This window comes from Cavia porcellus, unplaced genomic scaffold, assembly GCF_034190915.1.
Source record: "Cavia porcellus strain 051 isolate PalLab524CR breed Dunkin Hartley unplaced genomic scaffold, mCavPor4.1 scaffold_5, whole genome shotgun sequence".
In the NCBI taxonomy this organism is placed as follows: domain Eukaryota; kingdom Metazoa; phylum Chordata; class Mammalia; order Rodentia; family Caviidae; genus Cavia; species Cavia porcellus.
Window position 1 is genome coordinate 17,808,482 of NW_026947488.1, and position 279,531 is coordinate 18,088,012.

At 46.2% G+C, this 279,531-nt stretch overlaps 1 protein-coding gene and 1 non-coding gene across 11 annotated transcripts; both read right to left on the reverse strand.

Annotated features, from left to right (window-relative positions):
- Positions 1-16,409: 16,409 nt before the first annotated feature.
- On the reverse strand, positions 16,410-139,526 carry Tox2 (TOX high mobility group box family member 2). Of its 10 annotated transcripts, none has more exons than XM_063248296.1 (9): positions 139,377-139,526; positions 92,332-92,397; positions 62,225-62,470; positions 26,034-26,273; positions 24,210-24,437; positions 20,073-20,153; positions 18,974-19,369; positions 18,189-18,316; positions 16,410-17,335 (listed from the first exon to the last, which is right to left on the reverse strand). In XM_063248296.1, the coding sequence occupies exons 1-9, from the start codon at positions 139,473-139,475 to the stop codon at positions 17,299-17,301; spliced, it is 1,521 nt and encodes a 506-aa protein (XP_063104366.1). In that variant the 5' UTR covers positions 139,476-139,526; the 3' UTR covers positions 16,410-17,298. The 10 variants fall into 10 exon arrangements, with proteins under 10 accessions (XP_063104366.1, XP_013005793.1, XP_013005792.1 ...); XM_013150339.3 differs by lacking the exon at positions 139,377-139,526 and adding an exon at positions 138,072-138,254; XM_013150338.3 differs by lacking the exon at positions 139,377-139,526 and adding an exon at positions 137,821-137,939.
- Positions 139,527-157,455: 17,929 nt separating this feature from the next.
- Positions 157,456-157,659, reverse strand: LOC111756196 (small nucleolar RNA SNORA73 family). Its single transcript, XR_002790672.1, has one exon. It is a non-coding gene; the product is annotated as a small nucleolar RNA SNORA73 family (small nucleolar RNA).
- Between the last annotated feature and the right edge of the window lie 121,872 nt (positions 157,660-279,531).

Sequence of the window (279,531 nt, forward strand, 5' to 3'; positions counted from 1 at the left end):
CCTCTTACAAGGCCGCTAATACCAACATGAAGGCCCTCACGATTTCACGTCACCCTAATTCCCTCTTAAACCCCCCCTCCAATCCATTACCACCCGAATCAGGACATTAAGTTTCCAACCCAACATGTTCTGGAGGATTCAAATCACAAGAAGCCAGGATAAGTAAAAACCACCATGAGGCCCGCTGTGCAAACGAGGGTGCGGGGGTTGGAAGTGGCCTAGAGCTGTTGGTCCCACAGCTGTGTGCTCTGCAGCTCCCTGGTCCTGGAAGTGCCCCAGGTACCTGCGGACTGGGGGAATGGGAGGGGACACAGTGGGACAAAGTCCCAAGGCTATGTTGGGGCAGAACTTGGTGGCCTCGGAAGGCAGGACAAAGACCCTGAAGTCCGGTGGCCTGAGCAGCTGTGTGTACGGTAAGGAGAAGCTGAGTGTGAGTGTCCATCCTGGATGTGCTGTGCTCATTTCAGCTGGAAAAATGGGTGTCAAGGCCAAGACAGCCCTTGAAGGGCTCTAGGCTGTGGAAATTGAGACCTTTTGCCATCACTGCTGTTTGGCATGGTGCTGGTAGCCATTGCCAACCAGCCGGACCCAGGGTACAAATTAGAGGAAGGCATCTCTTCCTCCAACAATTTTTAAGTCAGTGCATCATTGCATAACCTGAAAGTCAGAGGCAGCCCCCGGGACTGCTGCACCGGGGCAGGACAGTCCCTCCTGGTACACTGGTTGACAGCAGTCTTGACCAGAGAGAGGAAGCAGGAGGAGAGGGAAGAGGGGTTTCTGGCACCGGGGTGTGAACAGCAATATCCAGCCTGCTAACCATAATTCCGTAAGTCAAATTCTTTTTATCACAGTGCACACCAGTGAAAAGTACAGCTTGTTGATACAAGCAACTACAGGAATGAATCTTCAAAACTGAGATTAAAAAAGACACAAACATTAACAATATGAGTCCATTTATATAAAATTATAGAACAGCACCTCGATTTATGGCAGAAGTGTAGTTAGCAGAGGTGGTGGCAGGAGGAGGGTAGAGTTAGAGATGAAGAAAGGCACTTGGGGTCCTTCGGGGTGACAGGAACGCTCTGTGCTGATCTGGGCTGTGGCTATAGGGGTGTAAATGTGAAAATTCATCAAAAAAACAATGCGAGCAAACAAACAGCCATCCTTTTTGATCAGTGTCTGGATGGCAGGGAACATGCAAGAAATCAGGCTAATCCTAAGCTGCTTCCACCTGGCAAGCTCAGCTGCACATGCAGGTGTCCACATGCACCCCATCCCAGTTGGGGTGCAGTGCACCAGGCTCAGAGTCTGCAGTGCAGATGAGACATGGGGTGGACATGGCGTATGATGTGACCGGGGTTACCGGTATGGATTTAAGTAGATGGGCTGCTCTGGGACTCAGGTGGGAGTCTGAGAATCTACCTCGTGCCACTCATGTGGATCAGTATATGTGGCCCATATCATGATTAGAGGAAGCATCCTTTTTTTTTTGCAGTGCCCAACCTGGGTACTCGTACCTTGATTTCTTGCCTGTCTGACTCCAAAAACCAGCCAGGGCAAACCTTGGGGCTTCAGACCATTTCCCCACTTCTCTCACATGATGTGGGGAGTTGTGTGGTGGTTTGAAATCTCCCACTCATGTTCCCAGCAAATGTGCCAAGGTCCCCAGAGTCACAGGTGACACTTGACACTTGGCTCAGGTTACAGCTTCTGACTCCATCAGTGGTGGCCCAGTTCTTCAGGTCCTGGGAAGATCACAGAGGGAGGACCTGCAAACCTCAAATGAAGCTGGAGGTCATCTCAAAGTGGTCAATATCCTTAGCAGCCCTTAGTGAACCGCCTGGTACCTACAGACCTACCTCTGTGATCTCTCCTTGAAATCCAGGCTGGTTCCATAACTTCCTTTAAACAAATGGCTCTCTAACTCCTGGGGTTGGGGATGGGAATATGGGGTTCTGGATGGAATTTGCCCTCCAGGGACACTGGACAATCTCTGGGTGTCTTAGTTATTTTTCTGGCCACTAAGACAAAATATCTGACCCCTGCAACCTAATGGAGGTAAGGCTTATTTTGGCTCACATTTCAGTCCATGGTTGGTCAGCTCCAAAGAAAAAATAGCATGACAGGCAAAGGGCAGGAAAGCTGCTCACAGCCAGGCACCTGGGAAGCAGAGGGCCAAGGGAGGAGCCAGGGAGGGACAGGAACCCTTCCAGCTACTTCCCCAGTGACCGCCTCTTCTGATCAGACCCTGCCTCCTAACACCAAGCCACATTCCTGGCTGTATTCCCTATAATCCAATCTTATTCCACAAACCCCACCTCTGAGTACATGAGGCTTTAGGGGAATATCTTGTGGTTGATTAACTAATGGTCAGCTTGTAACACTGAGCTGACCTGAATCAGCATGGTGCTGGGTGTGAATGGCCCACCTGAGAATTGTTTCCAGCAGCATAAAAAGAGAACTGGGGGGGGGGTGGGGAATGGGGTGCTAGTGATTCTCTTGGAGAAGCTTGTCCCACTGGCTTTCCTGATATGAACTTGGCTGGTCTCATCGTCGGAGGAGCTTGTCTTCACTGTGCTGAGGATGGCTGCAGTTCTCTTGGAGGAGCCTTGAGCATCACTTTCTGGCTCCAGTGCAGATCTCTCAGCCTGCTGGCATAGATCCTTCATCCCACTGGTGCAGACTTTCTAGCTTCCACCACTGACCTTTGAGCCTTCCCAGTACAGATCCTTGACACAGACTCCCATGAGACATTATCATGGGCTCTAGGTCTCCATCTGGACTTGTGGAGGACATTGCATGTCCTCTAGGTCTTCAGCTGAACTCATGCAAGTCATTGCTATGAGGTCCAGGCCTTAGGCTATATTCTTTAGGTCTTTAGTGTGTGGACAGATCCCCCCACTCTTTTGCATTTGATTCTTGAAGTGAATACTATAAAATAATCCTAAAAATTATGTGTCCTGTATTAAATCTTTTCCCTTATAAACCCCGACTCCAGCAATCCTGATATAAACTATAACGGGATATTTTTACTGATCGTACCTGAGGGTGGTGCTATTGCCATCTAGTGGCTGGAGGCCAGATATTCCATTACATCTTGCAATATAAAAGCAGCCACCTGCTTATACACCTCCAACCAAATGCAAACTGGCCATTCAATGTTACTAGGCCAGGAGTTTGTGGTGGCTGGCACAGCACTGGTCCTGGGGGCACCATACCAAGTTCCCATCAACTGGGTGGCTTAAAACTGCAGAAATTTGATTTCTCACAATGCTGGATGCTGGGTCTGAAAGCAAGGTACCAGCAGGGTCAGTTCCTCCTGGAGGCCCGGAGGATGAGTGTCTTGGTTACTTTTCTTTCATTGCTGAGACACCCAAAATGAAAGAAGGGAAGGTTTATTTAGCTTCTTGGAGGTTTCAGACCATACTTGGGTGGTTCCAAGGCAGGGTAGCATGGCTAAGGGGCAAACCGTTCATGGCAGTTGCAAGCAATAAGACTTAAAAGGGCAAAGGGCAAAAGGGGAAAAAGCACGCCCTTCCCTCCACTACAGTGTACGTCGGCCACCCATCCCTGGGCGGGTGCAGCACTCACATCAGCAATCCCAGTGCTAGGTAACAAATGTTATCACAAATCAATCACAATTGCTAGATTCAGCTGCCTTCAAAAGGCCCACTTCCCCTGGCCACATATTAGACTTTGGGGAGACGTTTAAACAGAAACCAAAACAATAGGTCTGCTCCATGTCTCTCCAGACATCTTCTCGGTGATGCCAGCCGTCCTTGGTGTTCCTCAGCTCCTGTCAACATCCAGCGTGGCTCCCTCTTCACATGGTCTTTTCCTGTAAATCTGTGTGTCTTCTAGTCTCCTGCTAAGTCATTGGATTGAAGGCCATCCTAATCCAGTAAAGGCCTCCCCTAACTCAGTCACAGCAGCAGAGATCCAATCTCAAATAAAGCCACATTCTGAGGTTCTAGGTGAACATGAATGTTGGGAGGGGAGCACAATTCAATCTACCATACCGTGGAAGATCCAATGCTCCTTGTACCACCATGCTGTGAGGAAGCACAAGCTGGCCCCACAGACAGGTTGCATAGATGGAGAGAGAGCTGCCCAACTAACCCCTGCCTGCTATCCCAACTGAGCCCTGAGATGAGAGAGGAGCAATCTTGGGCATCTCAGCTCTAGCTGTCCTAGAGCTCCCAGCAGCCACAGTGAGCAGAACCACCCTGCCAACCCACAGAACCATGACTTTTAAGCCATAGATTTTGGAGGCACTTAATGATCCAGCCATAGATAACCGACATGGGGCCAGGGCTGGGCTGCTAGTGACAGGATTATTCACTGCTGACAGGCTAGATGATTTCATGGCTCAGATCTCTGGTGCACCCTGGGGCTTCACATCTCCATATCTGAACACTGCACTCTGGGTGGGACTAGAGACCCCGTGTTCTCCCCCATTCCTTACCAGGGTACTTGCAGCCTCTGGATGCCCCTGGCCATGTTTCTTCCACAGGGACTGTTGTAAGGGACCGAGGGAGGCTTTTGCTGAGGAATCAGTTCAGACAGCAGTTGGAGAAGTGGAGTCTTTGAAATGAAAGAGTTTACTGATCTCCTACAGATACCAGCCAGAAAAAAGACCGGATCCTCAGACAGTTCCTGTAACTCCCAGCAGGAGGGCTGGGTGACACTTGGAAATGCATCCTCTGGGCCTGGAGATAAGAGCAGCTTCACAAAGCTCAGGGAGGGGAAGCACATGTTGTTTACACTGAACGGGTGCTGGCCACACCGAAGAGGAGCAGGACAATGCAGAGCAGGGGGACTCTGGATTAGGAGGGTGACCATCAGGATGGGCAGGGTTAGCAATCTGGGGAAGTTTGCAAACTAATAGGCAAGGGTGGCCCTGGTGGCCAGCCTCGCTGGGATTTAAATCAAAGGTTCCAGGTATTATATAGTGTTTTTGTTGCCCCCACAGCTGTTCACTGATTTAATTGCCCTTGTTAAGTTCAGGACATCTAAGAATTTTTCCTTCATCATGGGGCTGGGGCCTGGTCCCTCAGTTCTTTGGCTTTGGAAACCAGCATGGGGAGCAGGAGGGCGGGCGGCTGGCCAGTCTGCCAGGCAACCTTCCCAAACTTTATCCTTGGCTTCTGCTCAGCATCAGGCCTGTCTCTGGGAGCCGCTCCAGGCCCCAGAAACCCAGCTAATTAATCACATGGTGTTTGTCCGGGAGCAGGTCAGTCGGTAGTTGGTTCTGGCTTATCAGATGAGTAGTTAAAATTAGCTGGCCAGATTGTCTGCACCCACTCTGGAAGACAGTTTGGCGGGTTTTGCTGAAGTTAAACATGTATCCACCCTGTGATCCAGTATTTTCACTCCCACGTATTTACTCAAAATACATGAAAACATATGTCCAGAGAGGCTTGTGCAAGAATGTTCATCACAGCTTTGGGCACCGTTGCCAAAAACCAGAAACAGCACATATGACGATCAGCAAACTGTGCTCCATTCCTTCCAGTGGAGTCCTGCTCTGGAATAACGAGGAACAAATTATAGATTCACAGGCAGAAATTTGGACTAATTTGAAATCCATTGCATTAAGTGAAAGAAGCAGATACATAAATAATATCTACTGATGCTCCTGTTTATATGAAATTGGTTCTAGGAAAGGCTAAACCATTGTCAGAGAAGCAGCACTGTTGCTGTTTGGGGCAGCAGGGTTAGCGTTAGGTTGGAAGGGCTGTGGGGGAGTTCCTCCTGTGATGGGAATGCTGTCTATCTTGACTGGGTTGGTGGTGATATATGCATTTGTCAAAATTCATCAATCCCAGCTGGGCACAGTGGTGCATGCCTGTGATCCCAGAACTGAGGGAAGCCGAGGCAGGAGGATCTTAAGTTTGAGTCACGTTTGGGCAGCTTAGTGAAACTCTGTCTCAAAATAAAAATTAAAAGGCTAGGGATGTATCTCAGTGGTAGAGCACTCATGAGTCCTACCTCCAGTATCAAAAAATGTAGTAAAATAAAATAATAAAATAAAGGAACTAAGAGTTTCAAAGGGAAAGTGGAAAGTTCTGGCTGATTAAATAGTGGGGGAACTTTGGTCCCTTGTCTGCTGGGGGCAGCCAGCCAGTTCGGGGGCGGGGTCTCTCCAACCGAGGCAGCCCTTACTTTGTGGGCTCCTCTGGCGGCCTTTGAGGATCCTGGAGTCCAACAACAACAAGCAGAGGGCAGAGGTGTGCGGGTGGAGGGGGAGCCGGCTGGGGTGATGACAACAGTGTCCTCCAGCCTGAGTGACCCAGGCCTCCTATCCAGGGAGGAAACGAGATAAATTCACCCGCACTTGCTCTTTAGGCCAAGTCAGCCTGTCAGGGCACTTTTGAAGTCCAGGTAGAGTAACGCGTCACCTGAGGTCCCCTCCTACACCTGCAATCCCAGCACTCTGGGAGCCTGGGGCAGGAGGATCAGAAGAGTTCAACCCCAGCCTGGGCCGCTGAGTGACATAATGAGATGCGTTAGAGGTGGAGCGAAGGAGGAGTGGGGGGTGGGCGCCGGAGATATTTCAGTGTGATACTGGGTTCAGTCCCACTATAAATAAATAAATAGTAACCACTGAGTGCCCATCTGTTTCTCCTGTTTACATGAGCCGGTGAGCATGCTAGGGTAGTGCCGGGAGCATCCTAGGAGCATAGCCAGTGTATACAAAGGCTACCACGTGCTGGTGGTGTTATATAGTCCTTAAATTATGGAGCCGCTCCACGGGGCTGTAATGGTTGGTAGCTGAATACGGAAGCCAGGCGTGCAGGTGAAAGTGAATGTCCCGCATTGCTTGCTTATGAATTGGTTACTAGCCTTAGTTACCCTGCCATGCAGTTCTTAATTTTAACCACTAGGAGGCGCTGGCGCTCCACAATGATCACTGTCATCAATGTTTTGGAAGAGGGCATTTTTTGCTGTTTTAAAATAATCACCATCATTATTTTCTGATTCAACCCAATACTAATAGCTACTATTAATTGTAAGCATTTACTGTGTTCTGGGACCTGCACTAAGGACGCTGCATGCTTTATTTCATACCTTCCCTACAACCGCTCCAGGGTCCGAGACAAGACTGTGTTACACAGATAAGAAGCTGAGCCCCGAAACCACGTCTGTGTTTCTATTCCACAGCCCGCCCTTAGCTATTTGCTCAATGCAGGGCACGAGCGGGATGTGTGGAGGCTGCGTTTGGCTGGCACGCTTGCAGGGTGTGCTAGGAGGGCGTTGTAAAGCGCACAGCGTTTAAATGCTTTTTTTCAGGGCAGCCACTTTCTACTGTCCGTCCTCCCCTTTTCCTCTTGAATACTATCCTGTCTCCTTCCTTTGCTCATGTTACCTGCCTGACTCTGAGGCCACCTGAATCTGCCGTTCCATTGGTGCTTAGTTTCTTGACTCCATTTATATTAATAACAGTTCATGAATTATAGTCAATAGACCTAGGGCAAACTGCTGAGGGAAGCTTGGGGACTCAGAAGGCATGTGGGAAAGATGATTCGAAGGGTGGCCCAATGTCGTGCTAGAGCAGTGGGGCAGCAGCCCTGTCCTGCAGCGTCTACACCTGACCCACCGATGTTATTTCTACTCTGGCAGCGCGTGCATAGCACCTGGCAAGACGGATTCCCCGGAAGACCAGTGAGGAGCTGGAGGTGAGGGTGGCACATTCTGTTTCACAGCTGCCTCCCAGAGTGGGCGTCAGGGACTGTATGAGCCACGCCAGGTCCATCCTTCCTGATTTGTGTCTTTCCTTTTGCCTGATCTTCGACTCAGTGACTGGCCTGATCCACCCATTTCTAATCATTCCTGTGTACCCCATCTGGTAGGGACCTAATTGTGTTCCTCCAAATCCAAGTGTTGAAGCCCTAATGCCCAGGACCTCAGAATGCATAGCTGTGTTTGGAGATAAGGCCTTTAGGGAGCTTGTTAGGTTAAACAGATGGATCCAGATCCAGGCTGCTTGGTTTCCTCATTAGAGGAAATTTGAAGACGCAGAGAGACACCATGTAAGGATGTGATGAGAAGGTGCCACCTGCAAGCTACGGAGAGAGGCCTCAGAAGGAGCCAACCTGGCCAGCACCTTGGTCTTGAACTTGCAGCCCCCGGGACTGTGAGTAAATAAGCCTCTGTTGGTGGAGCCCACAGCCCGTGGCGTTCCCTTACCGCAGTCCTGGCAGACTCTCAGTCTTCATCTCAGTGTGCTGGGCAGGGCGGAGTGCGAAGCCTATGGCCTAGAGCCAGTGCCAGGCAGGATATGGGGGAGCTTGGACGCCGCCCTCCCACTCCCGCAGTGTAGACTCAAGTCCAGAGGAGTCAACCGACGGGCTTTGTTCCTCATGGAACAAGATACCCAGTGAGGAGCTCCATCACAGAGTGCAGAGAAGATGCATTTTTGGTTTCTAAATTCCAAAAGGTGGTCCTGGAATAAGACCGAAGCAGTTGGAAAGGAGAGGCAATGTCACATCTTCTTATGGGGAGGGCCCAGTGGTGACACACAGTGAGAGAAGACCCGCCTACGTGCATGTTACTGTGTGACTTCAAGACATAGTGGATGAAGCGATGAGCCAAAAGGTACGACTGGGGAAAATGAGCAACTTACAAAGAAATAGGCGGCAGACAAGTGCTCACCTCTTCAACAGCCATTCTGGAAGCTAGAAGAGAGTGAAGTGACAGTCACAGAGTTACCGTCAGCCTAAAGTGCTTTACCCAGCCAAGCCATCCACCAGCCTGAGGCAGGACGTAAATATGTGCAGAGCTGCATGTGTATTCTCCACAATCCTGTTCTTAGAAAGCTACTGGAGGATGTGCTCCAACACAGCAAAAAAGTAAAGCAAAAAAGAGGCTTAGATGGACCCAGACATAAAGGAGAGAGAGCGAAGGACTTTGCTTAATACCAGTAGAAGGAAGCTTCAGGTGACAGCTGCGACCTGCCTGGAGAGAGAAGCCGTACCTCTCCATGTTCTCCCAACTTACTAGTCCGCCTGTTTCTTACTCCCAGAAATTGTGTTTGGCCCTTCTGAGCATCATGACTGGAAATCTTCATGTATTTGTGGTTAATGTTTACTTACTACTTTAACAGTGAGTCAAAGAGGGCAGGTCTGGCCTGGTCTCATAAGTATTTGTTGGACAAATGCCAGTGAGCCCATGTTTGTATCTAACAGGCTCCTCCGGGGGGCAGCCTTTCTCCACTAAGAGTATATAGCGGGTGGCAGAGGCAGGCAGGCGGGCAGTGGGTGGCCAACCTTCTGGAAGTGGGGTGGGGGCAGCTCTGTCTGCCTGCAGAGTGAAACAGAGGCCACACAGAGACCGACAGGCACAGCAGACTCTGATTTTCAACGCTGGTTCTTAAAAAAATAAAACACTGCCTAATGATAACGAAAATATGAGTTGCTCTGAGCCAGACGCCTCCACACCTACCATCCTTTGCAATCTGAACTGCTGTTCTGGGGATTGTCATCTTGTGCCCATTTAGCCTGCGAGGAAAGCAAGGTCTAGGGAAAGACGGGCAGACAATGTTGATCCAGAACTGTGCAATCTCCAGTGTGCACAGAGCTTCTCTGGTCTTGCTCTGCTGGAATTAACACTGTAAATCAAGCCATCCTTTCCTAACTGCTTACACTGGGAGATTTTATTTTTCCTTTATTTGAAAGATAGTAACATCTCATTGGGTCCTCTTTACCAGGATGGAAACCACTTTATAGAAAAAAATATGCCAACAAGGATGTCCCTTATCACCACTCCTATTCAACATAGCACTGGAAATACTAGCCAGAGCAATTAGACAAGAGAGAGAAATAAAAGGAGTAAAAATAAGAAAAAAGGAAGTTAAATTATTATTTGCAGATGACATGATACTCTACATAGAAGACCCTCAAAACTCCATTGAAAGTCTCCTAGATATAACAAATTCAGCAATGTAGCTGGATACAAAATCAATACTCAGAAAATCAATAGCATTCCTATACAGTAACAACAAAATCACTGAGAGAGAAATAAGAGAAGCCACACCTTTCACACTAGCATTCAAAAAAAATGAAATACTTAGGAATTAATGTCACAAAAGAAGTAAAAGATCTATACAGGGAAAATTATAATACCCTGAAAAAGAAATCAAAGTGTATCTCAGAAAATGAAATGACATCCTTTGTTCATGGATAGGAAGAAAGAATAAATATTGTGAAAATGGCCATTCTCCCAAAACTGTTATACAGATTCAATGCAATCCCAATGAAAATAACATCAACATACCTCATAGATCTAGAGAAATCACTCCTAAAATTCATCTGGAACCAGAAGAGACCTAGAATAGCAAAGGCAATTCTAAGCAGCAAAGGAAGGCAGGAGGCATCAATCCCTGACTTCAAGTTACACTACAAAGCAACTGTAATAAAATCAGCATGGTACTGGAATAAAAACAGATCTGAAGATCAATGGGATAGATTAGAAGATACAACCACAACTATAAACACACTCAACCACTTTATCTTTGATAAAAGGGGCCAAACATGTTCACTGGAAGAATGACAGTCTCTTTAATAAATGGTGCTGGAAAAACTGGCTCTCCATATGCCAAAAACTAAAACTAGACCCATGCCTATCACCATGTACTAAACTAAAATCTAAATAGATCAAAGATCTGAATATTAAAACAGAAACACTAAATCTGTTGGAAAACTGATTAGGTAAAAATCTTGAAGACAGGGGCTGGGGATTTAGCTCAGCGGCATAAGCACCTGCCTTGCAAGCAGGCGGTTGTGAGTTCGATCCCTGGTACCGATAAAAAGGAAAAAGACAAAAAAAAAAAAAAAATCTTGAAGACATAGAGGTAGGTAGAGAATTCATGAACTGGAACCAAACTGAATGGGAAATACTTCCCAGAATCAATAACTGGGATCACGTCTTATTAAAAAATTTCTGCATGTCAAAAGAAATCTCCAGCACAGTGAAAAGAAAATCCACAAACTGGGGAAAAAAATCCTAGTGAACTGTCCCTCAGACAAAGGACTTCTGTCTAAAACACATAAAGAATTTTAAAAAAACAGACCCCTGAAATTCAAAGACCTAATCCAAAAATGGGCATCTGAGATAAATACACAGTTCTCAGATGAAGAAATACAAGAAAAAATGTTCATCATTAGTCATTAGAGAAATGCAAATTAAAACCACACTGAGATTCCATCTCACCCCTGAAAGAATGGCCAGGATCAAGAAAACTACCAACAACAAATACTGGAGAGGCTGTGGGGAAAAGAAACTCTCCTGCACTGTTGGTGGGAGTGTAAGACTGGTGCAGTGTTTGTGGAGGTCAGTCTGGAGATTTCTCAAAAAGCTGGGATTGGAAGTCCCATTTGATCCAGCTATTCCATTTCTAGGCATATTCCCAGAAGAACTGAAAACATCATACCACAGTGATATATGTGCACCCATGTTTATAGCAGCACAATTTGTAATAGCCAGATCTTGGAAACAACCTAAGTGGCCATCAACTGAGGAATGGATAAAAAAGTTGTGGTATTTTTATACAATGGAGTACTACTCAGCTATAAAGAATGATCACATTGAGATATTTATAAATAAATAGATGCAACTTGAGACCATACTCATAAGCAAAATAAATCAAACTCACATATATAAATACCATATAGTCTCCCTAGTGTAAGAAATGATAAAAGTACATAAAAGTTTATGGTAATCACGATTCCCCATTTTACACTGCTTTGAAGCCTTATAATGGTTCCATTCTTTAGTTGGAATGGTTTTATCCTGGGTTGTTTCATTTTATTATCTGTGATGGTATGAACAGTTATTTTGAAAAAAACAAGACATTATAATAGCCAGTGCTGATTTAATATCATCTTGTTTTGAAGTCCTACCAAACATCTGTTCTCTGTTTCCATTGGTTCTATCATGTAGTATCTTATTGTATTTTATTATGTGTGGTAGTATAAACAAATTTTCTATGAACAATGAGATAATATAGTAACCATTGTTCGTTCTCTGTTATTTGATTCTGAGTGCCCTGTAATACTTTCATTCTCTTGAATGGTTTTATACTATTTTGTTATCTTTGATACTATTGTATATGAAGGTATGCTCAACTATTTCAAGGAAACAGACATTATGGTAGCTACTGTTAGTAGTGTTGCTGTGTAGTTCAGGTGGCCTTGAGATCACTATATAGTCTAGGTTGGCCTCCAACTCACAGTGATCCTCCTGCCTCAGCCTCCCAAGTGCTGGATTACAGGCGTACACCACCACGTCTGGCCATTTCTACATTTCTTTATTGAGACAGGGTCTTGCTAAGTTGCCCAAACTGAGCTGGCACTTGAGGTCCTCACTTCCACCCTAAGTGCCAGGATTACAGGCATGCAGTATGGGGCTGGGTACTAATGTGCACTGAACTGAACGGTGGTGTCAGTGTCTGAGGGACAGTTGATGTGCAGTGGACCCTTTGACCCTGCACTGAATGTTCCCAGGCCACCAGGTCCCCGAGTTCTTCTGACTGATTGCCCGTTGTCCAGCGTCACTGCTGCTGGCTTTGCACACAGCCCCCAGAAGAGCTGTTCTCCAACCTTCCTTCCTCTGTTGAAGGCTTGCCACTGAAGCCCGTGGAGTTTTGTTCAAAGGAAAGATCTGGGCTTTTGTGAGTCAAATCCCATTGCTTTAGTGGCTGAGAACTCAGCCCGAGTGGGTATGGCTTCTTAGGCACAAGTGTAAGGAAACATGGACAGAGGCTAGATTTGGGGTCTGACAGATTCTTTTTAATTCTCAGCTCTGTGTAAGCGGTGTGACTTCCAGTAAGTCCCTTCACCTCTCTAGCCAGCATGCTCTTCACCTGAAAATGTGTTGCATAATATACAGCAGCAGCATTTGCTTTGAGGTGCACCATTTGCTGCCTCCTCTGGCCACATTTCCTCTAGAAGCTTCCATCGCCCAGCCCTGTGGGCTGCCTCCACCGTCAGAAGGTGAGAAATGCTGATGTGAGCGGCCTCTGGGCCTTGGTTCCCTACCCCCTGCAAGGCTCTCTGCCTGGTTGGCTGTGGGGGGTCGGGGGTGTCTTCGCAGCCTGAAGGGTGACAGAGCCACTAGATGGCAGAACTCTGGGGCCCCACTTGTTCTGGGGCTTGATGGAGGGCTCGCTGAGCACACCAGAGTGAGTCAGGAACAAACTTGGACTGGGGGAGCCACTGAGGTGCAGGAGTTGGTGTGACAGTGTGACAGGAGCTGGTGTGACACTGTGAATGGAACGCAGTACTGGAAAGTTGACCTTCTGGCGTGGAGATCAGATTCTGTAATAATAGCCATGACGGTGTTATTCCAAGCCATTGACATATACTCATTGTTCCTGTGACCCTGTCAAGAGGAGACTGTGATCCCCAAGCTACCTATGAGGAGACAGGGGCTGAATCTTGCCTAGTGTCCTTCCTAGTGTCAACATTCCGAGGCAGGATGTGCCCACAGCTCTCACCTTTAACCACTGTGTACTGCCTGCCATTCTCGGAATGACTGCCTGCCAGCATCTGGTGGGTTTCAGCTTATTAGTTTTGGGCAATCTGACAAGCAAAGCTGAGTAATAACTAAGGTGTTGAGCAATTTAAAAAAAAAACCCTGAATCTATTACAATAGCATATCAGATCTTTTTTTGCATGTGAGCTTTTTCAGGCTCTCAAAAACTGATGACCCATGCTCACTGATGCGTGTACATGCATGTGCTACACACCAGTATGCACAGCTATGGCTTGTGTGTGCACTGATAGCTGTGTGTGCAAGATGCAAGTTTGTGTGCATGTGGTGTGTTTATACAGTGGCCTTGCACATCTAAAGGCGGTGTGCATGCATATGCTGTGCGTGTACACAGGTTCACATGTATGTAGTTGCTATTGCACAGCCTATGCGTGCCTGACCATTGTGTGCATGTGGCTTGTGGGGTGCATTCATGTGCTATCCATTGTGTGTTTGTGTGGCATGTGTACACAGATCGGTGTACACCGAGCACAGACATGCACACCATGAGCACAGAAATGTATAATCCCAGTGTGGACCGCACAATCACATACACACATGCTGCATATGAATACACAGAAGAAGAATAAAGTGGGTGGGGCAGGCAGAGGGAGAGTTAAGGGAGGACCGTGTCACTGGAGACCTGTTCCCGCCTGATCCCCCAGAAGGACAGAATGTTGGAAGGGGCTTCTCTACTGTTTGGTCCTCAGCTGTGGGCAGCTCTGCGGGGTGGGGCCTGGACCCTAACCAGGGACCCCGCCCATTCATATGTTGAGATTCTAATGCACAGTGCGATGGGAACCCTCTTTATTGGGATTCCTGGCCTTATCCAAGTGACCCAGGAGCTCTTTCATGCTCTGCTGCATGAGGACACAGCAAGGAGAACGATATCTATGAGTTCTTGGCCGACATGGAATCTCCCCATACTCTGACCTTGGTCTTGCCAGCCTCTAGCACTGTGCGAAGCAGAGTCTTGTGTTTGTCCGCTCTGGTCTGTGGCATTCCGTGATGACAGCCACACAGAAGAAGAGTTGGGTGTACGTCATGGACTCAGCATGAGACCCTTGTGTATCAGCTGGCTCCACTGATGCACTGGCCTCCATTCCCTTTCTCCTGGGCTGTAGTTCACACCCGTGTGACAGCCCTTGATATCTGCAGCCAGCTATTTAGACCGTGCATGTGGAGAGGGGGGTCCCCTCAGGGGTCCGGGCACCCCAGGATGGATACATGGACCCTTCCAAGTGACCCCGAGCACCCGGCACAGCACCGAGGCGGTGGCAGGATCTCTGATTGGAAAGAGGCTGGTGGCCCTGCATTCTTATTGTTTGGCGCTGTCTGCACGGGTCCTGTGATGCTGTTCTCGCCACTGTAAAAGCAAGAGTGGAATGTGAAACAGTCTAAGCCATCAGCGTGCTACTGACAAGCTCCGCAAAGGACAGGAAATTGTAACCACATGAAATATTTATGCTCCACATTGCAGTGCTGCTGCTGCTGTGACGGCATGCTGTTTTTGTTTGTTTGGGTTTTTTTTTTTCTTTTTCCAAAGTGGATTACAATATGCCCTCCAGTGAGGGAACGGCTGTGCCCTACTCCTGGGTTATCGTTTAGAAGGAGTGGGCTGTCATGATCGGACCGAGAGGCCCTGAGAGCCATCGTACGTGGCTCCTCTGCCCTACATTAAAAGGACAGCTGCACCCTCTCAATGACTTCTCCCAGCCAGACAATTGTTATTTCTCCAGATAGTGAAAGTACTCACATAATTATTACTTTTTCTTTCTATTTTTTTTAAACTACAGCCACCCAACATCTTCTGGAGAATTGGGTTTAGGGAGTCCCCAGTCTGGGATGCTTCCTACAGTCAGGTTTGAAGGAATCCTACTGCCTGTCTGGCTCACACCACTCACCTCCATCAGCCTATAGGTCCAAGCCAGTGGGACTACTGAAGGGGTGCTCACCCCTGTCACCTGCTTCTGATTGTCCCCAACCCCAAGCGGTACCCTCCTTGCCCATAACCTTTTTAATCATCCTGAGTACCCTGTGGGTCTGCATCATTGTTCCCTTTTATTTATTTATTTATTCTTGGCTTGAGACAGGGTCTTGCTATGCAGCCCAGGCTGGCCTCAAACTCTCAGTGATCCTGCTGCCTCTGCTTCCTAGGTGCTAGGATTTCAGGTGTGTGACCCCACACCCAGGTTTCTGTATCATTATTAGCTCACTGTTTCCCCCCAAACATCACACCGGATTTCCAATTGTGTAAGCAGTTCTACTTTATTCTAGTCGTTTGCTTTTTCGGTGCTAGGGATCGAACCCAGGACCTCATGAATGCTATACAAGTGCTCTACACTCAGCTACACTCCCAGCTCTACATGGAAGTGTTATAAAAATTCTGGTCGTGCATATTAAAACACCAGTGTTTTCTAGAGCACACTCACTCTTTCGGGCAATTGGGATTTTACTGATACTTTTTGGTTTCAGAGGGACCAAGTCGTTCATGGAAGGCCTGGGATTTAGCCTCCCGGGCCCATGCTGCTGTCTGCGGAATCCTGCGCCCACTCAACACATAGTCACCAAACACTTACTACGTGCCAGGAGCAGTCACCCGCTGACAGGCCCGCACGGGGTGGTGAGAGGCAGGCAGGGGGCTGGGGATTTAGCTTAGCGGCATAAGCACCTGCCTTGCAAGCAGGCGGTCCTGAGTTCGATCCCCAGTACCCATAAAAAGGAAAAAGACAAAAAAACAAAAACAAAAACAAAAGAGAGGCAGGCAGAACTTTCGCCTGAGTCTGTCCTCACACGGGGCTCTGTCCCCTGGCAAAAGCCACCACCACATGCCACCTCAGGAGTCCTGGCCTGGCTACAGAGCACAAGGAGATCCAGACTTGGTCACAACTTTTCAGGACATTTTATTATAAAGAGATCTGAGAGAAGCACTGGGCACCAAGACAGACAATTGCTGGGCCGGGAAACAGCTGCAGACAATGTCAAGAACCAAACCCCAAACCACGCACACGTTAGGATAAACTGCAACTCTGTTCTCCAGTTTGCTTCATAAATAGACAAAAACCATTGATGGCAATTTTAAATAGATGGACGCAACGGTTTTAAAAAATAATAATAAAGAGCAACACCTCCGAGTGTGGCTGTAAACTGTCCGGTTCTCGCTGTGCAGATAAAGAAGCGGTTTGACAGCTGCTTGTGCAGGTCTCCCTTAAGATAAAACTTAAAAAATGTGCTAAGGGTCATATAAAATGCTTTTTAACCTTAAAGGAAACTACCCCCACCCCCCAACAAAATAATCTTACAGATGTCTTCAGCACAGTTCTAAAACACTTAGTCAACTATTTACACAGCGCCCACAGTTCGCAGGTTTCGGGTTCTTGTGTGCACACTGGAAAACCGTATTTGCAAGCCCTGGCCAAGCAGCTGGGGTGGGTTTCTGTCCGGAAACGACCCCTCCAGGGCTCGAGCTGGGCCCGATATCCAGACAGAGGGAGTTTTGTGCGGGCGAGGAGTAGGGACCGCGGCTACCCTGGAGCAAGCAGGTGGGTGGGCAGTAGCTTTCCTGCAGGTTCTTTGGGCTGGTGGCAGGTGCTGGGCGGCCTCTGGAGAGCCTGGCGGGAGGGCGAGGGCGAGACTCAGCCCTGGGCTGCTGCCGTGTCACTGTTCTCACTGGCCGGTCACCCTGCCTCCTGTCGTGGCCTCTCCCCTGCACTCAATCCTTCGAGCAGCGCCCGTCCAGTGAGGCTCAGGGAGCAGAGGGGAGGTGGATTAGGTGAGGTAGAGCGATTTGTCCCTGGGGAGCAGGCTGTGGGAGAGAGGAGGGCGTCAGGGCCTGTGGAGCCCCCCAGGGCCCCTGCGTTTGGGACCTTCACCCTTCTCCCCATCAGGGCCTCTCTGGGGCTGGATGAGGATGGCAGCCGAGGCACCCTGATTGTCCCCTGCAAACAGAACCCGGGGAAGGGCAGCTCTAACTGTGCTCCACCAGAGCCATTCCAACCTCATTGCTTCAAACCGTGTCAAGTAAATCAGGGAGGAGACACTGTTGGTGGCCCTACACTCCTGCTAGGTGCAGAGGGCCAGCCTGGGGAAGGAATCCGGGGTCGCATGGCCAGTCCCCCCACACTAACTGTCCCTCCTCAGTCTCCCGGGCCATGCCAGCTCTAAATCAGAACGGCCCTTGCTTTCAGGCAGAAGAAGAAGAGCAGAATGCAAGAGGCATCCTTACTCCCTGACTTGTCCCCCTCACCCTGGGGGAGGACAAGCCCACGACCCCACCTGGGGGGGGGGCAGCAGACCCCCGCCTTCCACAGCCACCAAGACAGTGCTGTGATATTCGGTGGACAGTGGCTATCTCTGCCACCAGGCAGGCTGCCTCCGGCCCCAGCCATCAGCCTTCTGGCACAGGCTCCTCACTCTGCCACGCTGCCAGTGCTCCCAGGCCTGAGGGGGAACGCCACAAGCACCCCATTTTTGACACGCCTGGGAAATCCACACAGACAGGCTCAGTCAGCTCACCAGGACCCCTCCCGGAAGCCCAAGCAGGCGCAGCTCCCAGGGTCCTCTCGTGTTATCCGACATATCTCTCCACCCCTCGCACCCCCAGGAGGCCAGGCAGGACAGAGGTAGGCCATGGGACCAGGGGCCGGCCAGGGACTGACCTGCAAGTGCTGATGCCGCACTCCCCGCTGGGGTAGCTGCTGTCCCAGTCCCCACTGCCCGTGGGGTTGGACGGGCCAGGGGAGCGGGAGCCGGAGCTGCTGGGGAACTCAGAGAGGTGGGGGAAGTCCTGCAAGAGCAGAGGAGAGTGAGGGGACAGGGAGGACGGCCACAGACGCAGGCAGCTGGACTGCGGGTGTCGGTGTGTCTGAGGGTTCCACCTCTGTGTGACACTTCCCGAGTCACACGGAATCTCCACTCTGCCTCCAAAGCTTCCTCCTTTTTCCGAGTGATGCAGCTTACAAAAAATGCAACCTGAGCTGGGGGTGCGGCACAGGGGCAGAGCCCTTGCCCAGTGTGCGAGGGCTCTGGTTCCATCCCTAGTACTACAAAACACGAGCAAAACAAAGAATTTCAGCCCTCAGCTAAATCAAGGAGTGATTTTGTTTCCAACGTCTTTAAAAATGGGGTTGTCTGGCTTAACACGGTCTTGGAGAAGTCTCTGTGGAATAAGCACTGGGGGTTCAGTCTCCCAAGCTAGGTGACTGAAGTAGACAGAGAATGACGGGAGCCCCTAGAATATTCTAACATCTACCTGGCAACTCATCAATTGTTGGTTATGGCCAGTGTTTCACAGGTAAGATGTACTGGACCCATCTCTGAGATGTGGAAACTGATGCTCAGAGGGGTTCTGTAATATGTATGAGTGGCAGGGCCAGCAGTGAAGCCCCAGCCAGCTTTCCTCTCCCCAGGGGCGTAGGGAATATCACCATTGTGTCCCGCTTACCTGTGGGCCTGGAGGCGAGGGGCTCATCGCCAGCTGCACCTGGAGTGCCATGGGGGTGGGCAGGACAGCAGGCTGGGGGGCCGGGGACATGCTGACAGGTGGGCTGAGCAGGGCGCCCTGTGCATGGGGGGGCAGTGGCAGCTGCTGGTGCAGCGTGGGGCTGAGTGGGAAGGAGGGTGGTGGCGGCGGGGATGCGCTGAGGCCTGGCAGCAGTGACTTGGAGCCCAGCGTCCGGGCGAGGCTGGCGGGGGAGGCCCCACTGCGGAAGGCCTGCAGGTCAGAGGGGGTCAGGAAGGAGGCCAGGCCGGGCATGGCGTACATGGGCTGCTTGGGGGGGAGCATTTTGGCTGGCGGATTCGCCTGAGTGCTCTTGGTCTCGCCTTGGTCCGGAGGGCTCTGGAGGGAGACGAAAACCAGTCACTGGAGAAAAGGGATAAGCAGACCCAGGCCGTGAGTCCGGGTGGTTAGGTACCCCACCACTACGGCCCTCAGCTGCTCTCTGGACCCCTGGGGTACAGCTGTGGGAGGAGCAGGGATGACCGCACAGGATCCTTAGAGCACCTGGCTCTGACCAGCCAACCAGCCCCACTGGGGGGTCACATGCGCCCTGCCTATCAGGGTAGCCATCTGTGCCCCTGCCCGGCCTCTGCACCCCTGTGTGTGCCGTTCCCTCAACTGTGAACACCCTCTTTACTTGGCCCTTTATGGCCCAACTCAGGTGCCACCTCCTCTGTAGCAGCTTTTGGATGACCCCCCTTGGGCCATACAGTTCCAGTCACATCACATCCCTGCATTGCTGGTGTGGACAGAGGGAGATGGCCTGGTTAGCAGTGAAGGCTGGCAAAACTGGTTTGAATCCTTACAACCACTCAACTGGATATTTTTAGGCAAGTTGCTGAGCTGGGTTGTAGTTGGCAGACTTTAGTGAGACAAGATGCACACAAAGTGCCAGCATGGGCCCAGCACACGGAACTGTGACACACAGGTCTCATCCATCCTTTCTAAGGCCTGTGGCCCACTGGCCATGCCATGGGCCTCAGCTCTCGCTCCATCTCTCCAGTGGTCCATTTCATTGGGCGTTGCCTAGGGATTCTGTTACCTTGGAGACGAGGCTAGCCCTGTAGGCTGCCAGAGCTTTCAGATACTCCTTCTTTGCCGCTTCAGTCTTCCTCTTGTAGGCCTGAAAAATCCAAGACAAGGCAACACTGGGGAGAATGTCACGGGAGTCACGGCGCAGAGCCTGCATGAGGAGGCAGGGATTCCAGGCTATGCATGCATCAGGGTGGTGGGATGGGGAGATGGGTCGGTCACCCACTGGCCCCTCTCCAGGAGCACTGCCCAGGGAGGGTAGAGGCCAGGCTACCCCAGGCCCTCAGCTAATGTTTCACTTTTCTGGGCTGCCCAATCACAGCAGTACAACTGACTAGAAAGACAAGGTCCTTCAAAGCTCCCTCTTCTGTCCAAGCATCTTTGTATTCTGAATTAACCACACTTGTTCAGAGTATCTCAGCCTGGATTCATATTTGCTAGGATTATTATTAGGGACGTTAGACATAGGCTTGTATGTTACTGCAGAAATGACCCCATCTGTTCCCGCTCCTTTTGTTCATGCCTCTGGGTAGAGCCCTCTCCTAGTGACGTGGGGTTTGGCCTTGGATCTTGCTTTGGCCAACAGGACAAGAATGAGTGAGATGCAGGCGGGGACTTGGAAGTGACAGCACACAGGGGTTGCGACACACAGGGCTCGGTTTGCTCCCAGCTCCAGCTGACAGCCATGCAATTCCTGAAGCAGAACTTGCTGACTGCAGGCATGTGGGGGATCCCACCAAGAGCAGCAGTAGAAGCACTGGGTTGAGCCCAGAACATTTGGGGACCACTGGTATCATGATTTGAATAAACAGTTCCTGATTTAAGCCATTAAGTCTCAGGATTGTTTGTTAGTCACTCAAGACTGTATAGGTAGCTTCAGTATGTTTTAGTGATGGGTAAAGACTTATAAAAAGTATTATCCTTTTTCTAAGTTCCGGAATTGTCTGCTCTCTGATAATTTGGAAAAGCTTTCCCATCAGTTAGAAGTGGGACTTTCTGTGTTTCTTTCCTGTAATTTTTTCAACACCATCTCCTTTGGCTGTTAGTATATTATTAGCAAATTAGGAAGATAAATAAATTTTCTTAATGAAACTTAACTGCCACAGAGCTAATAGTCATGCTTAACTGTGAAACATGAGAAGTAACTGAAAGAGAGAAGACCAAAGCAGCCAGCCCAGCCCTCCCGCACATGCAGGCCACCATCAGGACTCCTGCGGTAGCCAGCACGGGCCAGGAAGACCAGCCAGCCATGCCTTGGAGAAGCCCGCCCCACACCCCACCACCTCCTGGGGAATCTGGGTTAGGAGAAACCCAGGTTCCTGACCCGTCCCCCTGCGCTGTGTACAGGGGGCTGGTGTGAGAAGCACCTGTGACCCCAAGACCCTCTCATCCAGAGGAACCCCGGAAAATCAAGCTGAAGGAGCAAAAGGCAATCTCCAGCTTCCAGCCCACACGAACAAGTCCAGAGGACATGGACATGGAAGACAGTGGAAGGTGTACACCTGAAATTTCTGGAATGATGACAGCTAAAGTAAAGAAACTACTTCATGAGGCTATAAAAGAAATCAGATCAGAAGTAATATCTCAGGTGCAAGAAGAAATGATAAACATAGTAAAAGAAAGGGTTGCTGAGTATATTAAAGAAGACATAGATTTAATAAAAGGAAGAGCAGAGGAGAATGAGGGAAATCTTGAATGAACAATATAGAGAAGAGTTGGAACGCATGAAACAGACTCAGATATCCAGGAAATTAAAAAACTCCATTGAACGCTGGCAAAACCGCTTGAATGAAACTGAAGACAGACTTTCAAGACCTTGAAGACAGGATGGCAGCTAGTGATTGCAAAAGGAAAACTCTCTTAAAAATAATAAGGAACCAGGAAATACCAATTCAACTGCTGCGAGACAATGCATAGAAACATAATTTAACAGTGATGGGTGTCAGCAAAAAAGCAGGAGTTGACATAAATGACCTAAAGAGACTATTTATAGAAGTAATAGCAGAAAACTTTCCAAGCATGGAAAAGTGACCTGACATACACATAAGTGAGGCATGCAGAGCTCCAACTAGCCATAACTAAAATAAATCAAGATAGATAATAATCAAGATTCCAGAAATTCAGCACAAGGACAGAATAGTAAAGGCTGTTAGAAAAAAGAAACAGATCACCATCAAAGGAAAATCCATCAGAATCATGACAGACTTTTCAACACAAACCATCAAGTCAAGAAAAGCTTGGAGTGAAGTATTTCAAGTCTCAAAAGAAAACAACTTTCAACCCAGATTGGTGTACCTGGAAAAACTATCTTTCAAAATTAATGGAGAAACAAGATACTTCCATGACAAAGAACAACTGAAGGAATTCATGACCACCAAAACAATCCTACAAAGAGTACAGAAGGATATTGTAGAGAGAGATAACAATGACTGTGCTCCCAGGAATGGCACAGAGTGGGATCGCCAAGCGGGGCAGAGAATTGAAAGGAGGGGGAAAGTAGGGAGCCAACAGCAGGAAAAAAGTATGGCAGAGAGGAACCAGCGCATGCTGGCCAAAACCACCAATGCAGACGGCCTCAGTTCACCAATAAAAAGAAACACAGGCAGAGTGGGTCAAGAAGCAAGATCCAGCAATATGTGGTATACAAGAAATGTTAACGCAAAAGGAAATTCATAGATTGAAGGTCAAAGGAGAGAAACCAATGCTTCATGTGACAGGGAATCAGAAAAAAGCAGGGGTAGCTTGCCCATCAACCATAGAACGGATAAGGAAGATATGGCATTTTTATTCAGTGGAAAGCTACTCAGCTATAAAGAAGGATGATCACAAGGCTCTTGTAGGTAAATGGGTGCAACTTGTGATCATGCTTTTGGGTGAAATGGTTTGGACTTACATGGGTGAGCATCAGTGTCTCTCTAGTATAAAATACTGAAGGAGTTAGTGGGATCCAAAATGCACAACAGATATTGAGAAAGTGCAAGGGGAGGAAACCTCTAAACAGGGAAGGTGGTAGCCAGTGTTAATTTCCTTTTGTTTTAAAGTCCTGTATCATTTTCATTGTTTTGTTTTGATTGATTTTATTCTGTTTTGTTTGGTTTGATTTTATTATATCTGATGGCATGGGCAGCTATCCCATGTAGTGGCATCCACTACATATTTCCCCATATATGTATACGTGTATAAATATACATGCATTTATGATGCATTAGTAGTAATATACCAAATTATAAGTCCTTAGTAGAGATCTATTAAGATATATAATAAGCTCTTGAGGCCAGGATACAGCTTAGTGGCACAGCACCTGCCTGGCAAGTGCAAGGTCCTGACCTCAGTTCCCAGTACTCCCCCCTTCCCCCTCCTCCACAGAAAGTTTTTGGATTAAAATAAAATAGTGGAAAGATAAACAAAAATGAAGTTAGAAAATTCAGAAACAGGGCTGGAGCTGCAGCTCAGTAATAGAGCACTTGCCAAGCATGCACAAAGCCCCGAGTTTGATGCTAGCACCAGAAAACGAAACAAAACAAAACCAGAAATGGGACCAACATAGGCGGTCAGACTCTCTCCAGACTTCGCTTGCCTCTAAACTGAACTGGACGGGGTCAGAGCAGCAGCTGGAGGGAGGTTTTCCAGGGGCAGAGCACCTGAGACCACTATTCCCCAAGATCACGCTGGAAAGGGAGGGGACTCCGCTATACACACACAGAGGAAGGGAGGTCTTCTTAGGAAGGGGAATGCACGGCAACAAAAAGGGCACTAACAACAAAGGCCTGACAGCAGAAGCTGGCAGCGCCCGCAGCACCCCGGGCCTTCGCCACTGCAGAGCAGAGCCAGCATGCATAACCTCCGGAGGCCAAGAGCGCTGTCCCCCACCAGAGCACTCTCCCAGGGGCAGGAGCCTGGTCCGCCATGTGCGTGGCAGGCCTGCCTGAGAGCAGTGACTGGCAAGAGCTGGTGTGCACCCGGCTCCTTGCAGCACAGCGGGGCCCCCTCTCAGCCAGGGGTTCCCGGTGTGCACCGGGCTCCTTTCAAATCAATCAGTGATGCATTGCTCTGGCCCAAACCTGCTCTCTTCCTGGTTTCAGAGTCTGCCCTTGGCACCAGTGCCCCAAAGCCTTGGGGGCTGTCCCGGAAAGGGATGGAGGCTCACCTGCTTCTGCTCCTCTCCCAGGCTGTCCCACATGGAGGCCACGATTTTGGAAACATCCCCAAAGGTGGCACTGGGGTTCTGCCCCTTGATGGCAGCCTGAGTGTCTCTGAAGAAGAGTGCATAGGCCGACACAGGCTTCTGCGGCTCGTTGGGGTCCTTCTTCTTCTTCTTCTTTGGGTTCTTGGCCTTTTTTCCTGGGTCAGCTGAAGGTCTCTTCTCTCCCGAGATCTGCCCGGATGAGAGGTGTCAGAAAACCAGAAGCTCAGCATTGGGCCCAGCTGGGCTTTGCTCAGCAGTCCCACAAGGCCCCTGTCAAGTTGGTGACAGGGGCCGTCCCATCTGGGTTCACACAGGGCGGCCTGGCCTGCACGGTAGGTCAGCACTCATTTGGTGAGAGACAATGAATAGATGCACAGACATATGATGGAGACAGACACACATAGACACAGGCACAGAGACTCACACAGAGATAAAGACACAGAAAGAGAGACACACAGAGACAGACAGACACATCACACTGATCCACACAAATGGACAAAAGCAGAGACACACGGACAGAAGGACACACACACCCTGAGTAAGAGGCCTGAGTGTAACTCGATAGAGAGTTAATTCACCAAAGAGAATCTGTATGATATAATACTGACTCAGAGAAATTCAGGAGGAAAAGTCTTTACAGTTTCTGAAAGACCGCATGCTAGAGATTGCTACAGTACACAGAAAACTGGCCAATGTCCCACACGGCAATAAAACCATCACCCTTGGGACTTATCTTTTCTGCTGCACAGAAATCATTTGAGGGTTTATTACGTTTTAATTTTTTAAAAAAGTTTTTTCTTCTGCATTTTCTATGAGTTCTTCCCAAGTTTGCATCTTCCTTTCCAGAGCTGGGAAAGCCCCCAGGCAGGAGTGAAGGTGCTGAAGACTGATTCTAGAGAAATGGGCACTCCTGCCCAGGTCTGGTGGGCTGGGCTTGGGTGTGGCATTGGGCGATGCAGCCCCTGGGGCCCAGTTTCTAAGTTCAGGGTGTGTGTTTTCTAACTGTTCTCCCTCTGTGATCACAATCATCTCTAAAGTTTGCCCTTCACTACAAAAGCCCAGTCTCCTCTGCAATGTGTCAGCACCACGGTGAGGCCTAGCACAGTGCAGCTGGATGTGCACCTTATAATCCTCGGGGAGGGGCCAGGCCAGGCATTGCAGATGAGTGAGACACACGTGCCAGATTGTGACTGCAGCCACCTGCATTTGAATCCTGGCTGTGAGACACTGGATAAACCTCTGTGCCTCAGTTTCCTCATTTGCTAGACAGAGATAATAACAATGCTGACCATGTAGGATAGCTACGAGGATTTCATGGATGAATGCTTATTATGTGCTTAGAATAGAGTCTGGGCCACAGGAATTATTTTAGGTATGCTTGTTAAAAAATAAAACAAGACCCAGCCCTGCCAGGCCTATGATATAGGCCAAGTTATTCTGGGTGAGGCTGAACCATTCTTCAGGGGTAGCATATACCACCCCGGCCCAGGAGCCCAGGGTCTCCTGGCACAGGTGCCATGCCTGTGCTGCAGGCCCCTGACCTGCCCCAATGTGCACAGTGGTTAGGGCCTTAACAGATGCTAAAGCCCAGTGTCCCGGGCCCCATGCCTGCTTTCTCCCGACCAGGCAGTTGTCCACCTGCTGGTTCTCTTCCTCTGTGGGTTCCAGCAAACAGTAGAGGCACCTTTCCAGGCTTTTCCAGAGGGAGCTGATGACCATGTCCCCACAGGCCAATGCCTTGCTCATCAGGGGTATCTTAAGGCAGTGCCTCTCCATCCCACCTACCTTGAAATGGGCTTCGGATTCCTCCTCCTGAGTCGAACTGGAGGGCGAAGGGGTGGCCGATTTGCTCGCTGGGGGTGATGGGGAGCCATGGGCAATGCTGCTCCGGATGCCCATCTGGGAGATGAGCTGGGATTGGCTGAGGGCACTCATGTGGCTGGCCAGCATCGCTGGACGTCCCAGCAGGGGCCCCGGCCGGCCTGAGTCATAGGCTGCAACCTCCGAGTGAACCATCTCCTGGATCTAGGAGAGGAGGACAGGATAGTGTCAACTTCAGAAGGGTCTGCCCTGTCACACCGTCACATCTGCACTCAGAGGAGAGGCCTGCTGATGAGAAGTGGCAGGGGACTTGCTTCCTTGGCTCCCAGGGATTCCCACTAGGTGAAAGCACCATTTCACGTTGATGGCTGCATGATTTGGAGCACCTGTGAGGGAACAGGTCTTCTTGACACTGCCTTTCTGGTGTCACTCACCCTGGACAGACAATTAGCATGCCAGCCCCTGCCAGGAAGCTCAGCTGAGCTGTGAGTAAAGCATCTCGTGATATTAGCTTCCCTCCTGGGACACATCTCTGCATCCATCACTGTGCAACATCACGCGTGGCAAAGGGCACAAATGCTCGGGGCCGACTACATTCTGAATCCTGGTCCTGTCCTTTACCAGCTGGCTGATTTTGGCTAAGCTACCTAACAGTTCTGTGCCTCAGTTTCTTTATCTGCAAATGTGGTTATAATGAAATCTACCTTCTAAGGTTGTTAAAGATCAAATGTCCCTGGCATATGGTAAGCTCTGTACTTTATCAGCATTTGTTAAATACATTGAATAAACACATATTTTTATAAAGTTTAGTACTTTTAGGTAACTCTGTTCCCCATGATAGTTTTCTAACTATTAATGGAGAACTATAAGAAAGCTAGTGGTTTTACACATAAACATTTCTCCTACTGAACATCTGTTTAGAGGACTGTGTATTCTTGACACAAATATCTCTCTCTCACACACACACACACATTCAGTGAGGCTTACCAATCTTCACACTCTTATAATGACTTTTATTTCCTCTGCACCTGTGGCTATTTCCTCTTTTAATTCATAATGCATTTGCTTCTCACTTCTTCTTTATTAGCAAGTTGATGGACTAGTTGATGGACTTCCAATTTCTGGTATGCTGTTTCTTTTCTCATGCAAAGACTCAGACCTCTAACGCTTCTGCTTCTGTTTTCTAATTCTTAAATGCATTCTATGTTTATTAATCTCTCCCTCTGCTTTTTAAAAATTTATTACTGTTGCTTTCCTCTCAATTTTGAATTACATTTTTAATTCATTTTATTTTCCTCTCTCTCTCTCTCTCTTTTTTTTTTTTTTTTCGAGGTAGGGTCTCACTGTGCAGTTCAGACTGGCCTTGAGCTCACTTTGTAGCTCAGGCTGCTCTCAAACTTGCAACAATCCTCCTGCCTCAGCATCCCAAGTGCTCCTCTTTTATTTTTGATTGTAAGTTTCAGGCTATGACTTTTCCTCTGAGTATGACTTTAGTATTTCTCATAGACTTCATCATGTGAGATTTGGTATTGTTCTGTACTAGTATTTCCTTTTGAATTTTTTCTTCCTCCCAAGAGTTATCTAAGAATTCTAGAATTTCTAAGTAGTTAATTTTGTTTCTGTCCTCTTCACTTTTAATTTTTATTAACAAAAGTGATTAAAGAATGTGGAATGTACTATTTGTGATTTTGAAAATTTGTTAAAATTTTCTTTGGGACCCAAATGTAATTAAATTTTACACATATCCCACAGTACTTAGATGTAAAGGTCAGGCTTTCTGGCAGATTTATATAGCAGTGTACTATGTGTGTGACCAGCAGTGGTTACACTATTTACATTCCTTTCTTAATTTTCATTCCTTAATCTGACACAGGCTTGCCCCAACTTTTCTGCTTCCATTAAATTCTCCCTTTCACTCTTAAAGCTTGTTTTGAGAACTTGAAGTTAGTTTTTATTGCAAACAGAAGCCTACACATTACATCTTCATCACAAATTGAGCTTTTTATTATCATATGTCTCATTTTTGGTCTCATTTTGCCAAGTAAATTCAGTGGAGTGTGGCATTAATACCACTACCATTGCCTATGTATTTCTTTATTTTTTTTTTGGCATATCTTTATTTCTGGGAAATTGTCTTGTTTTGCATCTCTCAGTTTTTATTTGTTAGAGTTATCTTTGTTGAATGCTGCTGTTTGTGTTATGACCAGCATAATATAAACATCTAAGATTTTTCTTTTTCTTTATGCCTGGAACACTATAAGTAACATAGAAATCCTATTTCCCTTAGAGAAATGTCAGAGTTTAGATAGAAAACCATCTGGAGTCCAATCTTTATTTTTTTTTTTTAACTTTAACACCATTGTCCATGACTAACACACTATTTTAGTTTCCACGAAAATTATCCACCTCGTCTCGATTTTTTTCTGATTGCTGGAGGTAGAGCCAGGCTTTGATGCATGGTAGGCCAGCAGTCTACCATTGCTATGGCTTGTGTCTGGATGTTCCCCGAAGCTTCCTGTGGTTGTAGGTGAGGCTTTCCAGAGGTGGCTGGATCTCGAGTGTGTGATGCTGGGTTTAAGGCTGTGATGCTAGCATTGATTCATGGTGCCATTCACGGAGTAACAGTGCCTCACTGTGTGAGTGCTACTCGCCCTAAGGGACAGAAAGAGGGTCACTGCTGTCACTTGCTGCTTCTTCACTGTTTCTGCCTGCCATGGACTGTTTTTCTTTTGCCCTTGTCCATGTCACCCTGCCTTGGAGCCAGCCAATTATGGCCTGAAACCTTTACAAACTATGAGCTACAATAAACCTTTCCTTTTTAAACTTTGGGTGTTGGGTATTTTTTTCTCAACAAAGAGAAAAAATAACTAAGACAACCACTGAACCACATTCCCCACAGACCTTCACTTCGGGTTTTCTGTTTTGGGTTTTTTTTTTTTTTCTTTTGGTCTTTTTGAGACAGGGTTTCACTGTGTAGTTCAGCTGGCCTCGGACACACTGTGTAGCCCAGGCTGGCCTTGAACTTGCAGCAATCCTCCTACCTCAGCCTCTCAAGTGTTGGGGTTTCAGGCATGCATCACCATACCTGGCTTTGCCTAGATTTTAACTCTTATAATTGTGACTTTTTAATTCATTCTGTTTTGGAATTTAAATCTCCATTCAAAACTGCTGTATTATGAATGCATGCTACTTTGTAAATTTTTTCTTTTCAAAACTTTAAATATTCTAGCTGTCTATCAAAAGGACCAATTCTTATACTTTAAAAAAAAATCAATTCAACAACTTCTCTGCCTGTTAATTGAATTCTGTTTCCTCACCACCATGCTGACCTCAGGTGTCACACATCCATACTTTTTAATGTACTTTTTTCAAATTAAGCAGTTTATTTCTTTGTAAACTTTATTTTTAGTATTGAGGCAACTAGGGCTGGGGTTCAAACAGGAATAATTTCACCATACAGGGGACATTTGATGATGTCCGAGGACATGCTTGGCTTTCATAATCTGGAAGACATGCCTGGAATTCGGGGGGCAGAGCCAAGGATGCTTTTAAATGCACCACAATGCACAGGATAGCTGCCCTGGGCCCCTGCCCCTGAGTGAAGAGTTTGGAAGCCCTGGATGTCCGTGGTTAGAAGTTACACTCTCCCACGAAGATTCTTCCTCTGAGGACAATTTTAACTGCATCATATAAATATTTTAAAAATATTCTACAATGCAAGATTTGATTTTTCTTTTTTTGTTCTAAAGTTATTTGAAAGAGTGTTTTTCTTTATTGTATTTTTTGGTTATTATGGTTCAGAGAACATGATTCCTGGACTTTTATCTTTTTGGAATATATTGAAGTTTCTATTATGGCTTAGGATACGACTGATTTTTGTACATCTGGCATGTATATCTAAAATAATGTCTGCTCTGTTACATACAAATTTCTCTCTATATCCATTCAATATACTATTTTACTTTAGTCGTAAAAATCTCAAGAAAGCAGAGTTAAAGTCTGCAGTTCTATTGTGTTCCGATCAGTTTCTCCACAGAATTCAAGCATATATACTGATGTGAAGTTATTCATCCCTTAAATACCCCAGACTACTGTTTATGACTCCCCTTGTTTATAAAAAATAAGCATCTTTGTCTCTATTAATGTTTCTGTCTTAAATCCTACTTTATTTGCTCTCATTATCATTTTTCCTGCTGGTTTATTTTTGTCCTGCATCATTTTAAGTGTGTAGCTTGCAAACAGCATATAGGTAAGTGTCAGTTTTTAATCCCATTCTTAATATATTGTGCTATGTATATTTTATTATTATATTAATCACAGAGAGATCTAAAAACCACACTCAAAGTGTACTGTTTAAAACAGTGGAAAATTTTAAGATCTATTCTCTAACATTTTTCTTCCCACTCCACATGTACACACTCTTCTTAAGCCTTTTTTGTTTAAGATTTGGGTTTTGCTCTGCAGATAAGGCTGGTCTCCTGCTCACCATCCTCCTGCTGTAGTCTCCAGAGGGTTGGGATTACAGGTGAGCACCACTGTGGTGGGTTTAAGGTATTTTTGTTGCTATTGTTTTTATATTATTATTATTATTATTTTGGTGGTACTGGGGATTGAACCCAGGGCTTCACATATGCTAGGCAGGTTCTCTCCCACTGAGCTATATCCCCAGGCTGTTTTTATTTACTTCTGAGACAGAGTCTCACTAATTTACCCAGGCTGCACTAAATTTGTGATCTTCCTGTGTAGATCACAAGTGTGTGCCCCAATAACCAGCTCCTTCCTTAACCAAGAAAAATGACATTATTTCCTCAAAGGCAAATTAGGCTCAGGGCTCTGTGTTAGGACTTGTTTTATTTTTATTCCCAGTTGTCTACTTCAAAATTCTTCAACCAGACATTCCTGACTCAGTAATCTCATATCTTGCCAACACTTGATAATGGCAGATTTTAAAATTTTTGCAAATCTACTGAGGGCAGAATGCTCTCAAAGTCATTTTAATTTGCACTTTTCTGATTACAAAGGATGCTGAATCCTTTTCATAGGGGTGCTGGGACCCGTGGGTTTCTGTACCACTTCTACTGGGAGTATAAGCTAGTAGAGCTGAACACTTTAGCAAACAATCTGGCCCAGGACATTGAAGATGCACACACATTCATGGCCTGACAATTGTGCTCCAAGATATTTACTAGGCAAGAAGATGTATATGCTGCAGGACAAATCGTGAAAGACTCTGAAATGGGCAAATGAGCATCCATTTCTTGGGTGTCATCCACTGGCTTTCAGGATTATAGGTCACCTTGGTCTTTAAGTAGCTATTTTGCAACCTTAAAGCTGTTGAAAAATGACATTAATGGAACTTAAATTTTTATTATTAACAATTGTGTCATTACAATATGTACAACACAAATTTTTCCATCGTACCCATTTTTAAATGTACAGTTCAGTGGCATTAAATATATTTACATCGTGGTGCAACCATCACTATTATCCATTCTCAAAATTCCTTTCATCTTGCAAAGCTGGAACTCTATCTGTTAACTAATAACTTCTTGTTCCATACCTCTCCAAGCTCCTGGAAACCACTAGTCTACTTTTTGTCTCTATGAATCTGACTACTCTACATTATATAAGTAGAATCACACATTATTAGTCTTTTTGTGATTGGCTAGTCCTTAAGGCTCATCCATGTTGTAGGAGAAGTCAGGATCTCCTCTCCTCTTTAAGGCTGAGTAATACCCTATTGTGTGCACGTCCCACACTTTGCTTATTCACTCATTTATCCTGGACACTTGGATTCCTTCCATCTTTTGGGTACTGAGAATAATGCTTCTATGGGAATGGATGTACAAGTATCTCCTGGAGATTCCACTTCTGATCCTTTTGGTTATGGATCCAGAAACAGAACAGATGGCATAAGCTAGTTGTCGTTTTTGTTTTTGAGACAAGGTCTTGTTATATATTCCAGGCTGGTCATGGACTCTCCATCCTCCTGGGTCAGCCTCCCAGAGTACTGAAACTACAGATGTACACCACAAGGCCCAGTAATTTATTAATTTCTTCCCTTCCCTTCCCTTCCCTTCCCTTCCCTTCCCCTTTCTTCCTCTTTCCTCCTCCTTCTTCTCCTCTTATCTCTCTCTCATCCCCTCCTTGGTTCCTCCTCCTCGTCTTCCTCCTGCTCTTCTTTTTGCCATACTGGGGATTAAACTCAGGGCCTTCACAGTGAGCTCATTCCCAAAGATTTTAAAAAAACGTTGAGACAGGGTCTTGTTCAGTCACTAAGTTGCCCAGGGAGGGCTCAGATTTTTATTCTTTTGCCTCAGTCTTCTGAAGTCCTGGGATTACAAGTATGTGCCACCATGCCCAGCTTGGTAGTTCTATTTTTAATTTTTGATCAATTAGCTGTAAACACCACTGCACTCGGACCAGCCACCTACTTTTAATTTTTGGAAACTCATCAGTAGCATACAAGGGTTCTCGTTTCTTCGTATTCCCACCTACAATTACTTTTCCCTTCTCTCTTTTTGTCAGGTGGGATGCAACTGATTCTTGTCCATAAAATGTGTAAAATTTTGTTTAATAAAGATTTAATTAATTGATCACACTGTAGAAAATACTGCAAACATTATATAAAATGTTCTAAAGATATATAGATATTAAATAGTTTTGCACTGATTAGCTGATTTATTTCAACATTCCTGATGGCTTACATACACGTCTATTATTTAGATTCTTGTTTGAACTGATTGTAATGTCTTCCTGGCTTCCCCACCATAACAAGTAAAATGTTTTCTGACATGTTATCACTTTTGTATGGGAGTCATGATGTTATCTTTTGAAAATCAGACCTTTCACTAAAGATGATCATTACAGCATTTTTTAAGTTGCAGGAAAACTGGACTTTAAGGGCTTAGCAACTGGGAAACAGTGAAAATCTGTGGTATAGTCACATAAAGGAATTCTGTTCAGAGTCAAAGTGAATGACCTGAAGCCATAAGCACCAAAAATAGCAATGAGTATGGAGAACACACCCAGCCCAACAGAGTTCTGTACATGTTTGAAACATGTAAGATCATTAGTAAGTGTATCAGGTGCACCTCACATTATTATCCTTAGATGGACCTCTCTCTCTCTCTCTCTCTCTCTCTCTATATATATATATATATATATATATATATATATATATATATGCGCACACACAAATATACATATATAAAATGCATAATGCAGTAGAAGCATAAAAATAGCTACTACTTCCGAGAAAGAGAAACAGATGCAAAGGGAGCTGAACTTGCATCTGTAATATTTATTTCTTTGAAAGCAGAGCCAAATTAAAAAAACGTAATAGAAGTCATCACAGGAGCTTTTCAAAGTATAGTACAGAACTCAAATGTGAGGGATTCTGGGAAGTCCCGGAAAGGGAAATGGCCCACATCCACATGACTTAATTGATCACGTTAAGCACCATGAAATGTCTCCAATAACGCAAGACTGATCCCCTAAACCCCAGCCTGGGCTCTGGCGTCTACATTCAATTGCCTAATTGACATCTTCACCTGGATGCTTCATAAGCATATCAGACTAAACATGTTGAAAGGGGGCCTTTAATTCTCCTTAAATCTATTCCTCCTCCAGTTTTACCAAAGCAGAAAATAAATGACATCATCACTCCTGCTGTTGCCTAAGCCACAGACACAATCGTCAGCCTCAATTTCCCCTTCCCCGGACACCCCTGGGCTGCCCCAGAAGACAGCACCATCGTCCCTCAGCAGTAGCCTCTCACCTGCCTCTTCCCCCTGGGACACTGTCCTTCCTCCATGATATGTAAATCAGGTCATAATACGCCCCTCCTTAAAATTCTTCTTTGGCTTTTTGATCCCCTTAGAACAAAATCCAATTTGAATAATAATAATAATAATAATAGCTCCAGCCACTGCATTTTAAAAATCCAATAATCATCTATTTTATCTGAAAGCAGCCTTTCCAGATCTTGAGTTTTCCTCATCACGTGGATATACTATGTAAATGAAGTGTGTTAAACTTCCCCCCGTTTTTGGAGTATGATCCTTGGAAGGCCCTTTTTCAGAACTACAAGTTTTGTGTAGTTGCTCAGCGACTTGTTTTTACATTATGAATTTAGATTCAGGATGTTAAAAAGTAAATGTTTGCTGGGTCTCTTAAATACAATTAAAGTCAGAGCGGCAGACCTGGATGTCACCTGGGGAGGATGTCAGATTCTCCATGGAAGAGCTTCGTTCCTGCTGTGGCTACAAATATACTCTATAGACTCTTGTTAGCCCTTCCTGCAACCTCTGCCTTGTCACAACATTAAGCTCTGGGGACCAGAGAGCCTGTCCCACGCTGCCCTTCAGTCTCATAATCAATTAGGGAGTCAGAATCCTACATGAAGACGATATATCACTGATCATTAATAGATCAAACCAGTAGACACATGATAGCCACTAAGCACCGAGACTTTCTGCGACATTTAAACTTTGTCCTGATGTCCTTGGGTGAAGAATATCCACTGACAGGAGGCCTGCTGTCTGAGGATGTCCACTGCAGTGGACACTGTAGTGCCTAAAGCCAACCCCCTATACCCTGCTGCTGTACGCATCCCCCAGGTGCTGTGAACGCTGAGACCTGACCCCGTTTCCAGAGAGGTATCCAAATGGGTGCTGCTGGCCTCAGAAGCTATAAGGACTCTGAACTCTGCACCCGCCCTGCAGTGGCTGGGTGACCCAGAGTGTTCTGTGGTGCAGCTTGGCTCTGGGGCACCCATGGGATGAGGCTGAAGTGAGTCTCCAGCTACATCCCTGCCAAGCCCTGTCCCTTGTGGATCCCGGTTCCTGCAGCCTCTTCCCTGGAGATGCTCTCTCCATAACCAGCTGTGCCACAATCACCCCGGTCTCAACTCTGCATCCAGGGAGCCTTTGCCTGCTGAGCTCCTGGGGACCCAAGAGTGACCCTAACTGTGAGGGACAGGTGTTTGTGGACAGCCCTTGGTGTCTTCTCCCCTCAAAAGGACAGACGAGTCGAATGCCACAGAGCTCTTAGAGAGTCTCCAGCAGACTGCTTTCCACGGCCCCCAGTGGTAGCAGCCTGAGCTCACCTGCTGCTGGCCACCTCACACGCTTGCTTTCCTCCAGATGCTTCCTGGGCAGACCATGTGCATCCAAGCCTCTAGGTTAGGTCTGATTCTGAGGGTCTCAAACCATAGCACCGCCTCATCCCAGCACCCAGCATAGCTTCCCGGAGTTCAGGGGTCATGCCGGCTAGCACTGTGGCCCTTCCAGGATATAAATTATCTTCTCTCTGCTGAATGTCTCAGTGCTCCCTTGGCCAGCTGGGGATTGGCTTTGCAAAATGCCCCACCAACGTCGCACAATCTCTCTCTAGCTGCTTCCCAGGACTCCTGAGGACATGTGAGCTACTCTCTAGTTGGAACCTCCCCTCTGTGTCATCAACCTCCAAGTTGCCTTGAATGTCCCTTCCTCAGAGAAACCTTCCCTGCTGGTGCTGTCCTCTTCCGCCTTGGCTGCCTCCTTGATTTCGGAGCCCCCAACTAAGGGCCCTTGGGGGTGCACAGGGGCATCTGTGCCTATGGGGAGACTCCTGCTTCAAGGACCACATGAAGCAGCCTCTGGCTTCTGGCAGGGAACATATGGCATGTTTGGAAGCCACATCTGCAGCCTCTCCAGAAGGGAGAGCAGAGAAGCTGGGAGGGGGCAGCAGCTCGTGAAAGCAATTAGGTTCGCGGGTGTAACAGATTCTTAGGGCTGTGGGATGGTAGTGGCATCTTCCACAGCTACCCCAGCTGCAGCCTCTGTGTGCTGAGTGTGACCCCACACAGTGGGGGCAGAGTGAGAAATCACACCGCCCTCCTCCCTGCCATCTGCTGAGCTTCTGAACTGATGCCCTGCCCAGCTTCCCCTGACGGGGATGAGGTGTCATTAAACACAGCCTCACAGTCTGCCCCGCCTTCAAAGGGGTTTTCCTCATGGTGCAGGTGGATCCTCTCCACCGTGTTCTGTCATTTAACCCCCTGCTTTGTTTGAGAGGGTCCCCAAAGTCCTTAATTTCTGTGTGCAGACTCCATGGAGAGACTAGAAGCCACTTCCTACGTTGTACAATCCATTAACAGCTTCAGACTCCTCTTTCCCAACACACAGCATGCTTGTTTATGAAGGATGGTAACAACAGGAATAAAAGTAATCGCACTTAATACTACAGTTAGTGGGCAGTCACTATGTGTCAGGCACTGTGCTAGGAGTTTCATGATACAAACACTGCCCCCCTCCCAACTTACAATAAAGACACCGAAGTTCAGAGGGGGTACATGGCTTTGCCAGGATCACACAGTTGGGAAGTGGGGAAGCCAGAATTGTGACTGTCTTGGGTCTGAGACCCTCTTACTGCAGCCAACTGCTCTGAAAGGGACACAGGGTGATCATGAACCTGCCTGAAGGGGCAGCTCTAAGGACTGAATGAAAAGGGTAGCTTTCTGCAGATAGATGGTATTCAGCATGGGTGTTCTTATCCTCCACGAACCTGCTCAAGGTGTGAGTATACATCACATATGACCTGGGATAAGAAGAGGTTAGAAACAAGAGAAGGTTCTGAACTAGGGAGGAGGGGGAGCCAGGAGGGAGGGTGGCTCCACTGATGATAAAAATAACCCGTAAGGCCAAGCTCAGGGCTGGTCCTTTGCAAGTTGGCAAATTTCCGTAAAGGGTGGGATATTAAATATTTTAGGCTTTGCAGGCCAGATGGTATTTGTGCCACTATGAAACTGTGGCTACGGCAGAAGAGCTGCCACAGATGCTATGCAAACGACCAGCTACGGCTGTGTGCCAATGAAGGTTTATGTAGAAAAAGAGCTGGACTGTGAAGCCCTGTGCTAGTCGAAGGTTGTTGATAGAGATGATAGCAGAAGCGCTGTCCTGCTTGGCAGTTACCACCACCACCCTGTTGTGGAAGGGGGGTGTGTTTGTCACAGTGCTTTTCAGAAAAAGAAGCGGAGGCTCAGAAGGGAAGTCACGCGGCCAAGATCATTTATTTGTAGATGACAGGCCCGAGATTCACTCAGGGTCTGTGTCCTTAGCCCTCCACTACCAGCTCACCTGCATGAACACCTGCCCCGTCTTCCCCTTAGCTAAACCTGCCCATTCCGACACTGCGGCCTCTCTCTGAAACGAGTGCAGCTGTAATCTTTAGAGGACATGCTGCTCATGCCACAGGATCCTTGAAGGACCACAACACTCAGTTCCCCGACTGATGGCTACAACCCTTCCCAATGGGTGGCCTGCATTAGTGAAGTAGGCAGGCAAAGGCCTTGACTCAACTGGGGACAGCTCAAAAGGAACATTCCCATTTCACAGCTCTCCATGACTGAGGCTTTGGCAGTACATTTTGGCTTATGTTCTTTCTCTGCTTTGTCCTGCTTCCTTTACTCCCTCTGGGTGATGCTCCAGATTTCCCTCCCAGGTTCCATCTCAGGGTCTGTTTTCAGGGGTCTCGCTAGCCCTCCCAGCAGCACTGTCAACTTCTCCAGACACTGTGAGGGACCTGCTGGGGGCTTGAGCCAGCCTCTCCTTGGTGCTCTGGCTGCACCTCCCACAGCCTTTCGGAAGCCACGCAGGGTGTGGCCAGAATCCAAGTCCCGATGCTGGGTCAGAGTGCGGAGAGGCACCTGGAACACAGTTGGAGAGGTCTGGCACAGGGATAGGGGGAGCAGTGGACCTTGATGCACAGTCTGGAGAAGGGTAGATTTTGAAATAGGCCTTGCAGCTGGCCAGCGCTTAGCTGGTGAAGGGGATAACGTCCAGGTGGAGGGAACAGCCTGTGCAAAGCCTTGGGCTGAGATCAATCTGGCACTGTGTGGCTTGCTGAGGCTTTAGAGGTCGGCAGAGTTTCTATTCTAGCACAGGTCAAGCATGGCAAGCTCCCCATGGCCTTAGCAGAAATTAAGTATCTGGAGAATGGCAGATGAGAAAAAAGAGGTATCCAGGGGATAGGAGCTGGCAGAGGGGACCATCCTTGAAAGTGCTAAGAATATGGCACCAGGTCTGTGCAGCTGATCCACCTCCCTAGTGAAGGTACCACATCTCAGCCCACTAAGAGGGTGGCAGAGACTGTTTGTGCTAGTAGTTTCTTATTACAGCTGTAACAACAGACCACAGACTGGTTCCTCATAATACACAAATAAATTCCCTCAAGTACTGGAGGTCAGAGGTCCAACTGATCCCACTGGGAAAAAGTCAGGGTGTTGGCAGGGACAGTTCCCCACGGAGGTTCCTGGGAAATTAGTATCCTTTTTTCTTTTCTTGGATAGATGCTGGCCTCATTCCTTGGCTCGGGACCTCACATTACCTGGTCTCTTCCCTCGGTATCCATGGTCACATCAATCTCCTCCTGCTTCCCTCTTAAGAGGACTCCAACTATCACATCATTGGGTCAGAACAAATCGCTCAGGACACTCACATGGTCTTAACTTAATCACATTTATACAGGTCCTAGGGAGTAGGCTGTGGAATGTGGGTGGCTGGTGGGGGCACATTATTCGGCCTGTCATGCTCTGGAATCAGTGATGTAGGAAACTACAACCAAAGGTCCCCATACCAACTTTCCCAGTGACACTCTGTTGTCTGAAACATACTCAGGGTTTCAGAGCCAAACGTCTGAAAATTATTCCTTTAGGAAAAACAAGCCAACACAAAAGAGAAGAAAAGAAAGGTGTCCCCAGTGCCTGCCCCTCGCCCAGCAGCCTCATTGGTAAGTATTTCTAATAAACTTTCATGCTTGGCGGGAGATCCTTTGCAAGCTGACAAATTTTTCCTGAAATTTAGATGTCTTGTTCAGAGTAATAGCTATAGCACACAGGTGCCCAGCTGCTATTGTAAAATCAGTAAGCATTTAATTGAAACAAACGACTGTAATAATAGTACATTATCCCTGCAGGCTGAGCGCCATCACAGTTTTAATTATTGAGTTAAGAGTCAGACTAATTTATCCTTTAAAGCAGCAGCCCCTCCCTGGTTATGCTGATCATCCTGTTAGGAATATGAAGCTCCAGCAGGGAGGGATATGAATGGAGAGCTATTTGTCCCCTTCAGGGCTGGTTTTGTCAGGTTTGCAAACACAGGCCTCTGAGCTGCCAGGCCGGGTGTGGGATTTCTGTTCAGGTCGGGATGGGGGCTGTGGATCAGTGCTTCTCATCTCTGGGACACTGGCCTTTGGCCTTCTGTTTGGAGCCAGCTCTGGCTTCCTATTTCATTCCAAGAAGAGGCCTGAGTTCTTGCTAAGCACAGACCTTGGTATCAAGCCCCTCCCCCACCTGATGCCCCTCTGGCCTCTCCCCCTACTGCTCCCCTCACCCCCCAGCCACTCACCTCTGGCTATTCCTGCAGTTGGGCTCCTGCCTCAGCACCCTTCTATAATGGGGGGCAATTTGTCCCCCTCACACTTTTGGTTGTTACAATCCAGACCGTGCTACTGGCATCATTGAGCAGAGGCCAGGAGAGCTGTTTAACAATCTACAATGACAGGAAGTGCCCCCCTCCCCAGGGACACGCCCCCAGTGCACTCCTTCACCCCCTGCAAGACTCTGTTCAAGCCTCCCCTTCCCCTAGAGGCCTCCTGGCGTGTCACCTCGGGCTGCAAGCTGTCTCCACCCCATGTATCCTGATTGGCCAACACTCCAAAGCCCTCAGGGCTGCTGTTCTTTGTCCTCCAAAGCACTTAGCACCTGCTAACACACTATGACTTATTTATTAGTTTATTGTTTATTATCTCACTCTCCTGCTAGGATGAAAATTCCACTCGGGCAAAGAGCTTTGTTTTGTTCACTGCCAGCACGGAGCACCTAGCTCTTCAATGAATGCTAAGGGAATCTGTGCCAGGCTCCTTCCTGACCTTCCACATCATACAGCCTTCATGTCAAGCACACGCCTCCTCCACGGCCTTTCCCGCTCACCCCTTCCTGCCAAGGTTCACAGTCTATTCCATTTTCCCCCAGACAGCCACAATCTCCCGATGGGCTACTCAGGCCTTCCTCCAGCAAGTGGCCTCAGGTGAGCGCACTGCTGCATGGTGCATTCCCAGTTTCTCCAGGGCAGGCATTGAGACTTTTGGTGGTCACAGCCCTGGGGGCTGCACTGTGACAGCCCACGAGCCACAGGTCCTGGGACACAAAAAAGCCAGCTGTTGGCCTTGTCATTCAGGAAGGGCCACCTGATCCTGCAGGACAGGCACACTTGCATGCTGATCATGTCAGGACAGTGTCGCACACCCTGACATGCACCCTCCCAGGGCAGACACTGTGTCCCCAGGGCAGGAAGCCCTCTCCCCCGATGTGTCGGGCAAGTCCACCCCAAATAGAAGTGCTGCATGTTCAATCTTCCAGCACAGAAAGGTTTTCTGCCTCTGACACTGAGAGCTATGCAGTGTGGCTCAGCACAAGGGGAGAAACGGGGTCCTGCCGTTCCACGTGGCCACATACTCTGTGGTGAAAGTGCTGCTGTGGCCTCCCCCACCTTTGCGTGTTTCACCCAGCAGTGAAAGGGGTCCCCTCCCAGCTGGCTGCCTTCCTGCGGCTTATGAGAGTTTCTTAGTGAAAATATAGGGAGCCTTTTTCAGTTGTGCTGGTATAGCGTGCAGACTGTCAGGGCTTTCTGATTGTGCTCTGCTTATACCATCGTGCAAACCTCCAGCGGTTGGCTCCAGCTGTTTTTCCTGAAACTCCATCATCTTTAGGGTGTGACAAGGCTTTTAGGACTGTGTCTGTGACATTCCAGCAGTGTGTGTGTCTGTATCATCTGCTATGTGCCAGGCACCGTGCTGAGCACTGGGGATCACGGTGATGAACCCAGGAGTTCCCCACCCCACGGAGCTAACTCCATCTCCAAATCAGCATGTGAGCTGGAGGGTCAGGACGGACTAGAGGGTCAGTGAGGTCCCTGGCTGGCTGGAGTGGAGGACAGCAGGGAGGGGTACACAGAGAAACAGAGAGGGGCCAGGCTGGTGGGCCCTGAATGCCAGGTGAAGAATGAGCCTTTATCTTGAGGTCACTGGCAGCGTGGAGTGTGTGGCAGGAAGGGCAGCTTAGTTGCTTAAGAGTAAGTGGTGTCTGCCAGGTGGGCAGTGATAAAGCCACCATCTGAGACCCAGCTGGATGAGATGGTGTGAGAGGCGCCAGAGGAGAGAGGCAGGATTTGAAACTAGTACCCCGAGGTCAGCTATGAAGGTGGAGAATCAGGCAGGGAGAGAGAGGGGTGCAAAGAAGGGGATAGGGAGGGGAGGAGCGGGGAGGGGAGAGGAAAAGAGAGGGAGAGAAAGGAAGAGGAGAGGAGAGGAGAGGGGGAGGGGAGGGGGAGGGGAGGAGAGGAGAGGGGGGAAGAGAGGAGAGGAGAGGAGAGGAGGGGGGGGAGGAGAGGAGAGGGAGAGGGGAAGGGAAGGGAAGAGAGAGGAGAGGAGAGGGGGAGGGGAGGGGGAGGGGAGGGGAGGAGAGAGGAGAAGAGAGGAGAGGGGGAGGGGAGGGGGAGGGGAGGGGAGGAGAGAGGAGAAGAGAGGAGAGGAGAGGGGGAGGGGAGGGGGAGGGAGGGGAGGGGAGGGAGACTGGCCTATAACTGAGTCCAAGAAAGGCTACTCTTTCAAGGTGCAGAAGACCATGGAGGGAGCAGGAGGGAGAAACCCATCTCATCTTGGCTGATACAGTCGAAGTCAAGCATGATGACAGGTGTCCAATGGCTCTGGAGATGTGGGGGCCACCAGCACTTCAAACCACAGCAGCTTTATAGACACAGGGGGGTCCAGGCCAGAGTGAATGGGAGGAGAAACAAGGCATAGGGCCAACTCAACAGGCCCCTCCTGGATGCACTGGGGAAATGCAATCATGGAGGCTGCCGTTCCCACTCTGGTAGCTCCCCGTGGGGACCCTAACTGTGAACTGACTGACCACAGGATGGCTGGGCCACTCATAGGCCATGCTGTCTTCTGTCGAAAGTGACCCTTGAACAATGCAATGAGTTGATGCCACTGTTTCCAGTCTGGATAAGCAATGTTGTCTCAGACAGCTGAGGTCAGTTGCTCCCTGATCCTTTGAGGCCAGATCCAAACTTGGGTCTGCCTTTCCTCAAAGTATGAGCTCCTTTCTCCGCTGAGAGCAGCGGGCTGGCCGCCAGTGCTGTCCTCCTGCCCAAAATGGTTTGGTTCTTTTTATCACCATACAAGGAGTCAGAACGGTTATCTGTCTTGTCTCCACTAATCTTTGTGACTAATCTTTCTGTATCTCTGAAGAAATAGGAGAGACTTTCTGCATACAAACAGTGACAAGTCCCCTTGGAACTGCTGTGGCCCGAGGACCTCATGGTTCTGAGTGGCCAAGGGACGAAGCAGAGGAGCTCAGGGTGGGGCAGATCACCAGGGCCTGGGGCACAGCCCCTGCACCTGGCAGCCCCCCACCGGCCCTCAACCCCTGCTCACTCAAACGCTCCAACTCCGGGAGACATTCCTTGGCTCGGCCTCCTTAATCACAGTCCCTGCTGACTCCCCCCTCACGGCATCTGGTCATTTTCTTCATGGAACTTGTCCCAGCTGTAATTCTACATTCGCACGAGTGTACACATGATTCGGGTCTGTGCTGCATCCGTGACGGTGCGGACAGCACCTGGTTTCCCTGGTGCCTGGGGCCTAGGCACACTATGAGCATCCCTGCCTGCTCCCTCCTGCTGCTGCTGTCCACGCTGCCACTGATGCCTCCCTATCCCAGTGCACCTGAACTAAGCCACCTGAACTGGTCCCTGGTGTCCCTGCATGAGCTTGACTTCATCTCTCTGGGATCCCTGGGGGAAGCAGAGAGGAATCAGATCTGCATTGGGAAAGCTCACTGGCTGGGGAGAAGGGGACGGCAGGGGACCACTCTGACTGTCCTGCTGGGGCGGGGTGCTGGGTGCCTGGGGTGCTCTGATGAGGCAGTGGCATGGGAGGGACTCAGGAGGCAGGACCTTCGGAGCCTGGTGGTGGCTTGGCACAACCTGGGAGTCCCGGCAGGTGGAGGGCCCCACATGACTTGGAAACGTAAGGCCAGGGTGACCCACCGCCTCTGCCATTATGGGGTGTGTTCCACATTCCGAGTAACACATGTGCTAATTAAAACCATCTTTCCAAAGAATTTATTACAGGATACTCTGAGCTAATTATAAATTCTCTGTAGCCGATCCTGAACAGTTTGCTAATGCAGTGTTGAAATCTCTTTGGCCACCCTCATTTAAATTATTCATCGGGCCCTGCAACAGTTGTGAACTGTAATTTAAACAGTCAGCTCATGAATATTCAATTAGCACAACAAACACTGGCATGTTTTACTGCCTTGCCGCTCAATATTTTGTATCCTCACCCGTGTTTACATGTTTTTATGAACTCTCCAGGAAATCGGCGAGTGCTGCCTGCTGAGCTCCTGGTTATGCGGAGCCTGAAGTGCCGCGTGGGCGGAGAGGCAGCCGGGGAAATTCGGAAACCCTTTCCCAGAAGAGCTGTGGGGTGGCCAAGCTGGATGGGTCCAGGGAGGGGCTCAGCACCCTCACCCCACAGAAGATGCAGAGGGGCTCAGAGAGGGAAGGACTGGCCTTGAGGTCACACGGTGGACCCCACGCACAGACAGGACTTGATGTTTGGAGCAGCTCCTGCTGCCACATCTGTCACAGATTAACTGGCTAAAGGGGTCTTGGGAGCTCTGACCTCTAAAATAGTGTCAGGAAGGCAGCAAAAGCCAGGTGCTCCCTGCTCCAGGTCTCCATAGGCAAGGACCAAATGTAACCAGATCAGTCAGTGCTATTCAGGGCAGTGAGCTGTTTCAGAATCTGGCTGATGCCCCCCTTAGAAATGATGGCCAGGCATGGTGATATATAACTATCAGGCCAGTACTCTGGGAGGCTGAGGCAGGAGGATCTCAAGTTTGAGTCTAGCCTGGGCAACTTAAGTGACATAAGGAGATGCTATCTCAAAATATAAAACAAAACAGAATGCTGGAGATGTAGCTCAGTGTGAAAGCCTTGGGTTCCATACCCAGTACTAGAAAGAAAAAAAAATCATGGCTGTGTGTCGCCATGCCTACATGACCATGTGTCGCCTCTCCCCTCTCTCACCATGAACTTTAAGGGCTTCTTAATCCATGAGCACTTTGATTCCTCCATAAAAGGCTCTTTGTTTATCCTCCTGTCCTTCCTGAGGGGCAGGACTGTAAAGATTCCCATTAAACAAATGAGAAAACTGAGTCTTACAGGGCTAAGACCTTGCTTGGGGAAGAGCCAGGCTTGGTCTGGGGCCTGCTAGCACCATGGTCCTGCTGCTCCTCATTGTATCAAACTGCTCTCCCCCTTAAGTACAGGCCTCTGTCTTGTCAGCTGAGGCCGTAGTCACTCCTTTTAAAGATCCCGAAACGTAGCCAGGTGTGGCAGTGCACACCTGTAATCCCAGTACTCGGAAGGCTGAGATAGGAGGATCACTGTGACTTCGAGGCCAGCCTGGGCTACACAAAACCATGAAAAAAGTGGGGGCGGGGGTCCAGAAATGCAGAAGTGGGGAAAAAACAGCATTTTTTTTGGTACCGGGGATCAAACTCATGACTGCATGCTTGCAAGGCAGGTGCTTATGCCACTGAGCTAAATCCCCAGCCCCAAAACAACATTTTCAATCACTGAATTAATTTTTTTTAATCTACAAAATCCAGTGGGGAATGCTGGCATTTTGGCACGTTGGTGGGGTGTGACTGATGCACCCACCTGCTGGGCAGCAGTAGGGGCGATGGGCTGGGCAGACAGACCGGGGCAGAACAGTGCCCACAGCTGCGGCCCAGGCCCCTGACCCTCTGCTGCTTTGCCACGCACTGCCTGGCAGCTCTGGGTGGGAGTGAATGGCCCATAAAGAAGGTAAGGGAGCCCTGGCTACCCTCTCTGTACCCCTCACCATCGCCATCTTCATGCACGACACCTGACAATGCGCACAGAATGTGTGTGCCTTCCAGAGCACTGCGCATTCGCATTTACTGAAAAATAGTTACCGAGTCCCTGCTGGTACCAGGCCCTGACTTATGTCTGGGAGCTGTGAACAAAATAGACCGGGCCCTGCTCTCTGGGCCCCTCATTCCCTTGAGGGAGACATAAGTGACACTGCTCATAAGTAGATGAGTCATCTTTTAAAGAGTTGTAAGTGCCACAGAGGAAGACAAGGCAGGGGAGAAGAGTGGGCAGCGTGGGGTGGGGTGGGATGTACTGTTAGAAAGGGTGGCCAGGGAAGGCCTCACAGAGAAAGCAAACTGAGTGACCATCTGAGACTCAACAGTGGTGTGGGAGCGGGTTCCAGGCAGAAGGAAACAAAGGGCATGGAGCCTGAGGCCAGGTGGGGGCCTGAGGCCGCGAGGAGGCCAGAGCCACAGAGGCAGTGGACAAAGGAAAGGTTCAAGTTGGTGGGGTCTTGGAGGACAGCATAAGGGGCGGGTCATTCCTGTGACAGAAACAAGAAGCTGCTGAGCCAGGTCCTCACTGAGAGCTCCCTCACTGAGGCACAGAGTCAGGGAGGACTCTCTGGGTGACAGAGACAAGGGAGCCACCAGTATAGAGGAGGGTGACAGCGAACGGCTGGGTAGAGGACGCATCGGGCCTCAGTTCTGCAGAGGTTAAATCACAGAGGTGGCGGGGGCCGGATAAAGGCGCAGGTGTCACCAGCACGGATAGAGCAGGTAAAGCCACAGCGTCAGCTAGCGTCCAAGGGCAGGTAAGTGAGGAGAAGATGGCAGTCTGAGCCTCGCAGCCCAGAGGACTGAGTAGAGAAGCTCACACCAGCTAGGGCAGGGGGGTGTCTGGACACCAAGGAAGAAAGAGACTGAGGCAGGCTGAAAGTCATTAGTCAAGGTTGATGAGGAGCACATGAAACAAAGGCTAAAACTGACCATAAAATTTAGCAATGTGAGGGCCTTTATGACCCGCCAATAGGGCAGCTTCTGTGGAGCAGAGAAGCCGGATGAAAGCCAACAGGGTTGGGAAGGCAGACAACTATTTCAAGGCGCTTTGAAGTGGCACAGGAGATAAGTGCATAAAGATACAAATAGGAAAAGATAAGTTTATTTCAAGGTCGTCTTTGTTGCAAAGGATTTCTCAACGTTGGTACTGATGATATTTGGGCCAGGTAATATCTTCCTGTGGGACGCCATCCTGTGCAACCAGTGACATTCAGTGTCATCTCTGGCCTCCACCCACGCAGGTTTCGAACGTCTCTAGGTATCACACAATGTCCTCTGGGGGACAAAACTGTCTCTGTGAGGAACCACTGAAGGAGCAGAAGCTCTTAGAGTCCCCTTCTCCATGGAGTATCCCTCTGTCAACAACACCCAGAGCCCAGGGCCCTTGACCCCACCACCCAAGGCCAATGATGACCCACATGGGAGCAGAAAGGGCTGATCCCTTCTCCTGAAGTGCGATGGACTCTGTGATGTGATTCTCACTCCAGAGCTCCCTGTGGAGATTCACTGCAGGGCAGGGAACTTGTCCTACTATCCTAACATAGTTCTCTCACTCGCTCTCTCCAGGGTATATACAGTTACCCTCTAGAAGTCATTTTCATGTTTACTAAGGAACCCATCCAAAGAGAGCTCCCGACAGAAAAATACCAGAAATAGCCCCATGTCCATCAGCAACAGGTCAAGTGCGAGTGAAAATAGCAACACAATGGAATGTCATGAAGCCCCCCAAAAGAAGGACATGACCTAGAATTATGGAAGGGAAATATATCCATTCCGTATAACGTACCACTGCAGAAAATTGACAGGCCGCAGAACAAATCCGATAGAACGGACTAGAAAGTACAGGCAAAGGCACACGTTTCTGGTTCTAATGTGTGGAGATATGATTGAAAGATATTTAGTGAATGGTTAGGTTAATAATGATTATTTGTGAATGGTAGGGTTTTAATGAACTTCATTTCTTCTTTGTATTTGCTTGTTATGTAATTTTTACTTACAATGAACATGTTCTGCTTTTATAAAATCCACAAAGCTACGCTTTGGGTAGAAAGAAGAAAAAGATGTAAGAATGATTCATTTCAAAATTTATACAGTCATAATTATACTTGGAAAAAGTACACAGCCATACATGTTTTATTATTAAACAATAAACAATAAAAGTAAATGAACTAAGCACTAGAAAATGAAAAATTCAAGTATCTGCAGAAAGAAAGAGGAAGAGATTCATAAACATTAAGGGGAAAATGAATAAATTAAGAGAAGAAAGTTAATAGACTTGAAACATAACTCTGATGGTTAGTTTTATGAATAAAACAAAGAAGGTAGCTAAACACACAGAGATAAGCTTGAAAAAAAAAACTACACGCGCACAACTTTAGAAACAGAAAATGGTGTATAATTACAGGTTCAAAGGGTACAAAAATAGAATTTATATACCATCACTGATAATAACTGTATAGGTCTCAGCATAATAAGCTGTTCTTTTTAGGATGACAGTATGATCTCAAAACAGGAGTATGAGAAAGCTATCATTTAAAACAAAGTTATGGATCCATTTTACTATAAAAAGTAAAAGAAAGATCCTTAGTAAAACAGAAAATTAAATATAGCCTTATAGTAAAATAATACATATGAGTGTTTGTATGTATATATGCTTATATATGTCTATAACTATGTACCCTATAACGAAGTAGATCATGCTAATTTGGGAGAATCTATTAATAAGTTAATTATCTCAATAGACCAAGGAAGAAAAACCTGTAAGACCATCTCAATGCCTAATGAATAGGCATTTGATAAAACTCCACAAAAACTATGAATAAGCTGAAAAAGAATTTTTAAAAATGTAATAAAGAAAATTAGCTGCATACCAAATATGAGTCACAGTGCTATTAAAATGAGAGAGAAGGCACAGACCCCTTGTCATGGATGTCACTACTATCGAGGACAAGTTCAACTAACAATGAAGCAAAAAGAAATGCGTTACAATCACTGGAAAATAGTCTTGTAGATCTCAGGGCATATGTGGAAACTCCTCAAAACCTTAAATTCTAAAAGTTAGAATCTGAGACAGTTGGATAAAAATTAATGCAATCGACGTATAAAAATTCGGAGACCTGTGGGCATCTATGAAGTCCTCGGTGTACAGTGAAAGGCAAGCGTCTACAGCTTGTTTACCCTGCCACATCGATTTCCTACTTACCAGGGACAAAGTTAGAAAACAGAACATTTCTAATCATAACAGCAATGCAAGCATGTAAAACTGGGATGCATAAAATTTGCAAGGGGCTGGGGTTGTGGCTCAGGGGTAGAGTGCATGCCTGCTGTACACGAGGCCCTGGCAAAGAGCCCTGGCACCATGAAAAAATGGAGTAAACCAAGAAATACGTTGGATTGATTTTATGTGTACGTATGCAGATGTCCATTTGTACAGCAATAGGCAAAAACTATTTAAATAAAGACATTCAGATTGCATTTCTGAATGGCACAACTCAAAGATACAATGATATAAATTCTCTCCATCAGTTTATTGATGTGATGAGACTCCAGCAGTTTTATCCAAGTAACTTAAAAATTCATGTGGAAGAAAATGGGGCAGCTTTGTCAATAACTGAAACGAGAAAACTTTGGAAAACTTGCTTTGCTAGGTATAAAACGTACTGTGAGGACAAAGTCATTTAGAAAGTGTGGTAAAGACATGAGAAAAACAGATCAAATAACGGAACAGTCTAAAGGAAAACAGTCTGTCTTTTGTTGAATAATGAACAGTCTGCGAAAACAGTCTGTCCTTTGTCCCTCCCATACCTGTCTTCTTTTTTTTTTTTTTTCTCAGAAGCCAGACCTATATCAGGGTCTGCAACATTCCCCACCTCCTGTTTCTTTCTCCCCACTGAAAGGATCTTTCATGCAAGCTCCCTATTTGCTATCTTCTTGAATTATCACCACCTGAATCCCTGTTTGACAGAAACGTGTATTTGTTTGGTACAAACACTCTGAATACCTGTTTGGGGTAGGAAGGGGCCCAAAGATGCTCAAGTCAGACTCAGGATCCCTAAACCAGCTCCCCAGGCAGGTGGGTGATGTGGATGGAGGATCTGCTCAGCGTCAGGATGTCAGGTCTCGGGGAGAGGTCAGAGATGTGAGATCACGTGGGTGACAGCATCCAGAGGAGCCAGACACAGAACACAGCACGAGCAGGGATGAGGCGATGTCATAGACACAGTGTGGCCGCAAAGGGAACTGGGTGCCCCCAAGTGTTATTCACTGTCACTCTAGCAGGTGGTTTTCTTGGAGGAACACAAAAGGATATAGAGTTCTCCAAGTGGTTAGCAGGAAGTAAAAGACAGCTCACATGGACGTGCCGAGAGACATATAACCAGCACTGTTAACCGTGGCCTCCATGCTGAGCACCTTGTAAGCATTACAGAAGTTAATTTCCAAAACACCCACGAGGTGAGGATTGTTAGCATATCCATTTTATAGCTCTCAGACTAAAGTTCTGGACCGGGTTGTGGGGTGGGGCTTGCCCAACACAGTGCGTAGTCGGAGGAACTTGGATTTAAAGCCAGTCTCTTGAAATCCAAAACCAGTGATATAATTTCTGGCATCACAGCAGTCCCTCTCCACAGGCCAGTGGGCATAGAGACACAGAGACAGTGTCTGGGTTAAGGGGTTGTGGCAGAGGCCAAGTTCTTCTTCCCAGGGGACAGATTTGTCTCCCGTGTCATTTATTGGGCACTGATCACTCAAGCTATGGGTACCTGGCTCCCCACTGTGTGCTGGGGCTAAGTGAGCCTGTCCTTACCACATCTGGGGACCATTCTTCAGGGGCTTCTCCAGGACAAAGAGCTTCAGGTTAGTGTGACCAAGGCCAACCTGTGGCCAGTAGTTAATCTGCAGGACAGTGTGAAGTTTATGTGCAGATGAATGGGAGGACCCAGGGCGTCTTGTGTGCACAGGTCCAGGATTCTCACAGGAGCCCTGTGGGATGGGCTGGGACCATCTTGGGAGCTCACAACCTTGGCTGTCACTTGCTGCTTTTAAGCAGCTCCTGGTTCTGATGGTCCAGAGCTGCAGATGTCTCTCTTGTCTCTCCGGTGATCTCCAATGGTGGGCAGCACTGATCAGCACTGAGCAAGCATGCAGAGTCCTTGAAGAGCAGCCGCTGGAACCTGGGCTCTGGTGGAACCTGGCCCCGGGGATCAGCCTGCCCTGGGATCCCTTTTCTGCCTTCTCTGTTGTACCTTGCTTTGCACTCCACTCAAGATGCTTGTGCACAGCTGCCATGAAGCCTCACCAAGACAAGACCCCGAGACTTTTGGTCACAGACTGGAGACTGTTCTCCTACAGGAGTGTCTGTTTCAAGACTTGAGCCAGTGAAGGCAAGAAGTGCTGGGAAGAATCAGGAACCACAGGCAGGAGCATGGGTCCTCGAGTTTCTCTGAGAGAAAACTCTACACCTGTCACAGATGTGATAAAATCCTGAAAGCAACCAAGATCCCAAGCAACAGTTCTGAGTCTTGCAAACCATAGAGAACTGGGCTGCACCCTAGGATGGCACAGACTGGTGGTTCTACAGAGCGGGTCAAAAAGAATCTTGGGCCCCAGCCAGCATCTCTGATGCTCTGGGTTTGGGAAGGGGCTGAGAATCTGCATCTCCTACAAGGTCCCTGATGGCACTAGTCACATGGTCATGGGCGCCCACCCAGATCTACTCTGGCACTGCTGCCTGATGAGATCCTCCTGCCCACGAAGTTATGCACCAGCTCATCCCCCTCCAAGCCTGTGACCAGTGGCTCACTCACGTCACCAGGAAGTGCAAATGCCAGCATCTCCGTGGTGTAATTTATACTCCAGAGCTCCCTATGGGACCAGGCAGACCCCTTTTGCATGGAGCTGGATACCATCTAGAATGTCTCCTAACCACCCCATGAGGCCACACAGTTGGCAACCCAACAGACACTGTTTCCCTCAGAGCTTCCCTCTCCCCATCATGAGCCCTCTGGGTTCTCCCAACCCACAGCTCTGACCCACAACCCCAGGGACAAGAGTCTTTCTCCAGGTCATTCGAGAAAAGTTTTACAGCCACACCCATGACCTGCTCCACCGCTCCCTGAGTCCCTGTGGTTTGTCCATTCTGTCTGTGAAGAAAATAAGGCTGGAGAAAAGTGACCTGCCACTCACAGTCCGTTAGTGACCACAGAGACAGGAAGTGGCCTCGGGCTTCCTGCCTGATGGCCTTGGTGTCAGTTTCCAGGTGACAGGAGGAGCAGAGAGAGCCTCATGGGAGATGATCTCTCAGGGCTCACACATCCCAGGCCCCAGGGACAGGTTCCTGCCATCCATCCCGATGTCCTTTCTCTTTTCCTCAGACCAAGGGTGTGGATAAAGAGCCATTGATGGGGGTGGGGGGGGGACTTTTGCCCTTCCCATCTGTCTTAGCTTGCAAGTGTCAATCAACCCTACAAAGGACTGGGAGATACGGGGTGAGAGTCATGCCCCTACTTTTTCTGAGCCCTAGGGCCAGAACTGGGGTGAAGGAATGGTACTGCAGGTACAAACCAAGTCGACAGGAGAATTAGGAAAGGCAGGCAGCACTGTCAGACAGGATGGCCACAGGATCACACCTAATTTGCCCTCTAGCAAAGAGGCGCAGGCAGCACCCCAGTTTGGGAGGTATTTACATGGGCACTTACTTATTCATCCATTCACATAATCAGTCGTCAAACTCCAGACACCTGCTGTGTTCCACTGTGGAAGCTAGGCATCAGGAACATTCACTAGCAGAGTGTATTTTCCCAGAAGCCCCACGAAGTAGACATCAGCTCCATTTTTCTGGAGGCTCAGAGAGAGGGTGACTTGCCCAAGAGGACCCACCAGACAGAACACAGACTGCAGCACTCTAGGACTCTGGGTCCCAATAAGTGCTATGGCTTAGGTACCCCCACCCGCTGTGCTGAGTCCTGGTGCTGCAGAGAGTTGCCTGGAAACGCCTGCAGCCCCGCGTCTTTCCGTGCAGGGACGCTCTCCTAGGAAGGCTCTCTCTTGGAGCTTTAATATTTAGATGAGTTTTATTTGTCTTGCTGTCTTTTATAAAGACTCTGCCAAGTTCTAAATGGACAAAGCCACAAGATGAGAGAAAGAGCGCAGGAGACTGACTTTTTATTATCCAGCCAGAGCAGGGGGAAAATGACTCCAATAAATCCCAAGTTTTATGTGCTCCAGACATTCTGCGGAGCCAGAGATGGCTTCTCAGCAACGCCGACGGTACATTAAAAGCTCATTTTCCCAAACATGATACTGAATATGCACTCGGAGGAAAGAGCCATTATACAGAGTAATATCAAAGCTGCAGCTGACGAATGTGGCTGCAATTTTCCCTGAATTCTCCCTCATGGCTCGGGAGCAGGTCTCTGAGCTCACACGCTGCAGGGCTTGGCACCCTGCCCAGAACAGAAGTTAAACACCTGGCCCTTGCTCTCTTTGAGGCTGGGGTCACGGCTCCGATTAGCAGCCTGGCAGGGGGTGAAGAGGAAGGGTTCCAGAGGGCAGCTCAGTGGCCATAAAACATCACAAACTGTTTGCTGAGTCCTAGCACAAGGGGCGGAGACTGAGTCTGAACAGGAGGTCTGCACAGGGTTACGGTTTCCTCCTCTCTAGATCTGCCAGTGTCCTCTGGTCCCCAAGGGCACCACCTCCAGGAAGCTCTCTGTGCCACTACTCTCCTCTGAGCCCTGCAGAAGTCCTTGCATCCTGCACCCTGAGCACCTGGTACTTCATGCCATCTTTAAATGTGAATAGCTCAGCTCAGAGCTGGATGGATACACGCAGTGGGTCTCAGCTACTAAGTCCCCTCACTTCTGGAAGGCTATACAAGTTAGACACTGAGAGTGCAGGCTGGGGACTCAGCCTGCCTGGGTCCATTCTGAGCACCAGACAGGTGGACAGCCAAGTCACTTATCTTTCTGTGCCTCTGCTTTCTCATCCTTCCCGGAGTTGAGGACTGGTGAGCATAGCAAATATATATTCAATGGGGGCAAGAGCTAAATAAATGGTACCAGACTGTAGTGACCGACAAGGTATCAGTTCATTAGGTGAAGGTCCCCAAGGGGACACAGGGCCAAACAGTGTGTGGCCTGCACCCTGCAAAGGCCAATTTACAGCCCAGCCTTGAGTGCAGGAGTGGTGCTGGCACACAGAGTTGTTCACCAGCATGCTCATGCTGGAGAACCACCCAGGCCAGCTCTCACTCGGAGCGTGGGGCTGAGACGACACAGCCACGGGGACAGCCACGTTGACACCATGCTGGAATCAGGGCTGCTCTTTCCTGGCCCCTCCCCCACACTGTGAACACCCTAGGGCATTAAGTTTTCTGTGGCTGAGGCACTCTGCAGGCCGAGAAGCGTCACCCAGACACAGGCTGGGCTTGGGGCAAGAAGCCTGGGTTCAAGTTCCATCTCTGCCCTTCTTGCAGCTATGTAACCCTGGACAAGTCACCCTCGTCTCCCACTCATTCAATGCCAGGCAGAAGTTGAAGGCTGCCTGATAGCTGGGTCCTTGCTCGGTGCTGGTGCCAGAGCCTGGTGTGCAGTGCAGGCTGCCCCCGGTGAGCACACACTTCCATGGCTTTAGACACTTCTGCCTTTATGTGAATATGTGATATGTTGCTTACCGTGGTTGTGTGTGTGGTGTGTGTGTGTTAATTCTGATCTTTAAAACATTTATACTGAAACATCATTTATCTTCATTGCTGAGTTTTCTGGTAACCACCCCAACCTCCATGCTTCTCTCTAGTCTCAGTCTAGAGGGTCCCAACAGCCCTAGAGAAGATGATTTCTAAATTAGGTCCTCAGCAGGAATAGGAGTTCTTCAGGATGACAAGGAAAGAATGCTTCAAGCAGAGGAAAGGGCATTCTCAACCAGGAGAGATTTTGTCCCCCAGTGTTTAAGACTTTTCTCATTTTGATTCTGACAAGGAAAGAGCTTCTAAAGGCCACGAATGGTGGATGGAAGCCAGGGATGGTGCTTGGTAGCCAACAATGCACAGGACAGTTCCCCTAAACAGAGAATTATGTCATCCAAAATGTCAATCATGTTGAAGTTGAGAAACCCATGCCAGAGATCAGAGGTGGGGAACATCCTGGCACACAGTGCCACCACAGGCTGATCTCTTGGCCTTTCTAAGCCTCAGCTTTGCACCTGAAAACTGGGAGTAATAACTGTACCAATTTTAGAGGGCTGGCAGGAGTGGGCAGTGGTACCAAGCATGTATACACTAGATGCTCAATAAATGTCTGTGCCCCACCCTTGCCTGCCTTGAATACACCCCAAACTTCACAGCAAATAGTTCTCAAAAGAGACGGTGTCCTCAAGTTCCAAAGAAAATTTTGACACAGAAAAGAATGTGTTTTGTTCCTTTCTGACCTTTCTTTTAGGAAAAACCATGCATCTTATCTCTTCACAAATGTGATCCGGCATGTGGAGAACCAGCCTGTGTGTTGGCTTATCACTGGCCTGAGTTTTAACAGGGAGTGAATTTTTATGATCTAGTTGTAAACCTTTGCTGAAACCATTTTAAAACTAAAAAACGCTGACAGATTCTTAACTACTATAGCTGCTAAATTAAGCATGAGGGGTAGGGTATTAAGGGGTGCAAAAGAAAACAAAAATGCCCTAAAAGAGTTAGTGGAGGTAAAATAATGTTCATTAAAAATAGAAAAACAAACATACACACAAAAAATCTTTTGTGTTCAACTTCACACTCGTACATCATAATGTTCCAGTAAAAGGCCATTTCCCCTGAGATAATAAAAGAATTGAATTTTTCCTTATCGGTCATCTATTTTTCAAGCCCAAGCTATTACTCCCGCTCTGGGGTTGCTAGGCAACAAGAAATATTAATAGCAGCTTTTATTAGCTTAGCTTTTGCAGCCGAGTACCAGAATGAGAAAATGGGAAACATAAATGTGTTACATAAATCTTTCAACCTTTCAGAGCCGGTGTTAGTCTCTGTTTTCATAATGATTTATTGAAGTGATGGTTCATTTATGAGCAAAAGGAGTGCAGGATAAGAAAACGGAGCAGTCCCCTGCAGGAGTGTTTGAAAATAAATAATTATAGCAGTGGAGCAAAAGCTGTTTAAAGCCATTTTTCCGAGTTTTATAAAATGTAGAAAGACGTATTTCTTTTGCGTATCGCCATGGAAGAACCGGGGAGGGAGTTTCATTGGAGTCTGACACATACAAAGAAACCTCTGGGTTTCTTGTTACCCCATTAGGATCCTCAGGGGTCCACTCTGGAGATCAGTCACCCTTTGCACTCCAGAGGGAAATTAGACAGAAACATGGCACCCTCTGCTTTTACCATGATAGATCCTTCCCCTGGTCACAGTGCCAAAGAGTATTAAGTCTTGGTCACTTGTTTTGTTGACAAGCAGCAGAACTGTCACTTTGCTATGGCTTATATGCTCCAGGCCTGACAAAGTGCCTAGTGTAACTAAGACGCCCTCTTTTGCCAGTCCCAGCTGAGCCCCTTATGTCCAGCTACCATGTCAGCCTCTGACCCACTTTTCCAAAGCCCACCTCCTGGACCTGCCTCCAAGAGCATCCTGACCAGGAAGGCGATACCCAGCAGTCAGCTTCCAGCCAAACTCCATCAACCCAGCGTAAGACTCTCTGGACATAGCAGTGGGCTCCAGGGCTCCAGGCAAGCTGCAAACCGACCCCAGAAACCCAGTCCAGATCCAAAGGACCGTACAGTACCTTGCTGACCCACAGAATCATAAGAAAGTTTTTTAAAGTATGGTTTTAAACCATTAAGTGTGGGAACCGTTTCCTCACACAGCAAAATCTAAATGATACAATCATAAAACAAAGAAAATTAATTCATTAAGGCTAATAAAAAGAATTAGCAGGGTTAAGGAGCTCCCACTGTCTCCCGGGGCCCAGAAGCCCACAGAACCAAAAGTTGAGGTGGGAGAGGTCTTGGTCCCTGGGCCTCACACTGGAGAAGGGGGTCCCCCTGTGCCATGACTTGTGTGAGTCAAGTAGGTAGACTCAGCTTCCTAGAGGGCAGGGAAAAGGGAGGGAGGGGATAAGCAGCAAGGGAGAGTAGATGGGAACAGCACCGAGCAGAAGGGCAAGGGAAGGGCGCGTTACAAGGTAAATTAAGGACTCTGTTTCCAGGCTCCAAGCTCTGTTCCAGAGCTGCAGCCTCACTCACAGGAGCCATTTCTAAGCAAGCTGGTTGAGAGGCAGGTACCTCCCTTCTCCCAGCCTGTTCACCTGGGCAGGGAGTCCTGGAGCTGGCTCCGCGCCCTGGGTGTGCTGGAGGAAGGATTGGTCTTTGCAAGATGCTTTGGGACAGGCATGTGGAGCATGAAGAATCTAGTTCAAGCCTGCTGGCCAGTGACATGTGTGGCACTGGCAATGGGAAGGCTATCGAACCTCAAACTCATGCTTGACTGGCTGACCGGAAGTCTGCCCATATCCCTGTTTGTCAGTTCATTACAGCTGGACTCTCCATCCCCATTTTATAAGTGTGAAAACTGAGGCTAGCAGCAAAGAGACTTGTACAAGGTCCTAAAGCCAGTAAGGAAGAGTCAAAGCTGCGAGGAGAAGGTGTCAGTGATACCTGTGTACCGACTCTGTGCTAAGTGAGCCCTGAGACTGTACCACACAGCTCCAGTGACCCAAGAGCTCACCAGCCTGGGAAAGCCCTGGACTCCTGGATCCCCAGAATCCTGGCAAGTACAGCCATTCTAGGGGGAGCTCAATTCCCCACTGGCCCAACCTCTACCTGTTCAAGGCTCCCCTGGGGGTTTTTCTGGTTTCAAAAAAGGTGCAGATTCCCAGGAGCTTGTCTGAAAATCACATTCCGCTCCTTCCCAGGATAAGCGTCTGCTGGGTACCAACATTTCCCAAGGACGACTCCAAAATAAATGATTTCAGACTTAACAGAAGCTGCTTAATAAATTCCACTCTTTCAGTTTCTTTGAGTATTTTAGAAACTGATTTATACATACAATATCTCTCTCAAAATGAGACAATCAACACAGGATAAAATTATTGAGTTATGAAAATAGGGGTCAGATGGAGGTGCAGCGCTTTAAATTAAACCAGTGAAATATATCTTTCGTACTAAATTGACTCTTTTTGTCTTGGAAATGAATGTTTAATCAGTTAAGATGCCGAAGTCGAGGAAGAGCCTTGAGCATATTTAATTTTGTAAAAGAGGCCTGATTCCACTACTGTTCACGATTCCCGCCAGCAGCCAGCCCTTTAAAGGGAGCAGCTGCCTCCAACAGGTCTGCTAGGCTGAGCTGCCCAGCAGGCAGGGGAAAGAAAGAGCCCTTGGCCTCTGGGATCCTAGCCGGGGGATCTGGCATTGATGAGACAGAGGGCTGGAGGGCACTTTGGCTCCACCCTCTCTATAGGGATGCAACATCTCTGGTGCATCTTGGTCTGTGCAGACAACACCTGGAGGCTCCTGGCATCTGGGCATCCCCTGTGCCACCTGTGGCCACAGCCTGGCTGTGCCATCCCTCATCGCCTGGTGAAACTGACCTGTGGGTCACAGGAGATCAAAGAGGGTTTGATTTAGTTTTGTTGCTTAAGAGCTGGATGACATTAATTCATTTACAAAGTAGTTACAGAACCTATTCTGTGCCAGGCCGTCACTTCCTGGAGGAAGTGTTGATGACAGTTTCCAAGGGTTACTCTGCTAACCCTCAGCTATAGTCAGCCCTATCTGTGCCTCCATTGCACAGAAGGGCACTGGAGGGATCGATTAGACTTGATCTTTGGATTCACCAGCAACTGTGTAGTTTCTCTGTCATACCACTTTCCTGGAGGACAGGGCCCAACATCTGAGCCAAGATGCAGTGGCAGTAAACCCATGACATGTGCATCGTGGCAGGCTGTTTATATCATGACAGCTCTAAAAGTTTGCCATCACTGGGCTTCTCCCAGTACACACAGTACCATACGCAGACCCTAGAAGAGCACTGACAGCATCTACAGAGACAGCTTCATTAGTCAGTTCTGTGCTACTATGACAAAATAGCCAACACAAGCTGCTTATGAGTAGAGAGAAGTTCATTTTGGCTCATGGTTCTGGAGGTTCAAGTTCAAGATTGGGCAGCACCATGGGTTTGGACCTTTGGTGAGCGAGGCACATTCTGGTAGGAGAGCAAGTGAGAACTGAGTGCTCAAGCAGGAGACAGGATGAGAGGAAGAGACCCGGGTCCCCAATCCTTCAGAGGGTACAACCCTGCAGGACCTGAGCACCTCCCAGAATGTTCTGCCTTTTAAAGGTCCCCAGAACCTCCCCATCCACCACTCCTGGGACCAAGCCTTTACACTACCCACATTCAAACCAATGCATCCAGCCTTTTACCTTCCCATTTATGCTGGGAGTTCCCAAAGGCACCTTCTGAATCCTGAGCCCAGAGCAATGGTTGGTACCTAGCAGGTGCCCCATAAAGGCTGTTCACAGCTGAAGATCACTGTGGGAGGCTGAAAGATGCCCCATGCCCACCAAAGCTCTCAGACCCTATCCTTAGAACCTGTAAATATGACTATATTTGGAAAGATAGGTCCTTGTGGTGGTGACTAATTCAAGGTCTTATCCAGAACCAGCCCCAATGCCATCACAAGTGCCCTTTTATGAGGGGCACATGGAGCTTCTACAGGCAGAACAGAAAGCAACAGAAGATGTGGCAGAGACTGGAGGGGCACAGTCACCGCCCCAAGCTGGGGAAGGTAGCCATCCTACTGGAGGTAGAAAAGGCAAGGACGAACTCTCCTCAAGCTTCAGGATGAAGTGTGGCCTTCCTGGCACCTTGATTTTAGCACAGGCCACTGATTCTGGACTTTCAGATCTGGGAGAGAATAGACCTCTGTCGTTGTAAGTCACAGTTTGGAGGAATTTGTTGCATGCTCACCTGCCTCCTGAGAGTCTCCCTGCCTTGCAAATCCTAATTCCTCTGGCCTCCCTCCACTGAGGAAACTTTATGTGAAAGAATATTCATATTGCTTGATACCTAGCAGGTGTGAACATGAATCCCAACACTGCCCACACAGCATGTATACCTACAGACACCCCTTTTTCTGCAAGGTCCCACAAATCTAACAACTATGTCTTCAAGGGCCCCTTGTCTTTTCACTAGAGAGCACGATGTGTGCACATGCTCTCATCTGGTTTTCCTGTTGGTCTGGACCTCTCCCCTGGGTAATGGGGTTTGGCTTATCTTTCACAACATAACAAGTGAAAATAAAATTCAGCGAACCCTTGCAAAGTCAGGCTAATGGGAGAATTAAGGCTATCAGCATTTGAGAAGCATTTTAAGTGTGAACTAGTTACAAAGAAATCTGGGAAATAACTGCAAAGTGCCTGTCTGCACAGAGCCTAGGATAACACTTCACAGAAGCAGTGACGAGGGGGTTGTCTCTGATTAGCAGGTAATGTGCACTGTAATTATCAGAGCTGTTAAATAACCAGGGATCCTCAAATGCACCTAGGCGTGTATGCAATCTATCCCTTTGGGTAAATGACACTAAAAGGAAAACGGCCATTTGGTTATAGTGGGAATTCATTTTTATTACTAATAATAACAGCAGCAAATATTCCCTGATTGCTTACTCTCTGCCAGGCATTTGCAAAGACTTTACATACATTATCTCAGATACATTTCACGATGACCTTGAGGACTGACAATTATGACTCCGAGGCAAGAAAGTGAAGCTCCAGAGGGACAGTCAGGATCTACCGTGAGTTGACGGGACTCCAAAGTCCATGTGCTGACCATTACCCCACACTCTCCATTAGCCACCAGCACCACAAGTCAGCAACAGGTGGCTCCGGGCTGTACCATCCTCAGCCCTGCACCACGGCTCTTAAAGGACAAGACAAAGGTGTCCTTCTGGTCCTACCCTTTCTTGTCTTGTCATAAATCACCAACAGGGATGGTTTGGAGTAGTGAGGGTGTCTGACAAATTGAGCTGGACAAACAGCCAACGCACAAACCTTCTAACAAGGTACAGAAAAGGTTGACGAGGGAGTCAACCACAAAGTCTTTTAGAAGTCACTGGGAATCTGTATGACTGATGGGCCCAAAAGGAAAGTATTCTTCCAAAATCAGCATCAATTTTCACTGAGTTCTTTCATGAGAACAGAACACTATAAAATGTGGATCTCGAGTTGCTTTCCTCCCTCCCTCCTCCTCCTTTATTTCTCAACTGGCTTCAGAAATACACCGAATACACCAGGGTTTTTAAGCAAGAAAATTTGTTGGTAATAAAAGAAGAGTAAACAATAAAGAAATAAAGCACAGTTGATATGGTTAGAATATAAACAGCATGCCCAAAGGCCCCAGGCATCTGCTAGCACCGGGCCACAAATTTGGCTGCAGCTCATACACGGTGGTAGCAGAGGTAAACACGGTTCACCCACCACCATGTGGCTCTGATTGGAAAGGCAGGTAGGCAGCTCTTCCTCCTGCCACAGCCGTGTTTGCCCCCTAAGCTAATAAAACAGAGGACTGCTTCCTCCTCCACACAGGGGCTGGTCCAGCAATGCCCAGTCATGTGTTCCTTCAGCACTCAAACGGCCACGTGCTGGAGACATCAGGAAGTAGGCCGGCTGCTCCGGTCATCAGCCCTGATCCGTAGAAACAGGGATGCAGCCGGGGGCCTAAGGACACCATGGTGGAGTACCTGGGCCAGATCACCCCTGATACCCTTTATCCATCAGCCCTTGGATATTTTCATCTTTTTACATAAGTTAGTGTGAATCTGTTTCCTGTTACTTACAAATGAAAGAAAGAGTGGTGACCAGTATATACTACTACAGTGAAGGGAAAAAAACCAGTCAATTCACAGGTCTCTAGCAGACATATGAGAATTCCCTTAAGGAGATGTTTCTATGTACCTCCTGCTGCCCTCTAACAAAGGTCTACTGATTTTCTGTAGTTCCTGCTGGTGAGAACGAGCCATTCACGCTAAGAAAACATAATCTCACCTTAAGACCATAATGTTAAGTGAAATAAATCCGACCACAAGTTAAATATCTCATGATTTCTGTTATGTGAGAAACCCAAATAAACTAAAGAGCAAAATGAAAGACAGATAATAGGAAACAGAGACAGATCTTTTGCAAATGGGAAGAAGACCAAGTGATAGGGGGATGAAAGGGACATGAAAAGAATTAAGATGTGTCACGTACATTTAGCAGCTCCCCCTTGGGTGCAATCATTATGGACTGCAAACAGGTACTCACAAAAAAATTTAAAAGTTTTCAAACAAGAAAAACTGAAGAAATGAAACCTGGGTAAAAAGAAAAGAAAAAAGAAAAAGGCAAACAGAATCCCCCTAGCATGAGACTCAGGAGCCTTATGACCCAGGCTCTGCTGAGACCTTTTTAGCTCCCCTCTCTCTCTATGGCGTCAGGTCCTTGCTCTCCAGCGCAACAGAAAGAAGGAAACAAACGCAGCTCTGAAGCACTGCAGCAGCCCCTGGCCTCATCCTTGAGTGCATGCTGCCCTGAGCCTGGAAGATTCTCTCCTGCCTTTGCCTGCAAAACTTCTGCCTATCCCACAAACTTCAACTCAGTGATCACCCTCTTCCCTGGATGCTTAAGCAAGATACAACCTTTAAAAAGAATGGTTCCACTTACATGCAGTGTCAGACTGGCAAATATATAGATGGAAAGTTAATAGGGCTGCAGGGGATTGTGGGTGGCTGGTTGGGAGCAATGAGCTCAGGTACAGGTTTCTTTTGGAGGGTGATAAGCGTGTTTCAAAATGTTACAGACGGTGACGTGATTCCAAATATACAAAAGCTACTGAGTTGTACACTTTAAATGTGAATTGTATCTCAATAAAGGTATTAAAAATAAATGAAATTATACTGTTAACAAATAATAAAACAAGTCCCAGGGTGTTGTAAGCAGAGCCCCAGAAAAGTGGGCAGCGCAGTGACAGTTTCCCTCCGCGCCACTCCCATATTCTGCTGACTCCTTTGTGAGCAAGAAATGGAACCCCAGCCTTGCATAGGAGCAGCTTCACATCACAGCACTGGCACTGCAATACCCTCTGCTCCTTCCCTGCTGTGACCAGCAGGAGCCATGCTAGGAAGCAGAGACTCACCGTGGGCAGCTGGCTCGACAGCAGGTGGCCGTCCTGGGCCAGCATGTTGGACACCATGATGGCCGGCAGATCCATGGCTTGGTAGGGATAGGCAGGGAGCAGACCGTTGGGTGCAAGGCCGTGGCACAATGAGTGGTAGCTGGCTTCGTGGTCTCCCAGGTGCAAGAGGGGTGGCTCTGGGAGGTTGGGAGGTGTTATTGGGGGGATCTCATAGTCCTCGTTGCTCTCACTCTGGCTGTTATAGGTCTAAAACATCAAAAAGGCATTGTTGTTAAGGGTCAGGATCTTAAAACTACAGAACATGCTTAACAGCATCAGCGACAACCATAACAACCCATTAACAAAGAGAAAGGATGATGCCAGAAGGCTCTAGGTGTCTCTCCCCCCCTACCCCGTCACCTGGATCCGCCCCCAAGCAGATGCTCCTCCCACTCGATGCTCTTTGCCCAGAGCCCGCCTCCTGGAGGGCAGGACTGGCTCCTCCCACCTGCTCCTGTCTGTTTCCCACAGATCTGACACCCACAGGCCACCTGGGTGCATATTCTAACGTCACTCATTTAACAGATGAGGATGCTGATCCAATGAGGAAAGCAAGCCATCCAATGCTAGCAGAAGAGCTGGGAAAGAAGCTGGGGCATCCTGACTCTGTGATCTTTCTAGACATCTTTCTGCAAAGTGTTCCAAACAGTCAGTCCAACCAGCGCCTATCTTGGTGGCTCTGGCCTTGGTCAATGATACAAACATTCCCACGGAAGCACAAGCTGGAAACCAGAGTCACACTTTGAGTTTTTATGTGTTTATCTTTTTCCCCATCTCACTGAGTTGACCAGGAACCTCCAGGATGATGCTGAATAGAAATGGTGAGCCTTGACATGCTTGCTTTGATTCCCTTAATGGGAATCTCAGTATCTCAACATAAAGTGGGAATTCTTCTTCCATAAGTGGACAGAATTCCTTGTTTATCATGGTAAGGTTTTTTTTTAATTGTGCATGGAATTTTAAATTTAATCAAAATTTCCTCCCTGCACCTACTAAAAGGTTCAAATACTCCTCCTTAAATTCAGTTAATCAGGCAAATAACTTTTACATTAAAATAACTACTTATTCCTGGAATAAACCCCATGTGGTCACTATGTATTACTCTTTTTATAGTGTCGGATTTTGTTTGGTGGTATTTTATGATTTTCCATCAAATTCTCGAGTGGGATTGGCTTCAATTTTCCTCTCTCCTACTGTCCTTTTAGGGTTTGAGAATTATGGTTATGTTAGGCTGGGAAGTTAGTCTTCCTTAATCTCTGGAAGAGATAAGACTCAACAGAAGACAGATGTGTGAGTTGGAAGACGAATCCACAATTCAACTAGAGCAACAAAGAGAACACAGACAGAGGGGCCACCAGCACAGAGGATGAGGGAAATGTCTAGTGGACGTGTGTCCAACCTGCACTAAGAGGGAGAAGCCACGAGGGAACAGGCCAGAGGAATAACTGAAGAGATGAAGGCTGGGAATATTCCAGAGCTGACGAAGGGCACCAGAGGGACTGGTGGATTTTTTTTTTTCTTTTTTTCCTTTTTTTCCCCAGTACTGGGATTGAACTGAGGAAATACTAAACTACTTTTCATTATTTTATTTTAAGACTAGGTCTCACTCGTAGTACAGGCTGGTCTTGAATTTGCAATCCTGCTTCAGGCTTCCCAGCAGCTATAACAACAGATGTGCCCCTCCATTCCTGGCTGGTGCGTGTGTGTGTGTGTGTGTGTGTGTGTGTGTGTGTCTTAAAGAAAATAACCTTCGAGAAAAAAGAAAACCTTACACCACAATAGCATATAAAAATAACAGCTTTTAATATGCTTGATAGTATCCATGTTAAGCAAGCTCTGTCACCGGGTCAAACCCATGCCTGCCTCCAGCTGGCTGGCCCTTTGTAGCTGCTGGGCATGGCATGAGCATGGATTTGGGTACAGCAGTGTTGCATGAAGGGGGCATGTGCACCGGGAGGCCTGCTTGGTGTCTAGACCTTTCTGCTCAGGTGGTCCATGTGAAGCTCACAAGAGCCCTTCCCTGGGGGGAGGCCCCAGGTTGCCCTTTATGGCCATGAAACATGCCCAGAGAGGGCAAGGGCCTTGCCACCCTGACGCCTACCTCCCAGGCCTCCTGTGCCCCTGGAGCCTCTTGCTCACTAGTTCCCTCAGTGAGGCAATTGTGGGATGAACTCACAGATGGCAAACCTGCTTCTACCTTGGCACTTAGCGGCCTTCTCTGTTCTCACACAGGAGCTTCTTGGGCTCAGTCCTGAGCTGTCCTTTCTTTCTTCCCTGTGCTGTCCCCTAAATGGATCTTAACCAGTTTCACTTTTGGTTCCCACCCTTGTGCTACATCTACACACTCAGCTTTGGTCCCTTACCAGCGATGCAAGTGGGTTCCCCAACCTCCACTCAGGACCTGCACTGGATGATCAGCTTGCCCCTTCTCCTGCCCTGCACTTGGGTCTTCCCACCGCAGTGACACTACCCTCCACCACCCCGAGACTCACCCTCAGTCACCTCTCAAATCCAACAAAACACCTCCGACATATCTTTAAAACATTGCCTCTTCCTCCACCCCCACTGCCCTATTTAGCCCAGACCACCCTCATCTCTTCCCTGGACATGACAACTTCTTACTGGTCTCTCTTGTTCCTCTCATCCCTTCTTGTCCGGTTGGCTCCCTCCATGCAGCCAGAGTGGTCTTTATAAAGACCTCCTCTCACTATGCCGCTCCCATACTTAAAATGCTCTGTTGGTTCCCACTACCTTTAGGATCAAGTCCAGAGGCCCATTTATGACCTTGTAAGTTCTCACATCACCTGCTCAGTCACCCCTCCACCACGGCGACTGTTCCTGTGCCCAGGACCTCACTGCTTTGCTAACCAAGTGCTCTCCTTCCAAGCTCACTGCTACTCATTCGCCCCATAGGCTGGATTAAATGTCTCCCCTGCACCTCATGCTGCACCCAGCATGACCCGGCATTTCTCCTGCAAAGGCTCATCCAGCTTGGAGTTAACTGGTTTAGGCTGCATTGTTTAGCATTTGTCGTGAGTTCTGATCATTATGCTCCAGTGCTTAGCTCGAACCAGGTTGTTGAATGGAATGCAGGGCCTGGGGGCAAATGCTATAAACACGGACCTATCAGTCAGCTTCCAAGATGGCCCTGGGGACTAGGTAGGAGGCAGGTGGATATGCTGGTGAAGAGAGAGAAGGCTTGGGCTTGAATCCTGGCTCTCCCAGTCACTAGCTTCCTGTGACTTTGTTCTCTTGGGGCCTCAGTTTCCTCATCTAATTGCTTAGAGTTGTACCTGGCACACAGTAGCCCTCCCACTGTTAGGATTGACAGCCTTCTCCTTGCCTGGAGTCCCAGAGATGTTAGGGTCCCCCAAGGCACAGACTGAGGCGACAGAAGCTCACTGTCTCTGCATCCCCACTAGTGAATGCTCCCAACTCACACACCACAGCTCTGTGCACCGTGGGGTGCACTGATGTCTGTCTTCACCCTGCTGTCACTAAGGCCTGGGGCTGACTGCCATTTAGGTGGGAATCAGCCCTGGGTATGGTATCACCCCAGAAAGCAGGGACCCCTGCCAACTTTCCTCACCTCCAGGCAGCCTTCCCAATCCCCCCGTCACCCAAGACCCCACCCCAGCCCCTTCATGTGTACCTCTCAGATTCATTACACCTGCAGTGATTTTTTTACACATTGTATGTATCTCCTTCTTTCCTGATCCCACATTGCATGAGGGCAGGAGAGAAGGTGTCTTGTCACTAGCATCTAGAATAGTGGCTGGCACACAGCAAGTTCAGTCCAGTAAATAAGTAAGGTTACAAAATGGGCCTAAGGTGCTCCCTACCTGTCCTCCTAGTAGACAGTAAAGTATCCCGGCTACCTATGGTTCATGTCTGTCAAATGCCACCTCTTTTCCTGTCCCTCTCCCACATCCAGGGCAGGTGCTGGCACATGTTAGGTGCCCCAATGAATGCCATTCATTTCAGTCAAACCCCAAAACCTCAATCCACTGGAACCAGCCCAATCGACCAGAAGCCTTTTCAAAAAGTGAGCAGATGTTCTAGCAAAATATTGAAATAACACAGCCATGACAATTCATTTAAAGAGGCAATTAACACACTTACAAACAAACGTGCAAACATGTACATGCCTCTTCCGAATGCAATCAAATCCTGACCACCTGAACACAAATCAGCCTGTCCTGCGACAGAGTCCCTGCTCTGTATCAGGCATAGGATCCAGGATTTCCATACACATTCCCTACTTAACTGTGTGAGCCTCTAAAATGCCTAATATCTCCATCTTGCAAAAAAAGGAAGCGAGAGTTCAGAGAGTAGAAGGCACATGCAGGCTAGTGAGATTCAGACCCAGGCCTTGGGATTCTGAACGTGACAGTTTCCCATGCTTTGTCAGATGCCTCCACAATCTGTATTTCAGACTTACTCTAAGCAAAAGGAGCATCTCTATGTTTTGCACTACTGGTGTCCTCATGAAAGCACAGGGATGGAGGCCAAGCTGTCAAGTTGGAAGAGCTCTGGTGTGCCTTGTTTTTCATGCACCAGCTTCACAAAAGGAAGAATACCAGACTGACCCATATGACCCGGGGCTTGCTCTTGGGTCCAAAAAGGATTAAGTCTCTCCTAGAATCCTGGAGTTGAGATTATGAAGCGTTGAAGATGGCAACTACTCAAGGAATAGGAGAAAAGGGCCGAAGGCAAGGCCTTAGGAAAGAACGACACTGAAGAGCATTTGACAGATGAGAAGCCTGTGACAGTGATGAGCCGACAGCCTAGCTGAGTATCAGGATGCACTCATTCACTTGCCACAAGAAAATGAAAACGGACAAGCTCATCAAAAATTCAACCACAGAAAGTAAAAACACAAAACAAAGTATTCCTTTAAATAATCCCTTTTGGAAAAATAGTCAATGCTAAAACCTAGAGGAGAAAAAGCAAACCAGACTGCGGGATCATAGAAAAAGCAAGGGGCTGAAAAACCATGGTGATTTATATTAATCCCGAACTGTTGCTTGTGAAGTGACTGTGGGATCTCATGTGACTGTTGAATAAGGATTCTTAAAATAGACACAGGATTGCAATATGAACCTGACCTCAAATGAACAATCTAGAAGATTTCAGCTAGAATCTCTTTCTTCTTAACAGGAGATGACAGATATAGACTCACTGTTTATATGGTAAGAAAATACAAGCTTAATTATATTTATTATATTCTTTAAGAATTTGCTCACGTTTCACATAACATAAAATCGACCATTTCAAATGGATCAATTTGGTGGCAGTCCGTTCATAATGTTGTGTGACACCTCCTCTATTTAGGTCCTGAGTGTGTTCACCGTCCTCAAGGGAAACGCACAGGCAGCTCCTCCCTGTCCCCCTTGCCCCTCAATCGCCGGTAGCCAGCGTCTTCACTCTGCCTGTATGACTTTATCTGTTCTGGATGTTTTCATATAAATGGAATCAGATCATATAGGATCTTTTGTGGCTTCTTTTACTCAGCATGATGTTTTGCAGGTTCATTTATATTCTATGGCATATAATATACATAACATTCATTCCGCCATAACACCATTGAGAGGTGTTTATGTGTCCTTTCATGCTTATGAAACATGCCACCAAAATTACGCACCAAGTTCCCACATTCATCCACTGATAGACACTCGGCTGTTCCCATCTTTGGGCTAGGATGAACAGTGCTGCTATAAATGGGTATGTATATTACTGAGTCCCCATTTTCAGTCCTTTAGGGGTATTAAGCTGGGGGTGGAACTGGTGGGTTATATGGTGATTCTGTGCTTAACTTGAGGAACGGTCAAGCTGTTTTCCACAGTGGCTGCTTATCCCAATAGCAACGTGGAGGCTTCAACTTCTTCACATCCTTGCGGCCACTATTTACTTTTATTTTTTATAATAATCCTAGTGGATGTGAAGTAGTATCTTATTATAGTTTTGAATTGTGTTTTCTTAAATATTAATGATGTTTAACATCTTTGCATATGTTTCTTGGTCACTTGCATATCTTCATTGAAGAAAACATCTATTCAAGTCTTGTGCTCTTATTTTTAATGAGATTTATTATTGTTGTTGCTGCATTAAAAGAGTTCTTTATAAGTTTGAGGTCCTAAGCTGCTATATAATTTGCAAATATTTTCTCATTCTCTCTTTCTTGATGATGTCCTTTGGTGCATAAAGATTTTTATTTTATTTTATTTTATTTGTTTGGTACCAGGGATTGAACTCATGACCTTGTGCTTGCCAGGGAAGTGCTTGTGCCACTGAGCCAAACCCCTAGCCCAAGATTTTTAATTTCAATCAAGTCCAATTTGTCTATTTGTTGTTGCACATGTTTTAATGTCGTACCCAAGAATCTACTGCCGAATCTGAAGAATTACATCTCGTGTTTTCTTTGAGGAACTTTATTGTTTTAGCTGATCCTTGGCTTTTTCTTTTGATTTTAAAATGTTCCTTGTATATTTTAGATGTACAGAATGATGATGACATTCATTATAGAGAGTCTGTACCTGTACATGACACATTTTGCTTCTTTTCTTTCCCATTCACTCTGCTCCATTCAATCTCTGGCTCTCCTTATTTACAAAAGTTTGTTCCCATTTTTCTTTCTATTCTTGCCTTCGATTCCCTTTTTTCCATTCCCTCTCCCCTTTAACTAGCTCCTTTTCTCAGTTGAACATTTTCTTTCCATTTCTCAATATTTATTATACACATGTGGTTTCTCACACCAGAGAAACAATGGGGTATTTGCATCGCGGATCCATTTTGAATGAACTTTTGTGTACAGCATGAGGTAGGGTCCAACTTCATTATGTTGCATGTGGCAATTTATTTATCCCAGCACCATCTGGTGAAGAGACTGTTCTTCCCCTGTGAATGGTCTTGGCTCCTTTGCAAAGAATCTGTTGGCCCATAGATGTATGAGTTTATTTCTAGACTCTCCATTCTATTCCCGGGGTCCGCACATCCTTATGCCAGTACTGTATTATAGTTTGTAGAATTTGGGAAATGTGAATCCTCTGACTTATTCTTTTTTAAGATCACTGGTGCTATCTGGAGCCCCTTGCAAGTCCATATAAATATTTGGGTCAGTTTGTCCATTTCTATCTTATAGGTCAGTGGAAATTTGATAGGGATTGCAGTGGATCTGCAGATTGCTTGGGTAGTTAAGTAATGTCATCCTAGCAACCAAGAGTAAGTTTTCCAGTCCTCAAGCATGGATGTCTTTCACTTTGCTAGTTAGGTCTTTTTTAGTTTGTTTCAGCAACATTTTATACTTTTCAATGTATAATTCTTTTACCTCCTTGGTTGTACCTTTTTAATTAAAAAAATAAAATGGTACAAAATTTATACTTTCCTATTCCATATCCCTAGATGCTTTTGTGTGTGGAGCAGGTTCCTCAGTTTCCACTTTGAATTGTTCATTGTTTACAGAAACACAACCAGTTTTTCCATGTTCACCTTAAGCCTTGAAGCTTTGCTAAATTAATTATTAACTTCTTATTATAATTTTAAGAGAAAGACATTCTCACCATTAAAGGAATTTTAGAAAAGGAAAAAACAGAAATTGATCGAACTAATAAAAATCTGAAAACAGGAATGAACTATGAAACATGCTAATAATCTTCTTAAAAGTGACCATATTAAAAGCATCAGTGATCACAATAAATATAAGTAACTTCAATAGTCTTAATTAGATTAATAATTTGATGAAAATAAACAAATCCAGCATATAACATTTATAATAGACATACCTAAAGTAAAATAACATGGAAGATTAAAAGCACACAGATGTGTTAGACAAAAAGCAGAGTGACAAAATTAATAACAAATTAAGTACAACTCAGGGCAAAAAGCACTACAGAGATCAAGAGGACCACTTCAGATGATAAATAATATAATCCACTAGGAAGAAATGACAGACATAAGCTTTTATCTAGACTGATAAACCATAGGGACATAAAATGCAAAAAAAAAAAAACAAAGAGACATGAATACATTTTGTCAAAAATTGATGAGTCAGTTGGGTAGAAATGAATATGGATAGTGGGTTTGAATAAAAGAGTTACCTTCTTGATTTGTCCTGATTTTTAACATATTCATTGCAAAGTGCCTATGAAATACTTACAAAACATAATAATGTACTAGCTACAAAGACAGTCACCTTGCTGGAGAGAGAGCCTGCCTGGCAAGCACAACGTCCTGAGTTCAATTCCTGGTACCAAAAAGAAAAGAAAAGAAAAGAAACCAATCACCTCTTCCATGGGCAGAAATAATAGACATGTTCTAAGATGTAAATAAATGAGCAAACAAGGGACAGAAAGAGGGAAGAGAGGAAAGTGGGGCGTGGGAGACCCTCCCAAGAATTCAGACAGTTTAAAAGCAATTCTCTAAATAACGTTTGAGCTCAGGAGGAAATCACAACTGAAATTAAGGAACGCTACCTGATAAAATGTGTGAGAGATGAACAATAAAACGCTTGTAGGCTTTTTAGTGAAATGAATCTGTTAGAAGACAAAAAAGACAAACTGAACAAACTCAGAATTGAATTCTCTAAGGTAGAAATAAGACAACAGATTAAACAAAAATCAGTAGAAAAAGAGTAATGAAATAGAAAACACATTTTAGATATGAAAAATAAGGTAGAGATGAGATTTGGGGGGGGGTAACAAAATAGGTAACCACCAATAACAAAAGAAAAAAAATGATACCCCAAAAGGAATGACAAATACATTGGTTCTTTATAGCCCATGGGAATTTCTATTTTTTTTTTTTTTTTTTTTTTTTTTTTTTTTTTGTCTTTTTCATTTTTATCGGTACCGGGGATTGAACTCACGACTGCCTGCTTGCAAGGCAGGCGCTTATGCCGCTGAGCTAAATCCCCAGCCCCGGGAATTTCTATTGTATTAATTCTGTTGTTTAACTCTTCTAAGAAACTATTACTTTTCTTTTTTTTACTTATCTATTGGTTTCTGAGAAAAGCATCTTAAAAATTTCCACCATGATGGTGATTTTTTAACAACCTCTTGTATTTTTGTCCATTTTGCTTCACATTACTTCAAAGATATGTTATTATTTATCAATTATCACTATATCTGTTTGAAGTGTTCTTTTCATTGCCTGATGGTTTCTGACTTTAGCTCAGTTAATGCTTACTATAAGATCCTCAGACTGACATCTGACTACCATCTCAAGTGCCTGCCCCATCTGTATATATAAGAGGTAAACATTCACTGAGGTAACAGAAGGTGAATCAACCTTTTCCAAAGCTTATTTGACTCTGACTCAGAGTACAAAAGTATTACTTTACTCCCTGATGAAGCCTGATGGGAAAGAATTCTTTGCAGAACTCAACTTACATTCTCAGAGTCGAGACATTTAGGAAGACACCAACTGGTATTTGCCAGTCATTGGCAGACTGGAAAGGAGAAAAGATTGGAGGGATTGTGAGCAGCCTCCACAAGACGATGGCTGGCGGAAGGCATCTTCAGAAGTCTCAGTGGGATGGTAGCCTGATGAAGGGGACCTCAACAGCAGCAGGTCAAACAACAGATGTATCAGGTTCAAAGAGGTGAGCTGCACCACAGCTGAGCATGCCTCATGGAACAGAGCCAATATGTGAAGGTTGCATGACAGAGGGCTGTAACAAGGGGACATCACAGTACCAGTCAGGCAAGACCCTAGTCCTCTGATCCTGCCTCACCTGCCCTGGTCCTGGTCTCCAGCAGCTGCTGAGGAAGTAAGTGTGGATAGCCCCCGCTCCACTGTAGCCCCAGAAGCCAGGGACTTGGCCGGGAGGCTGACGCTTTGATTCTTACAGTGAAAATGCTCAAAAAGCTGCAGGATGGGATGGAGAAGGTGAGAGGAAATGGGGGTCACAGCAAACTACTTCATGTTGACACAGGACTCAGGGTTCCAAATGCTCCCACATACTTTACACGTTCCTCTCAAGAAAGCTGTAAGAGTCTCGGAGTCCGGAGTCCGTAGTCAGTGAGCACGACTGTTTGATTTGTGCAAAGAAGTCAGACCAACCTAGGACATCTAGCTCTGCACTTAGCTTGCAAAAGGGGCTGCTCCGTAGTTTACTTACTTTCCAACACCCCACAGGACAGCTAAGAGAATCACACAGAAAACAGATGTGGAAAGATTAACAGCAATTCAACATGAAACCTTCCATAACTTCAAGGAGGGAGAAAAAAAGATCTCAGGTGGAAAGTAGAACAACGTTTATGTTGCATTTCTATACTGCAAATGAGGGAACTGAGGTTCAAAGGGGCAAAATATCTTCTCTAAAGTCACCTGGATAACACGATGGAACAAGAAGCCCCTGCCTACTTGCATCAAAGTTGGCTCCACCAGAGTCATACCCTGCCCAACACACATCACCCCAGTGAGCCCCGAGATGACCCTGCTGCATACCAGGGTAATGTTATTCATTCGGTCAGTACTAAGGGTCTTTGTAGTGGCTACATCTCAGCTCTTTTAATTTTTAAAAATTGAGACGGATCTCACCAACTTAGGACCTCGCAAATTCAGGTTGGGCTCAAACTTACAATCTTCCCTCAACCCCCCAATAGTGGAGATTACAGGACTGAGCCACCGTACCCAGTTCTGAGTAGTACTTAAAATGTTCCCATTGACTCTAGAAAGGGTCCTGGTTTGTCCAGGCATGGAAGCACAAGCCTGTAAGCCCAACGACTTTGGAAGCTGAGGTAAACTGCAGTTTGAGGACAGCTAGGCAACTAAGCGAGACCATGCTGCAAAATAAAATGAAAAAAAAAATTTTTTTAAAGGACTAGAATGTGGCAAATATGAGACGCTGGATTCAATGCCAGGTACAGAAAAAAAAGTGTCCTAGTTTTTAGGATAAATTATCCAACTACCTGGCATTCTATTATTTTAAAAGAAAAGCTATGCCCTGTAAGAACATTTCTGTTGAAGGATTATGGTACAATTTGATGTTTCCCAATTCCATTTCCAAAACAAGGAAAATGGTATCCTCACCAAACCCCAAACCTGGTCAACTACAGCAGAGCTTCCAGCAATGAAACTTTTTATCACATGTGCAGGAATTCTATAAATTCCGCGGGGAATGAAATGCAATTTTGGCAGACTTGCCTGTACCCATAATGACCTAGTCAAATTAATCATGTTGGATAATATCCCTGTGTCACCCATCGCTGAGAAGTTTAATAGAATCTTTTGCACATCAGGGCCAGAATATTATAGCACCGCTGAGAATCTGTACAATGATACCTTCAGGTTGGCCTGCAATTTTTGAACTAAAAAGGCTTCTTGAAAAAATCAGTAAATAAAAGCTCATATTATATACAAACTGAATGGGAAGGGGAAAACCATACTGTTAAAATAAATGTGGATTCTGGAGGAGGTTGGGGAAGGGCTGCAATATCTTTTAAGCCTTTCTTTAGGCAGAATCTCCAAGCAAGGCATTCAGGATACAAGAATGCATCCAATGCCCTCCCACAGATGCTTCGTGGCCACCCCACACCCTGACATACTTATACTGGAGCAGATACAGGATCCATAGTAGGCCAATAATAGACAATAACATTAGACATGAGCTCTGTTTACAAAAACCATATCCAGGAAAAAACATGATAACCTTCATGTGTTCTCACTCAGGAAATTATCAGACTCCTTCCAAGGTTCAGGCAGCTTCCAGGATGCTTCATCTTAGAGGAAGGGAAAGATCTGGAAAGAGGAAGGGCTGGTGGGTGCACTTAGGGGTTTCCTTGTTCTTTGGAAAGAAGCAGTCCCAGCAGAACTCAAGTGGCAGGGCTGGAGGTTACTCGGGCACTCAAATGTGACAGCACAGCCAGAACCAGCACCCGGCACTCCGCAGAGGAGAAAGCTCATTTTCCCAGAAAATGACAGAATAGTTTTCTAATGACATTTTTATAATCACATATACAACTACCTTTTTGCACCCTGGGATGTAGTAGAGGAGAGCTCAGCAAATGTTTTTCTGCAATAGTATTTTTGCCTTTGAGGGATCACACAGTTTCTGTCACACTTCAAGTCCACTGTTGTAGTCTGAAAGTAGCCATAAATGATCTTGAAACTAATGAGCATGGTGGTGTTCTGACAAAGTTTTATTCATTAAAAAAAAAAATACATGGGGAGGGACACACTTGGCTTGCAGGCCATGGCTTAACTCCCTGATTTAAGAAAGTTAAGAAGTAACAGCCAGGCATAATGTGCACATCTGTATTCCCAGTGATTGAGAGGCCGAGGCAGGAGGATCATTGCGAGTTTGAGATCAGCCTGGGCTACAAAGTGAGCTCAAGTGCAGGCTGAACAAGAACTGAATTTGTGGTTCCCTCCCCCTCATTTCCCCTGGCGGATCACCTGGAGAACTAGGAGTGAGGTTCAAGACTTCTCTCTCCCTCAACCCTCACTTCTAATTAGCCACAAAGTCCTGCTGGCTCTACCTGCCAGTGTATTCAAGTCTACCCCCTTTGATCCCTCTGCAGGCCACCGCCATGGCCCAAGTGTCAACACCTCCTCCAGGACAGCTGCAGCCACCTCAGTGGTCTCCCAGCTTCCGGGCCCATTGTGGCAAGAATCCTACCAAGGCAGTTTAGCAAGAATTCTCACCTCTGCTATCTGACCAAGCAGCTCTTGGAACATTTCAACTCATGATCCCCTTGCCCTGCCCATTGGCTGTAATTTCTAAACTGCTTTATAGGAGTTAAGCTCAGTCTCTCTACCCTATTGCAATAACCTTGACTCCTACTGTAACAGTCCTTGAACAAAGTCTTTTTTGCCTCTTGAACTCCACTTGGTACAATTTTCCATAGACTCCACTCACTCTGGTTCTCTCCATTCTCCTAAGGCTTCCAGGGCACTCCCACCTCAGTGGATTGCAAGGGCTGTTCCCGCTGTCCAGAATGCTCTGCTCATTTGTGGATTTCCCAGCAACTTTTCACTGTGCAGTCTCTACTGAAGAAACCACCCGAGCCCCCAGACAGAGCTGATCCCTTCCCACTGCTGCCCTGTGCTTCTCAGGCTAGACAGGAATGTGTGTGTGTGCGTGTGCGTGTGTGTGTGCGTGTGTGTTGCCGGGGACCAAATTTGAGACTATGCATACCAACAGCAAGTGTGTTTAGGGGTGTTAAATAGCTGACCATATTAATGTTTTTGGTTGGATCACTGAACACAACTGTTTGCAGTCTTTGTATGCTTTGATACTGTGACTTGAGCAGCTATCTCTAGGATGATAGTGTGTGATCTATTAACTGGTGATTTCTTACTGTTTTTTTTTTTTTTTTTTGTAGTTCTGTATTACTTGTACCCTTACATAGCTTTGTTTTTTCTCTTTTTCCTTTTAAATAAAGTTTAAAAAAAAAGACTATGCATACTAGGCAAGCACTGTACCACTGAGCTGGAATCACTGTGTCCCCAGCCCTGGAATTATCTGACATTATATTTTTAATGTTTGTCTTTCCCGCTAAATAGGAAGCTGTAACCTGGTGCTAGGTACAGAGCAGGAACCAAGTAAAAGTACTGGGACTTAGTTATTTAGCTGATATACCCAACTGATCCGTTAGTGACGCACATTTGGTGGTTTTGTTCAGTTTGGCACTTTGCACACACCGTGGTGAGTATCTTTACTCTTACACTTTGGCGTGAGAGTCTCCACAGGGTCTATTCCTAAAGGTAGAAATGCCAGGTAGCCAAATCATTACTAAGTTTTAAAAATGTAGCCTAATCCCGAAAAGACTGCCCGTTTTCATCTGCACTCTTTGTCAGTGAGGTTGTATATGTCTTCATATTTTTACGGACAATGTGTATTTCTTGTTCTGAGGCTAATAGTACCCTTGTCATTGTTCTATCATCTTTTTCTATGTTTTGACGGAGTGCTTTACTTATTATATGCCACAGATATTCTTCTTATATCCTCATTTGATCTTTCTATATTTCTTGCAAGCTAAGGGTTTCAACATTTAAGTTTTTAAAAAGTCAACATATTCATGTTGTATGATTTCTGGCTGTCTTATCATGCTTTGGAAATGGCTTTCCTGTGCTAATATCACTAAGATATTTGACCATGACTTTTTTTTTATTTTAAAGACAATAAAACAAAAACAGAATAAAGCAAATCAGAACAGAACAATGCAACTGATACAGGACTTCAAAAGAAGGCAACAGGAAATCAACAATGGCTACCATGATGTCTCTCATTTTCTTCAAAATAGCTGAGCACATCATCACACACAATAAAATCGAATACAACAAAACAGAATCAAATCAATCAAAACAAAAGAATGAAGGCATTGCAGGACTTCAAAACAAGATGATAGGAAATCAACAATGGCTACCATGACTTTTTTCCATTCGTGGGATTTGAACTCAGGACTGGCTGTATCTATAGGCTGTGCTTTTTCCTCAACCCACAGAGCTTTCCTAGAATGGCCTGAAAATGGAACCTCCCTTGGGTCAAAGATGTTCCAAGCCGCCAACACTTCCCTTTAATCATTGCAATAGGTGTCAGGGCATGTGCAGGCCATGTGCTCCCCACCTGTCCACATGTCAGAGCTGGGGGCCTGACAAAAGAAGTGGACAGTCTTGGCTTGTATATAAAAACTCTTGATCCAGGCCCAAGTCACCCTGTCCATGTCTCACATGGCCAGAAGCTATTCACAGATATCGCAGCTCCCCATACTCAGTCTCTCCCTCATTGCACTCCAGCCACGTTCCTTAAACACACCAGACACACTCCCACCACAGGGCCTTTGCACTGCTTGTTCCTTGCTGCAGAATGGTTTGCCCCAGATCTTACTCCCTTATCCCTTTGAGTCTTTGTTCAGATGTCACCTTCTCACTTGCCCTCCCTATTTGCAGTGACAGTTCCTGCAGGTATATGGTCCATTCAGTCTCCCTTATCTGTACACCACAGGACTCTTACTTGATAACATGCAATACACTTGACCTTTCAAACATTTTAACTGCCTGTTCCCTGTACTAGAAAGTAAATTCCACCTTTGGTCACTGCCAGTGCCTTATACATCCCAGGTCCTCAGTAAACAGTTTCTGAGTAAAAGAATAAACAACTGAATGAGGACAAAGGGTTTGACTGCCTTGTTTACAGTTCTCACACCTGTCATTGCTGGGCACACAAGATGCTAAGCACATGTGTTTCCAATGGAGACATGTGAAATGGCCTGCTATGGCCCTGAGTCCAGCGCCACCCTGCCTGCCGGTGCTCAGAAATCAGCAAGGTCTGAAGTTGTGTTCCCCGACAGCTGCTCTTCCCTCAAAGAAATAATTCTAACTTGGCCCATGGGGAATCTCCTGGATCCCTGTCCTTATCTTAGAACTCATATTCCTGAGGGGTTAACACCCCTGCCGCCCCTGACAAGCTGTGTGGCACTCACCAAGTTGCTACTCCTTCCTGAGTCTCAATTACTCCACCTGTAAAAAGGAGCTGGGCCATGGGGTTTTGAAATGCAAATTTATTCTTACTTGGGCACTGCTTTGCAGGTACACAGGCAGACACGAGGCAGAGCGGCCTGTAAAAGCATTTCTAAACTGATGAGTAGGCTTTCCTGTTGTTTTTGTGTTAAAATAGCTTCTGGAACAGTCACGATGATTTGCAGTTCTTTTTTTCTTTTCCACTGCTACCTTTTAAGCTACAGAAGCAGTGCAGCCTAAAAGCATGTCAGGCTGGCTGCAGGTAGACACAGGCACTGAAGTTCTCAGAGCGGCTGAGTCCAGTCTGGGACGCTGCCCTGCTCAGACCCTCCCAGGGCTCACTGCCTCCACAGCAGGGTTCTGGCATCTAGCTGGCCTCGAGGCCTTCTGGCCTAGACCCTACAACCCTCCCTGACATCAGTCACACAAGCCCACCACAGCCCCACATATTGCACGACCCTGGGGTTGTCAGCCCCTCTGCTCAGGCCACAGTCTCCCCAAGTAATACTCATCACCAAGGCCTCTGTGACATCTTCCTGTCTTGCCAGGTGGTGGCACCAAGGATTGGCCCGGGACACAAGGCTTGCATTGAGCCGAATGAGGCAGGGCCTGTTCCTCCTGCAGCCTAGACCTCACGCTCCTATTAATATACCCCACGCATTCCATCAGGGTGCTGTGACTCAGGGTTCACACGCTCCCCCTAAGGGTTACTGAGCACCTAGCTAAGCCAGGCTTGTGCTGGGACCAGAGTTACTAGTGAAAGCTCCACCCCTGTGTCAGTCTGTCTTGCTTCTTTCTGCAGCTTTACTGACACACAGTGCCACACCATGAAGAAGCCACGTGCCAATGCAAAAGCATAGCTTAGGGCCACCGAGTCCTGTGACTGCCACTGAGGGAGACTGAGAGTGACTCCTCCTTTTGTTGAGCCATCAGAGGAGACCACAGCCCTGACTGTCCACTGAATGCAACCTCAAAAGAGATTCTGAGCCAAAGGGCACCCAGCCAAGCCACACTAGCATCCCTGAGCCACAAGAACAAGGTGTGCTGTTTTTAAAATTGGGCAGTCTGGCACCTGGACTTGTACTCTTAATGACCAGGTGATTCTGCCTTTATAAATGAGAGCCTGGGTTCCTCGTGTGTGATGCTGAGCTTCCTGCTGGCTCTGTGTTCTCAGACAGCTCTGTGATCCTCCTCACCAGTCAGTGATTGCTCCTCAGGGCAGGTGTGAGACTGAGGCCCACCTGATTTAGGTACTGGGAGCACAGTCTTTCTAGCTCCCCATAACACTTGGGGACAGCAGTGTAACCTCCATCGGTGTATCCCAGTCTATGTGGTGCACATGAGTCAGCTGAACACTTGCTAAGATGCAAAGTCTGCCTCAGGCATTCTGGGTAGGACTGGAGGCTGCATTTAGGGTGATACTGAAGGTCCACACCTCGGGCAGCAAGGCCTTAGGTGTCAGCAGCATCGACTCTGACCTAGACAGACCATGGTGCATATACTTGCAGTATATGTGGACCATATACCTGCAGTTCTGTTACATCTCTGCTAAGAGCCTTTGATCTCCAAGAGGAGGAGATGCATATTATCCAAGGTCACGAGGTAAACTAGAGTCCCCTGGAGCCACACACAGACCTTGAACTCATGCTGTGACTTCTAGTCTAGAGTCCCCAAACTACTGCCCAGCCTCCCCCACTCTGAGCACTGTGTCTGGACATATCTATGCGAGGTGCACACATGCATCCCTGTATGTGCCCACATGTGTGACTGTGTGTGTCTGCAGACATGTGCAAATGAGCTCATGAACATGCCTAATGTCAGCACATGTGTGGCAAGTGTATTAACAGCTGTTCCTCCCACACCAGGTTTCTGCTCAGCTCGTACCATGTGCCAGGTCCCTGCTCCCATGAAATCCGTGGTATGGGACAGAGGCATTAAACAAATGCAAATAAAAATCCTATTTGTCTGAGGCCCACAGCCCCAAGAAGCAGGTGTGGTTATTATCCCCATTTCCATAACGAAACTGAGGTATTCTAGGTAAGTAGCTTACCTCTACAGTCACGAGGTCACAGAGCAACACTTTTTGTGTGGAGTGGGGCACACAAGTGAGCGGATGTGCTCATATGCTTGTATTTGTGCATGAATGCATCCGTGTGTGTGTGTGTGTGTGTGTGTGTGTGTGTGTGTGAGTCTAATGAAACTTTTCCATAGTCATATTCAAATAAGCCATTAACAAGATTTTCTTGTTAGCACACCATCACCAAAATCACACATACAGACATGTGTGTGTGCTTTGAGATACTTACGTTCCTATCACTTCCTAAAATTCTGTCCACTGAAAAATGGAACTCAAGGCTGGAGCCTGCAGAGCCAAGCAGATTTGGGGAGCCCACACCACTTGCTTCCCTGGGGCAAGCCACTGCCAGAGCAATTTCACAGCTCATCATCCATTATGAGGCTGAAGGATTTCTTACCATCCCAGGAAGTTAAATAAATTGCTCAGACTAAATTGTTTAGACTAGACTAAAAGCCTAGTCTATTTGCATACCCAGTGGGAACATACCACCCTGGTAAGTTGATTAATATAAGATGTGAATGACCACACTTGGCAAGGTCCCTTGCCTTTGCCATCATGGGCTGCTCTAAAAATGGAAATACCTGTTCAAAGATGATAACTTGACCATTTTTTTTTTTTTGAGACAAAGTTTTGCTACGTAGTTCAGCCTGGCCTGGGCTTCCTCTGTAGCCCAGGCTGGCCTCAAAGTCTCAGTGATCCTCCTGCCTCAGTCTCCTGAGTGCTGGGATTTCAGGCATGTACCACTATGCCCGGCAGCTATTGATCATTTCTTTACTCTTTATTGAAACAGAGGAGACCAACAGAAACATGCACAGATGATCATTGTAGAGCTCAATACATTTTCACCAAGCAAACATATCTGAGTAACCAACTCAGAGAACGAGAGGAAACCTGCCAGCACCCACAAAGATGCTCAAAGCCCCTCTGTACTACACACTAGCCCACCAGGGTAACCACAATTCAAATTTCCATCATCATTGATTAGCTTTGCCTGTCGATATGCTTTGTGTAAATGGCATCATACAGATGTTCTATTTGGCTGTCTGGGTTCTTGCACTCAACATACTTGTGAGATTCATCTGCATTATTGTGTATGGTCACAAATCATTCATTGCCACTGCTGTATAGTATTCGATTGGGTAAAACTATCCTGCTCCATTTATCTAGTCTCCTGATGGATTATCTCCAGTTTGGTGCTTTCAAGAAAATTGCTGCCACCTCACCCCCAAGCCTTTCCTCTTCATCAGAGACTCAGGCTTGCAGGAGGTGTGAGAATGAGAAAAGGACCCCAGGAGGGCCTTGGAATAGTAATGACTGGTGAGTCAAGGAGCCTGGACAAACCAGGAAGGTCAGATGCTGGAGGCTGGAGTGGGAAGGATTGTGCATCTCTGACAGGCTAGGAATAATCAGGACGCATTTGGTGCACTAGTTGTGTGATTTTATAGGAAACTTTCTTGACACATTTTAAAGCAAGATAGTTCCAACAGCATCTTTTAGGGTTCATATGTTGATGTCTCCCTAAAGCCACATGTAATCCTAGATGGGACAAGCTCTTGAAATGTGATTAGATTACGGGGGTGCCATACCTGACTTGTCATTAGTAGGAGGGGTCCAGCTGGAAGATGGGGTTTGCTAGGGCCATGATGTGGGGGAATTTATCTCCCCCCCCCCGACCCCTCCTTTGATGTCTCTGTGTCCAGGCGGCCCTGTGTGAGCAGCTGGCTCTCCTCCACTCAGACCCTTCTGCCATGCCTTCCTATCTTGGAGCTGGCAAACTATGGACTAACACTGTAAGCCAAAATAAATCCCTCCTTCTTTAAACTGTATTTGGCATTGTATCCCAATGACAAAAAAAAAAAAATTAACTAAGACAGCATCTTTTCAATTTCACCCCTAAACACAAGCTGGTTTTTGTTAGGTATGAGAGCTGAATGGCCTCCCTTTTTCTCATTTTTCTGATGCTACCTCTGACTCCCAAGCCCACCACATCCTGGGTGGGTGATGTCAGTTTTTCCCTCTGTGTACATTATGTAATGTGGGACTTTAATAGTACCTCATGCTAACTATCATTTTCCCTGTCTCCAGCACTGGAATAAGGACTGAGTGTAAACACATCTGTCTGCTTTGCTCTGAGGGACTTCTAACAATGACACTCACTGAGTCTCAGAAAAATCGGTTAACTTGTCCAAGCTCCCCAGCTATGAAGTGTCAAGACCAGAAATCCTGTTTAAATTCTCATAGACTCATAACCCATCCAACCAGTAGCATTTCTTTACTGTTGACCCAGTAGGCTGAAAACTTATTCTCAGGACCCCTTTCACCAGAGGGAACTGAAAACACTGCCCCTCAGCCAGGAGGGGAAGGTCAGTCTCTGGCCTTGTGGACAGAAAAACACCCCCTCTATGCTAATCCCTGGAAAGTCCCTCAGAGATACCAGCCAGGGCCAATTCACAGATGCAAACACTAGGTCCCAGAGAGGGCGCATGACCCGACCACAACCACAGGCACACAGGGAGAGAGGCTGAGGAGGGACAAATCCAGGCTCCAGACCCTCCAGAAATTATGAACCTCGTGCTATTCTGACAACATCCCCATGTCTGACTTCATTTCTAATTTTTGGTCATGGCATGAGCTCACACCTAGTAAGAAACAGATGCATACAACTAAGGGGTTGACCTTCTCCAGCAAAGAGCCGGGCCCCACAGCAGATGCTAAGTTTAAGGTGTCCAGGAGGAGGAGGGAGAGACGACATTCTTTAAGGAAAACCGCATTTCTAACCCCGGCCGGCCCTCCCCCACCCATCCACCTCCTGCACCATCCTCATTGTTTCCATCCCATTTAGAGAGAGTGAACGTTTCCTGGGATTCAATTTCTCTCATAATAGTTGGAAGGAAACAAACTATATGCTGTAAACATTCACTGCATTGTATGAAGAATGTGTTTATTACAGGGGAGGCACAATACATGCCGAGCAACCTCCTCCCCCAAGTCCATCCCGATGCCTTCCTGCCTGCGCCCTCGAATATTTAAACATCTCGCAAACAGAAATCCACAGCTTTAAAATAAATATACTTTTAGCCACTGAGATGCAAAATGAAGACGGGGAGATGTAAGTACCGACTCCTTCACAGCAGTTCTCTGTCAATGAGAACAAGAAAGACAAATGCATTTTTTCTGAGCACGTGTTTAGGGTGGATGGGGACAGCCTATTAGTTCAGTGCGACATCTCCTCAATTCTCTCCATATCCATTTGAGGGGTTCTTCCCCTCCTTGTGCTTTATTCTCCAGCTGTGAAATGATATTACATTTCATCTGATTTGAACAAAATCTATGGCCTTGAAGCAGTTGCCTTTAAGGCCCTGCATATTTATTCAGAATTCATGAATCATGTTCCGATAACACAACCATAATTATTTTTAAAGTGTGATGTTTGTGACTTTAATAGGAAATGCGAGCAAAGGGCCTTTTCTCTTTGATTGTTTGTAATCTCAGCAGTAATCACTGCCATTGCCTTCATGCACCGCAGCGGGCAAAACACAATTTCATTTTAATATGAATCGCGAGCTCTTCACCCAGGTTTTAATTAAAGCCATGTCATCCTTGCCCTTTACAATGTACACAGACTCAGAGGCCAGAGCTACTAAGCCTAGAATCTTAGATTTCAATCTAAGGGAATCTTAGATTTTCCCAACAGATTTCCTGCCTCCCAATCCATCTGTTGGGGAGTAGTTTTGTTTTCAGAATCGTCAACCAAGTCTGCCTGTCTGTCTGTCTGTCTCTCTCAGAGTTGCAATTTCCTCATCTGTACAGTGGGACAGCAGCAGCGCCTGATGGAGTCAATGTGGGAGGAGGAAATGAGACCAGCCGTGTAAAACATCTGGCCACAGGGCCTGAGCCTGCGAAGTGCATGGTAATGCTAATTAGCACCAACCTGGGAAAACCCAGCAGGTCATCTTTCCTGATTACTGACAAAGGGAAACTGAGGTTCAGCAAGACAGAAGCAAAGGAAACAGAATGGGGAGAACCTTGGATTCAGCTTCTACCCTGTCCCCAACACACATTCTGGGCACCCTACACTGCCTCTCCTGGACGGGGTCCTCTAATTCAAGGCCACAATGCCGGCCAGGTCCATCTACTGGTCTCTCAATTAAGCTGTCTGCCCAACCTAGGTCTACGCCTGACCTGAAGCAGGCAGGCTCAGGGATACGCAAAACTGCTGTGTAGACATGGCAGTGGTACTCCAGACCAACCCAAGAACCCACTGCTGGGTTCAGGGTTCTGATGTGTGTCTTCTGTGTGTGTGAGTATGAAGCACTTGGAACCTCTTTTGTAGCGTGGGGTGTCAGTTTTTATGTCACTAGAACTGCACCCAGTTCTATCCATGCACACTGAAGCAGCAGCAGGGGGGATGCACTCATATTTCTTGACATTCACCATGCACTATCTCTAGATAGGGGGTTCCTTGGAGAGCACCCCAACTATAATCCCCTTGTAAGTCTTTCTCTTCCAAACACCTCCTGGGACCACTCTTATTTTCACTCTAGGAAGAGCAAAGTCTCCCATTTCCCAGCTGTGTCTTAGAACATGCCTTCTGTCCTCCTGACATCCACTGACATTCTCCTCTCTCTTCCCCTCCCCATCCAGGGCACTACCCAAGTCCCTATAGGCCTCCAGATCCGTCTCCCATTCGGCTATCAGCACCCAGCTCCGGCTTCGTGGCCATCAACTTCCAGCCTCCCCCAGGTCCTTTGAGCTTGGTCACCATGTGGATGCTGGGATGTCTGCTCCTCACTGCCCAGGAGCTTCTTTTGTCTGCTGCCTCAGCTCGCTGCTCCCTGAACACACCTGGGAGCCTGTCAATGGGCACAGCTGCTCATCTTTGAAATCACCTGCTTCTGACTAAGGTGTTTTCCGCAGCTAGCTTCTCTCTCGTCTGGGCACGGGACTCTCCCAGTGCTGCCCCTCCCCCACCTTTGCTCAGCACCCAGCCAAGATCCCTCATCCTTCACGTGAGTCTCTCTTTCGGGCAAAAAAAGCTTGCGTGTCATTTTGCTACTCCTGCTTGGCAAATCCCTTGTCCTGGGTTCACCCACCAGGCCTCACCGCAAGCTCGTTCTCCTATGCTCCATGCCACAGTGCAGACCCTGTGCCCTCTCCTCAGGCCCCCAGTGCCCTGACTTTCAGCAGGTCAGCTGCCCACCAACCTCAGAGGACGGGTGCCTCCGGGAGCCCATGCCCCCTGCTCCCTTCTACAAAGCCACACTTCTTTTCTTGTTCCCCATTCTCACCCCAACTCCCAGCTGAGACAGAAACTCTTCTATGGACAGCACCTGCCTCTTCCCACTTTCTCTGAAGACAAAACCACCCATTCCTTTACCTTTCCTCCTCCTGGACACCATCACTTGATGATTAAATGTTCTAGATTTTCATCTTTTAAAAAAATCCCTTCTCTAAAGTCTTCATCTGCCTTTGCCCTTGCCCTGCACAACTAGATTCCTCAGGGCAGTTGTCTGTACTCCGTGTGTGCACATCCTCACCTCCTCCTTCCCAGGGCTGAAGAGTTCTGTGCAGAGCCATGGGACCTGCACCAAGTCCCCTGCACATCCAAACTGCTCCTGAACTCCAAAATCGGATTTTTTTTACTAACATTATTGGACATATTTTAAGTTTTATGCCACTCATTCTGTCACAGGTATGTGACTTGAGTGACCTTTATCTTCCTTGTTTAGAGTTCATTTAACTTTCTGAAGTTATAATGAATTCCTAATGGTTTAAAACTCTCTTTCTAAGGTCTGGATCTTGAACATCCCTCAGAGGCCCATGTGCCAAAGGCTTAGTTGATACCCTGGGCCAGAGTGGGATGGTGGAACCTTTAGGAAGTGCCTCTAGAGGGAGAAAGATCATAGGGTTGGGGTGAGGAGAATGCCCGAGAAGGGGATACTGGGATCTGGGATCTATCCTCCTCCTTTGTGCTTCCCAGATGCCATGAGGTGAACAGGCCTTTCCTGCCATATGGTTCTACCACAATGGCTGTGCCACCATAGATCCAGAGCAAGATGAGCAAGTGACCATGGACTGAACTTGCTGGAACCATAAGCCAAAATAAGTCTTTTCTTCTTACAATTTGATAATCTCACATTTTTTATTACTCATGGAAAATTGATTAATATCCTCCTAAATGTTGAGACAGTGAAATGTCTCCATTCTATCCTTGTCCATTTTCTGTAACACACAAATATGCATGTGCACGTGCCTGTGCACACACACATATCCACATTACACACAAACACATGTGAAGCACCAAGCCACTGTTGCTTATCCACTGCATATCCAAGCCACAAGGATATGTTCCCACAGATCCTTTCAGTTACATTAATTAAATATAAGGATATGGAAATAACTTTATAATTACCATTTCTATATAAATAATAACATACTAAACTTACTGTTTTATATTTTTCCTTCCTTATATAAATAATATACTGTATCTCAAGAACTTCTACATAACTTTGGTTTCATTTCACTAGATCTGCATGGTAGTCTATTTGATTAGGAATACATAATTTATTTAACCAGTCCTCCACTGTTGGGCATTTAAGCTGTTTCCATATAGTGTCATTATAAATAACACAAAATGAATAATCTTGACTATGTCACTTCTCATGTCTGCACGTATGTCTTTGGGACATATTTCCAAAAGGAGAATTGCTAGTTTAATGGTCAAAGCATTTGTAATTTTGGTAGATGTTGACAATTTTCCCTTCTTAGTTGTGATACAATTTATCCTCCCCACAAAAATTTATGAAATGTTTTCCCATAAGAACTCTGATATAGTGTGTTATCAAACCTTTGGATTTTCTCACTCTCATAGGTAAAAATGGTAATTTTGAATTATTTATAAGTCATTCTTAACATCTATTCAGATATTTAAAACCTGTCAGTATTTTCTTTTCTGTAAATTTTGTTCATATTTCTTTCTCTCTTTTCTCCTAGGTTTCTAAATTGATTTCTACTAACTATATATTAAAGAAGTCCTGCAACTATGTTGAGTTGAAAATATTCTTGCCAATTTTCCTTTTTTTTTTTTTTTAACTTTCCTTATGCTGTTTAGGATGCACAGAAGTTGTTTTATGTTAGTTTACAGTCCAGTTTTTAAGGCTCTTCTCCTCAGACTCTGAGTCATAAAACATCTTTCCAGGACTCTATATTAAAGCTTGTTGTGCTGGTGTCTTTATGGTTTCCTTGGGTATATTTATATTTTTGATTTACTTAAGAAAAATTCTTTTGAGAGAGAATGACTATGGTTCCACCGTCATTTTTCACAGTCCCTGCCCCTGTCTTGAAACGCTCTGTCCTTGGTTTCTATGACTCCAAGTTCTCCTACTTCCCAAACTACTCCTTCTACACTATGTCACAGTCTTCTGCCTTTCTTTGCCTGCAGATGTCAGAGCTCAGCATTGAAGAGACATTGACCCTTCACCCTTCTTACTCCCCCGTATGTCCTGTCTGTACCCAGGGTTTGGTGCCATGAGCTGAGGACTTCCAATTTACTGCTCCCATGAACTCTGGTCTTGGACAACTATCTACCCACTTGGACATCTTAATTTTAAATAAGGATCTCAAATGCCACATGTCCAAATCTGTCCTCAGTGAGCCTGTACCTCCCTAGCCCTTCCCTGACTTAGGACATGACACAGCCCTGCTGGACAATGGGCCCGTGCTAGGAGGCTGTGAATCATCCGTCTTGACTTCTCTGCTTTTCTCTTCCTCTACACCCATCACTGTCAACATTTACTAATTTTATTTCCAGAGCATTTCAGATCATTTATCTTTCTCCATCTCTGCCCCTGCCAAAATCTAGGACAATAAGATCATTTACTTGGCCTAATACCACACCCTCCCAATCAAACAACCAGGATCTGATTTTTCCTGGTCTCCTTGTGACCACTCAGGCTACTGGGAGCTGTTAAGACTGTAAATCTGATCTTGCCATTCAATCTCAATCAATCTCCTTCCAATTCTCTCATATATATATATATATATACTTGAGCACACAGATACAAAAGTTCTTTAGGAACCTTTGTTTAACCTTTAGGAAAAACTCTGAGATTTTTTGCAGAAATTGTATTTAGAGCCATTAGAATAGAAACCTCTACTCACAGCCGGGAAGCTATGATGAGGAGCTGACATTTGCAGCCCTCCTGTAGGAACAAACAGGCATTTTGGGGTGAAAATGGCTAGGGGAATTCCCATAAGAAGACAGTGTCTATAAAGACATAGAGGTGATCAGAGACTCATCTTGTGTGACCAGAGCATTATTTATAGTAATCAAAATAAAAATAAGTTGCAGCTAGTTTTTCTGAACACTGGTGCTTTGCATACTCTCTTAGTTTAGATTCCCTTGAAGTAGACCCTGAGTGGGGGATTCCTGTGAAGGTGACATTGCAGGACTCTTGGGAGAAGGGACAGTGTGGGGCAGGTTTGAGTTGGAGGGGCAGAACAAGGATGTGCTCTCAGCTGGAGCTCCTGGGGAGCTGCAGAGTTAGTCACTCTTAGGGAAGGTGAGGTTGGTTTTCAGATCACTACCAACACCTCCTTCCTGCTCGTGGTTCCCTTTTGGGAGAGACCAACTTTCCAGAGAAGGGGTACCTGCGAGTAGTTAGCAGTCAGCACCGACATGGATGTGGGTACACTGGCTGTCAAAGGGGATCTAGGAAGGCACCCATAGAACTTATAACCCACCCCTCATTTCCTGTTCCTACAACCCCAAGAAGCAAGCATTACTCCCCTGCTCAGTGGGAAGTAGATGTTACCTGCCTATGGGTATGTAGTCCATGCTAGGGCAAGAGGAGCTGAAATTCAAACACAGGTCTGCTGAGGCCCAAGCCTCCTTTCTCTCCTCTTCACACCTTCCCAGGAAAAGGCTCTTTCTGCCTACATCACTGAACCAGGAAATACCGCTCCTTGCCACTCCTGGCCAAGGCCTGTCCTCTGCAGGGGAAGAGCTGCTCTTTGCAAGCCTTTCAGGCCCCAAGGTGACTCATAAGCCTGCAGCTCTGCTTGGAAACTGTATTTTATTCTCAGGCCGTCCAGGCAAGTCTGGCACAAAAGAAATGCAAGGTCTTGTGGAAGGGGGAGTGGTTAATTTGTGAAAGCTAAGGCAGTTACCCAGGAATTCTGTGGAGATTTGCAAAAAGCAAATAATGGAGTACACATTTGCAAAAGCACCTCCAACTCATAAGAGCTGGTTAGAAAAATTTTAAAAAGGGACAGAGTTGGCTAATATACACCCTCAGTATAGGTTATAGTTTCTAAATAAAGATGGTGTTTCAGGACGAGTCTTAAACAGCAGGTTTGTAACATGGGAAAAATGGACATATTCTGGAAACAAATGCTTCCAAGAAATGGATTCTTACTCATATCTAAAGTTTGAACATTATAGATGCCCAATACACATTTGCCAGATAAGCGAAACTGGTATTTATAAAATACGTTTTATGACATTTAGAGTGCTTAGTTTCTGAACACTCTGTTGGCTATGAGGCCTTCACTTTGGTCGCACCTTTATGTTAGCCCTTCAGCAACAATTCCTGCAAAGGGCAACGCAGCGCCCCGTGGAGGTATTCATCTGTGTGTGAGTTCAAATGAACACCTCAAGAAGAACCCCTGCCATCAAAGACCAGAGGCCAGTAAAGTCACACTGAGCTGTAAAAGCTGCAGGTTCTGGGTGAGTCTGAGTCATTCTTCAGCAAAACCAGCAAAAACTACATCCCCTGTGTTTCCCACATGTGGTAGTTTGTGAAAAGCCTACAATGCTGTGCCATCCTCCCCATCAAGAGGTAGAATCTATTTCCCATTACTCCTTGAATCCAAATTGGTCTGTGTCAAAGCCAGACACAGTCTAGAAAGAGCCAGAAGCAGAGATGCACCAGTTCCAAATCTAGGCCCCAAGAGGTCTGTGGCGTCTGCCCTCACTGCCTTGGGAACGCTTACCCCATCCTCACACTGCCCTGCTAGAGAAAGACAGCCCGTATGTCAGTCAGCCCACACTGCCCTGGAACTCACTGCTGCCGCTCCAGCAACTCCAGGCAAGACCAGAAAAGCCACTGACTTGACCAGTCAAGCCACCAAGCAATGACATTTGTTGTTTTAAGTCATTATGTTTTGAGGTGTTTTTCACGTAGCAAAATGAATACACTGTAAGAGGGCAGCACTGTTTCTGCAAAATTGCTCACATTAAGGCTGTCTCGTGCTCCTGGGTAGATTTAGTTAACCTCAGAGAATCCCAATGTCTTTTTCTGAAAGTTTTAAGTTAGGGAGACCCTCTGAATGACAGCACAAGAGATCTGGAGGAATTCTCTGGAAGTCCAACTTGTTCACTGTTAGGGAAAGTAGAGTTCAGAAAAAGAAGGGACCACATCCACTCATACAAATATTTCCCAGTGCCTGCTATGTGCTAGACAAGCTACCCCCAACTAGAGTGCTCAACAGTGAGTGAGAGAGAGCAGATTGTCCCTCCATAGAGCCACAGTCTAGTGTGGAAACCAAACATTACTCAGGTGATCACACAGACATGTAGATGGCCAAAGACAGTGACAACTGTTGTGAATTAAAATGTCCTTATGGACACGAGAATAACAGGGAGGGGACCTAATTTGCTGTGGAGGTCAGCTAAACACCAAAAAGGCTTTGTAAATCATGAAACCAGAGGCAGAGAGCTGACGGAGTTGCTTATTAAGGGGTTGAGGTGCAAAAGAGAACATTTATTTGCCCCACGTCTCTTCTCAAGCAAGCACTGTGTTCCCCTCTGTCCAAGTCAAGATAAGACACAACCCTAAATCCTGCTTTCCTATCTCTGTAGGACAGTACAGACATTTTCTACCAGCGTGGAGCCTGTTACAGTTAATATCTAGATGTCCCCCAAGGCCCTCATGGACTCACGGGTAGGGACTTGGGCAGGTGATTGGATTATGGGGACTAACAGCTGTCTTGCTGTTAGGAGGTGGGATCTGGCTGCAGCAGGCACTGGGGGTGTGGCCTAGAAGGGTTTCTCTGCCCCTCTTCACTTTCTGCTTCCTGTTGGCCATGCCACAGCAACTCTCCTCTGCCTTGCCCCCTCACTATGCCATCCTGCCTTAGCACCAGCCAACTATGGGCTGAAACGTAAGTTGTGGGTGTCAGGTATTTTGTTCCAGTGACAAAGAAAGTGATGAAGAAAGAGCCAGAACCAACTGCACCTCAGTAAAGTTTTGAAAGCACAGGCTCCGTGCAGTAACAAATGCTACTGTAGTAGACAAGACTAAGAGGAGATGTTCAGAGGTGAGCTCTGGTCTTTTGAGTTTAACATATTTCCTAGCTGCTTATGGATAATTAAATGGCATCAGCGGATGCTTCCAGGGCCTGAGATCTTGTCCACCAGTGCAGGCTGACACATATCAAAGCAATAAAAAGACAGCTTTGTAGCAGCAACATGCAACTCTCATGGGGACAGGCCAGATAAGGGGTATGGTGTGGTGTCCCCAGCATGAACATCCTTGGCATGGCAGGGAAAGTGAAGGGTTCTGCAGCTGCCCCACTGGGGCCACAGTGTGTTCCCCACTGGCACTACCCTCTAGGGTCACAGACCCTTAAGAGTCACAAAGTAAGACACATAAGTGCCTGTGAATGAATAGGTTTCTGTTTCCTCATCTGGGAAATATGGGCCCACACTGATGGCTGAGAGGCCACCCAACTTGGCCTGCCACAGCCATAGACAGCAGAGCTTCGCTCCAGGACCAGGTTCGTCTTCCAGCTCCCAAAGTTTCCCAGCAGCTATGAAACTCTTCAACCCTCATCCAGCACCCTGAGCTGGGGCAGCCTTTTGGCTCCAATGCCTCAGAAAACTACCCTAAGGGGAAGATCCTTTCCAGAATCCTGGGTGAGGATGCTCCCTGATTAAAGCATTAATTTTCAGCCCCCCATGGGAATTTTTATTCTGGGTGGCATCTGTGAGCCTCAAAGGGCTGCACTGGAGTTGGGACAGCCTTTCCCAGGGAGTGCTTGGTGCCTTCACCACCAGGAAGGACCTCACAGGAAGTCTTTCCTGCCCTCCCTTTGGCTCCAACCATAAGTTACGCCAGTGGCTTCAGACCCCCACCTCCAGGTGAGTGATAGACGCTGTATGGTCGTATGTGATCCATCAGAGAATGTGTCCCCATGGGTACTGTGCCAGAGGCAGGCAGCAACAGGGAGCACAGGACACACTACTCACTGATGCTGAAATTTTCCCTGAGCATGAGGAAGGTGAGAAACACAGTCTGAGTTTCATCAGGTCCTCAATGATGTCAAAAGCAGACAGTTGATTTACAGGAAACACTGTAGTCCCAGTTTGATTGTCCCTCTTAAGGAGTCAACTGATACTCCTAAGCATCTGCAAGAGGACAGCTTTGGGCTGTGTCCCCCAACTCAGCACCCTTTTTTCCTCTACCCAGCAGCTCAGCAGCAGCCAACCCAAAGCTCAGAACCCGGCTCAGGGAGGAGGAGCACCCACCTGGCCAGTTGACAGGAGCTCTGGGTTTCCATCACTCATCCCCACGTAGGCACTGTCACCATCAAACTAGAATAGAGAGAGAGAAGCAGCTCTGATTAAAATGTTCTCAGGGAAACACCAAGAGAAGCAGCCAGAGGTCAGGAGACTGTGTGCTGCAGGGATGGGCCTGGGGATTTGCAGAAGTAAAACTTGGAGTCTGGGATGCTGAGACCTGTTTCAGCAGGGCTCCTTCAGGGTAGAAGGCGCAGCCCTGTCCTGTGGTCCCAAGGGCTGTTAGCATCATTAATCACATGTAGCATAGAGACAGGAAAGTCTTTTGGCCCTCCACACCTTGTCCATAGATACAGCAGATTGCCTTCTCAGGCACCGAGCCTCCTACCTCTGGAGAGGAGACCTCCCTAAGCCAGAGCAATGCCAGGCAGTCGACTAGAGCTGGGATTCTGTGTGGTCCAACTTTCTCCAGAGTGATGGGGCTATGCCAGCCTGCCCTAGTCATGCCCCTCCCTCAGTTCTTTCCCTCTCCCCGATCCCATTCTAGTTCTTAAGCCACTTGGCGCCACAGGCAGGAACCATGAAGAGAAGCTACAGTTCTGTGTTCAAGAAGCTGCCACGCCAGGATTCAGGAAGAGTTCCCCTCAGCAGGGAGCAGCTGCAGTGTGAGAAATGTTGCTCTCAGGCCCCTGGCTCCCTCTTCACTCTGATGTGTGATGCTGAATGGTTCTGAACTTCTGAGTTCCTCATGGATCAACAGTGCTAATAAGAATAGTCACTTTTTCATGGGATGTTGAAACTGAGAGCGTTTTACTCACATGTCACTACGGACTGCATTTCACACAATTCCAGATGCATTTTGCCCTTGAGCCAGGTGTCTGAGACAAGGGCTCAATGCATTTGATTTCTGAGACATGCTCTTAGCCATAACTTACAAGCCTGAGAGGGAAGCAGGACCTGTCAGTAGGTAAAGCTAAACAAGGAGGCAGTCTCAGTTAGAGACTCACTTTAGCCTAATCCCAGGTAGCTCTGCACCATGACCCTTCACAGTCAGTCCCAGCAGGAGGAACAGGTGGCCTTCCGCATGCAAATCAGTCACTGGGTGTAGGCTGCCCTTAGGAGACACAGGAGGTGTAACTTTCCATGCCAGGGGCCCCCACTGCACCAGGGACAATTATCCAGAGGTTTATACGTGCTGTGAGTCATTCGCAGCCAGTGCCACAACAGCTGGGGGCAACTGGGCATTTTATTTTAATCAAATAATTTATTAGGACATAGTCACATGGTCAAAAGTTCCAAAGACACACAGTGAAAAGCATCCCTCCCATCCCATCTCCCAGCCAGCCAGACAAGTCCCTCCCCAGAGGCAACCATGCTTACAGCGTCCCTGCATCCTCTTAAAGACAGCCTGCCCTGACACAGTTTCTCATTACGTCTTCCGCCCAGATGGCAGCACACCATGCACACTGTTTTGTACCTTATTTTTCTTGTAGCAACACATCTTGGGAAGTGCTGTACAGAAGACCACAAACTCTTTCTGCCGGTACCTAGTATTTCACAGAAAGGGTGTTAGCTGGCTAAGCACATGGGCAGTTGCCCTGTTTCTGGTCTTCTGCTATTCCGACATGGTTGTCATGGGTATTTTTATATGTGCATCACTGTGCAAGGTTATGAGCTGGTCTGCAGGATGGATTGTGTAACGCCCATTTGTGATTCTGGTAAACTTCTCCAAGAAGCCCCCGTGGAGACTGGAAAACTCCACACCACCACAATTATACATTCAGGAGCTATCAGCCCATGGCCCGCCTAGATACCAACATTCCCCAGGGGGTTCTCAGAGTCTGCCTCCACCACTACCACCTACCCTGCCTTACTTTGTTCTTTGTTCCCCTTACCTTCTAACAGTCTCTAACATTTGCTTATTCATCATATTCATTGTTTAAGGTTGGATTCCCATACTAAGCCATAGAGTCTGGGGGCCAGGGATGTTAGTCTATCCATACACCAAAGACTTGCAAGTTTCTAGAACAGTGCCTGGCATAGACTACATGCTCAATAAATGCTTGTTGAATGAATGAATGAAGCAGACAATTTAGACGATCTCTGGCCAGACCAGTCTTCCTATCTAGGCAGAGAATACTGGTGGTTACATCTCCCCAGCACAAAAACAGGCAGTGTTCTTTGGTGACTGCTGGATTGATTACCAGAAGAAAGGGTGGTGCCATGTCCAGAGGCAGGGTACTGATCCAAGTGCAGGACGCCCAGAGCATGTGCTTTGAGGCCTATCTCAGGGCCACCTACTCCAGGAGACCTGCCGTACTCCTCTCGCTGTCCCACTTCCAACACAGACTGTCCCATATCTGCAGGCTGCCCAGGGTAGAAGTACCATGCTCTGAAGGTCGGTGAAGGGGCATCACGGTGGCATTAGGAAGGGGACTACGATTTGGGAAGAGCAGGGGAGCTTGTAACCAAAGCTCTTGAGTACCATTTGCTTTGTCAACATAGCTGCTTACTATTTTGATAAAAGTGAAACTTTTTAAACAACATAATTTATAGGTATATTCAAATAGAAATAATTGATTGGAAGAGGACTAAGTTTAACAAGAAATTTGAAACATTTTACAAATCAGTAAGCAAACCCAACAGTGAAGATTTTTTTGTTTTATCTTGTTTTGCTTTGTTTTGTTGTTTTGTTTTTTGGACAGAGTCTCACTATGTAGCCCAGGCTGGCCTCGAACTCATGGTAATCATCCTGACTTGGCCTATCGAGTGCTGAGATTACAGGCAGATGCCACCACGCCTGGTTTATAGTATAGATTTAAAATACAAGATGTAACAAAGGAACAAAAGGAAACATATCCCCCCAAACCTGGGTAATAGCTACCATTTATTAAATGTGGGCTAGAACAGAGCCACCACAAAAGTAGGGGCCAACATTTGCCTCATTCCCTGCATTGGAAGCACAGCAGGCAACTAATAAACATTCAGTGAATGAACAAATACAGCTGGCACTGAGAGACATGCTTTACGTAAAAGGTCTCCTCTAACTCTTACAATGGCCCAAGGAAGAAAGTATTCTTTTCCCTATTGAATCAAGAACAGGTAAAGCAAGGGTAAGTAGCTGCTAAAGATCACACAGCTGTGAAGAGATCAGACCAAGTGACAGAGAGACCAAGAGTTTCTAGATCCTTCCATGTAACCTAACAGAGGCTTGATAGTGTGTTAGGGGCTCAGGAAAGGCTGAGATTTGAAAAGTGAGCCATTGGGAACAGGCAAGGGATGGAACAGTGGAGTCCTGTGAGGCCGGCACGGCATGACTTAAGTAGTCTTAATCATTCACTCATTCAACCAACATCTGAAAAAGAGTTGCCAGGTGCCAGAGTAAAGCTTGCTTCTGGCTTTCCGGCAGGGATTGGCTGGTGGAGGTTTCCAGCAGGGTCTTCGTCTGCCTCGGTTCAGATCTTCCTGGGTGCCCAGCACAGTGCCCTGGAGCATGCTGGGCTGAGCAGCTGTGGAGAGGGGCCTGAGATAGAGAGGCCTGGTATCTGCCCATCTCTACCAGGGCAGAGCCCTTGTGCGGTGGGGAGGGGTGAAAGGAACCCCAGAGTCTGCAGTCCCTTTGACTCCAGGAAAGGAAGCCTTTGACTTGACATCTTGGGCAAGAAAGCCTGGGCTTCCTCCCTTAGCCCTCCCGGAGTGGGACTCTTCCTAGGGAAAAGGACTTGCAGGCCAAGGACAGAGTCATCAAGTTGCCTCTTCCCCCAACACAGCAGGCCACCTTCTCTTCCCTGTGCACACAGGCGAGAAGGAAAGCACTCTCACCCACACCTGCTGCCCAGCGTATGCGGAAGTGAGCATGAAGGCATACGACACATACAATGTTCATAAGCCTAGGGACACACGTGTATCACAAACCCACAGTCACGTGGGCCTGTGTCACACCCAGTTCAGGGTTCAACAGAATACTCAGTCCCACCTGTCCCACATCCACGGGTGACACAAAGCAACACAAGTTATGTGCACATATCACAGCCACTGTGTGTGAGTGGTACACAATACCCGCCGTGGCCACACACGCAGGGGAGGAGGCTAAGCCAGGCATGTGCGAATACACCACATGCCTGGGACTGTCGAATGCAACATATATATGAACACCAGCACACACCACATGGGCATGCAGAGACACACAGCAAAGTGGCACAGGGGATGGAATTCTGTGTATATTTCATAATGTACCCGTCCCTCAGCCAAAATTCTTTTTTCATGCCATACAATCTTGGTATGCTTTAAAATGTGAAGGAAAAAAATAGGTACGGAGAAACAACAGCCTAAGAATTGCCATGAAACGTCAGAACATCCTCTTAGCACCGACTGGAATAGATTAATTTTCCCCATTTCATATTCTAATTATAATTCCTTTTCCCATTGCCGTCTTCAGTCGTCATTACAGCTGGAAGATTGTTCTGCAAAAGCCAGGCCTTCATCTTCTCTTCCCAGGAGTTTTGTCATGGAAATGAGTTTTGGAATCTGAAAGAACCCACATTTTTGCAAATATCGAATCTGTAGGGATAACCCTTTCATGGCAGCCACCAGGGACACGCTCGCAGAGACTTCTGAAGAATCTGTCCGTCCCCACACAGTGCGGTCCCCTTGGAGAGGGGCTCTTGGACCCTATTCCAACAGCCACCCCCCAACCTAAGCACACCATGTTCCTCCAAAGAAATTTTTTTTTTTTTTGGAAGGGAACTTAGCAAACAGATAATCAAAATGAAAAGCAAAGAGCCGTGATCTTAGAGAGTCAGATCCCAGCTCTGTCTTACCTCAGGCAACTTCCTGCTCTGGCCTTGGCTTCATCATTTGCGTTTGACCCACAGTCACTAACTCATGACAGACATAAACTAAGTTTCTGTGGGGTGAACGCATGTGAGAAGGGGCAGAGGAAAGGGTGGAAGGGAATAAAGGTCAACGTGTATGGGTTGACAGGTGGCTTGATAAGTAGGTAGCTAGATGAATGATGGATGAATAAATGGATGGATGGATGGAGGGATGGATGGATGGGTGGATAAATGGATAACAGGTTGTATAAATTAGCATTGTATAACAGAAATACAGTGCAAGTCATAAATGTAAGCCATGTGTATCATTTTAAATATTCTAGTAGCTACAGTTTAAAAAGTAAATATGAACAGGTAAAATTAATCTAATGATATATTCTACTTAGCCCAAATATTTATAATATTATATTTTCAACATATAATCAACATAAACCTACGCATGATAATGAGTTGGTTTGTTAATGGGATGAAGGAATGGATGATGGGTACAAGCATACAAAGGAGGAGTGGATGAGGACTTGAGAGATGTGGACTGATGGCTGGAATGAGGCAGAGAGCATGAATGGATAGATGAAATAGGATGGCTGGGGCTGGGGATTTAGCTCAGCGGCATAAGCGCCTTCCTTCCAAGTGTGTGGTCGTGAGTTCGATCCCTGGTACCGATAAAAACGAAAAAGACAAAAAAAAAAGAAATAGGATGGCCAAGAGGATGTGAAGAGACAAGGACGTGCGATTAACAAAAACACGTGGATGTGGGGATGGGTTTGGGGGTGCCTGGGCTGACGCCTGAATGGGTGGGTGCCTTGGTGGATGGAATGGGCTGAGTGGGTGAGGGAATGGGTGGGTGAGTCTAATGTTTTCTCCTCACTTTATTTACACTTGCCCTGGATAATTTTCATAGCTTCTCAGTGCTGCAATGTCCCACTGCCTCTCAAGCCCTTGCCTTTTGCCAAGTTACCTCTGGGCAGCTCCCTTATTTGGCCTATGAGCACCTCAGGTTCTACACATCTAACATCGAATTCGTGACATGGTACAGACTTGCTCTTCCTCCCTCATCTCGTGTCATAACCTCCTACGTAGTCTTACCTCTGTCTCCATAAGCTGGTCTGGACTCATTTCCTCCTATCTTCCCCTGATGCAATCACTCTCAAAAACTTTGCTCAGCTCCCCCATCAATCTGTTTTCCACTCTCACTATCACTAGGGATCTTTAGGCAGTGGCTTCACGCCTCAGATCGGAACTCTGCTGGGATTCCACAACACTTAGCTGTGGATCCAGTGCCTCTATGACAGCCAGCCCTGAGCTTCAGCTCCCAGCACCCTCAATGTTGGAGGAGCCTAGTCCTTGCACACTGATCCTGCATCAGCCCAGAACACTCTCCTCCATGGAAATCCAACTCTGCTCATGGAAATCCAACTCTTCCTAGATCTTTCCCCACTGCCCCCAGCAAAGCATTCAACCCAATAAATGTATTAGGTTAAATAGAATATATCATTAAATTAACTTCATCTGTTTATATTCTTGAGTCTAAAGTGAAAGTTCCTCTTCCCCCAGCAATGATCTACTTTGGATTTAACTCATTTGTGTATTATATAACAGACCGGGTATCAGCACTGATTCCTAAATCTGAGCATTGGTTCCAACACATGTTGGCTGTGGCCCTGGATTTAACTTCTTTTTGCTTAGGTTCCTCACTTATAAAACGGAAGTCATGCCCACTATTATTCCTACCTCACAAGGTTTATGATATTTGCTATCAGATATCAGATATGTATTAATCTCTGTAACAAAATGTTTCACAATCTTAACTATCTTGACAGGTACTTAAATGATAAGTATTATTATAAGTATTATTACATGATAAGTTAATAACTTCTTATCAGCCCCTCCTAATCTAGCAGATGACCTTGTATTCTATATTATTGAAAAATTACATCCCCTCAACACTCTCTACTTTCCCCAATATCTGTGTCACACTCATCCTGGCTTTAGTCAGGAAGGTGGGGCATTTCATCCTGTTCCATCCAGCCCCTCGGCCTGGACCCCAACTTTCCCATGTCTTTCCCCCAACTCATTCTCATTGTTGGTCCTGGACCTAAGATCTAATTGAAATACGACAAAGCAGAGTGACAGCAGCCAGTGCCCTTGTTGTATCATGGTAGTGTCCATATGCTAAGGAATATGATCCCAAACATTTTGTTGCTATTCCCTGGAAAGTTGAAAACATGATTAAATAATCACAAAGCACTGAAAAAAGGGGAAAGCAAGGGATTCGGCGCTTACAGGGGGACAACAGCAATTTGCTGAATGGTACCTCGTGGGTGCTTGCTGTGTGCCAAACACTGTGCCAGATGCCAGGCATATCATGATCATCAAGATGCAGAGCCCCTGGGCCTTCAAAGAAGCCGACAGTCCTCCAGCTTCCTTCTATTCTACAAGTCAGTGAAGTAAAAGAGAGGCCAATCTTTGGTCAAGCTGCAAACAAATAGTCACTAAAATGGTTTTGTGATTGGTCAGTGACAGTTATGAAATCACTCGCCCTCTAAAAGTCAACCAATCAATAATGGTCTTACTCCAATAGCCATATGTCCACAGCTAAGGACAGCCAGCCCCAGAACCTCTTGCTTCTGAATGTCCTTCCTATATCAGAGTTTCCATAAAGCTTGCAAAGACCTGCTCCTGCTTGATTTAGAAAGAATGCCTTTGTAAAGTAAGGCAATGAATTCAGTCTAATGTTTGAGATACTGAATGACGGCCTCTTCGTTGACATGTGTGACACAGGCTGGAATAAGGCGAGCACAGGAACAGAAACAAGGAAGAGGATCTCCAAGAGATAGATTCTGAAACCAGGAGCTTGGAAGTGCCATGATGCAGGACACACAGGCAGGGGGCTGGGCAAAGAGCAGGGAAAATGCCATCTAAGACTACTGTAAGCAGGGGCCCTGAGCACCTACTGTACACCAGCACTGGTCGCTGCTCTGTGCCCAGTCATCTCATTGGAACCTCTAAAGATTCTAAGGCTCCACAACCAGGCTCAGGGCAGAGAAGAGGTACCAGAGCAACCCCAGGTACCAAAGCAACATTTGTTCTGAAGATGTGGCTGCTCCTCCCCTCTGCACAGAGACACAGATCAAAGATTGAGGATGCATAGCCTTCGGCTCAGCCAGTCACAGACACCAAGAGATATGCCTCACAGAGATCTAAAGAGGAAACAATCAAAGCAGCACACACTGCTTCCACCGGCCCCACACGGGCTGTGAGAACACCCATTCTGCACAGATAAAGTACGGCTCAAAAGATAGAGGCAGTGAGCGTGGCAGTGGCAAGCTGGGCCCTGCTGTGAGTGCGGTCGCATGTGGAAGTCTCACGAGGAGATACGCATCAGGACAACAGGGAGCTGGGGCAGGGAGTGGGCGGAGAAGCCAGTGCAGAGAGAAGAAACACTGGCCTAGGCCACGATGGCCAGGGAAGCCCCAGGCTCAAATGGACCCAATGCCCATCCCCTCTTGGAGAAGCATGATTGCATACGGCTTGCAAACACAGGCTCTGATGCCAGCCTGCTAGAGTTCAAATCCTAGGCTTGCTCTTAGTCTATGGGATTGTTTTTTAGTCAAGTACTGTGTCTCACTTTCCTTAGGCTGGAGAATGGGTACGAATATCCGTAGGAGTAAATAAACTATAGAAAGTACTTGGAGCATTGCCTCATAGCATCAAGAAACCATTCAATAAGTGTGAGTTATTCCTTATTTTTACTACTGAATCATTGCTGTAATTTCTTTTTCTGCAAATGATGAACTAAGGGGCTTCCCACAAGTCTCTGAGGTCATAACTACGGAAAAGACCCCTGGACCCTCAGCCTAGCACATGCAATTTGAAACGGAATTTATAAGTTAAAGACTGTAAAGATAGTAAAACAGAGGGGTTATTTTCCCCATGATGATGATTTTTGTGCTTTGTTCCTATCAAATATCAATTTATCTCCAAAACTGTTCTTCTTTTGATTGGTGCTCCTGCTTTTCTGGACATAATGCTGGGCATTCTTATTGGAAATCCAGCACTATGACTGAGGCCCAGGGCAGTTAAGGAATCTGCCCAAGGCCACACAGGTTGAATCTGCAGTCCAGGATGGTGGCTCCCAAAAGCCCACACTAACTTCCTACCTTGAACATGAGTGACCAGAACAAGGGACTTCATGACCCTGCATCTGGAACCTTATCTACCCTTCAGCTAGAAATTGCTCCTGCAGGACTCTGTCTCCACTACTGATAGGTGTTGATGCTACTTTTTTAGTCAATAAAAAAATCAAGAGTCATGGTCACAACAGATACCGTAGGTGAGTGCTACGAGGTGCCTTGTTCCCGTGGAAGGCTGCAACCACTGTCCCACTTCACAGAGCCCTCCTACCAGGCTTAGACCATGCTTCTAGATTTCTGCTGTCCGGATTGGTGACCACCAGCCACAGGGTGCTATGGAGCACAGGAAGTGTGGCTCACCTGTACTGCAATGTGTTTGAGTATAAGATACAGAGCAGATCTCAAAGACCTACAACAAAACAACCACAAAGACAACTTAAAAGATTTTACCCAAAACGTTATATGTTATTGGCTACATATTAAAATGACACTTTAGATACACTGGGTTAGCTGAACTATATTATAGTTAATTTCATGGGTTTCTTTTTACTTTTTTTGAATATGGCTACAAGGAAATTTACAATCACTTATGTGGCTCGCATTTCAGCTCTGTTGGACAGTGCTGGTCTAAATGCTGCCCCAGCCACCGTTGGTTCCAGAACCAAAACCTCAGACCTCAAAGAGCAACCATCAGCAATAGCCAAATTCAATTCTCTGTGCAGATGTGGGAAGACTGAGGTCCACAGACAGAGTGATTTGTTTAAGGAAAGTGTCTGATAAAGAAGAATTCATCCAGCAAATGTTGGTTGAGGCCTCACTATATGCTCCGAGTGCAGTAATAAGCAGAGAACAAAATAAGGGGCCATGTCCAGTCCAGGGCTTGGTCCTGCGCCAACCTGCATCTGCCCAAGCCATGCTGGGACCAGAGCAGCAGGAATCCACACCATAGCTGGCTCAATCAACAGCTCCAACCCAGAGCAGACCTATCTCTAAGGCCAGCAGTGAGTGCCATCAGTGGGTCCCACCACAGCATCCTGTCCCCTGGGCAGGATGACCAAGTGGGCACAGCACGGTGGCCTAGCAGGCCTCAGTTTCTTCCCTGGTGCTCCCACTGATAACTTTCACATCGACTGCATCGCTGCAGATTTATGGCAAAAATTATCCTCTCTCTCAGCTCCATTTAAAGCCATTTGGAGCTCGCTCCCATCCCCGATTATAAATCTAATTGCACATTCCAAACAGACAAGCGCTCATTAAGCTTTAATTATGCACATGTTGTTTTCAACAAACATTTTCATTTGGCCGCTGTGAGGGGGAACGGTTCCAAGGGGGCTGCAGGCACTGCACGCGGCTGTGGGGAGCTGGGCTGGGAAGTGGGTCAGGGTGAGGAGCAGGGCTGGGGCCAGGAAGCCATCGGATTGGACTCCTGTGTCTGTGCCCCTCCACCTGGCTTGTGCCACAGGAGAACCCAACAAGTGCGTTCTCAGCTGGTGGAAGCTGGTACTAATGGGCCTCTCTGGAGATGGGGAGTGGGAAGATCCACAGTCCTGCTCCCACTTGTCCCCACACTGCAGCGGGCACCTTCATTCGCCAGCACCACCATCCCTTCCCTCATTCACAGTGACTTACTCAGCTTGGACTGGGTCAGGCAGTGAGAAGCCAGCAGGGACTGCTTGGTGGGCCCAAGCCATTCTCTGCCAAGTCCCATCTCCTCCCTGGGGAAGAGTTCAGATCCTCCCTGGTAACATACGAGGCGCTGGGGAACCTGCCCCGGCAGCTTTCTGCCTGCCCAAGTGACCCGCGCTTCCGTTGCCCCATGCTTGTTCTGCACGTTTCTCCCACACATCCACACAGGCGGAGCAGGGTCCTGCCTCCACTGGAACTTGTTCTTTCTTTCCCGCTCAACTCCTATGCTGCCCCCTTCCAGGAAGCCACTACTCCTAGGCACTCCCAGCCCAGACCGGCTGCCCCCCTCCTGGGACACTTACAAAGGCCTTTATTGGACTAAAATGCCAAAACGGAGTACCCTGTGTATGACTCCTAGGACAAGCCTGATTGCTGTGCCCCAAGGCACCACCTCCTCTGAGGGTTGGGTCCTGCTCAGTGAGACCCTGAACAAGGTCCTCTGGTCCCTGGGACTCAGTTTCTTCACCTGAACCTGGAGGAGGTGAACGGGTGAGCACGTGCTGGGCCCCTCAGCAGTTCTCTTGGTTGTCAAGTTTTGTACTGTGCCCCAAACAAGGCCTCCTGCTCTTCACCTGAAGAGTGGCAGACTCACCCTCTCAGAGCTGGCAGATTACAGGAAAGGCAGAGTGAGAATAAATGGTGCACACCCAGAGACTGGAGGACAGGCTGGTGGGAACCTTACTCCTCCTGGAGCTTCTCGAAATATAAAGCTTTTGAAATACGCATTTTAAAATGCAGGTCAGAATTAACTCAGCATCCAGATGGGTGCCTGTGAAATCTATGAATGAAGTTTATTGGGGAGCACAATAGTGGGGTGAGGAAACCAGGATGGGCAAAGGGACAAGGACAGCCTGCTCCAAGGGGAGCTGGAGTGGCAGGACAGCCCTGGAAGATGTTCCAAATTAAGGCAGGAAGCCAAGCCCTATATTCCCCCTGAAAGGGCCAGTTATGGGGCCCAGGCTGCCCAGGCTGACAGAGCATCCGTTTTCCCCCCAAAGTCAGTTCCCAGGGAGAGCCTTGGGCAAGAGCAGGCAGAGCAGGTGACTCGGTTCTGAGGAGGAGCAGGCTGTACTGGGATAGCATCCGCCACAGCTAGAATCGTTTGTTCATTCTAACTTGCACGACATCCGCACAGCACTCACGAACAAGCCAGGAACTCTTCTCATTGATTAACAAATGTTAACTCACGCCCTCCTCCCAGTAACCCCGGGATGCAAGTCACTATTACAAAGGCTCCTGCTGCACAGATGAGGAAACTGAGGTCAAGTGAGGCCGCACAGCTAGTAAGCAGCAGAGGCAGGATTTGAACCCAGCAAGCCCTGTTCCAGAGGAGGAGGCTGGGCTACCTCTGTGGTTCGGCCCCACTCCCTCCCACAGCGTGGAGCTGTCCAACCCCAGGCTCCTCCCCAGGGGCCTGGCTGCGGTCAGCAGGCTAGAGCCCTGGGCTACTCAGCACTGCCAGTATTTGTGCCTGACAATTCGCTCTCCTCCGAGCGGTTGGGAACAAGTCCCAAAACTGATTCTTGCCAAAGACAATTAACTAAAAGCCACATGAGCGTACATCGGGTGTGACTGTGGCACGGGGGAGTGAGAGTGACTGAGACAATGCAGCAGATGATCTGGAAGATATTTTCTCCCCAAAGCTACAAAACAAGCCCTCAATCATGCCACAAAGGCCTTGTATTGTTGGGAGAGAAATATGTCAATGACAGCGTTGGATCGTGAGGCGGTTAAAAAAAAAAAGAAACAGGAGAAGAAAAAAAAATCTTTTGAAATTGTAATTTGACCTAGAAAGATTTTTCTAGGCCACCTGAACTTGGCATTTCTGCATCTAACCCCAAAATCTAACACAGACAATGTGCCAGGCTTACTTCCTTCTGTCAGTACCAGATAACACAGGAAATGATATTTGTAAACACTGCTGGTATGTTTTTAGGTATCATAATAGAACAGCTTGGACTGGGAGAGGAGAGAACACTGGAGCAGTACAGGCCTACAAGCTCAAAGATCTAGGTTTTAGTAGCTACACATGGCCATGAGTAGAGGTCTCATCTCATCCTCAGATTCCTGCCCTGTAAAATGGGAACAGAACTGGCAGGGATCTGCCTGCCCCTGGAAGAATGCAGCACACCCCGGTGCCTTAGAAAGTCAGTCCCCCCTTTCCCCTCCAGAGGCTCTCCAGACTAAGCGCCACCCCTTTGCTGTTGACCGCCCAGGTCTGAGCTCTCTCCTAAACACTCAGGAGGGCAGAAGGGCGCTCTGTCCTAATAGGATTGTTCCTCCCACCAGAAAACAGAGAGCACCAAGTGCATTCTAAGATGCAGCATATGCTACTGAATTATTCTAATTCATCTTCCCAACCAAGCCACCCACTTAGATAAAGGTGTCAACTGGCTGAACTTCAGAGACTTCTTAGTGTGCCACCAGGGAAGCCAAGGCCAAGTGGCGTAGACAGGCCACTGTCACAGGCAGCAGCTATCACACTGTTGGGGCCTCTGAGCCTGGACCTAAAGAAGGTCCCTCCCCAAGCAGTGACCCACGCATCTAGGATGTCCCCCGCCAACTGCCAGGCTCTGAGGGGTACTCAGGACACAGAACAGACCCCCAGGGGAGCCTGAGGCCAAGTGGGGACACAGGCAGCAGCAGGAAGACTACAGGGTGATGAGGCACTTAGATGGAGAGGGTCTAGGTAACAGCAGGTGACACACGGTTGTCAGAGAGAGGGACCAGAGTGAGCTGAGGTCAGGCCGTCAGGAGGGCGAGAAACCTGGTGCCCATTTTGGAGGAAGACGACCGCTTACATGTCACTAAGGAGGATTATAGTGCAGAATGGAGGAACCAACATGTACTGAAAACAAACACAGGTGTGAGTTTATGGCAAAATTCACAGAGCAATGGGAGGGATGCCTGGTTTTTTCAGAGAGTAAAATGTCCTGTGAAGCAACAATTAAGCAATGTGGTAGTGATATAAAACAAGAATTTAAAGCTGGGCGTGGTGGCACATGCCTATAATCCCAGCACTTGGGAGGCTGAAGCAGGAGGATCACTGTGAGTTTGAGGCCAGCCTGAGCTACAAAGTGAGCTCAAGGCCAGCCTGAACTGCATGGTGAGACCCTGTCTCAAAAAGACCTGATTACTTAATTAAAATGAGAGCTTTAAGTCAGTGAAATAGCACAAGTACGGAAAGTTCCAGCTAGGTATGGAGACACTGTGATTAAAGAGGGCACAGAGTTTATGCCGTTACCATGTGACGTGCTTTACGTATGATACTTCACTCAGTGCTCGCCATCATCCCTGGAGGGAGATATTAATATCCAGTTTTACGGAGAAGAAAAGGAGCTCAATTTAATCAATGTGCTCATGGGTCACACAGCTTGCAAGTACCAAAGCCAGACTCGCTAACTGTGCTGAAGCCACACACAGAGCAATCACTCTATTTTCTCTCACCTATCAGAAACAAAGAGACAAAGACCAATCACTTAATAAACAGAATGAGGACAACTGGATTAGCTTATTTAGGAGTGTTGAACTAGACACCGATGGTAAGAAACCCACCTAAAGGCACTGCAAATGGATTAAAGAGTTAAGTGTAACAAGTCTTGTTAAAGGGAAATAATCAGAAAAAAGAACAGAATGTTTATCAGATCCATGGAGGCAGGATGACTTCCTCAGCCCTTGAAGCAATCACGGAGGCAGAGAGATTGACAGATTCAAATATATACACATTAATATCTTCTGTGGAAGGAAGCATAATAAAATTGAAATGAAAAGGACATCAGACTAAGAAAATATCAGCACCAACTATGAGACAGTTAATATACACAATGTAGAAATGGCTCCGTCAAATTAAACAGAAAGCGAGATGCCAGTAGACAAAAAGGCACAAGAGTCAAACAGAAAAGTCACAGGAGAGGCAGTATTCCAAGAAATAAATGCACAGAGGGAAATGGACACTTGATTCAACAGGAAGTGGAGAAAGGCACCTGAAATCAATCTGCATTCATGACACTAGAATGTTTCAAACATTGCTACCACGGGAAATGGCTTCTAGTTCCCTGGAAAGCAATTCGGGAGCCACCATTGAGCAAAGGGCCAGGTAGAAGCTGTTTGTCCCAAGGACACCAAGTCTTGCTGAAAACAGCCTTGTGATTTGAATGCTGGGATGGTCCCAGTGATGTGCAGGACAGTCTCTGTCCTAAAGCTTATGGTTAGTGAGGCAGACAGGAACAGGAATTAGAATTTGGGTAGAGCCAACATACAGGGGCTTGGGCAGGAGCTGGGTTGGAGACTTCACAGAGGAGATGGTTTCCCCAAAGCCCTGCCATAGGAGGAGCAGAATTACCCAGGTGAGGAGACAGGGCACAGCTGGGAGGAAGGCAGAAGGAAGAGCACCCCTCAGGGCCTAGAGCCTGAAAAGCCCCATTCATGACAAACAGGGCCTGCCGGAGAGTCAAGATAAAGCCTAGAACATGAGCCGAGTTCTTCAAGGCGGAGAATGGGCTAGAGAAGATGAGGCTGGAAGCCAGACAGAATGGGCTGTGATGACCCAGGGAGGGGACCAGCCAACAGGATTCCCAGCAGGGCTGGGCAGGGAAGAAGCATCGGGTAAAGCAATCAGTAAAACAACATGGCAATGATTCAAAACCAGAACTCCACACCGACGGCCACAGCGGGAGCAGGTTGGGAGCCGCAGGAAAATCACAACGGCCCAGTGTGTCTTGCGGAATCCAGCGCTGAGTCTCAGAGATGAATGAACATTGATTGCCAAGAGCAAAGGATCACCCAGGAGTCAGAAAGGGGGTGACTCACTCAGATTACAAACCCTAATTTCCTCTCCTTGGTCACACACTTCCTTCTGATTTCTTTTTCTGGTGAGTCATATAAATTTTTTTTCTCCTCCTTGAAATTCATAACAAAAATGTCTGAATACCTAGCCTACCCCTACCCTGAGCCTTACCCTCTGCCCTGAGCCAGCAGAACCCAACTTAACCCCAGCTGATGAGAAGGTCCAGGCTGTGGAGGAACACAGAGGAAACCAGAGACTGCAGGCCCTGTGGTGGTGGCAGCTGTCAGAGGGCCCTGTGGGCCCTCCCGAGCCTGAGCCTGGGAGGAGCCTGAGGGACAGTTCACAGGTCCACGGCCCTCAACCAGTGCCCATGCAGTTTCAGAGTCTGGAATTTGTTTGGATTTCAGAAAAGCAATGAAGTCCACATCCCACAAATTATGTATTAGTTCAGTGGGGTCCAGCCATGATAAGCACTTCATAAGTCACTTCCCAGTTTAAAGTCCTTCGGTCTTCCTACGGTCTTCAGGGGGCAATGACCTTGGTCCTGACGTTCCTGCAGATTCCTCTAGCCCCATTCCTTACCCTCCTGTTCAACCTCTTCTCTTATGCCGACTGGGCCACTCTTGGATAGTGCCAGGTCCTTTGCCCAAAGCACAGGTGCCCTTTACACCAGTGTCCCCATCAGCCTCCTCTCCTTACCTAAGACACTGGTGACCATCACAGGGTTCACCTCAGTCCCAAGCACTGAGAGACCATGATTTGGCTGAGAAAGTATGTGTGTGTGTGTGATGGGGGTGTCTATGATAAGGAAAGGCTCTAAATGTGCACAAGTGTGGCAAGTGAGCACTGTGAAGAGCATATCCAAAAGAAGGAAAGGATCTGCTCTGTCTGAGCAGACAGCAAAGGCTTCTATTCCTTGGGTTTCAAGTATTCTGATTCAAGGAGATGCACTAGCTGTTTATGGATGCAATAACGAATCACAAACTTGGTGGCTTAAAACAATACAAAATCTTCTCTTACATTTCTGGAGGCCAGAAGTTCAAAATCAGTCTCACCAGACTACAGGGAAAATAGCTGTCAGCCAAGGCTAGCTGCATTGGAGGCACCAAAGAAATGCATCTCCTTGCTTTCCCAGCTTCCAGTGCAGCCGACGACTGTGGCCCCTTCCTCCATCTTCACAGCCCGTCACTTCGCCTTGCTTCCTTCCATCCTCACACTGCCCGCTCCTTTCACTCTGATTCCCTCTGCGCCCCTTTTAAAAGAAGACCCTGAGATTAGACAGAGCCCACCCAGGATCGTCGCTCTGTCTCACAACCCTTCACTTAAGCACTGTTGTAAAACCTCTTGCCAAAGAAAGTAACACCCACAGGTCTCAGGGATTAGGAAACGGATATACTAAGGGGCACCATTCAGCCAACCACAGTTCCAGGAGGCTCTTAACTGTGTCTCAGTTTCCCCACATTTCCCTCAGTTCCCTTCCTTTCCCTGGAGAGGGCTGGGAAGGATGTGGCCACTGTGATAAGCTTTACTACTGCTCCCCAATATCAGCCTCTCCTCCTTGGCACACAGGACACGTGTTCTGGGTCACACCCACCAGGGAGCTAATTTAGGCCAAGGGGCCATGAGTAAAGGTGAAATAGTCTCTTTTGGGTGGGAGCACAGAAAAGCAAAATGAGCTTTTCATGCTGTCTCTATACACAAACCAAAGTCCAGATGGTAAAGACTTGACCAACCTGTACCCCACTGATTTTGAAGAGCCACCACTAGTCATTTTCTGACTATCATGGGACATGTAGCAAGAGAAAAACTAAAACCTTCTTGTGATAAGCAACAGAGCCTTAGGGGTTATTTATTACTGCTGCATAACTCTGCCTAACCTGACTAATACGCTCAACTAACAAGTTTTATAATCAGCCATCTGCTGACCATCTACTTGGAGCCAGGCACTTGGCATGCAATTCAGGTGTGGTCAGAATAAGCTAGTTCACCTTACAGGTGAGGAAACAAACACAGAGAGACAAGGTGACAGCCACATGGCTAGGAAGAGAAAGAAACAGGTTTCAGGCCAGAAAAGCATGGTTTAAAGCCAAACTCAACTATTGCAAGCATCCCTCCTACAAGGCACTACACTCACAACTGATTTCTCTGGCCTAGATAACTCACCTCAAGGATCACCAGGGGCTTCTGGCAAAGGGAGATGAATCCTGGTGACACTGTGAGTCCATGCCTGGATCTGCAGCCCTGAACACCCCTCTCCTTAATGTGTGCACCTGTGTCCCCTGTGCAGCTTGATCCCTTTCTGATTGCCAGGTTTTTATTCATGCACTCATGTGTCCACACAGTGACAGCATTTCTTGAGCACCTGCTTTATACCAGGTACTATTCTGGGTACGTGGGAAGGATCAGTGAATAAAGATCTCTGGAGCTTATGCTCTTGCATTGGAGAAAATAAGCAATACTCATACAGTAAATTAGTAGTTTGACAGTAGCTGAAAGGCTATCAGAACTAAGGAAAGAAAGAGTCCAGCAGGTGAGGGGAATCAGGAGGACATACCAGTTTAAACAGGTGGTCAAAGTGGGCTTCATGGGAAGAAATGACTGTTGGGCAAAGACTAGAAGGAGGTGAGAGAGTGAGCCAGGCAGTGCTGGGGGACACATCTCACGTAGCAAACAGCCTGTGCCAAGGTGCCAATGTGGGAATGTGCTGATGCCACTTTGGCCAGCAAGGAGACAACAGGGACAGCAGAGCAGGCAAGGGGAGGGTGAGGAGAGGCCAGGGAGGCAACTGGGGATCGAGCATACCCTTCAGATGGCACCGCGATTACCCCTCCCCGGAGAGAGGAAGCCAGCGTTTTTTCCACGGCCTTATCTGATGCTGTGGTTGGAGGAGCCAGCGAGGGCAGGCGTGAGGGCTGCTTAGTTCGGTACCTGTGAGGAGCCTCAGTGGGGCCTCGAGGCAGCTGACATCCGCTTGGCCTGTGGCTTCCGCCTCTCAGGTTGCCCTATGTAGCTGCTATTTTTGCTTCTGTTTGGGGTTGTATGGAGAGTTCCTCTGTGCAGGGCACTGGGGCTACTGACCTAGGTCTCTGTTTTCTCTGCTTGGAACAAATGAAAGAGACCTTGTAAATGTTCCAAGGAAACCCAGAACATTTACTGTCCAGCAAGCAGAAGAAGGTATCCATAGGGGTGTCATCCTGTTAATCCTCATGATCTTGCAACTTAGAGAAATTAGCCAGCTTGTCCAAGGTTACAAGCAAATGAAACCATGAACTGAGGATTCTAATCCAGTCTGTCTAGGTCCCAAAGCCTTAATGTGCAAGTTCTTTGTATCTACTGCCTACACGAATGTTTCCTAAGAAGACATTCTCTGTATTCCAGGTTGGCAGCAGGCATGAGAATAAAGGTGAATCACCCACGGGGCGATGTCCTCCAGAGCATCACAGTATGGATGACAGGACCAGGACACGGACAGGGGGGCAATCAGAGAAGGCCTCTAAGACCCGTAACATCAGGACTATGCCTGTGAATAAGCAAGGGTCTGAGGGGTACACGAAACACACTCTGGACAAAGGAGTTTGCAGACAAAGAGCTGAGGGATATGAAAGTGTGGTCAGAGAAAGGGAGCATGATTCAGGCGGAGGCAGAATCCTGCTGACTGCAAACACGAGAAAATTCTAGTGCCCAGCCTTCCGGAGGGAGGTTTCCAGTGGACCCAGTAGCTTGTAAGGGGCATCCAACAGAGGGCTTTTGAAGGTCTAGGGTTGGGACAGGCACATCACACAGCTCCCAGACGTCTGGATGGCTTCTTGAGAACATATTCTAAGGGTTAAGGGTGGAGGCTGGAGGCTGGGAGAAGGCTCAAGAGGACTCCAGAACTGTGGCCCAGCAAGGGGTGAGCAGTGATGACTGCTAAAATGGGTGGAGTGCAGGAGGGCCCATGGAGAGAGAGAGAGAGAGAGAGAGAGAGAGAGAGAGAGAGAGAGAGAGAGAGAGAAAGAGAAAGACAGAGAGAGAGAGAGAGAGAGAGAGTGAGTATGTGAAGAGAGGCCATTTAGAGGCACTGTCTCCTAGGGGTGAGTCCAACAGAACAAGGTTTTACCAATCAAAACTACCTTAGATGCTAACTTTGTCCCTTCCAGGGCCTACTGTCCTTTGCAGAGAGATAAGCAAGCTGCTTACAGGCACACAGCTAGAAATCCAGGCAACGAAACTGAAAACCCAGACCTCTGGATTCCTACTCCAGTGCTCAGCTCCACAAGACATTCAATGCAGGCCTCCCTGGAAAATGGCTTCCCAAAGCCTAGCAGAAGCTAGTGAACCTACTGTCTGTGATTTTGTAGGCCCTCAGTAGTGACTGACCACATGTCTAAACGTTCACCAAGCCTTTAGCCACACAGAGATGGTGACACTGGCAGGCTGCCCAGCTAAGCCTGAGCTGCCTCCTTGGGACAGCACCCCTCTTCCGCTCCTACATTCATTAATTACTGCTTGCTTAGTGCACAAGGGAGCAGGACGCACCATCAGGGACACCTCCAGTCCCAGAAAGGATGTTAATCTTGAGCATGGAATTCGCTCCCTTCTGGGTCCCTTCCCACACCCTTGGTTTCCAATACAGCAAAATTAAAAGAGTTAGAGGCCCAGCCTGAATTGTTTCTGAGGGACTCAGTGGCCAAATAAGAGCAAAAAATTTGCCTGAGATTATCCAGCAATGACACAGTGGCCTATAGGAGGAGCCTATATCTTGGGTTCCCTGTGGCTGGATACTTTCTGTCTTCCTGTAAGTATTTAGCGGGTGCCTGGTACATGCCAGCCGTATGTATGCCAGATACCCTGAGCCCTCATCAAAAGCTCTCAGAAGTCAGGCATGGTGGCTGTAATCATAGCTACTTGGGAAGCAGAGACAGGAGTGTCACAAATTCAAGGCCAGCCTGGGCATCTTATAGAGACTCTGTATCTAATGAAATTTTTACTGAGCTGAAGATGTAGCTAAGGCTGTGGTACAGCACTTGCATAGTGTGTACAAGGCAACAGAGTCCATCTCAAGTACCTAAAAAAATAGCCTTCCCGGGGTCCCTTCCCCATGAGAGCATAGTAGTTACTGACCACCAACAATGTGCTTTATACTATATATCTAGTCCCAGATAATCCTCCTAACAACCTGTCATTTTATAGGATCAGACAGGTGAAGTAACCTTCCCAAGGTCACACAGACACCAAGAAAGAGCAATACCTCATGATCAGGTCTTAAATGGGGCCCAGCTTTCATTCTCCAGGCAGGGACCTTATGTGGGATGGCAGTTCTCCAGCCACTCTGCCCCCTGCCCCTGGCAATGTCCTTCCCTCCCTGGGTCATCCTCTGCAGCCCAGGCTCTCGGCACACACGTTACTGAGCGTGGCTGGAACACACTGGGCTACTGAGAGCCCACTAACACATGGCTGCCGGCCTATCTCAGTAAGTCACTAGGAGGTGTTAAACTGCAGGCTGGTCCATTTCGAGATGACCAGTAAGAACTTCAGTGAACTCAGCCAAGGCTCTAACCCAAGGCACAGGGAAGGCTCCCAGTCACACACACACATACACACACACACACACACACAGGTGCACACACAAACACACACCCTGTGTGTGTGTCCAGACTTCCTCCCAGCAGAGCCCATGTCCTCGGTCATTTGTTCACTCCTACAGTCAACACTAGGCCACGTGTGTGGTAGTTGTGTTCCTGCGTGTGCTCTTACATGCAACCATAGCCACAGGGGAAGCAGGAATCAGTGTTCCTGTTTTATGAATGAAGACACTGAGACTTGGAAGGCTTAAGGCGCTTGGCTCATGTCACAGACTGTATTGGTGGCAAAGGCAGCACCTGACAGTCATTTCCTCCTGGCCAGCTGGCTGGCTGCAGCCCTGGGCCCGCTGCCTCCCGCTCGCTCTCAGACCCAGTGGGATTAAGAGGGACTCTTTCCAGGAGGCACAGAAGCTTCCCCACCCCACTCTCTCTCTCTCCGTCTCTCCCTCTCTCTCTTCCCTCCACCCTCCCTTACTCTCTGTTTCCCTGGATGTTCCAAATGAGAGAAGCCGGCAGGTTCTGTTTCTTCGATGCACACACACGAAGCCACATTTCCAACAATGACTGTGATAAAGCAGAGAACCAGAAGAGGTTGGGCCTGCTGGTCGCTGGATACAGAGCTGTCAACATCAAGGAGCCCCACCCCCAACTCAGCCAGCTCCCGGCACACACAAGCAGCCTCCCCAGGGACAGCTAGCAAGTGCCATTCCTGCCAGGCTTTGCATGCAGTCTCCCTCCTGCTTATCATGTGGGTGGGTCTGCCCTGAAGCTGTGACCCACTTGTTGCTGTCCTTTCTTCTGGTTAGTTTCCCATATACTTACTTGACAAAAGGAAAAGTTGGCATTCATCAAAGTGGAGGAGGAATGTTTCTTAAATCCCCAGTCTCCAAAATTCCAATGGAAGAGACAGCCCAGACTTGGCTCCTGGAGATGTCCCCAGCCACTCCTCCTGCCTCCTGCCCTCATGCAAGGCCTGTCCCACCTCTCAGGCCAGGTGCCTTCCAGGCTCCTACATGGAGCTGTCCATGGACTGTCCCCATCACAGATCTCCTTGTTTCTAGTCTGATTCAGGCAGACAACACACACACACTTAGCCAGGCCCCTTGTAAAACATGCTGAATGAATGCATGAATGCTTCCTGGGCACTCTGGACACTCACAATGCTCTGGGCACCAAGACCCGAGGCTGACCTTTTCCTATAGAGCCAATCCTAATCATCTCCAGTATCCTTTTTCAGGAAGAAGTGGCAAGTCCTGAACCTCCAAAGCATTTACCTTCTAGAACATAACAGGCACTAATCCAGATCTCTGCCTGTCTCCACCTGATATCATCTATCTTTACCCTGCAGCGCCAGCCTGACCACCTTGACCCTGGGAGGCGGCAGCTATCACCACTTACCTTCTGCGGAAACACACCTGCAATGCACCAGCGTCTCGCAAGTAGAAGGAGCCTGACTCTCATTCCACAGAAGCCTAGGCAGGGAGAGAACGCACCCGCGACAGCCTCTGTGCGATTCTGCTGCATAATCAGCAGAGAAAGAGAAAAAATGCCAGAAATAGCAAGCTTTATAAGCCCTCCTGACAACTCTTGGTCCTCTATTGGCTGGAGGCCCGGCACCCCCGCCCCCCATCCCATTCCTACAAGGTGGAATGGAAAAACCTGTTATTTAACCTCTTTTATCAAAATCCATCTTCTATCCCAAATTGGGCCTGCATGTTGGGAGCTCCTGGTGGCAGTCCCCGCACTAGGTCTCAGGGAGCAGAACGGAAGGCAGCCCCTATGTACAGCACAGCTCTGCGTCATTTGTGGCTTCAGAGTCATCCTCTCTCCCACGCCGCTCAGGAGCGGGCGCTGCTTTGGAAGGACCTTCGGAAGGCAATTTGGCAGCACCTGTCAATGAGTGAGACTCACATGCAGTTTCATGTGGCAATTAGACTTCTAATGCTGCAGAAATACCTGCTCTCGGCACGGATGCATGCACAAGGACGTTACTTGTTACGGAGCACTGGAAGCAGGCTAAGTGTCTAAAGCCAGGGTCTGGCTGAATAAGCTGAAATACCTTCCTTCTATGGAACGCGGCATGATGAGGAAGGTCTGTAGGTGCTGGCTTGGAACTGGCTGAGAGACAGTCAAGGACATGGTCCTGCTTTTATAAAAACAATAACTGCGCGTGTTTGCATATGCATTTTAAAAGGTACCGAGCTCTTAAAAGCCATTTCCCTAGGGAGCCGGAGATGGAGGTATTTTCAGTGGCTGTTTCATCTTTTTTTTTTTCCTTTTGCACAAGCACGTATTACATTTGTAATTTAAAACTAAAACATAAGAGCTTCCTCTGGTTCTTTCCCACTCTTCTGAAGCCAGCAAGCCACGGGTCAAGGTCACCCATTACAAGGTTAGATCGGGCTTGAGACAGTGCTGGCCCAGGCACCGTGGATTCCACAGTTAATCCCTCATTTGTTGTCACATGAGTGAGGCTAAATTAGGGTTTGGTGAGGAATGCAGGCTTTGGAACGAGTGAATTGGTTTCAAATCCTAGCTCTGACTCATGGAACAGCTGACTTTCCCAAGCCTCAGTTTCTTCATCTGTAGAATGGGGGGGGTGTCATATACTGTGCAGGGTACTGTTAAATCAATTTTACATTTTTGGACATGGCAGAGAGGGGCTGGAGGATAGCACATGCACATGATGTCCACAGGAGAAGGAAGCCAGGCGGACAGGGTGATTAAAGAAGGCTGCAGGTAAGGAGGAGTGTGGCTTCTGCACCTATCTAACTCTCCATGATGGTCCCTCTGCCTCAATGTCCTTCCCTCAAACAACCAGCTTCTTCTCATCCTTCCCAGGCTGCACATTTATAAGAATTTGGAAATGACAAAACTCCACATTTATAAGAATGTGGAAATGACAATAAAATCCATTGATACAGGATTGGTTAACTAGACCAGAGCTCTCTATACAAAGGGATGCCACACAGCCATAAAAAAATGGCTGATATTTATTTATGTGGAATGAAGCCCACAATGCTTACTGAATGGAATACTTGCTAATCAGAAGTCAGAAATTCTGAAAGGTTACAGAGGTAACTGATTGCCACAGAGAAAGCATGATGGCAAATATCCTTCAATGGTCTTTTATTCTGTCAGTCATTCATTCACTCGACAAGCATCTTCTGTACCCTCTGCCTTCTCCCTGCTCCACGAAGGTCACAGTTCCAGATGTCATTAACAATAGATGAACAGGACACTGTCTCTGGCCTCAGCGACATCCTGGTTCACCGAGGTAAGCAATTATGGTATCAGTGAGATAGTGCTCATAACCAGGGGCCTCAGAGTGGTTGGATGAGTGAGGGCCACATGGAAAAGCATTGCTCAAGCTAGGATTTGAAGGAGGAACAGTGGTTAAGTTTATAGCAGCACCTTGACTCACAATGGTGTTGGAACCAGAGAGACTCATCTAAAACTGAAAATAGTTTGAGTCAAAAGATACCTTCCCTGGGCCAGAGATTTAACTCAGGGGCACAGTGACTGCCTGGCAAACACAAGGTCCTGAGTTCAATTTCCAGTACCAGAAAAAAAACTGACACCTCCCTTACCAACGTCATAGCACCCACCTCATGCTCAGAACACTTACGCTCATCTACAGTTGGGCAAAACCACCTTGGACAAAGCCTATTCGATAATAAAATGTTGAAAGTGCGTAGTTTACTGAATACCATACTGAAAGTGAAAATCAGAATGGCTGTGTGTTTACACCAAGTACATTTTCTACTGAATGCACATCACTTTCACACCACTGTTAAGTCAGAAAACCCTAAATCAAACTATCTTGTGTCAGAGATCTTGGATGGAGAAAGGAGGAGGAGGCATTTTTAGAGGCAAAACGGGCTGATTTGGAACAAGTATAGAAGACCTTGTACTCTTGGCCCAACACGGAACTCCCCATGGATCTGCAGGAGGCGAGTCGTCTGTAGGAGCTTAGCACAGGAACACAAGATTCTGGACTTGGTTCTCCACCTGGGAGAACAGCGTCCTGGGACTGCGTTCACGTAGGAGGCAAAGAGCTCCTGGACTGTGACTTGTCACCCTAAAGCATCAGTAGGCAGGACAGGGATAGGTGCACACACCTGGCAGGCTGGAAAACAAAGCTGGAGAAGGTGACTTCCGGGCACAGAGCTTAATCCAGACTTGATGCTCCCCTCCGTACACTGAACCCAGTATGTGCTAGAAGGGGCCCATCTCCACGGACTCCCTGCTCAGCTGTTTCTAGGGTGCATCCAGGGAGGGGCCCCTCCAGCTTGATGGGCCTCAGCATTTTTGAGTTTTAGTTTTCAGATCATGAGGTAGCTTGATGGTTATGGTTCAAAACAAAGAGAGATGACTCAGCTTCCTGTGGAGGAGCTGCAGCATTCTGGAAAAGCTTTAATGTTTTTCTCTTATTGGCTGTAGAGTTAGCTCATCCAGGCTGCCTGATTTTCTTAGTGCTCAACTAACCCCACAGTGAGGGATGGGGACAGGGGTCAGGCTTTGAATGCTGGTCCTACCTTCACCTGTCCAGACAGCTTGAACAAAGTTAATCTCCTCAGAGCCTAAGCTACCTAATGAATTCCCTAGATGGGAATACTCCTCCCCAGGTTTATGGTGCAAAGCAGTGTCACCCATGCAAAGGCCCATTGGCTGGCACAAACTAAGTGGTTCAGAAACATCACTGTTAAGAGCAATAGCCACCATGCTGAGGTTCTATGGAGGCTAAATAACCTCATTTAATGCTCACACCTGCACAGTACAAGTCCTGTTCTATAAATGAGGAAACTGAGGCTCAAAGCAATGAACTGACCTGGGCTTCTGTCCTTGCATTCATGAGGGTCTGTGCACACACCCCAAGCCAACTCACAGCCAATTTTTGTATAAACTTTTCCTCTGGCACCATCTATGCTAGCACACCAGCCTCTCACTCTCTATCTGCAAAATGGGGATATTCTATGGTCATTAAGACAACTCAGTGAAGCTTCCTAAACTTTCCACCCCATGACACATTCCTTCCTCTGGTCCATGACGAGGGCCCACAAAGAGCTGAGTGTCCCTGTCCCCAGGAAAGGCACAGTGCTGTTGAGGACACCCTACTCAGAGTCCCAGAGTCTAGAGAAAACAACAAAGCTGCAAAACTTCATTCAGATACCAAGAACACACCTTGAAATGACCCATCAGTCAAATGGCCTCCCCCTTAAACCTTTGCCCTGATATTCATATTCTCTCTCTCTCTCTCTCTCTCTCTCTCTCTCTCTCTCTCTCTCTCTCTCTCTCCCCTTTTCTCAGAGCAGGTGAATACAAGGTAACCCAAGACAAGCCAGAGCCAATTCCTGCCCCCTCCTCTGCCTCACCCTGAGGCACACGCTGACAGAGCAACCTTAATAGTAACTGACTAATTTTACACCCTGTGATTACCAGGGTTGATTTCCATGGAACCTCCCTTTCACAGCACCGAGAACCTCTCAAGAGCGGTAATTGCCAAGTTCAATTTTAGCTCTGTCATGCCCAACCATCGGTGCTAACTAAGGCGCTGCTTCATCGCCAGGTAAGCTGGTAATGAAGTCAGCTTCACAGCTTCATTTCACAATATTGTGATGCCCCGTCAGCACCTGTAAGTGCTGAGAAGCTGCGAGCTTCCATTAAACAAATCTCACCCGAGAGAAGTGACTAAAGCCGCCTGGTGCGTCTGCGGGGGCCTGTCTAGATCCTCATGCCTACTGGAATGTGGCGGTTGCCGAATCCCAGGTGCCTCCTCTCACAGAGAACTGAGACCTCAGGCCATGCTGCCACACACCTAGGAAGCCCTGATCCCCAGCGATCGCCTCCACCCTCTTCCTCATCCTGCGACCTGACCAGATCCCAGATCCCTGCTGGTGTCGATCCCCAGGACACCTCTGCCATTTGTTTTCCAGGCCAATCAGTAATTTTCTTCCCAAAAAGAAGGAGGAGGAGGAGGAGGAGGAGGAGGAGGAGGAAGGGGAAGAGGAGGAGAAGAAGTGACTCCATGCCTGCTCTTTCCACCTAAAAGCCTTCACTGGCCTCCACTGTCTTCACGGTGAAAGTCTTTATAATTATTTTCTTTTTCTTTTTCTTTTTTTTTTCTTTTTTTGTCTTTTTCCTTTTTATCGGTACCAGGGATCGAACTCACGACTGCTTGCTTGCAAGGCAGGTGCTTATGCCGCTGAGCTAAATCCCCAGCCCCTAATTATTTTCTTTTAAGGCTCCTCATCATGAAGTCTGGCCAAGCCCTCAGACTCACTGCGTCCACCCCTCTGTCTTCAGCCCAAACCCCTGGCCTGCACTCCCAGGTAACAGCCCCTCCAACCTCCTTTCCCACAAGGCTTGGCTCCCTGCCCCTTCAACAGAGAAGGAAACTCCTGTGCAACATGTGAGCAAAATCCCTGTTACTCAGGGGCAACACTGGCTGGATCTCTGGGCCTCATCACAGAAACACTTCACATGATACTCCCTGGGCACCTACTATGTGCCAGCCAGTGGCACTGTCTCTCTTGAATCTTTGAACAGCTTAGCAAGATGAGATTAAATGCTTCTCTTGCCAAGCAGGCCATCGGCTCAGAGAGGTTAATTATACTCCGGAGAACACTCAGTTTCTAACCATAGAGTCAGAAATCAAATCTAAATATAAACAGGAGACAGAATCCTCATGTCTGCCTGTGCAGGTGGTCTTGTCCCTCACCCCCGTTGCAGCTACTCATTTGGGGGACTTAGGCACAGTGTCACACTCCAGCCTCACTTTGTTAAAATGCCTTCCTGGGTCTAGGGTGGTAGCTCAGCTGCTAGTGCTTGCTTAGCATGCACGATACTCTGTATTCAGTTCCCAATACAGAAAAAAAAGGTCTAATAATGAACCATTGTCCTTAACATTTATCCTCTTACTAATCTTCACCCCTCACCTCACACATATGCCCTCCCTGTCCCAGTTCCCACAGCACAACCATACTTTGAGCACAGCTTAGTGTGCCTGGGTAGACCAAAGCGACTTCAGCTTTTGCCCAGAAATTAACAGGAGCTACAACTGTGTTCCATCCTTTGTTCTTGCCCAACTTCTCCTGTCCCAGTGTGATGAAATCCTTGCATAAATTCTACCACAAATTAGGGGCAATTATTAGTCCTATTTTACAGAGGAGGAAATAAACCAGAGAGGTTAAGCAACTTATCAGTTATGCATAGCAAGTAACTGTCAGAGAGAGGACTGGAATGAAAGGCCTGTGCCTCCCACGCATGACTGCTACCACTGTGCTATACTATCAATGGTCTCCTTCATTTTACAGATAAGGACCCTGAAGTTCTGACAGACACTGGGCCTGCCCAAGCTGGGACCCTGGTCTCGGCTTGAGGGCTGCAGACACAGAGAGTAAAGCCCCACCTCAATTTCTATCTAAGGCCAGAGCATGTTCTGGAGCCCAGGGGTCTGGAGTCCACTCTTGCGGTACCCAAGGAAACCACAAGGGAGAAACACAAGAGCTGCAAACCTCCCAGTCTTCAACCTACCCTAGCGGCCCCTCCACTATGCCCTGGACCCTCGGTGCTCGGGCAGGCATCACAGGCCACCTGCCACATGGGGAGCTGACAAGTGCTCTTTTTCCTGCACAACCGCAGCTGAGCGCCAGCTAAGGCAGTGTGGAAGTAAGTTCTGGAGACCTGAGTTCAAATGCCAGTTTGGCCACTTACTAGCTGTGAATCTGAGGAACGGTCTGAGGTTCTCTCTGTCAAGCAGGGTAAGGATGCCACTCCTTGTTGGATGTTTGAAGATGGGAAGAGTCCCTGGCCTCCCTCCCAGAGTACATCCGCCTCCAGGTCATCCTGGAAATTCCTTCCAGTGTGTCCATCAGGGGGCAACATGGGGAAGCGCAGGACAGGGAGCTTTGCTCTCTTACCTCATACGAGACATGCTTTTTGGGACAAGTCTTTAAAAATAAAACAACAAAACTTGGGCTTGAACAGAAATCCAAAGTCAAGAATGACTTTTCTAGAAAGGGAAGGCCTAGGGGTACCCATGGGTTGCCCCACAGTGAGGGGCGTCAGAGTGCCTGCATACGAGATGGGCCTTTCCCTTGGCCATCACTAGGATGCTCAGCCCATGTGACACATCCTGATTGCCATGGCTTCTGTGTTCTGGGGAAGGCAGTTAGTTCCTCTGCCATCCAGGGCCAGGAAGGACTGTTTGCTTCACTCACTGGGTAGTCACCAGGGTCCCTATATTATCCTTGGCAACGCACAAGCCAGAGCCACCATGTGCATGGGCCAAGGCTCTAGAATTCACTCAGGTCCTCCAGGCTCCTCCTCACCTGGCTCACAAGCATGGCACCAGGTCCCGATCCTGGATGAGGCTCTAGGCTGGGCAGCAACTTGTCCAGGGTTTCAGGGTGACCTAAGCAAGGAGCAGAGCTTCCAACTTAGGTTTGTCAGATTCTGGCTCATTTAAGATCAGGATCCTTATAACCTTAGGCTTTTCCCAAAGCCTTGAGAGGGCCTCCTGGAGGCTTGGGGACCCCAAGGCAGTTCACAGGTGTCAGCAGGCAGCTCCCTGGGGACTCACCATCTGGGTCTCCACCCCACCCCCAGCCTGGTCCATGGACACAAAGGGGTAGCTGAGGGCTAGAGGCTGAGGACTTGACTGGGAGAACAGTGCCCCCCAGGCCTTCCTTCTGGGGGCCCCTAAGACCACTGGCACTAAAGCACCAAACTCAAGCCACTGTAAGCAGCATGCAGCTCCAGCTTATCTCATGCGGTCCTCACCCAACTCCTACACACCTGATGCCCCTGCCTGCCCCGGGCCCTTGCTCCAGCTCACCCGTTCTTGTGAGGTCCTTTCCAATGCTCAAATCTCTCTCTTCCTTAGGGATTACCTGAGACCCCACACAAGTCCTAACCTCTTTCTCCTCTCAAACCCCACAAAGTCAGCTGACTCGTGTGGAGCTGCCCACGGGAGGATCTCGTCCCATCTCCAACCTGAGACCACATCACAGGAGGAAGTTCAGGGACAACTGTGGTCCAAAAGTTCCTTTCTCATCCCCAGCTGCTGGAACTGGCACTTTACTGAGTGCTCAAATGTGCCAGGTCCCTTTACCCACGGGACCCTGGCATGTGTGTTCTCCCAGCCTTGTGCCACCGACCTTCATCGGACCTGTCCTGCTTCCACTCTGCTGTAGCACACGATTACTCACTGAGTACACTAGAGCTCACAAGTATGGCGTTAGTTCTGTCTTGTTCACCCAGAGTCCCTGCCACTGTGCCCGGCACAGAGCAGGGGCTCAGGAAAATGTGTGTTGTCTGAAAGTGAGAGTAATTGAGGTCCGTGAAAAAGAAGAAAACAAATCATGCCAGCCCCGCCTGTACACCCTCTGTACTGTGGTGTGGGTACCCCTCTCAGGTGAGGGGATCTCTCCTTGATAGAGCTAGTCAATTCTGTGCACTGAGTCCGGGCTTGGCCATGTGACTTTATCTGGCCAGCGGGACCGCAGTAAATGTGATACAACCAGAAGCATAAAATCCCTGCTGACCTGGGCACCATGCCTTCTTGTTGGCCACGAAGCCAGGAAGCCCCAGGAGAACAAGCTCAAGCTAGCCTGCTGGCAGCAACTGATACATCCAAGCCACCAATTGCCAGACATGTGAGTGAAGCCATCCTGGTCACCCAGCTCCCAGCCAGCGGTTGGCTGACCACACCTGCTGGACATCTGCAGAAAGCCACTGGCCCACCAGAGTGCCTTCCACACAGCCCTCCAAATTGTGAGCCACTGCTGCTGTGGTAAGCCGCTAATTTAGGGTAGTTTGTTAGACAGCAGATGCAGGAACTAATATGACGTTTGCTATGATATGCTCACAGCCACAGACGTGTGTGGTCTGTGCAACAAGTTGAAAACAACAAAAGTCTCTCAGGACCTGGGAAGCAGCCAGGGAGAGTGAGTCAGGCCCCCGGGGCTGAGCCTTGCTGGCTTATGATTGCCTTGACCCAGACAAGGTGGGCGCTCACCTCTGTGCCTAGTCTCTCCATCTCTGAGGCCAGAATAGCACATCCTGGGCCAAGCCTTCCCTCAGTTTAGATGTGAAAAAAATCATTAAAGGGTGCTAAGGTCGTGAATGTGTGAGGACCTGTGGTGCAAAATGAAGACCATGACTTCAGAGCTAGGCAGATTCTGGTCCATGATCCATTCTGCGCCTTACAGGCTGTGTGATGTTATGCAAGTTTCTCAACCTTTCTGAGATTTTAGGTATCATCTATGACATAATAATACATAATCTACATGACCACTGTGGGAACTGAGTGATACTTTACAAAGTAACATAGTACCTAGCACGTAGTAGATACTCAAGAAACAGTGTCTACCCCACCCACCAGGGCCTTTTACACTATTATCTGAGCCCTACTACCCAGTGTGGTGGCTACCATCTCCATGTCTGACCTTATCATCTTATGCCAAGTGCTAACTTGTGACTGTGGCTTGTATAACATCCTCCCCAAGAGAGGTCTGCATGAAGATGTGGAAGAAAAGCAGGACATTGGGAGAGAAAACTCAGGAGTGGGGAAAGAGACAACTGGAGATAACTCAGAGCTCTTTTACATTAAAGAATTTAATGTAACCCTCACCCCCAGCTCACGTCTGCCTGCAGCCCTTCCTCCACTCACTGCTGATGCCCCAGCACACAGCCTGGGTCACAGAAGAAGAAAGGGCAGGCAGGAGGGCTCACCACAGTAGCAAAATGCCCATGTCACCCAGGTCCCTGGACAGCACAGCTCCTCCGTGTGACATCCCAACTCTGGAGCCTGGTGCTCCATGTCTTCCCCTCACTTGCAAGGAGCCAGTACCCGTCCAAACAGGTCTGTGGTCCAAACAGCCACAGTGTCCCCTCCTGCTTCTTAGTTCCTCTTTACACAGCATGGTCCCTTAGGAAGAGAACGAGTGTTCCTGGCCAACAGATTGGAACCCAGTCCCACAGTGCTCATGGCCCAGTCACCTGGCTTCTTGAGCCCCAGTTTCCACCTGTACCGGAAGGACAGCCTTCTACTTCACGGCAAGGGTATTAGTTAAATAAATAACACAAAAGAAATATCCATCTGTTATGGTTTAGATCTAAAATAAACCCCCCCCCCAAAGTCTGATGTGTTGAAAGGCTTTGGAAGGTGATTGATCACAGGAGTAGTAACCTCATCAGTAGATTAATCCATTGAGGAGTCCATAGCTGAATATGCTAGCAGGAGGCAGGCTACTTAACTCATCAATAGATGAATTCACTGATGAATACAAAACTCCCATGATTCAGTCATCTCCAAACACACGAGATGGAGGAGTATTTTAGATCTAAACTTTGATACCTACCCTCAGGCTCTATGACGGCCTGAGGACAAAGACCAAAGACCAAGGGCCAACCACAACCTTGTGAGCTGTAGCATGAGCAAAGGTGAGAAGAGGTTTACCCAAAGTCACACAGCAGCCCACATAAAAGTCCTGCCTCTGGATACACATTCCTGACGGCCATTCTCAGACAGATGCCTTGTATAAATGCAGATGGAGGCCCCTGAGATCTACCTGTTCAGGCTGTGTGCCATCTGCCAGTGGCTAAAATGCTGGTGCCCCCAACTGCTCCTCCTCTGGGAACTGCCCAGGCTGACAGAGGAAACACAGAAGGCATCGCCTACCCGCCTCTCAGCAGCCCAAACCATGACTGAGTGATATGGGGGTAAAAAGGCCCCACCCTGGCCTCAGATGGGGCTCACTCGAAGATATCATTTATACTCCAGGCCTCCATAAGATCAGGATGACTCCCCTGTCCTCCAGCCCTGTCCTGTCACCCAACTTGCTTCTCCTGAGATCATTTCCTCTGAGTCTTTCTCACCAGAACACTTCTCTCAGGTGCTACATCCAGCAACTCAGCCTAACACAGTTGCCCTGGTGCTCAAGGCCTGGTCACTCAACCAGTATCATCCAGACCTTTTTAGAAGTGCAGAATCTCTGTTCTCACATCAGACCCTAGTCCATCAGAATCTGCATTCTAACAAACCCCAATGGGATCCATATGCACACTAAAGTTGAGATGCCCTAGCTTGAAGTATGTAGCTATCATTTTATGCAGAGATCAAGAACTAACGTGAGTTTTAGCCAAACTTTCCCATCCATGGAGGCAATCTGTAAAGAATGTAATGTAACTTACATGTTATAATATGAATATTTGTGTGATCTAAAATTCTTTTGTGGATATCCTGATAGTATTTGGAAGTGAAATCTTTGGGGAGTGATTAGGTCATTGGGACAGAGTCCTCATAATTGGGATTAGTGTCTCTATAAAAGATACCCCTTCTGCCACAAAAAGCTACAGTAAGAAGGTGGTTGTCTGTGAGGAAGAGGGTCTTCACCAGACCCAGAATCTGCTGGTGCCTTGATCTTGGACTTCCCAGGTTCTAGAACTGTGAGGAATACTTCTGTTTTTATAAGGCACCAGGTCTGTGGTAGTTTAACAGTTCAAATAGACACAGCCATTACCCAACCCTGACCCTCAACTGTGCAGGCAAGCTAGCTCATGTGGTCATCACCACCTGACCACCAGCTGTGGCATCCACCTGGCCCCTTTTGCACACAGGGCAAGTGTGAATCACAATTCATGTCCTTCCAGTCTGAGCTCTAACCCCACACACCTTATTTGGTTGCCTGAATTCTATTTCTCTCTAATGATAAATGAATTCATTCCAGCATTTGCATCAGCTGATTTAAAGTTTTTGCCTCTGCTTCCTTCTGAAAAGGCCCTCATCTCCTATCCCCTTCCCCCCAATACATGCACATCAGACAGCCAGGAAAGCCTCCCCAAAAGAACCGCTGGGGCAGGTGGCAGAAAGAGAAGCAATGGCTTTCTCCAGGGCCACAGAGCAGTGCAGGGGGAGCAGGGCCAATGGATGTCTCTGCTTCAAAGGAAAAAGGCTCAGGCCTGCCCTGACTTGGCAACGGGGGAGGGCCACAACCCCTCTTCAGAAACCCTGCTTCCACCCACTTTAGGGTCTGAGCCCCCATCCGAGGGGACGTCCATGACCTTTGCAAAACCAACTGCAATAACCACATCCTATGCGCAGGCAGACCCCCACGGCCAGCCTCAGAGGCCACAGTAATCCCGACACTGTTTGGATAGGAGGAACCCTGAAAAGCTCAGTCAACTCTGCCTGTCGCCTGAGGAGGAAAGTGGCTCACCTTTTGCTAATCGCACTAATTCATTTTTTATTACTAACTTCCCTGTTTTCTGTTTGCCGTCTGATTGAGGATATTACCACAGATTTGAAAAGCATCAGCTCGTGCCACAACAGCAAACGTAACTCTTTTCACTGAAATCTGTGCTGATATACATATAATTCCCCAATCACAAAGACCTCACGGTGCACGCATTAGGCCTTACATGAAGGAAGATTTGGCAGGAGGCTTATAGGCCTCCACAAAGGTTTTTCAAAGGCTAATGAGCCACGCCAAGGGAACATGGTAAAATGGGCAACTTCTTTGCTGCTGGTGAATGTGGTTTATGCTTCTGGAAAATAACACACCAACATGAATCTGGAATCATCACGCTTACTCCTTTTGACTCAGACATTATATGCTGGCCACACCCAATAACCTGGCTTTCATCTGGTTTTGTTTTGGTTTTTGCAATACTGGGGATTGACCCCAGGGCCTTTGCACTGAATGATGCCCCCACCCCATTTCATTTTTTTGGGATCTTGTTTAGTTACTAAGTCGCCCAGGCTGGACTGGAACTTGTGATCCTCCTGCCCCAGGCTTCAGAGTACTAGGACTAAAGGCCTGGCTAAAAATATAGTCTTATCTCTGATTGCTGTGTCTGCCACACCACATATCTAACCCATCCCCAGATCTCACACACTCTCTCTTCTTTGTGGTCCCACCCACCACCACAGGTCAGGACAAAGTGGGCCAGCAGAACTTTCTGGAATCAGGAAAATACTCTGTGTTTGCCCTGCCTAATATGGTATACCCGTCCATGGCTCTAGAGCTCTTAAAATATAGTGAATGTGACCAAAAGATGAAATTTTGTTTTATTTTACATCATCCTTAATGTAAACAGCCACATGTGGCTATTGGCTACCATACTGGACAGGGAAGTTGCAAGCTATTGTCAACTGTTCCCAGGAACACAGACGTCACCTCCAAAATGTTCTCCTACATACAAAACAGATGCTCTGGTGGAGGTGGAGGAGGAGAGAGGGACACGACCAATAAACACGAGGACTCGGCAAGTGACATATTGTTACAAGGGGGTTTAGAGATTGGCAAGGCAGCCTGGGGTATCAACTGGGGTACGGTGGTTTACACCACTGAGTATTAAGAAAAGAACCAACCAAACAAACATACAAAGCAATGCTTTTGAATCTGCAAGGTAAGAGAACAGAAGATGTCATGTTCGTAATTTACAGTTTAATCAAAAGAGAAGGGTGATCACGAAAGAGAGAAGCCACCCAAAGTCCTGCTTGCTTGACAGAAACACTCCCACGAATGGAGACAGATTTCGTTATCGCTGAAGGCCAGACTGACTGTGCCCCAGATACCCCAGCCCAAGCAACTGTGAGGGACACCTCCCTCCTCCCAAAGGCAAGGTCACCATCAGCAGGGAGCTGGGATGTGGACAAAACACAGGCTGGGTCTGCGGCCTTTGGCCCAAAGATTCAGGCCTTGATTCAGAGCTATGAGGGCCAGCATTTCTGACACCAGTCTTAAGACTCCCTTCCATCTTAGCTCCTCAGGCTCAGCTAGAGATGCTCCCACCTTGTTGCAACAAGAAAATTCCCTTTTATCAACACTTGTATCACACTGTGTTCCTCACATGTGTGTGTGTTTGACTCTACTGGCAACAATGTACCAACAAGATAAGTGAGGCTCAGAGAGTGTGAGTGAATGATTCCAGGAAACACAGCATGGGATAAGTTACAGTGCCACCTCTGGAATACACTGAATCTGCCAAGGGGGGAAAAAAAAAAAGAAAGAAATAAAAAGAAAAGAAACCATGTCAGGAAAAAAAAAAAACTTGTATGAATATTTTCATACTAAATTTATTGAGGCCAGGATGAAGATTAGAAAGGGTAACTGCATTAGGGGGTCAGAGCTGACAAGGTGAGGAGAAAGATGAGCACGGAAGGATGACCACCAGCCAGCCTCGGGTAGAGAGCGGCCCCACAGCCCCTCGACGCACCTGAGAACAGCCTGGGGCTGGGACGGAGGCAATGAGGGGTTGACTGCTGACAGTACGAAGCCTGGTGTCCAGTGCAGACCAGTAGAGGCTGGGACAGAGGGCATCGGCCAGACCCCAGGAGGACTGTCACACCATCAGCCCACTGGAGGGGCACACTGGAAACTTCACATTGAAAGCTGTGAGGATGCATCCAGCCACGACAGGCCACGGAGGAACATTGCACAGGGAAGAGAGAGGATCAGGATTCTGCATCAGCAAGTTCTCTAGCATGGCCATGGTGGGCCTAGGGCTCACCCTGGTGGGTGACTTTTGATCACTGGTTGGGAAACGTCTCCAAACACCATTCACAGCTGAGGCTCCCTACCTGGAGGCGGGAGCCGCCACTTTTCAGAAAAGCAAGACAAAGCAGCAAGGGGACATGTGAACAGAGTGTCAAATCATTTTGGAAGCATGATCCTGTGCCTTGCTGCTACTGAAAGCCAGGACCTGAACAGCATATCAACATTAGTACTCCAGCCAGGATGCAAGGCGACCCCTGGAAAAGCAACTGGAGGACACACTTGCATGGCTCAGGTGGACAGCCACACCCTTTCAGTATTTTTTAGCCCTTGTTTCATTCAAAATCAAGATCTGGCTTGCAGGCATCTAGAGCTAGAGGAAAGGGAATGAACATTATCACATTGGATGCTTAAACATACATTATGGCCTCATTTAATTTCATTAACAGGTAAGCGCCATGAAGATCATCTTGCAGATCAGGGGAAACTGAGGCCCAGAGCTAATAAACAGCTTTCCAGAGGCCCCTGCTATCTTTCTCCAGCCTCCTCTCTTGACACTCCCATCCCTCCCTACACTTCTGCTGTTATTCTGTCTAGAATGCTTTTCCCTGCCATCTGCAAGTGGCCAGGTTGTACCCGCCTTCAAGCACAGGCAGTGTTCCCTCCTCTGCAAAGCCTTTCCTGTCACCAGCCTGCTTGTTGGTCCCAGTCTCCAGTGTATAATTGAAACTGTTCATTTTGTCTGTCTCTAGTAAAACTGAAGCTTCTCCAGGGTCAGGACGATGTCTGAGGCCTCTGCTAGTGCCTGACACCTACTGCAAAGTGTCACACAGCAGGAGCAAATAAGTGAATTAACTCTTAGGAAGCAGCAAAGACAGGATTTAACCCCAGGCCCGTATGACAAAATGCATTTGTTGGCCAGAGTGTACATGTGTCTATGGCATGTGTGAGCATTACAGAGGTTGATCAGAAAATATGCACGCATGGAAAATATCATAAACCTTACTGAGGACTTCCTTCACCCCTTCAGATGAGATGCCAAAATGGATGATGAATGCAGGAATTCCATCCCTGATTCCTTATAACAAGAGAATTCCACTTTGGTTAACAGTTTAGCATAACTCAGTTAGGAACCTGGCAGAGGTAGAAAATTATCTTGATAGGCAACTTGGGTTATGCTATCAATGACCCCAGCTGCTAAGCTGCACTGGGTCGGGGGAGGAACTATATATAAATTATAAATATCTGATAAACAAGACACACTTCAGGCTTTCCCAAGTGCAGTGACATTTGCAACTTCCCAGTCCCTTGTGGGAGCTCTGGAGTAACCCTAGGGGGTTGTTAAGAGAAATGTGCCTGCTGTACAGAACAGGATTTTCCAAGCCAGGGTGTTTCCAGACCACCTGAACTAAAACCCAGGGTGGTAGGAGGTTGCATGAAGAGCTCCTGGTCTTGGCTCCTCTGGGAATCACGGCAAGGACAGCAGAGAGGAGTGGGCCATATACCTTGCTGGCAGGCTGTGGCTCCTGTCCCAGATCTAACACAAAGATTGCTGCCAAGTGTCACCTATGTTAGTCTTGTGAGTGTGAATGTGTAACCGATCCTAAAGGCTTCCTCTGGGAGCAGCAGTGAAGATGCAGAGAACACATACAGAGAAGAGAGCCTGTCCTCACCAGAGCAGCGCTGCACCTGTCCCGACCCGAGAGCTTCCCAGATTCTGTCATTTATAACAGCTGTAAAGACCTGGAGTGGAGTCTGCACTTGTTCTCTGGAGGACTCCGAGGAATACACAGCAGCCGGCAGAAGGAACGAGGAAAGGAGGTGACCGGCTGGATCTCTAGGTGCCTCACCACCAGCCTGAGATGCGAGTGAGGGTATGGGAGAAGCAGGGCCCCAGAGAGACTAAGCAACAAAGTCACGAAGCTTCCGAGGGCCAAGATAGGAGCCCAGGCACTTCCATCGGCCCAGAGTCACATGGGAAGCCACCACCTGACTTTGCATAAAAGTTAACTTACATCTCAGGTTGGGGTAGAGAACAGAGAAAGCCTGGGGAACCTGGATGGTGGGGGGAAGCCTACAGAAAAAATGTAAGCAGCACCCAGAAAGCACTCAGTAAATACTTGCTGAATAATTGAGCAACATAAGGCTCAGGGTCCAACACTTTGAAAAGTTCAGCTCAAGTCAAAACACAGCACAATGAAACAATAAAATTTATGCATGAGATTGACCCTGGGTTATACTACAGAGTCCAATTCATTTCCAAGTTTCTACATCAACCTCACAAATTAGGACCAACTTTGAGATAAGCGTGTTTTAATTAGTTATAATGTGAAGGCACCTTTGCAGCAAATGATGTCTGAAACTGAAAACTAACTGGAGGCCCAGTTGGGGGGGCTCAGACCCCCAGAAGAGCTGATGCATGAACAGTAAAATCAAGGGGGAATGTTCAGTAGGACTCCGGTCCTCTACTTATGATATGCCATTGGTACCCCTTCCTCAGTTGTGACAGCCACATTCAGCCCCAGACTTTGTCTTGGTGTAAAACCACTGATCTAAAGTACATTGAGGGCAAACGAGAAGATGGTAGTGGAGGCAGCAGCGGCTGAGCTTTCTGTCCAGTAGTCCAGCCCTGCGTCTCCCTGTCACTGCATCCATGTGGTTAACAGTCATCTAATTTACACGGACCCAAACCTACAGGGTGATTTTTCAGCATGGCTTGGGAGCAGCAGTAAAAACATATGGTAGGTGATTATTAACTTAATGAGTCATGGTAAACTGTAATTTTTGTATCAGTGAAAAGATGTTGTACAACACAGGATAATAAATTTTGATCAATAACCCCAATGCCTAAAACTTGTTACTGTACAACTGAGATTTCTGGTGTCTGCTAGAATAAGAAAGAAGATTGCAGATGGGTGATGTGTAATGACCTGTTAACAGATCGGTTTCTCAGACACTAGATTTTCATTGAGTGCCTACTGTATGCTCAGTGCCAGAAATCCAGCTCGGCTCTGAAAGCTCAACTATTCAACAGGAAAGGCTTATTTATCAGATGGAAAGTTCTGTGGATTTGTAATCCACTGGCTCTGTCGGAGAGGAGAGCTGCCCATGTGGGAACAGGAACACCTGCACAAGTGGTCATGAAGCACAGTGCTGCACCCAGCCCGGTGGGTGCTGAGTAAGAAGAGCCTCGAAGCCCAAGGAGGCAGTGGGTACAAGGCTTCACGTTTCCAGATTCAAACTTTTATCTGTGACTGCTTCTTGGTCTTCTACTGATGGGGAAGTTTAATGATGTGTGTTTAATGTTTCTCAGGTGCCGGGGACACAGAACTTCTCAAATGCTAGCCCAACAAAATCACCCAGAGAGCACCTGAAGCCTGAATGCCACAGTGCACTCCCAGTAGGTCTGGGGAGGAGCTGAACCCTTGCACTGCTGACAAGTGAGAGATCCCCATCTTGCTGGTCTGGGAACCACACTGAGAGGACAACTTAGTTGTAAATTAGAACATGGAGGATCTGCCCACCTTAGCCTAGGACATAGGGCCGTATTGCTGGCCTGGCCTACAGCATGTAGCTCAGGTTGCAACATAGGTAGGTAGGCAGGTGGCCTCATCTGGCCCCTGATACGTCCTGGGGAAAGTCTCCTTCGCCTTGGGCACAGCCTCACAGTGCTTTCCTGCAAATGTCCTCTGAGATGGAGAGCTGCTATTAAGGTTTATTTGGAGAAGACGGGAGGGGTGCACCTATAAGAGAGTGAGGGAAGCTTGGGCAGACAGATGGCCCATCATCTGATTGTTCAAAAAAGCTACCCAATTCTACGAGGGGTGAGAGGGTCTTCAGTGTTGTCCCACACAATGCAAGGGCCCCGCCCATGCCTTTGACTCCTGTGATATCCAGTCCTCAGCGACAGTCAACCTTGGTGAATAGTTCCTGCCACGGAGCAGTTCCCAGTGGGGAAGGTAGTTGCCCAGCACCTGACATGCCTGCAGTTAGGCAGGACCTGTTTCAGGGACCTGCATCTTGTGAAGAAAACTCACCCAAACCCTGTGCACACTCGAACACAGAGCCAGAGTCCCTAAGCAGCATACATAAGTTACTAGCACAAGCCAGTGAATGCTGCAGCTGCCGTGTGAATCAACTCCAGTTTCCAAAGCCCACTTGCTCTCCTACAGGAAACTCCTAAGGTTAGAACAGCCAGACCATGCCCCTCACCATGACTGCCAATCCTCAAGAGAACTGCATGGAAAGATAGTGATGGGCACATTTTGCAGAGAAGAAAATGAAAGCACCTGAATAACCTGCCTGCACTGGTGGTAGTGAGGCAGCATCAAACCCAGATGTGCCAGCTTCCAAATCCATGCAGCCCTCACATCCTGAGGTCTTGTGGCATAAAGAAGGGCAGGCAGCCACACAGCAGGGGATTCCTGGGATGCGGGCAAGGCCGGGAACTTCATCCTGGGTTCACAGCTTCTCTTACTGCCTGCCAGCTGCACCACCCAATGGCTGGCCACCCTAAGACTCCAGGCTCCTGCCCTGCCCTGGACTCCATGCGCTCTCCACAAAGTCTTCCAGTTATAGGGTCAAATGGATGCTAAATTCCTGAAGCACAGAGGACAACTGGCCAGCCCAGAATGCATCTGTTCATTCATCAAATGTTTGTTGACCACCTAGATGCTAGGCCAGTGTCCCCTTATCTGAAGGAATTCTTATCCTAAGACACCGAGTGGATGTAGCAGTCCCTGTATATACTGCTTTGCCTTTACATACCTATGATAATGTTAAATTTATAAACTAGGCACAGTACAATAAGTAAACTCATAATAACTCATAAGCTCATAACTAAAAATAAGAATAATTATAAAACATACCATGATACAATTTATTTATAACTTACTGTTTATTTCTGGAATTTTCCAGTCCATGTTTTCAGACTAGGCTTGCCTGTGAGTAACCAAACCGAAAACTACAGCTCCTGATGCTAATGCCTGTATGGGCTGTCTCCTTGCTGAGGTCTGGAGATGACCTGATTGAGTCCCCCACCCACCTTGCAAAGGTACATGTGATTAAAGGCCTGGTCCCTGGGGGAGGGGGGCAGACTGGAAGGCAGTGGACTTCCAGAGATGGGGCCCAGTAGGAGAGCCTTAGGTCAGTCAGTGCAGGTGTGGTTCTCCTAGGACCTCAGGAGAAAGTTGTTACGAAAGCAGCAAGCCCACCCCCACCCCCCAGCCCTACTCCTGATGTGAGATGCAATCCATTGCTCTCCCATTGCTCTTGGTGCCAGGAGGGGCTATCGGCAACAGCCAGCTCTCACTGGGCCAGCACTGTGGAACTTGCAGCCTCTGACATTCTCAGCCCGATTTCACTGCATCTCCAACCCTGTATCATCTTTGAGGCTGACAGTCAATGATTTGCTTCCCTCTGCACAAGGGGGAACAGAGATCCAAAGAGCACCTGTGGGCTCATGGTCACCCAGCACACCGAGGTTGAGCAGTGCCTGGCCTGAGCTGCCACTCCTGACATTCAGGAGAGGCAGGGCACATGTTTAAATGGAAGATAAAGAAGAGTTTCCCCATAGAGATGCAGGCGTCCTTCCAGAGCTCTCTAATCCCAGCCATCTCAGCTCACACCCGACCCACCCCAGGACTCCCTCCACGGGGCTCACTCACAGCCACCCATCCTCTGCAGAAGGGAGCTGGGGGATCTCACCCCCAGGGATGCTGTGCAGGCCTCCCACATTTCAGTCCAGGTGAGGCAGTAACCGCAACCCTCACTTCATAGATTCTTATCAAAAGGAGACTCCAATTCACTAACCAAGCTTTTCTAGATACTCATCCGTACACAACACTGGGCCCAGGGCTATGTGGGTGGCAAAGGGAGTCATTCACCCACCAGCACATATTTACTGAGCAATCATGGGTAGGCACTGTGCCAGGCGCTGGGCTCCTGCCTGCCAGGAGCCCACAAAGTCCTAAACACAAGCAACCAAACCACTGCTATACAAACTGAGGCCCCTGGGCCAGCAGTGGTATACTGTTAAACCTCCTCTCTGGGGTTCAGGGACAGAGATCTCACTGGATATGTAAATTTTCAAGGCCCCGTCCCAGGCCAAATGAATCAGAACCTCAGGGTGTGGAGCCCAGACATCTGTTTTTGTAGGCTTGCCAGATGATTCTTAAAGTATACATCAGTTTACAAAACACTAGGCTCGGTCAAAATGCCTTCCCAGACCTCCTTATGAGCCCAAGTCAGCCCCAGGCCCTGGCTTCTCTCAACCCTCTTCTCTGTTTCCTCTTTTCCCAAAATGTATTACTATTAATCATAACATCACCCATATATTTATATCTTCCCACACTGACATATAAGCATCTGAGGGCAACAATGTGATTTTTTAGGGGAACCTGGTAAGAGAAAGACGGTTGCTGGTCACAGAGAACTTCATGGAAAAGGTGCTACTGGTTTGGCCTTAGAAGATATTTGGGCCCGGCATGAAGGATGTGTGGAAGAGAGATGCTAAGCCTCATGCTGGAGCAGGTCCCAGGTGGTGGATACTGTCATTATCTAATTAGTAGCTGGTATGTGTCAAGAACTGCCCTGGCCTACATTACCTCACTTAACACCCCTGAACCTCAGAGGTAAGCAAGGCTCAAGGGATATCAAGACTCAGGGATACTAAATAACCTGCCCTGCCCACAGAGATGTACAAGGATGCTCACAGCAGGTTTATTTATGATACCCCTACATGGAAACAAACCCATAGGTCCTCCGCAGGCAGACGGACAAACTAATTGGACTATACTCACACAACGTAATATTTACTCAGCAATAAAAGGGAATAAACTGCAGGCCCACACAACCATGGATGAATCTTGAAGACATGTTCAATAAAATTAAAAAGCCAGACCCTAAAGTTTATGCTGCATATAAAGTTCTAGAATGTAAATATAGTTACTATACCTAAATGGACTTACTGAAAGCACTGGCCATGGAGACCAGACAAGAAGCTGCCTCTGGGAGGAGGGGCTGAAGGTGCTCACTTGGAAAAGGCCTTTGTGGGGTGATGGAAATTTTCTGTATCAAGGATACAATCATTATGTACTGCAAATATGTACCAACAAAAATAAATTAAAATGAAACCAAGCACCGTAGTAAAAGAGAAAAACAGGAATGGAGGTTATATGAGTGTTTATATTGATCAAAACTTACAAACTGACCACCTAAAACCTGCCTTTTATGTATCAAATTGTATCTCAATAGAAAATGAACTAAAAACCATTTGTCCTATGTCACAGAGCCACAAATGGAGACATGAACTCAGATCGTCCAATTCCAATTTAATGTATTGGAAAAATACATTAATGTAACTGGAATGTAAAATTCCAGTTTACAGAATTCTGCCATAGTTGAGTGGGGAGCCCCCAGCAGCTCCCTAGCCTGGCAGAGCACCTCACCAAAATCTGAATGAAATTATGACTACAGTTTTCCTAGGAAAAGATGCCGCAAACTCCCAACTCCCAAATAATGACAGACTCATGAGAACAGACTAACATGCAGCTGACATGGAGAATTGGGTTCAGGCCTCAGCTCTGCTCTTCACTTGCTATGGACCCTGTGACTATACTGCTTTGTGACTCAGTTTCCCCTCTAGAAGGCATAAAAGAGGGGATCAATGGTTTCCAGCAAGGGGAAATAGATCCCAGGGATCACAGGGCCACAAACGCCTGTACTCATTAAGCACTGTTATTACATTAAATAATTAATGTGCCTGCTTCATATCTGGTAAGCTATTTTTCTAATATATGCTAATATTATTATGACTAATAAAACACACATGTATTTCAAAGTAAAAATGAAACCATACTGGTTTTTTGTCATTGCATATCTTCTCAAACAAAAGAACAACCATCACTCATGACTTTGATTTAAAGAGGCTGGGAATCTCTGTACAGAAGATTGCTAGGGGACAGTCACCAAGGGGATTGTCACCAAGGGGACAGTCTCCAAGGGCCCTTCCAGGTCAACGGCCCTATGTTTGTCCAGCATCACTTGTGCAAATGCTTGGCTGTGTGTTCCGAAGGCCTGGATCCCTAGGGTACAAGCCTCTTGTCAGGGCTTCAGGGACAGAGGCCCCTGTGTGGACTGTGCCTTGGGTGTGCAGCCCCATCTATAGGCCCCAAGTAACATCACTGCTACACCTTGAGCTTCAATGCCCCACCACCACCAGCTCTGAGAGTGACCAGCTCTAAGATTGGAGCCTAAGCATTTCCCTCCTCAACCTCACCATCAGCTCCCACCACCAGAAAAAGGAAGTCCCTGGTCACAGTGGCACCCTACTCCCACCACCAGTCACCATCACTGAAGGCCACAGCCCACTTGGCATTTGCTGCCAACAGAACTCCAGCCCCCCTGGCTGAGCCAAATGGCCTCCCTGCCTGACCCTGCCATACCGTGAAGGACCCAAGCACAAGGTCAGAGCTTCCTTTCACATTTCCCAGAGGCCCACCTTCCCCCCCCCACCACCACTAATCATTGGACACATTCTAGCTATGGGCCAAGGGTCCTAGATCACAGAATCAGCGGCTTCTCAGGCCCTCCCTGCCCATTTCACACCTGTTCTGTTGCTGAGTGGGGGATTCATATAGCTTCAGAATAATGCAGGGGCCCAGCAGCCACAAACCCCCTCCCACCAAAGAGAGCGCCGGGCTAGGGCCCCACCTACCTCTCTACCGGTACAAATCCCCAACCCCCAACACAACCCCACACTGGAGGCTGCACATACCTTGCCTATTTCATATTTAAAACAATAAAGCCACAGGCAGAAGACAGCTCCGCTGTCTCCACGTCCAACCAAAACTCCACTTACTACTTTTAATCCACCTTCCGTCCATCAGACTGGAAGTCTCTCCGGAACCGCCTTCACTCCATGGCTTCTGACTTTTTCGGGTCACTGGACAAAACATAATCACCCCTAGCCTCCGGGAGACCCCGGCTTACCAGTAGTTCACCTCCTCCCGAAGACGCTCCAGGCCCTTATGCCCCCAGACCTTCCCGACCCCCCTCTCGGCAAACTGCAGACCCTGGAGGCCTGAGGACGCACTTGGCGAGGCCCAGCTCAGGAGGCCTGGCCATTCACGCCCGAGAGCCCCTCCCGCACCATCCCCACCTAAGAGGCTGGGCGCAAAGCCTAAGAGGAAGGGCAGAGACTCCCGAAGGACTGCAGATCCCGGCACCCGACGCGCACTCACCACGCAGCGCCGCAGAGCCCGCGCGTCTGCGCCCGGGGCCGCGGGGAAACCCACGCGCGCGGTTCAATCCGGGCTCCAAGTGACGAAAAGCCGCGCTCGGCTCAATCCGGCCTCTGACCAACGCACTGATCCGCAGACGCACAGACCGCCTGTCTTCCTAAGTTTTCAGAAAGTTCTCTTCCCCGCGAGGGATGAGGACACCGGACCGCGCGGCGACACCTAACTGTCCTGGGTGGGCTTGGCGGTAAAGCACGAGTCGGAGACCTCGGGTCTGGGGTCTGGGGTCTGGGTTGCAAGGCACGCGAGCCTTGTGCGCACAAGGTCGCGCCAAGCACCGGGCAAAGGGGGACCCGACTGGGAAGCGGGGTCGGCGACGTTGGAAAAGGGGGGAGGGGTGGTCCGTGCAGCGCCAGCCTGGAGGGGCGCCACTCGCGGCTCCCGAGAGGGCACAGGCCGCGGTTAGCAATGGCCAATCCAACTCTGAATCCGAGGCCCCGCCGAGCCATGACGGCCAATTAGTAAACGGCCCAATTAGTGCGCGGCGCCGAAAAGTTAAAACCCCGACGCTGGAGTGTGGACGCCCGAGGCGTGGGGGTGGGGTGCGGTGGGGTGGCGTGGCGTGGGCTGGGGAGTGGAGTGCGGGGCGGTGCGGAGCAGGCCGGTGGCTGTGCCCGAGCGTGACAGCTTGTGCTGTGTGGCCCGCAGGGCGGTTTGTGTCGGAGCCTCACCGTCCAGGGTCTGGCTGCGTGTGACCGCGCGCGCGTGCGAGTCATTGTGTGCGCTTGTGACTGTCGGAGCGACTTCTTTGTGTGGTTGTCCCCGGCTGTGACTGCGTGTGACAGCGGAGGGGGCAGGTGACGGTGTGTGTGGAGCGCAGTGGTGTGGAAGGGAGGCTCCTGGGTGGCGGCGTGACAGCGGTGTGTGAACCGTCAGGGCGCCCTGTGGGACATTGGGACAGCGCAAGTGGCGCACGGCAGTCTCGGTGCCGGTGGGGCGCTGTGTGTCAGTTCGTGAATAAACGTGAGGCTGTCGGGGAGGTGGCTGAGTGCATCACTGTCGTCGTGCGAGTGGCTGTCGGGGTGACTCTTGCCTGCGATCCGAATAACTCGGGCGTGTGCGCGCCCACCCGGGCGTCGGTGAGCGGGGCTGTCCCGTCGGCGGGGCTGATACGTGCACGGCCCCCCGCGTGCGCCCCGCCGCGCCCGCGCTCCAGCGCCAGGTGACTCCTGCCCGGCGCTCCGCCCGGGACGCGGGGGCCCGACCAGCCAGGGTCCGAGGCTCGCCCGACCCCCGACCTCCACCTACCTTGCCGCAGTGGTAGTAGTCCAGGTGCGCCAGGCCGGCCGGCTCGGCCCCGGGCCGCGCGCCCACCGCGGGCGCCGAGGGGTACAGGCGGACGTCCATGGCGGGCGCGGCGGCAGCGGCGGCTCCCGCTGGCAGTGCCTGGGCGGGCGGCGGTGGGAGCCGGTGCGAGCGGGTGTGCGAGCGCGGGGGGCGGGCCGGGGGCGGCGCCCGGCGGAGCGCCCCGCCCCCGCCCGCCTGCGCTATTGTTCCGGCCGCGGGCGCCGCCGGGGGCAGGGGGCCGGGGCGTCGCGTGCAGGGCCGTGCTCCCCGCCGGGCCGCCTGCGGGCCCCACGCCCGAGTTCCACCGCCGAGGTGCCGCGCGGGGTGTGCGCCGGTGCAGACGGCCCTTTCCTATCCCACCTTTCGCCACCTAGGGAGAGGAGGGAGAAGCCGGTATGGCACCCCTCTCCTGATGGGGGACACTTCCTGCCCTCAAGTTTGGGCCGCCCCAGCCCCCAAGTGGCGCGTTGGCGGGAGAGAGAGGAAGGTGACGATTGCAATAGTTTAGGAGATGGGTGTGGTGCTGCCTTACCTGGGGGACGGAGCTCGGCCCTCTTAGGATGCCCCCTCTCCGAGACCAGGCTGCCCTGAGTTACCGCGAGAGGGCCCCGGGGTGGGGATGGGGGTGTCCATAAGCTTAACCGATAATTTGCGTGTGAGGAAACTGAGGCAGGATCTGTGATTTCACTAACAGAGTACCAGGCGGGTGGGCTGCACTGCCTCAAAAGATCCACAATTGAAAGCCCTTGAAAGAGGCAGGAGCTGTCCCTCTATGACCATGGGAAAGGGAGGGCACTGGGAGTGGCCTGGGGTCCGAAGCTCTGAGTGGGGGGATCTACTTCCAGTCCCCTAAAGTAAGCAAAGGAAATGGAATGACTTGCCACACCCAAAACAGGGAGCTGGGACCTGATTGGCGGATGGTCTCATGTGTGTCTGACCTCTGTTTATCCTACTTCCTGAATTGGTCCCGAATGGCTTCGATATTAGACCACGGAGATGCCTGTGAATTGAGCTCCCTGGTGGGGAGCGAGGGAATCCCCCTAATTCCTCACACCGTGCTTACAGGCTGCTAGGCTGTTGCTCCTCCCCTTTTCGTGCAAGAATTTACACCGGTGGGCTCCATTCTCTCACGTCCACTCACTACCCTGCCTATGGGCACCTTAGAGCCAGGAGGCAGAAGGCAGCCAGAACCGATTCTTGTGTGGCAGTAGGACATGGGGTGATTTGTGGGAAAAAGGGATTCAAACTCTTGCCCCGTCAGGGCCCAGCTTAGGACTTAGCTCCCAACTACTGCTTGGCTTCCTCGATAGAGGTCTTGAGCTATTTGTGACTGTAAAATTTAGGAACACAGGATAGATGTGGAGAAAAGGCTTTCACTGAAATTGTGAGGGTAACTGAGCTAAATTACAGCTCATAAAGGAAAGAACTAAATAAATTTCGGCAGGCCCTGTTTCTAGAAATACAGTATCACACCTTATCAAAATGAATTTTCCATTGGCCTTTCTTTTTTTCTGTTTAGATATCAACTAGATTTATTGAAAAAACCACACACACACCCCACTTCTCTGCAATGCTTTGTAATAAATCAAGAAATCCGTGTGTTCATGGGGCTGTTTCTGAATCTATTTGGTCCTGCTAGCCTGCTTTTCTCCCCTTACGCCATTTTCACACCTTCTGACCACCACAGTTCTGTAAAGCCCTAACGTACCATAAGTTAAGCCTGGCCACTTTGTTCTTTAAGACTGCCTTGCATTTTTGTAGAAATCTTTCAATCAGAAATCTATGCTCTTTGGTAGAAACTTTTAAATCAGCTTATTTCTTTATTTACACATGCAACATTACTAGGATTTTGATTGCTGTCACATTTTTAGGTCATTTTGTATAAAATGGGCACTTTTTTACAATATGGTCAATTTGTATAAAATGGACACTTACAATATGAATTCTTATCCATGAACATGGTATGTCCCTTCACTTATTTAAGGTTTCTAAAATACTCCTCTCAGCAATGTTTTGTAGTTGTGTATGTAGAGATCCTCTGTTAGACTTAGAGCTGGGTATTTTATGGTTTTTATGCTACTGGTTTTTTTTTAATCGGTACTGGGGATTGAACTCACGACTCCGTACTTGCAAGGCAGGCGCTTATGCCTCTGAACTAAATCCCCAACCCCTTATGCTACTTTAATGATTATTTCGTTTGTTGCTGATACAGTGTAGTGGTTTTACAAGTCCATAAATCCTTCAACACTTCTCCCAATGGTTAGAGTCTAGTAACTATCCCCTTTGGGAAGGTTAGTCTTAGTGAATATTTTTATCAGTGTGGCAGAAATGTCACTGTGTGACTTCTGGAACCAGAAATAAAAATTGATGAGGCTTCTGCTTGACTCCTTATCTTGGAATTCTTGTCTCTGGAGCCCTAAACCATTATGTAAGAAATCTGAGGCTGCTGGACTTTAAAGAAGTACAAACTCACCCCACAAAGAAGCTAATGGTGGAGACCCTAAGCTGGATAAGGAGGGGAAGACACCTAGCCAGCCCTCAGCTGAGTCAACCCCTCCCATTCCAGTTCTTCCCATTGCTTGGCTGTGACACATTCAGTCATAAAATGCACAGCTGAGCCCTTTCAGAATCTAAAATATCCAGAAACCATGAAAACAATGAGTATTTTCATTATTTTAAGTGTTTTAGGGTGATCTCTTACTCAGCCATATAGATCTGGAATTTAATCTAAAAATGGATGTTTAAATAATAGTCTTATACCCAGAAATACCAGCAAAACCACTTATTAATTCTAATAATTTATCTATAGATTCTTTGTTGTTTTGTTTTGTTTTGTTTTGAGACAGGGTCTTGTGATGCAGTTCAGGCTGGCCTTGGGCTCACTCTGTAGCCCAGGCTGGTCTTGAACTTGCAGTGATCCTCCTGCCTCAGCCTCCCAAGTGCTGGGATTACAGTAGTGTGCCCCCACACCTGGCTAGCCATTTTCTGTTTCTTCTGTAACAGTGATTTGTCTTCTCTCCTCAATCCTCATACATTTCATTTGTTTTCTTGCATTGTTTCACTGGTCACTATCACCATATGCTATTGGAGAGAAGTAGTAATAGCAGCAATCCTTATCTCCATCCTGATTTCGGAAGGAATCTAGATATTTTGTCACAGTGCTCGCTATACTTTTTAATTTTTTAATAGATATCTCTAATGCAGCGGGGGGTCAGCCTTTACAAAGACGTTCTGGGTCAGGAAATAAGCCTGCTGTGGCCATTTTACAGATGAAAAGACTGAGTCAGTGTGGGAAGTTCAACACCCCAGAGTAAAGGGAGCCAGAACTAGAGCCAAGCCTGAGGCTCTCACCTGGAACACTTCCCGTTGCTTATGTTGATCTCACCAACCTCAGCCAGAACTATGAAACGGTATCCATCTGAGTCAGTTCCAGGCAGTCACCAGGTGTCCCTAGAGTCAGGCAGCTGCGGCAGCCACCAACCTGCCAGTCCCTACACCCACTTCCTTTCCTGAGGAGCCAGTCAGCACCACAGAAGCATCTGGAAGGTCTGACGGTGAGGTCCAAGAAGGAAGCCAGGCAAGGCTCAGGCTTGACCTTGCTCTTTGTGTTATCAGTTGGTCACACAGAAAATTGACCACTGGGTTTCCCTGAAGAAACAGCATAGCTTCATGTGTTGTCCTCAGGGTCAGCTGAGGCCACTTCTCCCTTCATTGTGACCTCGAGAGGAATCTGTGAGTGGAGAGGCTCAGGTCTCACCATTGTACAACTTGACTGGGGTCAGCTTGGCTCTGCCCTGCCTGCAGTGGCCTAGTTTGAGGAACCAGAGCCTCTGATTGAGTATCTTGCAGCTTTTACCTTCTTGTGCCATAAATAACTGACAAAATTTTAGGTGTCTTGTTATTGCTATTTAGATATGGTGAAACCAACAGGTTAGAAGATGACTGCCGTGGAAAATACAGCTTGGTGTATACACGGCTCCCAAGAGGAAGGGTGGCACATCATCCATGGGGGGCCACATGGGGAAGCCCTGGGGTCAGCCAAGAGGCAGCAGGAGGAGGTGAACTGTGGGTAAGAGCCTTTATGTGGCTTCCACAGGAAGGAACAGGCAGGCAGCATAAGCACGGTTAGGAGTGGCTAATTTGAATATGTCGGTGGATCTGAGGTTAGGGACTGTCCCTAGTTGCCTGGTGCCACTCTGGGGTGCTTGGGGCAAGTACAGAGTGACAGGGTGTAACAGCCCAATAAAGAAGGTGGTTGGAGGTGGAGGATCTGGATGAAATGGCTTACTTTTGTAAAGTACACTCACAGGCAAGTTGTGTGCTATTTCTAGGAATTGGTTAATCCCAGAAGGGGGAGTCCCTCCATGTCTGCAAGACTCCAGATGGCACAGGTATCCGAATGCAGAAAAGTAAGACCTGGTTAACACAAGGTGTGCCTACTACTTGGTGTGGTGGTGCATGCCTGTGATCCCTGCACAGGAGGGTGAGACAGGAGGATCACTGCAAGTTCAAGGCCAGCCTAGGCGACATAGTGAGTTCAAGGCCACCCTGTACTACACAGCAAGACCCTGTCTCAACAAAACAAAAAAAGATATGTCTACATACCCATGGGATTCCTAAAGGAAATGAGCCACACTTCACCTGTGGTCCCTTTACCTGGGAAGTGTGTTGCCTGTGAATCAAAATGACCAAGCCTTTGGAAAACAGCTATAGCAGAAGACCCACTACAAAGCCATAGGTTTCAGGACTGAACATGAATCTTCATCCTTATGGACACAACGTAGAACTGTACCTTCCCTCTCACTCCAATTTAGGTGTCACCACATGGCTTGCTTTAGCTAAAGGAACATGAACAGACCGGTGTGTGTCACTGCCATGTGGGAGCTTTAAAGAGCTGGGAGGATTTAACTCTGTGCTCTTTTTATTCAGCTATTAAGACTCTTTCTGTAAGATTCAGTTCAAGTGACACATGTTTAATGAAGACTTCTCCAAGACTCTGACTCCATTTCCAGTAGCCATGTGTGTACAGGATTATTAGCCTCAACTTCACCCAGCTAGAATAATGCACATGCTCCATGAGTTTCTGCAGGGGTGGGACAATGAGTCCTGCATGTTGGTGCCCCCAATGACTAACACAGAGGCTTACCCAGCAGGGATGCCTCATGCCCACCTCTTGATGAGGTAGAGCTTGTGAGAAACTTCCTATCTACACACACACATTTTTAGGAAAAAACTCCAAATTGTTCAGGTTACAGGACACAGAAGGGCAATGAGAGGATCCATAATTCAGCACTTTTGTATCTGTCTCTTCCTTCTCATAAATAAATGGAAAGGAATGTGCATGTAAATACACTTACAGTGTACCTGATGTTTTCATATATGTATACACTGTGAAATTAAACCAAACTAAACTAATACCACTTTTAATCATGAGGTTAAGATCTCATCTCTTAGCAACATTCAAACATACATCATTATTAATCTTTATCTTTTATTTTTTAATCTTCATCCTTTCTTGTTGCATTGTCTAGCATCTCTAGAGCCAATGTTTGACAGAATGGATGGTATGGGGATATTTGTCTGTTTCTTGCTTTATGAATAATGAATATACTTCTTGTATTTCACCAGTTAGCCATTAAGGAAGTTACTAATTGTAAATTTAGGGGGGGGAACTCTTTGTCAGTTAATAAAGTTACTTTTTACTCCTGGTCTGTCTAGAGATTTATTCTAGTATAAATTAGTTATAGTTTATAATACTTTTTTGGCATCTACTGAATGAATTGTTGGGTCTTGTCTGCTAACCTATTAATATTATATAGTACATTAATAGACATTATTCATATTGAACCATCCCTGAATTTCTGAGATAATTCTGGAGTGTTCCATGTAATCATAATTTATTATTTAATACACTGCTAAATTGAACTTGTATCTATATTAGTAGCTAAAATTGACCTCAAATCCCTGTGTGGTACTGTTGCCAAACTGCTTTATGTATCAAGATTATTCTGTTTTGCTTAACAAGTCAGAAAAATTTTGATAACAGATATAATATCTTACATTATAATTGAGTCATTATATCATATCTTACACTGTAAATGTAAATTATACTTCTTTATAAAATTTTAAATTTCCTTTATTAAAATGTATCAATATGAAGTTGTTTCTAGTATTATTTTAAAATTTCTATTGTATCTATTATCTATTATATTGTATCTATTTAATCAAAAACATCTCAAGTTTGTTATCCTTAAACCATGTATTTAATCTGTATCTTTGTGTGTATGAGGGTACTGGGAATTGAACCCAGGGCTTTAGCACAGAGCTATATTCTTAGCCCTTTTTATGTTTAATTTTGAGATAACATCTTGCTAAGTCGTTCAACCTTGCAACCATCCTGCCTCAGCCTCCCAGAGTTCTGTGATTGCACAGAACACTGATTGCACCACATCCAGCTTCTGTGTTTCTATTTTCTGTATTCTCTTCTCACCAAATTTTCTATAGTATGAGGGTTAAAATGGTAATTTTAAAAGAAAGATAATATATATAAAGTACCTGAACTTAGAAAGGCAAATGCTGTTAAACTCATTTTTTAAAAAACGTTCTTGAGTATATCCTAGGGCTAAGAAATTCATCTATGACCAAAACACAAATTGTGTTTACTGCTGAATGGTGGAGACGCGTAAACATCAATTAAATAAAATTTGATAGACATCGTATGAGTATAAAGCAGGATGGAACACAGGAGAGCTCTCTGAAAGAGCTAAAGCCACCGAGCTGGGCCCTGTAGGAGGAGTTAGGCGGAGACAGAGGTATCTCTTGTCTTTGACTTTGGGCTCCTCCTCAGTTAGCTCACCACTGGGCAGGGGTGAGCTGTCAGGACTCAGCACTCTGTGAGCTTAAGGTGCCTTCATTTCGGTGAGAGGATGTCTGCTAACATTTCTCCTTTCTAAGAATAATACCACACTTTGTCCTCAGATACCCCTCTTGGGCCTGAATGTTCTTCATCACCCCATATTCTCTCACCCCATGTCCTCTGTCATCTGTGTGGCCTCAGGGATATACATGATTGGGCAAAGGGGAATAAGGACAGAGCTGTCTGCTTCTTTTCACCTTGAAGACTTTTCACAAAGCCCCTTCAGGTAAAGATGGGCCTTCTGGTAAGGACGGTGGCTTTGTAAATAGGTGCCTTCGAGGGAGCATCAGGACAAAGCATAAAAATAAAACGCTACAACTTTACAGTCACCTCCTGGACCCTGGGAAATCACTCTACAGAGCCATAAATTTCCTGGTTGAAAAACACTCAAAGTGGAACTTTTAACAGCTAGAATTGAACAGAGACAGTTTAGGAAAAGTCTAAAGGAAAAGTCCTTTGACAGCATCCATTCAGCTGTGTCATCCCTCTAGACAAATATATTTATTGAACATTTATTATGCATTAAGTATTGGGCATGCATTTTGTCATAGAACCCACCCAAAAAGACTGAGAGTTCAGCATTGATGTCATAGTCTTGAAAAGAGAAGCTCAGAGAAGCTAAATAACTCCCCCCCCCCCAAAAAAAAAACAGTGGACCTGAGAGTCAAGCCAGACCATCTGGCCCCCAAGACTTGAATCTCATGTAAGGTCCAGAGCCTTGTGTCTGGGCCAGTGAAGACCGTGGGTGACTAAAGAACCAACTGTGTGAGTGAACAGCAAAATGGGTTACCATGAAGACTATGAAGCAATGTGGAAAAATTATAATAGTAATTCCAAAGTAAATGGCAAAAGAGTATGTGTGCTGGAGGTTGGGATTGAGAAGGAGCATGAGGGTACTTTCTGGAGTGATCTTAATTAATAGTTTAATTGATTTTTTCTGAAATAGAAGCATTCATCAAAAGTCAGCAAATGTATATTTAAGATTTAACCATGTAACTACAAGTAAATTTCAAATCGCAAGAAAAATGGAAATGAACAGTAGACTTTAATGTTATGCATGTTTATGTATTTTAGGAGGAATAAAAGGATGTCTGCAGTTTGGAAAGCGCTCCCCATCGTAAAATGACTTGATGGTGGTCGGGAAATGCCTGGGTGAATACGCATACACAAAGCCGAGAGAGCAAAGCATTAATAGTTAGAATGTAGGTGGTGGATATACAGGTGTTCAGTGCAGCGTTCTTTCAACACTGTTTATTAAACTGTCACATTAATGTGCTGAGGGGAAAGTCTCTCCTATGTGAAGAGGGTCATTGTGTAAACTTATCTGTGCCTGCCACTTTTGCCTGCATCCTGCTGTATTTACCATGCTTTCCCCTCTCAAAAAAATGCAGAGATAGCCCTTCCTCCCTGTCTTCCTTCCTTCCTTCATTTCGTCCAGCAAATAGCAACGAAGTGCCACTACTGCAAATTCCAGGTCCCATTATCCCCCTGTCCCCCGTCAGGCCCTGCTGGCCTCTCTCCCTGCACAGCATCAGTTACTACTCTGACAGGGGACTGCTTGGTGCCCCCCAACACACACACACACTAAAGGCTGGATACAGTTGCGCAGAGATTGCTCATACAAGGGAGCCCCACTACATCTTCCACCGTGGACAGTGGGAACCTGAGGTCTTGGCCTGGCACACAGTGAGTCATCCGGCAGCACTGATGAACAGAGACAGAGACAGTTCTGTGCCTGGAGGGAGGAATTCCAGATGATTTGGCTTTTCAAACTGTCTTTAATGCTGTCTAATTATTATCTTTTGGATTAAAAAAAATCATAACTCACCCATGGGCCCCAACGTTGCCTCCAACAAGTCTTCTCACCCAACTTTTTCATCCAGAGAGGAGGAACCAGCACACTGAACTTCAATGTGCTATGTGTTGGTTTGCTTGCATATTTATTGTTGGCTTATTTATATTTTCCTTTGTTTTTTATGTGTTTCCTTTAAGACATCCAGCGAAGGAAGCCACTTTACATAGTGAAATCTGAATTTCTGAATGACCACTTCCCATCTGAAACGTCACTTGCACGTTAAGTCTGTGTCCCTGAGTTGCTGTGGCAACCTCCCCGCAGCACTCTTTGCCCAGAGTGACAAAGGGGCCCTTTGTTAGCTGGGAGGCCAGGTCTGGGTGCAGGGACATCCTATTCAGTCGTCCTAACAAAGCAGCACACGTCCCCTGTCTGAGCAGGCCAACCACATGCCCAATTGTGCCTGCGCTGTTAACAACCTTCCGTGGGGAGACTGGGAAAAGAAACCCCCTATTATTGGCATCTTTGAACCAAAGTTGATTTTTTTTCCCTTCTCTCTGTGCTACTTGCTGTATTAAAACCCCTGCAAAGGGCCCCACTCATGCTCTTCCAAAGAAAAACACCAATTGTGAACTGCCCCCCCCCAAAAGGGATGAAGCTCCCAATCTTAATCGAATCTCCTAAACTTGCTTATTAAAATGGCAATTGTAGCAACAGTGGATGAGCAGATGACTTCTTCAAGGTTTAGCAAAGCAATACGGTCTTGTCCTAGAAAGGGGTGCTGGCTGCCCAGCTCTGTAATGGCCTCTGCATCCAAGACCAAGAGGCTCATGCCAAAAGCAGATTCAGACAAGATCTGGGATTGACACCTCACACAGCCCCAGACCCCCTTCTCCCTCAGAGCACAGCCCAGGGCAGGTGGTATTTTACTCAGCTGTGGGAGCACAGCACCAGGAGCATCCTCCCGTGTAGTCACAAAGTGTTTGCTGACCCCATGAATCATGAGCGAATGTCTCCCTCAGGACCAATGTCCCACCAAGTACTCTGAGACTAAAGCCATTTATGTCTTTAATTCCATTTTCTGTGGTCCTCTGCTGCCAGCTCCAGGGTTTAGAGGCTACCAAGATGTAGAGGCTACCAAGATGTAGCCTCTCCCTACTGGAGAGAGGCTATGTTCAGACAGATCTGTGGGCAGATGCTGCAGGGTAGAGCTGTACTGATGAGGAAGATCCAGGGTCTACAGAGGTAAGAAGGGAGGGTGTGAGTTGTACAGAGGGACTAGATGAGGACACTCAAAACAGAGTCTCAGGAATGACCAAAAACTGGCTCAACAGAGACAGGGGCTCGTAGGTCCAAAGACACAGCAAGAGCAAAGGCAGAATGGTTTGGAGGGTTTCCTGTAAGTAGGGTTCCCCATGGTACTGTCTGTTGATAGAGAATGCAGGGCATGGAAGAGAGGACCTCGATGTAGCCAGAGAGGGGAGTCAGAGGAGGACCCCTTGAGCCAGCTGTAGGAGTGCAAAGCCAAGTAAATGGTGCACAGTTGCATGGGTTGTATACTCTAAAGGGACTGAGTAGAGTTGGTGTCAACCTGTGTCTGCTGGTCAAGGCCTGAATCTCTCCAATTTAGAAAGACAGCACTGTAAGCTTCTAAAGACATTAGTAATTCCTGTGTCTGTTCCCAGGCATGGGCTGTAGTGTCCTCAGTCCAAATTTTGGTGCGTTGCATGTGTGTGTGTGTGTGTGTGTGTGTGTGTGTGTGTGTGTGTGTAGGATAGCCCTGAAGAACCACTGGAGCCCATTGGCCACCAAGGATGTCTGAACATGCACCAGAACACCAGGTCCCCAGTCTTTTGCCCCAGAGGGCTGAGGCATTTGCAAAGGAGCAATGGAACTCTGCAGTATCAAGGTTGATTCTACATTGAAAAAGAAAGGAATGCAGAAAGGAAAACTACACTACAGAGAGAGGTTGTGGCTGTGGAGGTCTCTGCGGGAAGCAGCGAGAGGACAGACCAGAGTGCTGAGAATGGAAGGTGAGGTTTTCAGGTTGGACTTTTTCCTTAAAGATACAGGAAGTGGCAGTCTCAAGGGGTGACAATCTCTGCAATCTCAAGGCTATGTCACTCTCAGTGAGGATGGGATGGTTTTGGAGAAGAGAAAGTCCAGGACCAGGAGATGATAGCCTGGGCTGGATCCCCAGATAACAGAATGAAGTCTCAGGTCCCAGTCCAGCATCTGGATTTGAGGGGAAAATCAGACCAAAGCTTCTGCAGGAAGGGTAGGTGGACTCTGTGTGGCATTCAGGGTGCCTAGCCAGCTCCTTGCACGTAGCACATGAGTTACAAGTATCCATTCAGTGACTGAATTGGTAATATCAGTGATCCAATTTTTTTGGTCAGCTAGGTGTCATTTGTGGATGTCCAGGAGTTCTGACAGCAAAAGAACCAGGGAGCTTGTGCCAGGAGAGGTGAGTATGTGGATGATGTACAACTTTTAGAGTAGTATTAGGTGCTGTAACAAGTAAACTCTTTCTCTTAATAGCTCACTTCGCCAGAGTCCAATCTAAGTGTTTTTATCAGTTGACAGCTTTCCTCCATCTGGTGAGTCAGGGATCCAGGCTTCTTCTAACAAGGGGTCCATGCCCTCCGGGGCCTTGAGGTCTGACAGGTTTTTCCCATAAGCGGATTAACATGGCGTTAGACGGCGCCTCCCTGTGTTCTTCTTGTGAACCCAAAATTTAAATCTGCTTTTTGGGCACACGCCAAAGTTCCTCCAATCAGCTGTCACTTACGTCATTCTGCCCGCCCCTTTAACTCCGCCTCCTGTCAAATTCCAAATAAAACCTGCGGCTTTTTCCAGAAGCTTCTGGAGTGTGCCCGCCTCTCTTTGGCAGCCCTCCTATACCTGCAATAAGACTTCTTTTTCTTTCTTTCTTTTTTTTTTTTTTTTTCTCTCTTTTTCTCTCGTGCGTCAGAGAACCAGACAAGGTTCTTTGCATCCAACAGACAGGTGAAGCTCAGAGGTGGGAAGGAAGTTTCCATTGCTTCACATAAACCCAGTTTAGAAGGGGCACCTCCCTCTGGTCCCTTTTCCTCTATGAGACTCATCACATGACTAGGTGCAAGGCATGCTGGGAAATAGTCTCTAGTTGGCAAGATGCCTCCTCAAGCATTCACACCATGGAAGAGGCAGCACAGAATTTTGGTGCACTGACACAGAACATGTCAGGAACACCAGGAAACTGGGGCCTTGGGACACATAACTGGCAATAGCCCAGAACATGTGCAGCCACCACTTCAACCTGCATTCTGCCCTCAGGTTGGCCTGCAATTCTAACTAGAATGTGGAAATGTGTGTGCAGGCAGAATAACATGGGAATGAGTGGCCTGTGGGTCTGACCTCACTAAGTTTTGGCTAATGAAGTTTGTTTGTGTAGTCTCTCTTCTACAAAGGAGCAAACAGGTGCAGAGTTTTGGCAACCTTGATCATCTAGCTCCCTACATAGAAACTGATTCTCCAGAATCGATAGCACACAGATTTCTATGCTATTCCAGAAAAACAGAGTCTAGGACATCACATCCTAACTTTGTTCCCAAGCACTGAGAGAGTGGCATGTGACCACAGGGCTAGGAGAATTCTTTCTGTGACAGCTGGGAGGAGGGGCCCGATTCCCAAGCCTAGGGGCCAGGTCTCAGCTAGGCTGGCCTTGATGTGTCAAGGATTCTTCCATTATTGGGCAGCGATGCTGCAACAAAGTTAACATTTTTAAACACTATCAACTCTGCTCTGTGAATTTCCCTTTGTCCTGAAGCTGGGCCCAACCAAAAACATGTTTTCCATAAAAAAATTCAATGATATTCTTACAAAGTGACAGTGGGTTAAATAGCTGCATTTCTGATAAGATTTCCCATACACACACACCCCATGCATGTGCACAGCCTTTTTTTAGAACAGCATCAGAATCAAATGGGAAAAAAGGCAGTGGATTTCAGCAGTTTTGAAATAGGCTGTGCTGGTCCAACATAGCACAGTTTTGGATGTGTTGTGACCCAGCCTTTGGACCTGATATTAAATTAATAAAAGGACACTCACGGTCAGCATGGTACTTCCAAGGGCTGGCATAGTGCCTGATCCACAGCAGGCTCAGTAAATTTAGGATACCCACACCCAGGGCTTCTCTGACCTCCACAGAAGGCAGTAGATAGTGTTGGCAGGGAATGCTGTGAGTTGTGGTTTTCCATTTTAAATCCAAGCCTTCTCACATCGCCTTAAAACTTACAAACATGATCAGAAGACTTCCCAGCCTTCCAAGTGCCTAGGACAGTGTAGTTTGCTGTAAATAAGAAATCCTTTATTAAAGACTGAAACAGATAATTAATGTTTGAGCTGCACTTTCATGTATCACATTATTTCCTGAAAACAAGGACTTGAGGAACTCTTTCCCTTGCCAAAGGAAACTCACTGCACAAGATTCCCAGCCTGTCCTCTTCGGGCAGGAGCTCATTGGGCTGCTTCTGGCCCATACCACTGTCTGGTGTAGAGGAGAGGGTGGGAGGGTCCAGGATGAACCACCTGGGTGGAGAAGTGATATGCTTCAGGAAAGAAGCTGGCCTAGTGGCCTTCAGGGAGACAGAAGTAGAAGTGGACATGTGGGCAGAGTCTAATACTCTTTTCTTCCCAAGAAAATATTACTCAGTCCTCAATTTTACTCCTACTCCAAAATTAATACTAATGAACTTAATATATTAATGATATTAACTCAATTAATGATTTATGTGTTACTATCTATTTAGCACTAGTTTTTGCTTTCAGAGTAGTATGTATCTTTTAACTTTATGGTTTCTTTTCTCTCTAGGAAGTTTCTCTTATGCAATTAAATCTGTTGATCTTTTTCTTTTATTTTTCTAAAGATCATTAACATATCCTTTTGTTTTCTTCTGAACAATATGGATTGCCCTTTTTCTTTTCATTTTTGATCTGAAGTTCATTTTGAAGGGAGATGGAAGATAGTCTCTAGCATAATTTTTCATCCAAATGGTTACCCAATTTAGATACAATTTAATGAATAAGTCATCATTTCTCCCCAAACATGAAACACCACCTTTGTCCCTTGGTGAACATCCTGGGGTCCACACTCGAACTCCAGAGCCCCGTGTCCCTCTCTCCATCCCCCGCTTTCTACCCTGTTTGCACACTTGCCTTTTAAAACATGCGTCGGTAAATGAGTTGAACAAGTGCCACTCCTGGCTGTTTTGCAGGAAATTCCATTCTATTCTCTCATACCCATTGTTTCAGATTTATGATAATTTTGCTAAATTCCCATGGATTCACGTGAGATGTTCTCACTGGGATTATACTGAATTAAAGACTCATGTAAGAGTAAAGGGCATCATACCATACTAAATCCTCCTACGCGGGCTGCATCTCCATTTACTAAAGTCCCGTTCTATTTCTTTCCATGGAGTCGTCATGTGGACTGTTTCCTAATTTTCTTCCCAGGACTCCTTCTTGAGGGGTTTTTTTGCTTGACTTTCAGGCACCAGACTTTCCTGGTTTCCGTCCACCTCACAGGTCCTTGGCCACTTATTTTACTCATTCTCCTCCTCTTCCAGATCTATTAATGTTGGGCCACAAGGCTCACATTCGTGATTCTCATGGATTCTATTGAATGGATAAGCAACCAGTTTATATCTGTGCAAATGGGGGCTTCTCAGGGGCTGGGTGCTCTCCTTAGGGTTCTTCACAAGTGCAAACACCAGACTTCAAAGCCATAGAAGATTAAATTCTTCATCATGTCAGCGCTGACCGCAGCTACTGGGATGCCTGCTGGTTGAGTATGGCACATGACAGTGAGATTTGGGGAGACAGAGAAGGGATTTCTTTTCTAGTTGAAGCTGGTGTACACCTGCAGTCCCAGCCTCTTGGGAAGTTGAGGCAGGAGGATCACTAGAGCCCAGGGGTATGAAGTCAACCTGAGCAAGACTGTGTCCCTTAAAAACAAAAACCAAAAATCCTTGAGCCTTCATGGTAATCTCTGAGTATAGCAGTCTTGATTTGAAATGCAAATGGAAGCGCTCTGGTTAGTGGGACATCATGGTAAATTGCAAACCAAGGCCCCTGGCGCAGAAACATGATCTCTAGGGTAGTTTGCTTGCAGGGACTGGGTGCTTTGCTCTCTACTTGCATTATGACTTTGGAGAAAATGTATCTGAGTCTCTATCATTTCTTTTTGAAGATTCACTTAAACAGAGAGAGACAGACACACGGACAGACACAGAGACACAGACAGGCACTGTCATACACTGGGTGGTGTTTTAAACACTGAAGATCCAGCACTGACAAAACAGATGAAAACCATGCCTTATATGAACCTATATTCTAGAGGAGACAGATGAAAATGACAAAATTAAGCAAAATTATAAGGCCTAGTTATTCTCTCTCTCTCTCTCTCTCTCTCTCTCTCTCTCTCTCTCTCTCTCTCCCTTTTATTTCTTTCTTTCTTATTTCTTTCTTTCATCCAGCACAGGGATGCATAGTTATCCTCAAGCTATAGCAATAGATAAGAAATCTGCCACTTAGAAATGAAACAATTTTCTAAGATTAAATAGCTAGTGGCTGGCGGCCAGGATATGACTTGGATTTTAGGGCAAAATATGTGTCCCTGTCACTACACCACAGTGCCTTCTGTGGCTGAGTCACCCACAATTTCATTGAGAAGGAAGAGGGTTATTTTGACGGGTTGAGGGACAGATGTATGTAGGGAAGAAAGAAAATCTGTTCTTTTAGTCAACTCTGTTCCCTGAAAGAGGTAATGATTTGGTCAGTGCCTCTTAAATCCTAGTACAATCAGAATCCCCAGGGGTCTGACTGTGCTTCAGCTTCCTAAGTCACGCTTCATTAGGTCTGAGTGAGAAACACAGTCATAGTTGCAAAGTGCAAGCTGCCCCAGATAGTCACTCCGTAATCCTTTCTGCCTCTTCCCGCTGGATGCCCGCTCCAGATCGTGAGCCTGCCCTCCTCGGGGCTGGTCCTGGGGCTCCTGGCAGGAGAGGGTTAAGCCTGTGAGAACTAGGGCACTCTTCTCTCATGAGATCGGAATGTGAGGGAGGGTGAGCTGAGTGAACTGCTGGTGGTCCAGCACGGCCATTGTTGTAAGACAATTGACTCTCAGGAACAGGACAGCAGACTCTAATTATGGGACACTTGTGTTGTCCTGTAGTTATCAGACCTTTGTGACCACTAGCATTGGAAACTAAGTTCACTGCCTTGTTTTGGTCCTGACTTTCCCCCAAACCGCCCTGCTCTAGAATCTAAAGAAGTAAAATTAACTCAGGGCATCATAGATGATTCAATGCAGAGTCCCATTTGGACCAATTGGAATCACCCAGATGCTTCTAGAAACTTGGGTTGGGTGGGTGAGAGTGGACCTAAAGATGTGTTCAGCCAGTGAGATTAAGAAAAGTCCCAATTTAGCCCTCCTCTGGAAGCTGGCAGAAGTCCTGGCAGCTACACTGACAGGTCCTGTGTGCCTCTGCTCCCTGCGCAAGGATCCCCCGTGCCCTGCTGATATTGCCTGAGCCTGGAGAGTCACTCAACACATTCTCAAACATTGGCAGAAGCCGCAGCTAGCTCTCCACAAAGGCCACACAGGATGACGATTTCTATCACATCTAGGGGGTAGAGGTGGGGACTCATGTAAAGGGAATAAAAATCCATTGTCTGGAGTGGTGAGGGAGCTGAGAAGGAGAAGAGATGGAGGAGAAAAATGATCTTACCTGAGTAAATTAGGTGATAACATGCAAGTCTCTGCAACCTCTTTTAATCTAGCTTCAGCAGAGAGGATAAGTGTGGGTGGGCTTGCTTACTATGAATGGAGCTCTGCTGGCTGCAGAAATAACCAGAACTCAAAGCTAGATGCCTCCAGGACTCTCCCTAGAATTCGTGCAGACATACTGGCTTTCTGGGCCATGTGGATCCCATCAACTCTCTGTTACACATTTCCCAAGCTCTCCCATCCTGAAGAGCCCTCTTCTTCTATCCCTAAATCTGATGTCCCAAGAGCGATCTATGCCCTTACATGTGTCCAGGAAAGTAAGCTGCAGTGATTCATGGCCACAGAACCAAAGAGTGAAAGTGGTAAGGGAAAGATGGACAAGGTGACAGTGGTCCTGTAAGGCTCTTCACGTACTCTGTCCATTGACACTGCATGACTATCCTGGGAGACAGGTGAATTCGTTCCTCATCTTGACACATAAGGACATTGAAACTCCAGAAGTTCAGTGACTTTCCCAAGCTCACCAAATTAGTCAGTAGCAGAGTTGGAGTTCCAAGTCAGGTCTCCCTGCATCCTAAGACCATGCAGTCAACGATATAATACTCAGTCGCATGTCGAATGCATGAGATGAAAGCTCAGATTGACCAACGTGTTATGTCCAGGAGGATAATAAAAGCCAGGAGAAACTGCCCAGGAGGCTGGACAGGTAGGTAGAGATCTTAGTCTAGAAGGTGAACATGTTCAACTAAAATAGGACCTTGAACTGGTGAACGTTTTTGAGCAGAGTTGTATTGCTAGATTGAACCCTAGTCTCTAAAGCTGGTCCTGTGCTGGTCAGGGCAGGCAGGGAATCACTTCCCGAGAGAATATTAGAAAATAGAAATATTTAGTATACATGCTATATCTGTTTAGGCCACATGCTACTCACAGAGCTGTGGCTTCTCAGCTTCTCTATCTGAGCAGCTGTCTGCCAGTATCCCTGTCATAGACATCCTCAGTTCCTGGACTCACCAGGTTCTGGACTCAATCCTTTAAACATATTCTCTCTTGGACATTTCAACCAGAAGCAAATAAGGCTAGTGATCCTTGTGATGAGATCCTAACTAGGACCTGAGAGTGTAAAGATTAGAGCTTCCAAAGATTAAAAAAGGAAGATGGTAGAGTCAAACGTTGGCCTCTCTCTGTATCTCTTTATATACCTATCAGTATCTAGATCTATGTCAACATCAATATCAACACCAATGTGAACACCAATATCAATATTAATATCAATATCAATAGACAGATCAAGAGATTCAAGGTGATGGCAGAAAGGCCACCTAGATAAACCCAGGTGATAGATGTAGGATTTGGGAAGAGATCCCTTGTACTACAAAGATCTAGTCATGTTTCCATTCTATTTTTTTTTTAGGTTTGTAATGCAAATTTATTTCTTTACCTATTTTTTTTTTGATACTGGGGATTGAGCTGTGGTACCTGTCTGGCATGTGCTTGTGCCAGCTGCTGAGCTAAACCCTAGACCCCTATAGCTCAAGTTTGAAGGCTTAAGTTGACTAGATATTGTTTTCTGCATGGTTTATCTCCACGGTCACTGCCCAAAGGACTCTGAGAAGTTGTAGGAATATGCAGGCGTGGACACAAGGCCCAGCTTCTTCTCCAACGGTGTGGGAAAGGACTGTACATCACGGGGCAGAGCCCTATGCTCCCCTATGCCACCTGGACAGAGCCCAGAGAGACTGACCTCCCGGCGTATCCATGTTGGATCCATTCTATTTTTAAAAACTGAGATGAAACTCACATACTCACATTCTTTTTCTTTTCTTTCTTTTTTTTTTTTTTTATTTGTGATGCTAGGGATCAAACCCAGGGCTTGTGCGTGCAAGGCAAGAACTCTACTGCTGAGCCACATCTCCAGCCCTACTCTTAAACTGCAGCCCAACAATTTTTTAGTGTATTCTGAAAGTGGTTCAACCACTATTGAATTCCAGGATGTTTTCAACACTCTAAAAAAGACCCGTAACCATTAACAACCACTCTGCATTTCCTTCTGTCTCAAGCCCCTGGCAACCACTCACCTTCTGTTGCTATGGCTGTGGCTAATCCAGACATTTTATGCTTTTTAAAGAAAATGTTAAAATAAAAAAAGAATAAAAATGATGACACAGAATTTCAAAACAAAACAATAGGTTAACAATGATTAATATATCGTGTATTGTTATCTTCAAAGTAGTTGCTCAGATTACAAGATACAGGCATGAAAAAAATCATCCAACAATGAAAGCACGAACCATTCTTTTTGATGAACTAATAGAGATTAGTAATATAATTATCTATCTTGTATGTGTGTGTATAAATATGAATATATACACATGTATCATCTTTTCCTTTCTTTCTTTTCTCCATGACCTATTTTTATACTCTTCACATCTCCCCCTTATTCCCTTCCTTTTGTCCTCTGTGTTATTTTTCTTACATGATTACATCTTTCTACTTTGTATGATAATCAGATTTATACTTCTTGCTTCATGGAGTTGTCTTTTACAATAAATAAAAAGTCACGGGGAAATAAATTACTATATTGCCTTTTGTACTTACTTATGTTATCACACTTACTGGTGCTCTGCATTTGTTTATGTGGATTTGAGTCACTTTCCAGAGTCCTGACACTTTGGCCTGAAGAAAATGAGCATCCTTCATTATTTTTATAGAGCAAGTTTTCTAGTGATAACTAGTGTCTTGTTTTCATTTTCCTAGAAATGTCTTCATGTTGCCTCTATTTTTTAAGGATATTGTTTTGGATATAAAAGTTTTGTTTTATAGTATTTTCCTTTGAATGCTCCAAATATGCCATCCCATTGCCTTCTGGGCTTCATGATCTCTGATGAAAAGTCAGTTGTTAATATTATTAAGGGTCTGTTATATGTAGCAATTCACCTCTCTACGGCTGCTTTTTTTTTTTTTTTTTTTTTGTAGCAGGGATCAAACTCATAAGCTCTTTGTCAGGCAGGCGCTTATGCTGCTGAGCTAAATCCCCAGCTCCTCTATTGCTGCTGTGATGATACTCTTCGTCTTTGCATCTCAACAGTTCATTTATATGTGTCTAGGTGAGGATCTTTCTGAGTTCACCCCACTTGGAGCTTACTAAGCGTCTTGGATATATAGATGAATCTTTTTCATCAATTTTGAGAAATTTTAGCTATCATTTTTTTCCAAATATTTTCTCTTTCTTTTCTTTGTCTTTTTAGTACTTCATATGTATGTGTGTGTGTGTGTGTGTGTGTGTGTGCATGCGCATTATTAATGGTACTTTCTAGCTCTCTGAGGGTCTTTGTATTTTTCCTCATTATTTTTTCCTTCCTATATACTCATCTGATCTGTCACCAAGATTGCTGATTTTTCTTCTGCCTGTTCTAGTCTTCTGATGACTTCCTCTAAGTGAATGTTTCATTTTAGTTACTATATACTCAAGTCTAGAATTGCCTTTAGATTTTTTATAACTGTATATTTATAACTGTATATTCTATATTTGTGACATAACATTCTCATAATTTCCTTTAGTTTTTCAATATGATTTTCTTAGTTCTCAAAATATATTTTCAATAGCGAGTTTAAAGTCTTGGTCTAGTAAGTCCAACATCTGGGCTTCCTTATTTGTGTACTCTTGGCCCATACTTTCACATCTTTGTGTATCTCGTATTTTTGATATTGTTGAAAACTGTACCTTTTAAATACTATAATGTAGAATTCTTGACATCAGATATTTTTCCCTCTCTAGAGTTTATTGTTATTCTTTGCCATTCACTTTGTGTCTTTTCTAAGTTGTCCTGTGTTTTAGGTTGTTCATTGTTGCTAAACAGAATATCACATTCTAGGTAATTTACAAACAACAGAAACTTACTTCTTATAGTTTTGGAGGCTGAGATGGTTAAGAGCAGAGTGTCAGCATCTGGTGAGTCTTTATGCTACTCACAGCATGACAAAAGGCTGTGACTATTTATAAGACAAACAGCATTCTAGCTCAGGCCTCTGTTCCTCTTCTTCTAAAATCACAAATTCCATCATGGAGGCCCCATCCTCATGACATCATCCAATCCTGATGTCTTAGTTACTTTCTTGCTGCTGAAACAAAGTACCCAACACCCAAAGTTAAAGGAGAACAGATTTATTTAGCTCACAGTTTGTAGCTGTTTCAGTCCACAGTCAGTTGGCTCCAAGGCACAGTGGACTGACTGGTGGAGAGGCAGTGCAGAAGAGAACTAGTCCATGGCCAAGTGGGGCAGGCATAAGGTAGCCAACAGTGAAGGCAAGCAACAATAGCAACTTCTCACTGCTCCTTTTACATTCTGTTTAGACTATCAGGTACCAAAATAATCAGTGGACTAATTTAGTAATCATCTTTAACCTAGGCCCTTAATCCTACAGTTGCATCATTAATCAATCCTAGCATTACACACTCTAGATCCAACCACCTCTGAAAAATCCCCACTTATGATGTCATAAATCTTTGGGGGGACATCTAGATACCAGCCATAAAACTACTTACCTCTCAAAGGTTCCACACCATTAACATATATACCTGGACATTAAGTTTCCCGCACATGGACTTTGCAGGATACATTCATATGATTAACATTCTGTAAAATCAGTAGTCGTCATTATGGGCCACCAGTGAAGTCTCTGTTTGCTCAGCTACTAATAATGAGACAATGGTGTCCTTATGTGCTGTGGGCCAATGATTCTCCCATCCTTTGTTTTGAGGTCCCATGTGAACACTGGGACACAATGTCAACATTCTGCCATATTGCAAAAGAAAAAACTCTGAAAAACTCATTTGCTAAAATAAAAGTTTAAGTACCAAATATGCCTTTAAAAGTGTAGAACCTATTGTGAAATTATAATAAAATAAAAAATGTATTGATGCAAAAAAATAACAAAAGGAGAAACATCAATGAGGTATTATGAGATAAATGGAAGCCTGGCAGAGACTGTTTTTATTCAAGAATCTAATAACATAAAAAAGAATGATACCATAGAAGAATTTTGAACTGTACTAGAAGTAACAAAGAACTAGAGTGAAATAAAAGCACATCAAACCATCAATGCTGAGAAGGTGTCAGAAATTCAGTAGTAAAAGAAAAAGAATAAAAATTATGGGAAAGAAGAATGGAGAACCAAATATGTGATCCACCAGATGGAGAATTGGAGTTCCCAAAGAAGACATTTGTTCATTCACTCATCTAACAAACATTTATAAACACAAGCTTGGTGCTAGGCTCTGAGAATAAAGTGTGAACAAAACAATTTGTGCCATAAAGAGGCCCACATTCTGGAGGAAATACAGACAATAAACAAGTAAGAATAATATAAACAATTAGTATGCATATTATAGAAAACACTGGCATGGAGTCATGAGTCATAGAAAGAAAGGGAACACAGAACGGGGGTTGCAGAGAGCATGTATTGAGGGGGTTGGACTTGGGATGGTGACAGTGAAGCAGACACCTCAGTGACATGACAGAGAAGGCACTGTGGAGGTCTGTAGAGAGAATGTTCCAGAAACACAGCATCACATGTAAAAATGCTTTAAGAAGGAAATGAACGTGGTGATTCTGAGACAAAAAAGAATTCCAAAATGAGTAGTGTGAATCGAGGAACAGAGACAGTAACAGGAAGAAAAATAGAGAGACAGGAGTCAGTGTGACTGGTTCCAAAGGTCATTGTTATTCTCAGTGCACTCCGTGGGCCAGCAAGATGCAAAGTCCCTGGCCTGATGTTCAATTTACAGGGACAGGATATGTGCGCAACAGGTCCCTTCGTGATGGTAAGCACATTACAGTCTGAGAGGCAGTCTTCTAGGCCCCATTCATTCTATCTGTGAAGAGAATCCACTGGAGAGATATGAAGGAATGATTTTGGATTTAAAAGGGTCCCTCTAGGGGCTGGGGATTTAGCTCAGTGGCATAAGCCTGCCTTGCAAGTAGGCCGTTGTGAGTTCAATCCCTGGTACTGATAAAAAGGAAAAAGACAAAAAAAAAAAAAGGGGTCCCTCTAACTATTGTGTGGAGAACAGAACAGTTACACGGGGTCAAGATTGAACACTGGGAGATGAGTGTAAGCCTTTATGAGAGGGAGAGAGAGAAAGAGAGCGAGACTGAGGGACTAGTAACTTGGATCAAAATGGTAGAACTGATCAAATCAATGGTCATTTTGGAGAGCTAATAGACATGGCATGAATTATGGGAGGTGATTAGGAAATAGAAGAATGTAGCGTGACTCTTCAGTGTTTGAACCTGAGTGACAAAGTAGGTGACGGAGCCCTTCATGGAGAAGGGAAAGGCTGAAGAAGACTAGTTTCTGGGGAGAGGAGGGAACCAATTGATACTTTGGTATTCTGTACTGGACATTTTAAATTTGAGATACCTGTCAGACATTAATTGGAAATGTCATTACCAGATATATATGCAACCTGAAGGTCAAAGTGATGTCAATACTAGAGGTAGAAAATCAAGAGGCATCAGTACATAAAAGAGTTTTAAAGCCACAGCACTTAAAGCCTGGTGGCTACAGAATCAAAGTGCTGGACCCAAAAATGAGATCATGATGAAAAAGAAACACATGACTAAACAAATATATTGTGGAACTTATTCCAAATATATGTTTTTAAAATGTAGGCGTTCAGAAAAGAGCTGCCCCAATTTGGATTCCTGACAAAATTCTCTTTCTATGGAAATGTACTTTCAATTTCTTTATTTTGAACAGAAGTCTTGTATGGGAAAGAAACAGCCTGCAATGGCCTCAATCAATGCTGGTTTGTGATGATTAGAGATGTCACCTGACAGGGCCAGTAAGGAAGGAAGGCAGAGAAATCTGACACAGATTTAGTAATTATTGCTGAAGGTATCACCTCACACTTGCAAGTGTCAGATGCCTTTGTAAACAAGCCTTTTAAAGCGCACTTTAAAATCAATATGGGAAATGGTTGTCTGTGAAAATCATGCACATCCATCACCAAAACAAATTAAACTACCAAAAACCTGTCCTAACATAATGGGTTATTGTGTCTGGGATGAAAATATGTCATAACAAAAATATAGGTTCAAACATACACATATCTCGGTGCCTCTAGTGGAGATGAATACCATGCTGAATATTGTGTTGGATAATCCAAAAATTGGCTCTACCAATGACAGAAACACTGACTTCCAAGATGGTAGTGAAGAGTTTGAATAAAATCTTTTGTTAGAAAACAACCAGAAGAAAGCAGTAAATTCAAATTTTTATAATATATAATTTTAAGTTGTATATGTAATGAGTTTATTCTAATAGATTTGTAAGCAAACATTTACTTCATTTGAGCCCTGGAGCTTGTTTTAGATTTAAATTATACAAAATTTTGAGAGTGTTCTCAAATGGAGAATGGGCAGAAGTACATTTTGTTCTGGGTTGCCTCATTTTTAAGCATCAGTTCAATACTAAGTATTGTATCAGCTACAATGCTAAGTGACAGTCGTGGCAGGCTTACATGCACACACAGAGATAGCATGAAGGCGCAGGAAGAATCAGTGAGCCTGGGAAAATCATTTTAGAGTTATTCTGACAGTTACTTCATCGATAAATACCTGTTGAGGTATGACACCAGTGGCCCTTAACTCAGACAGCTCCTCAGAGCTTGGGCTGCCCTGCACCTACAGCATTGCTGGTGATTGCAGTGCTCATGGGCTCTCTCTTGGGCTGGCTTTGCTCACTCCTTTCCTAAGATGTTCCATGTTAGTGGCTTCTCTGGCTTCTTGGGGTCTCCAATGCACATTCAGTTTCACTCTCACAGCTTCACTTGAACACTGCCCTCTCAGGGAGACACTAACTGACCTCCCAGGCCTTCTTCTGAAATCTAAGTGAAATATTTCCTGACCTCAAGACACTTGTGATTCTGCATGCTTGTAAATCCAGCGCCACGCAGATTGATTTCAAGGCTGGCTGCCAGCTCGAGACGTAGCTAGATCCTCTTAAATCGTGAATGTACAGGTCTCTGAGACTTGCATGGCTGAGCAGTATGAATCAAGCCCCAGGAAACAAATTTCTTAAGCTCCTAGGGCTTTTTTCCTTAATGCAGTGTCTTGGGCTCTCTTCTTAAATGATAGTCTCACAGATTTGCACCCTTGAGATTTCAGTGCGTATGGGTACCTTGCAGGATGCCTCCCTCAAGGCATATTTCCTATTATCCTGTTGTAAAGTACTTTGCTTGTTTTTAATACTAATCTTTTCAGCAACCACTCTCTCTTCTGCTCTGTCTTTGTAGGTTCATTATTTCTGACAAAACTGAAAACCTTTTAAATTGGCTTTTTGCTCTTGTTTCTCACAGTAGATCTTACTAAAAGCAGAAGCAATAACCATGCTACACACTAAATGTTGGGCTGTCTTAAAATTCCCCCACCAGATTAATTAGTCCACTGCTCTTAATATTAGTGTCCTGCAAAGTCTCAGGACATGAGTAAAATGTACACAAATTCTGCCAAAGCACAACGCATGTGACCTGGAGTCCAACTATCAATGGAGTTCTTATTCTTAGCTGAAACCTCTGAGCTGGTCTTCATTCTCTGGTCTTTTGAGCTCTGACAGAATCTCTCACTCAGCATTCCTTGCAGTATTTTGGACTTTTTTCATCTAGAAACTCCACACCTTTCCAAACTCCTCCCTCAAACTAGTTACAAAGGCTTCTGAACCACATGGTCAGGTATAGCCACGGAAATGACCTCACTTCTTTGGTATCAACATCTGAGTTACTTTCCTCATAACTTGGAAAACAAAAAAGAAAGAGAGGTTTATTTGGGGTCACATTTCAGTCCATAGTCAGTTCACATCCAAGACAGGATGGTGTGGTGGAAAAATAACTGCTCGTATCATGGCTGCCAAAACTCAGAGAGAGTTGGGGTAGAAAGGGGGAGCCAGGAAGGGAGATGTATATCCTTTTAGGTTATATCCACAGTCTTGACATCTCTTTGATACAGCTGATCCACCTCCTATAAAAGGGAAAAAAGTGTGAGCACCCACCACGGAACAAGATACTTCCCCTGCTCCACATTGGACAGTGGACTCAACAACTACAGAAAAAACATGCCAACTTCCAATTAAGAATTATAACTTGAACCTAAGCCTCGAGCTCTGCTGCTTTTAGAAAACCTCATTAAAACCACAGGAAAGAGGTTAATGATCACAATTAAGGCATCTGTTAACAAAGCCCAATAGGAAAAAACAACAACAAAATTTGGTAGTTGGAAAGCAGATAGATAAATGACCCTTAGCTTAGAACTAATAAACCTGAGTTTTAAGCCAGCCAAGGGTGAATCCAAGAGCCAATCCAATTTATAGAAAGAGTGCTTGTATAACTCAGCAATGATCATTTGATCATCTCTGGAACATCTCTGGAAATAGTGGTGAGGATTTGATTAAGCATTCAAGGACTGATTGAAAAATTTTAGGGACCACATAAGAGACAGCATTGCACGCCCAATTTTCCCTGCCTGCGGGAGGCCAGGCACAGTTGAAGGACACAGGAGAAATGAGCAAACATAATTCATGGATCATGAAATTCCCATCTCTTCTCACTCAGTTTACAAAACTCTATGGCTAGGCCTTCTTCCTCCAGTAGAAGCCTGCTGACCAACTGACACTGGACTGCTCACGGAAAAGCTGTCACAGCACAAGCTTCCAGTAACCTTTTTATGTGCGAATGACTTAAAATCATCAGACATCTGAGGGAAACCTTTAACATGCAAATTGGAGAACAAAACCAAAAAGGGGAGCATGTTAGGCAGACAGCTCCTTAAAGTATCCACATCCTAATCCCCAGAACCAATAAATATGTTAGCTTACATGACACTTTTGCAGGTTTAAATTTGTAAATGCAATTAAACTTGCTAATGACCTAACTTGTGATGAGGAGATTACTCTGGATTTCCCAACGATCCCAATCTAATCGTGTGATCCTTTCATGCCAAGGACTTTTTTTTTTTGTCATGGTCAGGAGGAGACGTGACAATGAAAGAAGAGTCTTAGAGATGTGACATTACCAGCTTTAAATATGTGGGAAAGCAGCCAGACAACAGAGAACGTGGGTGGTCTCTAAAAGCTGGAACAGGCAACGAAATGTTTGTCTCCGAGCCTCCCGAAGGAAATGGTTCTTCCAACACCATCATTTCAGCTCAGCGAAACCATATTGAATTTCTGACCTACAGAACTCAAAAATAATATACTTGTGTTAAAAGTTTTATAGCAGCAATTAGAATCAATACAGGGGTATTTAGAGAAACAGATATGATTCGGGGAGAAGAAAATATCTTTTTAAAAGTGTTAGTTTCCTCAAAGGGATGAAGCACTGCAAACATGAAATAGGAACAGGATTCTATTTTAAGAAAAGCAATATTCTGAGACCAAAACAGACCACTTCAAGTTAAAAATATGGTAGGAGAAATTTTCAAAAGTCAGCAGCAGGCTTGGAAGATATAGATGCAGAAATCTCTCAGAAAGTAGATTTAAAAAGACAAAGATCTAGAATACAGGAAAGAAAAGAGGAAAAGAAGAAAACGAAGGTGGTTATCCCCAAATAAAAAGACTTCCACCGATAACACAAAAACACAGGAGAATTTATCTGAAACAAAACAATTCTAAACATATCCCCAGAGTGGGACATGACTTGCCAGATTGAAAAGGGCCACAAGTGCCAAGTAAGACGGATAGAAATAGAACCACACAAAGTAATATTACTGTGAAATTTCAGAACATCTGTCCAGTTCTGAGAGGAATATAAAAGATTCAACTACATATAATGAATTAACAACATCTCTCGTGCTCTATTGTTACTTATTTTTAGAGTACATTTTTAGATGAATATAGGTTTCTATTGGTTACATTTTTGTTATATTGTTCCTTTTCTTACTATTCAAGCTCCCGCTGTGGTCACTATGGTATTTTTATGTAAAGTATTGTTATGTTCCACGTCAGGTTGCCAGTCTAGCTCTCTTTTCATATTTGCACAGAGTATCGTGTTCAATTTCCCCAGAGTTCTTTGCCTTTTTTATTGCTGTTTTTTCCTTTCCTTTTGTTTTGTTTGTTTTTTGTGTTTGCTTTTTTGAGACAGGGCCTCACTGTGTAATTCAGGCTGTCCCTGAACTCACTATGTAGCTCAGGCTGGCCTTGAATTTGAGGCAATCCTCTTGTCTCAGCCTTCTGAGAGCTCGGCTTTCAGGCCTGTGCCACAGCACCCAGCTGTTATTTATTTTAAAAGATATAATAATATTGATTATTTTAAAAATATAATCTGAAGTATCTGTGTCTTCCCATTAGTAAGTTTAACACATTTTCACTTATTGCAGTTTTTGTTATTCCAAAACGTATCTCACAGTGTATACTTATAAGGATCTGTAGTTGTTTCTTTTTTACTGCTGTTTTTCTTTGATAGAGAGAATTTCTTTTTATTGGTTTAAGGTATATATATTTGGTCTTGTGATTGTCATCATTAATTTAAAGTCCTACTCAAGTTTATTAATCTTTACTTTTTAAGTGTGGTAATACTTACATCTTTTCCTTCTTATTTTTGTTGTTCCCTGCAAGTATCTTCTTGATACTCACCCGATTCTTTTTACTGGCAATCTGCTTCATCTCCAAAAACACTAAGTTGTCTTTGGTGTTCCTGTATACTGCTGTAACATGCATGTGGGCTTTTACTTATTTCTTTTACTTGGTGTTTTGTAAGCCTTTTCTGTTTTTAAAATTTCTATTTATTTATTTATTTAGTTAGTTATTCATTCATTCATTCTTTATTTTAAAGAGAATAAAGCCAAACAGAATAAAGGTGATCAAAAAACTAGTGAAAGTGATACAGGATTTCAGAATAGGACAATAAGAAATGAACAATGGTTACCAGAATGTCTCTTGTTATCTTCAAAATTGCTGCCTATATCATAATGAAATCAAACAAAAAGACAACAGAATAGAACAAAACAAAACAATGAGAACAATATTAGATTTCAAAAACAAGACAGAATTGCCCCACATTTGCTGCATCGCATATTGTCATCCTCTTTATAGATGCTCAGATTACCAGCCTTACACTTGCAATGTCAATCAAACGACACAAGCATCAGGTGTTTTTATACTTCAATTGCTATCAACTCGGCCTGTGCTTTGAATCAGCCGGTTGCTTGCTGACCAGGTGGGTGGGTGGGTAGGGGCTGGTTCTTGTCTCCCAGTCACCACGCCTGTTGGCTCCTGGAAGGGCAAACTGACTGCTGACTAGGCCTCCCAGGCCCAGCATGGCTCCCATCAACTCATGGGAAGGGCAAACTGGCTTGTTTCTCATCTCGGGCCCCACACGGCTTGCCGTGCTCAGGGGAAGGGCGAAACGTAACCTTTTTCAAGACAAGGACTGTATTTTCAACTTTAGGAAGCTGAATATTCATTATTTCAACTATTTCATTTTATCAATATTTTTCTTTTCCCACAATTCTTATTTTCTGAATATTTTACTTTTACATCTATCTTCCCTGTTTCAGAACATTTAGGAATAGGTTTTTTCCCTCTTCATCATTTCCTGCTGCTGCTTAGAAGAATTCGTCAACTTGATTCTCCATGTACTTAGTTTGTTTTTCAGTTATTTCCATCCTGCTACCACTCCACTCATGTTTTTTATTTCAATGATAACACTGTTCACACTTTAAAATTTCCACTTGATTCTTTTCAATAATTTCTTACTTTTGCATCATGTGCTTAAAAATCTTTCCTTGTTTTCCAAATTATTTTTATAATGTTTAGTTCAAATTCTGGATCCGTTTCACAATTATTCTCCCGCAGGTGGATTGCACTGTTTACTTCATAAGGTAATTGCGGGTGTCTACCTAGGTATTTTGGGCTGTAAAATTTGTGTTACCATGAATGGGTCAGCAACTTGTCTGGTGAAGAGTATGGGTGAACCCCAAAAGGCCAGGTTGCCATCTGTGTCCCTTTGGATAGATGTGAGTTAAATCAAAGGAGGAGTGTCTAAGGAAGCCCACACACCTCAGAGGGACAGTTGGCATCCTCTTCACCGCCATAGTAGGTGACTAGGGTTTCGCCTGGCATCAATTCCTCTCTCTGCAGAGACCCAGCCATCTTGTGTGCATTCCTGACACTGCAGGCATTTCAGGAGGAGAAGCAGGAGCAGAACTTTTTAAAATTAAAGATACACATACACACACACACACACACACACACACACACACCGCCAACTCAGTAAGCTTTACTTCTGATTCTGCTTTAGAATCACATTGGGGCAATTTTTTTTTTTAATGACACCTTGTCACAGACCGGCAAAGCCAGAATTCCTGGAATGAGGCCTAGAAGCAAATATTGATTTTCTTAACATTACAGTTTGAGGGAAAAAAGTGGGGTGGGCAAGCAAAAGCAATGAACTTGTAAAACTGTAGGGAAAAAATAGTACAATGAATACCACTATAGTCCTCCGAAACTTACCACATTTGCTCCCTCCCTTCTCTCCTCCCCGTTTTTGGGAGTTCTGTTTTGCTGATGTATGTGAAAGTGAGTCACAGACTTCCGGTAGTTCAGAGTGAGTCTCCTAGAACAAGGACATTTTCCTGCATATTATTGTTATCTGGTATAAATATTTTTTAAAGCTTCCAAAGGTGAATTTAACGTGCAGCAAAGATGAAAATCACCTTCCTCACCACCTGTCCACCCCTGCATCTCAGTGCCCTATCCCTCCTCCCCCAGCACACGAGTGTGCGAGCATACACAAACACACACTCACACATACTGCGGCTCAAAGCTACCTCCCAACAGCCCAGTAGATGCCAACAGTTCTCGGTTCCTCGCGTTCACATTTCCTCCCATATCTGTGGCTTCTCCAGAGTAGGTTTGAGGTCAGGACCCATCCACATGGGCTACAAGGTCACCTTGACAGACCTGAAGCCCTGAAGCTCTGTATATTTATTTCATGATGTTGATATGTGCTAAAGCAGCGGGAGAAATCATTTCAGGCAAAATACAACAGCGTGGAAAAAGTGAAGGCAATCCACAGTCCTAATGCAAAATAAAATCTGATCTTGAATTTCTTCATAACCATTGCTAAAAGTGTTCAAAATATTTCTTTAGTGAGAGCAATATACACAAAGACTAACAAGTCGCCCATGAACCCATTTCTGTGTTACATAGTCTAGTCCTCAACTTCCCTTTTAAAAACAATTTCTTGTAGTAGTTCATCTTCCCCAACACCATCACCAAATTAGATATTATAAGTTGTGAATTTTTCCTGGTCTGATGCAAGAGATGTGGTAATGTAGTCATTTATAAATTTTATTGGATATTCATAATGTTTACCAATGTTTAAAAAGATTTGTGTATAAAAAGTGCATAGTCTTTCTCACCCTCCAATCCTACCATGAAGTAATCTATGTTTTCTGATCACTTTGTAGCCTCCAAATATATATACACAAGAAAGTTCTAGAAAGATGATGGTGAACTTACCCAGATGAAATGTGGGGATCATCAGGGAAAATCCATCCAGGCTAGTGAGAGGCAAACAGGAATCCTAAATAGAATCCTTCTCAAAGATTAAGAAAGACACAAAAGGACACATAAGCAACAACTCTGAGATGAAAGAGAAGAAAATTAAAAAATAGCATAGACAGATGAAGAATATGTTTCTGAGAGTTGAACCTCATAAAACAACTGGAAAATTTTTGGACAAATTTACTCTCTGCCTTTGGTGAAATGGGAAAAAGCAAGGAGTCTAAAGAAAAAAGGATGAAAAATAAGATGCTTGAAAAACAGCGCCTCAGAAAGTTGGGCATCTGTTGCCTCTAGGGTTTTATGCCCTGGTAACCCACTTTCAGGTAAATCCCTACATGGGCTACAGTCATGTTTGTGCATAGGCTCAAGGACACTCACTGAAACACTAATACTATTAGGAAGAAACATGGGAATCGACCTACAGGCCATCAGTAGAAGGCTGAACAAGAACATTTTAAACATTCTTACACTATTAAGGCAAATGAACTAGGTTTGCCGTACCCATAAAAAAGTGAATAAATCTTAAAAAGCACACATGGAGTAAAATTATGCTGCAAAAGAACACAAACCCCACACATTGATGTGGATTTTAAAAGCCTTCTCTGCAATGTTGTCCTATAAGTGATCACACACAATGCGTTGAGTCTTGAAACACAGGTCAGAGAGTCATCTTTGAAACGTGGTGGGTGGTGTGGTTACCTTTGGGGACCAGGGTGTGGGCAGCTCCAAATGTCCCTATTCTGTTTCACTTCTTTAAAAGAATTGCCTTTTATTTCTCTATAGTGGAGCATGGATGAACTGGGGAAGAGGAAAAGACTGAGAAATAAAGACCAATCCAAGCAGATATGGCAATAGGTAATATTTGCTAAATCTGAGTGATAGATTTGAAGTGTAATTTTGTAACAGATCTGTGCATTTTCTGGGTGGCTGTAATATTCTCTGGATTTAAAAGAAAAGTTATTAGGATGATGGAAATGGTCTGTACTTCTGAGTGGAATGTGGACTTCTGTTGGAGTTCATTGAACTGGACCCTTAAAATGGGTGCAGCTTATCATATGGAAATTATAGTAAAGTTGAGTCTAAGAAGAATTAAATGAGCACTCAGCATATTCAAGGCTCCAGATAGAAGTGGAGGAAGGAAAAAGAGGCCAGAGAATCTGAGTCAGGCTTGAGCATTTTTTCCCTGAGCAGGGACCCACAGAATCCCTGGTTATTCAGACCAAAAGGGACACACTTTGCTTTGGGGGGAGAGTGGACTGAGCCCTCCTCCCGGGGTCTGCAGGCCTCAGTTTCCAGCACTGAGGATGAGGAAGAGTTCCCTGCTTCTGCAGTGAGTCCATCACGTTCCTGACACCTCAGCATTCTCTCCATTTAATTTTTCAGAAGCACCAACATATCAGAAAAGAAGTCTGCCCTGAAACTGCTATTTGGATGAACGTGACATTTGTAGGCCAGCGACAGTGGCTGTGTTTGCAGTGCGCAGCCGCATCTCAGCCCAGCTCCCAAACAATGCACACACTTGTAGCAGGGGAACAGTTGCTTGGATGGAAAAATACAGCTCTCAACAAGGCGTGGAAGGAAAGGAGGCCAACCGGTGGCTAAAAATCCATCACACGCTTCTGTGTGTCCAGTCCACTGTCTCTAAGCATCCCCCAAACACAGATTGTCACCCCCATTTTAGAGATGAGGGAACAAGCTCAGAAAGGGGATGTAACATTCTGCCAAGACATAAAGTTGAGAAATAGCAAAGTTGGATCCGACCCCATCTGTTCGATGTCAAATTCCTGATCAGATGGCTACAGTAGAGGAAAGGTGCTTGCTCAGGCAGTGTTCCCTTCTTTTTTTTCCCTTCTGTTCCTTCCTCTTCTCCTTCCTCAGGAAGCCGAAGCCTGGAGAGATTAGAGATGTTTTGAAACTGATTGAACTGTTTTGGGGGCAGAGGAGGACTGGCTGATCCAATGGGGACGTTGAGGAAGACGGGAGGGCCAGGGTGTGTGGCAGGTTGGCATCCCGCTGTCGCAGGCAGACACAGAGCTTCACTGGCAAAGGAGCTGTTGGGGGAGAAACAGGAGAGGCTGCTGCATCCGAGGGGCCTTTGAAGAAGTCCCAAGACAACCGTGCATCTGATTCCAGGCTGGCAGAGACAGGGGGAGGCTACAGAGATGGGGATTCCTGTAAAATGGGTCTCATTATAATTAGATTTTCCTCTTAGGGTGTAGGATGAGCCCTCCATACAAGGAGAGTGGGGAAATGAGACTGCCTGAGAGCCATGGGAAAGAGGAAGGCATTGAAGGCAAATGCACAGCCTAAAGAAGCAGACGGAAACAGTCATCAGAGGGCACGGGAGCCATTGTACCTCCCCATGTCCTACAGCATCATGAGGGGACAGTGAGACCCACGATGGTGATGATCCTCCATTCCAGCACTTTGCTTTCCAGGACTAGGAATTGAACCCAGCATTTGCAAACTGTGCTCCAGCTCCAGCTTTTTTAAAGACAGGTTGACACTAAATCTCTAACTGGCTCAAACTTGCAATTCTCCTGCATCAGCCTCCCAGAGATCTGGAATTCCAGTTGTATGCCACTACACCTGGCTTTCGACACCAACACAAAATGTCCAGTGTCTTTCGTTAAACAAGGCAAGGGTATGGCTCTAGGCTGATTTCCATTCCCTATCAAGCCAAAATGATTCTTAAAGAAGTGAAGTCTTAAGGTCTAAAAATGCTCCCCTGGAGGAACCTCGTCCCAGAGGCTGTGTGGGAAGGAACACCTCAGAGCAGAGTTGTGTCTGTTTGTTAACGTAACACTTCTAGAAATGCACGAGCTGATCTGTCTCCCCTCCGTTCCTGGGGTTCCTGGGGTTCACTGGAATATAATTTGAAAGCCATTGAGCTTACCTAACATTTGACAGATTGATGAACTGGGAAAAGATGAAACTTAAAAGGGCCATCCAGCAGTGTATCAGAACCCATGTTAGAGCCATGGCCCAGAGTCAGGATTGCTTGAACCCAAAAACAGAAAGGCAGGAAGAGTACAGGACCGACCATATACTTCCCATGCCTAGCAAGGAGAGGGAAAGCCCAGAGAAATTAAGTAACGTGCTACTAGCCACTCAGCCAGGACAAGGATCATGCACTCTGCAAAACTCCAGCGAAGTGGTCGGTTCCACAGTGGACCAGTACGAGAAGAGGTTGAAAAGTCAAACCATGGGGAGCCCGTACTTCTGCTACAGTGCTTCCATTCCCAGTGGGCAGAGCAGAAAACCACATTCACATGTATTTGGACTTACAATAACACCTGCTTTCAAGGACAACAAGATTTTGCAGTTGCTTAACAGTGAGATAAAAAAAAAAAATAATAATAGGCCATGTTAGAACTTAGGGTGCCGGGAAATCAAGCAACCAGCCTGCCTGGTAAGCATCCGTGAGCCTACCAGTGAGCGGGCTGAGAATCAAATATCCCATCCACACCCTCCGCCCCGCTTAGCAATAGGAGCCAGAGGTCTGAGCATCTCTTGGGAGGTTGATCATACGCAATATAGCAAATAGGGGGGATTTCTTCCTATCATCTCTCTGAAAGCAATAATGTTATCACTGTTTTGTTTTGTTCTGATTAATGGTATTGCTCTATTCAATATTCTGTTTTGATAAGTTCTATAATGTTCTGTATTTGGTTTGATTTTTCTATAGCTGATTGAAAGAACAACTATTGTAAAGATAACAAGATATACTATGGTACATTTTACTGTTATCCCGATAACCTGCTGTGAAGTTCTGTACCAACTTCACTGCATTGTCTCAGTTGGCTTTATTCTGTCTTGTTCTGTTGTATTTCACTACCTTCAAAATAATAATAATAATAATAAATTTATAAGCTCTGGGTAGATCTTCCAGTTAAGTTCAATTAAATATGCCCTTAGGTAGCACAGATATGGTGAGCGTAGATATGGTGAGATTCTTATAGAATCCAATTTCTCTTACAAATACACTCTCTGGGATATAAGGAAGTTATTATTTCATTTGTGAAAAGGAGTGCAGTGTACTGGAAAAGATACAAAATTCAGTTAAACAGATCTAATCCACATCAGCTCACCAGCTGAGTATAAGCCACTGCAAAAAGGGCATAAAAAGACCAATTTTAATAGGCTGCCAGAGATTAAATGAGATAATGCTAAGGAAAGAGTGATTTGAAAATGTGCCTCCTGTAGAAATCACAGTAACTTCTGAAATATGGAACTGAATGTCTAAATTATTTTTCTTTAAAATTAGCTCAAATAATCAATGAAAGATACGCAAGCTTACAGAATGTCCCTCTCCTCGAATTGAATAAAATAGAAAATGACAAGTAAAAATATGTTTTAAATGACCAAAATGTGAGGACATTTCTGAAGCAAGGGATGGGGTTGCTATGGCATGTCTGTGTCCCTCCAGATTTCATAAGATAGTGTTAAGAGGTGATTGGAGGCTGCGGGCTCCACCTTCATGAGGGGGCCTGGGGAGCAGGGCTTGAGGTGAGCAGCCAGGGGCTCCACCCTCCCATCTCTTCTCTGACTCCTGTCTGTGGCCTTGTGGCTCTTTTGTTTGCAAGGGTGTGACAAAAAGACCCTCCCCAGGCACTATGCATCCATACCTTGATCTTGAACTTCTTGGCCTTCAGAACTATAATACACTTCTGTTCTTCATAAACAACCCAGTCATGATACCTAATTATAGCCGTACAAACAGGCCAATATAGGACCTACTGCCTGAGTCAAAATTCAGAAGTATCTTCATGGGGAAACTACAGACCATGTTGGAAGGAGATTCTGAGAATGACTTTTTAATATTTCTACAACAGTGAAAATTCTGGATGAACAGAATTCAAGAGGCCCTCAACACATCACTTCCATTTGAAAAATGGAGACAGGGTAAATGCATAGCCCCAAAAGGAGGCCAGGCACTACTGAGCTAGAACACGTCTTCCTAACTGTCATCCACACTTGAAACCAGAGAATTTTGGGTGGCCATGCAGGGTAGATAGCTTAACAGCACCTCTGACATCTAGCCATCAGATATCGGGTGAAACTTTCCCAATTGTGATGACTAAAAGTGTCTCTGGACTTCACAAGTATCCCCCAGAGGGTACACCCAGAGGAGACTGCTGGTGTTGAAGATCTTTCCTTGCTGTACCAAGTAGAAAGATGGCCTGAACCAGACAACTGCGTAACACCTGCTATTGTGGTTTGGATCTAAAATGTCCCCCTAAATCTCATGCATGCAAAGGGTAAATTTCAGGAGGTGTTTGGATCATGAGGCTGCTAAACTCATTAGTGCATTGACTCATCATGATTTGATAGTTGAATGAGTTGTTAGGAGATAGCTGATTGGATGGGTAATGTATCTGTGAACTGAAAGGATGTGTCATCCCTGACACCTTCCGTTCACGTTCTCTCTCTCTCTCTCTCTCTCTCTCTCTCTCTCTCTCTGTCTCTGTCTCTGTTGGCTATTATGGATTCTGCAACTTTCTTTTGCCAAACTTTTGCATGCTATCTCTGTTTTGGTGTCAGTAAGCCATGGACTGTACACTCCAAAAACGTGAGCCAAAATAAAACCCTCTTCTTTCAAGCTGTATATGTCACTCATGAGAAAGCTGACCAATACACCTGCCTCTGGCTGAGAAAAAAGTAAAACTCTTTCAACAATAGGGACACCAAGTGACAAAATCATTGCAAAACAGAAAAGGAATCTCAGTGGGAAAGGTAACCCAGAGTGAGAAATAGGTTGTATGAGAATAATGTCTTGGGCCTCTCTGGATGCTGCAAGACTGGCATTCTTAGACTTTCATGGCATATGAAGACAGAAGAGGATAGTTGCAGAGATACCCCAAAATGGACTATTCTTATGACAAAGACGTTGAAGCAGTCTCCCTCTGAAGCTAGGGACCACCTGAAACTTAGGGTCTCTTCTCCCTTCCACCCTCCACTGAGGTATCCTCAGATCCTCTGCAGGGCCTCAATCCCAGTGCTCTGAAGAGAAAGACATATAAAGTTTCATTTACTCCCAACACCCAGGGCCCCACACCTCCTTCCCTACCACCCAAGATCATGGGACTACAAGTAAAAGCCAGCTAGATAAGAGAAAGGGGGTAGGAAGACTACAGTGTTCTGCTTGGTGAGCAACAGACCTGATGAAACCATGGGGGTTCAAAGAGAGATACCACAAGATCAAAATCATACTAACAAAATAACAGAAAAGCTATGGAAATTTTCAAGCAAAAAGAGTAAAGGAAAGGAAAAAAAATGGATCATGTTAAGGATAAAGACTCCTAAAAGATACAGCCCAAGAAGCAGAAAAAAGACTAAAAGTATACTAAAGTCTCAAAGAAATTAAAGATGAGATGATAATTTAATAGAATGGACTTAGGAGAATAGCAGAGCTAAGGATAAAAAGTATGAACCAGTAGACTGTCACCAGGCAGCCATTAAATACCTAAGAAACAGTGAAGTCAGAACCGACAGAGAGTTTCAAAGACAGGCTGTGGGAAAATCACACACAGTGGAAAGGAAAAGGTCAGAGCTGGACACAACTTAAAAGAAGGGAATTGTTATGGGTGATAAACAGAGGAGACGGCGTGCAGACTGCAATCCTCAAAGACGAGAATAAGTGTATCATGAATAATCCATCATATAATAAAGGAGAAAATTGAACACGTGGTTGAAAGGGTATACGGCATTCAAAAAACAGTGTCAGGGAAAGATGAAAATCCAGACATACTCTGATGAAGATGCTCAGTGTAAGGGATCTCAGAAAGGAGCACCTACCTGGGGAAACCAAGGTACCCACACAAGGGAGTGTTCCATTTGTTTCTTCACTTTAAGCTGTCTGATACAAATATCCACAAAGCTCGGCGGGACTAGACAATCCATTGAACCCATCAACATCTTGAAAGCATCTTTTGACAGTGGGGCCCAGCTAACCAAAAGGGAGTCAAAGGGCCGGGAATGTAGCCCAGCGTGACAGTGCTCACCTAGTCTGAATGAGGCTCAGCAATGCCCTCACCAAGAAAAGCTGGAAAGGCAGCTTGGCAGGGCAGGGTGCTCAGCCTTTCTCAGTGGCCCACAGAGAATACTCCAGTTCCTACTTGATTTCCTCAGTACAAAAACCAAACAACTTTATGTTCAACACAAAGTAGTCCAGAATGAAGAAGGAATTGAAGGCAAGAGCAAGAAATAAGTCTTAGATCATTTTAAATATAACATTAAACTTTAATAATTCTGAAACAATTTTGCTTCAAATTTATAATCCCTAAAAAAGCATGTGCACAATGAAAAAAAAAAAAGTAACCTATAATAGACTGAGGTTAAAAAGTCAGATCATAACAAAATTGATGTAGGATGTATGAATCCACAGATTTTTATAATTTTTATAGTAGGAAAATGGTATATAAAATCTTACACTTGGTCTTTCCTCCCTGGAACAAACAAGTCAGAATGATATTTAAGTATGTGTCTTTTTAGAAAGAAAAACGTATGATAAACTATATTGGTAACTGAGCACTTGCAGTGGAGACAAAAAAGTGTGGGAAGGAAGGGAAAGCACTGGAAAGGAATTAAAAATAAAATCACCCCAGGCATGGTGGTGCACATCTGTAATCCCAGCACTCGGAGGGCTGCGGCAGGAGGATTGCTGTGAGTTTGAGACCAGCCTGGGCTACGTAGTGAGTTCGAGGCCAGCCTGAGCTCAGTTACACAGCAAGACTCTGTCTCAAAATAAAATAATTTTCAAGGACCTTCCAGGCACCAGCAAACTGAAAGAAATGAGAATTTACAATACTACTGTTGGACAAGGTCAAATTGAAACAAAAAATTATTACACAAGACTAAACATCAGCCTTAATGCCAAAGGACATAGAATACAATAAGAATAGCTGTTTAACACTGTATGGTCGAGATAATGTAGCATCGGAACACACGAAGCACAATTCCTAGATGAGTACAATGTGAAATCAGTGAAAACAATAGGAAATGACTTCCTTCTCTTAGTCCTTCACAAGTTAAATAATTAAGGATTTAAATGATCAAATATGTATATGTGCCATATTCAACTCTGAACACAAAGAACTGAAAACATTCCTTTCCTCCTCATGCCAGTGGGACATTTGTGATGGGCCAGGCCACAAAGGAAACCTAAAAATCCTAAAAGAAGGTATGATATAGTTTGCAGCAGACAATGATTCAATAAAAATCTAGATTAATAGTACAGGCAAATTGAAAAACAGAAATGGAGACATTTCCTCTCCTCTAAACCTCTCGACCCAATGAAGACATCAACTTAAACAACTAAAGCTGTATTCAACAGAAAATTCACACTAACAGTTGTATTGCAAACATCTATTAACTGATATGCTCCATTTTCAGGCCACAAAGTAATCTTAGGATCCAAATGACTCCAACTCCCAGCCTCCCATCGCATCCGTGAAATTAGTGTTATAGTTAACATTTGTTACGTAGTGGAGACGCTGGCCTAAGCTAGGAGGGGCGGCTCTCCACTAGGAGGAGACCGCAGGAAGGGAGGAGCTGGGAGCTTTATGAAGTGTGGGCTCACAGTCACCAGGGTCAAAGGCACAGAATGCATAGAGGATGCTGAGCTGGTGAGAAGGGACACAGCAGCAAGGGTGGGAGAGGAATGTATCAAGCAAGTCAGCCAATTCAATTGGACAAATAACTAGATAGATGAGGATGATTAGGGCCCGAGCTCCCACCGCTTAAGAAGATATTGTACACGTGTAAAAGGAGACGACCAGGAGAAGCACTGAGGGGCTGAGGTGGTACTGACATCAATTCATAGTTTTGTAACATATGTATGAACAGATAATGGGAATAATCTGGGGGTGAGTAATTGTGAGGAGGCATGTGCACATACACACACATGGGCGCACACATAACCAGGGGCAGTAACATCCCGGGTGGAGTGAGCATACTGAATGCCAAGACCTTGGTTTTAAAAATCATCTTGCATGAAAATGGACCAAGGGGGCTGGGGATTTAGCTCAGCGGCATAAGCACCTGCCTTGCGAGCAGGCAGTCGTGAGTTCGATCCCTGGTACCGATAAAAAGGAAAAAGACAAAAAAAGAAAAAAGAAAATGGACCAAGACTCCTCAGAGAAATGACTGATTTCATGGCTGAGATAATAAATGCAAGAAGAAGAGGTGAACCAAGGATATTACACTGTGCCAGAAAGCAAGAACATACTCAAGGAACGATAAGAGTTGTGCCAAAGGAGAGAAGAGCTGCTTTGTTCTTGAAGGGCATCTCATTAGCCAAATCTGGGACCATCTGAGCATCAAAATAGATAACAAAAGAAATAGATTATAAAGTAAGACTCCGTGAGTATCGACTGACATAAATACCTGCATCCATCTACAGATACAAAAGGAAAAGAAAAAGCTTTCCTTTACAGCACACTATTGACAAACTGGAAGGGAGGGTGAGGATCAACATTTGGCAGTCATCATGGAAATGGTCCATCTAGCAGGAGCTGTCCCTGGAGAACAGAAAATTGGCTTCAGCTCAGAAAACCTGCCGGCAATGTACTGATGAGTTACAAAAGGGAACAATGAGGTTAAGATGGGGAAACCCGGCGGGCATCAACACAACCAGAGGATCAGGGTTAACATCTCCAGGCAGAGTGTCACCAGCGCACGCGCCCTGAACTCATGTGCTCCAAAAGCACAGTGTCGAAGATTCAGGATCAGACGGGAAAGACCTGTGGTTGGAACCGCAGAGTGGGGTCTGTGGACCGGATGGTGGTGTTTGTACTGATGCCCGGTGAAGGCTGTGTAGAGCGCGGGCTTGGTTTGGTGATACACACACACCGCCAGTGTTTGGAGATGGTTGCATATTATGTCTGCAGTTTGCTCTCCAAAGATAGAAAGTAAAAGAAAATACAAACATGATAAAATGTTAATAATTTGGGAATCTGGGTGAAGGATATTATGAACGTTTTTTGTATTTTTCTAGTAACTTTTCTGGAAGCTTAAATTATTTAAAAATATATTATCATTCAAAGGATTCAAAAGAAGAAAAGTGCTGTTAGAAATGTTACTGTAAAGAATTAGAGGGGCACTTTGTTCTATTTAAAATGGATTGAATTTTTGTCCAACAAAGTGTGTTTAAACCTGAAAAATAAATAAATTGCACAATTTTAGGGCAAGAACAGAAAAAAAAAATTGCGGTCATAGTTTACAATTTGGTTCAACCTATAGAAGGAGAAACTTGACAGTGTTTTTCAAAATAAGCCTTTCTCTGAGTCTAAACTATCCATAAACTAGTATGCATGGAATTATATAAGGTTGATTGATACAGAATAGGAATAAGCAAAAAACTAAAAACAACCAAGTACTCTTTAATGATTATTGAAAAATTTCCTACAATTTAGTTTTTAGCTAACCTTAGACAATATTGTTCAATGGCATATGAGGGTATTTATATTTTTGAAAAATAAGTGCATGTACTCATTAATTTGGTTAATTCAACAAATTAAAATATAAATTATTTGATAGGATCACAGATGTGTAAAGATTAATAAAACATAGTATCTCCCCTTCTGAAACTCAACTAGTATTTGAGAAGACAGATACAGAGACAAAAATAATATATTTTAACATATTAAGTGAAAAATAAAAGTTATAGAATGCTTTTAAAAAAAAATAAGAATTCCACGAATGACAATGTGGGTGAGGGCAGGATAAACAAGCCCTGAGTGATATATTCTGATCTTTCAACAGTGATTCTTCTAGGGAATGAGTTAAAATGGGAGAAATGTTGGTTTCTGTAATGTTTGGAAATTTTTACAATGAAGATAAAAGCCATAAAAATTACCTGTGACTAAGAGGAAACAAATAACATAATGTTACCTGAACACAAAACAGGGAAAAGACAGGTCTCGGTCTCTTTATACCAGCCTGCAGCTCCATCCCCAGAGAAATAGACCTAAATTATTATTAATTGCAGTTGTAGGCCTCTGTGCTTTGCCATGTCTGCAATTTTAAAAAGTAAACAAGCATCTTGTTCTCAAGATAATCCTCAGATGTTTATATTTGGTCTTCCTGAGAAAGGACGTTTTGTGACTCACCAGGGCAGCAGGGAGGAAGGGCAGAGGCAGACCCTTCCGAGAGCTGGCATTTAAGGCAGCTGCCCAGGCCTGCGGGGCAGATTTGGCACCAAGGCCCCCTCAGAGGGTACATGGGCAGGAGCACCTTCCCGTGCTGACCCAGGGGTCCTGGCCCAGCTCACACTTAACCTCCAGCCATGACAAGGGATCTCAGTAGCTGGGGGGTTGATAAACCGAAAGAAAAACAAAATTCATCTGTCCTTTCAGAAACTGAAATTTAGCATTTCCTTCTCGTGAATGTCAACAACAAACCACAGCCATATTAGCTGTGTCCTTGACTTTGTCACTAAGAGAAATCAGGGATATTTCCATATCACATTACAGTCATTGCTGCTATCTCGAAAGATTATTTACACTCATCACCGCTCCAAAATTATGGTACTAATTAACTCTGTCCTAGCTCTTGTTATTTAGTATGTTAATAAAGTACATTTATTACTCTATCAAAAATGTGGTTTTTCATATTTTGACAGCTGTGTGCCAGGGTAATCGGAATCCTTTGTAAGGTAAATTATTTTATTTTATGCATTTGAAAGATTTGCTCAGAGAAAAGGTTTATAGCTCAGGAAAGTTAGGAATCGTTGATCTTGAGAATGACAAGAGATTAAGAATCTGAAGAGGCCTAACAAGACCATTAAAAACCAGCCTTGACCTTGCTTGACATCTTAGACAAGACAGTCTGGATTTTCACTCTCACCTAAGAAAGGCTGGCAAGACTGGGCCCCCCCCCCTCCCAGCATCCAGCCAGCAGAAATGGCTCCTGTCCCTCAGCCAGGGCATCCTTTCTCCCTAAACGTCAGATCCATGAACTGACCACATCTACTTGCTTGTCTCCTGGATCCCGGGCAGGCAGTTGCTTGTGTAACCCCTGCCCTAAACCTACCCAGCCTTTCACAGGGGCCATCATGGTAGCCTGAGAGGGAGAGAGCCAGGGTCCCGTAGCTGAGTAAAGGCACCCCCAGAATCACACTACTTCAGGCTACAGCCCCCCCCCCCCGGCCAGGCTGCTCTCCCGGGAGCACCAGGCCATCTCTCTAGAATCCCACAGCCATCCTCAGGCCAGGGATCCAGCCTCAGACACCCAGAGCCAGGCTGCAGAATTTTGGACCATCAGGGCGGCACCCCAAGCCTCAGTTTCCTCCTCTGCAAAATGGATGCGATTTTGTCAGGGCTGAATCAAAGCGCAAGCTTGTAAGAGGAGCCCAAAGGCCTTCCCTAAATGTCCCCTTCCACCTGCGGATGGAGTAAGGCCCGCGGGAGAGTGGGAACCGCGTCTCTGTGGCATGGGAGCTGGTGCCATGTACTCCGCTGCCCTGTCGTTAACATCCGCCAGTCCCAGAATCCCTTCTGCAAAACAGCCCAGCCCGCTCCTCCTAAGAGGCCCTGTGCTCCCCACACCCCACCTCCGCAGGGGACCACAGCCACAGGTCCACCCACGTGGAGAGAAGCCTGACTGGCTACTGTCAGGCGAATTTGGCACCAGCACCCCCAAGAATCTTAAGTACCCCTGCCCTTTGACCTAGCACTCTGACTCTTAGGACTCTACCTACACAACAAAAGCATGAAGATGTTTATGAAACCAAGTTGGTTGCAGCCTCTGGAGAGAAAGGCGCTTAGAACCACTTAAGGATCTTTCCCTAAGGGAAAAGCTGAGCTGTGGAGGAATTCGACTGAGATTTTAGACTCTTAGAAGTTATCCAGATCTCTTGTACCTTCCTTCCACCCTACCCTCAGGGAGTCATTCAACAAACATTTGTTAAGTGCCTACTATGTGCTCAGCAAAGGAGACACTGCTGCTGGAATCCTGAGCACTCAGCAAGAGCAGGGCGGACTGTGTTTTCCCTGGGAAGGGAGAACAGCCACTGTCTGGGGCTCCCAGGGGATGAGACGGTGTCTTATTCCTCACTTTGAATTTTCCTAAAGTGATGGGGAAGTGACCCAGATCTTGCGATCATGACGTGGAACGATGTCCAAAGACGACCGAGGGGAGTGAGACGATTGCAGAATAACAAGATTAATAGAATATCACTCCTAAAACAGCACAGTTCTGTGTCTCCGTGTGTGGGGGTGGAAACGTGCTGACACACTGACACACACCAAGCTGTTCCTGGGAGCTGCTGCCTGGGAACGGGAGCGGGAAGGAGCCCGCGGACTGCCTCCCCTCTGTGGAAATGGCTGGTGCCTGAGTCACAGCACGAAGCTGTGAGCTCGGGCATAGCCCCTGATGAATCCTCAAAAGATGCTGTTTGGAAAAGCTGGCAGAATGGGGTATTCTGTTGAATAAATATTGTGATTCCTAGATAGCCTAACCTAAGCGACCAACAACAGAAAGCACAGCCTCCCGCCCATCACTAGACGCAGACACATCTAGGCCCAATGAGGAGACTGCGCAGGCTCTCTCAGCTTGCTGAGCCTCAGTTTCCCCACTCATAACATAGGATGGTCACCGCATCTCCCCGGGGTTGTTAACACCCAGAGCCAGAATCATATGTCTCCTTTCCAGGAGCAGCAGCCCAGGAAGCCGGATCTGCGCTCCAGGCTCCCACGCTCAGTCTTCCCACCAGCTCTCAAAGGTCCCCTGCACCCAGTTTGGCTGCAGGCGAGCCAGAAGTAAAGGGCCGCTCACCCACCGTCCCAGCACAGGGCACAGGCAGCCTGCAGACGCTGCAGCAGAAGGGCCGCGCGGTGCCCTCACCCTGCCCCAGCCCCGCCTGCCACCGTCAGGTCTGATTCGCGTCCCATGGCTCAGCGCTGTCATTCCCAGCGATGGTGACTTCTTACCACTTGGCGTAAAACTGCTCCAGCCACGCACAGCATCCGGCTAGCGCAGGCCCCTTAGGATGAGGACACTAAAGCACCGAAAGGGTTTGTGACTTGCTCAGGCCACACAGTGGCTCAGAGCCCTCGTTCTTGGGACCGAACTCAGACACCTCCGCACACGGTGCTGCTTCTCCTGCAGGCCAGACCCAGCTGCCGGCGCCCCAAAAGCATCAGCCCCGGCGTCCTGTTACTTTGGTCTATAGGAAATGGGCCAGGTGGCAGCCCCGGCTGCTCAGGTTCGTCTCGCTCCCGGTTTCCTTTAGGCCTGCAACAGCACATTGGTGGAGAACAAGAAGACGGAGGAAAGTGAACCGAAATGCAGGTTAACGAGCATGGCTGGGCCAATGGTGCCTCACCGGGTGCCTCACGGCGCCTGTCGTGGGTGCCATCTGCTCGAGGGCCTTATAGAGCACACCCTATGCTTCCAGCTCCTCAAAACCAACGATAAAAAGGAAATACAGGGTGGCTCTAACCCATCCGGCTTTCCACCTACTGGCAGGCAGTGGAGCTATTTGCTCAGTGTATCCTACGGGCAGCATGGAGCCTTGACTCCTATTACAGCCAATCTGAAAGAAAATCTCAAAATTAATCAATAAGCCAATGGCTTAAACACCAAACTACAAAGAACCCTCATATCAGGTCATGGGAGCTGTTTGTCTCTCTTTCAGTGATGAACGCGTTCAGGTGTCAATCTACATTTTCATATGCATTTGTTCCCCCAAATCAAACAAGATCCATCATGCACAGATGTATTTGTCAACAAGCTGTGTCATGTGTTACATAATTAATTCACAATAAGTTAATAGCGCATATCTCCTTTTCAAGGGACAGGATAAAGAATGGCTCTTCGTGTATTAAAAGTGAACTTCGTAATATATTCTTTAACAAGATATCTAGCTAAAAAATTAGCCATATGCCATATGCACCATATGCCAAAACAGAAACAGATTCCGACTCTTCTAAGTGGGTGGAGAGACCATGTTTTGGGTGAATGGGCTCTTCCTTGTGGCTCTCCAGAGGCCCGGCTGAGGGAAAGGACTTCTCCACGGGAAGTGAGGGGCCGCATCATGCTTCTGGTCATTTAGGGAAAAACTGGGGCCGTGAGCCAGTGCTCCCGCCTCCCCAGCTGGACAGGGCCCAGTCCTTGATCCCAAATATCCCCACTGCACTCCCCCACGGGAAGCATCACTCCTACCACCACCCGCCCTCCTTTGGGCCGGTTCCTCTCACACACTGCAGGCCATGGCTTCGGTCTGTGGCCCCCTCGGACCCCAGGCCCCTGGCCCTAGGGCTCATTTGTTCTTGGCTCCTGCTGAATGTGGTTATGGGTCCATGTCACACCAGCACCTCTTTTCCCCTGTCCCCATGATGTGTGGCCTGCCCCACACCTCTAGGAGGCCTCCTGGTCCAACCCCGGAGAATATGTACCGGTTCCCAGGCCACAGAGTGAGCAGAGTCTTGTCTGGAGCAGTTTGTGCTGGAGAGTTCTCTGTGAGTCACTCGCTTAAGGCCACAGTGTCCCCACCTGCCAGATGAGAGGAAAGTCCCACCCTGCTCAGAGCTCATCCCCAAACCTCCTGCAGTCTGGCTTGGCCCAGGCCTCCATCCTCTCCACCCCCCCAGCCATCATCACCCCCTCAGCTCGGCTCCCCGCAGCCCTGCCTGGACACCTCTGGCAGCACTGATGTATTTTCTTCAGGTTAGAATGTCCCACGTTTGCCTGGTTGCTGCACTGCTGGCCTGGCCAGGACCCTCTCACTCACCCGCCAGTGCCCAGTTCTTACCTCATACTCCAGCAGGATTGAGCCTAGGGCCTTTTTCCTGAGCTACCACCCCAGCTCTTTTTTAATTTTAAAACAGGGTCTCACTAAATTGCTACATTCGCCGGGCTGGGCTACAACTTGTGATCCTCTGCCTCCTCCCAGAGTCCTGGGATTACAGATGTGCATCAAGCCCTCCTTCAGTCCACACTCTGCCCAGTGCTCTCTCGCCTCTGGGCCTCAGCACAGTCCTGTCTTCCCAACTGCAAGCTGCTGGCTCCTCTGTTCTGCTGCTTTCTTGCCTAAAATGCCACCCCTGAGAGAGGCCTCCCCTGACCATATCACCTGAGTGACCCCCTCCCCAACATCTTCATCCCACAAATCACAGAGGTCATTCGTTGATTAATTGGCTTGCTGACTTGGAGGTGGTGTCACCCTCAAAATGCATGCTATTTCCCCAGTGTCTGTGATGGTGCTGATACATAGTAGGTGCTCAGTAAATCCTTGCCAACTGAAGGACAGCTACCAGTTGTGGGGGCACTCAGATGTGAGGGGCAGTCATTTGTAAATAGCACAAAAAAGACCCATCACCAATGATCTGCCCCCAGGAAGGTTCTCTGAGACTTTCCTGGGATTTCACTCCAGGCTCCCGCTCTGCAGAGCCTCTGTTTCCCTGGCACATCCGGGCCAGGCCGGCTCTGTCTTTCAGCCATGCTGTTTCATAGCTGGCTGACCCATGAGGAAAGGCATGTTTTAGAAATAGCCCAGGACACACAGCCACCTCAATCCTGGGGGAAGGGGGCGCGGCTAGGATGCATTCAGTGACATGGATCAACCACCTGTCCAGACGTGGACCTGCTGAAGAGCTCAGGAGGGGACAGAGCCGCCACCACCTTGCTGTGTGAATGGGGACAATTCTGCCCACTCGTGAATTTGTACAGCTGAAAGTGAGAATGGACGCAAAGAATCCTGCACGTGGCTGGCACATGGCAGCCCTCGGCACCCCTGGCTGTCTCTCTCTGGTCTCATCCCCTCCTGTTCCCTGGCCGGTCCTTGGATCAGAGAAATTCTAGAATGCAGACCATGTCTCTAGGTATTCAGAACCAATTACCAAGTTTCTGCGGGTGTCTGGCTACCTCTCGGGGACTCTGAGAGTCTTAATTAATTTTATGATCTGAAAGGGTTTGATGTTCCAGGAATAAAAAGGCATAAGGGAGCCCAGACTATTTTCAGGAACATTAATTATTTAATGGACACTATTCGTAGAAAATTGGGACTGTTAAATATAAGCTTGAGGCTGGGCGTGCTAAGATTATTTTAACCCTAAATCTCTTTCCCTCACCTGCTATAAAGAGAAGACCAGACTGGTCCCGCAGAAAAAAGAGAAGATTCCAGTCTGAGCTCTGCCCTGTTTCTGCTGTGTGAGCTTGGGCAGCTTGCTGTCCTTCCCTGTCCTCAGTTAGAGGACACTGTTAGAGTTCTATAACAAGTGGTTTCCCAGGTCCCCAAGCTCTGGCAGCAGAATTCAGAAATGCCCTTTCCTGGGTTCCACTTCTGGAGTTCTCATTCAGAGGGGCCAGGGTGGGCCCAGAAATCCACATCTTAACAAAGCTCATCTACTGAGCTTTGAAAGCTGGCTGTGACCCTGTGACATTCACAGAAGACATTTACACACGAAGAATATCCATTTTTATTAGCTGGGTACACGCTGAAAGGGCATATTAAGCTACATTTAGATGAATTTACCCAGCCCTTGGTGTCCCTCTTCATCAGAGTTCATGTGGTTAATTCTGGGGTCAAAATATAAAACTTCCCTCTTGTAATTGGCTCCTAATCAGCTCGCTACAGTAACTCCCTGAGGAGAAGTCATAATTCTTATCCACAGGAGCTGGCTGAGAAACACAGCCAGAGAATCTAAATACATAAAGCACACAGCTAGAGAATCTAAATACATAAAAGGATGTGCAGAGTACCAAAGGAGTCCCAGGCATTTTAAAATCTGGGAACGGGAAGCCATTCACTCATGCATCCATTCACCTACTCATCCACCCAACCACCCTTCCTCCGTTCACCCATTCATTCATTCATCTGCCCACTCATCCACCATTCATTCATCATGCATCCATCTACTGTACCCATCAATCCATGTGTCCATCCATCCAACCACCCCCTAGAAGTACTTATTGAGGACCTATTATGTGCCGGGCACTGGAGATACAGTTCAGACAAGACAACTTGGTCTCTACTCCTGCATCTACAGTCCTTTGAGGAATATAACCAATGAACAAATATCAGACACTAATAATGTCAAACTGTGGGGGGGAGAATCCTGTGAAGGAACATAATGGAACTCTGAAATAGCCATAGAGGGTAGCAGAGAAAGAAAGCTACCTTGAGTGAGCTGGTGTCAGTTGAGTAAGTAATGTCAGTGCAGAGGCTCGCGTAGAAGGCAGAATATGAAAACCTTCCTGACAGCAGGAGCCGTCTGTGCAGGGACCTGTGCAAAAGCTGCTCAGGAAGCTGGGCCCCTCCCCAGCTCAGCTCCCCTCTCAAGTGCTCAGTTAAATGATCTTCTAGCTTCAGCTTGCATACTTTAGGCGACCTGAATTCACTGCTTCTAGTCATGGCCCCTGAATTTCCTTCTCTTTTACACCCTGGGAGGTGTGCTGACTGATCTAAGCTGTGGTCTTAAAGCCACGTAAGTTACTCCAAGGCCAGTCCTCAAGACACCCTCAGACAACTGAAAGCAATTATGCCCCAGGTAAGCTTCTTCTTTGCCCAAAACAGCTCTCCACTTCCTGTAGCCACAAGCCATCCCACCTACATTTGATGGCTGCATGTTCTCCTGAGCCCACAAACACAGACCCAATGGGGTCTGACCAGGACGGCAACAAGCAGGTCTCTTGGCATCTTTTTCCTAACTCTATTAATACAATCTGTATTCCTCCCCTTCACAAAATGAAGCATGGCCTCAAAAAATTAAAAACAGAATTACTCATTGATCCAGGAATCTATTTCTGAGAATATAACCAAAAGAACTAAATGCAAGCTCTCCCAGGGATGTTCATATGATCCATGTTAATAATAGCATTATTCAGGCTTGGGATATAGCTCAGCAGCACAAGTGCCTGCCTAGCAAGTGCAAGGTCCTGAGTTCGATTCCCAGTACCAAAATAATAATGATCATAGCATCAGAAAGCAGAAGCAAGCTCAATGTCTGCGGACAGATGGATGGCAAACAAATTGTGGTATCAACATTACATGGAATATTTTTCAGCCTTAAAAAAAGAAGGAAAATGCTAAACACATGCTGCCACATGGATGCATGTTAATTTTAAGGACATTATGATAAGAGAAATACATCAGTTAGGGAAGAACAAAAACTGTTTGGCTTCACTCACAGGAGTCAAATTCATAGATACAGAGAAGATAGAATCTCTGTTCAGTGAAGACAGAGGTTGAGTTTCATAAGATAAAAACATTTCCAGAGATTTGGTGCACAGTGAGAATGTGTTTAACTCTACGAAACTATGCAGTTTTTAGAAAAGGTTAAGACGGTAAATTTTATGTGTATTTTCCCATAATTTTTTTTAAAAACAAAGCACACCGCTACCTGAACTCAGGGACCTGGCCTGTTCGACTTAGCATTTCTACAATCGTGAAAATGCAACAAAACACAGCCAAAGAGCAGAACCTGCCTTTCACTGGTAATCCTCACTGAGAAGAGGGCTCATTAGAGGGCGAATGAGTGATTTTAAAATTGTCAGTGAGACGTGTGGGCCACATATTCAGAATCAGTGTGCCCTGCAATTCACTAAAAATGACTTATGACAGGAATCCTTACGTAATTGCTATCAGTGGAGTCACGTGTGTGAATACTGCAAGCACTTAATTGACTTTTAAAAGAATAGCAGCAGTGAGCTAATTAAATATCAAGTTAGGGAATGTGTTAATTGATATTTAATAAGGATGTCAATTGATGTTTAACTAGCCAATATGTCGCTTAAAATATGTCAATTAGTTGCCTAAAGATCCTTTCAAGGGGATTAGGAGTTGAATGTGTAAGGATGTAATTTTTTTTCCTTAATTATACATCCCATCATCCCTGCCATCTTTCCCTGGTTGCAAAGACACCTGGGGCCATCTTGTCTGTCTTTACACACAGATCCACAGAGCCAGGACAAACTCTTACGAGCACAAGTCAAAAACATCTGGGTATAAATGGGGACCACAGAAGGTACACGAGCCCTAGACCATCTCTCTATCAGTTGGGACAGGCTTTGCCCACATCCCTAAGGGCTGGTTCTGGATGGTCACATACAAAAACCATAGACACAAAGTGGGCATGCTGGCACACACGTGTAATCCCTGCACTGTAGGAGGCCGAGGCAAGAGGATTGCAAGCTAGCTTGGGCTCAGCCCAGGGAAGTTAGTGAGACCTTGTCTCAAAATAATAATAATAATAATAAATAATTGATTGGGGGTGTAGTGCAGTTCAATCCCCAATGCAAAAATAACAACAACAAAAATAAATAAACAAAAAAAAACATAGACCCTGTTTGTGGTGTGTTTACCCTTCCTGACCACCCCCACCTTTTCCTACCCTGGGACAAGAAAAGGGGCTTCAGTCACAATCTCTACATCCCTCATCCACAGAGATTCTCCTATCCTTGCACCTGATGCCACCAACACCTGAAACCTACACAGGCCAGTCCTTTCCTTTCTCTCTCTGCTTCCTGAGGAAACTTGAGCCGCCTGGGCAGCCCTTTCATGGATGCATTGAGTGACGGTCACAGCTGACCCCATAAGAAGTTTAATGGAGAGACAGCACGGTGCAACGTGGAGACACAGCAGTGGGTCACGTGCCTTCAAAATATGCTCACCAAATGCCATCCAGCCGTCCATTCCCCCAGCATCCACTGCTGGCCAATGTGTGCCAGGCAGTCAGCTAAGAGCTGGGGACCATGGTGAATCCCACCCTTCAGGAGCTCACAGCCAGTGGAAACAATCAATCAGGGTGAGGGAATAAATGTCCCCATAAGAACACGGGTGTGTGTTTGAAGCCTGTCATGGTACCAAACTGGCCTGGAGGGTTAGGAAAGGTGCCCAAAGGAAGTGAGGTCTGAGTGGACATTGAAAGAAGAGTCTGTGGTGGGCATCTGAGGAGGGAAGAAGATGCAGGACAGTGGGCAGCACTGCACAGGGCCCGGGTGAAAAAGGGTGTGGCATGTGTGGAGTTGGAGATGGCCAGTGGGCACCTGCAAGGCGTGAGTCTCAGTGCCAGACACTTTAACATGTGATGCTCATGCTCCCTACAGGGCAGGCAGACAGTGCAGAGCAGGAATGGTTTGTTGCTGCTCCTGACTCTCTAGGGTCCTATCTGGGAGACAAAGGTGGCCAGGAGTGACTTGGTGTCTAGGGTGGAAGCTTAGAATCATGCAGAGTCTTCTTCATGCACGGCATAGCTTCTGGGCTCCTGGGACTCAAAGAATGGGATCAGGTGTGACTGTCACTCAAAGTGCCCATCAATGGGCTCCGCCTGTGGCTCGAGTTTCCTCACAGCATAGTGGCCACATGGTGATCAGATATCTCACATGGCAACTCAGGGCTCCAAGAGTTGCTGTCCCACCAAACAAGACGGAAGCTGTGTGGCCACCTCAGTAGTCACACGGGATCACTGCTGCCATGTTCTATAAATGCAATGGTCACTGTCCAGACTCAAGGCACAGAGCATAATTTGCAAACCTATTTTTAAACCGTCAGAGTCCATAATGACAGCAGGAACCTGGAAGAGGATTTACGCAGCAGAGTGGTGTGATCTGATTTGTGTTTTAAGGACACTCTGAGCAGAGCAGAGATCATCAGAGGCAGAATGGAAGCGGAGAGACCAGGAAGGAGGCTGGAGAAGTCCACCGGGCAAGCAGTAGTCGTAGGTGGGTGAAGGCGAAAGCAGTGGAAATGAGACTATTTAGACAATGGGGTTTATAAGGCGTGGTGATGAATCAGGTACAGACGAGGGACCAGGCACGTCCCCTCCATTGACTGCTGAGGAGAAAGTGGCATCTTGGATAGCAGAAGAAAGGCGGCACATTTTGGTGAGTGTTAGTCACTATGGCAAAATAGCTGAGATGATCAGTTTATAAAAAGGAAATGTTGAAGCGGGGCGTGGTGGTGCATGTCTGTCATCCCCTCAGGGGATGTCATCCACTCAGGAGGCTGAGGCAGGAGGATCATCAGGAGGAGTTGGAGGTTAACCTGGGCTACATAGTGAGTTCAGGGCCAGCCTGAACTGCATAGTGAAACCCTGTGTCAAAAAACAAAAACAAACAAAAAATATATAAAGAAAGTCTGTTCACCGGTTTGGAGGTTCTAGTTCCTGAGCCATTGATCTCATCACTTTGAGGTGTATGGTAAGGCGGCAGTCCACGGATGGCAGAGCCAATCCACTCACCTCAGGACCAAGAACTAAAGAAAGAAAGAAAGGGACCAGAGACTCATGATGCCCTTCAGGACCATGCCCCCAGTGGCCTAAAGTCTTCCCACTCCCTCTAGACTCTTTTTCTCCCTCTTTTTTTGAGACAAAGTCTCACTATGCAGTTCAGGCTGGCCTCGGATTTACTGCAATCCTGCCTCAGCCTCTCAAGTGCTGGTATTACAAGTGTGTACCACCATGCCCACTTCCATGTCTTGAAGGTTTCACCAGTTCCCATCAGCACCATCCTGGAGACCAAGCCTTTAGCACATTGGCCTTTGGGGGCACTCAACATCCAAACCATAGCAGAGAGGAAGACCCTCATTTCGTTATGAATGAATCCGAGAGGCTGAGGCACATCCAGGTGGAGATGTAAGTGGGCCATGAGAAATACAGACATGGATGGAGCTCAGGGTGGGCGGGACCCAGGAGCTCATCTTTAGAGTCGCTGGCATGTGGGCAGGAATGGAAGCCATGGTGTGGGGATGATGTGGCCCTGGCCACTCCAACACTTGGGGGTCAAATGGAGGAGCAGCTGAGAGACAAAAGGAGAACCAGGAGAGGTGGGGTGGGGATTCTCAAGACACACAGAGGCCAGGTCTACCTACAGCCCCCAAGATATCAAGATGAATGTCCTTTCTTCCTAAGGAGGAGACTAGAATTTGGACTCAGATGGCCAGACACTAAACTCTGGGTTCATTCCTGCTTCCCTGTGGCAGGGCCTTCACAGACCGTAAGCTTTGTACAACTCCTTTCAAAATCTCAGGAGTGTCAGTTCTGAATATGACAGGAATTATTCTAAAGCTCATCTACAAAAATAAAGCTGTGGAAATAGACCCGAATGTTTTGCAAAACAAAAGTATTCAGAAGGAAGGGTGGAGGGAAGTGAGGGGGGGTGGGAAGGGGAGAGAGGGATTAACACAGTGGCCACAGGACCACTGGACCTCACTCCCACAGGCCCCTTGGGCAGGTCTGCTTGGCCCCTCACCAGGAGAACAGGGAGTTCGTGGCAACAGCCTGGGTAAGCAAGTCTCTGCACATCTCTGAGTTTCCTCTTCCCTATTCTAAAGCAAACATCTGGGGGCCTCACCGACAACACGTGCAGGATGATTGAGTGAGGTAGCTTCTAGAACAGCCATAATGGACCATGAGTCACTGGGAGATGCTACCTGTCCCCACAAATAATCAAGTCTACTGATGGCGTCATGAGTGAAGCTAAAGCTTCAGCATGATCTCAGAGGAAAAGCACATGTTTCAAATTCAGATGGGTCAGGTTCACGTTCCGGATATTGGTAGCTGATTGTCCCTAAAAGCATTTCTCAGCCTCTCCAGGGAAGCTCAAAAATAGATGCTCAGTCAGTCTGTCCCACCCTCTCTGATGGCAGGGGTCAGAGAGGAAACAGAAGGATGGCTTCAGCTTACCCATTATCAAGTAAAGATCCCAAAATAAGGCAAAGAACCTAGCATTCAGGATCAATCAGCAAAGAGCCTGGCTCCTCTCACTTCCAACTAGAAGGAAAAAAATCAGCAGCTCTCGCTGCTCTTCTCAGAGATGCTTATTCAGTTACCAATAACAACAGTTGCCATGGAGATGCGCAGTCCAGCCAAAGAGCCCGGAATTACTCTCAGGCCAGGGCCAGATTAGTTACCTTCATATCCTTTCAAACCAAAAAGGAAGCCTGAGCCCCAGCTCTTCTTCAATTATCCAGTGGGGGGAGGGTACCCCACCTATTTCTTCCTCGTCTTTCTGTCACAATGGCTCACTATCCGAAAGTTAATTCAGATGCAGGGCAAAGGCAGGGAAACTCTTGTAGACTGCACAGTTCCTAAGTCTTTGGAAAGTCAGAGGACATGTTCATCAGGATGAGGTGGTGTCACAGAACAGGGAGGGAGCAGCCGGGATGGCTGGGGCGGCAACAAGGCCTATGGGTCCAGAAGAGCTTTGGAGGACCGCTCAGGGCCAGGAGCCAACTAGGATGTTTCCAGAGGTAGCTGCGCAGCTTGAGACAGGACCCTGAGAGAGACGGTGATGTCCACACTCGCACAAGACCTCAGCTTTCCTAAGCCCTTGAAAGTCATTCCGCAGAAAAGAAACCAAACGAGAAAGCAAATCAGAATGTTAGCCAGGAAAGGAAGCAGGGTAAGTCCTCCTGACAGGAGGATGAAACCCTCAAAGAGGAGGAGCTTAACACAGCTAGCCTAATACTACAACCACAAATTCTACCTTCCAGGCTCTCATCACAACAGAAATCCAGGTTGTTGGAAGGGTGCTCAGCATGAATGGGGCTTTCTAACAATGACAGCACCATCCATGGGCTGGCTGATTTAAGTAGATAGTAAGGTGAACTTACTATTTGTCATTGAAGGTAAACAGGCAGACTTCAGGCAACCTTGGGATACAAGACTTCTGAGAGGTTTCCTGGCTGGCAGGAGTCCCATCTCCTCTGAACCTCATGATTCTGCAGTGAGTAGAGGTATCTCTAAGTCATCTCTGCTCAGATTATGCAAAACACTGGCAGCCTAGACCCCTTGGCTGTCGCCTTTGATCCCCAGGGCTGGGCTTAGAACGGGGAGTAGAACTTTCTCAGGTCTTGCCCAAAGAAATGATCCAGAAGCACTTCCAAAGACAGAGTCCAGGACAGCTTTCTGTCTACCTTGCACAAGGCCAGGCCTGGAGGATGGAGGAAGAGAGCACTCATCCTCCAGGAGGGGAAGGCTGGGAAGAAAACAGGAACCTTCCCCAAGTCCCGGTGGGGCAAAGACAGGCACCAGACAGCACCCAGGGGCTGAAGTCAGACTCCAGAGACTACATCATAAAGTTCGGCCAGGACTCCATCCCACGTGCCCTCAGCTCGCAGTGTGTGAAGTAAAGACACCCCAAGGCCTGGTTTTCTCAATCGAGAAGTCAGACACAGCAGCCAGCAAAGCAGACTTGTTAGGACAACTGAGAAGAGAATTCCAGGGAGCACCTCGGCAGCCCCAGTAATCACCAGTGGTTCAGGAGCAGGGAAGTAATGGGCAGCTGTGAAGCTACACTTACAGAGTGGGAGTTGACCACCAAAGCTGAGGTGGGCAAAGCAAAAACTATCCTCCTAATCCCGATGCACCATTGTGCTTTTCCCTCTCTGCTTCTCTCGAGAGTACCATGGAGGTTTTCAGAGACCACATGGTACTAGAGAACACAGCAAGCAGAAAGCCACAGCAGATACGAGAATCCTGCTGCCTACTGAGGTAGATGTGAAGAGCAAAATGTAAAACAATGCCTCTTTTCTCATTATTTTCTCTTGGTTTGGAAAAATTAAACATTTATTTTTTATTAAAAGTTTAAGACACATTTGAATAATTTTTAAAAAACCGAACAACAAGTGTTGGTGAAGATGTGGAGAAATTGGAATTCCTGTGCACAGTTGGCGGAAATGCAAATTGGTATGCTCACTATGGAAAGCAGCCTGGTGGTTCCTCAATAAACAAAACACAGAATTTCCGTATGACCAGCGAGGCCACTTCAGGGTATCTACACAAAGAACTAAAAGTCTGCTCTTAAACAGCTATTTGTATGCCAGTGTTCACAGTAGCATGACAATATTCAACAGGTGGAAGCCATCCAGATTCTGTCAATGAATAAATGGATGAACATGGTGCAGGATACACAAACAATGGATTCTTCCTCAGCCTTAAAAAGGAGGGAGATTCTGACACATACTACAACATGGGTGAATCCCGAGGACCTTACAATTGGTGAAATGAACCAGTCACGAAAGGACAGATACTATATGATTCCGCCTAACTGTGTATGCAGAAGACAGAAAATCACAGAGACAGAAAATCAAACTATTTACAGAGGGACGCAGCAGCGGGGAAGGTGAAGCATGGGGCGTTACTGTTCAATGAACAGAGTTTCAAAGTGCGACCATAAGAAAGCGGGGAGATGGATGGTGGTGAGGCTGAGAGACAGTGTGAATACAGTTGATGCCACGAACTTAAAAGCAATTACAATGATCAAATCTGTTATGCATATCATGCCACAATAAAAATAGAATCCACCGACTAATGTATAACTGTTATCTTAAAGGTTATAGTAGAAATAAGCGGCAAGCACAAGGTCGCGAGTTCAATGCTCAGTACCAGAAAAAGAAAGAGAGCATCAAAAACAGAAGATTATTTATGCTGACATGCAATGGGAGTATCATTATTGTTAAATTAGTTAATATGTTTACATGTCTGAGTTTTAATGTCTAATATGGTAACTATTAATAGATGTAACCCCGCTAAGCAAAAGCTCCTTAAGGCCCTAAAGAATTATTATATGAGTATAAAGCAGTCTTGAGACCAAATTGTTTGAGATTGGCTACATAATATTAGTCTCTCAATTTTTGTTAATGTTTTTAACTTTCCATACTAAGGAGTTCTCAAATTGTAACTGATACAAGAACCGACTCCTCTCTTTCTTGCCCTTGTTTGGGCAAATTGCTTAAACTTGATGGACCTCAGCATCCTCATGTGTCAAAGGGGCAGATCCTTCCAGGGCAGTTTATGAGTCAAACAGCACCAGAGACACCAGGCTGCTGCCCTCACCCTGAGCTTCTGCAGAGATCTGAGCCTCTCTGCACTGAGGAAGAAAGAGACTGTGCTCCTGTATTAATCAGATACCATTAATTTTTCAAAGTAGACAACAGCCCACTTACTCCTCTCCCATAGAGCTCATCCATAATTGATCCCAAACTGCACTCACCCAAATAGACCTAGAAGAGGCCAAAGCATGTGGGACTCTGGGAGGGCTTTCTGCTGATGAGCTGCCTCCCAGCAGCAAAGGCACTCACAGCTGTGACACGTTATCACTTTAAGGGCCTGGCACATTGCCTCCATCAAAAACATTAAGGGAGAAAGGAAGGCCCACCCCTTAAATGCTCTGAATGGTCATTCTGAGGTTAGTTCTCTGTGCAAACTGGCTTGGGCAGAATTAGAAATGATTGATCTAAGTCAGCCTTATACTTGTACCTTGGCCCATTCAGGCTGCCAGAACAAAAGAATATAAACTGGGTGGCTTATAGCAACAGAACTTACTTTCAAAGCTTCTGGAGGCTGGGGAGTCCAAGATCAAAATGCTGGCAGATTTGATGCCTGCTGATCCCCCGCTTCCTAGATCACAGATTGCACCTGCGCACGGTATCTTGGCTTGGTCAAAGAAGCACCAGGTCTCTCGCACCTCTTTTGAGGGGTCTTTAATCCCGCTCAGAAGGGCATCTCCCCAGTGACCTGATCACTTCCCAAAGGCCCCAGCTCCTAATTCCCTCACCTCAGGAGTGACAATTTCAGCCTACAAATTGTGTGTGTGCGTCAGGGCGGGAGAGAGTGCCTGCAAATATTCAGACCATTGCAACCTAACACCCAGATCCATGAAGACCTGATGTGCAACCCAAAGCTGGGTAATTACTTCTAACTTCGAGCCCCACACTTGAGGCCGCACACCTCTCAGCTGAGCCCCACTCTAAACTAAACGTGGATTGAGAATTTAAATAAAGAATGAGTTTAAACCCTTAAAAACAATGTAAAAAGGACACTTGTCCGTGAACAGGGACTTTGTAGTGAGAAAGAGAAGCAGCCCCTGACACTGGAGTTAGCCTGGCGCTCACACCGGGGCCCTGGTGTTTTCCTGTTGGATGAAAACAACATCACAGAACACTAACATCAAACAAGGGCCATGTCTGGGTGAGATAAAAGTTAGCTCACTCTGTGATGCTATCTGAACTCTATTAATTTCTTAGGGACACCATAGCAAACTACTGAGTGCCTTTGGAATAGAAATTTAGTTTACTCTCCCAGGAGTTGGGAGACTGCAGTCCTCATATGTGCAAAGCCAGGTGTCCTCTGAAGGGATGGGACAGTGTGTCCCAGCTCTGCCCCCTAGTTTCTGGGACTTCTGTGCTTGTGCTCTATCGCTGCAGTTTCGTAAGTTGCTTTCCCTATGTGTGTGTCTTGATGTCCAAATTTCCCCCTTTGATAAGGATGCCACATTGGGTTAAGGTTCCACTCTGCTGACCTCATGTTAACTAAATACATCTGAAACAACCCTATTTCCAAACAAAGTCATATTCTGAAGTACTGGTGCTTAGAGCATCAATATATGAATTTCAGGGAAAGAAGAGCACAATTCAATCCATAACTCATGAACTCAGGCAAAAAATAATGACATTACCAAAAGTTCAAAAATGACCATACAAGCCAGGTATGGTGGCACACACTTGTTATCCCAGCACTTGGGAGGCTGAGGCAGAAGGATCGCTGCAAGTCTGAGACCAGTGTGGATGATTCAATGAGCTCAAGGCCAGCCTCAACTACATAGTGAGACCCTATCTCAAAAAAAAAAAAAATCCCCTTGTTAAGTTACCTGGGCTGTATAACAAATAACCATATACTTGGTGGTAGAAAGCAACACAATTCTTAAGCCCAGAGTTTGAAATTAGTGTCATAATCAAGGTATCTACAAGGCTATGATCCCTCTAGAAGCTCTAGGAAAGGGTCTATACCCTGCCTCTTCCAGTTTCTGTGTTCCAGGGCTGCCAGCATTTCTTGGCTTGTGACCTCACCACTCCAATCTTCAATGACAATATCCTCAAATCCCTCTCAGGTCTATCTTCATACAGCCACCTCCAGGAAAGAAAGATGGAGAGTGCTATAGGGTAAAGTTTCTTTTTGTCTCTCTCTTATAAAGACCCTTAAGATTTTACAGGACGATTCAAACAGTGAATGTTTAAATTTTAATAATTACTACAGTAAAAGACACTTCCATTAAGCCCCCTCCAAGGACACTCTTTTTCTTTGAATACACTTATCCCATTGTTCTTGCCACTTTCTGAAAACAATCTGGAAGGCCTTTCTTATAAGTGTCTTGATAAGTTCTGATCAAAAATTTAGTGGACGCTGCTTAGTGCTATCCAACACAATGACAGGATTGTAAAAACATTCTAGTGTCTCCTTACCCACTTTATTTACCAGATCTGGCACTGTGCAACTTCTGGTTCTTTCCCAAAGTCAAAATGACCATTAAAGGTAAAAGCTTTGCATCTCTTCAGGACAATGAAACAGCCATGGTAGCTCAGCTGAACACACTTATGAAAGAGGACTCCCAGAACTGCTTCAGAAAGAGGCAAAAATGGTGGAATAAACGTGTTTGAAGTGAGGGGCTTGTGTTTGAGGTGGTTTTATAGCAATGTGTCTTTCCTTTTTTAATTTTTAATTTTAAAGACAATAAAACCAAGCAAAATAAAACACATCAAAGCCCATCAAAACAAAACCGTGTAAGTGATACAGGGTTTCAAAACAAGGTAATAGGAAATCAACAATGGCTACCACAATGCCTCTCACCATCTTCAAAATAGCTGCCCATATAAGAAAATCAAACAAAACAAAACAGAATAGAACTAATAAAAACAGTGAATACAATGCAGGACCGTAAAACAAGATAATAGTAAATCCAAAATAGCTACCATAATATATCTTGTTATCTTCAAAATACCTGTCCATGCCATCAGACATAACAAAACCAAACAAGGCAAAACAGAATAAAACCAAACCAAACAAAACAATGAAAATGATACAGGACCTCGAAACAAGATACCAGAGAATCAACAATGGCTACCACCTCCAGAAGGAGATCCCCCATAGATGCTACACTGCATATTGTATCCCCTAAAGAGATGACCAGATTACCAGCTTTGGGCCTGCAAAGTCAATGAAACAGTAAACACTATAAGCATTAAGTTGTATTTTACTTCAATACCTATCATCTCAGTCTGTATTCCTCTGGATTAGCCAGAGGACAGGGCATCTTGGCTCTTCTTGTCTCCCAGCCCATGTGTCAGGAGGGGCTGGCATCTGGTTGTCCTCCCCAAGACCTGCTCATGGTGCCAACTCACAGAAAGGGTTTGGCTTCTTGTTCTCCTCCCTGTAGCCTGCAAATGGTACCAGGCACTATGTCCTTTAATTCAAACACACACTATGTTTTTATCATACTTTATCCTGAATTACCTGGGTGGGTTTTATGTACAATCTTTCTAATCTCAGGATCCTTTATTTTATCACAATTCCAAGGCCCATTTTTTCCTGTAAGGTCAACTTTATGATCCTGAGGATAAATACAGCCAGTATTCAACCCACTGTATTTCCCATTCTAGCTAATAAGGATGACTGAGGTTTCTTTACCAACTATATCTTCAATCTTACTTCATTCCTCCCACAATCTAAACAATATTTATTAAAATATTCACACAGTATATCAACTTTGTTCAATTATAGGCCTACACATGGTGGTATTTGACTAGAAAATATTAACAGTAGCACAAAACTACAAGAGATGTCACCAAGAAGCAAATGCTTAAATGCATCTATACAGGAGTAATATCATTTTAAAAAATCCTAAAGTAAAAACCTCCAAAACTCTTTTCCTCCATAAAACAATGAGAACACTGGTAAAAGTGTCAGAATTAACTACTTCGGAACTCTAGAAACTAACCAAAGTTTGTAGGAATCCAAAGAAGCACTTATTTAAAAATAAATAAATCTCAATATGAACAGTGAGCTCTGTGGCATTTTAGCTTGCCCGCTCCCATCTCCTGTGCTTCAGCCTATAGGATCCCTGAAAACTGAAGCCCAGTCACAGGGATAACCAAGTGCTTAGCAGCCACTGGAGAAGTCACAGCAGACTTGGAGCTCTTCCAAAATCCCATTCTCAGAAAAGTGTCGAGGCGTTTCAAAAATGGCGGCTTGCTAGGGGATTGGGCGGAGAGTCTCTGCAGAGAAATCATATTAGATGCTAGAATATGACAACATGGAGAGGGCCAGATAAATGGATAACGATTCTTATTAACCAAGACAGCGTGGCTGGAGGATTTAAGGTCATGCTGAGACTGCTGCTGCTGATAATGGGAGTCTGCAAATCCCGCACCTTTAAAGCGGCACACTGACCAGTGGATCCAAGAGGAAAAGCTGTATTGGCTTTTGGTGACTGGTGGAAATTGAGACCTGGGACCCTACAAAGCAGGCCTGGAGGAGATTGTGAGAAGCTCCGGAGTTCCAAAGCTGGACACTGTGCAGTTTTCTGACCTTTCCACGCTGTGTCGGGAATGCAGTGAAGGCAAGCGGCACAGTGTGCAGTAGACCCAAGAGGAAGAACTGCATTGAGTCCTGGTGAGTACTAGGGACTGGGTCCCTCAGCTGCTGTGGCTGGCTGGAGGACATCTTGGAATTGGGCAGAGCCTGCCACCATGGTGGCATCAGTAATATGGAGAGTCTGGTGGAGGACATCTTGGAGCTGGGCAGAGCCCTGCGGCTCGGTGACATCAGACAGTTGCCCCTGGTGTAGAGAGGTCTGGTGGAGGACATCTTGAAATTGGGCAGAGATTGGTGCCATGATGGCATCAGCAACACAGAGAGAACTAGTGGGGACATCATGGAATTGGGCAGACCTGGTGCCGTAGTGACATTAGATAGTTGCTCCTGGCACAGAGAGGTCTGGTAGAGGACAGATGGAATTTGGGCAGAGCCCTGTGCCATGGTGACATAAGTCACTGCTTCTGGCACAGAGAAAACTGGCAGGATCTGCTGGGGCTGAACCAAGCCTCTGGTTGGAACCCAATAGATACAAAATAGTTGCAACTCTGTGACATCCACAAAGTACAGCCTAACTGGAGGATTGACTGGCACAGAGGCTGGAGGCTAGCCTGCACTGTCCCTGCATCCTTGCTACCCCAGATAACAGCAAATTGGGAAGGGCAGCAAAAACTCAAGTCAGCATGCTTCTGAAAGGCCCTAAGCAATATGGAGAGGGCCAGAGATACAGAGAGGGCCAGAGACCCCCCAGGACACTCCAGCCTGAAAGAAACCAGAAACATGACAAGAAATAAAAATTTTTTAAAAATCTCCAGCTGCCCAACATGAGAAAATAAGCCCAGGAGAAGTAAACACAGAAGAGAACAAGCACAGTAACCATCCAATACTGGACATCATCCACAGCATCAGCCGAAATAAAAAAATACCTCCATGACCTCATAGATGAATCTAAAGCTGTACTCCTGATCCAAGTGAGGCAAGATATGAAGAGATTAATTAAAGAAATGACAAGCCCCGCCCAAGAAAACACAGATGGAAGAACGGAGAAAATCAGAAAAGAAAGAGAAACTTCTGAAGAAGAATTTAAACATAACTTAGAATACATGAAACAGATCCAAGGAGATTACCAGGAAACTAAAAACTCCACTGAACACTGGCAAAATGCCTTGACAGAAACTAAAGTTAGCCTTTTGAAACTTGAAGAGAGATTTATGATATATGATCATGAAAGAAAAGACCTCTTAAAAATAACAAGGAATCAGAAAGAAACAATTCAAAGGCTAGAAGATGACAAAAGGATACATAACTTAAGAATAAAGCATGAGAGTGAGGAAGCAGAAGCAACCAAAAATGAAATACAAAGACTATTCACAGATATATTAAAGCAAAATTTCTTATGTATAGCAAAAAGAAATGATATCCAGATAAAAGAGGCACACAGAACACCAGCTAGCTATAACCAAACAGATCTACACCCAGACATATAATAATCAAGATTCCAGAAATCCACCAGAAAAACAGAATATTAAAAGCAGCCAGGGAAAAGAAGCAGATTACCTATAATGGGAAAATTATCAAAATAACAACAGACTTATCAACACAAACTCTTAAATTGAGAAGGGAATGGGGAGAAATATTCCAAGTCCTGAAAGAAAATAATTTGCAACCAAGATTCATATACCCATCAAAACTCTCTCTCAAAATCAATGGAGAAATAAGATGCTTCCAAGACAAGGAGGAACTGTGGGAGTTCGTGGCCACCAACCCAACCCTACAGAGAGTGCTGAAGGACATGCCAGAGAGAGAGAGGAAGGGATACCAGGATTCCAGCAACAGTGGCAGAGAGGCCTCGATGAATGGGGCAGACAGTGGAATGAGGGAGTAAGGTGGACAAATTATAGCAGTAAAGTGGAGTAGCAGACATGAGGCAGAGACAGTAAGCTATAATCTTTAGAATAGATAGCTTTGATACACTATTTAAAAAGGCAGAGGTCATTGTTAATAGTGTATCAGAATTTAAAAGACACAGTAGTCTTATCACCCTGTTTAGTTTGAATTTAATTTGTTCTGGTCTGTCCATTCATATCAGATTTGAGGGCACAAACATCTGACCCAAAAATAGCAGGTCATACCATGGTAACTATCCTTAGTTTCCTATTAACTTAAACTGAAACCCTGTATTACTTACATTGTCTTATTATGACTGATCTTCAGTCTGATTCTTTAGATGGTGGTTTTGCCTTGGCTGATTTTATTTGAATTTGGTATGCTTGATAGTATCAACCCTAAAAGTAGAGGCAACTACTCTGAAGATGACAAGATGTAAAAGATATCCATACTGGTATTGATTATTAACAGCTCTCAAATTTTTCATGTTTTCAAAGTTGTGTTTTTATAAAAATATCTATGTAATACTATGCTCAACTATATTAAGTCCAATGATGTGGACAAGTCTATTGAAAATAACAAGAGAAAGCATAGTAACTACGGTAGATCACCTAATGTTGTGGTCTTATGTGTCTTTTTCATTGCATGTTTTTCTAGGAATTTTTTTTTCTGTCTTGTTATGAATTGTTTTTCCCTATAATACAGAGAGGATAGATATACATGTAGAAATTCACACATGAGAAGATTTTTTAAAACTATTTACGGGAACAGATTATATAATACAAGATGTAATAAACAGGTACTCTGAAGAAGAAGAGACACTAAGAAACCCAATGCTAATTCTGTAGCATTATGATGTAAAATCTAGCAATACTATTATTCACTGGTGGGAGTGATATTAGTCTAGTCTCTTAAGTTCAATTTCAGCATATGTAAAGATAAGGACAGCTACTACAAAGAGAATGAGAGACACTATGGTAGTTATTATTGTCTTCCCCAATGTCAGATTTTGAAGACCTAAAAAGCCTTCATCATCCTGTAATGATTTGATTAGTTCTATAATATGCAGTGTGTATTTAATGTGCTTGAAGATGGGGACAACTATTTGGAAGAAACTAGAGACGGGGGAAGGATTCTAAAGCGGATCTGATCCGGACCGCGTGCGAGGTGCAGTGGCTGTGTGGATGCTTTAAAAGAGTCGGCTGCTACCCTCAAGGAGTGCCCCTACCAAATGTCATGTCTTAAAGTTTCTTGTTTTTCTGAAAATGGAACCGGGGGCCTCGCGCGTGAAGCTATTATTCTTGATAAGCCCCGCCTTGGGTTTTTTCAGTGTTGTATTCATTTTGTCAAAGGTTACCATTTGAAGATTGTCAGCAGTTTCCATCTACTTGTTAATCCCATTCGACAGATAAAATCGGTATACTTACATCTTTCTCATCATCTCCACCCTAGTTCTGGGTTTCCTTAAATGTTCTGTTTCAACTTCCGGGAGAACATGGCGGACAGATAACAGCAACTACCGGAGGCTCTCTGAAAGACTCGGCTCAGAAGCCAGGAATGGTGCGGACTAAGGAGACATAAGTCGGTAGAGATATGCTCTGCTGACTCAGGAACGAACTGGGCTGAGAGAAGCCAACTTGGAATGCAGTCCTGGTGCTAAAACAGGAACAGAAAAGACTCGGTGTGGAGGCTGGAACCGCGCCATTGTAAGCCGTGATTTGGGTTTCCCGCCGCGCGGCGGCTGGCTGCCTCTACAGTGGCTCAGCAAGGGGAGAGACGTGCAGAAGCTCTGAGAACGGCAATCTGCGAACGGCAGGGAGGTGTGCACTGACTTGTGGTGAGGTGAGTGAGAGAAACTGACACTCTACCACAGTTTGACTCCAGCAGAGGACTTTCTGGGCCCGAGCAGTCCTGCGGGAGCAGGGCGCGGTGGCGACTCCAGCCACACATCCCCCTCTCAGGCGGGATTGGTGAAAAGTCCCTGGCCTGTGTGACGCTGCCGGCGGACCTGGTAGGCTGTCCCAACCCAGATCCCAGAGCCTGACGGTGGCCGGGAGGGGAGACGCGTAGGCTGCCTGGTCCGTAACTCCCTGGTGCCCAGCGGTGAGCGGGAACAACTAACTGGCGCAATTCGATCAGGCTGTGGCTGACTGGGAGAGAAGCTGGGCCTCTTATATAAGCTTGCATATATAAGGAACAGAGAAGAAGAGGCAGCATGGGAAGAGGCAGCAACAAGAAAGGCTCCTCGGCCCCCAATTCTGAGAAACAGGCAATAGCAGACACCACACCAATACACATAAGGCACCATATAGAGAGCCTCATAGACCAATTCAGGAATGAAGTTATCAATGACCTGAAGCTAGAAGTATGCAGAATAGTTAGAGAAATGCTAAGTACCACCCAAGAAAAAACAGGTGGTGGAATGGAAGAACAGAAAAAAAGGGGAGAATTGTTTGATGGAGAAAACAGAGAAAGCATAGAATACGTGAAGCAGGTTCAAAGGGACTACCAAGATACTAAGAAGTCTATAGAAGACTGGCATAACAGCTTGAAAGAAACTAAGGACAGACTATCTGAACTGGAGGGCAGACTTGTAATATGGGAGAATGAAATGAAAAACTTCTTAAAAATAACAAAGAAACAAACAGCAATAATACAAAGACAAGAAGATGATAAGAGGATCCATAACTTAAGGATTAAGAACATAAAAGAAGAAGTAGGGACACAAACAAGTGAACTACAAAAGCTACTCACAGAAATAATCCAGGAGAATTTTCCTAATTTAGCAAAAGGTAAAGATACTCAGATGTATGAGGCATACAGGACCCCAGCTACCTACAACCCAAACAGAGCAACACCCAGGCATATAATAATAAAAATTCCAGAAATTCAATACAAGAACAGAATATTAAAAGCTGTAAGAGACAAGAAACAGACCACTTACAAGGGAACACCCATCAGAATTACAGCAGATTTCTCTGCACAAACCATCAAATCACGAAGAGCGTGGGGGGAAATAATTCAAGCATTGAAAGATAATAATCTCCAGCCAAGATTGAGATATCCTGCACAACTGTCCCTGGAAATTGATGGAAAAACAAGGTGCTTCCAGGATAAAGAAGAACTGGGGGAATTTGCAACCACCAATTCAACTCTACAGAGAGTATTGCAGGATATTCTAAAAAAAGAAAAATACAAAGAATGCAGAAATAATGGCAGAGAGGCCACAACGAATGGAGCAGAGAACAAAATGAAGAAGACAAACTGACAGCTACGGACAGAAAAAGAGCTTAACAGAAATGAGGCAGAGAAGATTGGATGATAGGAACAGCTATTTTGGAGAAAATGACATCTTAATAGGTAATACAGATTTAGTATCATCTTGTTTTGAAGTCTCATCTAGCTTTTGTCCTTCTGTCTCCAATGGTCTAAATAGGCTGTATCTTATTGGATTTTATTATGTACGATAGTATAAGCAAAAACCTTTTAAAGACAAGGAGATTATACAGAAACCATTGTTCATTTTGTTAGTTGATTCTAAATACTCTGTAATACTGTCATTCTCTTGAATGGTTTTACATTGTTTTGATATACTTAATGCTACAGTATACGAAGTTGTACTCAAGGATTTCAAAGAAAGAAACAATATGGTAACTACGTTTAGGTTAGGATTATCTGGTGGTGAAACACTATTCTGCTTAAATGGTTATGTTTTGATCTGCGCTGTTTCGTTGTTATGCCCTTTTATCTCAATCTCCACTCCATTATTTACTTTTTTATCTTTATCCTTTTAATTAAAGGAAAAAAAAATAGCAGGATATATTATAGTAACCCACTTTGACTTTTCATTACCTTGATTTAAAGCCCTGTATTACTCTCACCATCTGGTTTTTAACTGATGTTCCCCTATTCTGTTTTGCTGGATAGTATCAGGTTCGAAAGTTTAGGCATCAGCTGTGAAGATAATGAGATTCATTATGACGCCCATTCTTGTTGACTTTTATCTACTTTTGAAGACTACAATGTCTCCAATGTTTTGGTTTTGTCGGTTTTATTCTTTACTGTTTTGTTCAATTGTATTATAACTAATGATATAGGCAATTCTATTAGAGATAGCGGGAGGCATTATGGTAACCATTGTTGATCACCTTGTATTATGTTTTTACATTATCTATTATGTCCACCCTTTTGACTTGACCGATTCTGTTCTGTTATGTCACATTTGGTTTTACTCTCTTCCAAAAAAGTAATAAGAACCGTGGGAGCAATGAAACCCAAAATGTGTAATAGTCATGGTACAAAAGAGAGGAAAAGAAAGTGCTCCAAACTATATAACTGCATGTATATTTAAGTGTATAAGATAGAAAATGATATCACAGAGTTTTATTGGATCATTGAACAGAACTGTTTGCAGTATCATTGTTGGAATGTCTACTCTACAAGCTTTAATTTTGTGACTTGAACAATTATTTCTAAGATGACAATATGTAATCCATTAACTAGTGATTTCCTACTGTTCATTTTTTTTCTGTAAATCTGTATAACTTGTACCCTTTCCCTCCTTTTTTTTTCTTTTCTCCTTAAATAAAATTTTTAAAAAAATGAAAAAAAAAAAAAAAAAAAAAAAAGAAACTAGAGACAATTAGATAACCAGCAAAGATCTCCAGTGGACTTGCTTTGAAATCTGTATTTCTTTAAATTGTTTTTTTTTAAACTGTTTTGTTCTGTTTTGGTATGTTTAATCTTACACTCTTTAAGATAAAAAACAAATGTGTAGGACTGATAACCATATTACTAAGTTTTTGTTGGGTCATTGAGCAGAACTGTTGGCAGTGTCACTATTTGAATGTCATTTTGCATACTTTAATTTTCTAACCTGAACAGCTATTTCTAAGATGACAATATGTAACTTATCAACTGGTGATTTCTTACCATTTATTTTTTTATAATTCTGTATTATTTCTACCCTTTTTATCTCCATGTATTTTTTGTTTCTTTCTCTTTAAATAAAAAAATCTTCATTTTTAACTCTTAAAAATAAAAGAAAGAAAGAAAAGTGTCAATATCTGACTTGTCTGGCAGCCTCCTGGAAAGCCCTACTGGAAAGGCATGTATTTATTTGACATGGCTCAGACAAGCCATTGTGGCCGGCCTTTTTCTCTATTTAGGCACTTTTGTCAAAAACAATAGTCAGTATTATTTCACATTGTTGGTGCCTCAGGGGAGATGGAAATGTGGGCAAGCAACACTCAACCAAACAACTTAAAAGAGCTAAAGAATGAAATTGCAGAGAACTTTAAAAAGTAGGCCATACTTATGTGGGGTTAGTGCATGCTGAGGAAAGACAAGATAAGGTCCTCAGCATCTACCTCTGCCCGACCTTGAGGCTCTCTCCAAGTCAGAAGTAAAGACTAAATCAGAGGTAAATGGCTTGTCTGAGTACTGAAGGGATGTCCCAACATGCACGTAAAGCCCCTGGGAAAGTTTAGGGAACACACTGATGCTGCAATGGATGATAATGATACTAACCCAAATAGAGAGTTCAGTGGCCACACACAACAAAGAATACAAACATTCAGAATTAGTCCAGGAATGTCATGAAAGAAACTAACAACAATAACACAACCAGCAAAAAGAAGAAATCTTAGGAAGGGAGAATCTGTTGTTACAGAATTTAGTATGCCAAGTCTTCAACTAAAAAAAAAAAAAAATATATATATATATATATACACACACACAAGGCATGTGAAGAAACAAGAAAATATGACCCATAGATAGGGGAAAAGCACACTGAACACACTGGACAACATCTTTAAATCAGATATTTACAGAAAAGGAAATTATGTCTAAAGAACTAATGGAAGGTATAAGAATGACATCTTGCAAAATAGAAAAATCCATGAAGAGATAAATAGTATTTTATTTCACTAAATAGTGGATTTAATTATCCTGGATGTGAACAGTTGTAACCAGCAATAACTAGGACTAGTGGTGACCTCTGGACAAGGCTACAAAGCTATTTCACTCTGTGCCTACAATAATCCTGGCCAGCCTAGACCACATCCTTTGTTAGAATCTATACAGAGGAGAGGGAAATACCCTGGAGAAGACTGGCATCTAGCCTATACTCATATGCTACCATGTGGGGGACTTAAACAGCTGTTGGTCCTAATAGACACCTTTATAGGCTGAATTGAGGCTTTCTCTGCTATGTCAGAGAAGGCTACAAAGTAGTCAAGGTGTTCCTCAAAGAACACATCCTCTAGTTTCCTACTCCCTTTACAGTGACACTGGGCCTTCTGCTACCCCTCAGATAATTCAGGGGTTGGCAAAGGTCTTAGAAATAAAGTACCATCTCCATTCTGAATGGGGACCTCAGTTTTCTGGAAAGGTCAAAAGAGTTAACCAGACCCTAAAGCAAACTCTGATAAAGGTTTGCCAAGAGACATCTGAGTCTTGGCTCCAGATAGCCTCATTATCCATCAAGAAGACTCAAAACTGGGCTTAAATATGATTCCCTTTGAGATGTTATTTGGGAGACTTTTTCTATCTTCTGAGATGGTAGCAGACCCATGATTATAAGACTCTTACAATATCTTATAACACAATATCCAAATGTATTGGAACAAAGTCCTGCCAGCTCCTGATCTGAGGGGACCACTTTGAAGACTAAGTGCTCATTAAAATTTAGAAAGAAGAAACTCTTGCAGACCAATTAAAACCAAAATGGAAGAGCCCAATTTTAGTGATTTTTGCCATACCTACTGCAGTAAAGGTGGCAAAGACAGATTGCTGGATTCACCTCTCCAGGATAAAGCCAGTTCCATCTGAATTGCCTGCGGGCAAAGACTACACAAAAGAAAAAAGCTCCCCCTGTGACCTCCTGGAATATCTGAGGTTCCCCTTCCAAAACAAGAGTCTAGTATGCTCTGGGTGCAGATAAGTGGAGTCACTAGTGACTCCTAGTCCACCACCGTTTAAATAGGCACCTATGATGGGACTTCTGTTTTTAGTTAGATACATAATGTTAGTGATCTGGCTAGGGCTGAGGTTTCCGAGCTCTTGGTAGTCTAACATCTCTCTTCACCATGCTTTCTCTTCCACAGGAAGCATGGAAATAAAGCTCAGTGTTTCTAACTGCTGGGTCTGTCATAGTCCACCTTTTAAAACTAGACCAAGAAATATTCTGACCTCCTCCTTCTTGTGTTTGGGTTGTGCATCTCCAGCATAATAATTAAGTTTATCCATTCAGCAATTGAGATGGTGATCCAGGCTACAGCCTCGGACTCTTCCAACAAATTCACCAAGGTGAACAAGAATAGTTCTTCACACATAGGCACTTTTTTCTCATTGTCTTCTGATAGGTTTTTCAACCCAGCCAGCGAGCCACAATATCTCAAGGCAGTTGAAGAGAACGTAATGCCTAGTAGGTAGGACCTAGAGTCCCTTTCAGCTGGAAGCAGCTATATGAAGACAGAGACTGTCACATACTGAGCCATCCTGTAAGGAAATGTGGGGATTTATATCTCTCCAAAGGAAATGAAGCAGTAGATTAGGGCATGATCGATCAGATGAGCAAGTAGCCTGACCAGAGGTCCAAGGCACCTGCAGAAAAACTGTTTTCAAGACCTGCACCTGGGACCAATCAGAAAGTACTATCTGCTTCTTCTGATGCAAGATCAACCAGATTTTTGAAAGGACAGCCTAGATCTAATGTCATCTGGAAACATGGAGGATTCAAAAAATGTTAACCATTAACCTCGTAGCTACTGTGAGCCATGTAATAAATGTAAAATCTCACTACATTGAAGTGAAAAAAAAACATGGAAGTCAAAATCAAAGGGAAAATGTATTTAAAACATGGAAAGGTAAAGAATCCTATATCGAGCAAAACTATCATTTAAAAATCATTTGCCAAAAGAGAGCCAGGTATAGACACACACCTATAATCCCTGTGTCATGCTCTATGCGTATCCCCTAGTAACCATGTACCTGGAGCACCGACCACATTGTTATAAATTAGTTATAAATTAACTGAGGCATTGCCATACTGTTCTGTAGGCGTCATCACCTTAGTAACCTGTTTGCTGTGTCAACTTTTGTTCCCCTTGTAAGAGACAAATTATGCTGTGTCAACCATTGTTCCCTTCATGAGAGACAAATGTTCCTGGAATTGACAGACCAAGGGCTATGAATTGGCTAACCACCCTCTGTGAAATGCCTCTGACCTTAAGCAAAGGAGAACAAAGGCCCACCTTGTTTCTCATCGCTATGTACTTAATGATCAATGAGCTAATCATAAATGAACTATAAAAATCAGTCAAAATTCTAACTCAGTTGCACAGCTTTGCAAATTCCAATCTGCACTGTGTCGCTGGGCCAGCTAAAATAAAAGCGCTTCTTTTAAAACGATGTTGTCTTGCCCTGTTTGTTATCTCGGGAGGCCTTTTTTGGGGGGAGGGAGTAAAACACCTGCATTTAGGAGGCTGAGGCCAGAGGAGCACTACAAATTTAAGGTCAGCCTGGGATACATAGGAAGTTAAAGGCCAAACTGAATTTCATAGAGAGACTCTGACTCAAAAAAATAAAGAGAGAGAAAGAGAAAAAAAAAAACCAGAATTTGAGAACATTCTCTTTAAACAAAAACTAAGAGAATTTGTTGATAACAGACCTACCCTACAAGAAATGCTTAAGAGAGTCCTTCAAGCTCATGAAACAGGACACTAGGCAAGGACTTAAATAAACATAAAAACTGAAGGGCACCCATAAAGGGACAGGAGTAATTATGAAAGGCAGTGGATACAGGAGATTTTTTTGTTTGTAACTTTTTTCTCCTATTTGTTTTAAAAGACAATTACATGAAACAATAATTATAAAATTCTGTCAGTATGCATTGTCTTAGTTACTTTTCTTTCCTTGTTAAGACAAAATACCTGATGTCCAAAGTGAAGCAAGGAAAGGTTTATTGAGCTTACAGTTTTTGGAGGTTTCAGTCTATACTCAGCTGGCTCCAAGGCAGTGTGGTGTAACTAAGGGGCAATAGTTCATGGCGGCTTCAAACAGCAAGAGCAAAAAGGACAAAAAGCAGGCACACATGCTTCTCTCCCTCCCTTATAATGTATGCCAGCTCCGCCCCTGGGCGGGTGCAGCACTCACACCACCAATCCCAGAGCTAGACAACAAACCAATCACAAACACTAGATTCAGCCCTCTATGACTGCATGAAGCTTTGGGGGGACATTTAAACAAACTACAGCATGTACTCAATAGATAAAGAAATAATTTGTAAGGACAAAAACAGTACAGGGCTGAAACAAGGGAAGAGAGTAATGTAAAAGCTTTTGTACATTATTATAATTAAGTGGATATTAATATGAACTACATTGTTATAAGCTGAGATATAAATTTTAATCCCCAAGGCAACACTAAGAAAAAAATATATGGTAGAGTTGGGCATGCTGGTACATGCCTGTAATTCCAAAACTTGGGAGGCTGAGACAAAAGGAGTTCTGTGAGTTCAAGGCCAGCCTGGGTTACATAGTGAGCTCAAGATCAGTCTGAATGATATAGCAAGACTCTGGCTCAAAAAGTCAGATAGATAGATAGATAGATAGATAGATAGATAGATAGATAGATAGATAGATAGATAGATGAATGGCATGACCAGCTAGCTGGGCAAGTGTGGACATGACCTGTCAATCACAGATATCCAGGGCACAAGCTGAAAAATCCCATATATATATATATATATATATATATATATATATATATATCCATGCTATACCAATAACCAGGAAGCACATAGAAAGGTGTTTGACATCATCACCAGGGAAATGTAGACTAACACCCCAGTGAGACATGGCTTCACCCATGAGGATGACTATAATCAAGAAGGTAGACAATAACAAGTGTTGGTGAGGATGTGGGGAAGCTGAAACACTTGTGCCTTGCTGGTAGAAATGTAAAATCATGCAGCTGCTGTGGAAAACAGTTTAGCAGCTCCTCAAAACTAAGCACAGAGATACTATGTGTCTGAGCTGTCCCACTGCTACACTGACAGACAAGAGACGTGAAAATCTCTGTGGAAACAAAAGCAAGTGCACCGCGTTCACAGCAGCACACTGATAAGAGTATTTTTTTTTAAAGTGGAACCATCTGTTGATGAATGGATAAAGAATGGTATATTCGGACTGCAGAATATCATCTAATAAAAAGGAATTTGGTACTGGTTCCTATTGTCCCATGGAGGAACTCTGAAAATGCTGTGGTACATACAAGCAATATGTAGATAAAGTGTCCAGAATAGTTACACCCAGAGAGACAGCAAACCAAGCAGCGAGGAGGGGAAGAGATGGGGTGACCCGGAAAAGCCTCCTCAGGGGTGGCACCGAGCTGGAGCATGGATGGAAGACACAGTGTGCGCCATGCAGGTCTCCTGGGAAGTACATTCCAGCAGGAGGATCTGGGAACAGCTCCCTGTGGAGGGAGGCCAGGCAGGGCTGCTGAGCAGAGGTACACCCCACGGGCCTCCAGTGCAGCGGGGAGAGTTTGAAGTTTCCCTGGAGACAAAAGGAAACTTTAGGAGCCTAATAGTGTGGCCTGGTGCTGAGAGAATGGACTGGGAGGTGGGAGGTATAGAACTGAGGAGGGAAGAGATGGATGTGGCTGTGTCCCTCGTGGGAACCAGAAAAATAGAGACGCGTGGATACATTTGCGAACTCTCTTGGAGCTGGAGCCAGATTTGCTGATGCACGAAATGTGCATCTCCGAGCAAGAGCTTTTTCCTCTGCTCCTTTTAGAGGCTTTTATTCTTCCCTCATCCATTTGTAGAGAGCGAATAAAGTATTTTTAGAAGGTCTTCAGGAGCAAGAGCTGAAGAGACAGGGTGAAAGTTTCCCCCACCGCTTGGGCTCTCCAGCCGAAGCACAGAGTGTCCATGGCAGCTCGATCTGTAACAGCCCCGACTGGACACAACCCAAATGTCCATCAGCGACAGGATGCATGAATACACTCTGTGTCGTCCTGCAACCCAAGACTGGATGACCACAGAGAAAGCAAACTACCACTGCCAGAAACAGTGTGGATTCATCTCAAAAAAAGTATTGCAAGCCACACATGCATGCCTGTAATCCCAGCTCTGAGGTGGGAGGATCACTGTGAATTTGAGGCCAGCCTGGGATATACAGCAAAACCCTGTCTCAGAAAACTAACAAACACACATTGTGCAATGCGCAGCCAGGCAGAATAAGTGTCCCTGCTTGGGATTCCTTTTAGATGCAGCTCAAACACAGGTAAAATCAGTTTAATTTCTGGTGGTAGAATCTGCACGGTGCGTACCCAGGGGTGGGAGGCAGAGACTGGAGAGGGCCAAGGAGGAAGTCTGGAAATGTTCTGTGGCTAGATTTGGGTGGTGGTGAGCAGATGTATGTGTTTTTAAAAGTGTCGTCATCGCCAGCATTAAGTCGTGGATATCATGTATGTGTCCCCTACTATGATATGAAGCACAGGGCATTCACCTCTGTGGTCACCTTCCTCCAAATCTAAAACCCCAATCTAATTCATTTCAAGCAAAATACCAGAGAAACCCAACTTGAAGGACAAAATCCCTGTCCAGCAAGGTCCTGACAAATAGGAAAGACTGGGAGGTGGTCAGAGACCAGAGGAGGACATGACAACTCAGGGCAATGTGGCATCCTGCACAGAAAGAGTCACAAGTGGAAAGGCTGCTAAAAACCAAATAAAGTCTGGAGCTTTTGTTCGCAGTTGTGTGCCAATGCTGCTTTCTCAGTTTTGACAACCATTGATGGTAACAGCAAGATGTTAGCATGAAGGGAAACCAAGTATAGGGAACATAGGAACCCTGTACTGAACTGCACTTGCAATATTTTTGCAAATATTTTTGAGACAGGGTCTCAGCAACACAGCCACTGCTGTCAATTCAGGCCATCCCCTCAAAGGAGTCTGAACTCCCATTCCAGAACTTGGATTTTCCTTGAGCCAGGTACAGTGGCACGTGCCTGTAATCCCAGGGAGATTGAGGAAGGAGGAGAAAAGGCCAGCCTCAAAGATTCCAGTGGGCAGCCGAGGTCAGGGGATGCTTGCCTGGAGCACCAAGAAGCAACCCAGAGAGACTTCTAAGCTGGGGTAGAACAGGGTCCTTCTGCTGGTCCTTCACAGTGTGGAGAGTGTGGCAGACACGGCAAGCAGCCCAGGTTAGGACTAAGGGCCCGCCTGGGACAGGCTGATCAAGGTGACAGGCAAGGAGGAACCCGGGGCACACGGGCTCTCTTAAGGGTATAACACAAGAGAAACAGTGCTGAATTTAAGTGATGCAGACAGTCGTGGCTATACAAATTTTGAAGTAGAAAATCTAAGAGGAACCAAAGGATTTAGCTCACTGGTGTAAGTGCCTAGCTGGCAAGCACAAGGTCTTGAGTTCAATCTCTGGTACCAAAAAAAAATAGAAAAGCAAGAAAAAAAATCTAAGAGAAGCAGGTGTGTCTGACCTGTGTAGATCCTGCCACACAACTCAGCCTTACTGCCACGCAGACTTGGGCCAGCAGCTGGCACCTGTCATACAGCAACACACACACACACACACACACACACACACACACACACACAGCCCAAACGTGCACCAGGTCTGGCTGAGCGATCCTTCAACCCAACGTGTAAAACACGCAGATGTCCTCATTGGCAAGGCGAGTCCCCACAACTCCAGTTTCTAATATATCTGTTTCCACAGAACAAGATGCAGCAGCTTCTAGAAGAAGCTGCAGGCTCCAACAGTTTTGCCTTTTCTCAGCAGCAAGTGCTATTTTCATAAACACTGAGGGGAGGAGAGGGACAGCCCCAGCACGCAGGGGCTAAGCGGTGGCTCATTATAAGCAAGTACAGAAAGGGGGAGAAGGCAGCCCCCCTCACAGGGCCCTCAAACATCACAGCGTGGAGACTGACAGCAGCAGCCTGGGCCTTGTTTCATGACACCTGCCAGAGGGTGGGAGGGGGTGGGATTGCGCGTTAACAGCTCCTCTTTTGCTGAAATCTGTGATTCAGGTGCGTGGCTATAAAATACATCATTAGTTGCTTTTAAACTTGTCTCTAATGATGAAAACACACGGCTGGGCGTGAAGAGGAAACATAACGAAACCAGCCCGGGGGCGGCATCGGGAGCCTCATGAAAACCCGTAATGTGACAATGCAGTTTCTTTTTCCCTATGAGATGACAGTTAATTCCAGATCAAGAAGGCTGTCAAAAATGCTTAGTTCTGCTCCACTTGAGTTAATTACCGGCCCCAGGGCAGGCTGCCCTCCATTCTGCTGCTAATGGGGCTGGGCTCCAGGTAAAAAATCCATTTGCAAGAATGTTTTTGTTGCTCCAGATCTAATTTATTGAATATCAAATATTTATGCCAATGCAATTAAAGTGACAACATTGCTCTCCTTTCTCCCTTGTCCCAGTGTTAGGCCAACCCGGGTTTGCTGACAGAATGCCTTATCCAGGCCACAGTGGAGAAATTTTGTTTGAGCTTCCAAAGAGAGAGCTCAAAACCTCTTCAGCCCACAGAGACTCCTGGGATTGTTTTCTCCTCTTCTTCCTCTTGAGGCAGCCTCATGGCAGTTGATGGAGAGAGGGCTGAGAAGCTCAGAGGCCCATTTGTAGGTTTGGTTTATCCAACTCTCATGGCAGCTCACCCCTATGAGCGCCAGCCCCAGGCCTTGGCACTGGGCAGCTTTCTCTCTCCCCAGAGATTTCAGTGTCTCACACCAGAGACACAATGCAATATTTATACGTGTGTGTCCACGTATGGTCTCAAGGTGCATCCATCTATCTGAAATGTCTCAAGTTTATCCTGTTTTATGGCTGAGTAGTACTCCATTGCATAAAACATTGCTTCTTTATCTACTCATTGATTGGTAGACATTGGACAAAACTAAAATCAAAATGGATCAGAGAGCAAATGTTAAAACAGAAACACTAAATGTGATGGAACAGAGAATAGATAGAACTCTTGAAGACATAGGTGTACGTAAAGACTTTATGAACAAAACTCCAATTGTACAGCAAATACTACAAAGAACAACTGAGATCTCATCTTATTAAATCGCTTTTTCTTTAGCCAAATGCAACTTCTTTTCACATTTTCAAGGCCTCCCTGTAGAGGGTGCCCCCGAGATTGTACATTAACTCATCTTGCTTTCTTCCTTCTTTTTTTCTTTCTTTCTTTTTTTTTGTTTTGTTTTGTTTGTTTTTTGACTTTTTGAGACAAGGTTTCACTGTGCAGTTCAGGCTGGCCTCAAACTCACAGCAATCCTCCTGCCTCAGCCTCCTGAATGTTGGGATAACAGGTTTGTACCACCACACCCAGCACTGGACCATCTTTACCAGTTACTCCTATGTTGGGGCAGATATCAAATCACATGTGTTGTGATTGCAGGAGACCCAGGTAGATGAAGCTGGGGTCATGAGGGTGATACCTCAGAACTCCAGATTTTAGATCCTCTGAGGTCCTCTCGGTGGGTGACTAGAGTTTTGGGGGGGGGGGATTAAATACATCTGGCTGGATCTAGAGCATTCTTCGGTTAGGTTTGATTAGGTGGGAGGGGCCCTTGGGTGGCCTTTAAACCTTGAAGATGCCCAAATCCCAGATCTGTGAGGGTTTTATTTCTGAAGCCTCCTGGCCTTTCTGCCTGGTTGGAGTCTGTCATCTTCTACATGTGCCTGAGTTGTCTTCACCTTCAGACTAGGCAATCGCTGGGGAGGCCAAAATTTATAGTAGATATTGTGAAATAGGAAGAAAAGTTCAAATGGGAAGGGAAACTGGCCAGAGGTGAGGCAGGAAGGAAGGAAGGAAACAGGACAAAACAAGACAAGGAGAAAAGTGGATGCAACTTGCGGTCGTGCTGTTGGGTGAAACAGTTTGGACACACATAGGTGAGCATCGCATTGTCTCCCTAATACAAAAGGCTGAAGGAGTTAGTGGGATCCAAAGTGTACAACAGACATTGTGAAAATGCAGGGGAGGAAACCTCTAAACAGGGGATGGGGGAGCCAGTGTTAGTTCTTATTATATTGTTTTAAAGTCCTGTATCTTTTTCATTGTTTTAGTTTGATTGGTTTTATTCTGTTTTGTTTGGTTCACTTTTATTATATCTGATGGCATGGCTATTTCAAAGATAATAAGATATATTATGGTGGCCATTGTTCATTTCCTATTATCTTGTTTTGAAGTCCTGTATTGCTTTCACTGTTTTGTTTTGATTAGATTTGTTCTGTTTGGTTTGGTTTGGTTTTATTCTCTTAAAAATAAATATTTGTGAACAAAGAAAAATAAGGTTGTAAATAAGGAAGGGAAAAAGAGTTGAAGAGGGGAATGGGAATAAAAGAAATAAGATCTATCATGTACAGGTACAAATCCCTTATGATGAATATGATACATATATAGTATACCAATAAAATTCATCAGTTAAAAAAGAGGGATTTTACTTCTCTTTTCTTGAATCTGGGGAACCTGGCAGAGTCTCAGCCAGCAGGTGACAGAAGTGCAATGGAGTGGCTTCCTGAGGCTGACCCACCCATCTGGCCGGCTGTGCCTGCCTCTCCCCTCAGGAGGAGGATGACAGGTCTTTCCTTGGATCTGAACTGGGATTTGAAGGAGAAACAGGCGTGCAAGACAGGCCACACATACAAAGGCTCAGCAGAGGGAACCCAGGACATCGTGTTCAAGGAACGAAAAGTACATTGATGTTTATTGCATTGCAAGGGAGTGAGCCCTGGGAATAGAAGATCTACTGAAGTAATCTAAGCACGTTAAATAAAGTCAAGTCCTGGAAAAATGTGCACCATTGCCCACATCGCAGAGTACAGGACGTCAAAACAACATGGTGGACGTCTGCTTACTTTCCATGAATTGCAGCCATTATGTTTTACAAGAAAATAGATGATCCTTCATGTACCTATATGCTAATTTTTGGAACCCACTTTTTTAGAACTTTGATAAATGTTCCTCTCTTTGAACACACTGTACCCAACTGTAACACTGGCCATTTAGATATTCTTCGTTTTCCACTGATCTGACCACTGTGCTTTAGATCTGAAGCTTTGTGATCATTTTTTCTGGCCAGACAGCTCTTGTCTGAGTATGGGCAGGAGGGCGTTGGTATTTCTATTCCTCCCCGCCTCCTCAGTTATCACCCTCTTCAAAGACGTCGTCATACCACACCTGACACTGGCCCTAACCTTTTGGCTGTGCTCCGAGCCTTCAGCTTCCGTTGTTCACAGGCATCTTCCTCTTAGCTGTTCAAACACCAGCATCACTGTTACAGTTAAATCTACTTGTAAAAGAGTCTCTACCTGAGCCAATGTGATCGAACAAGAAAAAGAAGAAAGAGGTAGAATTGTTCATCAGGAAGAGGCAAAATGATCATTATTTGCAGATAATATAATTATATGTAACCCGACATCATCAAAGACTTACAGAAAAGCCACTCAAACTAAGTAAAATGATCTGATAAAAAGTATATTTATATAAACTAACTTTCCTATGTAAAAATAGCCCATTAATAATAAAGTAGAGAAACCTGGCTCATAAAATACATCCAGCTACCTTGTGAATGTCTACATGAGAAAGTATCACAGAAACCTCAGCACAAAAGCAAATCTGGGATCTTTCACTCAAATCTGCTCCTCCTCTCTACCTCAACAAGATGCTCTTGCATCTACCTATTTGAACAAGGCAAAACCCTAGGACTCGTTCTGATCTCCTGCTGGTCCCACGCACATCCAAATCTGTCACCAAACCCTGAAACATTGCCTTGAAGAGCTACTGATTCGTTTGTCCAACTCCACTACCTCTGTGCCCCAACCCTGACCTCACCTGGATGAATCCTGACTGTCCCTGTCCCCAGGGTCCTGCCTTCTCCTATCTGTCTCCACAAAGCAGTCACAAGGATCCTTTGAGCTTGAAAGTTAAATTAGACCCCTGCCTTTACCACCTGCTGGCCGCCATCCCATCCCCGCCACAGCCCACGTGGCTGGGTGCCCCATGGTCCGACAACCCTTCCAGCTTGACTTCACTTGACCCCTTTGGTGTTTCACCCCTTGTCTGCACCACGCTGGCCTGCTTGAGACTCCTCAGTGCGCCCAGTCTCTTTCAGACCACGTGGTTTCCAGGCTATAACGCCTGCTGGACAGAGGATCAGTTGGTTTTCCAAGAAAGTTGGGTTGAACTAGGGGATAAGGAAAATATACTCTTCTACTCCTTGTCACAGATCTCCCCACTCCCTGGGCCTCAGTTTCCCTACCTGCAACAGGAGTTATTCAGCCAGGGGTTCGCTCTGGCATCCTATGAGCTGAAGTTCCCAGAGAGGTGACAGCAGTGAGCTGGCTGGGAAAGACTGGGAAGCAGGAGAGACAGCACAGAAAGAAAAACCACTTCCAGGTGATTTAAGACATTAAGTTCCATCACTTTATTTTTATTAGCAGAACAACGCAGATTAAATCTTCACAGGATTGAGTACTGTCATAATAATCTTGTCACAAAGAGAGAAAAAGCAAGCTATTTAAATATTAAATAGGCACATTATATTGAAAACTTGATTCCAGTCCATGAAAATGATTCACATCGTCCAAAGCCAAGAAAAAGGAAATTTATTCATCCATGTAAACAGCTTCCAGCCAGCCAAAGAAAGGGACATGTTGGCTGCTTTTACTCCTGGCTTCCACAGACCCCCAGTTGCCTTTTCAAATCTGTCTGACTAACAGAACTTTGGTTTCACTCAGAGAAGCAACGTGTCCCACTAAAATGCTGCATTTCCCGGCATCCTTGGCCAAGAGGAGTGGCCAAATAGCATGCACGGCCAGTGATATGTACAAAGAAATTGCTGTGTGGATGTAGGGGCGTCACCAAAGGCGGCACCGACTCAGCTGGCTGCCTTCTTTGGCTCTTTGCTTCATGCAACCTTGAACCCTTGATTGCATTCTTCAACCATCTCGTGACCTTGAGGTGACCATGAAGGACAGGTCAAGAGAGTCAGAGACCTCCATCTGAAACCCGGCTCTGCCACCTGCAGACTCTGTAAAACTGAGTAATTCATTTAACCTCTCTGAGCCTCGTTCTTGTCTATGAAATGAAACTCATAATGTTTCACTTGTGATATTGTTAAAATTAATTGAAATTTTTATTACACATAAATAATAGAGCTTCATAAATTATACAGCTCTAAGAACAAATATTAGATTATTTGTTTCTTGTGTACCCCTCTCCCTTATTTGGTAAGGAATGCTCCTTATTTCCTCCCCCTCTAAATCTGAAACACTTTAAAAATGAGAATGCTTTGTTTCCGCATGACATTTTTTCATTAGGGGAATGTCTGTTCTCTTGACACGACGCCAATCCATTCTGTTATCAGGTGCAGCCAGAGGTCCTATTGTATAGTCGGGCCACGGGCACATCACAAGTTAAATTATATTCTCCAACTTTGGCATCAGTTTTCTTCTAACTAAGCCTCACATTTCAGGTTTATGATCCTTTAGAAAAATCTATTTTCAAAGGTGTGTGTCTATATTATTGAGCATTTGGTGGGTCCAATCACTATAACTCCACGTTCTTCAATTCTAGGAATTTTTTCTAAATTATTTTTTGATGGTGTTTTCTCTTTTGTTTTCAGTGTCCTGTCATTCTTCAGCAGCTATCATTTGGATGTCGGAAGTCTTAGGCTGACTGTCTCTGATTTGCTTGTTTTTCATTTCCCTGTTTTACATCTTTTTTGTATATATCAGTCTTCCTAAGACATTGACTCAGCTTTATCATATAATCCTTCTGTTGAATTTTTCACTTTTTAGATTTTTCCTGTCCTGGGGCTTCTGCTGTTTTTAATATTCCCTGCATTTTGTGCATTTATTAGCATTTCTTTTTAATTTCGTAAGTGCCACACTTCTTTGTCTTGTGTTATTTCTCTGAGAATATCAGTGCTTTTAAATTTCTTCTCCCTGCAGAGTCCAGCTCCTCCAAGTTGGTTTTGCTTTGCTTGTTTCTTGGATCGCTGTCCTTCTCAGTAAAGGCTTTTCTTGAATGCCAAACAGCCCTGGGTTTTCTGCTCATATTTAACACTGAAGCATCCAAAAGCAATCAGGTCCTCTGAGTTTGTTGAGTATGAGGTTCACACAAGAATCAACACAGCAGACAAACTACTATAAAACAATGGAAAAAAGAAGAAAATAATGTAGGAAATATGGGATAAGGCCAAGCAGGTTCTTAGGGACATCTAGAAGTTCCCTAAAGCCTCATCAGGCCATAAGTAGGGAATTTTGAAGGTGGCTGGATTAGGGTGTGTGAATATGGATTAAGGGTGTGGATGATGGAAACCCTACCCTGGGTCTGAGTGGCACCAATCAAAAGGCAGGTAGCCTGGATGGGATTAGAGGAAGAGAGACTTGATACTCGCTGCCTCGTGCCTGCCACAGATTTGCCCTCCTCTGCCACGCCATGCTGTGCCACCCTGCCTTGAAACCAGCCAACTATGACCTGAAACCTGTGCAAACTGTGAGCTACCATAAGCTTTTCCTCCTTTAATTGTGGGTGTCAGATATTCTGTCCCAACAAGAAAAGTAACTAAAACACTGGCAAATTCACACCCTTAAATGTCTTTATGGTCAGTCAGAAAAGAATGAAAACAGGTAAAATAGACATTCTTTTATAAAAGTTCTAAGTTACAAGGGAAAAGAAGCTGGAGGACATAGCTAAAAGCAAAGGTCATTGATTAAAAATCTTAACTGTCCGAAAATAGTAGAATGGAATAAATTTTAGAATTGGCTCATGAAATAGCCGTGCTTCCACAATTAGACACATAACTAATTTAATGACAGAAAGGAAACAATGGATATAAAACTCTTGCTTATAGTTTCAAAACTTCAACAAATTGGAAATTTCCAGTTTCCAAAATGTCCTTAAGAAACGTGAAATTATCCAAATAGACAAATAATGAAGGGGAAATTCAAAGAAAGTCGTTATAGTGCCTTCTCTAGTGGTTTCTAGTCTCATACAGTTTTATAGGTGAGTTCAGCCTTTAACAGAGCAAATAATTTCTGTATAACAAAAAATCTTGGGGCTGGGGATTTAGCTCAGCGGCATAAACGCCTGCCTTGCAAGCAGGCAGTCGTGAGTTCGATCCCTGGTACCGATAAAAAAGAAAAAGACAAAAAAAAAATCTTTCAGGTTGTTTTTTTAAAAAGATAATATTATTTTAGAAAGATGAAATCTAACATTTTACAAAGCTAGAAAAGCTGTTGACATAATGTTTTGGGTAAACTTATAAAATTCTATGCTGAATGAAAGTAGCCAGACACAGAGAAGCACAAACTCTATGATCCCATCTATGTGAAATTCAAGAACAGACAAAACTATTCTCTGCTGATGTCAAAAATGTGGTTGTGGAGGGTGGGGAAAAGGAGCTGAGGGAATTTTGTAGATCCCTGAAAATGTGCCATATCTTGATTCTGACGATAGCCACTGGGGTGTGCATATTTGCCAAAAATCCATCAGGCCACACACTTCACATTTATTCACTTTATTACACACAAATTATATCTCAGTAATGCCCTATTTTTTTAAATAAAACCCTACAAAGAAGGAAAAAAATCCTTGTTACTATCACCTAAAATATTGCCATGAAAAAAGCCAGCCACACTTATATGCCTTGTATGCAAAATTACTAAATGAAGTATACAGTATAAGCCAACAAAATCTTGGAATACATTAAAAGAGTAATACATGGGAATACTGCAAAGTATTTTTAATACTAGAAATATATCACTATCATAATTCAAAGAAGAAAAACAAATTTTAATACTTTTGAAATTAATGTAAAAGTTCATTTAAATAAACTCAAAGAGTTAATACCTTAAAATGATGGATAATGCCTGCCTCAAATTGAAAAGCCCAACTCAGCCTTAACAGTGACAGACAGGAGGCCACCTGTTCCTGCTGCTGTTCACTATTGGTGTGAAATTGCTAAGCAATGTGAAAGGACCAGAAATACAGTAGAGCTGAACCACAACTGTGAGAGCAAAAGCATCGTTTTTAGTGTATGATAATATTATCTTTCTAGAGAACTCAAAAGGGCTACTGAAAAGCAATATTATGACTGGTTAAAAAAAAACAAACACACAGAAACCCGCAGAGACCTGCACTGAAGCACTGCCACCTCGAACAACTGGAAACCACCTAAGCACCCCACCGCAGGAGCCTGGGTAATCAGAAGCGTGCATAGAATAGTACGCAGCACTTAAAATGAAGATAAAAATTTCAAGTCAAAACAATGAAGAGTGATCAATACTGTGTGGTACTTGGAATGTCCTGTTTAAAAACACAGTCCCCGACTACAGAAACACAAACCAGGGATGGAACAATGAACTGTGGACTTGAATAAACGTTTTCCCAGGGTAGATATGCACATGGACAATTAGCATTTGAAAAGATGCTCAGCACCACTAATCATCAGAGAAATATGACCCAACTACAGTGAGGATGCCAGGGATACAGCTCAGTGGTGTAGCGCCTGTCTGGGAAACATGAGGTCCTGAGTTCGATTCCCAGTATCCAAAGGGGAAAAATACAATAGATACCACCTCACACCTATTAGGATGGGAGAGGAGAGGAGGCAGAAGAGAGACAGCGAGGCAGAGAGATGCACAAGTACTGGTACAGTGTGGGTGGGGCTATACAATAGGGCAGCCACTAGAGAAAACAGTATTCCTCAAACAATTCAAATCACATTACCCTTTGATCTGGTAAATTCCACTTCTGAGTAGACATGCAAAAGAATTGAAAGCAGGATTTCCAGGAGATATCTATACACCCATGTTCATAGCCACATTACGCACAATAGGCAAACTAGAAGCCATCCCAGGACCCATGAATGTAGGCATGGATAAACAGACTGCATGCTACTCAGCCTTAAAAAGGAAGAACATTCGGACATACACTCAACCTGAATGAACCCTGAGGACATTATGCTAACTTAAATAAGCCACACACAAAAAGACAAATACTATATGATTCCACTGGAACAAAGAAAATCATAGATACAGAAAGTAGAATGGCAGTTTGGTGGCCAGGGGCTGGGAGAGGGAGGAATTAAGGGTTAGTGTGTAAGAGGTTTCAGTTTTGCATCACAAGAAGAGTTCAGGAGATGGATGGTGGTGACAGTTGGTCAACAATATGGCTGTACCTAAAGCCACTGGAATAGACATTTAAAATGACTATTCATTTATACGTCATTTCTATTCACATGTATTTTGTGTATATGTGTATTCATGGGTATATGTCATTTATACTCATGTGTCTTTTACCACATTGAAATGATTGGGGAAAGCATACTAGACTACATGGCTTAGAAAAATATAAATCATGGATGTGAGAGGCACTGACCAACCTCAGAGCACTGGCGAGGTGAAGGGCTTCACTCTGTGACTGCTTTTCAAGGAATAAAAAGTCCTGAGTGGGGGGGACACGCTCCCCCAACATCCAAACGCATTGTGCCAGAAACAGTCCCCCAAACGTCGCCTCATGACTCCTCCTGTCAGTGCTCCACCCCTGCCTTCACAATCGCTTCTCTGATTTCAGTCCCCAGAAATAAGTTTTGCACATTTACGTAAATGGAATCATAGATTTTCTTTTAGGCTTCCCTGGTCTCCCCCTGGAAAATTGGCCTCCTTCGCAACCCAGGAGTCACTAAGAGACTGTCCCGGCCTACACAGGGCGGGGGACCACAGGACTTTGAGCTCTTGAGCTCTGTGCAAGCCAAGGACGCATATTTTTTTATGGGATAAAAAGTAAAACAAAAGTTCATAACAAAACAATGAAAGAATAACAATAGTCAATGCATTACATGTTGTTGTGTCTAACATAGTTGCTCAGAGTACAAGATATGGGCATAAAAAATTCTTCAATCAATGTTAGCACAAACCTTTTTCAATGAACTAAGAGACACTAACAGTATAACTGACTTGCATTTTTTCCCTTTTCCCTTCTGTCTTTTCCCCTTTGACGCATCCTAGTTCCTTTTTCCTTTTGAACAATTTTTCCCATTTCACAATATTGTACATTTTAAAATTTATTTACTCCTTTAGTTTCTCACATCAGGGAAACAATATGATGTTTGTGCACGTGAGTCTGGTTTATTTCACTTCTGAGTATGGCCTCCAGTGGTATCCAATTACCTGTAAAATTCTCCAGTTTATCCTTCTTTGTGGCTGAGTAGTATTCTATTGTATAAAAAATACCACATCTTTTTTATTCATCTCTCTGTTAATAGGTATTTCGGTTGTTTCCAAGATTTAGCTATTACAAATTGTGCTGCTATAAACATGGGTACACATAATTACTATAGTATGATGATTTCAATTCTTCTGGGAAGATACCCAGAAGGGGAATAGCTGGATTGAATGGGACCTCTATTTCTAGTTTTTTACAAATCTTTATGATGATTTTCACACTAGTCAATCAACACTCCGACTAACAGTGGCCCTACAGCCCCTTCAGCACTGGTGATTGATTGATTCTTGATGATAGCCATTCTTTCTGTGGTGAAATGGAATCTCAGTATTGTTTTAATTTACATTTCTCGAATGACCAATGATGTTGAACATCTTTTCATGTATTTATCTGTCATTTGTATTTCTTCCTCTGAGAAGTGTATATTCTCCTCAGATGCCCATTTTTGGATTAGGTCCTCCAATTTAATGGTCTGATTTTTTTTCAGTTCTTTGTATGTTCTAGATATAAATCCTTTGTCTGAGGGACAATTGGATAAAATATTTTCCCACTCTGTGTGTTGTGTTTTCATTTGTTGGTGATCTCCTGAGAGAACTCCATCTTCCCAGGGCTCAAAGCAGATACCCACAGGTCGGCAAAGTTGGGCAGGTCCCCTCAGTTACTGGCCAGCACACAGCTGCACCCACAGGACAAGGCACAGGAGGACACAGGGCTTCTTAGCCTCAGCACTGCTGGCTTTTGCGGTGGGGTAATTCTTTGCTGCAGTAGCTATCCTGGGTCTGGGGGGTGTTTACCCGCATCATTGACCTCTATCACTAGATTCCAGAAACTGGTCTCCAGTTTGACAACTAAAATGATCTCTAGATAGTACCAAATGTCCCCTGGGAGACCTCATTGCTCTCAGTTGGAAACCACTGTAGTAGATGATCGATAGATAGCCAGACAGATCCTTACAACAGGTGGACAGATGATAGATAGCAGCTAGCCATCGATAAATGATAGATGATTGATGATTAATAGAGGATAGATGTAATGATAAACATACGTAAAATGCAGATACAGATAGATGAAAGATTGATTAACTGACAGATGGGTAGACCTTTTATCTAGGAATAAAATTATCAAAATATACACAGAAGTACATAAAGCAGCATGGAAATATTGTAGAGGCATTTAAAAAAAGATCCACAGTTACAGAGGACCCCCTACTGAAGCATGGGAAAGCAATGTTACAAATCTTTTGATCCTTCTGAAAACCATGGGTAAGCTTAATGCAAATGCAAGTAAAATTTGGCTGGTGACTTTCTAAAATTTTATAAAAACTCAAATCTCATGAATGGGGATGCAATCCACTTCCCATGCCTGTTTCTGTCTCTCAGACAGCAGCTTTCTTTCTCTTAATAAATTCTTCCTACTCTCAAAATAAATAAATAAAGTATGAGTGGAAAAATAAACACAGTAAATAAAGGAATTTTTCAAAAATATAAACAATAGATTTTTATCTACCAAATAGGAAGTAGGCTATAAAATTATAATAACTATACAATGTAGAAGAACAGACATGAAAGAATAAAAAGCCTGGAAATAGGCCAAGAGTATGGCAGAATTTTGTATTGATTCAAGTGGCATTTAAATTAATGAGAAATTCTGCGGGAAGCTCAATAAATGATGCAGGAACAATTCATTAACAATTTGGGACAGGAAAAATATTCAGGGCCTCATGCCATACATCAAAATAAATTTCAAAAGAACCAAAGAGTTATTATTTTAATTAAACCATAAAAACTAGAATAAAATATAAACTAATATTTTTCTGGTATCAAGAGAAGAATGGCTTTGCAAAGCAGAGGAGAAGAAGCAAAAAGAGGAAACACAGATGCACTTGACATTAATACACCAACCCTCTACACATCAGGAAGTACTACAAAATGAAAATGCAGGAAAACCATTTGCCTAATAATACTTAAAGTTTCTTTTCCATCCATGTGATCACAACACTCCTCTGTCTCCATCGAAGCAAGAATGTAACCTCCAGTTCACAGCTGATGAAGTAGAATTAGTCAAAAGACATGAAGATGTTCACTGGGAAACGGGTTTACAGCTGGAGAGGCTGGATTAGTCCTGGTGTTCTATTACCCAGACGGGTGATTGACGTCACACATATTACATCATGGGGCCGGGGATTTAGCTCAGTGGCCTAAGCGCCTGCCTGGCAAGTGTTAGGTCCTGAGTTTGATCCCTGGTTTAAAAAAATCATGTCATCTGATTCAAAATAAAGAGGATTTGAAGGTCCTCATCACAAGAAATAACATACGTTTGAAGTGATAGTCAACCTAAATAACTTGAGTTGCTCAACACACAAAGTAAAAATGTTCTGAAACATCACACTCTACCCTATAAAGATGTGCAATTATCTGCCAATAAAAAATTTATAAAGAAACTAATCACACTGGGAATGTAGGTGGTGTTAATTAAAATATTGAGACATCATTTCTCACCTCTCAAATGGGCTAAGATTTCTTAAAATTAATACTTAGAGTTTAGGAATTTCTTTATCCCCCAGAGATTCTTAATTCATGAAACTTTTTGGAAAGGAATTTAGCAATTAGTTTCAAAAGACTTAAGTACTTTCACACACATTATGTGACTGTTCATTGTGATTTGTCTACTTGATTTGATTAAGAACCACCTATCGGATCGGTAAAGCTCGAGTGTGTGGATGAATGACACACACTCAGGCCATAAACCAAGAAGGGATGCGAGTGGCACAACCAATAGGCTGTGGCCTGGACAGAATAAAAAGTCTTCCCTTTTTTCTTCAGATGAGGTCCAGTGTCTGTCCCTGCCTTTGGACATGCATCGTCAGTTCCTTCAGGCTTCCAGTGCAGAGCCTTCGGCCTTCCAATACAGACACTTTGGCTTTCAGAAATGGACTTCCACGGGGCTTTGCAGTAAGCTCCAGGTCTTTGACTTTCAACTGGATCTTCAAGCTCTCTAGTGTGCAGATGGTCATTTTGCAGCCTTCCACCCCTGATTCCACAGGCAGCACTGTACACCTAACTTGCAAGTCCTTTATATAATAATATTTTATATTAAATCTGTTCCTCTAGTGAATTCTGATACAAAGTTTTTCACCAAGAAAAGGGGTTGTTGCTGTGATGCTACCTGACCATGCAGTTCAGAAGCCTGTGGTTCACCAGAGAAATCTAAAAAGGTTTGAGATGCTGTCTGGAGAAATAGCCCTAAAATGCTGTAAGCCAGGTGTGAAGAAAGATTATGGTCAGAGCTTATAAGACCAGAATGTTAACAAAAAGATAGACAGTACAGACAAAGCTCATGAAGTTTGCATTGGGAACGGGGAACCCACTGGCAGTTGGACTTCAGATCATGTGTGTTACACTCAAGCAGAAAATCTTTCTAAATTTAAAGGTGTCTAATATTGAGGTTGTGGTATATTGGGGACTTTCAGCCAGCTCTACGTTGAGAATCAAGAGCAAATGGTACTGCTGAGTGATTTTTAAAGGTCTGGGTTTCACCAGAAAGGTTGCTTAAAAGATTAGTTGCTTAAAAGATTAGCATGAAAAAGAAACCAAGTAGTTTACAATAAGACAATGAGATGTGTTGAGGACATGTGAAAAACCAGTAAGGCCCTACTTTTCATAGGCTCAAAAGTTCAAAAATGAAAGAATTGCTTTAAGAAGAGAGACTGAAGGCACCATGCTTGAGAATAGCTGCCTCCAGAACTTGTTCTGATTCTTGGAGGCCTCTGGAGCCATGATGTAAAGGGGCCTACCTGCTGTACAAGCAGGTGGCAGACACTGGCATCATCTACCTGGTCTTGTGAAATGGAAGAGTTGTGAGGTCAGGAAGGCTTCCACCCAGATTTCTGAGGAAGACCCAGGAGACCAGGAGATGGCAGTGCGTAAAGCTGTGAGAGTAAAGCCAGCTGTGGAGTGGAGATTCCAGAAAGTTAGAAACCTGGAATGTGGGACAACTGAGGAAAGCTGCAGGGAGCTAGCAGAGCCAGCCATGAGAGAAGCTATGAGAGCTGCAACTTCTAGCAGTGCTGTAGGGCCAGGGTCACCCAGAGTTTATGTCACCTCAACTTTTCTGGGGTGGTGGGCACAGAGCTACAGAATCTTCTGGGTTTTGGTCTTACTTTACCCCATTTCTTTTTATCAGCTTCTTCCTTCTTTTTGGAATAGGAGTGTTTATCTTGTGCCTTTGTATGTTGGAAGTGTTTGACTTTCTTTTTGATTTTTGTAGGGCTTACAACTAGAAATTAGCTTTAAGTCTCAGAGACTCCTGGACTTTTAAGTAAAGCTGAAACTGTTAAGACTTTGGAAACTCTTAGAGATGGACTAGATGCACTTTACGTAAAGAGATAAGCATGAGTGTTTTGGGTGATAGGAGCAAAATGTTATGGTTTATATTTAGACTTCCCCAGCTCAAAGGTGCGGCTTTTGAAAGATGATTGGATACGGGGTCAGTATAAAAGGTGGGACCTGGGAGAAAAGGGAAGTCCCTGGGGGCATGACCTAAAAGAGTGCATTCCCCTTTCTGGCCTCACCCCTTGCTCTCTCTTTAACTGCCACCATGACATAAGCAGCTTTTCCTCCCCTCTGCCATGCCACCCTCAGAGCCAGCCAATCATGGAAAGTAAATGTGAGCCAAGATAAGCTTCCTCTTCAAGTTGTGGGTGTCAGGCATTGTCTTAGCAGTCAGAAAAGTGACTGAAACACACTAAGAGTTTCATGTTTATCCCTCCAGCCTGTAGCTCCTCCCAGTTCCATAGTGGGGTCCCCAGCTGCCCCCTAGCTGGTATCCCCACTTGGACACATAATGATCAACGAAGAAACACTGTGTCCACACCAATCTCCTGATTCCTACTGCCCCTGACACCCCAAGAGGTCACAATTGTCATTTTTTTTTTTGTTTCTCCTAGGATTTCTTCCATCTAGGAAGGGGTTATCCTCTACCTTTTCCATTGCTTAGACCAAAAGCTTTGATAATGCCCTGATGTTTTTCTTATACTGACACCAAATCTTGGCACTAAGCTTCAAGACAGACTCAGAATCCAACCTCCACCAACTCCCTGGTCCAAGCCACATCGGTCCACACCTGACCACTGTCCAGCCTCTTCTCTGCTCACTCCTCCTCCACCTTCCCCCCTTCCAGATGTTTCCTGTGTGGCAGCCAGAGGCATCTTTTCAAAGCCTAAGATGATTAAGTCACTTTTGTTCAAAACTCCCCACTGGCTCCTTTCTCAGAGAAAAGCAAAGCCCATAGAAAGGCCTACAAGACCCCCTAGGATCTGAATCTAAATCTGAGTACTTTCTCTCCTAGCAAAAAGTAAGGCTACATAAGACCTCATATTGCAGAATGCTGGAGTCAGACTACGCTCTAGTTCAGTTGGTTGGTGTGCTGTTGTGTACAAAACTTCCTCAATGCCTGTGGGTATTTTAGAGCCACTGAGATTCTAATCCATTGCTTCCATTCCACCAAAAAAAGGACTGAGACTTAGAAAGTTAATTCCTGAGGATACGCAGAGTCAGCAGGACAGTTCTCTCAGGATGTCCCCTTGATCCAGCCCTTCCTACATCCCCTCTAGCTCTTAGAATCAGTCTTAAATGACCTATTCTAGAGGGCCATTTCTCTTCAAGAGCTACTGCACTAGCTGGTTATATATTTATTATAAATTCTAAATGCCTAGACAATGGAAATTTCTCACTTTATTGCATAAAAGGATTGCATTTGTATGGCTATTTCTGCTGGGATCTACAGTTTGTCAGAACAAAGTATCATGCATCACACTAAATAAATTATTGGATGATGAAAATTCCAGAAAGAGCCATGGCTGACCTCCCAAGGGGCTCTGGTGTGGAGCCCTTGTGTGTCTCCCTACTTCCACCCAGCTAGTGCACTTATCAGCATTTATTCCCAAACTCATCTGCTAACTCGGTTTGCATTATCAGCAGCTACTCAGAGCCCCAGGAATGCTGAGGTTGGAACCCCCACAAACACCATGCAGAATCAGGAAATGAGCCAGAAAAGGGGTGGGAACAGCAGGGAAGGAGACTGGCTGGGCAGACACCAGCCACACTGGCAAGCACAGATGAGTGTCTTCACTGTCCCCTTCACAGATAAGGAAATCAAGGCACAAAAAGGATCAGAAGACATAGAGAACAATGCCAAGCACTCCCACAGCCCAGGAAGTGTTCAAACCAGAGCTCAGCCCAGTCCAGTGCAAGCTGGTAGCACGGGGGCCTGGAGGATCCAGGCCACAGCTTCTCCTCCAGGTGGTGCTCCTTCGCGGGCTTTTGATTCCTGCCATCCAGATGTCTTTCTGATCAATATAAATACAATCCTCACAAGATGTGATTTTTTAAAAAAAACAAACCTGCTTGTTGCAATTGTCCCTGATTTCTGAGTAGCCAAAATGGCCCCTCTACCTTAGACAAAATCCTGTGACACAGTGAGGCTGGTGACACAGGCAATCATTGAAGTATTCTGGTAGGCTGAGGCAGGAAGATAGCAAGATGGAACCCAACCTGGACAACTGAGCAACAGTGAGACCCTGAAATACATACATACAAACATACATAAGTAAACTAGGAATTTTAGCTCAGTGCAAAGGCCATGGGTTTAGAATGCAGCACTGGGAAAAGCCTGCCAAAAGTCCCACCCCTCAAAGTATGAGAAGGGTACGGCTCAGATCCTTCTAAGGCCAGGTGGGTGCTTGGGGGGCCTCCCTGAGTCCCACTGAATCTGGATGAGTCCCAGTTGCTACAAAGCCTGCTATTAAAATCCTGAGCAGAATCAGCCAGCACACAGAGCAGCAGCCCTAATGACAAGGCTCAGCCGCGAGTCTTTTTATAACCCACTCTTCCCTCTCCACGGCCCCCGTGAGGATAGAACGGGGAAGTAGCTCTTGGCGAGGGCAAGGAAAAACCCCACACCCAGGGCCTCCTTACACCAAGCTCCTGTTTCCACGGGGCAGCTCTGGCCCCTGAGTCCCCACCAGGACCAACCAAGACCAGCTTGGGAGACACCATGAACCAGTGAGCGCCCTAGGCCGGAGCTGTCATGAATAACACCTCAGTGCTCTCTCCCAGGTCTCTCTCCTCTTGTCCTTGCATGTCAGCCAAAGACGGGTGGCAGGTGGGTCCCTGAGAAGAAAGGCCTTCCAGAGAGGCCAGTGGGCACCACCACTTAGAGTGAAGATGTGGACCTTCCATGCAATCACCTACCCTGATGAGGAACCGACTCTGCCACTTGGTTTTGTGATACAGAGAAAGTGTTAAAAAGAAATGCACCTCATATCTTTAGCCTCTCACTTTGGATGCACCCAAAAGTGGACACGACAGCAGTCCAGTGTCCTGGTAGCAGGACATGAGATGCTGCAGGTGGCACTTTGCAGAGCACCTCATGGGAATGAGCAGATCAGAGTCTCAGTTACTCTCTCACTCACCATGTGCAGGTGCACGTGGAATGCTGGTGTCTCAATTACTTTCCTCATTGTTGAGACAAAATATCTGACACTCAGAGGTAAGGAAGGAAAGGGTTATTTAGCTCATAGTTTGTAGAAGTTTCAGCCCGGAATGGCTCCAAGGCCAAGAGAGGCATGGCAGAGGGGCATACACAAAGCCCCGGGCTCAATCTGCCACCAAAATAAATAAGTAATAACAGGATCTGATGAGGCCAAGATAAGGGTGACATACAGAGGCCAAGGCACAGGAACACAGGGTCAGATCGTCTTTTCGTCCACTTTTGATGTTTTGTTTACGATGGAGTTTTTTGCATTGATTTTTTTTTAGAACATTGCATCCAAATAAGATCTAGCTCAACCACTGAGGATTTTGGCTGCCCCTCTTCAATTTTGTACCCCAACAGGTATCTTCCTCGCCTTACCCTAGTCCTGACCACCTAGCACCATCTCCTGTGGCGCTCCAAGGCTTCTGACAGCACCCTGGTCTGCGAGCAGACCCCCTGAGCACTGGAGTCCCGTGCTCAGTGAGGGGCGCCCTCCCGCCTGGAGGGCTGTTCACAGGCCGAATGGCCACTGGTTGGAATGAGCCCACCACGGTATCAGTTGTTACGCAGGCATTGGTATCTTCTGCCCCAAAAGGGAAATTCTGAGAGGTCTCAACTCAAGACCCCAGAAGCTTCCCCAGGTGCACGGGCCAGGTGAGCTCTGCTTGCTAGTTTGCTCTCTATCGCTATTTTTAGTGCAGTTTTAGGTCAGCAGAACAATTGAGCACGAGATATGGAGAATCCCTATGGGTCCCCCTCCCCTCCCCTCACCTCAAGCAGCTGCCCTAATGGTGACCTCTCGCACTGATGCGGTCCATTTGTTATAACCGATGAATGAATATTAATGCATTATTAATCCACAAAGCCTACAGTTTACATCAGGTTTCAGTCTTTGTGTTGCACATTGTGTGGGCTTTGACAAAGGCACCATATCGTGTATCCACAGTGTCATACAAAATCATGTCATTGCCCTAAAAACGCCTTGTGTTCCACCTGCTCATCCCCCTCCTCCCCTGACAGCTACTCACCTGCCTCCTCTGTCCACGGTTTTAACTTTTCAGAATATCCTAGAGTTGGGATTATATATAACTAAGTCTTCACAGACTCTTTTTCCCCCGAGCAGTGTATTTGTAAGGTTTCTCCATGTCTTTTTATGAGTTAATAGCTCTCTTCTGAAAAATCACTAATTAGTGCCCCATGCAGTGATGTATCACAGGTTGTGTTATTTATTCATCAATTGAAGGACGTGGAGCTGCTTTCAGCTTTTAACAAGTATTAACAAACCTGCCACAACTGGGTAAGACAAGAAAGCGAGATGTGGTGACACACACTTATGATCCCAGGTACTCGAGAAGCTGAAGCAGGACGATTGCTAGTCTGAGGCCAGTTTGGCAGCTTTGTGAGACCTTGTCTCAAATTTAAAGAATAAAAACGCCTGGGGGTGTACTTCAGTGTTCCCTGATATCTGAGTCACTTTCCTCATCTCTGAGACACAACACCTGACACCCACAATTGAGAAGAGTAGAGATTTATTTTAGCTCAAGTCTTAGCACATAAAAGGCATGATGGAGGAAAGCAGAGAAAGGAGGAGCCAGGGAGGGAGATGCACACTTCCAGGTCACTGTGCCAGTGAGCCACCTCCCCCTACCATACCCCACCTCCCTACACCAAGCCAACCATAACGCTCCTGTAATCCAGTCACCTTCCAAAAACCTCAGTCTGAGTAGGTGAGTTTCAGGCCCAGGAGACATCTGGATATAAACCATAATGTTCTCTCCCTGGGCCCCAAAGGATTTATGCATGTCTCTTTATGCAAAATTTATTTCATCCATCTGTCAGAGTTGCCGAAGTCCTAGCAGGCCCAGCATTGCTGAAAATTCCAAGCCTAAAATCTCTGAGACAGGCATGGTGGCTGCCTGCACCTGTAACCCCAGCACTCAGGAGGCTGAGGCAGGAGGATTGCTGAGTTCTAGGTCACCCTGGGCTACATAGTGAGTTCCAGGCCAGACTGAACTGCATAGTGAGACTATGTCTCAAAAGACAAAAACAAACAAATAAAAATCACCAAAATACAATGACACAGGATAAACATTCTCAAAAAGGAAGACTAGGGTGTAGAAAAGAATTGGAACAAAACAAGTCTGAAAGACAGCATGGCAGACATTAAATCCTGCATCTCCATGTGCAGCACTCAGGCAAGCAGTGGTGAGACGTGTCTGGCTTTGCTCCCTCTCGGGATCCTCAGGTATTCCATGTTCCTGGCTCCTTCAGCTTCCTGGAGTCTCCACTGCAGTTCTGGCCTCGCTGTCACGGCTCCACACATCGCCTTCTCAGAGGTCCACTGCCTGGCCTCCCAGGCCTTGCTCTGAAATCCGGATGGAAGCCTCCCTAATATCACAAATTTTATATTCTGCATTCCTATAAAACCAGCACCCCATGGATGACACCAAAGTCTGCTGCTGCCAGGTTCTTTAGTCTTCTGCCCCAATCTCAAGCTCCTCTGAAGTCTCCATGGGCAAACGGAGACGAATTTTCCACCAGAGCATAACACACATGGCCGCTAGCACAACTGCCATTATCTCCAACTCAAACCTCCTGAGCCTGGCCTTTTTTTTTTTTTTCTTTTTATTATCATTCTGGTCTTTTGAGGTCCAACCAACATCTCCCACCGAGCTCAGCTTAGAGTATGCTAGGGCTGCTTAGCTGGCATCTCCCAAGCTTCCCAAACTCCTCCCTCAGACCAGTGCCAGAGGCTTTAAACCATGTGGTCAGGCAGCATCACAACAATGAACCCAGGGCTCTGGCACCAAAAATCTCTCTTGGTCACTTTCCTCATTGCTGGGACCCACAATTTAAGGGGGAAAGGCTTATTTTAGCTCACAGTTGGAACTTTCAGTCCTCGCATGGTAAGCATCATGATAGAAGGCAGGAGAAAGCTTCGCACATGGCAGCCAGAAAGCAAAAGGAGGAGCTGGACCGGAGACCCACCCTTCCATGTCATGACTCCCCTCTTCCTGTGAGACCCCAGCTCCTCACAGCAAGGGGCTGGGGATTTAGCTCAGAGGCACAAATGCCTGCCTGGCAAGCTCGAGGTCCAGAGTTTGATCCCTGGCACCAAAAATAAATAAATAAAATTTAAAAATATTCCCCCATAAGCTATTCACCTTCCAAAAATCCTGCCTCAGAATGGATGTGGCTTTGGGGTCCCTCTAACTATAAACATAACACCTGCATTCAATTCCCACTATCAAAAATAAATAAAGCTGCTGGAACTATTCATGCATAGATTTTATGTAAGTGTTAAGTTTTCAATCCCTTTGGATAAATCTTATGGTGTGTCATCAGCTCATGAATTTTGGAGTCCCAACAAAACCTCAAGGACAAGAGCTTCTTAATATTTTAGGGTGCACAGACATAGCTTCTTCAATGCTATGGAGCAGTAGGACGTTCCATAAGGCAGACAGACAGACCCTCAGCCTCTCCCTCAGAGCCAGTGGAACCTGGCCGGGGGCAGGTAGCTGCTGCCCTACCCAGGACAAGGCTCACAATGTCTATACCTCCAGCGTCTCAGGACCAGAGACCAAGAGCAGTGTCTCCTCACCTCCAAGAACACCCTACCCTGGAGAGACATCGGGCCACACAGCACAGAGGAGAAAAAAGACTACATTTTTCTAGTTCAGCACCAACCTCTCCTCCTCAGGTATAGCAGGGTCCTTTCTCTTAGCAAGACAGGAGGATTTACCCACCCTGATGACCTGCCGCCAGAGGTCCAGAGCAACCCAGAGAACACATCTTTCTCCAAGTCAGAAAACTATTTTCTGACAACAAATGGAAATATAATTAACATTCCCCAGCTCTCTCCTCTGGGGAGATTTTTTTCCCCTCACTCTCTATAATTGAAAAGAAAAACTATTAGGAATGTGTTACGGGTTGAATTATGTTCTCAAAGCAGATATATTGGAGTTCCAAACCCCAGAAACTGAGTGTGTCCCCATTTGAAATAGGGTCGCTGCAGACGTAGTTGGTTGGGATGAGGTCAGACTGGGGAGCGGGGGGCTCTTGACGAACCTGACCGGGTCTTTAGGAGAAGAGGCACAGATGCAAGGAAACAATGTGACAACAGAGGCGAGGACTGCAGTGACAGACCTGGCAGCCAACAAACAGGGAGGATGACGGCCACATCATAGCCAGGAAGAGGCTCTGCCTTCCAGGACTCTGCCAAGAGCCTCCGAGGAGTGTGCCTGCTGTCACACTGGCTTCTGGCTTTCAGCACCGTGAGCAAATACATTACTGTTGATTTCAGCCACCTGGTTGGTGCCACTTTGTCTTAGTAGCCCTACCACAGTGACACTGACCCGCTCTTCACCTGGCAGGGGAAATGCTTGAGGCTGGCAGGGCAGTGACTCACCTGAGGTCCCAGGCGAGTGGGAGGCAGAAATGAGGCTCAAAATGAGACCCAAAGGACTTGGAGAGCAGCCCTGATGTCACAGACGATCTGTCTCCGGTGCGCAGAGCCTCGCCCGAGGCAGCTGTGCTCCTCCTGCTCCTGACCTGCTTTGGGCCCACACCCGGGCAGCAGGTGCTCCCAGGCTGACGCTGTTCTCTTGCAGAACAAGCCCCTCGGAGGGGCTTCCCAGGCCAAGGTGCAGGAAGGTGTGTGGTGGGTGAGAAAGGGGAGGGAAGGAGAGATGTGATTACCATTGACTGAGATCACATTGTCATGTTTACATCACACAGTGCGTCTTTCACAGATGGATAATTATCCTCATTTTTTAGCCCAGAAACCCACCTTGATCCAGGCAGGGTGGTGTAGCCTGTAATCCCAGGACTCAGGAGGCTGAGACAGGAGGATGGATATGAGTCCAAGGCCAACCCAGGCTACATAAGCAAGTTCCAGGCCAGCTTGCACTATATAGTGAGACCCTGCCACAACTGCCCCCATAAAAGCCATCTTGAAGGCTGACTCTCCCCAAACCATGCAGCTGGCCTCTGGGAGAGTCTCAGATCCGAGGCAGTGGGACTCCAAAGCCCTCAAGTTCCCGCTGCTCTGTCTGTATCATTTGGCTCTCGCTTTGGCATTCATGGCTCCCAAATACTTATCTGTAGCCCCCAGGTCTTGTCTCCTGTCCCCTCTCCCCGTTTTGATGTCTCACAGGTAGCTCCAAATCAAACTCATCACCTTCCAGTGGAAGCTCAGCAGCACTCTACCCACCAAGATGCCCCCCTTGGAAGCTGAGGGTGCCCTGCCCCCTCTTTACCCCTCTACCCTTAATACGCACATCCAGCAGGTCCCCGCGTCCTCCCTGGTCACCCTCTGTCCATCGCCATCCCTGGTCTAAGAGCCGGCATCTCACCCCGAGGTACTGGTATCATCATGGTCTCTCTGGTTTCCCTTGCCTGTCCACAGCCCGACTCCCCTTCACACAGGAGCAAGGGTGATATCTGGGGGCACAAATCTTATGACACTGTTCTTCGACAGCGACACCTCCGTACTCATTCCTTGGTCCTGGGAGGTGTGGTGAGTACCAGCGGCAACCAGGACCAAACAGATCATTTTGGCTGGAAGAGTATCAGGTCACAAGGCAATTAATACCAAGTTCCAGCCCACACGAAACAGCAAACACATGACAGGTACCACAACAAAAGGCTCACAAGCCAAATTTGACAGGTTTCGAAGCAGTCAAGCGCCCTTCAACAGTAATTACAAATTCTTATGTGCTCTTCAGTGTCGTAATCCTCCACTCAAGTCTAAACCCACCCTTTGAGATAGGCCCTGTTGGTTCTTTTATAGAGGAGAAAACTGTGAAACTGCAGGATACAGTACCCGGCCCAAGGTCTCACATCAAGCAATGCAGCATCCATGTGACAATAAATGTCACCAGTGGCAATAAATATCCTCTCCACAATATCCTTCGGCCTGTAGGATAATGTCCTACAAGGTCTGCCAGCCTTTGACCCTGCTGCCTGCTTTCTATCATATACCTCATCTCAGTCTCCCCTCAAACCCGGAGCAAGGACTGGGGTTTTTCATTTAAGTCTTCAGAATCCCTAAGCTCCTTCCTGCCTCAGGACCTTTGCACATGAGACACTGGCTTCCTTATTCTTCAGCTGGCTGACATCCACTCCCCCTTCCCATCTCATTTGCTGTATTACCTCTTCAAGGGAGGTTCCTCTGAGGCCCAGACCATATCAGCTGAGGTATGTGATGCGTTTTTCGTTTTTTCTTTTTTTTTTTATTTAAAGAAAACAAAACAGTAAAAGGATACAAGTAATACATAATTTCAAAAAAATAAACAGTAAGAAATCACTAGTTCATAGATTACATATCATCATCTTAGAAATAGTTGATCAAGTTACAAAATTAAAGCATACAAAGTGGGCATTCAAACACTGAGACTGCAAACAGTTGTGTTCAATGATCCAACAAAAACTTAGTAATATGGAGACTTCAGAAGAACATGGCGGACAGAAAACAGCAGCTATGGAGGCTCTCTGATCTGAGTTAGCCAGCTTAGATTCCAGGAATAGTGTGGTGTGGGGAGTCCTAAGCAAGGGGAGATATACCCTGCGGACCCAAGAACGAACTAAGCTGAGAGAAACCAACTGGAAATGCAGTCCTGGTGCTATAACTGGAACAGATAAAATCTCAGCGCCAAAGCTGGAACCTGTGACTCTAGAAGCCGCAATTCGATTTTCCTGCCGCTGCTGCTGCTGTGTCTAAATTGGCACAGCAGGGAGAGAGATGCAAAAGCTCTAAGAATGGGAATTGGCAAACGGACTTGAAAGCAGGACTGGCGGGAGCCCTGCATCGACCTCAGTGAGGGAGAGGAACAAGGACCCTTCCATAGACTAGGAGGCTCCAAAAGAGGACATTCTAGGACTGGGCAGACTAGCTGGACCAGGACGCTGCAGTGACTTTAGTCACATATTCCCCTCTCAAGTGGGATTGGTGTGGAGTGCTTGGCATGGGTGACACCACTGACTAAGACCCAGTAGTCTAGCCCAAACCAGGTCCCAGCACCTGGCAGTGCACCCTAGCAGTGAAGCCTTCAGTAGGTTGACCTGGAGGGGCGGCCCCGGCAGAGGCAGCCCAGGTCTGTGTCTCCCCAGTACATTGCAGTGGGCAGGAACACCTAGCCAGCAGATTCAAACAAACTGTAACTGACAAAGAAAAAAAAAAACTGGGCCTCCTATATACACTTGCATGGAAGGAACAAAAAGTATGGGAAAGGGAGCAACAAGAAAGGGTCCTCAGTCCCCAATCCTGAGAACACTGATCCAGGAAAGGTAAATGCAAAGGAGAATGAGGACAGAAAACATGCAATATCAGACACGGCACCAATAGACATAAAGCAATATCTCCAGAGCCTCACAGACGAGTTCAAAAGTGAAGCATTTAATGAAATAAAGCAAGATATAAGTAGAATAGTTAGAGAAATGCTAAGCATCGCCCAAGAAAAAACAGAGGGTAGAATGGAAGAACAGAAAAAAAGAGGAGAATTGTTTGATGGAGAAAATAGAGAAAACATAGAATTCGTGAAGCAGGTTCAAAGAGATTACCAGGAAACTAAAAACTCTATTGAAAGCTGTCATAACAGCTTGAAAGAAACTAAGGATAGATTATCAGAACTGGAGGACAGATTTGTAAGGTGGGAGCATGAAATGAAAGCTTTTTAAAAATAACAAAGAAACAAACAGCAATAATACAAAGTCTAGAAGATGATGAGAGGATCTATAACCTAAGAATTAAGAACATAAAATAAGAAGTAGGGACAAAAATGAACTACAAAAGCTATTCACAGAAATAATCCAGGAGAATTTCTCTAATTTAGCAAAAGGTAAAGATATGCAGATATATGAGGCATACAGACCCCAGTCACCTACAACCCAAACAGAGCTACACCCAGGTATATAATAATCAAAATTCTAGAAATCCAATATAAGAATAGAATATTAAAAGCCTTCAGAGACAAGAAACAGATCACTTACAAGGGAACACCCATCAGAATTACAGCAGACTTCTCAGCACAAACCATCAAATCACAAAGAGTATGGGAGGAAATAATTCAAGCTTTGAAAGACAATAACCTCCAGCCAAGATTGATATATCCAGCACAACTGTCCCTAGAAATTGATGGAAAAACAAGGTGCTTCCAGGATAAAGAGGAACTAGGGGAATTTGCAACCACCAATTCAACTCTACAGAGAATACTGTAGGACATTCTAAAAGAGAAAAATTCCAAGATTCCACAAACAGTGGCAGAGAGACCACAATGAATGGAGCAGAAAGTGAAATAAAGAAGACAAGGTGACAACTAATGACAGAAAAAGAGCTCAACAGAAATGAGGCAGAGAAGGCTGGATGGTAGGAACAGCTATTTTGGAGAAAACAAGACATCATAAATAGCTAGTGCTGATTTAACATCATCTTGTTTTGAAGTCATTGTACAAAAGAGAGGAAAAGAAACTGCTCTAAAGGACATAACTGCATGTATATTTAAGTGTATAAGATAGATAACCATATTACTGAGTTTTGTTGGATCATTGAACAGAAATGTTTGCACTCTCACTGTTTGAATGTCCACTTTGTATGCTTTAATTTGTAACTTGAACAACTATTTCTAAGATGACAATATGTAATCTATTAACTGGTGATTTCCTACTGTTTATTTTTTCTGAAATTCTGTATAACTTGTACCCTTTTTCTGCTTTTTTTTTCTTTTTCTCCTTAAATAAAATTTAAAAAAAAAACTTAGTAATATGGTCATCTATCTTACACACCTAAACACACTTGCAGTTGTGTCTGTTAGAGCACTTTCTTTTCCTCTCTTTTTTACAATAACATTTACACATTTTGGGTTTTTTTACTCCCACAGTTCTTATTACTTTTTTTGGAAGAGAATAAAACCAAATGTGACAAAACAAAGCAAAATCAGTCAAAACAAAGGATGGACGTAGTACATGATGTAAAAACAGAATACAAGGTAATCAACAAAGGTTACCATAATGCCTCTTGCTACCTTAAAAAGAATTGCCTACATCATTAGGTATAATAAAGTTGAACAAAACAGTACAGAACAAAACCAATAAAACCGAAACATTGGAGACATTATAGGACTTCAAAAGAAGATAATAGTCAAATCAGAATGGGCATCACAGTGAATCTTATTGCCTTCAAAGTAGTTGCTTAAACCCTCAAAATTGATAACATCAAACAGAACAGAATAGAGTAAAATCAGTCAAAATAAGATGGTGAGAGCAACATGGGGCTTCAAATCGAGTTAATAGGAAATCAAAAAAGTTACTATAATACATCCTGCTAATTTTTTTTTAAATTTCCCTTAATTAAAAAATAAATAAATTTTTTTAAAAAGGGGGAGATTGAGATAAAAGAGGACATAACAGCATAACAATACAGGTCAGAACAGAATAATTTAAGCAACATAGTGTTTCACCACAAGATAACCCGACCTAAGAGTAGTTACCACAGTGTCTCTTTCCTTGAAATATTTGAGTATAACTTCGTATACTATAGCATCAAACATATCAAGACAGTGTAAAACCATTGAAGAGGATGAAAGTATTACAGGGTGTTTAGAACCAGCTAACCGAAAATGAACAATGGTTTCTATATTATCTCTTTGCCTATAAAAAATTTTGTTTATACTATCACATATAATAAAATCCAATAAGATACAACATGATCAAAGAAATTGGGACAGAAGAACAACAGTTTGATGGGACTTCAAAACAAGGTGATATTAAATCAGCACTAGCTATTATGTCTTGTTTTCTTCAAAATAGCTGTTCATATCATCACAGACAATATCAAACAGCCCAGAATAAAACCATTCCAATTAATGAGTGAAAACTTTATAAGGCTTCAAAACCATATAATGGGGAATCATGATTACCACATAGTTTTATGTATTTGTATCATTTCTTACACTAGGGAAACTATTCAGTATTCATACATGTGAGTTTGATTTATTTCACTTATGAGTATGGTCTCAAGCTGCATCCATTTATTTATAAATATCTCAATGTGATCATTCTTTATAGCTGAGTAGTACTCCATTGTATAAAAATACCACAACTTTTTTACCCATTCCTCAGTTGATGGACACTTAGGTTGTTTCCAAGATCTGGCTATTACAAATTGTGCTGCTATAAACATGGGTGCACATATATCACTGTGGCATGATGTTTTCATTTCTTCTGGGAATATGCCTAGAAGTGGAATAGCTGGAACAAATGGGACTTCCAATCCCAGCTTTTGAGAAATCTCCAGACTGACCTCCACAATGGTTGCACCAGTCGACCCCAGAGGCTCCTGCATACCCGGCAGCAGACATGGAGGACTGCACTGGCTGGTGGTGAGCACAGAGGACTCAGCTCCTGATGCAGACAGAGACCGGCCGGGAGCCATTTTGGTGCCTGGCCAGATAAGCCCGGCACCAGCAGCTCCTGGCTGGGCACGGACCGTGGAAACTGCCTGCACTGTGGCGAGCGCAGGCCTGCGGAGGTATCTGCTACCCCGCCACACAGCAAGAGCTGGTTTACTGGAACACAGGTGGCACAATTCAGGACTCTGCCTTCACAGGCTGTCTACAGTAAACCCAGAGGGAATCCTGGAAGTGGACTCGCTTTTTTGTTTTATTCAGTTTTTTTTTTTAATTTCTGTTTCTGTGTGTGTGTGTGTGTGTGTGTGTGTGTGTGTGTGTGTGTGAGTGTGACAGTGGCTCCTAACCTCTCTGTGGCTGTGGGTCTGTGTTACTCTCCCATTTCTCTCTTTCCCTCTTTTCTTACAGTGTTTTGCACCGGTTTCCCCAAGCTGGTGGGACCCATCTTTGTCCTCCAGCCTTACTCGTAATCTCTTTCTCTTTTTCCACTTCTCTATTATCTCCTTAATCCATTTTAAATTCTAACCTTGAGGGCAAAATTGAAACATTACAGCCTTACATAGTCCTTAGACTTATCTGGTTGGTTTTACATTCTGTCATATAATCACAAACCTAGTTCACACAGTTAAAGGTTTCAAATTAAGGGTTAGCTCAGTTTGTTGCTTCTGGGAAGTATTTCCCGTGCGGTTTGAGTCCTGTTCATGAATTCTCTACCTACCCCTATGTCTTCAAGGTTTTTACCCAATTTGTCTTCCAATAGATTTAGTGTTTCTGTTTTAATATTTAGATCTTTGATCCATTTAGATTTTATTTTAGTATATGGTGACAGGCATGGGTCTAGTTTTAGTTTTCGGCATGTGGAGAGCAAGTTTTTCCAACACCATTTATTAAAGAGACTGTCCTTTTTCCAGTGAACCTGTTTGGCCCCTTTATCAAAGATAAGGTGGTTGAGTGTGTTTGTAGTTGTGGTTGTATCTTCTAATCTATTCCATTGGTCTTCGGCTCTGTTTTGATTCCAGTACCATGCTGATTTTACTACAGTTGCTTTGTAGTATAACTTCAAGTCAGGGATTGTGATGCCTCCTGCCTTGCCTTTGCTGCTTAGAACTGTCTTTGTCTCTTCTCACTCCAGATGAATTTTAGGATTGATTTCTCGAGATCTATGAGGTATGTTATGGTATTTTTATCGGGATTGCATTGAATCTGTATAACAGTTTTGGGAGAATGGCCATTTTCACAATATTTATTCTTCCTATCCATGAGCAAGGATGTCTTTCCATTTTCTGAGATCATCTTCAATTTCTTTTTTCAGTGTATTATAATTTTCCCTGTATAGGTCTTTCACTTCTTTCATGAGTGTAATTCCTAAATATTTCATGTTTTTGGTTGCTTGTGTGAAGGCTGTGGCTTCTCTTATTTCTCTGTCAGTGATTTTATTGTTAGTGTATAGGAATGCTATTGATTTTTGAGTATTGATTTTGTATCCAGCTACATTACTGAATTTATTTATTATATCTAAGACTCTTTCAATGGAGTTTTGGGGGTCTTCTATGTAGAGTATCATGTCATCTGCAAATAATGATAGCTTAACTCCTTCTTTTCCTATCTTTATGCCTTTTATTTCTCTCTCTTGTCTAATTGCTCTGGCTAGTACTTCCAGTACTATATTAAATAGGAGCAGTGATAAGGGACATCCTTGTCTTGTGCCTGATTTTAAAGTAAAGGCCTTCAATTTTTGGCCATTTAGTATGATATTGGCTGTTGGTTTGTCATAAATGGCCTTTATTATATTGAGGTAAAGACCATCTATTCCAATTTTCTGTAAGTTCTTATCGTGAATGAATGTTGGACCTTATTTTGCCTCATCCCAGGGCAAAGCTGACTCCCGGCTACCACGTTTCCCACAGGGAGCCAGGGCCAGAGATGCAGTGCACACATTCAGAAATTGAGATTAAAAAAAAAAACCAGAATTGTCTCCAGGAGTCCCCAGCACTTTTCCTGACCCATCAGGACATCCAAGCCCTCTCCCCGGACCTTTCAGCTGCCCACATCGATGGCCCAAAGCTCCAAACAAGTGCATTGGGCTGGGGGTGTGGCTCAGTGGTAAAGCGCTTGCCTTGCTTGTGTGAAGCCCTGGGCTCTGTCTCCAGCACTGAGAGAGGTGAAAAGGAGGGAGGGAGGGAGGGAAGGAAGGAAGGAGAAGGGAAGGGAAGAGAAAGAGAAGGGCAGGGGAGGAGGGAGGGGAGGGGAGGGGAGGGGAGGGGAGGGGAGGGAGGGGAGGGGAGGGGAGATTTCAAGCCTTGGCCCCGAGGAGATAGGCGACAGTGGCAGTGAGGGAAATGAGGGTGCCACAGCCCTGGCAGTGGAGGAGGGGGAGGCTGGGCGAGGAGAGGGTTAAGAAGCTGCAGCCCACACAGACACCTTCCAAGCCGCACTCCTGCCCATTTCTTTTCTGTGAATTTAAATGCATTCTGTCACACTGAGTTATGTCACCCGAAGGAAATGCCCAACTCGGCGACGTTTTTAAAGATTATTTTTTAGATCACCTATCACTATCCATTTGAGAAACGATTGTTCAATCTGAAAAAATAAATTCAAAACTGTCCCCATCTAGGCAAGATGGAAAAATAACTTTCCCTATTCTTTTCTTTCTTTTTATTTTTTTTTTAAGAAGGTTTATTTCTGAAGGACGGGTTTGAAAATCTGTTTTCACCTTGACATTCTGGTGGGTTTGAGCACTGCAGTAAGCTGAATCTCGGGCCTTGTCATACCTGCAAATAAATGAATGTACAGCCAGTGGTGTGACCTCAGGCAATTCATTTAACCTCCCTGAGCCTTAATCTCCTCAATCATTACCCTGAGATAACAATACTGACCATGATCCTCAAACCAGGCGATGCCCAGGACAGTCCTTGAATGTGAGACAGATGTAAGGTGTCTGTTCCACTAAACTGTCAATGCCTTGAGGACAAGGAGCAGACTTTGGCCGACTCTGTGCTCCAGGTGGATCCTGCCCAGGACCTGGCATTTTGTAAAGAAGCATTTAATAAATGTTAGGTGGCTGGATGGCTCTGGCTCCGTGGGGGATGGATTGGTGGCTGGACATCTGGACACACAGAAAGATGGCCCCATGAGGGAGGGGTGCCTGGGTGCAGAGCGTCTTGGACAACAGCGACCCACCAGCCACCAAATATCCAAGCCAAGCCTATATCTGTAGTCCTCCAGCTTCTGTGGTGTAAATGTTCCCACCACAGCTGGTTTCGGGCCTCTACTGTGTCAGCCCACACACTGCGGGGCGGGAGTACACACAGACCAGCTCTCTCCGTGGAAACCAGTGGGGACAGGGTGGGGACGGGAGCGGGGGCGGGCAAGGGGAAGTGAGAACCTGGCAGAAAACTCAGATTGCTCAGGGGCCGGGCAAGCGCACCAAGGTGGAGGCAGGAACCTGGGCTCTCCCAAGTTCACCACTCAAGAGGACTGAATCCACCCACTTTCTGGAGTAGATTATTTTTTCTTAAAGGCCAAGTAGGAGAGGGGCTTTTTAGTGCAGGGCAAGGCCTCCCTCAACTGTTTTTAAGAATTAGAAACCTTCTCTTCGAATGAAGTCTTACCTGGAAGCACAAATAACCATCTCTGTGGACGCCTCCTGAGCACTAACGGTGTGCTGGGGACAGCCCTGGAATCTGCCCAGCACCCCGAGAGACAGAGCTCTCCTCATCCTCAGCTTACCTAGAGGCCTGGGCCACGACACAAATGAGCAAGGGGGGTGGGGAGCCAGAGCTCAAACCCAGGTGGTGCTGAGGTCCTAAGCACTCTGCACCGTCTCTAACTGCCATAGGACAAGACCAGGCTGCCCACCCAGCTGCCCCGGCAGAACCCAAACTGATCGCTGCTCAAGGAGCCAGGTGTCCGGAACAGAAGCCGGAGAACAGGTCCAGCCCTGCTCCTGCTGTGGCTTGCTGGGTACCTTTGGGGAGACCTCCTGGCCTCTGAGTCTCAGTTTGCTCCCAATAAAGTGAGATCACCGCCATGTGGAGTGGTGACAGGTAGGGCGTTGGGCAGGTCTCACCTGCAGGATCCCTGGCTAAAGTGCACATCCAGTTTTTATTTACCTCTAGGTCTCCCTGGGCCCGCTGGGTTTAGAATGCATCCATTTCCAGCTTCTCTGACATCCTGAAAACCTCCGATAGTAATCATCTCTCTAATTAAATCTTATAGGGATGATTATATTCCCAGAGATACTTATTTCAAAAGCCATTTTTGTGCATGCAGACTGATGTTTAGTTTCTAGCACTGACTTCCTGTATACTTTTGTGAATGTGTGTGCAAGTAAACCTGTTTCTGTAGGAAAAAAAAATGGCAACAGAGCTGGGTGTGGTGGCACACGCCTGTAATCTCAGAGTTCGGGAGGCTGAGGCAGGAGGATCACTGTGAGCTCAAAACCAGCCTGGGCTATATAGTGAGTTCAAGACTAGCCTGAACTACATAGTGAGACCCTGTCTCAAAAGCCAAAATAACAATAAAAACAAAGAACAAACAAGGTGATCAGTGCAGCTCAGGGTGACTTTCTTTGGGATTCACATCCTTCAAAAAACTTTTTTAAAAATTAAAAGTACGACACCACAGTGATATATATATACACCCATGTTTATAGCAGCCCAGGTCTTTTTTTGTCTTTTTGAGACAGAGTCTCGCTTTGTAGTTCAGGCTGGCCTTGAGCTCACTTTGTAGCCCAGGCTGGTCTTGAACTTGCAACAGTCCTCCTGCCTCAGCCTCCTGAGTCCTGAGATTACACGCATGAGCTACCACGCCCGGCTTTAGCAGTGCGGTTTGTAACAGCTAAATCTTGGAAATGGCCCAATGCCCATCAACTGGTGGTTTTATACCATGGAGCACTACTCTGCCATAAAGAAGGATAAACTCAAGAAATTTCTCGGTGAAAAATGGATGTATCTTGAGACCACACTCTTAAGTGAAATAAACTGGACACACATATATAAATACTTCATTGTTTCTCTGATGTGAGAAAGCCAGAGTGCAGATAACGACCAAAACGTGTAATAGGTATTATGAAATGGGAAGAAAATGTTCAAATAGGGAGGGGAGGAAAAGAGGGGGACGGGGGAAAGGAAAGAAGTGGAAGATGTTTAAAAATGAGGGAAGAAGAAAACATGAGGATAAAGCTTTTGTAAATGGGGAGAGGAACAGGGTAGGGGAATAAGAAAAAAAAAGAAAGAAGTTGTATCATGTATAAGCACAAATTCCCTGTAATGAATGTGATCATTATGTATATCAAAATGCACCAATAAAATCTGATAGGAAAAAGTACAGGATGAAGGGTTGGAGGAAAAGGGGGGGCCTAGGGGAAAGAAGAATCGAGATACATTATACTACAAACTCCCTACGATGGGTGTGATCATTTTATAAAGTGTACCCATAAAATTAATTCTCAGAAAAAAACCTAAATAAATACAGACTTGTCTCCCCAGAGAATCGTGATACCCAGCTTCAGAAATAAGTCCGGATGGAAAGGTGTCCCCGAGCCAGGACAAAGCGGGGCTTGGCTAGAGAAGGCTGTCACTGATCCCCAGGCAACCTGCAGGTGTGGTGTCTGCATCTCAATCAATGCAGAGAAAATAGCCCACGGCCTCCCAGACACCGCCTGAGATTCTAACAGGAAAAACGCTCTTGAGAAATACATCTCTTAATGAAATACAAGCAATTAAGCTAAAAGTCCTATCAAATGCAGTCTGTCACTCAGCAGCCTGACAATTAATTGAATTTCTTTTTCCGTTCCCCGGCTCCTTCCCCCACCCCCAATAAACAAATTCATTCACTACAGATCAAGTTTCCCTGAGCCGGAAACCAATGATAGTCAATCAACTAATGACACAGCAAAGATTTCTATTTTTAAAAAAAAGGTTTCCCTAATTAAAGTAGGAGTGAAACTTTATGCCTGATATTAGTGACTCTATGGTCAGCCCTCCCTTTCCTTCCTTGGGGACCTGGCAGAAGGGGATGGGGATGGGATCCCGGACCTAGACACAAGACCAAGTTTCAGCTGTGTCCTAGTTCGCAGTGTGCCTCGAGGAGTCAATCCCTGGCTCTGTTTTTCATCAGCTGCGATGTGTAGAACAGAATTAGATGGCTTCCACAGCTGCTTCTGGCTTGAACTCCCGCATTCGTGGCATCCGATGGATCTGGCTTTGCATGTGCTAGCGTAGGCCTCTCCCAGGGACTCCCGGGTTAGCTAGGCCAGCTTCCAGGAGACCTTGTGTCTGACTGAACTGAAAATCCTGCTAGTCTTCTATGGGCCCCACATCTGGCTGGTGCCGCCACCGCTCTCCCCAGGGACCAGCCCCGCTTCCCCTGCACCCATCTCCACAAACCTCTCGGTGCAATGCACACCCTCCATGCACAGATAGCTCCCTCCCAATCTCTCTCTCCCCTATCACTCACACACACACACACCCTGAGGCCAGGTGCACACACATCTCATGCACACAAAACAGACACACACGCAGTTGATGGATGCACCCTCACAGAGTAAGTCCTGCAATCCAGGTCATGCACACTGCGTTCTCCTGAAACACAAGCACATATTTAGACACAAGCCCCTGAGAGAGACCCCTCAAAACTGTGCCCACCCCAACCTCCTCACCCAGGACACAAGCAGACATGTGTGGCCCCAGGATGCCGTTTAGAGTGACCCCTGGGTGCCACACACCCACACACTCCTCTCCTCACACTCACTGTCGGTCGTGGGTATGGCTCTGAATGGGTTTCCTAGTCACAAGGAAGCACTGGCTGAGTGGCCTGGTGACCTCACAAACCTGACCCTCCTGGACCTTCTAGAACTGCCCAGGTCCCTTCTCTAGGGAACACAGGGACAGGAGGATGAGGAACCAGACAGACAAGGCCCCAGAGGGGGCTCCGACCCTGATAGTCCCTGGCCACAGACCTGTGTCACTCCAACCCAGATTCCCTTGCAGGTAGTGAGGGTCCCATCCTGGACTCTGGCACATCCAGGGTCACATTCAGACAGAGGTGGCATTTTCATGACTCCATGTCATGGTACGCTTGTTTGGAGGCCAAGCCTTACAGGACAGAAGGTATACTGGGCAGAGACACCACAGGAGCAAGGAGGCAAGGGAGGCTGGGCTCCACTGTCCACTGGCCAAGGGACTTGGGAGGGTCACAGCACTAAGCCTCAATGGCCCCATCTGTAAAATGGAGCTATAGGTAGTGACCAATGGAGATGGATCCCCACTCACCTGGTGAATCTCAATCTCTAGGCAGCTCCCCTAGGGAGGCCCTATGCCTGGCACATAGGGCTTCTCTGCAAACTAAAGGAGGGACAGTTGCCAGCTCCTAGCACCAGGCCCAGCGTGGCAGCCCCTCCGGGCTAGTGAGTGGCTGGACTGAGCAGGAGCCCTGAATGCCAGTGGGAAGCCTGGCTCTGTCTGGGTTGGGCAGGGATAGGGAATGACCTCTAGTATTTTTGGGCAGGGAAGCCAGGAAGCTGTCAGCGACAGAGGTTAAAGTCCAAACAGGAGGAGGGGACCCTGGACAGGGACTGGTGACAAGAGCCAGCCTCAGATTCCCCATCAGCCCCTCGGTCTGCATCTCTTGGTAAGGGACTCAGAGGGCCCCTCCCCCGTCCTCCTGGGCCCCTGCTAGGGCGGGGCCTGGCCTTGCTGCTGAGAGGGTGGCAGGGGCACATTCCTCCCCCCGGACCTGCAGCCGATGCTCCTGGCATCTGATGCTTCTGTGTAGCTGTCTCCCTGTCCCTGTTTTCATGTTGCCCTCTCTCACGCTGGCTGTGTGGAGCACATCTCTCAGAAAATACTTGCTTTTGAAAGTTGTTGCCATAACAACCACTTCATTACACGCCAGGCCCAGTATCTCAGAAATGCAGAATCTTTCCTTAAAAGCGTGCGCTGCACATCAAAGGGGAATAGGAGCTCATTATTTTTACATTATTTTGCAGGCAAATAGATATTTTCCAATACACATTTCTTTTCTAAGTTGATTTTCTTGTTCAGGGGAAATGCACATTTCTGTCTTAACGCTTTCCTGCCTGCAGGGTTTAGAGTCTGGAAACCCAAGTTGCTCAAAGGGAGGGAGCAAGCGTTTCTTCCCTGGGCTCTCGGTCCCTCAGCCCTCCACGCTGAGCTAAGAAGGGATGATTTGCTCACATTCCTATTTTCATTGCACCCAGAAATTCTAGAAAGGAAAGACGCTGTCAGCATCACGCGCGTACATCCTCACTGGGCTAACCTTGTTCTTAAGCAAGATTTCTTGACATGTGGAGCTAACTATTGAAGGGGCAAAATCAAAAGCAAACAAACAAACAACGATTTGGGGTGGAGATGTGTCCAGGATGTTGTTTTCTGAACCAGAGGAGTCTCATGGTTTCCTCTTTTCAAACGCCTCGTGTGACTCTCTCCCTTTACCAGCACAGAGGCCCACGATTCCCAGCTGCATAGATTTCTGCTATATGACCAGCACCCAGAACAGTGCTCAGCCCTGTAGGCGCCCAGTGACTGTTTGCTGAATGCAATGCTGTGAATATTGCATTTCCCAAAAACCCTGAAAACAGGGAGCATCATCCCCGGGATGCAGATAAGGAACTCAAAAGAGATAATAGGATTAGTAACCGTGACGGGGCTAAGGAGGTAGCTCAGTGGCAAAGAGCTTCCTCAGCGTGAGCAAGACCTCGATCTCCACACTGCATATAGTAGTGATAGCAGCAGAAGTCATGACAGCTCACATTTTAATGTTTTACTAAGTACAAAAAGTGTTCATAATACACGTGTGCAGCTCCTTGCACACAAGTGTGAGCACTTTGGGTAACCAACACCCAGCTCAAGAAGCAAAATGTGTGACGGAGGAGACTGAGCTCAGAGTTAGCCTCTGGGTGGCCTCATGACAACCCTCCAGATGCTACATGCTTTTCTCATGTGAGTCCCTGAATCTGCTCTATTTACACTGAAAATAGCAAGGGCCTCTTGAGTCGTTATCCCCACAGCCAATATCCTATGTCATAGATTAGCTTTGCCCAGCATTGTGATGTCTGTAAACAGAACCAGACAGCAGGTGCTTTTTGTGTATGCTTTCTCTGTGCTCAGATTTCTTTGTGGTGCAGCGTAGCAAACCACCGTTCACCTCTCTGTTAATTTTTCACAAGCATTTATTATGTGTCCTGAAGCTCATTTAATCCTCCCAATTCGCTACGATGAGCCATCGTTACAAGTGATTTTCTGGGAGCTCCACACATAACATGCAGAGAACAGAACCCAGAACCTACGGATGCTAGAACCCGTGGCCGTGTGATCCTCTCTCCCGGGTGCTGCAGGGAGAGCTCTGTTCTCCACACCGGTGCTGGCGTCTGTCTCTGCCTCTTGCGACTACTGCTATATTTGTCCACTTGTGAGCCTCATGGTCAGGCTCTGGACCGCGCCTTCCTGCCCACAGTCACTCAGCAACTCTACTGTCAATCACAAAATACTGGGGGGAGGAGAATTGGGTGCAAAACAAGAGGAAAAGGCTCTCAGTAAGGGCTTGTGGCTGCACGAGACTTCTGCCTTCCCAGCCCAGGGAGGAGACATTTCCAGACAGGTCTGGTGGCACCCTAGTAAGTAGGGTGCCCTAGTGGGTACACCCACTCTGGACCGCCAGGCTGTCGGCGGGAGGCTTCATCCTTCAGTGTGTCTCTGCAGCTCCTGCTGACGGAGGGCACCTGATAAGCTACCTGAGGCCTTGTTAGCGCTGCAGACAAAGAAGCCAGGAGAGGAACAAAAGCCTTTGCAGCCCCCAGTCCTGCGGCAGGGATGAGAGCCAAAGGCCCTCTGAGAGATGGCAGACAGTGCCACAGACAGAGACAACCCCACCCTCTGGGAAGGCCCCTCCACCCAAGCTCTGCAGTGCACTGACCATAGTTGGGGCCTTTGGAAGGGTCCTGGGGACACTTCGTAGGAAAAAGATAGGAGGCTTCAGCCTCATCCCCCGGAACACTCTGCCTGCCTCTGCTGCACCCCTCTCCTGCACAGACTGGGTCTGGGGAGCCAGGCCCTCTCTGAGCACCTCACTGGGAGAGTCCACTCACTCCAAGGAGCTCTTCTTAAACCTCAGTGTTTCAGTGGTGGAGGTGGCACTGGTGGTTCTGCCATACGGAGGGATTAAACCTGGGCCTTGTGCTCGCCAGCCAAGCGCCTTCCCGCTGAGTCACACCACCACCACGCAGTCGTCCTCTGCTTCCCTGAGATACAGTTTTGCCGAATCGCCTGGGTCAGCCTGGAACTTGCAGTCCTCCAGCCCTCCACCTCCCAAGTAAATGGGATTATGGTGGTGAGCCACCACCCCCGGCTCATTATCTACCTTTGATGTAAGATAAATCCTGTCCTCACTCCTCAGACCCTCTTGGAATAGGATGATTTTGGATCTATTAGACAACTCATTTCCTCTCTCTCTCTCTCTCTCTCTCTCTCTCTCTCTCTCTCTCTGTCTCTCTCTCTCTGTCTGTCTCTCTCAGGATCCCACAGCCTTGCACATGCTAAGCGGTGCTCCCCTCCAGAGCTACATTGCCCACCCCGTTCCCACTCTCCTGCTTACTTACGCTGATGTCTGCTCTCTTTGTACAGGTATGTAACACCTTACTGGCTCCTTCAGTCAGACTAGGTTTAAAAATCTTGGGTGTGGTGGTGCATGTCTATCATCCCAGCACTTGGGTGGCTGAGGCTCGAGGACTGCCATAAATTCCAGACCTGGGCTACATAATCAAGTTCAAGGCCAGCCTGCACTATATAGCAAGACCCTGTCTCAAAACATATATATATATTTCATACACATCTTAAAAAGACAAAGAATGAATGTGACCCTCTGGAATTTCCCCTGTGAACCTGAGCACTCAGTTTCCCCAAGTTTCACACCCCAGTCCAGGGCCTGACCTCACGACGAGTGTCCCTCCAGGGGCAGGAGCAGCCATGCGCCTGCATTCTGACACTTTCCACAGCAGTCACAGTGGCTATGTTGTGGAAAGCCACTCCATCCTGGGCCTACAGCTTGCGTTTGGCAACTGTGTCCCTTTAATGGATGTACACGTGTCTATTGTAAGGCCTAACATAATGGTCACCATGGAGACACAGTTACAATGGCTAATTAGACAAAAGTGAGCACTTCCCAAGTCCTGAAAGGCATCACGCATGCATTGGACACCCGGCGTCTTATTCAGTCGTATTTCTTCCCATCTCTCCTTAGAAACAACCATAGATGGTCCCTGGCAACCCGACCTTGTTATGGAGTTGGACTGTCGCCATCTGGTAAGAACCTTCCAAACCCTCAGCTCTCGGACTCTGATCCTGCCTGGCGTGCATCCCCAAGCCAGCCAAGTGCTCACTACGGCTGGGATCCCCCAGCTGGGCTGCCCCTGCGGCCCCCGTCGCTCCCTCATCCACTGTCCTGCCCTCATCCCACATGACCTCAGGTTACAGGGAAAATGTTACAGGAAAAATGTGGTCATACCTGTGTAGGGGACCCTGAGAAGTAAATCCAAAAGTCACGCTGTCTCACAGCAAAAACCACACTTGGGTAGAATGTGCAGACACAAGTAAGGACTGAGGGTGACTGTGCAAACTTCTCTCCCCACAAAACTGCGGGGAAAAGCTCCCCAAAGCCCACTCCAGCCGACAAGCAAATAGGACCCAAAACTGGAAGAAAATTTCACACGGCTTCACTCTGCTGTAAAATTATAGCATGAAAATAGTGACTTGAAAAGCCCCCAGGTGAGGGCATGAAATAATAGACTGAGAAAAAGGAGGCCCAAGGAAATCAATAGAGACCAAGGCAACTGCATTGGAGGATTCACAGAGGAGCTACGAGTGTCAAAAACAGAATATCCCCAGCCGGAAGGGGAGACAGGCAGACGATGGCAGCCAAGAAAAAGGTCCAAGAACTACCAGAGAGAAGCCAGCAGACCCTGAAGACAGTCAGAGATGCTCCTCGCCCAGAAACTGGGGACAGAACCAAAATGATATGGAGGGGAAGTATCCAGCATAAGTTGTGGGAATTAGGAAGACTACACACCCCAAGATGTTTATTAAGTCAGTCATTGAGTATCACAGCTAAAGAGTCCATTTTTGAGACATTGCCTGAGTGATGGATCAACCCCGGTCCATGCCTTCGTTCTCTCCTGAAACCCCACAAAAACCACACTGAACGGGTATCTGGGAGGCGAAACACCTGAGAACAAATATAACTGAAGAGATGAGAATGGAGAAGAGATGGCATCCAAATTTGGAAGCAGAGGTGAGTGGATGCATGGGAACTGGCCAGAGGATACAGAGTCCCGCGTGTGCCAACATGGTGGAGGCCCCTGCAAATAGAAATGGATGTGAGCTGCAGAGCCCTGAGCCAGCCAGAGAGCCACTGCCGACAGAGTCCGTCCGACGGGTCCCCTTCCTGCACAGCCAGGCAGTGCCGCTCCCCACTGTAGTGCAAGGGGGGACGTTTACTCCCTGGACGTGCTGAAGCCAGGATGGTAGACAGGGTGGTTATGAGGCGCGGTAATGGAAACATCAGGACTCTATGCAAATCTGCCTGCTAAGTGCAGGGAACACAGGTTCTGTCTCTACCTAAACCCAGAGTGGCTGCAGAGAGGCGGATGCCTTGGGCACAGGGCAGAGGATTCATCCCTGGGGAAACTAATCTGGGAGAAAAAACTTGATCCCCGCCTGGATAGCCCAGAGTGAAGCCCATTGGCCAGCAGGCACAGGACCACACACAAACACATGCACACATACACACACACGCAAACACACATATGCATACACACACACACACACACACATGCATACACTAATAAAGAGCCTCCAACAAACCTTTTAGTGCTTTTCTCTGAAATACAAGCTGCCAGCCAGGATCACAAACATTTGCAGAAAGCTTCCCATGTGAAAGATTCAGCACATGACAGGGCTGGGAGTGTGGCTCAGTGGTAAGCACCAGCTTGGCATGCACTAGGGGCTGGGTTTAATCTCTAGCACAGGAAGAAAGAAAAGAAAAAATACTAACCTAGCACATCTCCAAAGAAACCAACACAACAGAAGGCTGAGAGGGCAAAAAGGACGGACTCGGGGTATCTCAGTGGAAAATGTCCAAAAGGGGAAAAAATAGAGGAGATGGAGTAATGCAACCATGTCGGCTAGAAATGTGGACTCAAACTAAAAGAAACAGCTTAAAGAAAAAAGAAGGAGACAGTTGAAAAGGTTGAGGAGGTTGACAAGCGTGCAGAAAGGCACACAGCTGCTTTTCACTGGACAAACTGTGAACATAATTTGACTTTTAAACTATCCATATTTACATTTTCTTAAAAACTGAAATTAAGTACTGGTAGAAATTTTTTTTAAATGTTGAGCAACACATTCTCGGGCATTTTAGTAGAAAAAAAATCAACTACAAATGAAAAAAAAATCTGCCAGGCATGGTGGTACACACCTGTAATCCCAGCAGTTGGGAGGCTGATGCAGGAGGATCGCCACAAGTTTGAGGCCAGCCTAGACTGCACAGGGAGTTTAAAAAAAAACTCAAACTTCTACTTAGCAATAGCCAAAGCAGATCTTGGAAAAGTAGCTACTTAGTTAAAAATCCTTCTGTTCCTTCCTAGATGTGACACAAGTTTAAAAACTGGGCTAGGAAAAGAACTCAATGATAGAATGCTTGCCGCAGGTGCAAGGCTCTGGATTCCCTCTCCAGCACTGCAAAATGTGTGTATACATATTCAGACTGTTACTTTGTTTCAAAGTATCTTAAAGCAACATTGTAGGCCAGGTGTTGTGGGCCACTCCTCTAATCCCAGCTCTCAGGAGACCAAGACAGGAGGATCACTGTGGGTTCCAGGCCAGCCTAGGCTCCATAGTTTGAGGCCAGAAAGACTCTGTCAATAAATAAATAAAATAAGCAGCAGTGTAAAAATAATGAAGGTGAGGGATGAGAGTAGGAGAGAGGAAAAGGCTACTGTCCTCTTCCTTACAACAAGGAGTTCATCGGCTGTAACATATAAGCACATCACTTTTAAAATGTATCATTCTCCCACAGCAGAGGTAGCTCAGAGATAGGATGCTTGCCTGTACACATGAAGCCCTGGGTTGTATCCCCAGTATCACAAAAAAATAAAAATGTAAAACATGAGTCAAAGAAATGGAAATAAAAAGTACAATGGAAAAATGCCCACTGTTATGGTTTGTGTCTGGATGTCCCCCCAAAGCCTCATGCAGTCATGGTGGCAGGCTTCTCAAATCTGTGAATGCTTCACGGCTGGCCAGTGCTGGGATTATGGGTGTGAGTGCGGCCCTCAGTGCTCCTCCCTTTTATTCCTCCTTGTTGCTTGTGGCCATGAACTGTTACCTCTGCTATGTGCCGCTCTGCCTTGGAGCTAGCTGAGTATGGACTGACACCTCCACAAACTGAGCTAAATAAACCTTTCCTTCCTTCATTTTGTGTATTGGTTATTTTGTCTCAGCAATGAGAAAAAAGAAACTAAGACACTCACATAGCTATTAGAACATTTTTTTCCTTGAGATAAGGTCTTACTCTGTTGTCCAGCCTGGCCTCAAGATCTTGGGCTCAAGTAATCCTCCTGCCTCATCCTCCTGAGTAGCTGGGACTATAGGCACACTCCACCACCTCCAGCTTAGAATAAATGTTTAAAATTACATGACACACACTGGTGAGGACACAGAGTAGCTGTAGGTCTCCTGCCTTGTTGGTGGGGATGCAAAATATTACAGCACTTGAAAAAACACATTGGCGGTGTCTTAGTTTTGGTTTGGTTTTGCTTTTTGAGACACAGTCTTTTTATGTAGTTCAGGCTGGCCTGGACTCACTGTGTATCCCAAGCCAGCCTCAAAAACCAGTCATCCTCCTGCTTCAGCCTCCCGAGTGCTGAGATAACAGACATGCATTGGCAGTGTCTTAGGAAAGTCACGGACTGTCTGCATCCAGCCCAGAAATCCCAATTCTAGAGACTCACTCAGAAGGAAGGAAAGCTTATGTGCACATGAAATCCTGTCTGTCACCATCAGAGCAATTTACTCAGAACCACCGCATACTGGGTGCCAACCCAAAGGTCCTTTACCTGGTGCAACCAAAAAGGCGTGGAGAATACAATATATGTGGCATGAGTGGATTTCAGATACGCTAAGCAAAGTGAAAAGTCCCAAACCTAAAATATTGTCGCAGGATATGGTCTACCTGTAATCCCAGCACTCTAGGAGGCTGAGCCAGGAGGACAGCAAGTTCCAGCCCAGAATGACAACTTAGTGGCTCAGCAAGCCCTGTCAGCAGGGAAGCAAAGCTCAGGATGAAGACCCTGGGTTTAATCCCCTCCGCCACAAAACAAAACAACAAATAAATGTGTTCTGCATTGAAGACATGGTTTTATGCAAAAAGCAAAATTACACATGCAGAACCAGATCAGTGGTGACCACGGTCCAGGGGTGGAAAGGGGACTACAAGGTCCCTAAACCTGCAGGTGGGTGAAAGGAGACCTCAGGCCAGGCTGGAAATCCATCACCAGTTTCCAAAGCAAAATATCTCAACTTTTCCAATCATCCCATCTCCCACCGCCATAATATGGTGTAATTTATTCTAGGGCAAAACTCTTTCAGATCCTGGTGACCATTCCCCACTGCTGACTTCCCCACAGTGTGAGACAGAAGTGAAGGGAGACCCATTGTGGGCCGGGAGGAGAACCTTGGAGCCAGCCCTTCCCGGGGGCCAGCTGGTGCACAGGCTGGGAGACAAAGCCCTCACTGTCCCCTCTGCCACTGTAAGCAGCCGGCTGATTGGGAGAACACAGGCTGAGATGATAGCTACTCAAGTAAAAAACAAAAAACCTCAAGGCTTGCACAGTTTCATTGACCTTGCAGGAATAACAGTCTGAGCACCTATTTAGAGGATAACAATATACAGTGTAGCGACTATGGGGCGTTTCCTTCTGTCCGGGGGGTTTTGAAATCCAAATACTGTTTTCACTGTTTTGATTGGTTCCCTTTTATTGTTTTTGTTTTATTCCCTTTAAAATTTTTAAAGAGGAAGGAAGGAAGGAAGGAAGGAAGGAAGGAAGGAAGGAAGGGAGGGAGGGAGGGAGGGAGGGAGGGAGGAAGGAAGGAAGGAAGGAAAGAAGGAAGGAAGGAGGGAAGGGAAGAAGGGAGCGCCAGGGGACAGGGCCAAAGAGACCAGACAGTTGTCTCCCACCAGCATCCAGGGGCGCCTCTCTCTGAGCCAGTGGCAGAGTCCTCAGCAGACTCCATGTTGGATTCTAGACTGACACCGAGGATCTCAGCCTGAGTGAGAGTCCAGGAAGGCGGATGCCGTCAGGGTTTTGCAGAGGATGAGCAGGGTTCCCGCGGCACTCCTAAGTCCGCGTCTGCCGTCCTCCCCTGCCGTCTCCCTGAGGAACAGGCTTGCACGGTGCCACTGCAGACCCGGGCGCAGGTGTTGAGGGTGAGTCCAGGCCCCAGCTAGGGAATGAGCAAAACCAGCCCGCCAGCACAGCATTCCAGGGCCCTGCTTTCCTCTCATGGTCTCTGTGTCTCAAATTCACCCTGCAACGTGCTCAAAGTTTGCTTGCGCTTGCACAGAAATGCTCAGGCATGAAAGCCCAGCTCCTCCTCATCAGATTCTGGGCTTAACTGGAGCAAGGCTACTGATGCCCTCCCACGGCCCAGCCACTCACCTTGACTCTAGTGACGCAACGGAAAGCAGGGCAGAGCCGCTGTTTTCATATTCTAGTGGGGGAAGAATAATAAATTGAAGATTCCGTGTCAGGTGGAGACTAAACATGAAGACAAGGAGGCAAGCAGAGGGATAAAGGGGAAGGAAGCTGGCACCTGAATTTATTTTAGGATGCCAATATTGTAGGTAGAACGGCCAAGAGGAGCCTCTCTGAGATGTTGACAACTGAGCAGAAATCTGAAAGAGGAGAGCAGGCCGTGGACATCAGCAGGAAGAGCATTTCAAACCGGAAATAGCAAGTGCAAAGGCCCTGTGGTGGGAATATCCTGGGAGAGAGAGCAAGGAGGTCCAGGGAATTGCAAGGAGGTGAGAAAAGGCAGCAGGAACAGGAGCAGCAGCTGAGCCCTGAGGAGGAACAGGACCAGGCAGCAGAAGAGCTCAGGCCTTGACTCTGAGGGAAAAGCAAACCGTGGAGGGTGGAGAGGGCCCAGGACCAGCTGTATGGCTGCAGCTCTAGCAGAGCCCTGCAGCTGCTACTGGAGAATTTGGAGGAAGGGACAACAGAGGAGGCGCCAGGAACAAGTCAAGTCCTTTGTGGGTGGCTTGGTCAAAGGTGGTAAAGGGCAGGGGTGGGAAGGGCCCAGGTTTGGGTGAAATGTAAGTGGAAGAAGCATCCTGACATTCCCTGGGCGTCTTCAGATCTGCCCCTTGAGGGTGTCACGGGCTTACTCAGCAGGAGTCTCTTACTATGTTGAGCCATCTGTGTGTATTGAAGCCTTGCTTTAACTGATGCAGTAAGAGCCAGGCACGGTGGCGCACACCCGTAATCCCAGCGCTTGGGGGGCTGAGGCAGGAGGATCTCAAGTTCAAGGCTGGCCTGGGCTACAAGTGAGACCCTGTCTCAAAAAGCAAACAAAACAAAACAAAACGTGCATAAAGTGCATTCTTAAAATACACGGCCAGTGTAAACTAATGGTGATTTGTGTCCAGTTCCCCGATGGTTCTCACTTTGGTGAGGGGAACTGCTCAGACCACTGCCATCTTTCATGTAAGTCACTGACCCGTGGGCAGCCCTGCTCCCTGGAGGTTCAGGCTAGGACACAACTTACTGGGCGTCACGCATTTGAGCGTAGCCAGTGCCCTCGATGCCCAGATGGCATTAGAGCTGGGCCAATTCTCAGGCAAACATTTGGTTTATTTAGAATGACACCGCGGATGCTCGAGACACAGCTAGACTGCCCTGCGTGGCCACGGTCCTGCCCACACAGGCTCTCCCACCGTTCAGTTCCACACTGAAAGCTCTGCACCCCTGAGCCTGACCACAGGAAGAGGCACGTGGAAAGTTTCAGTGCAGCCTCGTGGACAGGAAGCTTCCCTTCTGAGCCGAGCCCCGCTGGGAGGCAGAGGATGGTGGTGCGGTCTGCAAACCTTCCCACTACAAAGTCGCCACTTGGTTTGCTCTGGGGCACCGCACCTGCGAATGGCCTTATCGGACACAAAGGATGAAATGAGCCAGCGGGGTCACTTTGAGCTTTGCCGATTTGAGAGGGTCGGAGTCCACAGTGGATTCACAGTGCGGCTGGGGAGTCCTCAGCTCTCCGCCCCTCCGTGGTGGGAATAATGTTGTACGTGCGGACTTAGCCCCAGTGCATCAGTGGCCCTGACACCAGCTCCTGAATGTGCTCTTGCTGGTCCCAGAGACAGGAAGTGATTTCTGAAGGGGTGCAGGGGACTTCAGGGCCTCTCAGGGGCTGAGCCTATGGGTCCGCAGAATCCCCAGGTCAGACACTGTGGACTCCCAATGGTACCCCAGACTGGCCCCCGAGAGCCGCAGCCACTGACCCCAGGGGAAGACACAAGGGCGACTCCTTATCAGTGGGATCTGTCCCAGAGGACTGAGCATCGATGGGTTCCAGGGGACAAAACAGCCGGCGTGGAGAAAAGCCACAAAGCCCTGTCAGGAAATTCCAAAATGATCAAACTAAAGCCCATGGTGACGAAAATCATACTGCTTATAAGTATTATACATCAACAAAGCCAGGGGGCCCCTGAAGACCATCTGATGGAGGCCTTTCCTTTCCAGATGGGGAAACTGAGTCCCAGAGACCGGAAGGAGTTGGCAGGGCTGTGCCATCCATACCTGCCCCCCCCTCAGTGCCAGCTCCTCGTCACCCCCGAACCCCGAACTGCTTGCAGGAGACCTGAGCCCACCGAGAGCGGGCCCTCGACACTCCAGGGAGCTGATGCAAAGCACTTTGTTTTGTGTCACGTCTGTGGTGACAGCTGAGTTAAACCAAATGTTCACAGTCATCGCGCTCAGAAACCGCGCGCGAGTTCCATCTTGGGGTTTCAGAATGAATCAGGGCCGCACACTCTCCTCCTCTGCCCTCCTAATTGCATGTCTGTATATGGTAACCTTTCGAAATGAGTCTAATAATTAGTCATCTTGGCCTAGTTAAAGAAAACAGTATGTCCTCCAATTTCACTTTGTTTTCAACAAGAGAGGGATGCCAACGGTAATTTTCACCCCGCTTAAAACACGCTTCTCAGCTGGTCCCCGCAGTCACCCGAGACAGCCCGGGCCCTGCACCTGCCGGGGCCGCCCCGGGCTCGCTCCTTCTCTGGCTGTGCGCTGCCCGGATGTGCCCCCATGCTGACACTAACTATGTACTGGGTGCTGCTGTACGAGATGCTTTGGGATCCTCTTTAATCCGCAAGGCACTCACTGCCCTGTTCTCAAAATGAGCAATTTGAGGACCTGAAGGTCTCATGGCCTCCTGCCCAAACCTCAGGTCCAGCCACTTCCCTCCCACACCGTCCCGCTGGCCCAGCCATGCTCTTCGCTTATACTTCCTTCATGGCACGAGCTTATTTCTGCCTCAGGACCTTTGCACGTGGACTGCTCAGGCTGCAACGCTCTTCCTCCTGACGCGGGCTAGTGAATACCTGCTCACCCTTCAGAGGTCAGCTGCAGGACCGTCCCCTAAGGAAGAGCCCCTCATTCCCCCCTAGCACCCCGTATCCCTCCCCCTCCACAGCAGCCACCATGAGCTGTAATTTCATATTTCGGGGCTCATTTGCTATCACCTGATTCCCACAAAGCGTGGGCTCCAGGAGGGCAGGAGTGGGGTCCCTCCTGTCCACCCCTGTGTCCTGGCATGGAGAAACAGCAGGTAACCAGGGTTTTGCTTATAGTCTATGGGGCGGGGTGGGGGTGGTTATGGAAGGACCTGAACGGTGATGGCTGGGTAGAAAAATGACTTTTTAAAAGTGGTCCACCCACTTGCTGTGCGTGATACCCTGCAATCGCCACCCAGCTCTGACCTGGGAGCCAGCCGGGCCCACCTCCCCACCGCCCTGTCCCTAACCCTCCTCCGGCGGCCCCTGCTGCCCAAAGCCTCCCGCGCCGCCTCGCACACGCTGCAGCTTCAGGGTGCTGGATTAGCGAGCCCCGCATGACCCCGTCCACACTGCTGAGAAGCACCAGGCAGTGTGAAGGCAGCGCACCCGGACCTCCTTCCGCGGGGTCCTCAGTCCCGGGTGAGTCCCGGCTCCCCATCAGCCCGGGGGCGCCTCCCAGCGCCGGACCGGGGTCCCCCACCAGAGCCAGAACCGCGCGAGGTCGTAAGTGGGTCCGTGCTGCCCTCTGGTGGTGAGTGGCGGCGCTGCCCACAGCCGGCGAGGTCCCCGCGGCCCAGTCCCGGTGGGACCGGTGCCCCGGGCTCTGGTCACCGCTGGAAGGCTTTTGCTTCATAAGCGGGACATGTCCAGTGTCTCCCAAACTTCAGTTTTTTGGGTACCACCTTCACCGTTTTGCCCATCTGCTACCTAAACTATTACTTTTTTTTTCTAAATGTACTATGTTTGTGTAAATAATTCATGCAGGGGGCAAGGAGCCAGGGTCTGCTGGCTGTGTGGTTCAGCTGGCCTTGAACTCGCTCATGTAGCCCAGGCTGGTCTCGAACTCACTGGGAGCCGCCTGCCTCAGCCTCCTCAGCGCTGGGACTACAGGTGTGGGCCCCCACGCCCCGCAGCAATGAATTTTAAAAGAGAAATGTGCATGCCCACAGTAAAAAGAAAAACAGCATTCTTTACTGTAATTGGGGAGCAGGCATGGAAAAATGAAAACAAAACTAGGCTTACCAAGATGTTCAAAGATAAAGATTCCCAGTTTACAAGCAAAAATAAACAATGGGTTTCCTCGGCTGCGGAAATTATAAAGAGCAAAGAGATCGTAGCCAGCATTATAAAAGCCGGAAGGGGGCGTCCCTGGGAAGGGATGGACCTTCCTGAGGGCTTCAGCTGCAGACATTTGGAAAAAGTGTGTTTTGCATCTCATAGTGAAAACCATTAGGAAGGGGGAAAAAAAGCCACTAAAATACAAGACATTGACAAACGTGTCCCTGACCATAAGGAAGGGAAGAGAAGGGAAAGAGAGGGGAAAGGAGGGGAGGGAAGAAGGGTTCCCTATTAGTAAAAGAAAATCCGCCCATGAAACCCCATCAGCTATCACTCACAGCCCCCGGCAGGCACAGTGGACATTTAGAATGTGCTGGGCTTTCCCAGCCCACTGTACTCATCTCCCATTGGAAGTGCTGAGCCCACTCAGCACTCAGAGTGCACTCAATCCATCCAGAAGACACAGAGGTTCCTAGGACAAAGAGGAAGGCTGAGGCCCACAGGGTGCAAAGGACACCCCACAAAAAAAATCATAACCTGCTGTCGGTCCCTCTCTCCTCCTCTGCAAAGACCAGCTGGGGAAACTGAGGCTGTCGACCATTCTCTCCCTCCACATTTTTTTCCTCCTCCGCCTAGGACTCCTTTTCTCCAAAGAACCCTTTTTCTTGCAAGGAATTCTGAGTTCGCTCCTAACAAGGGTTCGCTGATGGCCCTACCCCTCCCACGTTGCTAAACCCACAGCTGCGGGTGTGAGCACAGGTACCCACTCACGGGGAGAGGGAATCGGGCAGCGTGACGCCTGCATTCCCTGATTTCTTCTTCCAATAAGGGGCAAACATGAGGAGAGGCAGGCGGCATGTTAAGGGGATGAAACAGTGCCCTTGTGGGCAGCGGCCCAAATGTGAGGCTGGGGGAGTCTGAGGCTGAGTTCCCATGGTGCCCTCCAACGGCTCAGTGACCAGAGGCAAGCCCCTGCCCTGCCTGGACCTCGCTTTCCCCCTCTGAAGGGTCTCCCCAGCTCTTCCCGGCCCCGGCCCCCTCCCCTTGCATCTACCTGGCCCTGGAAGACTGGCACCTGTGGTCCCCACCACCCAGGTGTCCCTGCGGCTGGCTTCGGGGTCTGCAGGCTGCTTCCTGCTCTCTTGGGCCTCCTATCCAGCAGCAGCACAGCGGTGCCCCTGCCAGGTAGCCCTGTTTTCAGTCTCCAGTCCTCCAAGCCTCCAACAGCACCATCCCTTTCTGCAGGGCCTCCAGCTTCCATCGTGGCTGGTGCCTGGGGGGCTCCAGACTGGGTGGGTGCCTTTGCCCCACCGAGACCTCTGCAACCATGAAATGCACTGAGATTCATGCTGCTTCTTGTTCCAACATCAAGTACTACAGGGGGTCAGCATGGAACATGGACAGCCCTCCCGGACCACAGCCTCGGGAATAAAACAACAGAACAGAAAAATATTACGATCTCTTTTTGTTCGTATTGAACACATCTGAATTTTCAAGCTCCCATTTCTACCAAAGGTGAGAACCACGTTGGAAAGACACAGTAGGACAGCCCTGCATTAGGGTTTAACATATACATGCATGCACACGTACGCACAGGTACACGCCACTCGGAGGTGGGCCAGCTGTAAGGACAGGGTTTGTCTCTCTCACAGGTTCACGGGCTGGTTCTCAGTCCTCATTGACCTCTTTGGAGTGTGTCACCATGGCCCCTGCTGCTTCTGCCAAGGTGACTATCATTGGTCACGGTCCCTAGCAATGCACTCCTGGGACCCTGAGGCTCACTGAGGACAGTCATCTGCCCCAGCCACCTTCAGGCGGCCTCTGGGGCTGGACGGTCCTAGCCTGCGCCCCTACACTGTGCAGAGAGCACTGGTCTCATGGCTTCCACTACCTCTGTCAGCCACCGCTGGCCCACCATGTGGGCACCGTATTGGGCTTTTCTGCAGAGCTCTGTTGGGCTCCCTGTAATCCTAACACTGCTGTCTAACTCCCTGGAGTGGGGTGTGAGACTCCTTGTTGGGGAACCAGCAGCTCTCAGTCCTACCCACACCTCCTCCTCCTCCTGGCCTTTCATGCTCACCGATGACGTCTCCGCCCTCAGTCAGAACTGCCCCTTCACTGCTGCCCCTTCTCCCCCACAGTGGAAACCCTGCCCCCTGGTCCCTTCAGTTTTGTGCCAGGCTTGGAAAACTAGAAGCAAGTACACAAGAAGCCTGTTCTCTCTGTTTCTGGTTCTTGCAATAAAAGATCATGCATTTCAAGAAAAATGAGGGACTCGAGCTCTGATATTTGACTTGTCCCACAGGCTTCTTTGAGATCCTCCTTTCCCTGGCTGTCCCAGGGAAACTTTTACTAATGATGACATCAATGCCCAGCACTGGAGTGGTGCTGATGGTGATGATGATGACTTTCAGTGTTTTTCTACAGTGGTTGACTGTGTCCCTAAAAAGCCGCATTCTACACAGTGGTGTCGGTGGGCGGAACCTAATGAGAGGCGTTTAGGTCACAGGGCCTCTGCCTGGAGAAAGGATAGACACCGGTTGAGACGAGAGCTTCCCTGTGCATCCCTTCATTTGCTCTCACACAAGCCCTCTCTTGCCTTTCCACCTTACAGCGTGGGATTCCCAGTCTCCGGTACAGAAGAAAATAACTAAAGAAATAAATTGATTTTCTTCATAAATTACCCACCTGTGACAATCTGTTGCAGCAAGACAAATTGCATTCATCATTCACTTAGGTGATGACAAATGTTTCTTGGGCAGCCGCTCTGCAGCAGGTCCTGGGCCCTGGGGATGCAGCAGTGAACTGGAAAAGAGGAACTATGAGGTTCTGGGGAGCCGGAAGTCCACTGGGGATGCCCATGGGAGCACAGGCAAAAACTAACGTGGAAATAAGCACCCTAAAGGTGGGGCTTAAGCACAAAGTAAGAAGACAAGAGACAGCAGGAAACCCAAGGCCCCGTGGTGGCAGGCAGCACGGAGAGGTGGGGGACACACGCCCCAATTGCAGTGGCACCGTCCAACAAGCTTGCAGAATAGATGAATCAAAGAGGGAGGAGGAGGAAGCCACAGGCTTTGGAAAGCTTCATTCTGTTCCAGTGGTGTCTTGCTACTGCCATCGCCTGTGGACCTCAGACTCTGGCTTCTTCAGCCTTCATCGTGGACTCGCCCTGGCAGCTCTCTAGGAAGCTCCCAGGCCTTTGGTCTCACACTGACACTGCGCCCTGGATCTGCCTGGTGCTGCAGCTTCCAGCTTCGTGGACTGAGTGACTGACGGATCCTCTGGCTTTGCAGTGTGCAGACGGCCACTGTGGGCTCTTCCGCCTCTGATCCTGGAAATCTATCCCATAAACCCCATGTGTAATTATAGGTATAGTCTATGGACCCTGTTCCTGCAGAGAACCCTGGCCAGTACAGCTTGGTGACATTTGCAGCTCAGGGGAGGTAGGACACAGGATTCCTGGTTTGCAGGTGTGAATAAAAGTGACAGATGATGGCGTCTGCCACTGAGATGACTGATGTTATGTGTCCCCCTTGACCGGCCCACAGGTTTTCCAGATTAAGTGTTGCTTCTGAGTCACTGTGACGGTGTTTCTGGAGGAGATAAGCCTGTGAATGGCGGCGGGGTGAAATGGACCACACTCCCCTGTGTGGGTGGGTGGGTGGGTAGACATGTCCAGCCCATCTGGGAGCTGCATAGAACAAAAGGCTGCGGAAGGAGATGCTCAGCCCCTTCTCTCCCACCTCACTGCCTGAGCTGAGTCACTGCACCTCATCTTCTGGGCTTGCACTAGGATTTACACCTCCAGCACCCTTGGTTCCATGGCTTTGGGACTTGGACTGAATAACAGCTTCCCCAGGTCTCCAACTTGCAGAAGGCAGGCTGTGGGACCTCTCGGGTTCCACATGAGTCATTTTATCCATCGCCTGCATATCTATCTAACCATCCATCCATCCATCCATCCATCCTACTGGTCCTGTTTCTCTGCCGCACCCTGACTGATGCATCCTGCTGCTGAAAAAGGACTAAGTTAGGGCAGGAAGGTCATTTTTAGATTAGGTTGGAGCAGGCTAAGTGTTAGGTGCCCATGGGATGTCCCAGGAAGCCACCGATTAGCAAGGCGGATACACAGGTGTGCCCTGAGCAGATGGTTCCAGTCGAGATTATCTAGATCAAGACAATAGTGTGAGAGAAGGGAAACCTGATCCAGAGGATAGGTCTGAGGCATCTAAACAGCAAAATCAAAAAAAAAAAATTAAAATAAACAGCAAATTCAGGGGTAAGTGAAAACTCTTACAAAGGAAATATCAACTAACAAGTAAATCAAGCCGGGTATGGTAGTGTTAAACTGTAATCCCAGCACTTTGAGGCTAGCCTGGACTATATTGAGGTCCAGTCTCAAAAAAACCCAAAGAAACTAACAATTAAAATGCCTGATTTCAAATGAACCATGAAACTTACTGCAAATGTCATGAATCGAGCTGGGGGTGTAGCACAGTGCTAGAGCACCTGCCTGACACGCTTGGGGCCCTGAATTTAACCCCCATACAGAAAAAGTATTATTAATAAATATTAAAGCTGAACATACATCAGAAATAATTATTATTGATGAACTCATATCATCTGGATCTGAAAATTCCAGATCAATTACCAAACATGAAATATGTGAAGGAAACAAAAATACGGGGTGAGAAGCAATACTGTTTTATTCTCAAAGTTTGACAGGCTAAAAAAAATTTCACCAGGTACAGTGGTCACGTTTAGCAAATAAAAGTACAGAACGCCAAGTTAAATATGAAGTTCATAGTTCAAGCCCTAAAAGAAAAAAAAAAAAATCTCCAACCCAGATTAAAGTATCTCACAAAATTTAAAAATTTATAGAGAAAGAAGACATTTCCAAGAAAAAAAACAGCTGAAGAAACTCATGACCACCTACCTAGCTCCTCCAAATGTTCTGAAAGGCTTTCTAGAAAAACACAATGAAGACAGCAATTCCATGAATCCCAAGAGAGTGACTTCACTCTAGGCAAGGAATCAGAGGGGTCCTTTTCCCCCACAGCCTAGGTTAATTTCTTGATAATAACCAATCTTTCTGGGGTGAGATGGAGTCAGCATTTTTAAAATTTGCATCTCTTGAATGTTGAACATTTTTCATACACTTATTTGCTGTTTGTACTTGTCTGAGAAGTGCCTATGCATTTCAGATGCATTTTTTATTAGGTCTTTTGATCTAGGGGTCTGATTTTTTTTTTGTACTGGGAATTGAACTCAGGACCTTACGTGTGCCAGGCAGGCGCTGTGCCACTGAGCTATATCCTCGGCCCAGAGGTCTGATTTTTTTTGTTCTTATATATTCCAGATATTAGTCCTTTGAGGAATAGCTGATAAAATATTTCCCCAACTGGAGAGCCCCAAACCTGCAGATGCACAGGGGCTAGCTACTGGCAACCTCAGAGGTCTCCAAATGCACCAGCGGGACAAAGCAGTGGACACAATGCACTGCAGTGGCTGGTGAGTTATTCGGATTCCGAGGTCCCCCAGGAGAGGACGGGTGGCCAGCAGCCTTCTTGGAGAGGGGCCATCTTGGAGAGGATCGGGGTGAGGCTGCCAAGTTCAAATCTACAGGAAATCAGGGAGCCAAGTTCACCCGGCAGGAGGCACCCAAGAGTCACAGGCTGAGCAAATCCAGTTGCAGCCTCTGGCCAGAAACCAGCCGGAACTGCAATGGAACCGAAGGTGTAGCTCGCTGGAATTATCCCGGGCCTGCTGAAAAGCCATGACTGGGATTAATCAGCCGTCTGCCCATGTCGTCCACCAGCGACAGCACAGGCACGCCTTGAAGGGGACGGTTTTTCTTTTCTTTTCTAGTTTTTGTTTATTTTGTTTTGTTTTTATGTTGTTATTCTGTTCTGTTCTTGTTTTATTTCTCCTCCTCTATTTCCCACAAAGTTTGCATAATTTTCCTTTGTCTTCCATCCTTGCTGCTAACCTCTTTCTTGCCTTCTGTTTCTGTATTTTCCTCTCTAAACTTTTTAAAATTTCCCTCCCTGTGGGTAAAACTTACCACAGGGGGAGCTTATTTACTATAGAGAGCTTTCTAGTTTGTTTAGATTTTGTCACTGTGCGTCTGCAAGTTTCAGCTGCTTCAAGTAGGAAAATGTTTTAGCAGCTATTCCTCAGACAAAGGACTAATACTAGAATATATAAAGAACTAAAAAGATCAGATCCCCAAATCTAAAGACTGAACCCAAAAACAGGCATCTGAAATGAATACACACTTCTCAGACTGAGAAGTACAAACAGCAAAGAAATGCATGAAAAATATTCAACATTCAAGATGCAAATTAAAACAACACTGAGATTCCATCTCACTCCAGGAAGAATGGTTATTGTCAAGAAATCAATCAATAAAAAATGCTGGCAGGGCTGGGGGGGGGAGGAGCCCTTCTCCACTGTTGGTGGGAGTTTAGACTTTGCAATCACTGTGGAAATCAATCAGTGTGGAGATTCCTCAAAAAACTAGGACTAGAGGTTCCACTTGACCCAATTATTCCCCTTCTGGGTATCTTCTCAAAAGAGTTAAAAGCATCATACCATTGTGACATAGGCAAATCTTGGAAACATATCAAATGCCTATTAACCAATGAATGGCTAAAGAAGATGTGGGTAGATATAAATGTAGATATATGTTATGGAGTACTACTCAGCCATAAATAAGCATAAACTTGAGACATTTGTAGGTAAGTGGATGCACCTTGAGATCATACTCTTAAGTAAAATAAATTGGACACACATCTAAATTATCACATGATTTCTCTGGTTTGAGAAACAGAAAGTGAAAGGACCAAAATGTATACTAGATATTATGAAACAGGAAGAAAAAGTTTAAACAAGAAGGGGAACAAGGATGGGAAAGGAAAGAAGGAACAAAAAAAAGAAATAGAAAAAATGGAAATAAAATTTTTTTAAACAAGGAGAGAAAGAAGAGTTGAAGTCAGAAAGGGAGAACAGGAAAAAAAGAAGAATCAAAATAAGTTAAAACATCTGGTGAACTGACTTCTCCCTACATCACCTAACACGAGGTTAAGACAGAGTGGAAGGGGCCCTGTGCGGCGGGGTCTGTGTCCCCCCGTATTCCACGAGCTTTTGGTGTGCTCCGTGACATCTTCTCTGCCATGTGTGTTGGGGTCTCCCTCCCAGAGCGGCCCAGGCTGGAGGCTGGAGGTGCCAAGGAACCTACAGACCCCAGAATCAGCCCTCAGCCAAGGACTCTCCGGGGAGGGGCTGTGTAAACATCCCGCCCCCTCCCCACTTGAGTGAGGCAATCCCGAGCTGTGTGTTTTCTACCGTTCCCCAGTTTCTCCCCAAAACCTTCAGGTGCCCACGGAGCTGGCTGGCTTCACTTACTGTGACCTTTTAAATTCCTTTATGCATGCTTTTCTAAATGTAACTTTGCTTGGTTTTTCTTTCTTTTTTATTTTAAAGAGGGTAAAACTAAGCATAACAAAACAGAACAAAGCAGACCAGAAGAAAACAAATGTAAGTGACATAGATTTCAAAGCAAGATAACACATCTACCGTGACTACCATAATGTCTCTTGGTTTCTTCTAAATAGTTGTCCATATCTTCACACACAATGAATCATACAGAGCAAAATAGTATTAAACTGATCAGAACAGAGTGATGAAGGCATTATAGGCCTTCAAACCAGACAATAGAAAAATCAACAATGGCTGCCGTAATGTCTCTTGTTCTTGTTCAAATTAGCTGTTTGATTTTTTTTTTTTTTTTTTTTTTTTTTTTTGTCTTTTTGAGACGGGTCTCGCTATGCAGTTCAGGCTGGCCTTGAGCTCACTTTGTAGCTCAGGCTGGTCTGGAACTCCCAACGATCCTCCTGCCACAACCTCCCGAGTGCTGGGATTCAGGCATGAGCCACCACGCCTGGCTGATTTTTCTTATGGTAGAAAAATATACACATTAAAAAATTTAAAAATAGCTGGGGTTGTGGTACACACCTGCAATCCCAGCACTGTAGGAGGCTGAGGCAGGAGGATCACAAGTTCCAGCCCAACCTGGACAACTTAGCAAGACCCTGTCTACAAAAAACGGGGAGCTCGGTATGTAGCTCAGTGTGAAGGGCCTATGTTCAATCCCTAGTACTAGTAGTCCCTAGTACTAAATAGTTTTAGAGAATACAAAAGAACAAAAACAAACAAAACACCCACACATTTTTTTGTCTCTTACTTTCTTAGGATGTGCACGTAAGCTTGTATATAATGTATGTCTTTACGCAGCCCGCCTTCACCTGACTTGAAGCTCTTCAATAAATAAACTGCTTACACCTGAATCCTGGTCCTAGGCTCTCCTTGTGGGAAACCCCAAACTCCAGTAGGATTCCGAGCAGCTGGCCGGCTGGAAACAGCTGGAATCAAATGCCACCAGGTGGCGCCGGCGAGCACCGCTCCGGGCAGCAGTCTCTGCGCTGCAGGCTGTGGCCGCGTGGCCTCCGCTCTCCCACTGGTGTCGGAAGGTGAGGGCTGTCCTGAGGCCAGGCACGGAACGGAGTCCAGCTAACCCCGGGAAACTCTGAGTGTGGCGTCAACCTCATCGCCGTGGACTGCGCTCTCCAGCGGCTCCCCAGACAGGAGGGTCTCCAACAGGAGAGGGACCCACCTCCCACCTGAACAGAGCCTGGGGCGCCATCAGGAGCCACGGGGACTTCCCCACTCCAGCCCCTCCTTCTGGGAAATGAGCAGAGAAACAGCTGCGCCCTTAGGATCGTGGGGGGGGGGGGAGATATGCAGGAGCTCTGGGTTTGGTCCCCAGCAACAAGAAGGGGGTCCCCAGTATCTCCTTCAAGGTCACGTTAGTGGGCTAACGACTCCCATTAGTGCCACAGGCTGGGAACCAAGCCATCAACACGTGCGCCTTCCCAGGACATGTGAGGTCCAGGCTGTAGTGACCGGAGCGCGCAGGGAAAAAGAGGCCAGACCTAGGGAAGTCTTGATTAGCATAGGACATGGATTGCTGTCCCCTGGGATCGTGGACCCTGTGGATGCAAACGGTGGGCTGGCAGGATCAGGGACAGTGGGTGGACTCCCCGGGCTACTCAGAAGACTCCTTCCTAGGAATACCACCAGCTTGGAGAAACAAGCTTCATTTAAAGATGCATGCAAACAAAAAAAAGATTTAATCCAAACGACGAAAACTAATGACATTCCGGGCCACAAACAGCTCCTCCGTGGTCCTAACAAGCAGCCGTTTTGCAGGCTATCTTATCGACGGCACAATAAAAACAAGTCAAACACAAAAGAATAAAAATAAATAAATAAAGTCACTTGGAAATTTATTCCTTAATAACACGAATCAAAAAAGGGAAGAGCTCAGCGGCATAAGCGCCTGCCTTGCAAGCAGGCAGTCATGAGTTCAATCCTTGGTACCAATAAAAAGACAATTAAAAAAAAAAAAAAAGGGAAGAGAAGTGCAATCATAGCCATTCAGAACATAATGACACTGAGGCTCCCTGCAGCAGAACTTAGAGGGTGTAACCCAGGCACGCCCCATGGCCCGGAGTGCTTTGGTCATTAACCAAGACAGACTGGAAGTAAATGAAGTCTCCAACCCAACCAAGGAGCCAGAAAACAAGCAACAGAATACACTCGGGGAGAGAAATAAAAGTAAACACAAAAACTGATGAAACAGACCACATAAAAAGCAGCAGAACTGACCAGTTTCAGGCGTGGCTGTTTGAAATAGCTGTGAGATACCCAGGCTTGTGGAAGCCCAATTAAGGCAGGGGTTCAAGCTGGGGATTTAGCTTAGTGGCATAAGCACCTACCTGGCAAGCGCAAGGTCATGAGTTCGATCCCTGGTACCAAAAAAAAAAAAAAAAAGACAGGGGTTCAGGAAACAAGAGAGCAGGAGGGAACACACAGCATGAAAAAAGCAAGGGTAGGTGAAGGCAAAGCCAGAGGACAGTCTGCCATTTAAGAGCGAACGCTAAATGCATGTGAGATGCTATTTCATTTGGAGAGGTCAATGGCAAATCTGTCTTAGCTCAGGCTGCCCTCAGAAAATACCACAACACACAAGGGTGTTTTCTCACAGTTCTGGATGCTGAGCCCAAGATCAAGGTGCCAGCAGGGTCCAGACGCCAGCCTCCGGTGTTTCCTCACACGCCTTTCCTCTGTGCACGAGGGAGGTGTCTCTTGCTCTTCCCTCAAAGGACACTGGTCCTGTTTAGGGTCCCGTTCTTAAAACCTCATTTAACTTTCTCTCCTTCGAGCTGCTGTGTTCATATGCTATCACCCTGACGGGCAGGGCTTGAACACATTAGGGCCTCGATGAGGGCACACAGGGTGCTTCTCCAAAAAAATGGGAATTTCTGCTTCTGCTTTTGTTTCTTTGAGACAGGGTCTCACTGTGTAGTCCTGGCTGGCCTTGATCTTCCAGTGAACCTCCTGCCTCAGCTTCCCAGGTGCTAGGATTACAGGTGTACGTCACCACTCCTGGCCAAAATGGGAATGTCTAAGAGAAATAGTGATTGATCTTGACCGTAACCAAAAGCCTGAGAAACAATTGGAATCAATTTTAAAGCTGCTATAGAACCGTTTTCAAAACTGGTACAGATCAGAATAGTGGGTGAGTTCTCGCAGACTTTCAAAACTTCATAGCAAACAAAACAAAAAACACAGACTGTGTTCTAGTTCATCTTACAAACCCAGCACAGCCTTGATACCTAATTTGCCAAAGGTAGCTCTGTGTCACCATGTTGGGCAATTTAACAAGACCCCAGGTGACTGGTGTGCATGGCAGAGTTTGAGAAGCACCATGCGGGGCAGTGAAGTAAGGCCACAGAGAGAGTTTGGAAAATAAGATCCTCAAATCAAAATGACCAGCAAGAGCCCAGGTCACTGAGGCCGGGAAGCCTTAGCAAGAAGCAGCGGCAGCCGTGGGCATCTTGACAAAGCCCCCGGCCTGTGCTCAGCCTCTGCTGGCCACACCCGTCTCCTGGGTGTGGCAGCGAAAGTAGGGCGACAGGAACCTTCACGGCCGTTATCACGCTCAGGTTTCCTTACATTCAGGAGGAAGTTCCTGCCACCAGGGTGCGGTGTCAACACTAACTGCCGCTTTGCATGAGACAGATTGACCCCCTGTAAGACCTAACCCTCGGACCATCTGGAGAGGTAATGAGCTCCATCTGGCTGCATCCCCACCGTCCAGGGATGCTCTGGGGGTGACACTAGCACTGAGAGAGAAGCTGGCCTTGATGACATCGAACTTTCTCCCAGCCTCAAGAATTCAGATTCATAATGATTCAAACCTGCCAACGGCTCTATCCCGTAACAGTAACTGCAGACTTGGCTGACTGGGACAAACAAATGTTCATTTTCAGAAAACAAAAAGACCCTGCACACCCTGCGATTTTCCCCTCTATTGCCTACATTACCATCTGTGGCAGCATCTCTTGAGATGGAGATCAGGGAAGGAGGGACGATAGGAAAGCAGATCCAGTCTCACTGGCATTATTGGCCACATCCATGCAGGGAGGGCAGAAAAGCTTGGTCCAGATAGGTGAGTGCATCCCTCGCTCCCTCAGGGTTGTCATGGTGAGCGATCTGTCAGGTCCGAGGCTGAGAGCAGATGCTGGAGCAGGCTATGGCTTGAGGACCATTCAGTGTTCTGTTTTCTCTTTCTCTTCTCTTTCTTTCTGTCTTATAATGGATTTAATGTGCCCCTGCTGACTAATGGGTGCTCAGCCACAAAGCACCCTGAAGTAAATGATGCCCCATTACTCATGACGATGCTCATGGTGAACAAAGTGCTTTCACGTGCAGACGTGCAGGGCCCGAGGACTCTATCCTGGGCTGCCCTTATCAAGACCACAAGTAAGGCTGTGGCACAGGGAATACAAGGCCCCAGGGGTGTCGGATGAAGAGCAGATGCATTGCTACCCATGGGCTCCCAGTAGGCTGACGCCGTGGTTCCTGTAGTACTGAGTCACAGGCTTGCAGGGAATGGGCACCGGCACATGGATGGTTGCAAGTTACAAGTTCTCAAGGCCACCTCCCCTGCAGAGCAAACCAGCTTTCCCTCGGGAGACAGCTGCACAGGGGGCATTAAAACCCCATCGCTCTGGGACAAGACCCTGCTGATCTTTAGAAGCCACCACCATGAGCAGTGACCCAGCTCTACCCCTAATTCTGCACAGGGACTTGGGCAGTTTGTTCTATGTGTGGAGAAAAGAGAAATGGATACAGGTGATAAGCAGACCAGAGAAGTCCTTGGGGGCTCTTGACAAAGTTACCACTCTGCCCCTTCTGGGCACGGGGCAAGATGGTACCTGCTGGACTCCTGAAGTGAGGTGTGGCCACAGGACTTACTTTCAACTCTGAGATGCCAGTGGGAGAGAGGTCCTGGCAGCAGCTTTAAAAGCCAGTGCACAACCCACTGCGGCCACTCTTCTTCCTAGAAGGCACAGCATGCATCACGGCAGAGGCTCCATCAGCCTGGGTTCCCTTGACCACAGCGAGCAGGTCCACCAGACGCTGCTCTGGACAGGGAGACAGAAACCTCTGTGGCTTTAAGCCTGGAGTTTTGTCACCTGACCTGTTTGCCTGGCCTGAGCACACACCAGGGATAACTATACAACATGGATCTGCCTGTCATATTGCTCTGATGCCTACCTGGAACATTTAGGGAGACTATATTTATTCATCATTTTAAATCTGCTCATTCAGGGATATTCAAAAACAGTAGTCTAACCATTGGAAAATCAAGGCCAATTTGCTCTTCTCATGAGCCCCAGCAGGTGGGCTGGGAGATAAGAGCAGAGCCCCCCAACCCCACCCTGAAGCAACTGACTGATCCAGAGGAACAGATTGAGCTGATAGCAACGGCCTGCAAAAACAACTTAATGCTTGTTTTGTTGATTAACTTTGCAGGCCTAACAGTCTGAGCATCTATTTAGAGGATAACAATATGCAGCATAGCAAGTAGGAGGGATTTCCTTCTGTTTTGTTTTTGGAATCGTTTGTTTGGCTCCATTTTATTGTTTTGTTTTATTCGGTGTTTGGTTTGGTTCTATTGTTATTGTTTAGTTTGATTTTGTTATGCCTGACTGTGTGGGCAGCAACTCTGAAGATAACAAGAGGCATTATGGTAGCAATTATCGATGTCCTACTATCCTGCTTTGAAGTCCTGTGTCACTTTCACTGTTCTGTTTTGGACGGTTTTATTCTTTTGTTTGGTTCATGTTCATTTTGGGTGACTGTATAATTTGTATCGTTTAATTCTCTTTAAAATAATGTGTATCATTTTATTCTCTTTAAAATAAAAGGAAAAAAAACAAAACTTTTAGATGAAAACATAAAACCAGAGAGGTAAGCAGAATGTCAGAGGGTCAAAACCCTCTGAGATATTTGCAAATATTACGGATTAGACTTTGGTTCAGTCTTTGTGAGGAAAAGGAGACGCAAGCGGAACCACACAGTCTGAGGAATCTTAGAGGAAATGTTTCCATGCTTAATTGGAACATGAAAGGGCTCCACTTGCAGGGATCCGGGGACAGATCTAAATCCTTCCTCCCACTCCAAGGAGACCATAAAAGGCTACCTTGGGGCCACACAGAGCAGCAGGGTAAAGACAGACCAGCCTGGGGGCCACACGCTTGTCCCTAAGCCACACACAGCGCCTGGGCACAGCCTGGGGCTGAGGACTGGTTCAGCTGCAGTGTTTGTCTCCTGTGTGTGAGGT

What these genes read in the sequence shown, in the direction of transcription:
- Tox2 (XM_023564221.2), bottom strand. Translation starts at nt 115,129, where the DNA reads ATGACGCAGAGCTGTGCTGTACATAGGGGCTGCCTTCCGTTCTGCTCC. An exon ending in AGCTCCTGTCAACTGGCCAG is followed by an intron (nt 62,471 to 92,331) that starts GTGGGTGCTCCT and finishes TTGATGTTTTAG; the next exon opens with ACCTATAACAGCCAGAGTGA. An exon ending in CCTCGCCTCCAGGCCCACAG is followed by an intron (nt 18,317 to 18,973) that starts GTAAGCGGGACA and finishes CTGCTCTTGCAG; the next exon opens with GACTTCCCCCACCTCTCTGA.